The sequence below is a fragment of the Neomonachus schauinslandi genome, chromosome 8 (genome assembly GCF_002201575.2).
Source record: "Neomonachus schauinslandi chromosome 8, ASM220157v2, whole genome shotgun sequence".
Taxonomy (NCBI): Eukaryota; Metazoa; Chordata; class Mammalia; order Carnivora; family Phocidae; genus Neomonachus; species Neomonachus schauinslandi.
This window is the reverse complement of record NC_058410.1, coordinates 109,818,589-110,083,465: the sequence shown is the minus strand read 5'-3', so window position 1 is coordinate 110,083,465 and position 264,877 is coordinate 109,818,589. Positions and strand designations below refer to the sequence as shown.

Sequence of the window (264,877 nt, the reverse complement as noted above, 5' to 3'; positions counted from 1 at the left end):
AATAAAATAAAATAAAATAAAATAAAATAAAATAAAATAAAATAAAAATAAAATCTTAAAAAAATATCTTTCCTGAAGAATATTTTTCCTGGTGAAGAATTCTAGGTTAACAGTTAAAATCAATGACATCAATCCATTGGCTTCTGGCTTCCATTGCTATGTTGATAAGTCAGCTGTCAGTCTAATTATAGCTTATTTTAAGGTAGTCTCTTTTTTTCCTTTGGCTACTTTAAAATTTTTTTTTAATTTTGTCTTGGTTTCCTGTAGTTTCTCTTAATGTACCCAGGTGTGAATTTCGTTTATTTATCTTGTTCTGGATTCAGTAAGCTCCTTGAGTGGGAGCATGAAACCCCAGATTGATGGTTTACATCAGTGCTATCAAATTCTCACCCATCATTCTTCAAATATTGCTTCCTATCCTTTCTCGTTCACTTTTTCTTCTTGAATCCAACTAAACATCCTAAAATTCCTCATTATATACTCTAAGCCCCTTATCTTTGCTTCTGTATTTTCTAGGGGGGTTTTGTGTGTTTGTTTCTCCATGCTTTGTTTTTCATATTTTTGACCCCATTTTCCAATTCTCTAAGTCCCTGTTCAGATGCTACTACATCTATCCACTGAGGTCTTAGTTTGGCAATTATAGTTTTCACTCCTAGAATTTTTATTCAATTGCTTTTCAAACATGTTGGGTCACTTTTTACGGGTTCCAGTTCCATGCTGTAATTTTCAGTCTATCTTCTTAGTTCATTGAATATATTGAATATATTAAACACAGATTTTTTAGTAGTCTGTCTCTAAGAATTCTAGTATCTGGAGTTCTATATTCTACTCTTTTCACTTCATATTACATTATACACATAGTGTTACTTAGTCTCCTTACTTATAATTTTGATATCTGTATAATATTCTATTGATCAGAAGATAGTTTACTCATCAATAAGATGGGATATTCCCACCTCTTGGGATAGCTTCCTGGCTCACAATGATAATCTTCTCACAGAAGGGACCCTAAGTAATTATATCTGTCCCCTGGATCTTTGCAATGATTATGGCTTTAAAAACAATGTTTGTGCAGGGGTGCCTGGGTGCCTCAGCCAGTAAAGCTTCTGACTCTTTTTTTTTAAATTTAATTTTATTTTATGTTAATCACCATACATTACATCATTAGGTTTTGATGTAGTGTTCCATGATTCATTGTTTGCATATAATACCCAGTGCTCCATTCAATACATGCCCTCTTTAATACCCATCACCAGGCTAACCCCTACCCCTACCCCCCTCCCCTCTAGAACCCTCAGTTTGTTTCTCAGAGTCCACAGTCTCTCATGGTCCATCTCCCCCTCCAATTCCACCCCTTCATTTTTCCCTTCCTGCTATCCTCTTCTCCTTCTTCTTCTTCTTCTTCTTCTTCTTCTTCTTCTTCTTCTTTTTTTAACATATAATATATTATTTGTTTCAGAGGTGCAGGTCTGTGATTCATCAGTCTTACACAATTCACAGCGTTTACCATAGAAGCTTCTGACTCTTGATATCAGCTTAGGTCATAATCTCAGGGTCATGAGATCGAGCCCCATGTCAGGTTCTGTGCTGGGCATGGAGCCTACTTAAGACTCTCTCTCTCCCTCTCCCTCTGCCCCTCCCCCCCCAACTCATGCACACACACACTCATGCTCCCTCTCTCTAAAATAATAATAATAATAATATAATAATAGTAGTAGTAATAATAATGTTTGTGTATAGATGGGGACCTAAAAAAAACATGGAAAAATGAAATCAATTGATAGGATGTTGGTATTGTGTGTTTAAATTTTCTATTTATATTGAAATATATTTGTGTATTAAACATAAATAATAAAAAGTAAAATGAAGCTTTAAGGTAAAGGTAAAATGGTAATAACTAATATTTTAATGAGCTCTTACTATGTACCAGGTCCTATTCTAAGCCCTTTAGTGTATTAGCTTATTTAGTCATCTCATAACCCTCTTTGATAGGTACAATTATTATTACTACTTTACAGATGAGAAAAGTGTTAAATAACTTTTCCATGGTCACACAATTAGTGAGATGCATGACCAGGATTCTAACAAAGCTGTTTAGCTCTAGAATTCACTTTCTTAACTACTGCTTTATCAAAAAAAAGGAAGCAGGAAAGAAAAATAAAACAAAAATATCAAGAAGTATGCCTCTACCAGTCTTATTATCATATCTTCCTTGACATTCCCAGTGCCATTCTGTACTAACCTTAAAGGACTAAGAAAGGAAAAATGGGAAGAGAAAAAGAAGGTGTTCTATGTACTATGGATGTGTAAAAAATCACCTAAGACTTAATGGCATAAAACAATCATTTATTTTGCTCATGGATTCTATGGGTCAGGAATTCAGAAAAGGTAGAGTGAGAAAAGCTTTTCTTTGCTTCACAATGTCTGGAGTCTCCACTGGAAGACTTGAAGCAGGGGATAGGAATCATGTAATCATCTGAAGGCTCCAACACTCTCTTCCATGCACATGTCTGGCTATTCATGATGACCATTAGCTAGGAGTCTCAGCAACTCTCCATGAGGACTCCTTCATGAGACTTTCTTCATGGAGTAGTTTGACCTTCCTCATAAAGTTGCTTCCTTCAGAATCAGCACTTTTAAAGAGAGAGGGAAAAAAAGAGATAGAGAGAAAGAAAGAATAAGTCTGAAGCTACTACCATCTAGCTGGGAAGTCATATAGCATCTTTTCTGCCATTTTCGGTTCATTGAAGCAATCACAAGCCCTCATGCAGCTCAAAGGGAGACAGTCACATTGTAAGAAAACAATATGAGATGGAATATATATTGGAAAATATAATATGCTTCAGAAGGAATATATAAAAGTTCATTTCTGTGTTGCACTGAAGCCAATAGAAATAAATGTGGTGATTTAGGCATTCTATAAAATGTGAATGATACCCTTTTTTAACCTAAAAATATGGTTAACAAAAAAAAATGCATCTTTACGTAGAGTAATAGCAAACAAACAGATATATTAATTTACATAAATGCAAATGACTTTAAAATTAACAATCCTTATAAATATGTTTTGAATAATTTATAAAATGCATTCCAATATTTTCCAGTAGGACACTCATTCTGAAGGAAGAAAAAAATTTATTTTAAATATAATGACTGATCTTTACACTCAAGCACCAAATTGAGAGTGCAGCTGTAGGACAATGTTTTTCATTAAGCAGGCAGATTCTTTGATATAAAGGGCGTATCTGTGTTGGCAATTTGGTTCTTAAGCGTAATTTATGACACAAGACAGGAAGTTTGGAGAACATTAAATGGGTCCTTAGTGTCACTGAAAAACAATGACAACAAAAGATGAAACTTAAAAGAGACACAAATACGATCTTTCAACAAAAGTGGTCAATGAGACCAGATTAGGCATTTTATTTATGAGATGAAACTAACACCTATAATAAACCAATAGATTATGACATATTGTGCCTTTTTTTAATGGCATGTAAAAAGCCTGAAATATTAAGGAATGTTCTGTGTTTTCTGGCTTTCCCTAGGATTCTGGTTTCAAGGTTAAATGTAAAGCCTGAATGGTGAAGAATAAGCTGGCTTGTGAGTCTCCACTGTGTTAGATCATCTGTCACATTATGCATCCAATGAGATGGGACAAATTTCAAACCAAACAGGCTCAATAAAATCCAACTCAAGAAGAAAATCAGTATGTATTAAAAATAAAATCCAAGTCCTCAGGGTGTGCAAAAGCACTTGTGAGCACTAGCAAAATTTTTCTTGAAGAAAATGATCATAATTACAGAATTCAGAGGTGTCAAAGCCAGACATAGACACAAGAATGTACAGTTCTATCCAGGGCAGGTGGATATGTGGGTGGGGCCAAGTGCTTTATGGGATCCTCAGTAGATGTGCAGTTCCCTCCGTGGGACTCTTTCAGGTCCTCTTGCTGGATCCCTGCTCATGTGTGAATGTGTGAATCAAGCACTCAGGAATGTGTGAACTCCTTCACCTCACACCAAGTTTTTTTGCCCCGTGTATTCTGGTAGCAATACCCTTAAGAACAACAAGAACAATGACAATTCTGAAGCAAAATGTGGTGATTACAATAACTATGTAAGAATCTCTGTTATTTATCCTGATAATAACCAAGGTTATACAGAGATCATCTGCCTATTTTTTTTAAGTCATGAAGGTTTTCTTTTATGGTGGTAGGAATCCATTTAAGATTTCTAAGCAGTAAAGAAATACTGTGAACATAATTTAATAGAGCTTGTGTAAACCAGAAGTAAATCCAAATTTACACATGTGTAAAAAAAAAAAACTACAGAGGGTAACTATACAAGATTCTTCCTCTTGAAAGTGATTTTTAAATAATTTAAAAATATGGCTTAAGCTGAAGAACTTGGATTTGGAAAAAAATCCATTTTGCTTGCAGAAGGAAAAAGAAATTTCCAAAGGATGGTAATACATTTTGCTTTTTTGCAGTGATATTCAATTGCCAGAGACAGATCTGAAAGTGTATCTTTGGAGACATATCTAACTTAGTGGTGGGGCATTGGGTCTGGGTCACACTGAAGCATAAACTGTGGATGCTGATGTGGTGGCATGCTCCTTCCTCCAGGTCATTCTTTGGAGCTCTTGGCTGACACTTAACTGGAGGACAGCAGGTACATGCCATTCTTTGGGGAGAAAACTTGACCACATTTTATTTCAAGCTTACCCAGAGTTGACATGGACCTAATAGTATGTGGGTTCCTTCTCTTGTCTGACAGTGGAAGCAATGGCCCACTCCAGCCCTCTCTCACCTGGAGCTATTGGGTCATTCAGAGCATGACTGTAGTTGTCCACATAATGCATTGCAGGGGGATGCTATCCAATATTGTCAGAACATGTTGTCTCTCTGTGTTCCCACTTCTTAATAGCTGCTTCTTTTTCTTCTTCTCAATGGCTTTCAGAGGCCTCATTACCCATTTGTCAATCTCAGCTAATAAGCTCTTTCCCTCTGGCTAGAGTTTTATAGATCTGCCTTTCTCTTTCACAACTCAACTCACTTGTCAGATCCAGCTCAAGCTCATGCATCTGTGTTTCCATGTAGGAAGGTTGTTTATGAAAGGGCTAAGGGGCCTGCCTCATTTCTCCGTTGTCTGGAACACACCCATTTTGCACGGAATTGCACAACATATTAATGGCTTCTGAAAATAATGCTTACCATGCCTCTTGGAAAATCAGTATGAAATTCACTTCAAAAAAATGACCAATGCGAGCTTAAAAAAGAAACCCACAAGGAACTAACTTTTTTGAAACAAAACAGAAGCCCGTTTGGCCTGAGCAGCTTCCTCAAATTTACTTCCAGTCAAGGCTTATTTTAGAGACAAACAACCCAACAGATCTTTGTAGGCTTTTTCTTATCCTAGTAGGGCAATGAATTTTCTAGTCCCTTTTCCATCATTCCCTACCCACCTCAGGATCCATATGCTGAAAAAGTATAGAATCTATAGGACTGGATTATATACTTCTTGTAATCAGATTCTGAGACTTAAATTCCCTTGCAATCCTAAGAGTGTTTTAGTCCATTGTCATGCAGATGGTAAATCCTCAGATACTGTTAATTTGCTATAGTTCGGCTTCCAGTTATGTGACATAAGATAAATATTTGACAACACAGGCTAGATTAAATTACCTCTGCATAATTGTTCTGACATTCAGAAGCGGAATTTCCAACTCCTTGAGCTACCAGAAAAATATATGAAATACAGGGAAATTCCTTCCTATCAGCGCATAAATAGTGAAACACTCTCTAGGGAAACTAACCTTTATTGGGCAACTCATAATTAGTTGAAAATGTATTTCAATTGAACTAGGATCCCTCACATCAAACATTCTCTCTTTATGATCTCAGCCACTCGTATAGCTTTAGCTACCTCCTAAAAGTGTATGATTCTCAAATTACTATGCAACTCTTATCCCTTTCATGACCTCTAGACCACTCATTCCAACTCTTTATTGGAAACCTCCACTTGAGTGTTCAACAGCCAGCTCAAAATTACTATGTCCAAAGCTAAACTCCAAATCTGCTCTTCCTTATATTCCAAATATTATTTTATAACACTATCCTACTACTGGACCCTGGCCAATGAGACCTTGTCATTGTTCATGACATTTCCTTCATTCTTACTCTCTAGTGGTTCAGTTACCATAGCCCGTCGTTTGCCTTCTTAGCTCTTTTTATTTTTAACAGTTATATGAGATTTAATTTACATTCCATAAAACTCACCCATGTTAAATATGTTCTTCAAGGTGTCTTAATAAATGTATATAATTGTGTAGCCATCATCACAATCCAGTTTTAAAATACTCTCATTACACCAAAAAGTTCCCTATACCTCTTTGCACTCCCACCCTGGCCTCAGATAACCACTTACCTGTTTCTACAGTTTTGCCTTTTCTAGAAATTTCATGTAAATCGATTTACACAATATGAAGTCCTTCATGTCTGGCTTCTTTCACTTTTTCATGTTTTTGAGATTCGTCCATCTTGTTGCTTGTATTAATGATTAGTTCCTTTTTATAGTTGATAGTATTCCATCATATGGGTATACCACATTTTGCTTGTCTATGAATATTTGGGTTGCCTTTCCAGTTTCTGGCTACTATGGCTAGTATTGTTATGAATATCCTCAAACAAATCTTACTGTGGATATAGGTTTTCATTTCTCTTGGGTAGACATCTAGGCCTGGAATTCCTGGTTTACGTGGTAATTGGGTTTAACTTTTTAAGAAACTGCCAAACTGTTTTACAAGTGAGAGGTTGTCTTTTATAATCCCACCAACAGTGTATTTAGGTTCCAGTTTATCCACATTCTCATCAACACTTGGTATAGTCTAGCTTTTAATAGTGGCCATTTTAATAGGAGTAACAGGGCATTTCATTATTATTTAATTTGTATTTCTCTAATGACTAATGATGTTGATCAGCTTTTCAAGAAATTTGTCACCCATTTATCTTCTTTGATGTGGTATCTATTTGACATCTTTATCTCTTTTTTGTTGAGTTGTTTGTCTCTAATTATAGAGTTGTAAAAGTTGTTTAAATTTTCTGGATACAAATCCGTTATCAGTTGTATGTTTTGTCAACATTTTTGCACAGTCTGTGACTTGCCTTTCCATCTTCTGAATATTGTCTTTTGAAGAGCCAACATTTTTAACTTCTTAACTTTTTTTTTTAATAGATTTTTTATTTTATTTATTTGACAGAGAGAGACAAAGTGAGAGAGGAAACATAAGCAGGGGGAGTGGGAGAGGGAGAAGCAGGCTTTCTGCAAAGCAGGGAGCCCGATGTGGGGCTCAATCCTAGGACCCTGGGATCATGACTTGAGCCGAAGGCAGACGCTTAATGACTGAGCCACCCAGGTGCCCCTTAACTTTTTTTTAAATTTTTTAATTCTTATGTTAATCCCCATACATTACATCATTAGTTTTAGATGTAGTGTTCCATGATTCATTGTTTGTGCATAACACCCAGTGCTCCATGCAGAATGTGCCCTCCTCAATACCCATCACCAGGCTAACCCATCCTCCCACCCCCCTCCCCTCTAGAACCCTCAGTTTGTTTTTCAGAGTCCATCGCCTCTCATGGTTCGTCTCCCTCTCTGATTTCCCCCCCTTCATTCTTCCCCTCCTGCTACCTTCTTCTATTTTTTTTTCTTAACATATATTGCATTGTTTCAGAGGTACAGATCTGAGATTCAACAGTCTTGCACAATTCACAGCACTTACCAGAGCAATATCCTCCCCAGTGTCTATCACCCAGTCACCCCATCCCTCCCACCCCACCCCCCACTCCAGCAACCCTCAGTTTGTTTCCTGAGATTAAGAATTCCTCATATCAGTGAGGTCATATGATACATGTCTTTCTCTGATTGACTTATTTCGCTCAGCATAATACCCTCCAGTTCCATGCACGTTGTTGCAAATGGCAAGATCTCATTCCTTTTGATGGCTGCATAATATTCCATTGTATAAATATACCACCTCTTCTTTATCCATTCATCTGTTGATGGACATCTTGGCTCTTTCCATAGTTTGGCTATTGTGGACATTGCTACTATAAACATCGAGGTGCACGTATCCCTTTGGATCCCTACATTTGTATCTTTGGGATAAATACCCAGTAGTGCAATTGCTGGATCGTAGGCTAGCTCTATTTTCAACTTTTTGAGGAACCTCCATACAGTTTTCCAGAGTGGCTGCACCAGCTTGCATTCCCACCAACAGTGTAGGAGGGTTCCCCTTTCTCCGCATCCCCGCCAACATCTGTCGTTTCCTGACTTGTTAATTTTAGCCATTCTGACTGGTGTGAGGTGCTATCTCATTGAGGTTTTGATTTGGATTTCCCTGATGCCGAGCGATATTGAGCACTTTTTCATGTGTCTGTTGGCCATTTGGATGTCTTCTTTGGAAAAATATCTGTTCATGTCTTCTGCCCATTTCTTGATTGGATTCTTTGTTCTTTGGGTGTTGAGTTTGATGAGTTCTTTATAGATTTTGGATACTAGCCCTTTATCTGATATGTCATTTGCAAATATCTTCTCCCATTCTGTCAGTTGTCTTTTGGTTTTGTTGACTGTTTCCTTTGCTTTGCAAAAGCTTTTTATCTTGATGAAGCCCAACAGTTCATTTTTGCCCTTGCCTCCCTTGCCTTTGGCGATGTTTCTAGGAAGAAGTTGCTTCGGCTAAGGTCAAAGAGGTTGCTGCCTGTGTTCTCCTTTAGGATTTTGATGGACTCCTGTCTCACATTGAGGTCTTTCAACCATTTGGAGACTATTTTTGTGTGTGGTGGAAGGAAATGGTCCAGTTTCATTCTTCTGCATGTGGCTATCCAATTTTCCCAACACCATTTGTTGAAGAGACTGTCTTTGTTCCATTGGACATTCTTTCCTGCTTTGTCAAAGATGAGTTGACCATAGAGTTGAGGGTCCATTTCTGGGCTCTCTATTCTGTTCCATTGATCTATGTGTCTGTTTTTGTGCCAGTACCATGCTGTCTTGATGATGACAGCTTTGTAATAGAGCTGGAAGTCCGGAATTGTGATGCCGCCGGCTTTGCTTTTCTTTTTCAACATTCCTCTGGCTATGCGGGGTCTTTTCTGGTTCCATACAAATTTTAGGATTATTTGTTCCATTTCTTTGAAAAAAGTGGATGGTATTTTGATGGGGATTGCATAGATTGCTCTAGGTAGCATTGACATCTTCACGATATTTGTTCTTCCAATCCATGAGCATGGAACGTTTTTCCATTTCTTTGTGTCTTCCTCAATTTCTTTCATGAGTATTTTATAGTTTTCTGAGTACAGATCCTTTGCCTCTTTGGTTAGATTTATTCCTAGGTATCTTATGGTTTTGGGTGCAATTGTAAATGGGATCATCTCCTTAATTTCTCTTTCTTCTGTCTTGTTGTTGGTGTATAGGAATGCCACTGACTTCTGTGCATTGATTTTCTATCCTGCCACTTTACTGAATTCCTGTATGAGTTCTAGCAGTTTTGGGGTGGAGTCTTTGGGGTTTTCACATAAAGTATCATATCATCTGCAAAGAGTGAGAGTTTGACTTCTTTTTTGCCGACTTGGATGCCTTTTATTTCTTTTTGTTTTCCGAATGCTGTGGCTAGGACTTCCAATACTATGTTGAATAGCAGTGGTGATAGTGGACATCCCTGCCGCATTCCTGACCTTAGGCGGAAAGCCTCAGTTTTTCCCCATTGAGAATGATATTCGCTGTAGGTTTTTCATAGATGGCTTTTATGATACTGAGGTATGTACCCTCTATGCCTATACTCTGAAGAGTTTTGATCAAGAAAGGATGCTGTACTTTGTCAAATGCTTTTTCTGCATCTATTGAGAGGATCCTATGATTCTTGTTCTTTCTTCTGTTAATGTATTGTATCACGTTGATTGAGTTGCAGATGTTGAACCAACCTTGCAGCCCAGGGATAAATCCCACTTGGTCGTGGTGAATAATCCTTTTAATGTACTGTTGGATCCTACTGGCTAGTATTTTGGTGAGAATTTTTGCATCCATGTTCATCAGGGATATTGGTCTGTAATTCTCCTTTTTGATGGGGTCTTTGTCTGGTTTTGGGATCAAGGTAATGCTGGCCTCATAAAATGAGTTTGGAAGTTTTCCTTCCATTTCTATTTTTTGGAACAGTTTCAGAAGAATGGGTATTAATTCTTCTTGAAATGTTTGGTAGAACTCCCCTGGGAAGCCATCTGGCCCTGGGCTTTTGTTTGTTGGAAGATTTTTGATGACTGCTTCAATTTCCTTAGTGGTTATAGGTCTGTTCAGGTTTTCTATTTCTTCCTGGTTCAGTTTTGGTAGTTGATACATCTCTAGGAATGCCTCCATTTCTTCCAGGTTATCTAATTTGCTGGCATAGAGTTGCTCATAATATGTTCTTATCATTGTTTGTATTTCTTTGGTGTTGGTTGTGATCTCTCCTCTTTCATTCATGATTTTGTTGATTTGGGTCATTTCTCTTTTCTTTTGGATAAGTCTGGCCAGGGGTTTATCAATCTTGTTAATTCTTTCAAAGAACCAGCTCCTAGTTTCGTTGATCTGTTCTACTGTTCTTTTAGTTTCTATTTCATTGATTTCTGCTCTGATCTTTATTATAATTTCTCTTCTCCTGCTGGGTTTAGGCTTTATTTGCTGTTCTTTCTCCAGCTCCTTTAGGTGTAGGGTTAGGTTGTGTACTTGAGACCTTTCTTGTTTCTTGAGAAAGGCTTGTATTGCTATACACTTGCCCCTTAGGACTGCCTTTGCTGCATCCCAAAGATTTTGAATAGTTGTGTTTTCATTTTCATTGGTTTCCATGAATTTTTTAAATTCTTCTTTAATTTCCTGGTTGACCCATTCGTTCTTCAGTAGGATGCTCTTTAGCCTTCATGTATTTGAGTTCTTTCCGACTTTCCTCTTGTGATTGAGTTCTAGTTTCAAAGCATTGAGTCTGAAAATAGGCAGGGAATGATCCCAATCTTTTGGTACCGGCTGAGACCTGATTTATGACCTAGGATGTGATCTATTCAGGAGAATGTTCCATGGGCACTAGAGAAGAATGTGTATGCTGTTGCTTTGGGATGGAATGTTCTGAATATGTCTGTGAAGTCCATTTGGTCCAGTGTGTCATTTAAAGTCTTTATTTCCTTGTTGATCTTTTTCTTAGATGATCTGTCCATTTCAGTGAGGGGGGTGTTAAAGTCCCCCACTATTATTGTATTGTTGTTGATGTGTTTCTTTGCTTTTGTTATTAATTGGCTTATATAATTGGCTGCTCCCATGTTAGGGGCATAGATATTTACAATTGTTAGATCTTCTTGTTGGATAGACCCTTTAAGTTGGATATAGTGTCCTTCCTCATCTCTTATTACAGTCTTTGGTTTAAAATCTAATTTGTCTGATGCAAGGATTGCCACCCCAGCTTTCTTTTGGTGTCCATTAGCATGGTAAATGGTTTTCCACCCCCTCACTTTCAATCTGGGGGTGTCTTTGGGTCTAAAATGAGTCTCTTGCAGACAGCATATTGATGGGTCTTGTTTTTTAATCCAATCTGATAGCCTGTGTCTTTTGGGGGCATTGAGCCCATTTACATTCAGGGTAACTATTGAAAGATAGGAATTTAGTGCCATTGTATTGCCTGTAAGGTGACTGTTACTGTATATTGTCTGTGTTCCTTTCTGGTCTATGTCGCTTTTAGGCTCTCTCTTTGCTTAGAGGACCCCTTTCAAGATTTCTTGTAAGGCTGGTTTTGTGTTTGCAAATTCCTTTAGTTTTTGTTTGTTCTGGAAGCTTTTTATCTCTCCTTCAATTTTCAATGACAGCCTAGCTGGATAGAGTATTCTTGGCTGCATATTTTTCTCATTTAGTGCTCTGAATATATCCTGCCAGTCCTTTCTGGCCTGCCAGGTCTCTGTGGATAGGTCTGTTGCCAGTCTAATGTTTCTACCATTGTAGGTTACATATCTCTTTTCCCGAGCTGCTTTCAGGATTTTCTCTTTGTCTATGAGATTCCTAAGTTTTACTGTTAGATGTCAGGGTGTTGACCTATTTTTATTGATTTTGAGAGGGGTTCTCTGTGCCTCCTGGATTTTGATGCCTGTTTCCTTCCCCAAATTAGGGAAGTTCTCTGCTATAATTTGCTCCATTATACCTTCTGCCCCTCTCTCTCTTTCTTCTTCTTCTGGGATCCCAATTATTCTAATGTTGTTTCATCTTACGGTATTGCTTATCTCTCGAATTCTGCCCTCGTGATCCAGTAGTTGTTTATCTCTCTTTTTCTCAGCTTCTTTATTTTCCATCATTTGGTCTTCTATATCACTGATTCACTCTTCTGCCTCATTTATCCTAGCAGTTAGCGCCCCCATATTTGATTGCACCTCATTAATAGCCTTTTTGATTTCAACTTGGTTAGATTTTAGTTCTTTTACTTCTCCAGAAAGGGTTTCTCTAATAACTTCCATGCTTTTCTCAAGCCCAGCTAGTATCTTTAAAGTGATGATTCTGAACTCTAGATCTGACATCGTACTAATGTCTGTATTGAGTAGGTCCCAGGCAGTTGGTACTACCTCTTGTTCTTTTTATGAGGTGATTTTTTCCGTCTTGTCATTTTGTGCAGAGGAGAATAGATTAATGAGAGGACAAAATGCTAGCAGAGTAACAACATCCCCAGAAAATATACTCTAAGCAAATCAGAAAAGACCTGAAGCAGTGGGAAAAGAAAGGGAAAGAGAGAAAAAAGAAAAAGAAAAAGAGATAAAAACAAACAAAAACAGAACAAAACAAAACAACAACAACAAAAAAACCAGAATGTGATCAAATATGATCAGGCTGGTATATAGATCAGTGCCACACACTAGATTTGGGGTGTATTTTGGTCTGTTAGAAGAAAGTGCCTCCCAAAATTTTAAAGAAAGAAAAACTTATATATGTACAAAAATAAGGGTTGATATGATGAAGGGATGGAATATGAGTGTAAAGATGGAAATTATAAAAAATTTTATAAAAGGAATTGATAAAAGTTGTGTGAAAAAAGAAAGAAGAGGATTTAAAAAAAGAAAAAAGAAAAAAAAAAAGGGAGAGAATGTGATCAGGCAGGGGAGTAGAAAAAAACCATATACTAGAGATTTAGGGTATATTTTGATCTGTTAGATGAAACTATCTCAAAATTTTAAAGAGAGAACAACTTATATATATAAGCCAAAAATACGGGTAACTACTATGAAGGGATAGAATATGACTCTAAAAATGAAAAATAAAAATGTTTTTTAAAAAAGGGATTGATAAGATGTTGGTTGAAAATGGGAAAAAGAAAAACTCCTTTCTCTTTATCCTTACAGGTGTCTTACTCAATAGATCTCTTGCATGTCTAATCCTAACTGTATATCTGCTTCTCAGAATATCCAAACTGACACAACAGGTGAGGCCATTTTTAATCCAGATCTCACTACAATCTTGCTCAATACTTAGTCATCAGTGAGCTGTGTCTACCCTTTCCAAATACCATGACCATGGAGGGAAAAGGTCTTCCTCTACTTTATCCAAGATTCCTCTCTTTTGCTCAAGCTCCTGAGGCAGCAGAAGAAAGATCAATGTGCCATATTAGAAAGGCTACAATAACGTGCCAAGAAAGCCTTGTGTGAGTAGGAAGAGCAGGGACTCCAAGGAAAACTCAGCCCCTGCCCCATGGACCCCCAGCACCTTCTTTTGAGCTAAGAGTGTTGGAAGGAGAAAGAAAAAAATGAACTTTTTCCCCACAGAAGTTATTCTCCTTGTACCCTTAGATAAATTTGCTCTTCCTTGCAAAAATGCTGCTTCTGACAGTTGCACAAATATGTTCTTGGACCGGTTTCTTTAGCAGTGAGAGACAGCAGAAGGAAGTGAAGTGTTTCTCATTGTCAGAATCTCACGGGATTCTGAAATTAACAGTGCTCTGGGCCACAACTCAAACCTTCTAGACAAGAGTCTCCAGAGAAAGGCACTGGGAAGAGTACTTTTAACCTAGTGCTTCAAGTAATTCTTAGAATGTTTGAGAAGCACTGTTAGAATAATTAAGAACATGTATGGGTGCTAAAGCCAGCCTGATTCAGTTTGATTTTTTATTCTGACCTTCATTAGCTGTGTAGTTTTGGACAAGTTCCATAAAATTTCTGTGCATTAGTTTTCTTATCTGTAAAATGTGATAATGAATAGTACTTCCAGCATAGGTTACTATGAGCACCCAAAGAGTTAATGGTTACAAAGCATGTAGGACTGTGTCTGTCATGCACTAAATTGCTCTTTAAATTTTAACTATTATTGTTTTTGTTGCCACCATCATCATCATCATTCTCATTAGTTACGGATTAAACTCAACAAAGATCATGAACACCTGCCCATATTATGCGAAGGTCTAATGTAGAGACAGTGTGTTTGTGAGGGTAGGGCTAGGATATAGAAACAAGCAAAACCTACCATTTGCTCATAACTCGTGAGTTTTTTTCTTACCCATTCACTTTCTTCTATCTAGTCTCGATTACCCAGGGCACGTATTTGGCAGATATCCACCAATATGAAAAGTGGGGTCTGTGTTGGTGCAGAGACTAACAGTCTTTGATCTTGGCTTTAGAGGGGCTCTGATGTGTACAGGAAAGAGTCTCTGAGTCATCAGATCAGAGTTCAAGTCCCTGGATATCTCATTAGAGTGGGGAATGACCTTGAGCAAATTATTTAAGCTCTCTGAGCTTTTGTTTCCTTAATTTCTGAATGCTTTCTACCTCTCTGGGCTATTGTGAAGCTTAACTGATATGATGTATGTAAACTCGAGGCACATGATAGAGGCTGGAGAAAGAGCTGTCCCATCTTATTTTATTCACTAAATTAACCCCCCCTCAGAGCCTGAATGAGCCCCAGCTGTACCCCTGTGAGAGCAGAGTTGCAAAACCCAAAAGGCTTCCCCAAACTGTCAGATCTATAATTCAAATAATCCATCTTCACTTTGGATGTCTCTGTGGCGCATGGGACTTCCTACTCCTTATTCTTGTATTGCCTTGTCATTTATTCCTATAGTCTGGGAGTGGCAGTTCCAGGGCCATTTAAAAATGCTGATAGAAATACATCTCAGCTCAACAAACCCAATTATTTCCCCAAGCTTTGGCTTTGGTTTCATCAACATGATTTTGAATTCTTGCCCTCTGCCTCTATGCTGAGCACATATGGCCTTTATAAACATGTCTTCAAAGTGTTTTCAGAGTTTCCAAAGTGAACTTTGGAACAGGACAGTAAGTAATATCACCAAAGCAGCAGTCATTGGTAAAATAATCTTTTTAAGCAGGCTAATGTGTGTCCAAATTTTAGAGGAATGTATAAACTAGTTGGTATAAATTTTATTTTTTAAAAAACTAAAACATTTCTTAAAATAGTTGCCAAAATGGTGCCTCATTTAAAATTGTTGTTTCCATCCTGGTTTGCAAGGGATTTGCTATGGGGTAAGGTTATATAACAGTGATTACAAATCAAAATTTACATCTTACAGATTTCTAAACTTAAAGAGAAAGTTGGTCCCCAAAAATGGATTGGAAAGTACTTGAGAGCTTTTTGAGGTGAAGGGCAGGTTTATGCAGAGACAGTAACAGGCCATTCATAACCTTTTCGTTATTTTTCAAGTGTGATGGTGAACTCCTATAAGTTAAGAAAACACAGAAATAGAGATGTAACAAAAACTTTTGCGTAGAGAATGAAAATGCTAGAATATTCTAAAAATTTGCTAGATAAGCAACTGTGTTCAAAGGTGAAATAAATCATGCAAATTATATGATTGATTTACTTAAACATGAATCTATACTTCAAGGAAAAAAATGATTTCTGGAGGAATAGAATGGAATTCTCCATGTGGTTACCAAGACAACCTTTGAAGAAAAAATTGCACCTACTAGGTAAAACTAGGATGGAGTCACTACAAGAGTGGAACGCCAATTCCTAGGAAGCTTTGCTACATCTGATTGTTGTGTCCTTCATATGAAAAGAAGAGGTTGGGCTGATAGAAACTTCTTTCTTTGACAAAATGCAGCAAGTGAGTGGGATCCCGCTAAAACAAGTTTATGAGATGCCAGTGGCTGTAGGCTGTGGCACTAGCCCTCTCCTTTCCTGGTGTGAACTGGCAGGCTGCTGAACAGAGTCCTGCCCAAATTAAGAGGTTTAAAACATAGCCCCCAGTGCAGCCTGGGACAGAGAGATATTTTAACCACAGCCCGTGTTTTAGTTATTTACTGCTGTATAACAAATTATCCCAAAACTTAGTGGCTTAAAACAACAATTTATTTTTCATAATTTTGGACTCCATTGAGCAGTTTTCTTCTCCATGTGGTGTCAGCTGGGATACTTAGCATTCAGCTGGTGCTTGGGCTGGCAGGTCTAGGAAAGCTGTGCTTATAGGTCGGCTGACTTAGTGCTCCTTCTGGTAGTCCAACTTCTGACATGGCAGCTGGTTTTGCAAGGTCTCAGAAGTTATTACTCATCATTTCTGTTGCATTTTATTGGTCAAAGCAAGACAAAAGGCCAGCCCAAATTCAAAGGGAAGAAAAATAGATCCCTCATCTTGATGGAGCAGCATGTACATACAAAGAGGAAAAGAATCGAGGGCAGCTCTCTTTGGAGAGTCTCTACATAGTCTGAGAAGATGGGGCTGGCAGTGGACAGCTTTGTAGGGGGTGGAGAATGAAATCAGGCTAAGCAGGGAGAGCTCTATCTGGAGGCAAAGGTGGTGTAAAAAGCTTTTTAAGCCTTGGGCAGCTTGGCACCAAACTTTAGGTAGAAGTTCAGAGATAGAGGTAGTTAATCTGGAGGAATCCCAGGGGATAGGAGAAAAGGGAGCTGGGAAAACTATACTAACATGAATCAGATTTGCCATAAAACTTTTTAAAATATAATTTTAAAATATATTAAAATTTTTTTTTTTAATTTTTTAAAAAAATAATTAAATGTCTATACAAATACAAGGCCTTTTTGTATCATCTTTGTATCACTGATAACTCTTAACTTGTGGCTTTAGGAAAAGAGCAGGGAGATGAGTGACCCAGAAAAGATGGGGTGAGAAAAACAATCAGTTGCCTGGCCCTGTCCTGGTTGCAGTTGGCTTCCTTGTTGCTGCTTTGGAGCCTTCACGTGAAGTAGCCAGTTGTTCTCATATGGGAGATAGAAGTACCTTCCTAGGGAGTGTTTGTAAATGTGGTGTAGGTCCTAAAGACTTTGGGCGGTGTAGGAGTGCTACTGGCATTTAGTGGATAAGGGCCGGAGATGCTAAACATCCAAACACCCCACACACTTGGGGAGAATCATTCCAGCCAAAGTGCAAACACACCCCAGTTGAGAAACACTAAGGTAGACAATTGGGTTGATGTAGAATATTTGGGTGGAAAACATGGAATTGGGAAGTTGCAAGGACTGTGAGATCCCATGATAGACCATTATCTTCTGGTAAGACCAGAGTCAAGCATGATGCTAAATTGTAGGAAGTATGGTGCCTACAGAAGATACACTCTTTAGATCACATAACAAAAAATGCCACCATTGGAAACATGCATTTTCTCACTTATCTCAACCCTTCTGAAATGTTAAATGGAGAATCAAGAAAGGTTATATATATTTTTTTATAGAAATAAGACTCTACCATAATCTTTTGAACACATCCTTCTAGGGATTGGCTTATCTCCAATTGTGGAAATCATGGTGTCCTATTTTTGCTGTTCTTGTTTAAAACCAATATGTTCAGTTTTGCCGTGAAGAGATGTTTCTGCTTACTATGTTTGGGATCATATTTTATTCTTCCCTAATGCAATGGATTGTTCCCCCTGGGCCAATCAACTAGCCATACATTGTCTCATCCAGTCTTTGATGGCAGTTGAAATTGACTTATATAAAAAAACCTTACATGAGACATAATGAGTTGGTTCTCTTCCAGAATGAAATTCACCTCATGCTGTAGAAACATACTCTTGCAGTGTTTTATCTAAGAATCAAGCTTGAGTTTAGGAGTCCTGATTGGTCTGCTCAGAAAATTGCCCCATCCCAACTTCAATCTCTTTCTTCTTCTCCTTCCTTCTTTTTATGCTTTCATTCTTATGTGTGGCCATGACTAATACAGAGATTTTCTCAGAGGGAGGGGAGCATTCCATTTGAAGCTTGGTATTGTCCATCTCAAGGTCTGGAAATGGCTTGAGAGTTTGCTGCTGTGTGGTCAGCAGATGGGAATCATAAAGTAGTAGTGCCCAAAGGGAGAGAGTATGTCTCACACACTCTTAAGCTCAGATAGTTTTAAATTTTAAAAGCTTTTTAACCTCTTCTAATTTGTCAATGGATAATACAGATTAGATACAAACAGCAGTGATTTAATGGGGTACACTGACATCTGCTTTTACAGATCGAAAATAGTACTTAGGTATTTAGTTGAGTTTATGTTGACCATGAAGACAGTCACTGAGAGAGGGAAGCTCTAACAGATGTAGTACAGATTTTTATTATCCACACATTGAATTACCTGTGACAAATTTGAAATCCCCACTTTATTTCTTCTTCTACCTAGCACTTATCTGGACTCCTGCCCTTTGTGGTTGGTTGATGTGTGCTCTGGGAATGCAAACTCATTTTAGTGCATTCTCTTTGATGGCTTGGAAGGCATTTGAGACCACGCAGAGCCCCAGGGTCATGATTATGAACAACAATTATTGTACTGGAGATTTACAGATGTGCTGGTTACTAGAGGGTTGTGGTTAATAGAATGTTGAACAACAAAGAGTTTATTGTATAACTGAGGAGGAAAAAACTCCCCAACAGCAAAATACATAATCTCAGAAAGTCAGGGGATCTGGAGGAAAACATATGAAGTTGGGTTTTTCCTTTATAAAAAATTTTTTTTTGTTCTCCCAAATTAAATGGTTAGAGATTTAAAAAGTTGCCCTGTTGGAAACATGCTGCTTCAAAGGAGAAAGAGATCAAATGTAGATGCAACAAGCCAGCATCTCCCATATGTAAACTCTTTTCCACAATATGGTTAAGAATTTGGTGAAATCTGATTAACTCAGGTCACTAGGGAACTGTTTAGTGGCTTTTTACTTCATGGCACTGATTCAATTCCCATGGACCTCCTACTACACACGGAACATCAGACCTAAACTTTCTGTGGCAAATTCAAAAGCAGTTCAGGAACTACCATGACCCTTTATTCTGAATGCATTGACCTGACACCACCTTTTAATACTATCATTTGCCATGGACTCTGGTAAACAGATATCTAAATTGGGTCATGCTAAGAATTTCACCAAAACATAGGAAAACTCCACGGTGGTAATGCTAATTACCTCAGAGTTGATGGGTTTTCTTCTGACCCATTTCTCAAGACCAGTGGCGTGAGCTGTGTGATAGACTGAACCCTACTGAGTTTATCTCATCCTGGCTACAGAGTGCCAGGCAGCTGGTGGTAGAATATATTTCTATCTAGTGACTTCTCTGGGTATCTTGAACTTTCCACTCTGGATCCATTCCCTATTCCCTCCTACAGTCCTCTATTCCCTGGGGAAATTGACCTTAGATTTGCCCCATGTGACGGTACCAGCACTGTGAGACAAAGAAAGGGAGATCAGTTTGACCCTCCCACCCCTGATTTCTAACCTGTAGAAGCCACTTCCCTCTACTGAAGTCTGCAGCTCACTCTGTCTTCTGGCTTCTAGTAACTACTTTCTCCCTTCAATCTTTCAGGCCTAGGAATTGTAATAGCTCCCGGCTGTGGCTACCTAGCTCCCAGGGACCTAGCTCCCAGGACTACCTTTTGTGGATTCTTTCTCCCACCCACAACTTTGGAAGAAGCCTCTTCATTAAGCTGGCCTTAAATAACTTAGTTTGAGTGTGATAGCCTGTTTCCTGCTGGAACTCTGATGAACACAGACTTAGCCCCACCTGTTTTTATATGTAACTACACATTTCGCAGGCTATACTATAATAATAACAGACACAAAAGAATACCTCTGTTTCTCTTCTCCCACGCTCCTTGCCCTACAACAAGTTCCCTTGATGTAACCTGTTGGAGGTACTACCTTCTTCCCTTTCTGCTTCAGCTCCATGTGGTGACAGTTCCAGCCATCTCAAAAGGCAGCAGTAACAGTTTTGCTCCTCGTGGCTTCCCTGGTTCAGCTGCTGCAGAGTGTTTGGGCCAAGGTCCCTGATGCAGACACTAAATGCACCTCCACAGGTTATACATAATGACTTACAAACTACAGCAGCCATCACCAATTCACATGGCCATGCTCTACTCCTCACGCTCTCAGTGTTCCATGGAAATGATATTCTTCATCTTTGCTTGCTCTTTATCAGACAGAAGCCTTTTGGCCAAAGATTCGGGTATGAGTCCAGTAGAATGGCTCTGAGTTTAATCTGAATGACAGATAATACATCCATCTTAGAATCAGGCCTCCCTTTGGTTTATTAGCCCCTGTCCTTAAGCCAACGTCCCTACCTCTACTCAGCCTTCCCTGTATTCTTTCTCAGGAGTCAAGTTGCTTATGTAAACAGTGCCCTGTTTGGCTGTCCTATTATTTATTTTTCCAGACCTGCCTAGGAAAGTCTGGAAACCAAGGGGAATACAGCTTAGATTCACTTGATACCTTCAGATGCTGGCCATTCTACTTTTGTCCCTTGATACTCACTCTGCTCTTATCTGTCCCAAACTGAGCCTGGGGAAGCTAAACTCTATGGACTCCATCACCTGGGCTTCCTTGCCCTTTCAATGCCAGTTGGGCCTAGGAAATGGAAGGTAGTGACAAGACATCAGAGAGTGAGCAGAGAAAGATCTCAGAATGTTTATTCCCAGCCCCTCCCTGCCAGGGTGCTGTTTGCCAGTAGTTGTTCACTCAATGTATGGCCCTAGCTCTCTACCAGGGCTACAGTTTTTGCTGCATTCTGGTAAGAGTGCCCTCCTTCAGTATTTTCAGTCCTAGGGGTGGCATGGTAGGCAGAATAGTTCCCCCCAAACAACCACACCCTAATCCCTGGAACCTGTGAATATGTTACATGACATGGCAAAAGGAATTTGGAAATGTGATTAATGTCATGGCCCTTTTATTTTATTTTTGAGAGAGAGAGAGAGAGAGCAAGAGAGAGAGAGAGCTCTAGCAGGGGGGCAGGACCAAATGGAGAAAGAAAATCCCAAGTGGGCTCCATGCTCAGTGCAAAGCCTGAAGCAGTGCTTGATCTCATGACCCTAAGATCATGACCAGAGCCAAAATCAAGAGTTGGATGCTTAGCCGACTGAGCTACCTAGGTACCCAAGGTCATGGCCCTTTAAACAGAATATCTAGGATTATCCAGGTGGGCCCAATCTAATCACATGAACCTATAAAAGCAGAAAACTTTCTCTAGCTGGAGTAAGATGCTGTAGTGGAATAAATCAGAGAGATTCCAAGTGTAAGAAGGAAATAATACTGGTGCTGAGATGTAAGGGCCAGAGAGGAGGAGGCTCTAGGAGCTAAGGGCAGCCCCCAGCTGACAGACAGTAAGGAAACAGGTCTCTATCCTACACTCATAAGGAATTGCATTCTGCCAACAACCTGCATGAGCTTGGAAACAGACTCATTCCTAGAGCCTCCTGAAAGGAACATAGATTTGGCAGCACATTAATTTTAGCCTTGTGAGATGAAGTACAGGACCCAGCTGAATCACACTGCAAGTAGACTTTTGACTCAATTGGTGTCATTCTAAGCCACTAAATTTGCAATAATTGTTATGGGAGCAGTAGAAAATAAATACAGGTGGTAATGGTTTTCCACTGTTGCTAGTCTTTGGTACAGCACCACTTCTGGTTGTTCCCTTCACTCTGCCCATGTCACGTCTTTACACTCTTGTCAGTTATCCCATTTAAACATCTGCCTCTCTCCTTCTGGTACCCTGACGGATATACCCTGCTCTATTTAAAAGCCCTAAAGATACTCATCCAGTTATTTACTAAGTGGTCAGGACATATTTTTTTGTTTATGCAGTTTCTCTTTTCTTTCTTTTTTTTTTTTTTTAATTTGAGTATAGTTGACTCACATGTTACGTTAGTCTCAGGAATAACACAGTGATTTGACAAGTTTACACATTATGCTACATTCACCACAAGTGTAGCTACCATCTGTCCTGATCCATCACTATTACAATATCATTGACTATATTCCTTATGCTGTGCCTCTTATTCCTGTGACTTACTCATTGCATAACTGGAAGTCTGTATCTCCCACTCCCCTTCCCCCATTTTTCCCAACCTCCCCTGCTCCCTGGCAACCATCACTTTGTATTTATAGGTCTGATTCTGCTTTTTGTTTGTTCATTCACTTTTTTTTTAAGACTCCACATATGAGTGAAATTATATGGTATTTGTCTTTCTCAGGTTGACTTATTTCACTTAGTATAGTACCCTCTAGGTGCATCCACATTGTGTTAACTGGAAAAATCTCATCATTTTTATGGCTGCATACTACTCCAGTGTGTGTGTGTGTGTGTGTGTGTGTGTACCAAATCTTCCTTATCCATTCATCTATCGGTGAATAGCAACACTTAGGTTGCTTCCATATCTTGGCTATTGTAGATAATACTGCAATAAACATAGAGGTGCTTATATCTTTGAATTAGTGTTTCATTTTCTTTGGGTAAATACACAATAGTAGAATTATTGGTTCATATGGTATTTCTATTTTTATTTTTTGAGAACCCTCCATACTCTTTTCCACAGTGGCTGTACCAATTTACATTCCCACCAACAGTGTATAAGGGTTCCTTTTTTCTCCACATCCTCACCAACACTTGTTGTTTCTTATCTTCTTGATTTTAGCCATTCTGACAGGTGTTTGGTGATATTTCATTGCGGTTTGATTTGCATTTCTTTGATGATGTAGTGATGTTGAACATCTTTTCATGTGTCTTTTGGCCATCTTTATGTCTTCTTTGGAAAATGTCTATTCAGGTCCTCTGACCATTTTTAAATCAGATTATTTGATTTTTTGGTGTTGAGTTATATAGGTTTTTATATATTTTGGATGTTACCCCTTGTTGGATATATCATTTGCAGACATCTTCTCCCATTCAGTAGATTGCCTTTGTTTTGTTGATGGTTTCTTTCACCGTGCAAGAGCTTTTTATTTTGGTGTTGTCCCAATAGTTTATTTCTGCCTTTGTTCCCCTGGTCAGAGGAAACATATCTAGAAAAATGTTGCTAAGGCCAATGTCAAAGATATTACTGTCTATGTTTTCTTTTAAGAGTTTTATGGTTTCAGGTCTCATTTTTAGGTTTTTAATCCATTTGGAGTTTACTTTTGTGTGTGGTGTAAGAAAGTGGTTAACTTTCATTCTTTTGCACGTAGCTATCCAGTTTTCCCAGCACCATTTATTGAAGAGAGACTGTCTTTTCCCCATTGTACATTCTTGTGCCCCCTATTGTAGATTAATTGACCATTTAATGTAAGTTTATTTCTGGGTTCTCTATTCTCTTCCATTGATCTATGTGTCTATTTTTGTGCCAGTACCATATTGTTTTTATTACTATAGCTTGTAGTGTATCTTGAAATCTGGAATTGTGATACCTTCGGCTTTGTTCTTCTTTCTCAAAATTGCTTTGGCTATTCCAGGTCTTTCATGGTTCCATACAAATTTTAGAATTATTTGTTCTAGTTTCGTAAAAAAAAAAAATGCTGTTGATATTTTGATAGTTATTGCATTGAATCTGTAGATTGCTCTAGGTAATATGGACATTTTAACAATATTAATGCTTCTAATCCAAGAGCATGGAATTGCATTCCATCTGTTTGTGGGTCATTACATGTCCTTGATACACAAAGTATAATAGGTTTTGCCAGTATATATACAAACCATGTGTCTCATACAGCCCAACACATATTAACTGATGGGGAGATTTGAACACCAACTGGAGATTTTATGTGAGGGGTCTGGGATCTAAGAGAATTTTTCTTCTTTTACCTCCAGGATTTCTGAGGTCCTTCTGGTACAGAATGAGAACAAAAATCAGAAAGACATGACATTTAGTGCCTCAGAATGTGCCCAAGAACTCAGCTACTCTGAGACCTATGTACCAATGTGGGCTAAGCAGGTTGCTGCACTAAGTATAAGACAAAGATCTGGGTCCAGCGTGTAGATGCTTGTTCATATCTGCTCATGAGCATGAAGGATACCTGGCCCTGCCAGCCATCTCACACATCGAGTTCCCATCACAGTCCAGATGAGATGGTATAAATGAGATGGTATAAATCCACGCTGCTTGTTAAAGACCTGCAGGTGGTAGGTCTTTTTCATTTGCCAAATACACTTAATACTGAGATACTGTCTTGCTGTCTTTGCTCCCCTGAGTTCACAAATACAACACAACATCAATGCCTAGGCTTTTGAGTAGCTCCCAATGTAGAGTTTTTTAAAAATCTGCTTCTGGCCCAAGAGAGGGAATTGAGGCTGTGCTTTAGAGAAGCAATGTGGTAAGCATTGGAGACAGGATGAAAAGACAAAGGATTGGCTTTCCCTTTACTGTGAAGTGAAATTCCCCTTCATTTACATTCCCCAGGGGCCATTTGGATGTTGGGCATTTTCAATGGGACCTGGACCATGCTTCCATTACAATAAGCCATGGATGTTGTGTCATAAAACTCTGCAGCCTAAATTGGAGCACAAACTAGACACTTCACAGGGCCTTTGTTTCCTTCACCAGTCACAACGAGTCCTAGATGTAATGGGTAATATGTCACTAATTATAAACAAGCAGACAATGGAGTTTGTTTTTTGCCCTGAGAATCTGCACTCGCTCCCAGTCAGATGTGAATGCATTTTCAAATGTAATAGAAACCAGAGCTGAGTGCTCTGGGGTTTTATTATGTGTGCAAAAAAACAGGAGTAAATGGAAAACCCAATCCAAGTTCTAAAAAACTGAGTACCCACTATGTGTGGATTGCCTTACATATATTGTCTCTAGCAACTAAAATAATCCTGCAAATTTACTATGAGCCCCATTATCCCTAGTTTACAGATGAGAAAACCAAGGTTCAGCCTGGTATTTTTCACTTGGGAAGGGCCACCCAGTTAACAAGTGTTGAAGTTGGGATGAAATATCATGTCCATCTGGCTCCAAAGCCCAGGCATCATGCATTTCACCACACTGCCACACCAACTAATTTTTCCCCAGAATTTAGGAATATTTAACTTTCTTCTTGGGTATGCATTACTGGGGCTGGAAGGTAGCTTGTACCCCAACCATTCTTTTGCCTTCCCATGAAACTACATCCACAGTACCTCAGATACATACTATTTCTAGAACTTTCTCCTAATGGTTCTCACTGCCTGGAAGTCCTTTTTCTTTTTTTCTTTTTTGACCCAAATAGTCCTTGCTTTACTTGGAAGCCTTCTTTCTTGCTACACTCTTACTATAGAGGGAGAATAGCTAAACATCAAATCACCTCTCAGACCTGTGGTTTGTGAAGTAGCTGCTTGCCTACCTCTCTCCTCTGTGGAGGGGAGAATTCGTCCTCTCAGACCAGACAACTGAGCCACCAGAGAAAATCCATCTTGTCTGTGGGAACTCAGTATAAGTTTTAACCTTTCCTGACCTCTCTAGTCTGAAAATTCAACCTAGAATAAATCAGTATTCTTAGCAATCTTCTCCACACTCCTACTTGTCTCTCTACTCCCTGTCTTACCAGATTATTCCCCACCATCCTTGAATTAAAAGATAGGTAAATAGACAAAAATAGGAAATGAAATGAATTGGATTGGATATAAGCAGTAATTGTTGTATTAAACTTTTTTTTAATTGAAAAATGTCCTTGTGAAGATCAAGCTGATAAGAGCATGGAAGGTCAGGAGAGCTAAGGAGGCCTCCTCTCGGCACTTCAGGTATCATTAGACACACCTGGCTGAGTATATGAGCACCTCGGTGGAGGCCCTAGTGTGGTTGGAGGATCAAAGCAGAGTCCCTCCACCAGCTGGTCTCCTTGGAAAGAGCCTTAGACTCATCTGGAAATGAGAACCCAGCTGAGGGAGGCTGCCCGCCATGGATGGAGATCAGAGGGAAGGTTGGGCAGCGTGGTCAGTGGTTGGTAAGAGTATTCCAGTGCAGGACTAGCAAATCTTTGAAAGTGAGCCAAGGCACTAGATGGCAGGCCCCAGGCTTGGTTCAGAGGAACCACAGAGGATACCAGGACACTGAAGATCTGGGAGCTGATTTGCTTCCCAAAGTTGGCATCTGATGCTTTGGATGTGCTAAGAAAATGACAGAACCCCACATAAGCTGGACTCTCACCATGCTGTCTTCTGCTCTGTGAGACCTTCCTGAGCTATTCTATCCTTTCCCAGGGCTTTGGTCTCCACCTTGATCAAGATTGCCCTCCCTCCATTTTGATTTCTATGTCCAGCCTGGAATGCTTTCCTATGCAACAGACTCCTCCTATTTTAACAACCACTGAACATGTCTCCTTGGGGGCCCTATGGATACCTCCAGTTTAATATCCCAAACTGAGCTTGCCATTTTCTCCTCTTCAAATATCCTTCTCCTTTGTTTCTCATATTGGTCATTGGCATGATTCTTTCCAATTCTCCCAAGTGGGAGAATTCAGAATCCTCTGATTGAGGGTCCTCTGAGGCCCAGACCCCACTGTAATGCACATTCTCTCTGTAGCTGTCTTAACTCAGGTCTCATTCATCTCCATGGAGGATTAAAACAACTCGCCATTGGCTTTACCCACCACAGTCTTTACCCACCATTGAGCCCAGCCTCCACCTAGCTGCACTGCCCTTCCTAAACCCTCTAGATCACAGCCACACCCTGCTCTATAGCTGTAGAGCCTTCCTTGTTGTCTGCAGGACACAGACCAAACTTGTTGGTCCTTCACACTTCAACCTACAACTTACCTCCCTAACCTCATAGTCCCTCAATTCTCCTTAAACCCTGCAATTTAGGCTCTGGGATCAGCTTGCCAAGTTTTGAATCCTGGCATCTTGCTCAAGTGTTTTGTTTGTTTTTATTTTTCCCTAAGGGTGAAAGACTCTTGGGAGGTATCTGTCAATCTCTGCCTCACCCATTGATAGACCCTCCAACATTGCTGGAGTGATACATATCTGTATACATACAAACATAAATGCATGTAGTGGTGTATACGTATATGAAAGTATCTGCTGAGCACTTACTGTGAGGGTATGTATACTAAATGCCTTATGCCCATTATTTATTCCCCACTCAAGTCCTCTGAGGTAGCTATTATTATTAGCCCCAGTTTACAGATGAGGAAATAAAGGCACAGAGAAGTTAAGAACCAGCTCAAGGTTGCAGAGCTAGAGAGTAGCAGAGCCTGGGTATGAACCTCTGCTTTGGAACTTTGGAGCCCACACTATTAACTATGATGCCATACTTCCTGCCACTGCCTTATTCCCTCCCAGTGTACTTTCTGGGTCTTGCAGAGCCCCTCTGCCTGGCCAACCCAGGGATTTTTTTTTCACCATTAACTCTTCTATATTTTGGAGCCCTGGAAAATCAAAATTGGGAGGGCTCTTGGCTCTGGTCCAGTTTCCCACTGTTCTGAGAAGGAAAGCAACTTATTCAGAAGCACACAGGCGATCAGACAAGGCCCAACATAGAACTTCCACATTGTTTTTGCTTCATGTTTCTGGATGTAAGTTCTCACTCATTAACCCCTTGTTATCTCACTTCTGATTTGGGATTTCTGCAAGATCTACTGTATTTCAGAACAGTAAAAATGAAAAATGTGTGTAGGTGTATACATATGCACACTCAGTTATATAAGTGAAGATATATCCCCAGCTTCTCCATTGTGAGTTCTCTATCCCCAGTCAAATCCTACTTTCCTCTCCATGGGCTTCTAGCCACAGCATCCTTCCCTAGTTCCTGCTGATTTTATCTAGGCTAGAAATGTGGAAGCAACTACAGTGCCTCAAAGAGCTAAATACCTTACTATGACTGTGCTCATCTGTTACTAATGCCCAGCGAATGCAAACAAGGACTAACAAAGGCAGAGGGATAAACACATTTAAGCCAGACTGATTTCCAGAGAAATAATTTAAAGACGGTTCAAACAAGCTGTTCAAGCACACAAGAATAATGATTTCCCCATGGATACACTGTGTGCTTGCTGGCACTATAACTTTGGCCTTACATGCAGAATCCCATAAAAAGTTAGGGGCAAGATAAAAAGAAACAAGTAGTGCACAGTGGAGGGAAGCCATTTGTGCTGCAGCCGAATATTCCTGAGTCTGCTGTCTGGGGCTTCCAGACACCTGGAATGCTGCAAATCCAATGTCTATGGAGGTGTCATGTATGGCTGTTGGGGCACATGAAGACAAGATCCCTACCTGTTGCTTCCCCGGGATATTTTTTGGAGTGAGCTTCTTAGCCTGCTCACAAGGTAGGTTTGCCCATGTTTATTTATCTCCTTTTTGCAGAAAAAAATTTGCAAAGCAGACATGCGGTTGGGCAGTGGGGAAGTGGCCCAGTGCCACTGGGTGAGACCAGAGTAACAGAGGAAACTGATATCGGTGATACCCCTTCAAACCACTGGAAGCCACATGAGGTTTTAGCCACCTTAAAGGGATTGTCTGACCCTGATCCCCAAAGGCTCCCTTCAGGTATTCTCATCACCCTACAGTAGCTCCTATGTTGGCAGGGGAGATTCAGGGGAAATCAGTATGACAGACTGTATCCACTTGGATCTGCTCCTAAGCCCCCCACCGAGGACATCATCAATGATAACAACAACCTTGAAAAGGTCTACCCCAGTGCTTCCTTGTCTAGGGTTTCCAGGCTGTGGGGGGTCTATCAAAAGTGATGGGTTGTTTTCAGTGTTTCAAGGAAGCTTAAAAAAAAAAAAAAGCCTATTTCTTCAGTAATAAGACTGTACATGTTGGTTGAAGAATAGATTTCTTTGCTTATGGCTAGAATTATATTAACTCAGAATGTCACGATGCTATTACATCCTTCTCACAAGTGTTGATTGCTATTGATGGCACTTTGGGACTTGCTGGGATATTTTAGGGCATTAGATCTAGTTGTTAGAACTGTTTCCCTTTTTTCTCCCAATGTGCATCCTGTCCAATTCCTCACTGCTTGCTTAGGTTTCTGAGAGGCATGATACCAGCTCCACTCCTGAGTTCAGAGTTGCTGAATTCTGTTATCTTTCCCAAGCTTGGGTTCCCCATTTACCCCTACGCAAGGATGAGACACCAGAGAGAGCACAGGATAAGCACTCTCCTGATCTTCTTTCAGATGTCTCATCAGCAAGGGAGTTGGTAGGGGACTCAAAAGGGCTTTATTCTCCAGGGACCTCAGTGTGGGTCCTGGAAACAGACTGAGTCTCTTTTTATTTTTATTTTTATTTTTTTTTATTATTTATTTATTTGAGAGAGAGAGAATGAGAGAGAGCAAGCACATGAGAGGGGGTCAGAGGGAGAAGCAGACTCCCCGCCGAGCAGGGAGCCCGATGCGGGACTCGATCCAGGGACTCCAGGATCATGACCTGAGCCGAAGGCAGTCGCCCAACCAACTGAGCCACCCAGGCGCCCAGACTGAGTCTCTTTACTGAGATATTTAGGGCAAGCAGATAAGTTGTAGAGCCAATCAGGGACCCCAATACCCAAAGGATCTCATCCATTACTGGATCAGGCTAACATATGGATGCAGAAAGACACCTGAGTTTGAACTGCCCATCACAGAAAGAGGGCTATGGGGCACTTGCTGGTGAGGTTGGAAAGTGCTGTCTCACCTTGCAAAGGCTTCACCCCCTGTCCCAGAATAGGGAGGCTTGGTTAGGAGGTTAGGAGGTTAGGTAACATGATCATAACCATATAGCTACTAAGGCATAGTGAACAGATTCAAACCCAGGTCTGGCAGCCCCCTGAATTCACCTTTTACTCACTCACATTGCTGCCTGATGTTGGTTGCTGTTGCAGACATGCCAAAATGCCGAGAAGTTTGATAAAACAAGGCTAGCAGAATTATGGACTCTCCACTTCAGAAAGGAAGAAGGTGCCTGAGGACACTTAAGAATAACAATATAGTGGAGAGAGCCCTGGCCGTCCAAGTGACTACAATCTGGCCTCATTATAAGGCTGATGACAGTTGTGTGCCCAACCTTAATGTAAGCACAGACAACAACAGATGAAAACTCCACGAATAGATAAATATGGTACTAGCTTAGCTTCAACCTATATTCTTATTTATTCTTCCCCAATTTTATACAGTATGTATGCATTTTTCCTTAGCTTCAAAGGAAAGTTGGAAAAACAAAAATAAAGAGAACTGGAAATCTACTGACAATGGCTTTGCACCCTCTCTCACACATTCTGAGTGCACACTTACACAAGAATGGTTAGAATTCTCATGTTGACATCTCTACACATAGGGTCATGGTGTTCATAACATTTGGCCCTCAGGGTAATAAATAAAAGGGCATGGCCTAGAAGTGAATGAGAATGGTACCCTGTAGAAAAAGGGAAGAACACTTTATGAAGTTCAGGTTTTATTTTTTAAATGGATGACACAGAAAGATAATCTGACTTGTTTGAAAGGGTTTATTTTTAATCTAAAAATGACTACTTTCTAGTAAAAAGGGAGACTTAGGGGAAATAGAAATAGCTTTCTGTGGGTGATTTATAATGGAAGCTATTTGTGGGGATTAAGACTGTCTACCTGGGTTTGAGTAATTTGATTACTTAAAAACTTGAATGGACGCAAGGCAGTTAATTTGTCGGCTTTCTGGCTGACCTCTGTGTCATCATTTTTTTCTCCAGAGGAGTTCTGGCAACATTTATCTGGGGTGGCCACTCAGTTGTGGTATAGAGCCTGCAAGAGCACTTAGTTCTTCTTCCTCCCAACAGACCCTCCCTTGGGGTCTTTCACAATGGTTGCCTTTGAGCCTAAAGATCCTCAGTCTTGCAGGCCTCTGTCTAATGTCTCAGAGGAAAATGCTGGAATCCCTTGGAACAGAGCAGAACTGGAAGGGGAGAGGTCGTTATCCCAGAGCTGACTAAATTTTGCTGTTTAGTCTGTCAAGCAATTAGGTTTGCAGAGTGTAATGCGATGCTTTAGGCTGGCTGGCCTTTGTGGCCCTTGTGGATCTGTCAGTTCTCCATGGGCACCAGCATGGAGCTTTTTGGGCCAGTACCTTGCTCTCCCTAACCCAAACAGATGCTCCAAAATAGATCAGTTTCCTCTTAGGAGTTGGGTGGCTATGTGTACAAAGGGCCTGGACTTGGCTCCTAAGGACCTGAGTTCAAATTTCAGCTTTGCTTCTTTCTTGCTATTTAATCTGAAGTAGGGCCAGTCATTGCAGTTGCCCTGAGTGAGTCTCAGTGGCATTAAATGGGCTTCATCTTCTCTACCATCCAGGTTTAACCAAATTGTGCAGGGCTGGCATGGGCTTGGCATGTGGTTAGAGTCTTATGTGTTCTCCTAAATCATCTGAGTTTCTGTGCAGAGTAGCTGACTGCTACTTGGTTGGCAGCAACCATGCTCAGAAGATCTGCCATCATTTCTATCTGCTTCTTGAGAGTCCTGGCTGGCCTGCAGACCTCCATGGATATCTCTTCCCTACCATTTCTGTAGGTCTCTCATGCTATTCTATATCACAGCATCCTGGCTCTTTCCTACAAACCACTTAGCCACAATTTTCATTTTACTTGTTTACTACTTATCTGTCTTCCCCACTTGATTGTGAGCTTCATAAGAGTGTGAACATAGTTGCCCTAGTCACACTGTGCCCTACCACCTAGCGTAGTACCTGGCATATAGGGACTGCTCAGTAAATATTTTGTAGGATGGATGAATGAAAAATAATAAACATCTAATAGACCGACAATAGGTAGATTGAGGCAGATGCCCTCATCTTTGTTGGTCCGATAAAGGCTCAAGGTCAGAGTCACGTCCTTAGAAGTTTCGACAGGGCAACCTCATTCCTGGGTATACCTGGTTACATCCTTTACATCCTCTATATCATGCACAGACTTGGACTCCCTACCTCTGGACTTCTTTGACATGAAGAAGAAATAATCTTCTATTTCATTTATGCTGCTGTTATTTTGGATTTTCTGCTTTGTGCAGTCAAAATTTATTTAGCTGATACACCAGAGAATTTATGTTCAAGGGCAGCTCCACTGGGCCAGAGGCTGCTTTAGAACAGCAAATAAAATAATGAGGGGCCTTTGTGTACTTGTGGTTGGGGGAAGGTTTCAGCAGAACCCTGGGTGTGTTTCGTGCAGGAAGGAGTCTCTTCCTCAGTGAAAGATACAGCACTAGGAGGACTCTTGCTACACTGCACTTTAAGCCAAGCCTACTTTGCTCTGTGTAGACTCCAGCACACATTTGTTTTAAATTATTCTCTAATTGCTTAAGTGTTTGTGGTGTCTTTGCTTTTAACTTGGGGGCCTGGAGAATGGAAGGAGGGAATCTCACTGTCCCCATCCTGTTACCCCCAGAATGGAGACCTTCTCAGAAACTCCCCTTTCTAATCCTCGTGTGAGGACAGCTGGTCAGAAAGCCAAGACCCCTGGATGTGGGAAATGGAACCACTACTGGGCTTCCCTTTGAATCCTTCAAATTCCAAATCCTAACTTCATGTTGTGTTGGGAAATCTGACTGTTTTGCTTTTGTGGCAATGCTAACATATACCTAATTAGTCTGTTTGTCTTAATATCCACCCACTCTTCAAAAGAAAAAAAAATAGCTGGGACTTAAAATAGTTCAGTTGTATATGTGGGAGCCATTGCCAGAACTGTAATAAATACCAAAACCTCTTTTTGGTCTTTGCTGGACCTGCTTCTGGGACAAAAAGTTGCAGGGACCTAGCTGATGCTCTCTCTGCTGGGATCATGGGTGGGCTCTTATGGCAGCAGGGAGGGAGGAACACCCATCTCACAGCAGTTAGGAGTACCCACACTGTCACAGACTGTCACAGATGGGAGAGACCAGGAAATAATGGAGATCAGCCCTACTGCTTTACACCTGAGATTACAGAGATGGGGAATGACTTGCCCAAGGTCTCACAGCTTAGAATGGCAGAGCAGTAACTTGAACATATCCGATGTTCACTCTTCTCTCTTTATACTTAAAGTCAGACATACAGAGTCCAACCTCCTTACTTAATTGGCATCCCTCCCATGAGCCTCACCCATGATCTCTTCTTACCCAAATTCAGTGACTTCTAAATTCTGTTTATCTGTAAGGACAGCTAATCATTTGTTGAACCCTCACTCTGTGCCTCTGCTCTGTGCTTCACACATGTAGTTCCTCTGATCCTTGCAACAACCTTATAAGGTTATATTAGATAACTATTATAACTATAAATAGTTATAATTTATAGATAACTATTATCCCTTCTGAGGCTTGGAGGGATTAAGTTATAAGTGGCTTGCCCAAACTCACACAGCTTGAAAGTGATGGGGCTTAGATTTGGGTCTAGGTGTTCTTGCAGTCTGACTCCAGAGTCCCCAGTCTTAACCACTGTACTACACAGCCTTCTAGACTTTTAATATCTTAGCTTTTCTGTTCAAGGAATCCAGTACTACTCACCAAACATCAACAGACCATGTCCCTGGAGTGATCTTTCTTGGGTGATGATAGAGTCACATGGATCTATTCATAATTTCTGGTCAGCTCCACTTTGTGTCCATACTTGTGGCCCATGCTTAATACATATAACTTACTTAATTTTTTAACTAATGCTTGCATAGTTTTGAATGGAGTCCAAAATAAGAAAGGGCATCTCAATGGATCCAGGCTGCTGTGCAAGCTGCTTTTCCACTTGGGCTGTATGACCCAGCATGTTTAAAGGTGCCTGAAGTATCTGTGGCAGATTGGGCTGCTTATGTGAAGCCTGTGGCAGGCCTTAATTAGTGAATCACAGCAAAGATCATCAGCATTTTGAGCAGATAGGCCATCTTATATGGATAACCATTTTCCTTTGAGAAAACAGCTTTGGCTTGCTCCTTGGCCCTAGTAAAAGCTAAGCATACTTAACTATGAACCAGCAAGTTACCATGTGATTTCAGCGGCTCATTATGAACTGGGTGTTAATTGTCTGATATGTTAAACCATGAAGTTGGGCATGCATGCATCATTCCATCATCAAATGGAAGTGGTATATGAAATTAGGTTCAGACAGGCCTTAAAGCACAAGTCAGGTGCATGTTGCATGAACAAATAGCCCAGATGCCATGGCCCATATTCCTGCCGAGGGTCAGCTTCATTGCCATATGACCTGCGCATTCTCACAGGGCCTATGTTCAGATGGGCCCCACATTTGGGACAGAACACATAATGTTCTGCTGTCCCTGTCTTGGAATTCTTAATAATTAAAAATTCTTAATAATTTTTGAATAAGGGGTCCTTCACTTTCATGTTGTTCTGGGCTCCACAAATTGTGTAGCCAGTCCTGTTCCTGCCAAATTGCCTCCTCCCTCCTCCTTCTTAACATGCATCTGTGATTGCATGGGGAGTTTTCAATGACCAATTGACTGAAGAAGAAAAAGCTCAAGCTTGGTTTATATATGATTCTTGCAAGATGCTGACATTACCTGAAGATGGATGACTACAAAACTGTAGCCCCTCTCGAGTGTCCCTGTAGGACAATGATGAAAAAATATCCTTTCAATGTACAGAATTATTCATCTTTCCTGGAAGAAGAGATTGCCAAAGTTTGGGATCTATACTGATTCATGCATAGTGGATAATGGTCTGGCTAGACAGTCAGGGACTTGACAAACTGGTGACAAGGAGGCCTGGGAAGAGGTGTATGGATTGCCTTCTCTGAATGGGCACACAATGTAAAGATATTTGTATCTTTGCCCACCAGAGTATAACTTCAGCAGAGGAGGAACCTAATAATCTGACAGACAAGATGACTCATTCTAGAGATCAGCTGGCCTCCTTCCCCAGGCCCCTTTCCTTGACTAACTGGCTTGTGAACAATGTGGCCATGGTGGTAGGAATGGAGGCTATGCATGGGCCCAGCAACAGATTTCCCTTCACCAAGGCTAATCTGACTGTAGCCACTGCTGAGTGCCTGATACAGCAATACCAGAAACTAACAATGAGCACTTGATAGTATACCATTTCTTGTGGAGAATCAGCCAGCCACCTGACAACAGGTCAGTTAAAACGAACTGCTTCCATCATGGAAGGAGGTAGCACTTTGTTCTTACTGGAGTGAATACTTTCCTTAGAAATAGATTTGCCTTTCTTGCTCATTATACTTCTGCCAAAACCACTCTACGTGGAACTACAGAGTGCCTTATTCACTGTCATGGTATTCAATACAGTATTGTTTCTGACCAAGGAAATCATTTCACAGCCAATGAAGTATAGTGATGAGCTCATGCTCATGGAGTTTTCCAATCTTACCCTGTTCTCCATCATCCTGAAGCAACTGACCTGACAGAATAATGAAATGTCCTCTTGAAGACATAGTAATGGCATTATCTGGGTGACAATACCTTGCAGAGATGGGGCTGTGTTCTACAGGATGAGGCATATGCTCTAAATCAGTGACCAATATACAGTTGACCCTTGAACAACACAAGGATTAGTGGTGCCGAGGGGTGCCGACCCCCACATAGTTGAAAATCTGTATATGACTTTTGACTTCCCCTAGACTTGACTACTGACAGCCTACTGTTGACTGGAAGCCTTACTGACAACATAAATTGTTGATTAGCACATATTTCATATGTTATATGCATTATGTACTGTATTCTTACAATAAAGTAAGCTAGAGAAAAGAAAATATCATTAAGAAAATCATAAGGAAGAGAAAAATACATTTACTTACTATACTGTATTTACTGAAAGAAAATCCATGTATAAGTGAATCTGTGAAGTTCAAACCATGTTGTTCAAGGGTCAACTACATAGTGCTTTTTCTTCCATAGTCAGGATTCATGCATTCTTGAAGCAAGAAGTGGAAGTGGGAGTGTGTTCTCTCACTATTACCACTAATGGTATCACTAGTGAAACTTTTGCATTTTGTCCCTGCATATCTGGACTCTTCTAGTCTGGAGGCCTTAGTTTCCAGAAGAAAAATGCATCTACCACAGCAATGATTCCATTAAACTAGAAGTTGGGACTGCCTCATGACCTCTTTAAGCTCTTCATGCTGGAGAATCAATAGGCAAAGAAGGACTTCTGTGCTAGTGTAAGTGATTTACCTTATCAAGGGGAAATTTGTTGCTAATATACAATGGGGGCAAGGAGGAATATGCTCATATGCCTGGAATGCAGGAAATCCCCTGGGGCATCTCTTAGTTCTCCAATGTCCTATGACAAAAATCAATGGTAAACTACAGCAATCTAGTACAGGTTGTACTGCTAGTGGTCCAACCCTTTAAAGATAAAGGTTGGGTCACTCCCATCAGGTAAGAAATTTTGGCTACCTGGAAATGCTCATTGAGGGCAAAGGGAATATTGAATGGGTAGTAGAAGAAGGTAGTTATAAATACCAGCTACTGCCACATGACCCGTTGCAGAAATGGGGACTATAATAGAGTAGTTCCCCCTTATCTGTGATTTTTTCTGCAGTTTCAGTTACCCATGGTCAACTCCCATCTAGAAGCAGATGATCTTCCTGATGTATCATCAGAAGGCTAATGGTAGCCTAACACTGCATCACAATGCCTATGTCATTCACCTCACGTCATCTCATCATGTAGGCATTTTATTATCACACATTATCACAAGAAGAAGGGTAAGTGCAGTATAATAAGATATTTTGAGAGAGACCACATTCATACAATCTTTATTACAGTACATTATTGTAATTGCTCTATTTTATTAGTAGTTATTATTATTAATCTTACTGTGTCTAATTTATAAGTAACTTTATCATAGGGATGTATATATGTATAAGAGAGGACATGGCATATATGGAATTTGGTACCCTCTGGGGTTTCAGGCAACCACTGGTGGTCTTGGAACATATCCCCTAATAGTTATGAGTATTTCTTCCTTATTTTTCTATGAATATATTAACCTATTTTTCTCCTTTTTTTCCCATCTCCCATTTATTTACCTCTAACATAAAATGAGTTAATAGTAGTTAGCTTGATATCTTAGTATTTAAGTTACAAGACAGCCCCAGATGAACTTGACTCAGCTAGAGGAGGAATGAACATCACCTAAACACAAGTAAAAGAACTCTGTATCTTCTTTTACAGAGAAAGTTCCTGTGTTTTTGGTGGTACATGAAATAGTTGCATTGTGAGGCAAAGTGTAATCTTGCTATTGTCTTTATTTGGACATTAAATGTGATTGAAAAAATATGTATGGATGCCAAGTTGTCATGGGGTGGATTGTAGTGACATTGTATTATGTCAACTTAACTAAGTTGAAACTATATTCCCGGAATTCTCTTCTCTGCATGGTTCCAGGTTAAAGTTGGCCACAAGAGAAATTTGCACCAGATTTGAAAGGTAGAAGTGAAACCGTAGTCATTTTGTTATGCTCTGAAAGTTGTTATAAGGCAGATGCTGTTGCAACTCAAGTGCCTTGTGACTGACATGTTGGCTCACCTTGTTGGTGATGGGTAGAAGCTGGGCACACAGTTCTACCATCTCCCACTAGATACCCTCCTTCCTTCTCTTAATCCTGAGTTAGGTACATGTGAAGCTGTGTGGTAAAGGTGCCAACTTACACTGCAGGATGTTTGGGTCATTGAGAACAGACGTGGTGAAATACAGACATAGTTCTAGTCTGCTTTTCCAAGTTCCAGCTGAATCTTAGTTTCCCCAGTTCACATCCATCCTCCATTTACAGCTTCTAGCTCTGCTGACTTTGGGCCCAATACAAGATATAGAAGTAACAGACTTAAATAGATAGCATTACCATCCTCCACACTAGGTCTCATTCCTATAATAAATTTCTTATTCTATATCATGCATAGTGGTTCATCTTCCCTGAGTGAACCTTGACTAATTACCCCTGTACTGACAAGTCCTCTCTCAAAATCCTTTTATATTCATTATCTACTTAACCTTATAGTATCCCCTTGAGGTAGCTATTACTGTTATTATTTTGAGGACAAGAAATTTGAAATCAGAGAGGTTAAGTAATATTCCTGAAGTTATACAGCTATTAAATAGCCAAGCTAGGACTCCAAACCGGGACTAAGCCTAAGTTCAAAATTCTTCTGTTTCTCAAACACTTTGAATCTATAATTCATTATATAACTGAATTTGTGTTCTGTCGCTGTTTCTGATCCTTGTGGCACCAGAGCTGAAACTAAAAATTAGTTTTCATGAAGGTGATCATGAAATCAACTTTACCTTTGTATCCTTCTACCCTTTCATACCTGCAAAATGGGAGTATCTTTTCTTGGCTGTCAGGTAAAATCTCAGGCCCAGTGACTTTTCTCTTCATTAGTAGGCAATAGCACGTTCTACAAACATGTTAGGGGGGTATCCAATTCTGTATATATATTTTTTTAAAGATTTTATTTATTTATTTGAGGGAGAGAGAGAATGAGAGACAAAGAGCACGAGAGGGAAGAGGGCAGAGGGAGAAGCAGACCCCCTGCCGAGCAGGGAGCCCGATGCGGGACTCGATCCCAGGACTCCAGGATCATGACCTGAGCCGAAGGCAGTCACTTAACCAACTGAGCCACCCAGGCGCCCGAATTCTGTATATTAATTGGCAATTTTCATTTATAGTTTAGAGTAAGACTCTCTTCTTCTCTGACCCCCTATACCCATCTCCTCCCACCCAACTGCCGTGTAACTGCCTACCTTTGGAGAAATGATGTGGTTAGCATACTTCTCTCTTTCTGGCCTGACTTTTCCCCTGCTTGTCCCTCCAGGATTGGAGCTGGGAGGAGAGAAGAGAGACAGGAAAATCATTTTGTTTGTTTGTTTTTAAACAGTTTTGCATACCATAGTTTATATACCATAAAATTCATCTGTTATAAGTGTATAACTCAATGATTTTTAGTATATATGTAGAGATGTGCCACCACCATAATTTCAACTTTGTTAGAACATTTCCATTACTCCAAAAAGTGTTTTCGACCTTAACTTGCAGTTAAACCCCATTCCTTCTCCCAGGCGAAGGCAACCACTGATCTGCTTTCTGTCTTTTTAAATTTGCCTTTTCTGGGTATTTCCTATAAATGGAATCATATACTATGTACTATTTTGTATCTGGATTCTTTTACTTATTATTAATTTTTGATATAATTTTGATATATCATGATATGAATCAGAAATCTATCCTTTTTTATTGCTGAATAGTATTCTATTGTATGGCTATATCATGTTATTTATTCACTCACCAGTTGATGAATATTTGGATTGCTTTCAGTTTTTGGCTATTACAAACAATGCTGTTAAGAACATCCACATATGTGTCTTTGTGGATATATCTTTTTATTCTCTTGGGTTTGTTCTAGAAAAGGAATTTTTGAGTCTAATGATAAGTTTATATTTAAGTTTCTAAGAAACATGTTGACTGTCTTCCAAAGAGTCTGTACCATTTTTCATTCCCATCATCAATGTCTGATGAGTACAGTCTCTTCACATCCTCACCAAGTTCTTTATTTTAATACCATTATAGTTAACATACAGTGTTATACTAGTTTTGGGTGTACAGTATAGTGTGTTGTCTGTCTTTTTAATACTAGTCACTCTAGTGGATGTACAGAGGTATCTCAGTGTGGTTTTAATTCTCATTTCCCTAATGACCAGTGATGTTGAGTACCTCTTCATGTACTTATTAGCTATCTGTGTAACTCCTCTCCTAAAAGTCTATTCAAATCTTTTGTCTATTTTAAAATTGGGTTATTAGTCTTTTTCTGGTTGAGTTATAAAATTTACTTATATTTTTGGATATAAGTCCTTTATGAGATATATGATTTACAAGTATTTTCTCCATATATGGCTTGTCTTTTCATTCCTGTAGTGTCTTTTGAAATGCGAAAATTGAAACTTTTAATGAAGTCCAATTTGTCACTTTTTTTTCTCCTATGGATTATGCTTTTAGTGTCATATTTAAGGACTCTTTGCTAAACCCAAGGTCACAAAAATCCTCTTATTTTTATTCTAAGAAGTTCTATAGTTTTAGTTCTTTCATTTAAGTCCATGATTTGAGTTAATTTTTTTTCATGTATATCTCCAATTTTTCAGCACCATTTGTTGAAAAAAAATATCCTTTCCCCATTGAATTGTTGGAAATCAATTGTACAGAACCGTAAAGTTTTATTTTTGGACCCTCATTTCAGTCCATTGATCTATAATATAGATCGCATGTAGATTCTATATGCCCATTCGTATTCCAACACCATGCTGACTTGATATTGTAGATTTATAGTAGGGTTTGAAGTCTGGTAATTAAATCTTCCACCTTTGTTCTTCACTTTCAATTTTGTTTCGGTTATTCTAGTTCCTTTGCATTCTTATTTTATTTTTTTTTAATTTTATTTTTATTCTTATGTTAATCCCCATACATTACATCATTAGTTTTAGATGAAGTGTTCCATGATTCATCGTTTGTGCACAACACCCAGTGCTCCATGCAGAATGTGCCCTCCTCAATACCCACCACCAGGCTAACCCATCCTCCCACCCACATCCCCTCTAGAACCTTCAGTTTCTTTTTCAGAGTCCATCGTCTCTCATGGTTCGTCTACCCCTCCGATTTCCCCCGCTTCATTCTTCCCCTCCTGCTACTTCTTCTTCTTCTTTTTTTTTTTCTTAACATATATTGCATTATTTGTTTCAGAGGTACAGATCTGAGATACAACAGTCTTGCACAATTCACAGCACTTACCAGAGCACATACCCTCCCCAGTGTCTATCACCCAGTCACCCCATCCTTCCCACCCCCCACTCCAGCAACCCTCAGTTTGTTTCCTGAGATTAAGAATTCCTCATATCAGTGAGATCATATGATACATGTCTTTCTCTGTTTGACTTATTTCACTCAACATAATACCCTCCAGTTCCATCCACGTCGTTGCAAATGGCAAGATCTCATTCCTTTTGATGGCTGCATAATATTCCATTGTATATATATACCACCTCTTCTTTATCCATTCATCTGTTGATGGACATCTTGGCTCTTTCCACAGTTTGGCTATTGTAGACATTGCTGCTATAAACATCGGGGTGCACGTACCCCTTCGGATCCCTACTTTTGTATCTTTGGGGTAAATACCTAGTAGTGCAATTGCTGGATCGTAGGCTAGCTCTATTTTCAACTTTTTGAGGAACCTCCATACAGTTTTCCAGAGTGGCTGCACCAGCTTGCATTCCCACCAACAGTGTAGGAGGGTTCCCCTTTCTCCGCATCCCCGCCAACATCTGTCGTTTCCTGACTTGTTAATTTTAGCCATTCTGACTGGTGTGAGGTGCTATCTCATTGAGGTTTTGATTTGGATTTCCCTGATGCCGAGCGATATTGAGCACTTTTTCATGTGTCTGTTGGCCATTTGGGTGTCTTCTTTGGAAAAATGTCTGTTCATGTCTTCTGCCCATTTCTTGATTGGATTCTTTGTTCTTTGGGTGTTGAGTTTGATGAGTTCTTTATAGATTTTGGATACTAGCCCTTTATCTGATATGTCATTTGCAAATATCTTCTCCCATTCTGTCGGTTGTCTTTTGGTTTTGTTGACTGTTTCCTTTGCTTTGCAAAAGCTTTTTATCTTGATGAAGCCCAACAGTTCATTTTTGCCCTTGCCTCCCTTGCCTTTGGCGATGTTTCTAGGAAGAAGTTGCTTCGGCTAAGGTCAAAGAGGTTGCTGCCTGTGTTCTCCTTTAGGATTTTGATGGACTCCTGTCTCACATTGAGGTCTTTCAACCATTTGGAGTCTATTTTTGTGTGTGGTGGAAGGAAATGGTCCAGTTTCATTCTTCTGCATGTGGCTATCCAATTTTCCCAACACCATTTGTTGAAGAGACTGTCTTTTTTCCATTGGACATTCTTTCCTGCTTTGTCAAAGATGAGTTGACCATAGAGTTGAGGGTCCATTTCTGGGCTCTCTATTCTGTTCCATTGATCTATGTGTCTGTTTTTGTGCCAGTACCATACTGTCTTAATGATGACAGCTTTGTAATAGAGCTGGAAGTCCGGAATTGTGATGCCGCCGGCTTTGCTTTTCTTTTTCAACATTCCTCTGGCTATGCGGGGTCTTTTCTGGTTCCATACAAATTTTAGGATTATTTGTTCCATTTCTTTGAAAAAAGTGGATGGTATTTTGATGGGGATTGCATTGAATGTGTAGATTGCTCTACGTAGCATTGACATCTTCACAATATTTGTTCTTCCAATCCATGAGCATGGAACGTTTTTCCATTTCTTTGTGTCTTCCTCCATTTCTTTCATGAGTATTTTATAGTTTTCTGAGTACAGATCCTTTGTCTCTTTGGTTAGATTTATTCCTAGGTATCTTATGGTTTTGGGTGCAATTGTAAATGGGATCGACTCCTTAATTTCTCTTTCTTCTGTCTTGTTGTTGGTGTATAGGAATGCCACTGACTTCTGTGCATTGATTTTCTATCCTGCCACTTTACTGAATTCCTGTATGAGTTCTAGCAGTTTTGGGGTGGAGTCTTTTGGGTTTTCCACATAAAGTATCATATCATCTGCAAAGAGTGAGAGTTTGACTTCTTCCTTGCCAATTTGGATGCCTTTGATTTCTTTTTGTTGTCTGATTGCTGTGGCTAGGACTTCTAATACTATGTTGAATAGCAGTGGTGATAGTGGACATCCCTGCCGCGTTCCTGACCTTAGGGGGAAGCTCTCAGTTTTTCCCCATTGAGAATGATATTCGCTGTAGGTTTTTCATAGATGGCTTTTATGATATTGAGGTATGTACCCTCTATGCCTATACTCTGAAGAGTTTTGATCAAGAAAGGATGCTGTACTTTGTCAAATGCTTTTTCTGCATCAATTGAGAGGATCATATGATTCTTGTTCTTTCTTTTGTTAATGTATTGTATCACAATGATTGATTTGCGGATGTTGAACCAACCTTGCAGCCCAGGGATAAATCCCACTTGGTCGTGGTGAATAATCCTTTTAATGTACTGTTGGATCCTATTGGCTAGTATTTTGGTGAGAATTTTTGCATCCATGTTCATCAGGGATATTGGTCTGTAATTCTCCTTTTTGATGGGGTCTTTGTCTGGTTTGGGGATCAAGGTAATGCTGGCCTCATAAAATGAGTTTGGAAGTTTTCCTTCCATTTCTATTTTTTGGAACAGTTTCAGAAGAATAGGTATTAATTCTTCTTGAAATGTTTGGTAGAATTCCCCTGGGAAGCCATCTGGCCCTGGGCTTTTGTTTGTAGGGAGATTTTTGATGACTGCTTCAATTTCCTTAGTGGTTATAGGTCTGTTCAGGTTTTCTATTTCATCCTGGTTCAGTTTTGGTAGTTGGTACATCTCTAGGAATGCATCCATTTCTTCCAGGTTATTTAATTTGCTGGCATAGAGTTGCTCATAATATGTTCTTATCATTGTTTGTATTTCTTTGGTGTTGGTTGTGATCTCTCCTCTTTCATTCATGATTTTGTTGATTTGGGTCATTTCTCTTCTCTTTTGGATAAGTCTGGCCAGGGGTTTATCAATCTTGTTAATTCTTTCAAAGAACCAGCTCCTCGTTTCGTTGATCTGTTCTATTTTTCTTTTAGTTTCTATTTCATTGATTTCTGCTCTGATCTTTATTATTTCTCTTCTCCTGCTGGGTTTAGGCTTTATTTGCTGTTCTTTCTCCAGCTCCTTTAGGTGTAAGGTTAGGTTGTGTACTTGAGACCTTTCTTGCTTCTTGAGAAAGGCTTGTATTGCTATATACTTTCCTCTTAGGACTGCCTTTGCTGCATCCCAAAGATTTTGAATAGTTGTGTTTTCATTTTCATTGGTTTCCATGTATTTTTTTAATTCTTCTTTAATTTCCTGGTTGACCCATTCATTCTTCAGTAGGATGCTCTTTAGCCTCCATGTATTTGAGTTCTTTCTGACTTTCGTCTTGTGATTGAGCTCTAGTTTCAAAGCATTGTGGTCTGAAAATAGGCAGGGAATGAGTCCAATCTTTTGGTACCGGTTGAGCCCTGATTTATGACCTAGGATGTGATCTATTCTGGAGAATGTTCCATGGGCACTAGAGAAGAATGTGTGTTCCGTTGCTTTGGGGTGGAATGTTCTGAATATGTCTGTAAAGTCCATTTGGTCCAGTGTGTCATTTAAAGTCTTTATTTCCTTGTTGATCTTTTGCTTAGACGATCTGTCCATTTCAGTGAGGGAGGTGTTAAAGTCCCCCACTATTATTGTATTGTTGTCGATGTGTTTCTTTGCTTTTGTTATTAATTGGCTTATATAATTGGCTGCTCCCATGTTAGGGGCATAGATATTTACAGTTGTTAGATCTTCTTGTTGGATAGATCCTTTAAGTATGATATAGTGTCCTTCCTCATCTCTTATTACAGTCTTTGGTTTAAAATCTAATTTGTCTGATATAAGGATTGCCACCCCAGCTTTCTTTTGTTGTCCATTAGCATGGTAAATGGTTTTCCACCCCCTCACTCTCAATCTGGGGCTGTCTTTGGGTCGAAAATGAGTCTCTTGCAGGCAGCATATCGATGGGTCTTGTTTTTTAATCCCGTCTGATAGCCTGTGTCTTTTGATTGGGGCATTGAGCCCATTTACATTCAGGGTAACTATTGAAAGATAGGAATTTAGTGCCATTGTATTGCCTGTAAGGTGACTGTTACCGTATATTGTCTGTGTTCCTTTCTGGTCTATGTTGCTTTTAGGCTCTCTCTTTGCTTAGAGGACCCCTTTCAAGATTTCCTGTAGGGCTGGTTTTGTGTTTGCAAATTCCTTTAGTTTTTGTTTGTCCTGGAACCTTTTTATCTCTCCTTCAATTTTCAATGACAGCCTAGCTGGATAGAGTATTCTTGGCTGCATATTTTTCTCATTTAGTGCTCTGAATATATCCTGCCAGTCCTTTCTGGCCTGCCAGGTCTCTGTGGATAGGTCTGTTGCCAATCTAATGTTTCTACCCTTGTAGGTTACAGATCTCTTCTCCCGAGCTGCTTTGAGGATTTTCTTTTTGTCTATGAGACTCGTAAGTTTTACTATTAGATGTCGGGGTGTTGACCTATTTTTATTGATTTTGAGAGGGGTTCTCTGTGCTTCCTGGATTTTCATGCCTCTTTCCTTCCCCAAATTAGGGAAGTTCTCTGCTATAATTTGCTCCATTATACCTTCTGCCCCTCTCTCTCTTTCTTCTTCTTCTGGGATCCCAATTATTCTAATGTTGTTTCATCTTACGGTATTGCTTATCTCTCGAATTCTGCCCTCGTGATCCAGTAGTTGTTTATCTCTCTTTTTCTCAGCTTCTTTATTTTCCATCATTTCATCTTCTATATTACTGATTCTCTCTTCTGCCTCATTTATTCTAGCAGTTAGCATCCCCATTTTTGATTGCACCTCATTAATAGCCTTTTTGATTTCTACTTGGTTGGATTTTAGTTCTTTTACTTCTCCAGAAAGGGTTTCTCTAATAACTTCCATAATTTTTTCAAGCCCAGCTAGTATCTTTAAAGTGATGATTCTGAACTCTAGATCTGACATTGTACTAATGTCCGTATTGAGTAGGTCCCTGGCAGTCGGTACTACCTCTTGTTCTTTTTGTTGAGGTGATTTTTTCCGTCTTGTCATTTTGTGCAGAGGAGAATAGATTAATGAGAGGACAAAATGCTAGCAGAATAACAACGTCCCCAGAAAATATACTCTAAACAAATCAGAAAAAACCTGAAGCAGTGGGAAAAGAAAGGGAAAGAGAGAAAAAAGAAAAAGAAAAAAAAGAAAAAGATAAAGATAAAAACAAAAACAAACAAAACAAAACAACAAAACAGAAAAACCAGAATGTGATCAAATATGATCAGGGTGGTATATAGATCAGTGCCACACACTAGATTTGGGGTGTATTTTGGTCTGTTAGAAGAAAGTGCCTCCCAAAATTTTAAAGAAAGAAAAACTTATATATGTACAAAAATAAGGGTTGATATGATGAAGGGATGGAATATAATTGTAAGGATGGAAATTATAAAAAATTTTATAAAAGGAATTGATAAGAAGTTGTTTGAAAAAGAAAGAAGAGGATTTAAAAAAAGAAATAAAAAAGGAGAGGATGTGATCAGGCAGGGGAGTAGAAAACACCATATACTAGAGATTTAGGGTATATTTTGATCTGTTAGAAGAAACTATCTCAAAATTTTAAAGAGAGAACAACTTATATATATAAGCCAAAAATATGGGTAACTACTATGAAGGGATAGAATATGACTCTAAAAATGAAAAATAAAAATGTTTTTTTTTTAAAAAAAGGGATTGATAAGATGTTGGTTGAAAAAGGGAAAAAGAAAAATTCAAAAAGAAAAAAAAAAGAAAAAAAGACAGTTAAAAAAAAAATTAACTTTGAAAGACTACAGAATCATGGTAAAAAAGCCATGAATTCTATGTGCAGTAGTCCCCTAGAGCTGGAGTTCTGCCGTTCTCATTGATCGGTAAACTTGGTTTTGGCTGGCTGTTCTCGCTGATCTTCTGCGGAGGGGCCTGTTGCCGTGGTTTCCAAATGTCTTTGCCGGAGGCAGAATTGCCCCGCCCTTGCCCCCTCCCAGCTCAGTAATCTGCTCGGGTTTGCTCTCTGGGGCTTTTGTTCCCTGCGAGCTTTCCGTACAGCTTTGGAGGCGGAGAGTGAAAATGGCGGCCTCCCAATCTCCTCCCCGGAGGAGCCGAGAACTTGGGGCCCTGCTTCTCAGTGAGCCCCCAGAGAAAAGCCGTCAGTCACTCCCATCTCCCTGGTCTCCGGCCGCACTCTGTGCTCACCCGGCCTGTGACCGCGTGTTTCTATCTCTGGCACCCGACCCTGGGTGGAATCTCCAAACCCAGCAGATCCCTGCGGCGCACTCCCGCGCGGCTCCTCCTGGGGGAGGAAGGTGAGTCTCCCTGGATCTGCCGCTTGTGGGGTCCCTGCTGGAGGAGCAGGGGCCCGACTGTGCCGCGGATCACGGTTAATGGCAACCCCAAGCTGAGAGCCCGTGCCTGGGCTCCGCCTCTGCAGCCGGCTTCCCCGCTCAGATACCTGGGAGCTCTGCCACACTCAGACACCCCCGGTCTTTCTGTGACCCCGAGGGTCCTGAGACCACACTGTCCCACGAGGGTTCCACCCCCCACTTAGCCACCGGAGTGACGTCCCTCAGTGGAGCAGACTTTTAAAAGTTCCGATTTTGTGCTCCGCGGCTCTATCACTTGCCAGAAGCGGCCGCCGGAGGCCCCTCCCCCGCCGTCTATCCTCCAAATATCGCCTCTGATTCACTTCTCCACACGTCCTACCTTCCAGAAAGTGGTCGCTTTTCTGATGAGAGAGTTGTTGCTCTTCTTTTCTTCGATCTCCTGTTGAGTTTGTAGGTGTTCAGAATGGTTTGATCCCTATCCAGCCGAATTCCTGAGACCAGACGAAATCCAGGTCTCCTACTCCTCCGCCATCTTGCTCCGCCTCGTTCCTTTGCATTCTATATGAATTTTAAGAATTCATATAAGGCCTGCCAATTTGTTTTTCTTTGCCAAAAACAAACAAACATATAAACTTTGGTTAGATTTTGATAGGAGTGCACTGAATCTATACATCAATCTGGAGAGAAATGTCATTTGAAACTTTCAATCCATGAACACTTAGAAGTATAGGAGTCTGCCCTTATCTGTGGTTTCACTGTCCATGGTTTCAGTTACCCATGGTCAGTCACAGTCCTGAAGCAGATGATCCTCCTTCTGACATATTGTCAATAGTAGCCAAATCTACTGTGTCATAATGCCTACATCATTCCCCTCACTTCATCTCATCATGTAGACATTTTATCATCTCACATCACCACAAGAAGCGTGAACAGAGTACAATTGATATTTTGAGAGAGAGACCACATTCATATAACTTTTATTACAGTATATAGTTATAATTGTTCTATTTTATTATTAGTTGTTGCTAATCTCTTACTGTGTTTAATTTATAAATTTTTTTTAAAGATTTTATTTATTTATTCATGAGAGACAGAGAGAGAGAGAGAGAGAGAGAGGCAGAGGGAGAAGCAGGCTCCCAAGGAGCAGGGAGCCTGATGTGGGACTCGATCCCAGGACCCTGGGATCATGACCTAAGCCGAAGGCAGACGCTTAACCATCTGAGCCACCCAGGCGCCCCTAATTTATAAATTTAACTTTATCCTAAGTATGCATGTTTAGGAAAACACATATTATATCTAGGGCTCAGTACTATTTGTGGTTTCAGGCATCCACTAAGGGTCTTGGAACATATCCCCTACAGATAAGGGAGGGTACTACTGTATGTTGTTTAATTTCCAAATATTTGGGGACTTCCCAGATTTCTTTTGTTGTTGTTTCATAATGTAATTCCTTTGTGGTCAGATATCATACTTTGCATGATTTCAATCCTTTCAAATTTATTGAAACTTATTTTGCCCAATATATGGTCTTTGTTAAAGAATGTTCCAGGTGTGCTAAACAGAAATAGTATTAGAGAGGAAGATACTTCCTAATGATAAAATGGCTGCAGATTATAAAGCACACTTGAAATATTCTTCAGGAAAGACCATACACTAAGCCATAAAACAAGTATCAGTACATTAAAAAGATTGAAATCACACAAAATATGGTGTTTGACCACAAAGGAATTAAATTATAGTATCAGACAAAGTAGCCTTTAAGACACACACGCATGTACATACACATATATACCAGATGTTAATTATGGCAAGCTGGTTGATAGAGCTGTTCAAGTCTTCTATATCCTTGCTAATTTACTGTCTAGTGATTTGATTACTATTATTATTGAATTTTCTATTTTTTCTTTCAATTATGTTACTTTTTACTTGATGACTTTTGAGGTTCTGTAATTTTTGGTATCTTTCTGAAATATTGACTGTTTTATCATGAAATATTCTTTGCCTATAATACTATTTCTGGTTTTGAAGTATGTGTTGCCCAACATTAATATTGCCACTCCAGATTTTTTGTGGATGCTGTTTGCACAGTATCCAAACTTTTACTTTCAACCTGTTGTGTCTTTGAATCTAAGATGCTTTTCTTGCAGATAGCGTGTAGTTGATTCTACATGTTCATTCACATTTTATGTACTTATTTTTATGGTTGGATTTACATTGACCATTTTGCTATTCTTTTCATTCTTTTCTGTTTGTTTCCTGTTCCTCCTTGGCAGCTTTGTGTGTGTGTTAAATAAGTTTTTAAGGAGTGTCATTTTCTTTTTATTTTAACTATGCTAGATTATTTTGCCTAAATTTTTGAAGAATATTTTTGCTGGATTTAGAATTTATTAGTTAAGAATATTTTTCTTTCAGCTGTTTGAATATGTCATTTTACTGTCTTCTGGTCTCCATTGTTTCAGATGAGATGCCAACCGTTATCCTATTGATACTCCTTGCATGTAATGAGTCTTTTTTCCCCACTTCTTTCAAGATTTTCTCTTTGTCTTGGCTTTGAAGAATTTGACTGTGATATGTCTAGGTCTGAATTCCTTTGTGTTTATTCCACTTAGAGTTTTTGAGCTTTTTGGATCAGTAGCTTAAGTAGACCAGTAGATTTTCATTAAATTTTGGAACATTTATGCCACCATAAATTTGGGGGGAGCTGTTTCTATCTTTTCTCTCTTGGGACTTCCATTATATGTATATTGGCACAGTTGATGTTCCACAGGTCTCTGAGGTTCCATTGGTTTTTCTTCTTTTTTTCTTCTCTATTCATCAGATTGGTCATTTCTTTTTAAAAAAAATTTATTTTACTTTTTTTTTTTAAGAGAGAGAGAGTGAGGAGGGGCAGAAGGAGAGGGAGAGAGAGAATCTTAGGCAGGCTCCATACCCAGCATGGAGCCCAACTCAGGGCTCTATCTCACAACCCTGAGATCATGAACTGAAATCAAGAGTTGGACACTTAACTGACAGCCACCCAGGCACCCCCAGATTGGTAATTTCTATTCATCTATCCTCAAGTTCATTGATTCTTTCTTCTACCATCTTGAATCTCCTACTGAGCCTTACAATGGATTTTTCATTTTAGTTGTATTTTTTAAATCCAGAATTTTCATCTGGTTCTTTTTAAAACTATAATATCTACGTCCTGATTGAGAATCCCTATTTGTTCATTCATTGTTGTCACTCTTTCTTTTAATTTTTAAAAAATTTTTTTATTGTTATGATAATCCCCATACATTACATCATTAGTTTTAGATGTAGTGTTCCATGATTCATTGTTTGTGCATAACACCCAGTGCTCCATGCAGAACGTGTTTCTTTTAATTTTTTAAAGATGGCTTTCTTCAGCTCTTTAGTTTTAGTTTTTTTCTTTAAAAAAAATTTTAAGTTTTTGCTAAACCCAGCATTTGAAGACACTCACACAGTTTCTATGGACTGCTTTTTTTTTTCTTGCGTATGGGTTACACTTTACTGTTTCTTTGTGTGGCTTGTAAATTATTTTTGTTGAAAATTAGACATTTTAGATGGCCTTTTGTAGCAACTTTGGATTCTTATCCCCTCCCCCACACTAAAGTTTACTGTAGCTGTTATGTTTGTTTGTTTTGTAACTTGCCTTGGCTAAATCTATGAAACCTGCAGTATATGGACACTGAAGTCTCAGCTGTTTTGTTTTGAATATTCTTACTTCTATTTATAAAATTGGCTTCCCAAAGGTCACCCTTGTGTCTTCTTAGTGGTCAGTCAGTGATTTCACACAGCCTCAAGCCAGAACATCAAAGATTCTCATTATTCTTACCCAAAGTTCATCAGTTTTTGAAGTATAAACACCTCTCAGATTGTCATTTGCATTTAGTTGATTTCCAGAGTGTTGAAATAGTTATTTTTGTCAATTTAATCCAGATTTATAGTTGCTTTGGGGACACAATGTATGCTAATCTCCTTATTCAGTCATGGTTGGAAGTCCCTCCTTTGACAGAGAAGTTTTTACTTGATTGGTGTAGTTGTGAAATGGATTTGCATATATCAGATTCTTTTTCCTGTGAGCCCTTTGGTGGATTCTTCAGAGATTACTCATTTGGGCCCCTGCAACTCCAATGATATGGGCTGTGCATTTTCCTACTTCATCTGCTTTCCCCCCACTTAGTTTGGTTTTCCAATGGTCCACTCCATATCAACTCTTGATATTGTGGCCCCATAATTCTTCCAGGTAGTCCTCTTTGATAGGATCTAAAAAGGACTCCTGGCTCACTTTCTCTCCCATGTGGCCCACATATGGTCCTCAGGAAACATGTATTAATCCATGTCCTAGCAAGCTCAGAGAGTGCCAACCTTCCCAATAAAGGAACTGCTCTCCTTTGATCCACCATGAAATCAATTCATCATCTGTCTCTTGCCCTCTAGATTTCCAGGCTGGACTCCAACACCGTCCACAATTCTCGGCTTTGGGAAGCAGTCAGTGAGGTCCTTGACTCATCACCCTCAAGCTGTTCTTATTGTGGGGGTAAAGGGATGGAATTCTAGTGCAGGTCTCTCAAAGAAATCTTCCTCATAACATTCTTTCTCAACTTCCACACTTCCAATTCTTTTTATAGGAGGGGGTTTTTGGAGGCATAAAACCAATACCCAGATATTTCCTTTTGAAAATCTGCTCTCACTCTGAAACATTATTTTAGAATTTATCTATTGTATCTTGCTGCCTCATTAAAAATTCCAATTCAGCATCCTGTTACACTTGTGTTTATTTTTAGAAATATCTTATGGTCCCCTTCAGACTAAACAGTGTTTCTTAAAGTTATGGAATGTTCATAGATGTTATGTGAAAAATGGGTCCTATGAGGAAATAACTTTGGGGAATACTGTGCTAAGCAAAGATAGGCAGATCTCTTTTTCTGCAGGCCTTCTCAGAACCTTCAATATACTAATATGCATTGTATAATTCCAAGGGGGGATGGGGCTCATAGAATTTATAATTTTTATTTTATTTATTTTTATTTTATTATTTATTTATTTATTTTATTTATTTGACCATGAGGAATTCTCCCCCTACCTTTCTGGCAAGCCATTTAAAGGGATTAGCATTTTGTAGAATACAGTTTGGAAATACTGGCCTGGAAGTTACCAGTAAAAGGGACAGTATTTTCTTCTTCATCCAGGGAACTCCCCTAAGGCAGGAAATATGTTACTGCCTTTTACCTCCTGCTAATCACAACAATTCTGAAAGTTTCATCCACTTCTATTTTTTTTTTAACCTGAATGTAGATCTTGATTGCATGGTGTCTCCATTAGACTAAATTACTTATTGATAAGAACCCCATCTTGTTCATCTTTGCATCTCCAAGGCTTACCACAGTGCTTGGCACCTAATAGGAATGAATGAACAAATAGCATTAGAGGAGGATTTCCCCTCCTCCTTGTCCTCTTGCTCCTTGTCTTTCTTCTTCTCTTCCTCCACCTTCCCCTCCTCCTCCTCCTTCTTTTTCCTTTTCTTTAAACAAAGTAAGAAAAATCTTCTCACCAGAGTCTCAAATCTCATATATACAGCATCAAATACACCTATTGGGTGTCTATGAAACTCCCCAGTGTGTGAAAATCTGTGCTTGTGCATATTTACAGGAGAATTCATTAAGTGTGCCAATGTCCTGTGCTCTTTCCAAGGGAAACGGGGGTGGGTTTTATCTTTCTTTCTATCTGTGTGTCTGATTGTGTACACACAGCTGAAAAGACAAGTTACTGAGAACTTTCCAAAAGAAATGAATGGGATAAACCAGATTGCCAAGTTACTGAGTGGTAATTAAGAACAGACTCCTAACATCATCCCTTTGCCATTTTTAAGATATTTTCCTTTAAAAGACAAAACCACCAAATGATGAAACATGTCATGCTTCTCCTGAAGTCCCTTAGTCTTACACAAGTTCCTGCTCAGTTGTACACACATGTATATGCCAGCCCAGAGTCACACATGCTTGAAGATTGTAAGCAGCCTCAAATTATTTTTCAATGGTGAAAAGTGTGTGTGTGTGTGTGCATGTGTGTGGGTGTTACCCATCCTTACCCTCAGTAGAGATCAGTGGAAAGATTCCTTTCTCTCACGTTTCAAAATACAACTTTACCCTGAAGCTAATTGAAACACTTGGCCCTGAGCATTATTTTTCACAGGGTTTTGAGCTACTGAAAGTGGGACTAGAATGGGAGTTTGTATGCCGTTGTGAGTGGGCAAGTATTCTGACTCCAGAAATAACATGAGCAGCTGTGGCTACTAGCGGGCATGGCCTTCCCCAGCCTGGGGACCTTAGGCTCTGATCACACATTGTCTGGGGTGGGGGTGGGGACGTTGAGAAGGAATGTCACCCCCTTCCTTGCCCACTCAAGCACTCTGCACACTGTGTGATATTCCATCCTACATCTTGCCAGGTGTGGTGCCTCACTGGCCCTGCTGGGGGGGGCCACATACCAGATTAGACACACGCGTGGCCTGCCTCGCCGTGGGGGTGGAGGGCTGTCGCCACCATGTCCCAGGATTGTGTGTCTTGTGGTTAAACACTTAGGGTTTTGACGTAGGCAAGGCAGCAGAGCCGACCCTCAAAGCCATTGCAAACAACCTGAGAAGGCTTCTCAAAAAATGCAGTCCTGCGCCTCGGAAGGAGACAGCTTTTATGGGGCAATTTTCCAATCGCTGCCTATTTGGTGTGGTCATGTCTGATTCCGGGGAAGTTTCTGAACTCCGGACAAAGATGTTTGCAGAGAACTGGATACCAGAAACCTGGTGAATTGTACATTAATGTTAAGTGCATTCTTGGTATTAACTAACACAGCAGCCATGTGTTTTCAGTGGGGGTGGGGGGTGGGCAGGAAATGGGAAAGGACAAAGAGAAGGACAAGCATATAAGAATAATGGCCATCTGTAAGGTACAAAGGTTCTGTAATTCAATTCTCACTTTGCACCATGGAGTTGATCCTCCTGTTAGTCTGTATTTTTCAGAGAAGCCAAATGATGTTCTTACTCAGCTTAAAAGCCAGAGCTGGGATTAGAAACCAGGTTTTCCTGATGCCATATTTGGAGGCTTTTCTACTATATACCACAATGAGGACCAGAACCATCCTTGAGCAGTTCATGTCCTGCTGATCCTTTCCAGGAAGAAACTGTGGTAGATCTGGACTTTTTCTCTCTTTAGTTGTATCCTTGGATGTTACTGTCTGATAATAGAAGGCCAGGAGGCCTGTTCTAAACAATGGAGATTTCATCCCTTATTATAAGTGAGAGAAGCAGGATGGGGCCTATGATCAAAATGTCTGATGTGCGACATGTCCCTACTGAACTGGGTCCAGTTTAGAACAAGCTTCTTCTGCTTTCTAGGCATTAACAGTGCCTTTGATACAGAGTTTGGCGCTTTCCTGATCAGAGCCTGGGCATCAGTGGGGCGATTCTGACAGCATACATGGTGGGATCAGAGAAACCTCACAAATCAGTAATCCTTTCCTTCCCGGTTTCAGAAGCACTCATTGGGGTAGGGACTTTCAATATGCTTTGCCTCATTTCAACAATCCTTTGGGATGCAATGATCTTTGTCTCACGTTATTGATGAAGAACATTGTACTAGGATTCTCCAGAGAAACAAAACCAACAGGATGTATGTGTGTGTGTGGGTGCGCGTGTGTGTGCGCGTGTGTGTGTGCACACAGATGGACGGATGGATTCATTTTAAGAAATTGGCTCATGGGACGCCTGGGTGGCTCAGTCAGTTAAGTGTCTGCCTTCGGCTCAGGTCATGATCCCGGGGTCCTGGGATCGAGTTCTGTATCAGGCTCCCTGCTCAGCGGGGAGCCTGCTTCTCCCTCTGCAGCGCCCCCTGCTTGTGCTCTCTCTCTCTCCACTCCCCAACAAATAAATAAATAAATAAAATCTTAAAAAAAAAGAAAGAAATTGGCTCATGCGATTGTGGAGGGTTGAGAAGTACAAAATCTGATGGGGGAGGCTGACAGGCTGGAGACCGGGGAAGACTTGCAGTTCAAGTCTGAAGGCCATCTGCTGGCAGAGTCCTGGAGATCAATCTTTGTTCTATTAAGGCCTTCCACTGATTGGTTGAAGCCCACCCACATTATGGGGATTCCCCAATTTAATTGTTAATCTCATCCTAAAACATCCTTATAGGACATCTGGAATAATGGTTGACCAAATATCTGGGCATTGTGCCCGAGCCACGTTGACACATAAAATTAACCATCACAAACACTAAGCTTCAGAGAGTTACCTGCCATGATGAGATCACACAGCATTGAGAAGCAAGGCTGGGGATTTAACCAAGGTCTCTGATTCTAAGGACTTCTCTTCATGATCTTCTATAGCCCATGTCAGTAAATCAGGGAAAGGGACATGTTATACATAGAGAGGCTCATCTTGACTAGATGGCATAGTCACTGGCTTCTCATTCATTCTCCAAAAGCTCTTCACTAAGTGCTACCAAGGTCCATGTGGTATAGACCAGGAACTGTACCCCTGGGGAGTGAGCAAGGAGGGACCTTTGTGAAGCCTACTTCTCCCCATGAATAGGCTGAGTCTTGGAAGTACATGGTCGACTCTGGAAGCTGGGGCAAGCTTGGTGAACTGTTTGAGGAGCTCTCAGTGAAGGGGAAGACTTTTCCAGATGAGCAGTGTGCTGCATAGAATGTCACTGTGTGCTCAGGGAACATGCCTGGAACATGTTGATGACTGACAGGTGAAGGAAGAAGGGGCTCCTTCCCTGGCAATCTTGAGAATAGGAAATGCTTCCCTACCTTAGAACTCAATGGTGGGGAGTGGGGTAGAGGGTGAAACACATGACCTCGGAAAGGCCCCTCCCAATTTATGGACTCCTCAGGGCTCACCAGCTTCAAAAACAGCTCCTCGGCACTGAAATCCACATGTTTTATGAGCTTCTCCTGCTCCTTTTCCCAACAGAACCTGAGTAAGCTCACGTGGGCAGGGACAGACTCCCTTCTCCCACACCTGGAATATTCTGTTACCCAGCCTCACTTCCCCTGTTCCCACCCACCACTAAGTGTCTGACCCTGTCCCACCTCATTTTTAATTCCTTCCTTTCTCTCACTTTGCCTGGAATGAGTTAATGAGGATATTGTAAAAAGAGTTAATTCTAAAAGCAGTTAATGAGGATATTCTATTTCTCATTAGGTCTGTCACTTCATTTCTAATTGGAATGCCGCTGCTCATTTCCATGAATTACACTACATATTCTTATGACTTTGGACAATTCAATTGGCCTGTGGCATGATTTTCAAGGGAGAATGGTCACATCATAGTTCCTGATACTAGAAATGAGTCAGTCATAAAAGTCTCTTATGCCTTGGTAACTTTCCTGCGTCTTTTTTAAAACGATAATAATTAAAAATACATACCCTTTATTTAATCATTGCCACATGCTGGGCAATATGACAATAAATACTTGGGAAAGTGGGATCAAAATTGAGAGGAAAATGGTGGTTGGTGTATACATTTGGTTGTAGAAACAATGGTTGACTTTCCCCAAGAGCTTATGGTGGAATTCACAAGAAATGATCAAATCATAGGACAGTCTATGACTCTCAGAAGGACAGCTGCTGACAGATTCCAGAACGGTGACATCTAGGTGAAGGAAGAACCAGGAAGAGAAACCACACAAGGAAGTCGAAGTGATGGGAAGATGTCCTTGAGAGAAAGGAACCTCAAGAAAGGGGTGGTATAAGCATTTTAAAGGATGTGGAAATGAAGAGGGACAAGACCAATTCACAGAAAAGGTCACTGACTTTAGAAAGAGCAGTTGTAAGGATTCAGGGCAGGATACCAGAGGGGAGCTGGAAGGTGAAGGGGAATCCAGGAACTTAATTCTCTAGTGGACTGTGGCACTTTCCAGTTCCAGAATTTACTTGCAAACTGCTTCATCTAGGTTGAAATAAATAAAATTCATGTCAGCTTAGTAGGAATATGGATTCTTCATTGGATGTTTTTGTTGTGTTTTTATAAAGATGTTGTGGAAAATCCACAGAATTGGACTCAGAGGAACTAGGTTAGCATTCAAGGTACCTTGTTTGCTGACTGTGTGACCTTGGGCAGGACAGTTATCAGATCTGGCTTCTCTTATATATATAGGAAAAAAAATGGAGGTTATAGCGATAACTCCCCAAACTGTGAGGTTCAGAGGAGATATATGTGTATAGGCTTTGAAAACTATAAAGAATTATGCCAGTGCAAAGTTTCATGTTAAAAATAATCATCATACCTGGGGCACCTGGGTGGCTCAGTCATTGGGCGTCTGCCTTCGGCTCAGGTCATGATCTCAGGGTCCTGGGATCGAGCCCCGCATTGGGCTCCCTGCTTGGCGGGAAGCCTGCTTCTTCCTCTCCCACTCCCCCTGCTTGTGTTCCCTCTCTCGCTGTGTCTCTCTCTGTCAAATAAATAAAATCTTTAAAAAAAAAATCATACCTATAAGTTAATGCTCAGGAATTGTCCCAATATTATGTTATATCTTGGTGAGTTGATCGAGACATATCTGGTAAGATTATATTTGGTTGTAAACAACAGAAGACTCAATTATAATTTAAACACATACGAGTTTATTTTTCTCACCTAACAAGAAGTCAGAGGAAGGCACAGTCACTTACGATGTCATCTAGGGCCTCAACTCCTTCTGCCTTCCTGTGCCACCATCCTCAAGTGAGTGGCTTTTGTTCTCAAGGTTACAGGATGTCTGCTGTGTCTCCAGGCATCATGTCCAAAAGAGAAAAATGGTGGAAGAAGGAATAGGGAGTGTCAAAAAGTTGAGGGGGCATGCCATCTGAATCTGACCTTTTCTTAAAAGAGTTTTTCTGGAAGCTGGCTCTTGCCTTCTCCATGCCAACTCACTGGCCAGAACCGGGTTTCTTAGCTATCCCAAGCTACAAGGGAGTCCAGGGCAGTGAATATTGTAGACTTCCAGTTTCTTTAGTTGAGGAAGGCAAGGGAGAAGGGGGTCTGTCAATGGCTTTTGGAAGCCAGTTCTTAGCAGAGCTCATCTTGCCAGTGGAGCCTTGATGTGAGGAAGGGGATGGAGGGAGGTGGCAGTGGGATATCATGCTCAGGAGGGCAAACTGACAGTGACCAAACAGCAGGGCTGTGGGCCCTCTGCGGCTTGGGCCAAAACATATTGGCTGTCCCCCACCAAGAGGCTCAGCCCCAGGACTTGGCTCCTTCTGGCAGTCAGCCCTAACCAGCTCCTGCCAAAGGGGTAAACACGTTCCAACTCCTTGAATCCCTGCTGCACTGTAACTGTGGTTAAGGCATCCCCCCACCTCTACCCCATCTGGGCTAATGGAAAGTTCACCAGAGTTGTGTTTTTTTAGTGATGTTTTGCGGTTATCCATGCTCCTTCCTATTAATGGGGAGTCGAATACCTACACATTTCTGTTATGGAACTACAGAAGCAATTTGTCCAATCACGTGTATCACATTTATGTTTATTCTCCAGTCTGTGGGAATCATGAAGGATAAAGCATTATACCTTGTTTTCTCCACTCTTGAAAGATGGCTCTTAAGCCAAGCCATTTTCTTAAGCCCCTTTAGCTGGGTGGAGGGACAGATGACCACTGGAATCCAGTCCCAAACACCTAGAAAACTCTGCAACGGTCATCACCTAGTGTGGGCACCCTTTGCTTGCACGCTACTGGGATGGGGCGGGGGGAGGGGGAGGCACAGAGATCAAATACTCACCCTGACGATGGTGCCAATCATGGAGGACAAGGCTGCTCTTGACTGAGGTGATTTCCAGTGGAGTCAAGGAGATGGATCACCATCATATTTAAGAAAAAAAATTAAAAGTAATTTTTAAAAGTATGAATAAGAGCTATTGTAAACGGCTCAAACTCTGTATATAAGCAGTGAAGTAAGATGAATTGACTGGCACTGAGTTGAAAAAGCTATACAGAGGCAGGAAGTGTGGAAAGTAATTTAATAAAAATAAACTTTTTTTTTTTAATACATACACACTCCCAAAGAAGAAATGGAAAAGTTGTCAGGGTGTGGACCAGGGCTTCTAATTAGCTGTTCTGGTCTGCCTGATGTACCTCTGTCCTTGCCCCAGCACCTTCCTGGGACTTCTGGTCCCCCGGAGGAACACTTAGGGGAACGAGAGGCATCCCCCAGCACCTGACCCCCCACGGCCGGCTCAGACCAGGTCTTCTCGCCCCTATCCCCAGGGCAGCAGCCCGAAACCCGCTGCCCAGGTCGCCACTCTTGCCTCCTTGACCCTCGCTTGTTTCCCAAACAGAGGGAGCCCTGAGAAGGCTCCCTGCCAAAGCTGGAAACAGCTACCCTCATTGTCTGCCTCGCCCTGCCGGCCGCGCTCGCCCTTCCTCCTTCCCCTCCTTTCTGCCTGAAAGTGTGAAAATTACAAATCCCAAGGAACTGCAATCAGAACTCTACCTAGGGAACGTTCAGAGGATCCTTGCCATAAATATCCAGCTCCAAGACGCCTGACGTCAGAGCGGGGCGGGCGGGGGCGCGGGCCGGCCGGGCAGGGAGCCGCGCCGCCCCGCTCTCGGAGCCCGGGGGCGCCCAGAGGAGCCAGGGCGAGCGGAGGCCGGCGGCAGCGGCTTCGGGGCTGCGGGGAGCGGCGGCCGCGCCATGGGGTCCTCGGAGTAAGTGCGCGGCCCTGCGTCTGCTCCGCTTCGCGCCGGGCCGGGCCGGGCGGGGCGGCGGGTGCTTTCTGCCGGCACCTCCACACTTCTCCCTCCCCCCGCTTTCTTTGCAGCGCTGAAAGGGGACTGGAAAGGCGGCCGCTCCGCAGCAGGCTGCCTGTTTTGTTTCTGCAAAGTGTTTGCAGGAGCCACCGGTCTTTGAGTGGGCTCCCAGGGCCTGTGTGCGTGTCTGTGCGGGTCCGGGGGTGATTTGCGTGTGTGTCTCTGTCTGTCTGTATTGGCACATCTGGACACAGGAAATGTCTTTGGAAAACTTAGGGAAATTTTTTTTTTTTTTTTGTGGCTTTGAAATCTGATTCCTTGTTGTCACAAGTGGACGAACATAGCCGGTACCCTCCAAACTGACAACTTTCTGGTGGTGGCTTTTCCCGGCTCAGCTTGTGCCCAGCCCTAGCTCCCACTTGCAAGCCTGGCCTCTGGCCAGCAGGCAGGGCAGAGGGAGCGGGAGGTTCTTGCTCTCAGACGCAGTGGGACCTTGGGCGAGGGGAAGGAGCATCCCGGAAAGGGGCTCCTGACTCTGGGGACCTCAGCACCTGCCGCAGCTGCCCAGCCTCCTGCTGGGGCCCTGACATCGCCAGGCAATGGGACTTTGACTTAACTGAGGAAGGAAGGATCCGGTCTGGAGGCAGGTAATTGTAAGGAGGAGGAGGAGGCTGCGGTGGCCAGGACATTGGGGTGCGGTGGCCAGTCCTGCCCCGGGAGTCGGAGGGATGCGTCTGCCACATGGGCCCACGAGGAGGGATGTGCTGGGTTCTCGGGGAGCACTGCTGTGCCCCAAACAAGATGCAAGCTCCTAACATAAAGAGACATGTCTGAACTGTGGAGTAGAGGAAGGGGGGTGGTGGAGGAGAAGGAGAGAGATTTTTATCAAAATTGAACACAGATTGCTGAGGCCTGGGCTTGATTTAACTCTTCTCTCTCTGCCTTGGCCACTTTTTTACTGCTCTGTGGTGGATTTGCAAAGTTCCTGGGAAGGTAGGAAGGAAAATTACCCCTCTCCAGGAAAGAGTCCCTGGAGGTTTTCCTTAAAGTCTCCATGGGAATGAAAGCAACTTCCCATCTTTCAAGAGTTTAGTTTTGAGTTTCCCCTCTTCCGGGTTTGGTGTCAGTTTCTTGGATTTCTCTGAAAAGTGGGCTGCTGGAGGGAGTGGATTTCCCCTAGGAAGCAGAGGGGGGATTGTGCTCTCAGAGTGGGCGGGAGGGGGTGCGGGCTGTAGGGCTCAGCTAGCCCTGGATTGCCCCATGCACGGTGCTGGATGTCCGTAGTTGGACCCAAGAACCAGGGGCCACCACAAAGAGAGCCCTTTCCGCCTTGCCCTCACGGGGTCTCTCGTTTTATATTTTGCAATAGAGCCACCCTACAGTGTTTGGGCGGGAGGAAGATTGCCGGACTCTCCCTGTGTCCTAGAAAAATGAGGGAATGAAGGGACAGGGAGGACATCTGGATATAAGAATGGACGCACAGGAAGTTCGAGATTTGGGGTGGTTTTTAGAAATTATACAAATTGACCCCTGGGGAAGTGCTGTAAAAGACCGAGTAGACAGCACTGTCAGAAAGGCTCGTTTCACTTCGGAAGTTGTGTCTTCAACTTAAATGTTATGAAGAAGAGGGAAACCATCCCAAGGGCAGTGTAAACAAAAGTACGCGTAAACAGGGCTAGCTGGGCACTGCGAGATGCACGTGCAGGCACATGTTTATGCCTTCGTGGCTGTGTGGGGATGGTCCTGGCCTCGGGCATGAAAGCACAAACAGCCCGTGTCTCCTCTGCGCTGGGAGCTGCAGCCGACTCCTGTTTCTTCCTTTACAAAAGACAACTGGGCTATTCTTGTCTTGCTGCCTGCTCCTGTCGCATGTTCTGGCTCCTAACTCCCAGAGTTTTCAGAGCTTTTCTCCCAGATCCTGGGATGCTGAGTGAATACTTGTGCCCCCAACAGGACAGAAAGAGGAGAGAAACTTCTCCTGGGCCTTAGCACTCAGAAGAAAGTCAGGAGTTCAGGAAGCGGGAGGTGGAGAGGGCAGGACCAGTACGAAGGCCTGTGAATGTGTTTTCTTTTGGTGAGTGTGGGGGAGGTGGAAAGCCTACTGCTTTCTGTGGGAACATGTTCTCTCCCCAGTCTGCTTTCCCAACCACCCGCCCTCAGAGTTTTCGAAACTAAACAGGTTAAACTCTGCCTCTCACCAAAGAGCGCTGGATGCAGGGGTAAAGAAGAGGGCGAGCCTAAGGGCAGGTGGTCGGGAGGCTACAAAGATAATCAATGGGGCAGACTCTTGTTTCATTGATCTTAGTGGAGCCAATGGAAGTACCAATTTTAAATGTTCCCACTCATTCCCCCTATGTGCAAATAGAAGGCTGAAGACTCGGGGACACGGGGGACCCAGAGGAGGCGGACTCTGAGAAACACTCTTGTCCCAGGGAGAGCTGAGGGCAAGAACTGGGCTTGCAACTCTTTCATCATGTGGGGTTTCTCTGGAGCGTCCGTGGGGTTCTGACCTTTCTGGGTTTGCTCTGGGAGACGTGTCACCAACTTCAGACCCAGGTCGGGTTCCCAGGCCACTGATGCTTGGGCTGATCTCATTGCCTCTTCTGTCAGCTCCAGCATCTGGCCTGCTCTTGGGTCTTCTCTGAGACCAGCATCCTCAGGCTCTCTCCTGAAGGTCCGAAGGGCAGATGCACCTGGCAGGAAGAACAAGTTGGCTTTGATAACAGAGGAGCTCCCACAGCCAGAGTCCTTCAGCTCTGGACTTCAGACACACCCCAGCACAGCGGCGAGAGTGTGGACCTCAGAGAAGACGGCCCTGGGAGAGAATTAGGAACCTGGGGTATATAGTACTTATTCCTTCTGAGCCTCAGCTTCCTTATCTGTAAAATGGGGATAATGACCTCACAAGGTTATTACACAAATGATATTTATGCAAAAGGACTAAGAACAGAGCTAGCGATGTCGTGGGTCCTTAAATGAAGGGAATAGTATCATTTTATTTCTTCATTTTTCAGCCATCAGGAGTCCATGTGTTTTGGAAAGGACCTCTCCCCAAATCTAGCTACAGGTTTTCCATTATTGTAGGCCAGTGGCTGGTAGTCCCAGGGCTCCAGTCACCCTTATTTCCTCCCTCTAGAGAAGGTGACCAGTGGGGATGATCCGTGAGCATGCCTGGTCTGTTACCTTGAGCAGTGCAAGGTGACAGGCATCCTGGGTATTTGGCCTGGAAACCACTTCTGTGTTGGAGCTCTCTCAGGAGGGAGGATGGCAGTGGACCAGGTCATATGTGTCTGGTGGGGGTGAGACTGGAAGATCAAGAGCTAGGTGAGTCTCGAAGAACCAGCCTGAGGTCCGAGATCGGTTAGGCAGCCACTGCTCCTCAGGGTGCTCAAGTCAGAGTAAGGGGAGACTCTGATGGGTTGTAAAGTATGGAAGCTATCCATAAGTATCTCTGGTGTGTATGGGGTGGGGAGGCAGCCCCCGATTGATACACTGTCTCAGGCAGTGGCTAGTCTGACAGACAGAAGGAGCATCGGATGCTGGAGAGAGCAGCTGCAGGTTCTCCTGGCCCATCTCAGAGGTTCTAAGTCATCCGTCAAGTTGACATTTAAGATGTTGAAGATCACATTTGTTTCTGTTTTGTTTAAGCTCTCTCTTTAACCATGGCCTGGGATGACTTTTCAGCTTTTAAGAGGCTCAGCCCATGGCCAACATCTCTTGAGATGGCCCAGATTGGGGGTCAGTGAATTCCTCACTCCTGGAAGTATCTAGTTCTCCAGCTCCTTTCTCACATTTTTTGGTTTGTTTGTTTGTTTTTGTCTTTCATTATGAGGTTATAAAACTGCACTGTCAAGATGCTATGCAGAGAGGGAATGACTTTTCTTTGGACTTGTGTGTGTCATTCTGTCAGTAATGTGCAAGGCTTATCAGACTAAGGGTCTTAGCAGGTGTTCTGGGGTTTTTTTCTGGGGCTCCCATCCACAGAAAAAAAAAAAAAAGCAAAGCAAAGAACAAAAAGAACCCGGAAAATACCAACTTTAGGCAGTTTGGTATCTCTTTGCATCCTGGCCAGAGCAGAGCTATCTGTAGGATGCCTCGCGGTTCTGTGGAAGGAGGCTCAGAATCAAGTAGATTCAGATTTGAGTTCGACATCAGCAGGTCACAAGCTATTCATCCTTTCTGATCCTTCTTCATCTGTCAAATGAAAACAATGACTCTTCTCACTTCCCAGGCTTGTTCTGAAGATGAGACGAATAATATATGGGTAGGATCTAGCAAACTGCCCAGTGCTTCTCAAAATGTTAGTGACTTATCCCCCTCTGGTTCTAAGCTCAAGAAAGTACATGGGTTTGGACATTTGTCCACGAGTCAAAGCAAATAAGCTACTTATTCAAGGCTTAACAGCAGTGCTCAAAGGTCAGCTAATCTCAGGCTAGAGATGGAGACCTTTAACACAAAAGTGGGGCGGCACAGGTCAGTGTTCCCCATGCCAAACAAACGGCAGCCCCATGTGATCCTCTACGGGAAGAAAGGAAAGGCCACCAACTCCCTGACCCACGAACCCGGGCTATTAGTGAACTCTCCATAGAGCATGTTTTAGAAATCCCAGATGCGGTCTTGGTTCAAAGAATCAAAGTCAACACTGGGGAGAGAAATCATTGAGGCAGTACCTAACATTGAGACCGAATAATAATGGCACGATGACAGCAGTACCTTACCTTTGCGTAACAGCCTACAGTTTGAAAAGCATGTGGCCTCATTTCATCCTTAGAACAATCCGATGAGATTGGCATTGACCATATTTTACAGCTCAAACTCTGAGGCCTTAAAAGACTTACCCTATTTCCCACAGTAAGTGAGTGGAAGAAATAAAGGAACAGCTCCCCAGGCAGTGGGGCACAACCCTGGCTGCTCTTTAGAATCACCTGGGAAGCTTGTAAAAGTCTCAAAACCTGGGCCCACCCCAGACCAATTAAATTAGAATCTCTGGGGAGTGGGGCCCCAGGCATGGATAGTTTTGCCTTGATAATTCCCCAAGTGATCCGAAGCGTAAGTGAGACCTCCTAAGGTCTAAGTGAAGAGTACCAACGTTAAGATTTAGGGTGTCAGGCATGGGTTAAAAAAAAAAACCAGGGCGCCTGGGTGGCTCAGTTGGTTAAGCGACTGCCTTCGGCTCAGGTCATGATCCTGGAGTCCCTGGATCGAGTCCCGCATCGGGCTCCCTGCTCGGCGGGGAGTCTGCTTCTCCCTCTCCCACCCCCCCTGCTTGTGTTCCCTCTCTCGCTGTGTCTTTCTCTGTCAAATAAATAAATAAAATCTTTATAAAAAAAAAAAAAAAACCAGACACAAACCAGCCACCACTTTGCCTGGATTTTAGCTGCAAGAGGGCGGGCACTTGTGTGGTGTTCCCGGCAGCCCCATAACGTGGAGCTGTGCCGGGCACAAGGTAAGTCCCTCAGTGAACTTTGGCTATGTGAATGAATGAATGAATGAATGAACCAAACTACAATAGATTAGGAGCCAGCAATTTCAACAGCCAAAATCCAGCCTGTCACCTTGTTTTATAAGTAAAGTTTTATTGGAACACAGCCATGACAGTTGTTGATAGATTTTCCATGGCTGCTTTCGCACGAAAAGGGTAAGAGTTGAGTGTTGTGACACTCTCAGGCTCGCAGAGCTGAAAATATTTACTGTCTGGCCCTTTAACAGAAAAGGTTTGATGGCTCCTGCTCTGCATCTCAGACAGGGACAGAGGGTATATCTTGTGGAGGGACAGGACAGCATGGTGGTCAAGAATATGGGTTCTAGAATCAGGCAAACCTGTGCTTGCATCCTGGCTCCCCCACTTACCTGGTGTAAAACCTTGTATGTTATTTACCTCCCCGAGTCTCAGTTTTCTCACCTGAAAAAATGGGATAATAATAAATCACACGTCCCTCGCAGGATGGTTGAAAGGATTGTCAGCCTCTGGCCTAGAGGAAGAACTCAACCAATGTTAGCCGTTGCTCTCATGGTTGTAGTTACTGGCAATTAACCAAGTGAAAGCAAAAGGAAGTAGATTAAAGTAAAAATCCAAATCCAGTATTTTGGACAGAAATAAGGGATGTGGTAGGCAAAAAGAATCAGCTGGTGAGCTGGTGTGTTGAAGAAAAACAAGTTTCTGAGGTTTCTGAGACAAAGAGTGTCCTTTCAAGCCAACACAGGTCAGGCTCCCGGATGTGTGAGTGAGGTGCTCCTGAATGTCTGTCGTGTTGACCAGCAATCCCCATCATTCCTCCGGGTTCACTTAGGTTTTATTGCACTTAATCTGGTCATAAGCATATCCCACCTCTGCACCCTTGCTCATAGTTCATAGACTGAAAGGCCCTTCCCCGGTCCTGTCTTCCTGCCAGGCTCACTCAGGTGTCTGCTTCTCTCTCAAATACCCTCTGCAAGGCTTCCCCCAATCACTGTTTCCTCTTGACTCCCACAAACATGGCACCCAGCTCTGTCACAACATCTAACCCATTGGATTAGCAGATAAGAACTGAGTCTCCTTCATGCCTTCTACATGTGTGGAGCTCATCAAAGTCAAATTGCAATGTTGACTCCACACCTGGTAGCCAAACAATGTCAATTAGACCCTTGATTCAACTCAGTGATATCTGAATTAACCCTTGAGGAGTGAGTAGGACTTACCCAGATGCTAATGGGATTGCAAGAGCAAACCCCCATAGCCAACCATATAGAGAAGAACTACTCAGTTTATAGACTATGGGGACGCTTTTTGTCCTCATCCCTGTGCTTTCTGCTGGTTCCTGCCCTCTGGAACACCTCTCCTAAGGGGTAGCCAGGGACAGGGAAAGAAGGAAGAAACATAAAACCAACCTTTTGGCTTCTTGTCAGCAGATGTGGTGAAAAGTTGGGTTTTGGCTTCTCTGGGCTTTGCATGTATATGCGCCAAGATAATTGGGAGTTGGCTTGGTACGGTCAGCTTTCATTAGCTCGGTCATAGAGAGAGAAGCATGGTCATGGATAATAGCAAACAGCAGATAATTCACAGCATTGCCATTTGACTACAGAATGTGTTGCATAATTTTTATAGATTTTAGTGGCAGATTTATTTTGACGGTGGATACATATTGTGCATGGGAGAATATTAAAGTAAAATTGTCTTCTAATGATTAAGAGGAGGGCACAGAAAAATCTTGGCCTTTTGATCAACCCCCAGTGAACTATTCAGAGCTACCTAATTGAAGTGAGGGGCAGGGAGGGGGGATGAAATACTTTTATATACGATCCCACTCTGCACCTGGCACTACGCTGATCATTTTAAAAGCATATTCTTGATTTTTCCAAATTCTGAATAATTCTTACTTGCTTAAACAAGTGAATCAATATCATGCAGAAAAACAAAAAGTGGAGAATGAATAACATTGCCCCCCTCCACACCCTCGTCATTAATGTTAATAGCCCAGAATTAAGCCATCTTACCTTTTACTTTATTGATACAAATACCTACTGGTGCATACACAGGTATAGTGGTAGCTGTAGTCTGAATGTTTGTTTTTCATGGAACTGAATGTAACTTTGCACGTTACTCTGCCGCATACTTTTCTTCCCCCGATCATCTATCAGGTTACCCCGGCCATGCATCAAGCTCTTTTTTACTTTTTCTGATTTCTTTAGGCCGATACACATACACAGAGCTCTATATATTTGAGATCATGCCATTCTTGTAGGGATATTTATTTTTCCATCAGTCAGTTATTAAACATGGTTTCATCCTGGATGATCACCAGTTTGTGTCCCTGCTCCTGACATATCAAGCATCCATCACCCACGAAAGCTGCATTCTGGCACTCAGGCTGAGTGATTGATGTACCTAGCCTGGTGACCATCTGGGATAGGACTGCGTGTTTTGTGTGGTCCTCCTTGGTCCCCTGGGGAAGCTATCAAGCATTAGGCCCTGTGGCTGCCCCACCCCCTTCTCATCAGATTTAGCCTTTCCTGCTTGGTTCTCCTCCATCACTGACTGTGCAGGAATGCAGCAGGAAATATCAAAGACTGATGCATTAGATGGGAGACCTGTCCTGATGGAAACAGATGAGGCAGTAGAGTGTAATGGTCACCTGTGCAGACTCTGCACTCAGGTCACCTGACTGGGTCCAGATCCCCGAGTGGTGGACATATGCTGTGCTGCCCTGACCCTCGCTCGGGACTGACCCCAGTGGCCAGCCCACTTTGGACAGGCCTCAGCTGAAGAGAGTTGCCCTGTCCACCGTCACTCCTGCGCACGCTCCCCTTCTGGGTCACCTGCATCCAATGATTGGTGGGAGCAGTGAAGGCCTGGCCCCTCTGTACCAATTTGGGGAGTTTCTAAAGGGCATCCCAGCTTCAGGGCTCCTCGTGGGGGCTGACCGAGGCCTTCACCGGGGGCCTGGCAACTGCACTTCTCCCTCTGCCCCGTGCTCCCTCCTGTCCGTCCCTCGGTCCCACGGGGAATGGATTCCAAGAGCCCTTCTGAATAACCCCCTGCCTGCTCCAGAAATTTTGACTCTTTCATATGAAATCGTTTTGGAACAGCCCAGCCCATTATTTTCTAGGTAATCATTGGCGGCTGTGTTGGATTATGGAAAAGTGTATTTTTTTTCTTGTGCTCTATTTTGTCTGTTTTCTAGGTGAGACCCAACTGATTTCCCTACAAATAGCGCATTGTATCCTAACTGGATAGATGGAGCAAGCATTTTTATTTTTATTGCCCAACTTGCATTTGCCCCGCCACACTTCCCCCTATGCGAGGCTGAGGGGTGTAGGTATAGGTGGGTAGAAGCATGACCAGAGGGAGAAGGGGGGCTGTACAAGTTGCCCTTTGGGAATTCCTTTCCATATTACCAGTGCTTCTGTAACACAAAGGGATGCAGTCTCAGAGAACCCAGGCCTGCATGGATCTCTGCCCGATCTGACCCACCCGTAGGGGTGTCCGTTTCACTCTGCTTTGTCCTAAGCACAGGCAGGCTTCGGTGCTGGTTGAACCTTCTGCCTTTCGGGTCACATACACTGATCACCTGCCCGAGTGCCAAAGTAAAGCTTGCCTATGGGATGGATGCTTGATGTACTGGACTCCGGGACGTAGACCACATTCCTGGGGGTCCGCGTCAACCCTCCCTCACTTCCTCCCAGACACCACAGTCCCCAGCCTCCAGGTCCCGGGACCAGGCAGCGAGGGAAGGGAGTGACTCTGGGTCAGCGGGAAGATCGGTCAGTATTTCCACACTGCCCAAGGCGGCTTTGAATCAGTTTGAAGCAAATTCAGAGTTTCTGTGGACTTGGGGCAGTGGAAAGGCCAAGCCATTTTAACCTTCCCTTTCTTTTTTAATCTCTGTCAATATATTTATCAGTGTGTCACCTGTCATGTGTCAGGGTGCTGGCCACTGCCCAGAGTTGGGAACTGCCTTTCCAAGACACAAAGTTGGTTGTTCTCCATCACTGCTGCCCTGAACAGGGGTCATGTTATCGATGTGTGCAGCTGTCTAAATGGGATCTGGGGCTAACAGAGTCCAGAGACCAGATTTCTGAGGAGAAGGCTGTGGGTCAGAGCACCAGCCCTGGGCTCAGATTCAGGTTCCAGTTCTTACTAGCTGTGTGTCCATGCACGAGTTACTTCACCTCTCTGTGCCTTAGTTACCTTATCTGTAAAAATGGGTTGTGATGAGGGTGAAGTTCATGAATGATTTGTTAAAAAAAGAAGAGAGAACTACTTGAAACCATGGCTGACATGAAGAGAACACTATGAAATGTTAACAATGTTGATGAAGGAGAACAGGGACCCAGTCTCATTAGCTCTGTTTGCCCAGCATCCTGCACAGTGCCTGGCACAGCATGGGGAGGGGGGAGGGGGCAACACACATCTATTCAATGAAATATCCTACTGCCTTTTGCTAAGTGTCGACTGCCTACTTCGTCTGATCAACTCTCTACTGCAAAAGGAAATATATTTTGCATTTTCAAGTTTTTAGAACTTTTTATTGAAGTTCAAGATGATTCAGAAAAATACACAGCTTATAAGTTATATAGCTCAAGCTCAGTGGATTTTCACCTAACCACACCTGTGTGTAGCCAGCATCCAGATAAAGAAACAGAATATTCTAAAGCCCCCTCCACTGTCTCTGCACTGAGAAGCCCGGCATGCATGCCCTCTTCTGGCTACTGCCCTTCCATAATCCTGACTTCTAACCCTGTGGATTAGGTTTGCCTATTCTTGAATGTCATATAAATGGATCATATGATGTGTACTCATTTTTGTCTGGCTCCTTTTCCTCAGCATAGTGTTGTTGCATGGGACATTAGTTCTCACTGTTGTGTAGTATTCCGTTATGTGACAGTAACACACTTTCTGCATCCACCCTTCCGTTGATGGGCATAGGATTGGTTTCCAAGTTTGGGGCTGTTGTGAACAGTGTTGCTAGGAGCATTTGTGCACTTGTCCTTGGGTGAACCTATGAATGCATTCCTGTTGGTATGTCCCAGGAGTGGAAATGCTGGATCCTAGGGAATGCGTGTGGTCAGCTTCAGGGGGACCATCAGTTTTAGGAAGTGGTCATGCCATGTTTTCCATTTTCTATAAAGATGAAAAAGCAGCTCCCACTTGGTAGGACAGGGGCTTGAGTCCCAGCAATACACTGGGGTTCCTGAGATGTTCATATCTTCCACACCCTTGACCTCTGAGAGCTCTTGTGTTCCAGGAAGCCTGCTGCAGGTAGGTGTGTCCTAGACCAGGCACTGTGCTGGGTGTTTTCACTTATACTACTTCCCACAGCAGTCCCATGAGATGAGTTGGGTGTCATTACCCCTCTTAGAGATGAGGTAACTGAGGCTCAGAGGGGTTGAGTGGCTTGTCAGCCAGCAAGAAACTTTCAGAGTCAGGCTGTAAGACAGATATGCTTGAATCTACAGCTTGTGCATTTGGGCATGTGATGGTGAATGGTTTTGGCTTCAGTGTTAACACTGAGCAGAAACACAGACACCAATGTGGGGGGTTGTGCCCCTTGAGCCTGTGCTGGTTCTGGGACGGTGGCTGTGAGGAGAAGCTCTGTAACAAGGAGCAGAAAGAAGGCAACTCAATGACCTTGAGAAGCCAAATTGTTTTCCTGCCCAGGGGCTGTTGGAAAAGGTCATAAATTTCCTGGAAGGCAAGGATGACCATGTAATTTACTGTCTAAACCAGGACTCTTTCAAGAGTGAAACGGTCACTAGATGGGACACTGGGGAAGCAGGGATCCTTTGGCTCTGTCCCGGGTCAACTGGGAGGCTGAGTGAACATTGCTCTCCTGGTCAGTGAGGCCTACAGGTGCTTTTTAACTCTTTCTGAACACTGTCTGTCTGGAGTTTTCCCCAACGCAATGTACTTCCAGTCTCCTGTTTATGCTAAAACAGGGTCTGGTTTTCTTCTTCCCCTCTGCACACCATTCCTTACTCAGAGGAGGCTGACAAGGTGAGCTTCCTTTGATAAATCTAGTTACCATTGAGAGGCATATGCTAACAGACTAGAAGCTCCTAGAAGGCTAGGGCTGTGCTTTAGCCCCTGTGGTATTTGTGGTCCCTAGCTGGGTGACAGGCACAGAGTTAGCATCCAGGGGATCTTTATTGACTGTATATATCATTTATCCATGTGCTCATTCATTCACCGTTCATAGAACAAGAGCTTAGTTTAGATTCCTTTCCTCTTTTTTTTTTGATCTGACTCCTATTCCACTGGTCCAGAAAGAGAAGTCAGTTGTGCGGGTGTGTGTATGCACCAAGGACAAAAAATTAAAGGGACCAACTTAATGAGTAGCAAACGATGCTGTATCATGGGATTCGAAGTCAGGATCTAGGTTTGAATATCAGCATCTACTAATTAGCCGAGCTTCCTTAGATAAGGAATTTGGCAATTCAGAATTTCTGAGCCTGGGATTTTTCTCATGTGTGAAATGAAAATGCTGGTAATACCTGTGGCATAGGAGTGAAGTGAGCCTTTGATGTAGGGTCTATGAAAAGTAGGAAGTGGTGTGTAGCTAGCGGGGGGGGGGGCTAAAGGATTATCGGAGAAGCGCGGGGGGGGGGGGGGGGGGGGCGCGCTGTGAGCCACATTTACTCCACCTCCCTCTGGGGCCTCACTGGCCTCAGATGAGGCAGACCCAGTACGTATGTGGCCAGTCATGTGACTGGGAGCTTTCATTAATAAATAAGAAAGGGATCAGCAAATTCTTCAGGGCCTTGGGGATTTGATGTGGGTGTCAGAGATAAGGATCCAAGGATAATTAATTTCTCATTAAGCGCACAGCTGCATTTTCACTAGAACAACAGCAAGAAGCATCTGAAGTGCTTATGTACATCTAGCTAGCAGTAGTTTTGGTGTAGCATAGTGGCTTCTGGTACAGGTCTTGGGTCAAACTTCTAGCATCCAACTGTAAATCCGACTGTGTCTAGAATTGTATCCTCCCTGAGACTCAGTTTCTCAACTGTAAAATGGGGACGGTAATAGTACTTACCTCCAAAGGAGGACAAAATTAATACTTGTAACATACTTAAAATTGTGCCTGGAACATGGTATGTACTCTGTAAATCTTTATGATTGTTGTTTTCCAAATACTTTGCTTTCCATCGGAATACAGGGGACTCTGTGGTACCGATGTAATACATAGAGGAGGAATGATTGTTTTGAGACGGGAGAAGTCAAGGAAGGGTTCATGGAGAAGAAGATTTCCAAGATATTTTCTAGAGTTCTATGCCTTGAGCAAAAAGGTCTATTTCCATGATTACTGTGGTCTTCGGGCTTGGAAAAGATTTAGTATGGAAGAAATGCCTTCCCCTAAGAAACATAAATCAAACGTCTCCTAGAATTTTGAAGCTGAATAAGATATGGTCCTGGCCCTTATGCATTTCCAAACTAGTGCATCCATCCTTGTGCCAGGGACAGGAGGCATTCAGATGAATCTCAAAGTACTAACCGTGTTGTCGAGGAAAGATCTAGAAGTGAAGAGTACTATTCCATGACATCAATGCTATGAGAGGGAGGTGTTCAAAGTGGAGAAATTTAGATTCCCCTGAAGAGTATTTGGGAATGTGAGGAAATTGTGAAATCTCCTTTCAGGCTTGTGTTATTAGAGGAGCGATTTTATGTGTTGGATTGGTAAATACGTGGTGCTTCCTGCAGCAGGAAGATGGACAGATGGTTCGTATGGTTCCTTCAGTCCATTCATGGTGTCCACCTAGTGTGTGTCTTACAGAGGTGAAGGGCACAGCGAAAACATTCTGAACTTTTCCTGGACAATGTTGACAAGGTCTAAAACGATGTATTCACCACATTGCCCAGGGATTGTTGGAATTCCTGCTTCATGTGCTTGATCTCTAAAGTTCAGGCTCATTTGAAAAATCCCTGTCTCAAAGCCAGTATGCAAAGGGAAGTCTTCCCTTTGCCTCTATCCACAGCTCTTCCTCCCTCTCCCAGTTTTCCAATGAGGAAGTGATGAAATACCCAACTTGCTCAGACTTCGATAATTTACAAGAATGAATCTTTTGGGTTTTCAGAGCATGCAAATGTAATTCTAACAGTGAAATGATGCTGTGGAATAATAAGCATAGGAAAAGATGTTCAACTTTGCTTGGAATTGGGGAAATACCTTATTTAAACCACAGGGAGACATAATTTCACACTCATCAGATTGGCCCCCAAAATGATACTCCTCACATTGGTTGTAGAGCCAAAAATAACTCCCATTCACTAATGGTGGGGGTTAAATTGGTATGCACACTTTGGAAGGCAATTTGGTACTATCTAGTAAAACTGAAGATGCACTTACCCTATGACCCAGCAGTTTCATTCCTAGGTAAATCTAGAGGAAGTATGGTACCTACGGAAAGGAGCTGTGTTCAGGAATATTCGTTATAGCATGGCTTTTAAGAGTTAGAAAGCCAGCCCAATTTCTACTACCCAGAAGACTGGCTAAATAATTTGATATGTGCATACAATGGAATACCATGGATTACAGAGGAAAAAATGAATAGACTGTTCGCGTGAGGTATAATAATATTAAGTGGAAATAATGTTAAGTGGAAAAGCAAATTGTAGAAGGATGTCATTAATATTGAATTTAAAATCATACCAAATAACATTCTTTTATTTACAAATATTTGCATGTTTAAGTAAAGTATGAAAGTTTGGAATAACCAGTAAATTCAGAAAAGCGGCTCCCTCTTGGGAAGGCAGGCAGGAAAGGGTATGAAGGAGCTCCATTTAAACCTGTAATATTGGGGTGCCTGGGTGGCTCAGATGGTTAAGCGTCTGCCTTCAGCTCAGGTCATGATCCCAGCGTCCTGGGATCCAGTCCCGCATCGGGCTCCCTGCTAGGCGGGGAGCCTGCTTCTCCCTCTTCCTCTGACTCTCTCTCTCTGACTCTCATGAATTAAAAAAAAAATAAAAACCACTAAAATAAATAAACCTGTAAGATTTTATATGTTATACTGAGTGATGGGTACACAAATGTTTATTTTATTACTACCTGTATCTTCAGATAGCTAAAATATTTTTTCATTTGAAAAAAGGTGTTTTTAAAAAATGGGCACAGGGGCGCCTGGGTGGCTCAGTTGGTTAAGCGACTGCCTTCGGCTCAGGTCATGATCCTGGAGTCCCGGGATCGAGTCCCGCATCGGGCTCCCTGCTCAGCGGGGAGTCTGCTTCTCCCTCTGATCCTCCCCCTCTCGTGCTCTCTGTCTCCCATTCTCTCTCTCAGATAAATAAATAAAAAATCTTTTAAAAAAAAAAATAAAAAATAAAAAAAAAATAAAAAATGGGCACAAACCCCTCCACCCATTGGCAAGTAGGCATGCTGAAAACTGAATAGGAAGGCACTTCCTGTTTGCTCTAGGTTCTTCTGGGAAATTTTAGGTAGATACGATCCTCTTCAAAGGAGCTGTTCTCCAGACATCTACACTGGGCCCTGTGGTAATCCCTGTTTTTGAGCAAAAAATCCTGACCTATTTTCTTCTGATATGTGGCTTTGTTGGGATCATATTTGACATATTAGTAAAATGCAAAATAGGGTCATATTAATAGAAACCAAACACCAACTCTCTGGCTCACTTTCCGTATAACAGATTGCTGGAGCCTTCTCTTCTTCCATCCTTTCCTTGGGAGTTACTGGGATTTCTTGCATGTGCTGGCAAGTGGCCACGACCATCATCTTGACATCCTTTTGATAAGGACATGGGACCAACAGTCTCAAGTATTTCTCATTGCCCCAGGGTGAAACACTCTCCCTCTCTCCCCATAACTATCTGGTTTCCATGAAGTTTGCCATCCTTCTGACTTTCATTAATACAGCCACTTCTCTGTTCCTCTTGCAAACATCCTGCCCCAAAGTGGGAAAGTGTGCACCGCCAGGAATTCTTTCACTTTCTTTTACTTGACAATGAAGCCATGCTGGCTTCTTCTCTGGGTGCTTATTGAAATCCAGTTGATTCAGCCTTACTCTTTGTTACAGCCCCCTCTCCCTTGGAATCTAGTCCGAGCCCAATCTAAGTGACACAAACTATGTTGGCCTTGAGTGCCCTGTCCTCTATTATGCAGCCTCTGTCCTTGACCGAGCTCATGAACCTCAGTGCTCCATTCTGCAATAGTGAGCCCCTCATCTGGCTGGTACGGTGCTTGCACTGGGGCCTAAAGCTGGGGGTGGCTTTCCTCTGCACCTCCTGTTTATTTATACATCATATAATTCACCTTAATTAAAAGGAAGAAAATCACACAAAATTGGGACTCTTTAGAGCAAATCCTGGGTAGATGGTTGCTCTGAGGATGTACATTGCGGTCCTATATCAGTCTGGCTGTGGGCCGGAAACAGTTGGCACTCCCAAAAGGGTTTAATTGATAGGAATGTAATGAGAGGACTATTTGCGGAGAGATCAGATCCTAGAGGAGATGTGAGACACCCAGGGATGAGCAACAGCAGGAAGATGTTAACACCCCTGCACCTGAAGGGGCGAGGGGGAGAAATGTGTTATCAGAGCCCTGTGCCAGCTGAAGCTGAGGAGTTAGGGCCACTTGGCCAGAGCTATGGCCCTAGAGGAGCACCACTATGACCAGACCCATGGCTTAGCAGAGTGGGAATGGGGAAAAAACCCCTGAGGTCTCGCTCCTTCTATCCTCCAGTCTCTTGCTGTCACTGCCCACTGACCAGATCCCCTGAGCACAAGAAGCCCAGGAATCTGGGTGATGCATTCTTGAGAGGTCTGCCCCCTGGGCAGGAGCATGGCAGAGAAGGGCAGGGAATGGAGGTAGAGGGGCAAGCCAAGAATATTTAGAGCCTCGCATATTTCTGTGTGCATTCGTTGTGTCACTAGAGAGACCAGGCATGATGGGAAGTCCCCTTTGATTCAAGCTAGAATTGCTTTTGGGCAATTTGGGCTGTTTTTGGACTGGTTGACTCCAGGAGGCTGACATGGATGGGTTAAGTCAGGAGTGGAGTCTAGGAAGGAAGGAACAGATATTAATGGTTATGGGTTAGGTACTTTGTTCTGTGCTGTGAAAAGGAAGATGTTTGGAATGAGACTTGGGGATTGGCTATTCGTCATGTTCTAAATACTTACAGTCCAGAGAATGGAGGATGTGTCTACCTTGAACTGAATGAGCCTGGTGGTCTCAGGTGGCAGGCTGAGGACTTGAGACCTTGGTCCAAGCCCAATCCACGTGACACACGTGATGCTGGCCTTGAGCGCCCTGATGGATAAGCACGTGACGCTGAGGATGTGCTTAGTTGGAGCTCCAGCATTTGCCTTCTGGCTCCACCTCCATCCACACTACTCATTACCCTCATCTGAAGGCTCCCTTGAGCACACCTTAGCTCCTGTGAAGTCTGTGATAAATGTCAGAGAGGCAGCCTTGACTGAGTGACCCTGCATTGTGGAGACATGATCTCTAAATATTGTGGCAAAGTACAGAGAAAGGAGAAAATAACACATCTGAACTTGTGGGGGTACAGGGCCTGCCCTTGATAATTCCCAGTCTGGTCTATAAATCAGGGTGTACACACCCAATTCATAGGGACACCTGCAAAGCAGTACACCAAGTGAAAGTTCACAATATACAAACATGATGGGTACTTGGCAAAGGAAGGTGGAGGAATGGCGCCATTGAAGTTGTGGGCTGTAGGGGCAGAGTCCCTGTTCTGTCAGGCGGTTGCTGAGTGACCCTATAACGGTTTGACATCTCTCGATAGGCCTTAGGTTTTTCATCTGCAAAGTAGGCAAACTAAAGGTCTTTTTCTTACTAGGCAATTGTGAGGATTGCATGGGAGCATCCATGTGAAGCACAGCGCCTCATGCATAATAAATGCTCAATAAATGTTGGCTGTGTCAACATCATTTATTATAATGATGATTCTTCCTGGAGACAAGTGTCAATCACTGCTTGGGAAGAAGAACAATTCCTCCAAAATTCCAAAGCCTTGGTCACTCCTTGAGTCTTTTAATTCATCTAGTTTGTTGCCCATTTCCTACCAACTTCATAGAACTCAATTTTTTGATGCACACTTATGTCCATGGTGGGGTGAATGCTAAGGCCGCCATGGGTCTGGCTGTCTTCTTGGTCCCCTCCAGGTGGGGAATCATGAAATGTTCAGAAGAAAGGAAATCAGAAAATGTCATCTAGTCTAACATTTCTCAAATTGCCTTTGATAAAACACCAGGTTCTCACAATGGCCCTAGGAAGAAAAGTTCTGGGATTAAATAATGCATGCAGCATTCTTTCTTCTCCCCTGCCCTCACCAGCACAGAACCATGCACTTAGAGAAGTGTACTAGTAGTCTCTCAATTTATTTATCTGAAGAAGGCTTTTTCCATGGGATGCCTCACAGAACTAGTGTTCTGAAGCATGTATCTGTTAGAATTTGTATTTAGCTACATGGTATGGAAAGCTGACTTGAGTGGCTCTGTCAACTAGGGTTCATTATTTTTCTTATACAAGTCCAGCAGACATAGTTCAGAGTTGGCAGAGTGACATCACAGTGCTGTCATGGACCCAGGCTCCTTCTGTTTTTCTACACCAGCCTTCTTTAGAAAGAGACTTTTGTCTTTGTGCTCATTGCCTCATGATTCCAAAATGGCTGCGTCACCTCTAGCTTCACATCTGCATTCCAGGCAGAAAAGAAAGAGAAAGTACAAGAAGCACATGCCAGCTAATTCTGCTCTCTTTAACAAGCTTTTCTGAAAGCTCCCTCCAGAAACTGGCCAAAACTGTGTTAAGTAGTGATTTCGAACTGCAATGAAGTCTAGGGGGAAGCAGAACAATTTTTAATTGGGCATGTTGCTGCCTCACACAAAAGCGGGGACCTACTAGAAGAGATGGGGGGGGCAGTTTGCATTGTGTGCTGCATTGGTCACACATTTGCTTCTCTCTTCAGCACGATAATTCTAAAAGCATCCCATGCCAAAGAAAATCAAACAAACCAATACACCTTTGTAATCAATAGAAAATATGAATTCTAAGCAACAAGGCATTTGGGCTCATAGACCCTATATAGAAGATGCTGTTGATGTCCTGCACAGGTCCCTGGTTGCTGTGGGTGCTCCAGCTAATGGCTTGCACCTATGTGGGTTGTCCTTGGTTTCTTGAACCTTCTTGTGCTGCACAGGTGCCTGGAGCTGCACCATGCTTGCCCTGTCCTTCCCCTGAATGCTGTGGCTAATGACTAACAGGGAGAAAGGTACATAAGCCCCACTCCCTTGCCCCAAGCGGGGGGACAACGTGACAGTGCAGTTCCCCTCCAGAGCTCCCCACAGGACTGAGCTGAAGCTAGATCTCTCCAAAAACCACATCCTTGACAGATCATTCCTTTGCCCTCTTTTCCTCATTTCCTTCCTGGTTTCTCCCAAGAGCACAGCTTCCATATATGACATATATACAAATCTCTGTCTCAGACTCTGCTTCTAGGGAACCCAACACAAGGTGTCCAGGGTCAAGCAGGGTGCTCTTTACTTCCTTCTAAGGGGTTCCACCTAAAACCCTTTCTCTCAGTCCTGTTCGTGGCCCTGGTGAGCTCTGACTTGGCCTGGGTGTTGTGGGGACAGCTCCGTGTTCCACTCTGGTGATGGCTGTAGGATAACTTCCTTCCAAGTCCTGTCAGATATATTTGGGGAGTGCAAGATACAAGACAACCCTTAGTGCAAGACACTGAGCAAGGGGAGTCTAGGACTGCATCTTCTCAAGACGGTCTTAGAAACATTGATTTGCATGAACTGTTTGAAGGGATTTTGTGTGTGTGTGTGTGTGTGTGTGTGTGTGATTTTCCATCTTATGGCAATGGCAGCTGGGTATTTATAGCTGGATCTACGGGGCCATTCTCACATGGCTAAAGAAAATTAAAACCTCATGTGGATTTTGTTTTGTTTTCCCCCTCTGCCTTTGCCGTTGCAAACTCTCCAGTTCTTAAACTCTTGTTGTTGTAACTAGAGCCGCACTGAGCATCGCTATGATGGCGAGGTTATGTAAATTTACTATTTCAGGCAAAAGTGCCTTTTCTCCATCAGTCAGGCCACAGGGTCTAAGGGGCGGACTTTTGGGGAGAACTTGTGGTGACACTAAGTGGCAGCCCTACCCATCACCACTCTCTCTAGAAAGTCTCCCCAGATTAACCCCGTGGAATGTGGATTCCTTAGATCACCTCATGATCCCTCTCCATATATGAGCTCCTTTGAAAGAAAATTATTTTTTTTCCCCTTGTTTTTCTGTATTCTTAAGTCTTTTATGTCTGTGTTTTGCCTTCTCAGTTAGACTGAGAACACCCTGGGGGCCTGGTCTGTTTGCCCAGGTTACCAGAGCTCTTGGCAGAGGGTGTGTGGGGAGGTGGGGGTGGGGGGTGGCAGGAACTTGGCTGCCGTGTTCTTTAGGATGCCTTAGGAACTCATGGAGTTCTCTAGACAGCAAGGTTGGGGTGGTTTGCCCGATCTTTACTGAGAGGTCAGTACGTTTCCTGCCCCAGGACCCCTGTGGACCGTCTACCATTTCATTCCAGTGATTGGGAGCCCACACATCCACACTTTGGATTTAAGCAGACCCTCTGCAAGTGGGGTGTGGGGTCAGGTGGCATGGCCCAAACTTGCCAGAACCTGTGAAGGCTCCTGAGGAGTGTGTGAAGGAAGAAACTTAAACTTACCTGTTATTATCCTAGGGAGCTATGTCTTCTCATTGCCTGGTCATCCCCGGGTCTGTCAGACCTTCTGCAGCCGGCCCACTACACAGAAAGCTTTATGAACGTCTACTCTTCAAACTCACCAAACAATACCTACCATCTTGAAGGCCTACTATGTGCCAGGCATGGGGCTCAGCACTTGCACACTTTGGCACATCCCTGTCTCATGGTAGACCAGCCAATTGGCTGTTATCCCACTTTACAGAAGAGAAAAATCAAGGTTCTGAGCATGCAGGTGCCTTGCCTGAAGTCACATGGCTAGTTAGAGGCACAGAAGGCATTCCAAATAAGGTGTGCCTGACTCTAAGACCCACACTCTCTGTATTGCACCCTGATAGGTCACAACCACCTCCCTTTGTGATGAACCAAACACCCAACTACCTGACTTCTACTATGTTATAACTCTTGAGCCCCAACAAACTTTTTCAGTGTCACCCACCCCCTACCCACCTGCATCAGACTTCTAGTCACAGAGTGGAAGGTAACTTCTGATTTGGGAGTCGGTGGGTAGTTTCTGGAGTTGCTGCAGCTTGGACGCTGTGACCCTGCTTCTCAGTCCTGCATCCTCCTCTCTGCTGTGAACACACCCACAGTCTCTCTCCCTGCCTCCCTTCTTCCCCCATGCCTGTGAGTTCTAGAGGGTTTCTAAATCTAGGGTAGAGCCAGCAATTCATTAGTCTTTGTCCAGATTCCAAGAATCCCAAATATACATGAATTCCTCATTGAGAAGTCCAGCATTCTTGGGGAAAGTGTGTGTCACCAAGAGAGAGCAAGACTCCTCACATTGAGAAACGGGATCCTAGTCCAGTCCGGGAAAATAAGGTTGGATTTCAGAGCCAGATAGAAGTGGATTGGCTCTGACGCCCCCCTCCCAGCTACCCCCCGCCCTCGCAAACCACAACTGGGGGATTTGCCTTCCTGGTTCATCTGAGGGCACTAACCGGATGACATTTTCCTCCAGATATAGAAGGAACACAGAGGCAGTTTGGGGTGTGTGAGTGTGTGTGTGCACACGCACATGCAAGTGTGCGTGTGCGCATGTGTGAGCGCATGTGCGCATGTGTGAGCGCATGTGTGCATGTGTGCGCATATGCGCAGTTCTCACCTGCAGATCTCCTTTGTTGCTCCTCTTGGCATGAACTATTTGCTTCATGAAGAAGCATCTAGTGAGCTCGTCAAGGCTGGGAGTGGATGCCCGCATAGGGAATGGCAGGCAGTGAGCCTGCCGCTCTTCCACGGGAGCAAACATCTCTGCCCACTTTGGGGACAGCTTCACCTACCCGAGGATCTCAGGCCAATGCATAGGAAATCTGCTCAAGAACATGGAGAAGGAACCCCCTCATGACTACAAGTGCAGACTCGGGCTAGAAACAGAGGATGCGAGCCAAGAGGCAGCGTGTGAGCAGAGTGGGCGGAGAGGCTGTGGAGTGGGTTATAATTAAGAAAAGCTTTGGAAGGATATGAAGACAAAAAACAAACAAAATAACTTTCCCTCCTTGATTATAAAAGAAATGCAGGTTCATTACAGAAAACGTAGAAAATATATAGAAGCAGGAAAACAAAAATAAAATTAGCCTCTAAGTCCATCACTGGAGGACTGAAAGGCTCCTGGAGCTTTCTGCCCTTCTGTCCATGCCCCCCAACTTCCCACCTGCTCACAAACCACACTTGGAGAACTTGCCTTCCCAGTTGAGTTAACATTTGGTAATTCACACACCAGTCTTTTCTCTCTGAAGACATTTGAAAGCAAAATTGAGTACGTATTATACGTGCAGATGTTAGAAAGTTTTGTATTTTGATTTCGTCCCGTTTCCTTAGTGTTACTAACTTTGTTAATGAGAGAAGTGTTGAGCGAAGTGTGGAAAGGGGTCATTAGACATGGTTTGATAGTGAGCAAGCTCAGAAGGAGGGAAAGGCCCTAAAACACTGGAGGGTGTCCACTGGGATGGGAGAAATTTTAAACAATGGACAGTGAGGGGAATCCAAAGTTCAACCTTTCAGCTCCTGCAAGAGCAGTGACAGCCCCGAGCAAGTCTACCTTTGATTCTGGCTGATGCCCTGGCCACAGATAGAGCTCTAATGCCATTATTGGGGCTTGGTGTAGAGGGGGCACTGTCAGGAACATGTCACATACAATCGGTTTTTGCAGCTCTGAATTTTAGTTATGAATTGCTCCATTTTACAGATTTGGGAACTTTGAGGAGGGTCCATACTGCCCAGCAGTAGAGCTGGAATCTGAACTTGTTCATCTTTCTTCTAACTGCCGTCCTGCACAGCTTCCCGTTCTGTGAAAGAGGTTGCCTGCCTGTTACAATTTGCTGCTCAGACTTTCTGGATGGACTCACCAAAGAACAAGGGGCACCCTCTCAGCAGTTAGAGGGGGTGCAGCTAATTGGAATTAATTGAGTTTCCCCTAGAGAGGACCTTGAAAGCTTGAACCCTGCTATCTGGAGTGTGTATCAAATGGGTAATGCCAGTGTCACTTCTTGCCCCGTGGCTCTTCCTCCAGGAAGCCTTCCAGGTTGAATTCCACTTGACACGCATCCTTTCCCTCCCTTCTCTTCAGTATTAGCCTTCTCTAATTCACTGCTACTCGGTAGTTGATATTGTGACCAGGCATTGCCCTATCTTTGAGATTCAGCATGAATTAGTTGAATCCAGCCCCCACGAGCAGAGGAAGCCCCACATCCCTCTGAAGGAGCAGCGGTTCTCAAGGAGTCCTCAGACCAGCAGAATCAGCATCACCTGGAACTTGTTAGGAATGCAAATCCTTGGGCCCTGAACCCAGACCCGCTAAATCAAAAACTCTGGGGGGTGCAGCCCAGCTGTTGGTGTTGTATCAAGACTGGTCGCACTCAAGTCTGGGAACCTCTGATCTAGAGTTTCCAAAGTAAGGGGTCGTGGCTCATACATTTCCTGTTACCTCCCGCTCTGAGTTCCTGTTTCTATCTTATTAGTTATGAGTGTTAATTATTGCTGGTCACAAGCAGAGCAGCCCAGAAGTGAAGAACACGGACTCTGGAGCTAGACCACTTACATCTGAGTTCTGTCTCTACTGATCGCTCATTGTGTGTCCCTGAGTGAGTGGCTTAAATTTCCCTGCCTCAGACTTCTTATCCCCACAGGGCAGCTGTGAGCCTCCAGTGAGTCCGCATGTCACTTACTCCGCACACTGCCTGGCACATAGTAGGCCTGAAGGACATGTTACCTAGACCAACGGTGTTCACATCACAACAACACAAACGATTTGAAATTGGATATTGGACAACCTTGTTCTAAAAGAGGTTGATTGCTTGGCCAGAGCTCCTGTTGTTTGGCCTTGCTTCTCTCCTCCCTCTTGGTGCTCACCGCAGCTCACCCCCTCTGTTTAGGACTTTATTCCCCAGCCCTGCTCTGAACCTTTGCTCCTAACCTCACTTTGCAGATCTCAGGACAACTTCTAAATAATGGACCTGCTACTCTGATTCTCCTGCTGGCTTCCTCCCTCATCAGAGGAGAGTGAGCAATGAAATTTATTTCCTGGCCAATGGGAACCATGCTACCTCTTAGAAAGCTTCAGTGGTATGGTCAGTTTGCTTGTATCTATGTATGGATATGAATATTTATGTTGATATGAATATGTGTATATATATATATATATGAATATGTATACCCCCCCACCACCACCCATTGGAGAATTTCACTCCAGAGCATTTATTCCTGCTCTTTGTTCTAAATCTTCTCACCCTATGGGGTGCCTGGGTGGCTCAGTCGGTTAAGCATCTGCCTTCAGCTCAGGTCGTGATCCCAGGGTCCTGGGATCGAGCCCCAGGGGCTCCCTGCTCAGTGGGGAGTCTGCTTCTCCCTCTACCCACCCCCCACTTGTGCTTTCTCTCCCTATCTCTCTCTCTCAAATAAATAAGTAAAATCTTTAAAAAAATAAGAAAATAAACCTTCACAACCAAATAACTAGGGACTTAGTCTCAGCCAGGGTTTCTCAACCTTCATACTAGCCTAAATAATTCTTTGTTGGGGGTGAGGGGCTGTCCTGTGTGTCATAAGATATTTAGCAGCATCGCTGGCCTCTACCCATTTGATGCCAGTAGTATTGCCTAGTCCTGACAACCAAAAAGGTCTCCCGACATTGCCAAATGTCATTGGGAACTGTCCCTATTGAGAACCACTAGCCTAAGCTAAATTCTTCCTGTAATAGTTTAGGTCTGTTATATCTTTTATTTTTTTAGGTTAATTTATTAATCTATTAATTAATTAATTAATTTGACAGAGAGAGAAAGAGCAGGGGGTGGGGCAGAGGGAGAGAGAGAGGGGAAGCAGACTACCCACTGAGCAGGGAGCCCAGTGCAGGGCTTGATCCCAGGACCCTGAGATCATGACCTGAGCCAAAATCAAGTCAGAAGCTTAACCGACTGAGCTGCCCTGGCGCCCCAGGTCTATTGTATTTTACTGTGTCCCAGAGATCATCTCTAGCGTATTTAAGGTTAGGAGACTGGGTTTATCCATTGAGAGGGAAGATGCAGAGTCCCAGGAGCCTCTGGGTCACCCTAAAGAAAACCACCAGCACTCTGTGATAGCTTTCCTCAAAGGGCCCACAATTAACCCATCTGCATTAGAGCCGAGGACATCCCACTCCCTTCTAATACCTTCTCTCATGTGCCTGACTCTTCCCATACAGCAGGAAACCTCACAGGAACCAGGGAATGGCCTTTGGGTTTTGGCTTATAAATACTCATGGTCTCATTTTTCTTACTGAGAAAAGATTTTTTTTATAAATCATGTTTAACATTCTTGTTGCCGTAGTGGAAAGTTTTGTTCTTTGGAGAATTTCCCATTCCAGGCCCAGGGTCAGATTCCTCAGCGGAACTCTGAACATTTTCTAGGGAAGTTTCTTTCACCACTGAGATTGTACCTTTGATGCATTTACACAACTGTGTTTGGATTGTGCATTAAGATGTCCCAGGATCCCAACATAGACTGTGAGGGAAGCTGTGTAGCTGGGGAGGGGCCGTATGTCTGGGACTCAGTGGCCCGCCAAGATCAAATGGAACCCTTTTATGGTTCCAGTACTTTTTTGGATGTCTTTCCTCCCACTCCAGCACCTCAAATCTAAGACAAACAGCCAGGGCTTATGTCAATATAAGTTAAATTATGCTGTGGTAACACATAGTCCCCAAATTTCAGTGACTTAAAACAAGAGGTTTATTTCTTACTCATGCTATTGTTTGTAGTGGGTCAACACAGACCTCCACGCATTATAGTCACTCAGGAACCCAGGTGGGCAGAACAGGCACCTCCTTAAATGTTGATGATTGTTGTGCCAACGAGAAAGGGGGTTGTGTCCTGCCAATTCAATGTTCTAGACCACGAATTAGTGACTTATTGTTTTCTAGAAAAGCAGAAACAAAAAGATGTATATATCTCTACATCCATCAATCTATCTATCTATCTGTCTGTCTATCTACCTATCTTATTTACCTATCTACTAGACTTATTTTAAGGAATTGGCTCACTTGATTGTGGGGGCTGGCATGTCCAAAATCTGCAGGTCAGCCTTGCAGGCTGGAGACCCAGAGAAGAGTAGATGTTGCAGCTCTAGTTCAAAGTCAGTCTGGAGAGAGAATTTCCTCTTCCTTGGGGATGCCAGTCTTTTCTTTAGGACCTTCAAATGATTAGATGCCGCCCACCCACATTATGGATGGTAATCTGTTTTACCCACAGTCTATTGACTTCAGTGTTTCTCTTCATGGTGAAATCAACTTTGGCCAAGTATCTGGTACTCTGGCCTTTTTGTAAGTTGACACATACAATTAATCATCAGGGCACTCAGCTTCTACTCACAACTCATGGACCAGAATTACATACATGACTGCACTCAAACACAAGTGGCTAGGAAGTACAATCTATTTCATGCCTGGAGTGAGGGGTGGGGACCAGTGATATTTGACTAAGTACCAATAACTATCACAAATGTAAATAATGTAACTTGAGAATAAAAAGAAAGTTATCACTTCACTTTATCTTCACTCCAATGCATTCTGCTAAAGTCAACCCAGAAATAGTTTTAGACTTCGACCTTTGCTCATAGGAGAGGTTAAGGAGATGGGTGGGTTAAGACATGGCCTTGCCTCCAGGGGTACTAAATTTTAAGATTGTTACTGATCACTTTCCTCTGTTTTTCCTTCATTAAGTGTTTTCTGTGTGTGGTATTGCATTCAAATACCATTTGTATGTTGCGTACTTGAAGGGCGTCCTGCAAAATAATTTGGCCTTTGTGGCTTCCTTTTAGTACAAAGTTGGGTTTTCCTTGGTTGGATCAGAAAGGGCTCAAGTGCCAGCCTTCACTTTGCCACCATCTCTCTCTCTCTCTGCCTCTGACAAGTCCCTCCCCAGTCTGTGCCCGATTTTCCTGGTTGTCTGGAGCGGGGTTGGGCAATGGAATCTCTAAGTTGCCTTCTGGCTCTAACACTCTGTGCACCTTCGGTCCACACCCTCTCCCAGTGATTCCAAAGCCAGTTTGTGGACTGGCTGCCTGGTTGGGTATAGCCAGGGCTGCATGACAGAGTTTTCTTCCATAAAAGTGGCAAGATCATTCTGGGTTCTCACTAGAAGCTATGGCCTCATTAGTGCCCTGGTCACGCTACGTTCACTCATCCAGAGAGCGTGCGTGCTGCACACCAGCTGGGAAGCATCATCTCCAGGCCCACTGGCCCTCTGGTGTCCCCCTGCCTGGCTGATGGGGGAGATTGGGGCAAGGAGATGTTGGGATGGAGTACCAGTAAGCATGGGGAGAGAAGGGGTAGGAGCTGGGAATGGTCTGGCTTAGCTGAAAGTGAGGTTGAAGAGCCAGGCCAGCCCTTCAAGGCCATCTGGGCAAACCTAACCTCCACAAGGCAGAGTTTCAAGGACCCCAGGCACTACTCGCTTCCTTCCTTCCCATCCCAATGAACTGTTTTGAAGGTCAAATGAGATAGTGTTGGAGGAAGTACCTGGAAAGCTATACGTGCTCTTCAGACAGTCTTGTTATTATTATTATCATGTATTGCCTTTATTCCATGAATATTTTGGTGCTAGGTGCTGGGGATAGAAAAGTGAGCAAGACACTAACTTAATTAGAATACAGTGTGGTACCAGCTCTAATAGCATGTTCCAGATGAGCAAAGCTTGTGGGAGCTCAGAGAAAGAAGCAATTAATTCTGCTTGGGGTGGGGGCGGCAGCCTCCATGGGAGCAGTGACAAGTAAGCTGGGTCTTGAAGGATGTCAAAGATTTTATGGGAAGAAAAGGAAGTGCCAGGCAGAAGGCATTGCCTGAGCAGATGTCAGGGTGCTGGGTAGGCTTAGAGAAAGCCCTGGAAGACTGGCCTGGCTGCTGGGGGGGGGAGGGGGGGGGACAAAGTGAGGGGAAGCTGCTGAGGAGGGTGGTGATCAAATTAGGAAAGTTCTGGAATTACATATGAGGCATTGGCTCTTAACTGAGTTTTGGAAATTACCAAGTTTAAAACACTTTTTATTTTAGTTTTAGCTGAAAAAAGAAGCGGTTGCTTTTATTTGATAAAAAATCAGCCTATGGATTTATAATGGGCAAAACTGAACTTCTATAGATTTACTCACAGCATTGCTGCACAGCACCGACCTGTTAATTTCGCTGCTTCCCTTCCTCCTAGAATCTATGGGGAGCACTTAAATTGTCCTTCTCTAGTCTTGGTCATTTGAAATATTTGAGCAGGAGATACGAAGTGGGATCTTTATTATTTTTTTTCTCTTTATTAAAGGAAAGTGTGGAAAATAAATAAATCTATAAAGATAAGGAAAAGCACAGTGATGCCGCCCTCCAGACAAGTCTGGTGTTACTATTTGGGTAATTCCTTCCAGTGAGCATTTAGGGGGCAGACACCTTATCTCGCATGTTGCCTTTTCTATGGCATGAACCTGACTCTGGCAAGTGTCCCACCTGCGATTGATTGCTATCATGATGCTCCCATCATCCTTCTAGAGAAAGCTTGGTGGTTGAGTGCTAGTAGAACCAATTCTGTTCAGATCCTAATGTTTCCATTCATTACCTGTGAGATCTCAGCAATTTAGTCTCTCTGCAGTTTCCTCATCTATAAAATGGGAGAAATCCTAACATCCTAAACAATAACAATACCTACATCCTCAAATTTGGGGATCAGAGTTCGTTTGGGCAAAGCACTTAGGAAACTGCCTTGCACATAGTAAGTGACTAATAGTTGTTATTGGTTATTGTCCTATCCTATGGGTCAGTTCAGCCCTGAGGAAGGAGCCACATGTGGGGAACCTTCCTCTGGAGAAGGGTCTTTCTATGTAACTGTCACACACATCTGAGAGGTGACAACCCTGTCAAGTCCTCAGGATTAGGCAAGCACCGAGCCAGGATCCCAGTGCTTGTTCACAGCTTTTCCCTGGAGGAAGCTGGCTCATCCTTGCTCATTCCTTCCTGTCTAGCTTTTCCCCACGGGCTCTCTGGGCAGGCTGTCCCTTTAAGAAAGGCAGCCACACACTATGGGGCCCTGCCTCCCCTGCTGGGTGCCTTGCTGGGCTGCAGCTGGGACCCTCCTGGGCTGGAATTGAGTGCTGGACCCTCTGGAGAAGGGGGACTGCTTTGAATCAAGTGCACATCTCCCAGGAATCCATGCTGGAGGAAGGACTCCCTGTCATCAGCCCCCATTGTGGCCCCTGCCTCCCACCCCCCAGCCCTGGCTCTGGGACATACAAGGATCATTCTTAAGGACTGAGCTCAGGATCCCTAAAAAGAAAGTTGGAAACTAGCTGGATAAACTTGATAAGTGAAAGAAACCCACGTTGCATCCTCCTCCTTTCTGCGGGCTACGGATTTGGGTTTGAGTTTGGCGATTCTTGCTGCATGGAATCTGATGGGAAAATGAGGGAAGGAGGAGACAGAAGTGGGGCTGGGAATCCCAGTGGGTAGTGAGTTTTGGATTGGGGATAGCCTCTGCCTCCTCCTCCCACTGCTTGTTACCCTTGAGTCAGGGAGCTGAGGGTTGACATCTGGAAGTATCTGGAGCCTGGTGGTTGGCAGGGGCGATGGGGGTTGGGGGGGGGCGAGAAATGGTGAAGATCAGGGAGGGGCTGATGTCAGATTTCTCTCTTATTTGGGGAAAACAAAGTGTGGCCAGTGAAGGCTGTTTGCAAAGATGCCCGAGGCCAAATGACACTTGCAGCCTGAGGGTGAAGTGAGTGACCCTGAGATTCTGTCTCAGCAGGGGACTCAAGCCAATTCTTCTTCCTCCTGGGGTTGAGGGGACACACCAGGCTCTGGGCTTGTTCTCCAGGCCCCAAAGAGGTCTGTGTTGGCCCCTTGGACTGGGGCAGCTGTCATGAGTAACAATAGGCAGTGCTGTAGTGGGAGGATACAGGTCTGCCAAGGGCAGGGAAGAATGGAGGCCTGTTGTTCTGGAGCCTGGGAATGCCATCCTGGGGGGAGGCTCATGATGCCCTGTGCTCAATGTGAGAATCAATGGGGAGAGAGGTCTGTGCAGTGGGCAGAATGGGTCTGAGCTCGCACCCCACCTCTGCAGAGCCAAATGACCAGCCAGTCCCTGCCTGGGCACAGGTGAGCTCCCTGGCCTTGAATGCCAGGTACAGTTTGAAAGGCTGGGCTCTGGGCCCAAGGGTGGCTTCCCACAGAGGAGGTAGGATGTAGTAGAAAGCTTCGCTCCTGTGCTTACCCAAGACCATGAGTTCTGGATCAGAGAAGCTCTCTGCTGGATTCTGCTCCAACAGCTCTTTCCTGTGTCCCCACTTGTGCCAGGCTCTAGCTAGGGGTTTATTGGAGTCAGGAGGGTGTGAGGATCAGGAAAGAGGTTTTGAATGTGGGATTAAAGCTGTCTTTGAAAAGTAACAGTAACAGTTGCCATTTATTCTGGGTCTTGAGTGTGCCCGCCACTGTGCCAAGGGCTTTATGAGCACCATCTCATTTGACTCATGCAGTAATTTTTTGAGTCATGAATATAAGCCTACCTCATTGTATTGCACTTCATGGATAATTGTGGTTTGTGACGACCCTGTGCGGGGCAGATCGATTGGCGCCGTTTCTCCAACAGCATTTGCTCACTCCCTGTCTCTGTGTCACATTTAAAAAGAATTCACATTTAATTGGCACAATACTTCAAACTTTTATTACTATATTTGTTACGGTGACCTGCAAATAGTGATTATGACTCGCTGAAAGCTCAGAGGATGGGTGGCTGTTTTTAGCAATAAAATATTTTTTATTTAAGGTATGTACACTGTTCTTTTAGACATAACGTTATTGTACACTTAATGGACTACAGCATAGTGCAAACATAGCTTTTGTAGGCACTGGGAAGCCACAGAACCTGCTTGACTCGCTGTATTGCAGTATTTGCTTTGTTGCAGTGGTCTGGGACCCAACCGGCAATATCTTTGAGGTGTGCCTGTAATTGGAGGGATTTTTACAAATGAAGAAACAGAGGCTCAGAGAGGTGCAAGGCCTTGCCTGAGGACACAGGGCTGGTAGATTGTGGAACCAGGACGCAAACGTTTTCGTTCAATCATTCCTTCGTGCGTTTGTTCAGCAAAGTTGAGCTGTTGGCCTCTGTTTGCCAACTCTTCTGGTGGGCACCAAAGACATGGATGAGCATAAGACTGGGGAAGGCCCCGGCTGACCCAGCTGCACAGCCTGGGTCCCCCACCCCTGCAGAGTCTTTCAGATGGGCCCAGAGACCCTTGAGGGGAGTGTGTTGAGAACTCCACTTGAGAAACTTCTTTTGCTCAAGAAATGTTTCATTTTGTTTTCATTTTAAGGTAGTCTAAAAACTGAATGCATTCATTCTGCATCGTCTGAATGTCTATCACATAACCTACTACTGGCCTCTGTGATTTTAGTCCTGAGTTTATGTTTCTGTGCAAGTTGGCACCAAGCAGTTTCCTAAAATGATAGTGTTTAACTTTTACTGCTTTGTTTCTGAAGCTGGGCTCTGCATCATGAGCTTGGAAAGCCCAAAGTGCCAGAGATAAAGAAAGGCTCCATTGATCTAGTGCAAGAAGGGAGAGGTGCGGTCAGGGTGACCAGAGGGAGATGGGTCAGACATCCCCCCGCCTCGGGGCAGAGCGAGCTGGGCTCAGCTGCGGCAGAGCAGAGGAGGGGTGCTAATCCATGCAGGATTGGGGTGGACCCAGGGCAGAGACTCAGAGAGGAGCACGCAAGTCAGGAAAGACGAAAGACCCTGAATTAGGAACTGGGACCCCCACTTCCAACACAGTGTCTCTGACCTGCAGCACAAGGAAGCTCCTCTCTCAGCCTTGGCAGATGGGACAAGTTGTGCTAAGACTAGGAAGGGTGAGTGTGCGGTCTCCTGGGGACACCATGTGGTCTCCTCTCAGAGAGGGGTCTTCTCGGATCTTTCTAGAGTTTTGGACCTTTCCCAGCGTCCAGCTGTTAGGTGAGAAGGCTGAAGCAGCATCCCTGTGACTTGCAGGCACACCGTGCTGGCTTGGTGCCTCGGCTCTTGGATAGGGCTGGGTAACGAGCCCCCTGTGAGGATCACACATCCCACCAGTGCTGGGGGCTGGAGACAAGAGACCCAGGACCCAGACCTCCTCTTCTTCTTCCATCTCCACTTCCTCCTGCTGCTGAGATTTGGGGTCTGGCCATGAGGTACCTTGTGGTCACACCTACTTTTGAGTCATGCCCCTGTGTATCTTCACTCTCTGGTTATTGTCCCTCACTTGGATCCTGGGCAGTCATCTGGTCTTCTTCTCTCCAGACCTCTCTGCCCTGTCATCTTTTGCGTTAGGAGCCATCAAATGTTTTCTGTGAGGGTCCCAAGAGTAGATATTTTGGCTTTGGGGGCCCCATGGTCTCTGTTGTCATTACTTCACTCTGGCACCAAAGCAGCCCCAGAAAATATGTAAATGAATGGGGGTTTGCCAGTGACCCTGGGAGTGGGCCAGATTGGGCCATCCCTGACCCGGATAGAGGTAGCTTCTGCTGAAAAACATTTGCTAGTTCCCCATGGCCTGCTGGACCCCTTCACATGACGGGCCCACCGTGTTCTGCATCGCCAGGTGCATCTTCTGCACAGAGTCTTTTCAAAGCCCCCAGAAGCTGCACTCTCCAGCCACGCTGCCCTGCCTGCCCTTCCTCAAACATGCTCTGTCTTTATGCCTCCAGCCTTTGCCTTCACAGTCCCCTCCACCTGGAATGCCCTCCTCTTCCTCCTCCTCCCACTCATGCAGCCTATCTACTCCTGAGATGTCGAGTCCTTCTGCAGATCAGGTGTTTCTCTTTGTGTCCTACCATGACCCTCCACCCCTCAGCCCTCTCCAAGACGCTGAGTTCCTCCTCTGTGACCCTGTCACTTTGTGCTTGCCTTGGGAGTGACCCTCCATGTGCCACACTTCAGTAATTTTTTCCTGGCTTATCTCTTCAAGGGCAGGAATCAGTAGGATTTGCCCATCTCCCCCAGCCCCACCGCCAGGACTGCCAGGCACTAGGCACCCAGGAAACCGCCTTGGCATAAACCCCATGACCTCTCCTTTTCCCCCCAGAGGGTCCCTGCCACAGCAGGTGGCTTTTTTGGGGTTTAGCTGAGCCATTTTGGGAAATCAAGATCTCCTCATGAGTAGGACAATGAAGCTGCCTGTAGCTAAATTCGTCACTGGCCCTGAAACCTGAGCCTGCCCACTCCCTGTGCCCCACGATCGGGTGTCCCAGTTTGTTTTGACATCCTGTGCGGGGCATGAGGGGAGACGGGAGAGATCCAGATTTCAAAGCAAGAATTTTCTCTAGCAGCCGCTGAAGGCCAGGCCCCTGCCAGCGCCTGGGCTCCCATGTTAGCATTTTCAGTTAATTAAGAAAACAAGCCCCAAATCCCTGACAGAGATGGTTTTGCAGATTCAGGAGATAGGGTTCACATCAGCATGCGGGAGAGGCCTCCCAGCTCCTGCAGGCAGGATGAGCTGAAAGAGGGGAACTTGTGAGCCAGAGAGGACCCACTGGTGTCTTGTCCACGAGAGAAGGTGCCACGGAAGTTGTGTCATGGGGAGCCAGCTCCAGGCAGGGCCCAGACACAAATCTCTGCTCCTTCTTTCCCTTCCGGGGCATTGTCTGAATGGCTGGACTATGGACCGAGGCCAGCTGGGTGAGAATCGGAGAGGAAGATCTAAGAGAGTGAAGAAGTGGGTTCTCTAGAACCAAGTTATTCCAACTGCCTGGCTAGTGGGGGGACAGTGGTGAGAGGTGACCTGGGCATGGCTTCAGGTGGAGCCCAGGTGGCTGACCTGCCAAGGGGAAGTTCTGGTCAGGGATGCTGCTTACCCATTGCAGAGCCTTGATGTGAAGTTAAAGAGTGGTGTTCCTCAGCAGGGAAAGTAGACCTATTGCTGTAGAAGCAGCTGGCTCACCTCTCCCCTGTGGTGCCACGAGGTGCTGGGGCTCCACCAACGCCACTCCCTGACATGGGTCTCATTGGGCAGGTGGATTTGGCCTTGGGCCTCTGGGCGTTGCAGGGGCACAGGTGTGCACAGTGTGGGTGCTGAGTGTCCAGCCTGCGCATTCTCTTACAGGTGCGCGCACTCTTCGCAGTCACAGCCTGAGCACCGCATGCAGCGGTCCCAGCCCCTCTCGCGCAGAATGCGGTAAGAGAGAGACCTAGTCCTGCTCGACTGCTACCAAATGGCCTGGCCTTTGTGAACCTCCAGTTTCTAATGGGAAATGGGGACAAGGCTCACATTGTATGTGTGTTCCAAAGGGTAGATATGTTGGGGCCCTGTGAGATAAGGCGTATACCGGGCCTGGCTCAATGAACCTGGTTTCCTTCCCCATCAGACATCTGTCGTGGCTGAGCTTCTGCTTGCTGGCCAGGTATCTGGTCAGCGGTGGGAAGAAAGGCCTGGGGAGGAAGTGGTTATAGGGCCAGCTCTCGGGATGTGGTATAACTGGTCCAAAGAACCAACCATTGGTACAGATGTTTTTTGGCTTTTGAGAGCCTTCCCCTTGTGCCCTTGGGAATTTCTGGGCTCCCTGCCTTCTGGAAGTCATTGTTTCATCACTCCCAAGACAGGACACATTCTGTGAGCAGTTAAGACCATTTTGGGAAAGCAAGTCTCTCAAAAGGTGAGCATCTCTGGCATTCACAAGCTGGAGAGAAGTCATTTGGGGTTTGGTGGGGGGTCTCGAATCTCTCTCTGTGTGTCTTTTTGCATTTCCATCTGAATCCTCAAGTTGTATAGCTGGCATGACCGATAGCTCTTCTTTTCTGGAAAACCAAAATACCATCTGATCCTCCTAAAATTCCCAAATCCCAGGACACCAGGCAGGTTTGTTTGCTTTCTGCTGCTGCTGCTGATTTTTCTCACTGGGTCTCAGGAAAGAGCATACTGACGGCAGGCAGATAGTGATCTTCGCACACAGACTCACAGTTTCTAGAACTTTGACTTGGCAGATCAGAACATTTTTGACAGACTTTTGGGAGCACCTTCTCTTATTTAAACAGCGTTTCTAAGTATTCCCCAGGCTCCAGAGGGAAAATTTGAGGTAAAGACCAGAAGTTGTGAATTTGCTTCTGGAATATTAGGGAACACCATCCAAAGAGAGACCCTTGCAGGACTCACAATATTTAGGGAACTGTTCATCAATGCATCTTGGCTAAGAATTTTGGAGGTTTTGCTTTGTTTTTAACTATACTTTTGTAGTTGTTGTTTCTACTATGGACCTTCAGGAGAAAGCACTTAAGGGGAAGCCAAGAACCAAAGCAGGGTGCATCTGCCATTGTCCTCTAGTGGGAAAGGAGAGTTCTGTGCTGGGAATTTGGGGTTGGGGTTCTAGACATGGTCTGTCATGAGTTTGTCCTGGGGCAAGTGGCCTTGTCTCTCGAGCCTCAGTTTTCTTCCCTGTAAAATGGTCTTGGTAAGGATAGCCACCCCCACTGTCAACATCCTGTGCCTCCCAACAGCTGTGTGGGAGACACCTGCGGGGCACATCAGAGAAAAGCTGGGGCTGAGTTCATTCACACACAGGCGGTGCGAGTGTTGCCATTCAGGAGCAGAGTGGGGTGGTCTGCCCCAGAGTCAGATTTTTGCATCTGAACTTGTGGAATGGTGCTTGGTCACTCTGGAGGACAGTGGCCCTAGCATCTTGGATCTCTGAGTGGGGGTCTAACAAGGTAGCCCTACGCCTGATGGGATGTGGGGGTTGTCCCAGGGCTGCTGAGCTGCTTCTGTCTCTGTGTATAGTGTGCTTCCCCTTGACCTCCTTGGTCTGGAAATGGATTCTCTTAATGGACCAAAGGGGAATTTGGAAAATCCCAAACTCAGTTTCAGAATCCAAGGAGGGTAGTCCCCTTCATGACCAAGCGCTGGACCATGTCTGCATACCCCACCTCTCACAGCCTGTGTTTAAACTCTTGCCCTTCCCTCTGCCTGGAGGTTGGTACCTGGTGAATACCTAGCCATCCTTCAAGACGTAGTTCAAGCACCACCACCTCTGTAGTTCCTCCAACCCCTCTCCCCGCCCTCCCCCGTTTCAGGGAGGTGAGGTTCTCCCTCATCTCTGGCCCTGAAGACCTGCCCTGGATGTAGCACTTAGCACAGAGTGTGAAAACCACTATTCTCCCTGTCTCTCCCTGGACGATGAGCTTCCAGGACACAGAGATTCTGATAGGGCCAACTGTGCATTCCCAGTCCCAGTGTCAGGGTCTAGCACATAGTAAGTCCTCATTAAATATAGGCCAAGTGAAAAGTGAGGGGATTCTTTGCTCTTCGCCATCTCCCACTGAGAAGAATCAAGAGGGGCTGGTGTTTGGGCAGTTGGCCCAGGGACCAGCCCCATGGTGGTATCTGAACCGAGCGCTCTAATTGGTGTCTCCTCGTTGTGTGCCTTCCACGGCAGTGCTGGGGGGCAGTGTGTGCATGGACCCGCAGCATGGCCACGGCTGGGTGAGGGTGGCAGCACCATGTGTTCTGTAGCGACCCAGTGCGGACATTGGTGCCAGCTGCCTGCCCTTTCTGGCTTTTGTCCACATCGGCATGTGATTCTTATAGCTGTGCCCAGGGCTTTTGGAGGGAGTGTGACCGTGTGGGGAAGCTGGTGGCACTTTGGGACACAGACCCCACTGTCTGTGCCCAGGAGGGACACCTGTGTTGGAGGCTAAGAAGGTGCCTTGTTTGCACCAGTTAGAGAGTTGCAGCATGTGAGAGATTCCACAACAGGATTTTTGTGAATACCAGTGAGATAAGAAGGGAGCAAGGGCTCTTCGGGGTCAGTTGTAATCTTACCTTCAGGGAGTTTTTTACTCACTGGTCCGTTCAGGTACATTTGCCAAGTGCCTCCCATGTGCATGTCTGTCACTGTTCCAAGCTCTGAGGATGCAGACTGACCATGTCCCTGCCCTGGAGGGCTTACTTTCTTTCTTTTTTTTTAATTTAAATTCAATTTAGTTAACATATACTGTATTATTAGTTTCAGAAGTAAAATTTAGTGACTCATCAGTTGCATAGAACACCCAGTGCTCATCATATCACGTCCTTAATGCCCATCACCCAGTTACCCCATTCCCCCACCCACCTCCCCTCCAGCAACCCTCAGTTTATTTCCTAGAGTTAAGAGTCTCTCTTTTTTTTTTTTAGGTTTTATTTTTTATTTTATTTTATTTTTTTATTCTTATGTTAATCCCCATACATTACATCATTAGTTTTAGATGAAGTGTTCCATGATTCATGGTTTGTGCATAACACCCAGTGCTCCATGTAGAACGTGCCCTCTTTAATACCCACCACCAGGCTAACCCATCCCCCCACCCCCCTCCCCTCTAGAACCCTCAGTTTGTTTCTCAGAATCCATAGTCTCTCATGGTTCGTCTACCCCTCCGATTTCCCCCGCTTCATTCTTCCCCTCCTGCTACCTTCTTCTTCTTCTTCTTCTTTTTTTTTTCTTAACATATATTGCATTATTTGTTTCAGAGGTACAGATCTGAGAGTTAAGAGTCTCTTATGGTTTGCCTCCTTCTCTGTTTTTATCTTATTTTATTTTTCCTTCCCTTCCCCTATGTTCATCTGGTTTTTTTCTTAAATTCCATATGTGAGTAAAATCATATGATATTTGCCTTTCTCTGACTGACTTATTTCACTTAGCATAATACCCTCTAGTTTCATCCACATCATTGCAAATGGCAAGATTTCACTCTTTTTGATGGCTGAGTAATATTCCATTGTGTGTGTGTGTGTGTGTGTGTGTGTGTGTGTGTGTGTGTATACCACATCTTCTTTATCCATTCATCTATTGATAGACATCGGGCTCTCTCCATAGTTTGGTTATTGTGGGCATTGCTGCCATAAACATTGGGATGCATGTGCCCCTTTCAATCACTATGTTTGTATCTTTGGGTAAATACCTAGTAATGCAATTGCTGGGTCATAGGGTAGTTCTATTTCTAACTTTTTAGGAGCCTCCATACTGTTTTCCAGAGTGGCAGCAAGATTTTATTTATTTATTTATTTATTTATTTATTTATTTATTTATTTATTTATTATTTATTTATTTGAGAGCGTGAGAGTGGGGGTAGGAGCAGAGGGAGAGGGACAAGCAGACTCTGCACTGAGCGCAGAGCCTGAGGTGGGGCTCGATCCTACACCCTGAGATCATGACCTGAGCCGAAATCAAGAGTCAAACACTTAACTAAATGAGCCACCCAAGAGTCCCTTGGAGAGCTTATTTTCTAGTGAAAATCCCTGAAGACTGAGGGGGATGGGAGTTAAGGCCACCATCACTCGGAGAGTGTCCCCTGCAGATTCTGAGCCAATGCCCTGGTGAAGGATGTTGTTTCTTCATTCATTAGCTCCTATATTCTCCCCCAAGATGCTGCCTGCCAGACCACTGTGGTATCACCCTTCCTAGATTCCTGGCTTTGCCTCCTTCGCCAGGCTGAGTTAGAGACCCCTCACCTATTCATACACCATGCCCTGTGTAGCTCTACCCTGCACGCTACCCCTCCCTGACCTGCTCACCCCTTGTAACCCCTTCCCCGACTAAGAGCGCTTTTGATGAGCAGATCTGTTTTATTCACCACCATATCCCCCAGTGGGCCGCACTTGGCACAGGGTGGAATTTCTGTATGTGATTGTGGAATGAATGAATCCAGGGGATGGACGCTGGGTTCCACTTACTCATCTTCACCATCCATGCTAAGCTTGTGTGTCTGTTTTCATTTCTTCCTGGGTCAGTTGTCAGAAGGATGGACACTAGGGGAAGTTGCTGGAAAGCTGGGGAATTGTGAGAAATGGGAAAAGCAGGAAACCCCTGGTGGAAACCGTCTCTTCACAGTGTCCCCTCGTGACTTTGCCTTTGAACACACTCCCTCCTGCAGGCTGGGCAGGCAGGTGGGCTGCAGGGCTCACAGAGCTGGGCTCTGAATGCCATGCCCTCCTTGTGCTAAGGCCTGTGTCTTCCTCTTCATGTGTGTGTGGGGACCAGGCAGTGCTGAGGGACAGACTTGCCCCTATAGCCCTCGGGTTCAGTCAGCGCAGCTGGGCCAGCGGGAGAACAGGCCACCCGGGAGTGGCTGGGAAGCGAGTCCAGGCCTCGGGCCCACCTCCCCCAAGGCCAGGCTGTGGCGTGGGACCCAGGCGGGTGGAGGTTCCCACCGCTCAGCTCCTGCACTGGCTCCCAGAAGCTGCAGGCCCAGGCCATGACTCTCAGCAGCAGGGGGTGGGGAGAGACTCCAGCTGCCTGGGTCAAGACCCCGTATCAGGACCAGGACAGCCCCTCAGACACCCACCTCTGACATTTATCCTTCACCTGGACGGCTGCCAGTGGTCCTGCCAGCCAGCCTTGCCTCGCATGGGGGGAAGTGAGTCTGGAATTCACCATTGCAGGGCCCTGCCTGAGTCAGGCTGAGACTGTCCTCCCAGATCTGCCAGCACCCATCCGTCATGTACCCAGGGCTGGAGTGGGCATAGTCACAAATGGTACTTCATTTAATCCTCACATCAGTTTGGGGATATGTGCACCGACCCCATTTTCCAATGAGTAAACTGAGGCATGTGGAGTTCCATGATCTGCCCAAGGTGATAAGTTAGTAAAGTTTCATAGGAATTCCTTCTTTATTACAAAGACCTACTATGTGCTAGGTGGTGATTCTAGGCCCTGTGGATATAGCAATGGATGATGAACAAAAATGTCTCAAGGACAGAGAGATAATAAAAGAGTAGCAGAATTTCACAAGGTAGTAACTCTATGCGGAAAATGGGAGGGAGAAGGGTTATTTCGAATGGTCATGGAAAACCTCCTTGAGAAAGTGTGCAGTTGTTGATGCTGACACAGTGCTCGCCAGGGGCCAGGCACTCCCTCATCAGCGTAGACAAGCCCGCTATTTAACCCCCACAGTAACCTTTTGAAGCATGGGGCTGTGATTCTCATTCTCAGAGGGGGACACTGAGGCACTGGGAACTTGTCAGAGATGACAGCAGATGAGAAGCAGTGCTGGGATCTGTGCTCAGGCTGCCTGACTCCCCAGCTCTGGCTCCTGACTGTGGCCAGGGGCAGGTGGGGAGGGGAGGAGCCCTGTAGCCCCTACCTCACAGACCAGGGGGTACAGAGGAAAGGACAGAGTAGAGGAGAGATTCATTAGCGGTAAACCTGGGTGAAAGGGGAGGGTTTGAGTCGTTTGCAGAGAATAAGAACAGGAGAGGGGAAATACTCTGGTGAGGGGTAAGGCCCAAAAGCTGCACCTTGCTCTTCTCCCCTCCCTGCCCCTCACCTCCAGCCAGCCACCCTCAGCCCTGCTAGGACTTGGATCTGACACAAGTAGGGCTGTTTTTGCTCTTGCCCTCCTCTCCCCTCCCTCTGTGTCAATCTGAGAATAACTTATTTTGTTGATGATGATGATGATGATAGCTAATATTGGCCAAAGCCTTACTGAAATGGGAGGTGAAAATATATACAATGCCCACGTGCAGGGAAAACCAATTATTTCCTGTAATTGTTCACTTGCTATAAAAATCTTAGCTTGATTAATAAAGGTACTTTAGCCTGTTCTAATGTGACACCATGGCTCACGGTCCAGTGAGATCCCAATTCGGACTCCCTGGGAAGGTGTCTCCCTGTGGAGCCACAGGGCCCCTGCTGATCTCCCCTGATATGTTCTGTGTCCCCTCTGCATGTGGAGCTCCTGTGCTGAAATCCACTGAAGGGGCCATGTCTGATCTTGTCCCCGGGGCTTTTAAAGGGGGACCTGGTGCCTGCTGCTGAAGCTTTGGCTTCCTCAGGCCCCCTGGCTCTCCTCGGAGCCCCACCTGTCCCTGGAGGGCTTGAATGTCCAGCTCTTTTCGGGATGTGGGGACTCTAGATAGGTGGGCCTGAGGGCAGCCCCTGGTCCATGCAATACTTCCCATGTTGCTCTGAGCCCCGCTGAAGGGTGGGCTTGTCCAAGGGGCATACATTTCCCTGTTCTGGGATTCTCTGAGTCACTGGGTCATTTCTAATCATGTCCCTCTCCCCACCCCACTGGTGGGGAAGGGAGTAGTGAAATCTTGGCCATTGGCTTAATTTCCCTCCCAGTCCTAGAAAGGTTTCTTCTCAATTCCTGACTGGAGAAAACAGCATTACCTCTTGGCAGCCATTTCTAACTCTGTTGATGTTTGTGTTCTGGGGGCTCTCTGTGTGTTCTTTGCCTGGGGGAAAGAAGGTTGTGGCTTAGCTCTGATATTAGAAGGGCACAAGAGAAAGGAAAGGGAAAAAAAATGAAACACCTGGATTTCCCAGGGGCAAAATATATTAGGAAATATTTTAAATATTTTCCTTGTAAAATACTGTGGATCAGACATGCAGTATTATTCCTGAATTGTCGGTTACTCCTCATGACTATGTTATAGGGTACATCCTGTCATATTCTCTTTGTACAGATGAAAAAGGTGAGACTCAGAGAAGTTAACTTTCCCAAGGTCTTATAGCTAGTTAATGACAGAGCCAAGTTTGGAAGGTAAAATTCTAGATTTTCAACTCCATCTAATCCCTAAGGTCTTTGCTGCGTCTCAGAAAGGAGTCTTGGGGCCAAGGTTCTTCAGCCAGCGCTCAGTGAAATAAAATATAGCCCCTTGAATAATTGGTAAAATCCCCAGAGAAAGGGGGATTGGCTTCAGTCAACTCAATCATGGGTAAATATCAGGGCAGACCCCTTGAATCAGAGGAAATCTCAATTCACGTTAGCAAGGGGGGTTCGGGCTTCTGATTATCTCCTGTTCCTATGCACATAAAAACCTACATCTTTCTGTTCTCCTTCAGTCTTGACACGAACAAGGATTTTCACTACCTGTTTGGATCCCTGTGCTTGACCAAAGTGTGGGGTGACAACCTCCTCCCCACTCTGCTTCCTGAGTTGAAGAGGCCTTTGACTCGTAGCCGAGCTCCTCCTTTGCAGAGCCTGGGACAGTTCTGACTCTCAGCCCTCCAGTCTGCTGAATTCTTTGCCCTTTTCGGGCTGCCAGGAGCTGGTTCCCAGCTAGCAAGGACAGTAGTGCCACATTTGAAAACTCCGCTCTGGCCTTTGTTTGCACTGGAGTTGAAAGACCAAGGCGGGTATCTGGGCATCACTTAAAAATAGCCAGGGAAAATAGTTTCTTGCTCTATAAATTTAGCTTTTATTACATAAGTAGTCCTTGGTATTATAACGTTAACTCTAAATAAAAGAAGGGAGAAAATCTACCCACGATCACACCATTTGCACATGGATTCGTTTTTCCAAAAGCCCCAGTGTCCTGGGCATTCAGAGATGGAGGGGCAAGGAAGGGATGGGAGCAATCAGTGGGAAGTGATTGAGGTGGCCTGAAATGCAATTTAGCCAACGCACAGGCTCGATCTCAGACCTTCTCTTCTCTTAATTGTCTCCTCCAGGAAGCCTCCCCTGGTATCCTCCTTGTCAACAACTGGGATGTATTAGATGCCTTTTTCTGCTCACATCACAATGTCTTGCTTGAGTGTCCCATATTGTGTTATGACTGTCTGTTTAAGTGTCTGGCTCTCCCACTAGACTTGGATCTCTAGGTGTTCAGGAATATATTTTATTCTTCTCTGTATCTCCAGTGCCTGGGACATCCAAGCAGGTCAATTAAGTTAAGTTGCCTGATAGAGGGGTCAGGGCAGTTACTGAAGAAGACCTGCACTGAGGCTCAGACAAATTTCTAAAATCTATAGGATGGAGAGCAACATGGAACCATGAAGTGTGTTATCTGTGTCTGATATGGGCGTGTTTTCTTTGGTGTGTTTTGTGTGTGTGAGAGAGAGAGGAGGAAGATTTTGCTCACCCCACAAGGGGCTGGGAGGCCTCTTATCACGTTGGAAGAGGGGATTGAAGAGCATGAGCATGAACTTGAAGAGCATGACAAGGAGCCCCATTTTCTCCTTCTGACCACATGATCTCCAGATCTAGTGCTCTCTTCCTCAGCCCACAGCAGGGCAGGGACTGTGCCTTCACCTTGGAATCCCCACTGTCTGGCATGGTACCCGGTCATGGAGTAGGTGTGCGGTGAATCTTTGTGGAATGGATGGAAGGAATGGGTGCATATATGGAGGGAGAAGCTTACAATCCTGTGGGAAGTTCGGGGAGATGAGCACCGAGTCTGGTTATGAGAGAGGGAAGGGGCATGGGTTGGCAGAGATGGTGGAAGCAGCTTCATGGTTGGATAAAGGGAGGCAGGCCATTGGGGTTCCTGTTGGTTTGGATACTTTTTTTTTTTAGAAAGAGAGAGACCACGAGTGGTGGGGAGGGGCAGAGGGAGAAGCAGGCTCCCCCCTGAGCAGGGAGCTGGATGTGGTAATTGATCCCAGGACCCTGTGATCATGACCTGAGCCAAAAGCAGACGCTTAACAGACTGAGCCACCCAGGTGCCCCAGTTTGGATACTTCTACCCAGATGCTGACTCGGGACGGCCATCTCCTGGGGGAGAGGAGGACTGGGGGGCTGTGGGAAGTCCTACAAAGACACAGGCCTAGAGAGAGAATTTTCCCCCTTTTATTTTGCTTCTTCTCCTCCAGCACAAGAATCGGACACATTGCTAAGATTCCTTGAGTCCCTAGGGCAGGGGTGGGGGTGCGGTGGGGGGGGCAGTTCTAACGAATGAGCCTGGACAGAGGCATGTGGAGTATGGCCCAGAGAGATGGGGGTGAGGGGTGGAGTAAATCGTGAGTTTGGAGAGAAGGAAGTTCTATTTTGGGTGCCTTTGAATCCCAGCCCCTCTCTCAGCCAGATCCGTAGCAGCCCCCCATCCTCTGGCACTTCTGTGCACTGGCTTAAGCTCCATTTCTGGCCCCCCTCCCAGCATCCTCTAAGCCTTGGCTCCCTCTCTCCTTGGTGTTCTGCCTCTTGGTATTCTCGCCTGCATCCAAAACCTCCTCCCAGTCTTTTCAAAGGAGCCATCCCTACATAACAATATCTACAAATAATAATTAACATCTACAGTTTATCCCCATTCCTACCATGGGCCATGCACCACCCGAATAGCTTTGTGTGTCCCCTGTAAGTCCCTAAGAAACACATGAGGTCATTACTTCTGGGATGTCTGTGTGACAAACGAAGAAACTGAGCCTCAGAGAGGTTTGGGTGAGTCAGGCAAGGTCATCCTCCTAGTTGGTGACAAAGCCATGGCTGGAGACCAAATCGGCCTATGTCTTCTCTTCCCACAGCTACACAGCCCTCCCTCTGAATCAGACTCGTGGGGGGTAGGGCTCAGTAAGCTGCATTTTAACAAGCCCCCCATGAGATTCTAGAACTGCTGCTTTAGCTGATCTGATCCAAACTGGCTGAAAGCCCTCAAGTCCACCAATATTTGGAGAAAGCAGATCCATTCACTGACATTACTCATCCTATACTATATGCTCGGGGCATATGGGGCAAGATGTTCCTGAGCACTTGTTTCCCTGGTTGTGAGATAGGAACAATCCAACCCTTAGAGGGGATATCTCTAGCGTCTCGTTTCCAGGAGAGGATCTCCCCAGGGTGGTTACATAATCCTGATGGCACCTCAGCATCACCTGGGACACTTTTATAAGACATCAGTGCCTGGCTCCCTCCGCAGACCAGGCCAGCATCTATGTATTCGACAGAGTTAGTATTGAATTTAATGAACTGGCATGAAGAAGCCAGCTGGTTAGTTAGTGGTCAGTAAACATTTGTTGCATCTGAATCAAAGCCAAGCCCCCTCTGAGCACCACTACACGTCCCCAGGAACTGACCCCCCAGCCTCAAACCACCTCCACCACCAAGCCCTCTCATGCCTGACAGTTAACTCCTTAAACCCCACTTCACCGAATGAGTTAATGCCACTGACTCTCAGTAGGGAGTCACTAAGGATCTACTGCAGCTGGGAGAAGAGCAAATGATTTAGAATTGGCTCCACCTTTTTATTAACAAGTTCCCAGGTAATGGGATGCCCCTGGTCTAGAGGCACATTTTGAGATCCCCCAAGTTAAATGAAAACAAAAGGCAGGTGAACTCTGGGTGTAGGGAGTGCCCTGGGGCGGTTGGCTGAGTGAGAGAGACACCTCTTGACGCTGTTGTCCTCCAGTGTTTGGCAAATTGGAATCACCTCGGGAGACTTACAATGCCAGAGCTGAGAGGGTCCCTACTGTTCCAGTTTTCTCAGGACTGAGAGGCCCCCTGTGATGTGGGACTTCAGTTATTAAAACCAGGATAATCTGGGGTAAAGCGGGATGAGCGTTCACCCTAGTGGCTCCCCGGCACCCACCCAGAGATTCTGTTTTAGTTGGTTCTGGCTGGGACCCAGGCGTTGATAGTTTCCAGTGGGCCCTGTGATTCTACTACACAGTGAGGTGTGAGGAGACCCTGGAGGATTTGATCACAGCTCGGGAGAGAAGGGGTGAATTGTGAAGAAGTTTGGTACAGATGCTGACGTAAGAGGAGGTAAGAGAACCTAGAGAGAATTAAACTACTTGCATCCCCGGTCACTCGGGAAACTTGTTAGAATGCAGATTCCTGGGTCCTTGCTGACTCAAACTCTGAGAGCAGGGCCCTGGAACGTGCATTTTTGCTAAGCCCCTTAGGGTGGGCTGTCACTGGAGATCTGCTCCGAGTGGGCAAACTAAGAGCGAAATCGAGGGAAGAGAGATGAGAACCCACGATGTGCTCCTAGCAGGGAGCCTGTTGGCGGTTTTGGCCCGAGGCCAAGAAGAGGGTGCGAGCAGGGCGCAGGTGGAGTTCTGAGGAAAGGGCTCAGGCTCAGGCTCAGCCTGGGCTGGGGACCAACCAAACCAGTAAGAAAGGGTGGTGCCTTGAAGAACCGGTTCCAAACTTAGAGCAAGTACCAGCTTACTGAGTGAGCGTGAGGCAAGGTCAATGCTGCCGGCCAGACATGCAGGACTGGGATGCTCACCCCGACTCTGTGACCACACGGCCGCACGCTGTGTGTCTGACCACGTCTGAGCGTCCCCATAGCAGAGCAAAGGGCTCATGCAGGAAGCATTTCTAGGTAGACTGGACTGGGCATTGTTGAGAGTGATTTAATTTATAAAGTAGAGGAGAGAACAGTGTGTGCGCACGTATGTTGTAGGGAAGAACAGAGGCTCTGGACAAATGGTCAAAACCTACCTCCAATCCCGGCTCAGTGGATTATGTGCTTGTGACCTTGGGCAGGTCCCTTGACTTCTCAGAGACCACCCCCCACCATCACCACCACAGCAATTGCCTCCTCTGTAAAATCAGGATGCGAATATCTACTTCCAGGGGTTTGTTGTGATAACTGAGATAATGCATATAAAATGCTGGCATGCAGCAGTGCTCAAGACAAAGGAAGAGTTAAGGATGATTCTGTAGTTTTGGACCTCAGGACTGTGGTGTCCTTCACAGCAAGAAGCCAGGGTGGCCTGAAGGGAGATGAAGTCCCTTTGAGAGGAAGTTGGTGGGATTGTGTGAGCACATCCAAACAGAGATGTGGGGAGCTGGACATATGGAGGCAGAGACTGGGGAGAGGTGGATTTGGGGGGTGACCATCACCAAATTAGTCTGAAATAAGGACATGTAAGGTTTGTTTGGAGGGAGAAAGGCTAAGAGAGAAGGATGGAGATCTGAGATATGAGCCTGCTGTGTGTCAGGCTCTATGTGGGTTCCTGATAAACTGTGTGGCACTGTCCCCGACCCAAAGAAGGTCACAGCCCCGTGACAGTGACCGTAGCTCAGGAAGCAATAGCAGGTCTGTCCGATGCTTGATGGTGGGAGAGACGCAGGATGCCAGGGAGGGGTGCCTAAGCCACACCCGTGGGGAAGGGAGCGAGGCTTGCCTTATGAGTGGCCAGGAGCCTGGGGAGGGCCAGAGAGAAACTGCTCCAGACAGGGGGAAGCAGCTGGTTGAAATCAGAGGCATGAGAGCAGCCTGGAGCGTGGGGCCAAGTGTCAGCATTTGTGTTCTGAAACACCAGGAGGAGGGAGAACGGGTTAAAGGGCCTCTGGAGGAGTGACAGGATGGAAGGAAGAGGTACCCAGAAGTGCAGTTCCAAGGGGAGGTGGGTCATGGGCCTCCCTTACTGGGCACTAAGGGGACAGATGAGGTGCCCTGCTGGGTCCATAAAGCCCCTTTGGTGGAGAGAATCAGGGCAGAGCTTGCAGGGATGTCAAGGTCAAAGAAAGGTGGTTTCGAAATGGGAGAGTCCACACAAAGACTGCTCCCAGGGCTTGTAGCTGTTGGGAGGGGTGGCTTGGCTTCTGGAACCTTAAGTCCTGGAGTCAGGGTCTCCATTTCCCTGGAGGAAATCTCCCATTCCTCAAAGCATAGAGGGGAAAAATATCTCTTATGCCTTTTATGCAAGATGCCTTTCGTTTGCAGGAAGGAGGGGGAAAACAGCCACAAACAGAAATGAAAATGTCTGGGAATGCCAAGATGTGATTTCACCATGCAGGTTTATAAAGGAGCATACCTTTGCCTCTGGCTGAGTGTCACTTGAGACACCTCTTGAGGGTGTCTGGCCAAGGTCTGGATGCCTTTGACCTTCAGTGGACTCCAGAAGAGAAAGGATCGAAGTACCTGAGTTTATTGGGTTTGCTATGAGGATTTGCTTCTGGGGAATTCATAACTTTCTCTTCTTTTTCTGCCCCACTTCCACCCACTGTCATTAGATGTCTTTCCATCGGGGAGAGGACCTACATGGCACTGTACCAAGAACCATTTCTGTGGGGCTCAGAGCCTAGATAAGGGGGAAAGTTCATTGGTGTAAAAAATTTATGGTAACACAGGAAATCAAATAACATGGGGTGCCTTGTAGTGGTATATGATGAAGTGTCCTATAAACAGAGAAAAGAGTGCTCAGAATGTGTTTTGGAGAATTCCAGTAGGTTAGGATGATCAGGAAGCCTGACCGAAGAAGGTAGGTTCTGCAGGGGGGCGGGGAGAGGAGGGAGGAAGCAGAGACGGGCATGGGGATGATGGGATGGGGGAAATATTGTGAGCCCAAATGGAGAATGAGCAGAGTCGGAACTAACACAGTCTCTTGCATGTAGTATTTATCCCATTGCAGAAGGACATACAATCTTTGTGTATGTGTAATATAATATCACACTGATATGTCTTATGATAGGGTCAAGAATTCAGGAAATACTGCCATTTATTTAAATCCATCCACTCTTATCAAGTTCCTGCTGTGCGTGCTGAAAGAGCCCCGTGGGGAGAATTGGGGATATGAGCGGAAATGTCCATGCTCTCTGGGAATTTCAATCCCGTGAGCACTGGTGCATTTAAGGAGGAGAAGGACAGCGTGGTTGGAAACCAGGGGATGTGGTGGAGTGGAGAGGTGAGGTGGGATACAGAGGAGAGATGCGGCGAGGAACAGTCTAGCGGTTACTGAGTTGCCCATCAAGGCCATTCGGGCAGGAAGCCACTCCAGATTAAAGTAACTCGTCTCTGTTCCGTGCTGACCATTCAGGGACTGTGGGTAACATTTTTGGAAACACACAGGGAGTGGCTGGCTGGGCTGCTCTTCCTGGGAAAGGCTCCCTGAGCTGGCTGCCAGAGAAGATGGGCAGGGCCAGCTGCATGATTTGCAGGGCCCAGTGCAAAATGGAAATGCAAGGCTCCTTGTTCAAAAATTATCAAGGATTCAGGACAACAACAGGAGAGCCATAAGGCAAGCAGGGGGCCCTTCTGAGAGTGGCCAGCTCACGCACCCAAGAGGTTGACCTAGAGGAGGGACAGCCTGGACCCTTCTGTGACTCAGTGTGTGTGGTAAGATAATGGGCCGGGTTGCTGTCTGTGGCCGGGGGACAGGGTTTCTCTGTACTAGTAGTGCTGTGTTGTCCCCTAAGAGTAGGCATGGGGTGATGGGGAAGGGACAGGGCACCGCAGGAGGCCGCCATGGCTGTGGGGTCGCCGACTGTTTATACACCCTGCCATCTCTGTGCCGCAGGAGGGCTGTGTCTGAGTTTTGGAATCGACCAAACTGAGACTCATGTGTTTTACGAACTTTACGAACTTGGGCAAGTTGCTGACCTTCTCTAAGCCCTAATTTCCCTATATGTAAAAATGCAGATCACAATATCATCTTTGCAGGATAATTAAGTAAAAATAAATGTGGAAGTTTGAGCCCAACCTAGTTTTTAATGAATGTTAGTATCCCTCTTTCTAGAAATGTATTGAATATCTATCTTGTAAGAGTGTGGCGCATGGAATAGTTCGGGGATACATTTCAAACAGCAGAGGCAGAGGGAGTGTATGCCCTATTGTAATATATCCCCAAAGGAAACCCAGTTACATCTGCTAGACATGCACATATGCACAGACACATATACACAGATAGACGTGTACACGTGTATGCACGTGCACACACACCTGGAGCAGAATCGAAACTGGGATGAGGTGGTTGTGACAGGAAAGAGCCCCACTCTGGGAGTCATCCCCTCTTAGCTTTGAACCTCAGTGTCCTCCTCCATCAAAAATCCTGAGCTCGGGCGCCTGGGTGGCTCAGTCGGTTAAGCGACTGCCTTCAGCTCAGGTCATGATCCCAGGGTCCTGGGATCGAGTCCCACATCGGGCTCCCTGCTCCGCGGGGAGCCTGCTTCTCCCTCTCCCACTCCCCCTGCTTGTGTTCCCTCTCTCGCTGTGTCTCTCTCTGTCAAATAAATAAATAAAAAATCTAAAAAAAAAAAAAAATCCTGAGCTCGCTGGGTTGTCTTGAGATGAAATGAGATGATGAATGTGAATGTTTGGTCTCTGGTCCCTGGCAGGTGCAAGCATCTTTTGGATGGGTCTCTCCTCCCAGGCCATAGTGCGGTGCATGGGGAACTGAAGACAAGATACTGCATTCCCCACAGTAAGAATTCCTGCCTGTCAGGCTTGGGTAGCTTCTTATAAACTAAGGGGGCTGATTTTCAGTGGTATTGCTGTTTCCTCTGCTTATGTACTTTGGGAAGCTAACTGGGTCTTCTCTCTGCTCAGACTTGAAAGTCAGTAGAATCCAATGTATTTGTTTCCTGGAGATGAACACATATATACACACACACCAGAAATACGCATACACCACGCATATCATACATAACCATCCCACACAGCCACCTCTGCATCACAGAGTCAAACCCTTTCACACACTCACACACATCAATTTCTTCTCTCCCTTTCTCCTTTGGTCAGTTCTGGGCCTTTCCTATACCTGCTTGTGTAGTGTACCGGGGTCAGGTATCTCCTTCTTTCCACCCTACTCAATCCACATCCCTCCCGATCCCTTGTCCTGAAAACTCCATGTCATGGCCACTGTTCTCAAACCCCTCAGCGTCTCTTCTGCTTCTAACAAATTCCAGGACTGTAACCTAGGCTTCGAGTGTCCTATTTTTACCCACCCAGAGGCCCTAGGCTGCTGTCAACTCAGCCCTACCCCCAGAGACTTCAACATGGAATCAGGTTTGTGCTTGTTTGTGTTTCACTGGGTTTCTAACCCCCTCCTCACTTGGCTCCTGGGAGACCCTCAGTTCTCCTGCTTTCATGGTCTGAGCTCTGAACCTTAGCCACCACTATGAGCAGCCTGGGGCTGGGAGACAAAGAGGGAACAGAATTTGAGGGCCTGTGATGTACCCAGTGCTGTGTGGACACATGATCTGTGCCCTTCCATTTGGTGCTTACGGTGGGCTTCAGCATCCATGTGCCCACAGGGAAATGAGGCTTTTAGGGACTAAGTAATGTAGCCACAGACTTAATGAAAGTATATACTCTTTACAGTACCACTACCCTGCCTCCTAAAAGATGAGACCATATCAGCTGAGGTTTGGGCCTGGGGCTGGGGATTCCTTGTTCCCATCCCCCACCCCTCGGGTTTTTCCTAGAATCTTTACAGAAGCGTATAATATTAATACCTTTCTAGAGAGTAACCAGCTGTAGTGGCCAGAGCCCTTGGTGGTTTGGTGGTATGAGGCTGTAAATGGACATGTTTTGTTTGTTTTTCATAACTTTATTGAGGTAAATTGACATACAATAATCTTATGTAATTAAAGTACATAATTTGATATGTTTTAACCTATGTATACACCTCTGAATCCCCTACCACATCAAGATTGTGGACATGTTCATCATCCCCAAAAGTTCCATTATGCCCTTTTAAAATCCATCCCCTCCCTACCTACCTTCCACTGCCTCCGTGGGCAACCACCCACCTGCTTTGAGTCACTATGGATTAGTTCACATTTTCTCAAGCTTTAGATAAACAGAATTATACAGTATGAATGCTTTTTGCCTCTGGTTTTTTTTTTTTTACTTAGCATAATTATGTTGAGCTCTATCCACATGTAGCATGTATCAATAGTTTTTTTTCCTTTTTAATGCTGAATAATATTCTATTATATGGATAACTATACACTTTGTTTGTGGATTCACCTGTTGATGGGCATTTGGGCGTCTCCAGCTTGGAGCTATTACAGATAAAGCTGCTATGAACATTCATGAATAAGACTTTATATGGGCATATGCTTTCATTTCTCTTGGGTGAATACCTAGGATTGGAACAACCAGGTCATATGGAGGCATATGTTTAACTTTTTTAAGAAATGGCCAAACCGTTTGGTGCAAGAGTTCCAGTTCTTCTGTCCTTGCTGGCCTGTAGGGTGTACAGATTTCAAGGCTTGGTTGGTATGGAATTTGTGGGTCCCACCAAATGGCCAAACCTAATATTTAAAGCAGGTGGCTTTCAGTTTAGACTGGGAACTCTGAGGGATGCTGAACCAAGGGATGCAGATTGAGGTGCTCCTGGAGACATTAGTCAAAAACTGTTTGTAGGATGCCAAGAAGGGGGAGACATGCGGGGTCAGCACTGGGCCCAGCATGAGACTACATGGGATTGGATCAGGTCTGGAGTGTGGTGTTTGGGAATGAAACACATGTACCCGAGACATTTTGGAAAAGTGGTGGCAAGAATCGTTAACGGAATAGGGCATTAGGGATGGAAGAGAAGAGCAGTGGAAGGAGACCCTGAGCTTGGGAGACGGAACTTTGGGAGGGGAAGAGCTGTGTCTGTTTCATTAGCTGCCCCTGCACCCCCAGGACCAAGAGTAGTGCCGGGCATGGAAGGAGTGTCAACAACAGTGGTAGTTGAAAGAATGAGCAAATGAGTGAATGATGAACTAATGGGAGCTCAGGGGATAGGATCCAGCTGAACCGGCATCATGTAGCACTTCGTGTAGTCTGTGGCACAGAGCCTAGTGTCAGGGGTGGAAGAAGCTCTGGGGAGCATGTGGTTTGCCCTGGTCATTTACCAACAAGGTTCAAAGAAATTATGCTCTCTTGTCCCAGGTAGCCTGCAAGGGCAGAGACCAGATTCAATCCTGAGCCTCCTCGTTTGTAGTCTACGGTTTATCTTCTTTTAAAAAGAACACCATTTTTTTTTTTCTGATGAAGAGGATAAATGCTCATTATAGGAAATTTGGAAAAATCTGGAAAAGTAAGAAAAATAACCCCAAACCCCAGCAACTCAAGTATAATCACTTTAGGCTGGTGTGTGTGTGTGTGTGTGTGTGTGTGCGTGCGTGCGCGCGCGTGCATGCTTAGATATGTCTCTATGTCCATCTGTCTATCTAATCTATCTCCTATGTTTTAGTAGTTTGGGTGTTTTCAGTCTTTTATTATATTATAAACCCTGGGATGGACATCTGGTCCTGAATCTTGGATGGCACCCTGAGTATTCCCAGCACTTATTCTCTTATTCACTAAACCATTAGGATGAGCAGAGTGCCCCGGGTGGAATAGAACGCCCATTGGGAAGGAGTTCCACCAACTTCCTCACACTCAAACATTTATACTTCTAACTATGTCCACACTTTAGTATGTTGATTTGCTTAATTCTCCCCCTTCCCCACCAAACTAAGCTCTCGTTTACCATGGTATTTTTCCAGCCCTTAGCGTGGTATTTAGGTGTGCAATGAATATTTATTAGAATGAATGAAGGAACAGATGAAATTGTATAAACAAGAGTGAAGGGAGGTAAGGGGTCACCTGGGTCTACATTTTCAATCACATTTGCCTTCTAGGGGTCAACTCAATTCCTCTTCTCCTCTCCCCCAGTCCCTGTCCCCCTCCCCCTGCCTCCTACCCTAGAGAGATGGAATGTGCCTGTTGTCCAGGATTTATGTCCAGCAGAGCCCTGAGGCACACACAGGGCCTTTTCTGGTGTGAATGCAGGACTGTGGGAGGGCCTAGCAGGATGACAAGGGGGGCACCACGTCTGAGGAAGACTCGGCCCATGGTCCAGAGTGTGACCATGTGCACAGCCCAGCTGGGGTCCCAGGGTTGACTGGCCCTGGCAACACCTCGGGGTTCTGCCTTGATGAGGGACAGAATGCTTTTGTGCTGGGACCTCAGGAGAAGAGGACCAGGAGGAGTGGTCCGTAGGGAGCCTCTCCCAGCCCTTGGATGCCTCGAATGATGTGGGTTCTCAGCATGTTAGAGTGCTCCGGTACAGGAGTGCACAGGAAGAAGCTGTAGGCTGTTTTCCCCTGCACCCTTTCAGTAAGGACAGCACCATCTGTGTGAACTGGAGGAGGGGCTTGGCTTCCCGGAAGCGGGAGGTGGGGAGGCGACCCGTGTCACGTGTAGGGTGGTTTCCCTTTGGCTGGGAGCCCCAGACCTCTGGCTCTAATGGGTAGCAGAAACTTGGTGTTGAAATTCCTTCTTCTCTTTTACTTCACAGCTGTTGCCCAAAGAGCTCCCCACCACTCCCACTCAATCTCAGCCCAAGTCCTTGTTTTCTGTGCCCAGTTCATGTCTTGCCAAAGCCCCCTCATCAGCTCACACACATGCTAGTGTGCACACCCCTCCATGACATCTCCAGCATCCATCCCCTCCCCTCCATTCTCGGCAGTTTGGGGCCTCATTAACTCTCACTCAGACAGAGCTGCTGTCTAGATCTTCCCTCTGATGTCCCCATGTTCTGTAATGCCCTCCATCAGGGCCACCAGAAATTGCCTGTCTAAATCCCAGCTCTGATCTGAATCCCAGCCTATCAGCCAGCCACCCATCCTTCAGCGGCTACCCTCCTTTACCCAGCATTCAAGGCCTTCCTTTATCTGGCCCTGATCTGGTTTCCCACTGCACCTCTTTAAGTCCTACATTTCAGCCTGGGAAAACAATAGTTAACCCTCAAACAAATACGCATGTGAGCTGCACAGGTCCACTTCTATGTGGATGTTTTTCAATAAATATATTGGAAAATTTTGGAGATTTAAAAAAGTTTGCAGATGAACTACACAGCCTGGAAATCTCAAAAAAAAAAAAAAGAAAAAGTTATGTCATGAATGCATAAAATTTTTGTAGATGCCAGTCTATTTTATCATATGCTACCATAAAATAGACACAATTCTGTCATAAAAAGTTACAATTTATCAAAGCTTGCACAAACACAGACCATTCATGGCACCATTCACAGTTGAGAGAAATGTAAACAAACGTAAAATGCCGTATTAAATTGTAACTGCATAAAATTAACTGTAGAACATGCTATACTGCTGTAATCATTTCAAAGTGACCTCCTGTTGCTATTGCGGTGAGCTCAAGTGTTGTATCCACTGAAAACGCTGTGTGACACTAATCATCTCCGCGTGAACAGTTTGTCTCTTCAGTAAATGGTGAATAGCAGTAAGAAGTGATCTCTTGAGGTTCTCACTATTAGGAATGACGTTTGGGGAGTCAAAAGTTATATGTGGATTTTCTATGGGGGCAGGGGAGGAGTCTGTGTCCCTAACGCCCATGTGGTTCAAAGGTCAGCTGTGCTTCCCTTCACCTCTTGGGGTTTTTCTTGACACCAAGTCCTCACTCTGGCGCACCTTTCATTGTGAATGATTTCTTGGACCCTCCCATGAGATGCGCCAACATCTTTCCTTCCTCTGAGACTCAACTTCAATGCCACGTCCACAGGTGAATGTTGCAGATTACCTTAGCCAGAAGTCCCTTTTCTTTCCCTGCTGTCCCAGGCCTGCACCTCCTCCCCTCCCTGGTATCCTGGGTGCTTAGGCCCAGGACCTATTTATGCCCATGGCTCCCCCTGCAAGACTGTAGACCCAGTGGGGCTATGATTTGATGTTGGGTTCATCCAAAACACCCAGAAAATTGCCTTGTACATGACAGTCACTCAGGGCATAGATGGATGAATGAATGTATGCATGCTTGACTGGGACACAGGAGAGCAATTTTCTCCTTGTTTTCTACCCTGGTGAGACAAAGAAACCTATGTTCTATCACTTCGCAAAATGAGAAAACTGATTGGAAAATCCACAACTGCCACACAACACCCCCAAGTCCAAGAAATGGCACATTGAGGAATTTTCAGTTTTGCTTTCCCAGAAAGACCCTTCTTTCTCTTCATCCCCATCTCCCCTGTGTTTGTATCTCCCACCCCTCAGCCTGCATGGAGGGGACCCTGGGGCTGAGACAGTTTACTTTTGTTTTCTTTGCCTTTCCCAGAGCAGAGGGGGAAACCGTAATTTAGGCAGCTGCTAAAAATAGCTCCCCCAGTCCTGGAAAGAGAGCTTGCTTATTTTTGAAAGTGCTCCCTGCCCCCTCCCCAGCCCGGCCCGACGCTCGCACTACGAGTCAGATGCTTCTGAGCACTGTCCTGAGGCTGGCAGGGAAGTCACAGGATGGGGCCCCATCAACCATGGGGTCAGAGCACTGTCTGGGAGATGGACCAGCAGAGAAGTGGGGGAGATGAGGGGTCTTCGTGCTCTCCATGTCCTGTCCTACTCAGATGGGTCTCATTCCCCACAGCCTCTTGGGGAGCCCTATGTGGGGACAGCGTACCAGATGTGGGGTCTGGAGACCTGGGTCAAGTCCAAAGCTCACACATTGCCTCTTTCCGAGCCTCAGATTTCCTTGTCTATACAAGGGGTGGTGGTGGTCATATTTACCTTGCAGGGATGTAGTGAAAGTCTGAGGTAAACCTTGACCATGGTAGGTGCTCAATGAATGATGACCATAACTTCGTTATTAGGATCACTGGATTTAGAGCACAGCCCTCTGTTTTAACATGATAAGCCAGTATGATTTGCTAAGTTGAACCACATGAAATTGATGATTTTGTAGATTAAGCATAATTGAATACGGTCACTTACATATGATTCAAGCTAATAACACGGAAATCAGCAAATTTTCTGTAAAGGGCCAGGTGCCGTAGACAATCCTTCCATGAATGGGCATGGCTGTGTTCCAGGAAAATCGTACTTACAAAAATGGGCTGAATTTGACCCCTGTAATATTTGCCAAACCCTGTCATAATATGTCAGATTCATTCTTACATAAAGTGAACTTTCTGTGATACATATAAGTCAGTGTCCAGGTATCTTCCCAATTATAACAGTGGCTTATCTGTAGAGTTCTTGATGGTGTTTATTATCACCAGACACTTCTCCAAGTGCTTTACAAATAGTAACTAATTTAATTCTCATGACAGCACTATGAGGTATGTGCTGTTATTATTGCCCCATTTTATGGATGAGGAAAATGAGGCTCAGAGAGGCTGAGTAACTTGTTTGGAGTCCCATAGTTAGAGTGGATAGCAGTTCAACAGAACTCAAACCGAGTTTGTAGAGTCAAGTTGGATGTCTGTAATTCAGGCTGGTTCAGGTTGGAAGCAGGGGGCGGGGGGATAGGGTTATCAAGCCTGTTTGCTGCCCACAAAGCATGGTCTTTAGGGCCTTAAAGTTGCAGCAGGCATGGTAGAGGTGGACAGTGGGCCTGGGGTGGAAAAGCACAGACTCTTCTTTGGGGAGCTAAGCCCTGAGTCATGGCCCAGTGTCTGGGGCTGTTTCCTAGGTGACCTCCAGTGACACATGAAGGGTCAGTATATAGGGAGGAATCTCTGGCCTGTGGAACAGGAAATTGTTTACATTCCTTATGTCCCATGCAGTATCTCTGGGGAATTCTGGGCCCCATTCCCAGACCTGGGCCCTAGGGGACCTGGTAGGGAGAGGGGGGTAAAGGAGCAGGCTCCCCAGGATGCCTGAGCTCTGCTGTCAAACCAAGGTACTTGTATACCTTGTTGATTCCTTTTGCCTATTAATTTAGCCACAAATGAATAAGCCACTGGTCAGGACTCCAGCCTTGTGCATACCATGCTTTTTCCCCTAATGCCATTCCCCTTGCCCAGAAAGAATTTCTTACCTCTGTACCTTTCCTTAGTTCTCTCACCTCTTTCAAGACTGGCTCAGTGCCACTTCCTGGAAGCCTTTTCTGACCTCCTCTTCACACCCCAGGCTACACCAGGTTCCCCTTCCTAGTGCTGCCAAAGCCCCTGTCTCCTTAACGCTTCTGGCTTCTCTACAAAAGGGGACCCCTCAAGGAAAGGGACCATACCTTATTTGCTCTTGTGTCCTCACCACCAGGGTGACCCCTAGTGTCCAGCATGGCCTCCACAGGCTAGAAGCTGGTTAAAAGCATGTTGTTTGAATGCAACATCATCATCCACAAAGGCCTGCCCCTTCCTCTATAAGACATGGCCCTTGGGCGAGTTGCCTGAGCTTTGGGAGTCTTAATGTCATCACCAGGAAGGGACAGCGATGTGATTTGAGAGTTGCGGGGAATAAATGAGATAAAGCAGAAAGTTGCCAGCACAGTGCCTGGCTCGTAGCAGGCACTTTGGAAGTGGCCATACATATCCTTGCCCCCATTACCCCCATTCATGGAGGTAGGGGAAGGGTAGAGGAGAAGGTTGTTTGAATACCCCAAAGCCACAGCATTGGCCTCAAGTGCTAAAGGCAGGGTTTATGAATCAGCTTTGGTTCTACAACAAGAGAACAGAGCTTGGAGTCAGAATATTTAGTTGTGAGTCCCAGCTCTGCCTCTGAGCAGCAATGGGTGCCATTGACAAGACATATAACTGCTGGTAATATCATTATAAACCTCAATATTATTATCTGTCAGGGGGGATAGTAATAATGACCTCGCAAAGTCCTTGTGAGGTTGACATGAGATTGCAGAGCTGTGAAAACTCTTGGCCCAGCTCCGAGGGAAAGCTCGATCATGAATTATTGAGTCTGGATCTATAGAACTCTTGAGAAAGCTCTGAGCAGGGCTCAACTTAGGGTGTTTCTTGGGCACGTGCCATGTGGCTTAGTGGTTTACAGCTTTAGGGTCATGCAGTCATGGGCTTGAGTCCTAGCTATGCTACTAACTAGCTGTGTGTCCTTAGGCAAGTTACTTAACCTTTCTGAACCATGGTTTGCCTTTTAATGACTTCTTTAAGATGATGCCACCTATCTCAGAGAGTTGTTATAGGGATTGAAGTGTGGATAGAACCCAGTGTCTGGTACACACCAAATCTCAAGTATTAATATTATTCTGCTTTTACTTATGACTTAGGAACAAGCGTTGATGATATAGGGCTTTAGAAGTCCTAGTTAGTATAAAAACTGGTGTATAGAGGGCCATAGTTTGGGGGTAAGGGTTAGATTTTTCATCTTTACAAACCAAATGGGAGTACTGCACTCAAGTGATAGGAAGTACTTCCTGGCTTGGCGTGGAATGTGGGAGGGGTGCTCAGTGCAGATGAGGAGAGCCCCTGGGGAAATCTTTGGGACTGGGATGGAGCCAAACAGTATGGCTGACCAGGCCCTGCCATCGCACAGAGAGGAAACCGAGTCCCAGAGAGGCTAAAACTGTGGCCCCCTGACCCACGTCTGGATAGTGCCAGAGCTGGGACTAGCCCCTGTCTCCTGAGTTAGGTATGTGTTCTCCATTATGCAGAAGGATGTGAGTAAGGAGGTAAAGTCTGGCAGGAGCCGGAGGACTGGAGGAGATCCTTGAAGGGGGCCTTACAGTCCTCACAGGAGGGATATTTCCTCATTGATGATTTGCTGTTTTAGGCCAGTTAGTCTGTGTTTAGGGACCCACAGGGAGAAGAGGAGGGGACAAGGAGACAGGATGTGGAGCGCACGGAGGTGTTGGTGTTCAGTGAATTTTCATGGAGAGAAAGGTGGGTGGTGGTAGGGGTGGGTTGAATCCCTATGCTGGGGTTTAAGTCCACTGGGTTTTGTTCTATTGTTGCTTCTCATTTTTCCATACTGCTCCTCAATTTCTCTTCAAGGTGAGCACCTCCATTGCTTCTCTTTGTGAAGTGAACTTGCAGAAAGGAACACTCTGGCCCCCTTCACCTTTCCACTCCCTGCCCAGCATCAGGGACGATGGTTTCCCCTTCCAACAAGAGCTAGCTTAGAGCCTGAGGAAAAGCCCAGCCCCTCAGGTCTAGACTCCCCAGTGGACAAAGGCAAAGCTGGGTGGCTTCTTTTTTTATTGTTATATTAATCACCATACATTACATCATTAGTTTTTGATGTAGTGTTCCATGATTCATTGTTTGTGCATAACACCCAGTGCTCCATGCAGAACGTGCCCTCTTTAATACCCATCACCAGGCTAACCCATCCTCCCACCCCGCTCCCTTCTAGAACCCTCAGTTTGTTTTTCAGAGTCCATCGTCTCTCATGGTTCATCTCCCACTCTGATTTCCCCCGCTTCATTCTTCCCCTCCTGCTATCTTCTTTTTTTTTTTTTCTTAACATATATTGCATTATTTGTTTCAGAGGTACAGATCTGTGATTCAACAGTCTTGCACAATTCACAGCACTCACCATAGTACATACCCTCCCCAGTGTCTATCACCCAGCCACCCCACTCCTCCCACCCCACCCCCACTCCAGCAACCCTCAGTTTGTTTCCTGAGATTAAGAATTCCTCATATCAGTGAGGTCATATGATACATGTCTTTCTCCGATTGACTTATTTCACTGAGCAAAACACCCTCCAGTTCTATCCACATCATTGCAAATGGCAAGATCTCATTCCTTTTGATGGCTGCATAATATTCCATAGTATATACATACCACCTCTTCTTTATCCATTCATCTGTCGATGGACATCTTGGCTCTTTCCACAGTTTGGCTATTCTGGACATTGCTGCTATAAACATCGGGGTGCACGTACCCCTTCGGATCCCTACATTTGTATCTTTGGGGTAAATACCCAGTAGTGCAATTGCTGGATTGTATGGTAGCTCTATTTTCAACTTGTTGAGGAACCTCCATACTGTTTTCCAGAGTGGTTGCACCAGCTTGCATTCCCACCAACAGTGTAGGAGGGTTCCCCTTTCTCTACATCCCCGCCAACATCTGTCATTTCCTGACTTGTTAATTTTAGCCATTCTGATTGGTGTGAGGTGGTATCTCATTGAGGTTTTGATTTGGATTTCCCTGATGCCAAGCGATGTTGAGCACTTTTTCATGTGTCTATTGGCCATTTGGATGTCTTCTTTGGAAAAATGTCTGTTCATGTCTTCTGCCCATTTCTTGATTGGATTCTTTGTTCTTTGGGTGTTGAGTTTGATGAGTTCTTTATAGATTTTGGATACTAGCCCTTTATCTGATATGTCATTTGCAAATATCTTCTCCCATTCTGTCGGTTGTCTTTTGGTTTTGTTGACTGTTTCCTTTGCTTTGCAAAAGCTTTTTATCTTGATGAAGTCCCAATAGTTCATTTTTGCCCTTGCTTCCCTTGCCTTTGGCGATGTTTCTAGGAAGAAGTTGCTGCGGCTGAGGTCAAAGAGGTTGCTGCCTGTGTTCTCCTTTAGGATTTTGATGGACTCCTGTCTCACATTGAGGTCTTTCAACCATTTGGAGTCTATTTTTGTGTGTGGTGGAAGGAAATGGTCCAGTTTCATTCTTCTGCATGTGGCTATCCAATTTTCCCAACACCATTTGTTGAAGAGACTGTCTTTTTTCCATTGGACATTCTTTCCTGCTTTGTCAAAGATGAGTTGACCATAGAGTTGAGGGTCCATTTCTGGGCTCTCTATTCTGTTCCCTTGATCTATGTGTCTGTTTTTGTGCCAGTACCATACTGTCTTGATGATGACAGCTTTGTAATAGAGCTGGAAGTCCGGAATTGTGATGACGCCAGCTTTGCTTTTCTTTTTCAACATTCCTCTGGCTATTCGGGGTCTTTTCTGGTTCCATACAAATTTTAGGATTATTTGTTCCATTTCTTTGAAAAAAGTGGGTAGTATTTTGATGGGGATTGCATTGAATGTGTAGATTGCTCTAGGTAGCATTGACATCTTCACAATATTTGTTCTTCCAATCCATGAGCATGGAACGTTTTTCCATTTCTTTGTGTCTTCCTCAATTTCTTTCATGAGTATTTTATAGTTTTCTGAGTACAGATCCTTTGCCCCTTTGGTTAGATTTATTCCTAGGTATCTTATGGTTTTGGGTGCAATTGTAAATGGGATCGGCTCCTTGATTTCTCTTTCTTCTGTCTTGTTGTTGGTGTATAGGAATGCCACTGATTTCTGTGCATTGATTTTCTATCCTGCCACTTTACTGAATTCCTGTATGAGTTCTAGCAGTTTTGGGGTGGAGTCTTTTGGGTTTTCCACATAAAGTATCATATCATCTGCAAAGAGTGAGAGTTTGACTTCTTCTTTGCCAATTTGGATGCCTTTGATTTCTTTTTGTTGTCTGATTGCTGTGGCTAGGACTTCTAATGCTATGTTGAATAGCAGTGGTGATAGTGGACATCCCTGCCGTGTTCCTGACTTTAGGGGGAAAGCTCTCAGTTTTTCCCCATTGAGAATGATATTCGCTGTAGGTTTTTCATAGATGGCTTTTATGATATTGAGGTATGTACCCTCTATGCCTATACTCTGAAGAGTTTTGATCAAGAAAGGATGCTGTACTTTCTCAAATGCTTTTTCTGCATCTATTGAGAGGATCATATGATTCTTGTTCTTTCTTTTGTTAATGTATTGTATCACATTGATTGATTTGCGGATGTTGAACCAACCTTGCAGCCCAGGGATAAATCCCACTTGGTCGTGGTGAATAATCCTTTTAATGTACTGTTGGATCCTATTGGCTAGTATTTTGGTGAGAATTTTTGCATCCATGTTCATCAAGGATATTGGTCTGTAATTCTCCTTTTTGATGGGGTCTTTGTCTGGTTTTGGGATCAAGGTAATGGTGGCCTCATAAAACGAGTTTGGACGTTTTCCTTCCATTTCTATTTTTTGGAACAGTGTCAGAAGAATAGGTATTAATTCTTCTTGAAATGTTTGGTAGAATTCCCCTGGGAAGCCATCTGGCCCTGGGCTTTTGTTTTTTGGGAGATTTTTGATGACTGCTTCAATTTCCTTAGTGGTTATAGGTCTGTCCAGGTTTTCTATTTCTTCCTGGTTCAGTTTTGGTAGTTGATACATCTCTAGGAATGCATGCATTTCTTCTAGGTTATCTAATTTGCTGGCATACAGTTGCTCATAATATGTTCTTATAATTGTTTGTATTTCTTTGGTGTTGGTTGTGATCTCTCCTCTTTCAGTCATGATTTTGTTGATTTGGGTCATTTCTCTTTTCTTTTGGATAAATCTGGCCAGGGGTTTATCAGTCTTGTTAATTCTTTCAAAGAACCAGCTCCTAGTTTCGTTGATCTCTTCTACTGTTCTTTTGGTTTCTATTTCATTGATTTCTGCTCTGATCTTTATTATAATTTCTCTTCTCCTGCTGGGTTTAGGCTTTATTTGCTGTTCTTTCTCCAGCTCCTTTAGGTGTAGGGTTAGGTTGTGTACTTGAGACATTTCTTGTTTCTTGAGAAAGGCTTGTATTGCTATATACTTGCCCCTTAGGACTGCCTTTGCTGCATCCCAAAGATTTTGAATAGTTGTGTTTTCATTTTCATTGGTTTCCATAAATTTTTTTAATTCTTCTTTAATTTCCTGGTTGACCCATTCATTCTTCAGTAGGATGCTCTTTAGCCTCCATGTATTTGAGTTCTTTCCGACTTTCGTCTTGTGATTGAGTTCTAGTTTCAAAGCATTGTGGTCTGAAAATAGGCAGGGAATGATCCCAATCTTTTGGTACCGGTTGAGACCTGATTTATGACCTAGGATGTGATCTATTCTGGAGAATGTTCCATGGGCACTAGGGAAGAATGTGTATTCCATTGCTTTGGGAGGGAATGTTCTGAATATGTCTGTGAAGTCCATTTGGTCCAGTGTGTCATTTAAAGTGTTTATTTCCGTGTTGATCTTTTTCTTAGATGATCTGTCCACTTCGGTGAGGGGGGTGTTAAATTCCCCCACTATTATTGTATTGCTGTCAATGTGTTTCTTTGCTTTTGTTATTAATTGGCTTATATAATTGGCTGCTCCCATGTTAGGCGCATAGATATTTACAATTGTTAGATCTTCTTGTTGGATAGACCCTTTAAGTAGGATATAGTGTCCTTCATCTCTTATTACAGTCTTTGGTTTAAAATCTAATTTGTCTGATGCAAGGATTGCCACCCCAGCTTTCTTTTGGTGTCCATTAGCATGGTAAATGGTTTTCCACCCACTCACTTTCAATCTGGGGGTGTCTTTGGGTCTAAAATGAGTCTCTTGCAGACAGCATATCGATGGGTCTTGTTTTTTTATCCAGTCTGAGAGCCTGTGTCTTTTGATTGGGGCATTTAGCCTATTTACATTCAGGGTAACTATTGAAAGATAGGAATTTAGTGCCATTGTATTGCCTGTAAGGTGACTGTTACTGTATATTGTCTGTGTTCCTTTCTGGTCTATGTCGCTTTTAGGCTCTCTCTTTGCTTAGAGGACCCCTTTCAATATTTCTTGTAGGGATGGTTTCGTGTTTGCAAATTCCTTTAGTTTTTGTTTGTCCTGGAAGCTTTTTATCTCTCCTTCTATTTTCAGTGACAGCCTAGCTGGATATAGTATTCTTGGCTGCATATTTTTCTCATTTAGTGCTCTGAATATATCATGCCAGTCCTTTCTGGCCTGTCAGGTCTCTGTGGATAAGTCTGTTGCCAATCTAATGTTTCTACCATTGTAGGTTACATATCTCTTCTTCCGAGCTGCTTTCAGGATTTTCTCTTTGTCTCTGAGGCTTGTAAGTTTTACTATTAGATGTCGGGGTGTTGACCTATTTTTATTGATTTTGAGGGGTTCTCTGTGCTTCCTGGATTTTGATGCCTGTTTCCTTCCCCAAATTAGGGAAGTTCTCTGCTATGATTTGCTCCAATATACCTTCTGCCCCTCTCTCTCTTTCTTCTTCTTCTGGGATCCCAATTATTCTAATGTTGTTTCATCTTATGGTATCACATATCTCGAATTCTGCCCTCGTGATCCAGTAGTTGTTTATCTCTCTTTTTCTCAGCTTCTTTATTTTCCATCATTTGGTCTTCGATATCACTGATTCTCTCTTCTGCCTTGTTTATCCTAGCAGTTAGTGCCCCCATTTTTGATTGCCCCTCATTAATAGCCTTTTTGATTTTGACTTGGTTAGATTTTAGTTCTTTTATTTCTCCAGAAAGGGTTTCTCTAATAACTTCCATGCTTTTTCAAGCCCAGCTAGTATCTTTAAAGTAATGATTCTGAACTCTCGATCCGACATCATACTAATGTCTGTATTGAGAAGGTCCCTGGCAGTTGGTACTACCTCTTGTTCTTTTTGTTGAGGTGATTTTTTTCCATCTTGTCATTTTGTCCAGAGGAGAGTAGATGAATGAGAGAACAAAATGCTAACAGGGTAACCATGTCCCCAGAAAATATACTCTAAACAAATCAGAAAAGACCTGAAGCCGGGGGAAAAGAAAGGGAAAGAAAGAAAAAAGAAGAAAAAAAGAAAAAGAAAAAGATAAAAACAAAGAAAAACCGAACAAAACAAAAAAAAAACAGAATATGATCAAATATGATCAGGCTGGTGCGGAGATCAGTGCCACACACTAGATTTTGGGTGTATTTTGGTCTGTTAGAGGAAAGTGCCTCCCAAAATTTTAAAGAAAGAAAAACTTATATATGTACAAAAATAAGGGTTGATATGATGAAGGGATGGAGTATGACTGTAAAGATGAAAATTATAAAGAATTTTATAAAAGGTATTGATAAGAAGTTGTTTGAAAAAAGAAAGAAGAGGATTTAAAAAAAAAAAAGAAAAAAAAGGGGAGAGAATGTGATTAGGCAGGAGACTAGAACAAAGCCATACACTAGAGATTTAGGGTTTATTTTGATCTGTTAGAAGAAACTGTATCTCAAAATTTTAAAAAGAGAACAACTTATATATATATGCCAAAAATAAGGGTAACTACTATGAAGGGATAGAATATGACTCTAAAAATTAAAAATAAAAAAATTTTTTTTAAAAAAAGGGATTGATAAGATGTTGGTTGAAAAAGGGAAAAAGAAAAATTCAAAAAAAAAAAGTTAAAAAAAAATTAACTTTGAAAGACTAAAGAATCATGGTAAAAAAGCCATGGATTCTATGTGCAGTATTCCCCTAGCGCTGGAGTTCTGCTGTTCTCATTGATGGGTAAACTTGGTCTTGGCTGGCTGTTCTTGCTGATCTTCTGGGGGAGGGGCCTGTTGCTGTGGTTCCCAATGTCTTTGCCGAAGGTGGAATTGCCCTTCCCTTGCCGGGCCAGGCTAAGTAATCTGCTCAGGTTTGCTCTCGGGAGCTTTTGTTCCCTGCAAGCTTTCCGTACAGCTTTGGAGGATGGGAAGGAAAATGGTGGCCTCCCAATCTCCACCTGGAGGAGCCGAGAACTTGGGACCCCACTCCTCAGTACCCCCCCAGAGAAAAGCAGTCAATCACTCCCGTCTCCCTGGTCTCCGGCTGCACTCCGTGTTCACCCAGCCTGTGACTGAGTGTTTCTATCTCTGGCACCCGACCCCGCGTGGAGTCTCCAAACCCAGCAGATCCCTGCAGTGCACTCCTGTGCCATTCCTCCCGGGGGAGGAAGGGGAGTCTCCCTGGATCTGCAGCTTGTTGGGTCCCTGCTGGAGGAGCAGTGGCCCAACTGTGCCGCAGATCACAGTTTATGGCAACCCTGAGCTGCAAGCCCACTCCTCGGCTCCGTCTCTGCAGCCAGCTTCCCTGCTCCAATACCTGGGAGCTCTGCCGCACTCAGGTATCCCTGGTCTTTCTGTGACCCCGAGGGTCCTGAGACCACACTGTCCCACGAGGGTTCCACCCCCTGCTTAGCTACTGGAGCGACGTCCCTCAGCAGAGCAGACTTCTAAAAGTTCTGATTTTGTGCTCCAGGGCTCTATCACTTGCCAGAAGCAGTGGACGGAGGCCCCCTCCCCCGCCATCTATCCTCCCGAATATCGCCTCGGATTCACTTCTCCACACATCCTACCTTCCAGAAAGTGGTCGCTTTTCTGTTCAGAGAGTTGTTGCTATTCTTTTCTTTGATCTCCTGTTGAGTTTGTAGGTGTTCAGAATGGTTTGATCCCTATCCAGCTGAATTCCTGGGACCAGACGAAATCCAGGTCTCCTACTCTGCCATCTTGCTCTGCCCCCCAAGCTGGGTGGCTTCTTAAATCAGGCTGGGCAGATTCCTACAATGCCAGGTCTCGGTGGTCCCAGCTGTGCCTGGAAAGGGCTTGTGGTTGCAGGCTCTGTCTGGGCAGGGTAAGCGTTGCCTGGCTAGGCAATAATGATAACGAAGTCACAACAGCAGTGCTGGTCTCCTTTAGAGAATGCCCAGTGTGCTCTGACATCTTATCTACATTACTGCTCTGACTCTTCACTGAAGCCCACCGAGGAAGGTGCTGTGATTATCTTGGTGTCATAGAACCTGAGGCTCTGAGAAATGTGCTTCAGGTCACCCAGCTGGGAAGGCAAAGCCAGAAGTCAAATCCCAGTCATCTGACTTGGAAAATTGCTGGGGTGAAGGAGCCCTAAGAATAGGATGGGCGAGAAATGAGGGCAGAAGCCTTCCTCCTCACAGTGGAGAAGAAGGAAGTCTTCAGGATCTCTGTAACCCTCTTCCGGCCTGGACAGCATCTTCAGGACTGGAGATAGTTCTAAACTAAGCTGCAGAGGTTGGTCTTCTCTGGTGGAGAGAAGTAATGGGGGTGGGGGGCGGGCTGGGGCAAGATGGGGAAAGGGGTCGCTGACGTGGGAAGACGAGCTCTAGACCTTAGCTTGAACACTGGCGTCTTGGGTTTCAATCCCAGCTCTGTCCCTAGCTGTGTGACCTCAGAAAAGACCTTTCCTCTTTTGACCTCAATTTTCTGATCTATGCTGTAAAGCTACATGGGTTCCAGCTGAGAGCCTGTGGTTTTAGTCTTCGATGTTCAAGTGGGGCCCTAACAGACTTAAGAAAGGGTCATTGGGAGTAGGGCACCCTCAGAAACATCAGCATAGTGGGGAGCTGTCAAACAGGCAACCCCTTAAAAGGGCAAATATGCAGCACTACCCCTGGTGCTCAGGCTCTTCTCTGTGGGGACGGTACTTCCTGTTTGGAAGGTCAGTATCTCCATCTCCCGTCCTCCTGAGGCCACACCACCTCACTTCCTGTACTCAGAGAAGATGTTAAAACATATATAATGGCAAGTATGGCATGGCACCGAGCAATCAGAGCAGTCATGGCTGTAAACAGCTGGTGTGAGACTGTAACAGGGTATACCAACTGTATGCCCATCCTGCCCCCAACTCCTGATTGTTCCTAGGAAAGTCTGGCTCAAGAGCTGAAGAGCAAAGACAGACAAGGATGGAGACTAGGGAGCAAAAAGTTGAGGAGGTGAAGGCAGGAAGCAAGTTCACAGGTCCTCCCAGACATCAGCTCGTCCCTCCCCCAAACACCATCATACTGTCAACTCAGCCTCACTGTGGCCTCTGGGAGAGTCCTCATGCTTTGTGCCCTGAAAAAAACAGCTTCTCCCCCAGCTGCAGCTGCATATTGGAGGCTGAAGAAACAAAGGGGACTTGGTCTGTACTCTGCAGCATTATCCCAAACTTGACAATGGGGAGGTGACCCCCAGGGTGGTTGACCCCAATCTGCCTGCAGAATTGGTGCTTTACTAAGCCTGATAGTCAGAGGGCTTTGTCTCACCCACTCTTGGCTACTGGCTATCAAGTCCCATGGAAAACCCCAAAAGCCTCCTTTCCTCTTTCATTTTCCTCAGCTCCCAGCCTATTTTAGGTCTTTGCCACCATGTACCAGGATTGCTGAGTTAGCCCACTGGCTTCTTCCCCTATCCCCAGACTCAGGGCTGTTGCCTCATTCCCTATAAAGGTTCCTGATTGCTTATCAACTGCTAGGAGTCAGAGATTTCAATTAATATTTCTTGATTGATTGACAAGGGCCTGTCTTTTCCATGAGCACAGACCATTTCCCAATTGACCAAGAAATACTTATTGAGCACCACTAAGTGCAAGGCATTTTATTAGCCATAGAAATGGGAGGGGTATCAAAGAAGCAGGAAGCATGGCCCCTGCCCTCAGGAAGTCTTCACTATACCTGTGGAGAGCCAATATATAAACACAAAAAAGATAACCAATAATACAAGACCACTTCAGTGTATTAACTGAGGCTCTCCTGGGTCTATTAAAAAGCCTGTCACAAAGTTTATAAAGAAAGATAAAATGGAACCAGTAAAAAAGCTCTAGAATGACAATTAAAATGAATCATGACTTATAGGAGAGGCCTGATCAGATTAGACTGTTACTAGCTAGATTGTTAGGGTTTAGGAAATAAAGCATTGTTCTCCAGAAGTTACCTAGGGTTCACTAGGAGCAAGTTATGACACATTTATCTTTTTCTGATAAGGTTCTAGAGCTCCATTCTGAGGTATGCCTTAGATTTGGTATATCTACCCCCAAATTCCATAAGGCTTCAGGAAAAATCTCCTATAGTGTCTTTATAGAAAAGAGGGCTAGATAAGAGCATGGGTTCATGGATTCCAAGATGGTTGAAGGACTGTTCCCTGAGAGTGTTGATTACTAGTTCTTTGGCATTCCCAGATGAGGTAGCTATGTCATCTGGGTCTGTCTATACCTTTGTTGTGGTCAACACATTTAGCAATGGTATGGGTAAAGACCATGGGTATATTCTGAACATTTCGGTTAATGACCAAATCTAGGAGAAATAGCTTAGAGTCAAGACTCAAAAGTATCTTGACCCCTTGTGGCTATGCATACCAAAGCACTGAAAGAAGAAACATAAAGAGAGATTTGTACACCCATGCTCATAGTAGCATTATTCATAATAACCAAAAGGAGGAAGTAACCCAAGTGTCCATTTATAGGTGAATGGATAAACAATATGTATATAAATACAGAAGACTATTATTCAGCCTTAAAAAGAAAGGAAATTCTGACACATGCTATAACATGTATTAACCTTAAAGACGTTATTTTAAGTGAAATAAGCCAGTCACAAAAGGACAAATGCTATATGATTCTACTCCTATGATTCTACTCATACTGCTATTTAGAGTAGTCAAAATCATAGAGACAGAAAGTAAAGTGGTAGTCGCCAGGGGCTTGGGGGAGAGGGAAATGAGAAATTATTGTTTAATGAGTACAGAGTTTCTATTTTGCAAGATGAAAAAATTTTGGAGATAGATGGTAAGGATGGTTGCACAGCAATGTGAATGCACGTAATGAACTATACACATAAAAATGGTTAAAATGATAAATTTTGTGTTATGTGTATTTTATAATTAAAAAAATCCTGACCCCAGACCTGTGATAATAATAGAGAAAAAGGCAGAATCCTTTTTATGTTAAAAAAAAAATTAAGATATACAAATACTGAATGAGGAGAACATGGCTGGGCAGCAGTGTTGTGGGTAAGCTCTCCTGAACCCACCCAGGTTATCTGAAAGCACATTTAGGAACCAGTAGTGGTCAAGGGTGGTTTTAACCCTTTTGGGAGGCCTATGTGCAGGTAGTTAGGCTTTATCTAGAAGCTATGTGGCATCAACGACTAGGGCTGGCCAGTGTTTCTTCCCAAGCCGGGGCACCGTTGAATGAGGCTCTCCCAGTGGCAAGCTAAAAACTTAACCCTTTCTGTTACAATGACCACTCAACTGTTGGGTGTTCATGAGTTTTGGTCTCTGGCCAAAGTGGTGTCTTCTGTTCTTGGTTGATATGGAAAACAAATCTGACCAGATTTCCTTCAGTATTGGCTGAACACTGTTCCAATGATCAGCCCCATTTCCTCTCAGGGTTCACTCTGATGACTCCCCCAGGTTACCTCTCCTTCTAGATAGATGGGTGGTGAGCCCATGTCCTATTGATATTTCATATTCATTCAAACATGCTTGGCACAACAGACTGGACAGAAAACCCTGCGAGTCTCTGAAGACTTCTATCCTTTACTCCCCAGGAGTTATGCCATAAAATTAGCTTGCTACCTCTCCTGCCAGCCTACTTCAACCCTTCCCTCCCCACTGGATGAAACCTTTAAACCAGGCATCTGTACACCTTAAAATGAATCTAGTGACTGAGTTGGCCCTGCTGAAAATGGCTCTGCTAGAGTACAGGGAATAGGATAACCATCTGTACAATCATGGAGAAGGTGCAATTCACGTTCTGTGACTACCGCCTTCCTCTGTTCTCTGGGGGCATGGAAGGAGAATCTGAAAATGTCTGTGGCAGGAAACACTGGAGGGCATGATGGGGAGGGAATCCTCCAGGTGGAAGGAGCTGGAGGGAACAGAAAGAAGCTGTGAAAGAAGGGAGGGCGGGCCTGATTGTTGGGTTGAGGGCTCCTAACAGTTCGGCAAAGAAGTTATGGTAGCTCAGTGACCACTGTCCCTGCCTACCTGGCTGCCATTGCCTGACCACTCTGTGCTGTCTGTTCTCCTGTCCAGATCACGATGAGGACCTAGGGCATCTGCCAGCTGACTATCCCGCCTGGCCTGGAGACCATGGCCCCCCGCAAGAGGAGCCGCCATGGCCTGGGCTTCTTGTGCTGCTTTGGGGGCAGTGGCCTCCCTGAGATCAACCTCCGAGACAACCACCCTCTGCAGTATATGGAGTTTTCAAGTCCTATCCCGAACCAAGAGGAGCTCAATGTCCGCTTCGCAGAGCTGGTGGTCAGTAAAGGGACAAGGAAGGGAGAGTGTTGACAACGGGAAGAGGGATTCTGGAGCAGACAGAGCAGGACAGAGGGTGGGGACCTATGTGCTGGGATCTCTACCTATGAAACTCTGCTTGGGGTGAGGGTGGGCCCACCAGGACAATGCAGATGTGAGGGAGAAAAAAGTCATTTACTGCTGTGGATACCATGAAATATGTCCCCAGAAGAATGGACCTACCTCATATCTCCAAGGGATTCTAGACCTCATGGTACAGCAGTTAATCCATCATGAAAGAAGGAGGTCCAGGCTTTTGTGAAATAAGGCAGTGAGGCGCTTCAAAGAATACCAGAACACTTGACACCTTTCTCTCTTCTGCTCTCTGGAACTTCCCTGAGACTCTTTCACCTCATACAGGAACAAGGGACAGAGTGGTGTTCTGTAGGCAGATACCAGGTCCTCATAGCAGGGGATGATTGACTAGAAATATGGAGGTAGAGATGTCCATATTGCACCTGACTCAGGCCTGGTTCAGGGCTGGTGATTATATCCCATGTCTAGCTTATGGCAGGTGGATGCTCTGTCTTTTACACTGGTAGCAGCTCTTCCTGACTATGTGATGCCCATTCAGACTAGGGCAGCACTACACCTTTGTGAGAACCACTCACAAAGTGAGTATGTGAAGTTATACCCTGACCACAAAGAGAACAGGAAAGAAGCATGATTCCTCTTCTTGGAGGTCTGGTGGTGAGACAAAGCAAAGGAGACTCTCAGATCAAGGATGTAGGACCCATGCCCAGGACTCAGGGCTAGACCCTGTATAGAGCGATAAGCACAAATTCATCTACCTCTAGCTCTTGGTCATTCATTCTCGTGGTTGGCCAGTAGTCAAGCCAGCAGAGAAAAAATGCTATGTGATTTGAAATGGGATTTCATATTTGAATTGGATAATGAGTTATGATTAAGGCAATCTAGCTTTCCAAATAACTGGACCACTTTAAGATAAGACCATGCAGGTTATGCAAAAAAGTTATCCACCTTCCTCGTCATATCAGGCTCAGGGAAACTCGTTGTTTCTGAACTCAGGTTCAGGAAACCCTCATCCTTTCCTCAGGATGGAGCATGGATGGGAGAGAACAAAGTGTTTACTAATATACAATGACATTTGGAACCTGATTGGTGTTAGTACTACTAGGATCTGTTTTGTTTTGTTTTTTTTTTAAATTCAGAATACTGCTGACATCAAATGTGTTGGTTTTCCACCCCACACAATTCCCTAGTTCATTGCAGACATCAACTAGTGTCCTACAACTTAACTCCATGCTGACATTAACTACCCAGAGTTAATATAGACCTTACAGAAGAAGGGCTCAGATCCACAAGACGGCCCTCCACCCAGACACCAGTCAGAAGTCGTAGGTCCCGTGTTACCCACACTTCAGAGAGATTTGGCTACAAGTCGGGAGTTCCCATGATCCTCTCTTCAGGTTGATAATTTGCTAGAATGGCTCACAGAATATCAGGAAAGACTTCACTTACTACTACCAGTTCATTATAAAGGATGTTACAAAGAATACAAATGAACAGCCAGATGAAGGGGTACATTGGGTAAGGTCCAGAAGGGTAAGGGTCCTGTCCCAAGCACAGGTGCTTCTGTCCTGTGGAATTTGTGTGCACCATCTCCCCAACATGTGAATGTGGTCACCAACCCCAAGGCCCTCTGAACCTTGTCCCTTAGAGGTTTTTATAGAGGTTTCATCATGTAGGTATGATAGGTTTTTAATTTCACCTTCAGTCTTTCTTCTCTCTCCAGAGTTTGAGAAGTGGGGCTGAAAATTCTAGGCTTCTAATCAAGGCTTAATCTTTCTGGTGACCAGCCCTGTGAAGGTATCCAGGGTCTCACCAAGAGTTGCTTCACTAGAAGAACAGAGGCTCCTGCCACCCAGAAAATTCCAAGGGATTTAGGAGCCCTGTGTCAGAAACAAAAGATGCTCCTGTCAATTTTATCACTTATAAAATTCCAAGGAATTTGGGAACTTTATGCTATGAACTGGGAACAAAGATAAAAAATATATTTCTTATATTATTACAGCATGGACATTTTCTTGAACAGAGCACATGAGTTTTGAAAGAAGGACAGGATGAAAAATGTTCCTTTCCTTGGCCCTTTTATTCCGCAAGTATTTATTGAGCATCTTTAGTGGGCAGGACTCCTTACAAAGTACTTTGACAAAAGCAAGGATGAGGGGGCACCTGGGTGGCTCAGTGATTAAGTGTCTGCCTTCAGCTCAGGTTATGATCCCAGGGTCCTGGGATCGAGCACAGCATGGGGCTCCCTGCTCAGTGGGAAGTCTGCTTCTCCCTCTCCCACTCCCTCCACCCCCCCCCCGCTTGTGTTCCCTCTCTTGCTGTCTCTCTCTGTCAAATAAATAAATAAAATATTTTTTTTAAAAAAGGATGAGTCACACAAGTCTTGTCTGCAAGGAGACTAGCATCAGCAAACAAACTGAGCAAACTAACATTGAGCCAGTTTTGAGCAAACAAATGAAAAATATTCCTTGAGGGGCGCCTGGGTGGCTCAGTTGGTTAAGCGACTGCCTTCGGCTCAGGTCATGATCCTGGAGTCCCGGGATCGAGTCCCGCATTGGGCTCCCTGCTCGGTGGGGAGTCTGCTTCTCCCACTGACCCTTCCCCTCTCATGCTCTCTGTTTCCCATTCTCTCTCTCAGATAAATAAATAAAACCTTTAAAAAAAAAAAAAGAAAGAAAAATATTCCTTGAGAACCTGCTGTGTGCTGGGCCCTATGCGGGTCCCAGGGATTTAGTGATGAACCAAAAGGCACAGTCCCTGCCTCCAAGGACATAAAATCTAATAGAGAAGACTGATCTTGAACAGTAATGACAAGTGTAGTTAGTGTTTGGAAAGGGGACATTCATGGGCCTGTGGCAATGTCTAGCAGGGAGTTTAATTTTCAACTGAGGGTCACAATGGTCCCCCTGAAGAGTGACATTTCCACTGAGATCCAAAGGCAGTATGATGGCTGGAGAAGTGAATGGGGTTGCAGAGCAATGAGAGAGGGTTGTCCCCAATAGGAGAAGCAGCATATGTGAGAGTCTCCAGTCAGAAAAGAGCTGGGCCGTTAGGGTTTCACCATGGATGACGAGAGTAACAGGATTTCATACACAATCTTAAGGGTGATAGAAAGTCACCAAAGCAGGATGGTCTTCAAAAGACCATTCAGGGTACTCTATTGAAGAAGAGTTATGGGTAGAACATTAAGAGGGTTTTAATGCAATCCAAGCTAGGGAGAATGGTGGCTTGGATTAAATGTCATTAGTGAGGATGGAGAGGACAGATGGAAAAGCTATTTAGGAGGAAATATAGGACTTGTTGGGCTTGGAGAGTGAATAGGAATCAGGGAACACCCAGGTTTCTGATATGAGGAACTGAGTGGATGTTGGGGCCCTGTAAAAGACAGGAAATGCCAGAGGAAACTCAGGTTTAGAGAACTGGGATGATGAACTTAGTTTGCATATTCTCTCTGTGCATCAATCTCCACATCTATAAAATGGGTTGTTGTAAGTTTATTGAGTAAACATTAAGCACTTAGAACAGTGCCTGGTGCATAGTGATACTACATAAATGTGTGAGGTACCTGAGGGACATCAAAATAGATAAGCACAGGGGGCAGTTTTGTCCCAGGGTCTGGAGCTCAGGAAACTGATGGGCTAGAGGAACAGGTTTGAGAGAGTTTGGGGGTAGTAACAGTCCTTGGGAATGGCTGAGAAGTCTTTACTAGGGAAGCATACAGGAAGGAGACACCAGGACCCCTGAGGGACTTCAACATTTGGTGGTAGAAGACAAGAAGACATCAAGGGAGCCTAAGATGAACATAGAGCAAAGCAAGAGGGATTGCCAGAGAGTGTGGTTGTTGCAGAAACCCAGGGAGATTCAATAAGGAGTGAATGGTCTGCAGTTAGTCATAGGCTACCTGGGCTGAGCCAAATCACCAAGAAATACCCATTGATTTAGTGACGGAGACCACTGGTGAGAAAAGATAAGTGCGTAAGTAACCAGAATCCAAGTTTGAATGTAACTGCTCTGGAGTTCAGGAGGGGAAAGATGGTCTTACCTGGGAATGGCTATGAAAGCCTTGCTGGAAGAGGCTGACCTTGAGCCTGGGTAAATTAGACCAGGGCCCATGGGGTGGGTGGTCAGGGAGGGTAGTCCAGGTAGAACTAACTGTATAAGCAAAAGAAGAAGAGATGCAGTTTGCCCTGGGAAGCGTAAGGTACATATATCTCTATTATTTCTTTGATTTCTGTTTCTGACCATGGAAAGGAAATACTCTAGAAACTTCAAGCGGGGCTCTGGGAATCTTAACTGAGGATGTTACTGGGATATGTAGAGAGTGATTCTAGGGAGGAACCTTTGTTTAGCATTAGATCTGTAGGAGTCTTTATTTCCAAAGGCAGATGAACTGAGGGGTATTGCTTCAAATTATCTTTATATGTGCTGTCCGAGATGGAAGCTATAGTCACTTGGGGCTACATATTTGAGATGTGGCTGGTCTGAACTGAGAGGAGCTATTAAGGGTGAAATACACACCATATTTTGATGACTTACATTCTTTATATTCTTTTTTTTCAAACTCACAAATTTTTCTATTGATTACATGTTGAAATGATTATATTTTAGATATTTTGGGTTAAATGAAATATTAAATTTAACTTCACCAATTCCTTCTTAATTTTTACTATGACTAGAAATTTTTTAAAAATACATTTGGCTCACATTATATGTACATTATATTTCTATTGGACAGTTCTAATCTATGTAAAGGAAAGTCTTCAATGTTCTCCCTTAAAAGTATAGGGAAAAGAGATACTGACATTTAAGACCCTTATACTTTTTTAGATATTACTTTCACTGTTTATCATTTTTGAAAAGATAGATTATTAATAGTATGCTTTATTGTCTTAATGCGAGTATTGCTTTTGTTTAAAAAAAGAAAACTCTCACAATAATTGAGTCGAAAAGCAGGCTACATTTCTTGTGGCCCATCTATTTCTTTGATGAGCTTTGGCATAGCTCATGAATCACAGGAGGAAAGTCTTCAATAAGAGAGGTTTTAGAGGCCATCTAATGCAGCCAAACCTTCAGTGACTCTCCTAGAACAACCCTAAATTTGATGACATCAGAACTACCCAATTATACTCCTTGGGAAGTGTGGATTAGTGTGGTGGAGCCCCCAGCCTTGTGTGGGTGGAGGAGCTACCTCTGACAGGCACACCTGCATGGGAAGCAGATCAGAACCTCCCTTTCTAATGGCATACTCTTCTTGCCAGGAGAGTTGTACAGCTTGTTCTCACCAGCTCTTCTCACCCTGTGCTAAGAACAGGCCAAGATTGGGGGGAGCCAGAGAATTTCTGGGGGAGAAACTCAAAGGGCAGGGAGACTTGCAGGATGGGGCAGAAACTAGATCTGTAGACTGAGTGCTTTGTCAGGCCTTGACTTATGATGTTGACAAGCTTAAGAAGGACAAGGGAAAGAAAGCAGAAACCCAGGGCAAGACGGTTAGGAACTAGCAAAGCAATACAGGAAGGAGATGCGCAGGGAACAGGGAGCCTGGAGGAGGATAGCAGATTTGTAGAGACAAGTGGGAGTGGACAGGAAGTAAGGGAAGCATGGATAGAAGCAGCCCAGGCTTGGGTCAATATAAGGGAATGGGGGTGGGGGTGTAGGATTGTATTTCTAGCAGAAGAATTGCCCTATCATACTTTGATACTCTCTGGAGGGAGACAGTAGGCTGAGGGATAGGTTTGGGGAAATTGCGATTTCCTGTAGCACTGAATATTCTAATGTCAACCATCTTTGGGTTTCAGACATATTTCTTGTCTTTGCAGGATGAATTGGATCTCACCGACAAAAACCGAGAGGCTGTGTTTGCACTGCCTCCGGAGAAGAAATGGCAGATCTACTGCAGCAAGAAGAAGGTGCCATGTCTGACCCCTTCCACTGCCACCTCAGGGTCCCCAGCCTGGCACAGCTCTTGCCTCTATGCTTTCTCGCTCATTCAACAGATATTTATTATATACCAGTGTCGTTCTAGGTGTCAGTGGCATGAATAAATCAGGACAAAAAATTCCCTGCTCTCATGGAGCTGACAGGGAAAGAGATTCTGGTTTTCAAAGATCCTTGATGCAGGTGCCCACTGGGCTCCAGGAGTGGGGCTGGGTCAAGGAGATACCAAGATGATAAGTCTATACTCCTTTCCCGTGCCTGCCTGGAGGGCATGTTGTCCTGTGCCATACCCAAGGGCAGCTTTGTGTTGTAAGGACTGTTTGGGGCAGGGGTGGCCTCTTCTGAATCTTTGGCCCCCACCCGTCCCAGGCTCGGCCTCACAGGGCAGCAGGTATATCAAGGTCACACACCAGTCCCCGTTCTCCCCACCCTCTCCTCCCTCTCTTCTCCTTCATTAAGAGATGTCGTCAGTCTCCCAACTATGGTCTTCCTTAGGAAGGGGTGTGCCAGGCTCCAGCTGGGGCTTCATTAGTTCTTGTCTCTTCCCCTCTGCTTCCCTTGGTCTTCCTCCATATCTGTGTGTCTCTTACACATCTTTCTGTCTGTATCTCTCTTGCCCCCCTTCTATTTTAGCCTTTCTCTTTCTTGGCCCATCTTCCCTGTCTCCCCTCCACCCTCCAATTTTTCAAACTAACAGCTTTTTCCTTTGACCTCAGAGTATAGGAGTTTGGGAGTTAGGACCCAGTTATTTCTGCATCAGAGGCTTGGACCTACTCCCCACTGGGAGAAGACAGGCAGGTCTGGGGCAGTTCTGAGTTGTTGCTCCTTCACGTTCCCTGAGCTTATTTGTTCATGGCTCTTTTCTTCTTCTTCTCACCCAGGGTATTTGTCTCAGCTGGGGTTTCACGACCTTATAAAATTGGAGGATTAGAATGTTATACCATTCTAGAGTTGGAAGGAGCTGAGAAGCAATTCAGTCTAGTCCTTTCTTCTGCATATGAAGCAAGGACAGCCTAGGGAGGCAGTGGACTCACCCAAAGGTCCTAGCCAATCATAGCCAATGGCTGCACCATTGCTAAAACCCAGTCATGCTGAAGTCCAAGAGCCTGTGGTAAGATGCAGGGGCTGTGCACACTAGTCTAGTATACTTGATGCACATCTATTAGGCACCTGCAGAATACTATGTGCTGTGTCCAGGACTCTCATTGTGAGAAAGATGATCTTGAAAAAGTTCAAGTCATAGGAGGGAGGGAGGGAGTACAAAATTAACTTCAGGAGTAGTTAATCATGTCTCATGCTTCTCCACTTTCCAAACTGATTTACTATGGAGTTCCTGTAAATTGATCTCTTACACAACTAAAATAAAAAAAAAAAATACTGAAATGTAAGGATATCTTGTTCTACCTTCCAAACCAGATTACACGTAATCTCCCCCCACACTTTCACATACCCCTCTTGCCATGTGGTGCTTCCTCTGTAACATCTTCCCCACCTGTCTTAGCTTCAGTAATCTTTAATAACTCTGTCCTCTCCGAGCCCCCCTCATGAGCCTTCTGTGTTAGATGCCCCCACCCTGGGCTTCCACAGCCCACTATAGACAGTTCGACCATAAAGCATTTGTCACCCTACTCTGACACTAGACTATTCTATGGAAGACAGAGACTGACTTTTTGCTCAGTACTTTCAGGGCTCAGTACAGTGATTGGCAGGTAGTAGGTGCTCATTTAATGCATATGGAATGGAGAAATGATGAGCTGGCAAAGACAGGAAAATATATATTTGATGGTGCATTTTCTGTGATCCCCTCCCCAAGGCCAGAAGATAGAATTGGGGAGTTTCAGTCATGAAGAGTTAACATATAGCCATGTGAAATCACAAAGACCAAATGCAGGCAGCTTTCCCACTGGTCTAAAATTTGGATTTTGTGACACAAAATTGTGAAGCTAGTAGATATAGCTGAGGGAGGCAGGGCAAAGTCCAGGTCACCTGGCAGACAGGTAGTTTGTCAGCAAGATTCTGGAAGAGGAGTTAAGTTTTTGTGCAGATTTGAAAGCAGGAGATTAGCAGAAGGCAGGTGAAGGGGAACATCCAAATGGGACAGGGACAGGAAGGAGCAGGGTGTGTGTAATGCCCAGAAGTAGAGTCACTGGCTGAAGGAGAGGGCTAGATCTTCAATCAACATTAATATTTATTCATGTCATGAATAAGTATTTCCAGCCCCACCCAGACAGGGATAACTTTGAGGAAGTTACAAAATCTCTCCAGGCTTCCATTTCTTCCTTGGTAAAAATGCAGATAGTGAACACTGACTCTCATTGTCTTTGCCCATCCCTGGGGAGGAATTGAGGCTTTCCCTTGGAACCTGAGGATTGGGCCAAAGGCCCTGTGCTCTGGGCTCTGCCTCCCAGCTACACCGAGTCCTCCTGAGTCTCTCCAATACCCAGGGCTTGGGAGTCTCTTTCGGTCTTTTAGTGAAGTTACTATTCACTGAGTGCCTACCATGTGCCAAAGAACTGCACCAAATGCTTTATATCAGTGCTTCTCAAACAATCTGAGAGAAAAACCAAGTTTTTAAAATTTCGAACTGTCAAAAACCAATACTTTTGTAAAATACAATGAGAATGGTATTAGAAAGTAAAATTTGAAAAACCAGATGTATAAAATATATGCACAGATTTTTATTAGGTTCAACAGACATAAAATTATATTTTATTAAGAAGCAAACAAAGAGGGAACAGATATAACAGGAAATAAAGAATTTATTTTTAATTATATATATTGTTCACTGAAAGTGCATATACCTGTGTGATTCCTGCCCGTGTCATTGGCCGGTCACAAGAGTCAGTGTTCACTATCTGCATTTTTACCAAGGAAGAAATGGAAGCCTGGAGAGATTTTGTAACTTCCTCAAAGTTATCCCTGTCTGGGTGGGGCTGGAAAGTGAATGTGCTGACATGGAATGAAGCTCAAGACCTCAGGCCATGGGCCTATCTTGCCAGGTGGTCCAAACAGTCTTTCTTCCTGTTCCAGGAGCAGGAGGACCCCAACAAGCTGGCGACCAGCTGGCCTGACTATTACATCGACCGCATCAACTCTATGGCTGCCGTGAGCAATGGCTTCTCCCCTGCCCTCACCCCACCTGGAAAAGCCATGGGGGAGATTGATCATCCCGCATCTTTCCCTGGACTTCACACCCCCTCGCTGGGGATCAGCAGCTTTCCAGTTATTCCTGAGATTTTTAAAACATAATCCCTCCCTTCTCTGTGTGACTCTAGAGGCCCCCAACCATATGAACGTTTATTAGCCATTTGTATCTCACACAGTCTTGGGAAACAGGCCGAGCCAATAATTCTCCCATTCCACAGATGAGGAAAGTGAAGTCTGGGACTGGAACCTGGGTCTTCTCAGAATCTGACCCTCTTAGTGAACCATTCCTTGAGGCCCCACCCCTCCTGAGTCGAGGGTGGCTCCTGGGTCCCACCTGGGCTGGGGAATGCAGGGAGCTGGGGCTCAGGCAGCCCAGCAGGACCTCCGCCCCTTTCCACCTACCTCAGATGCAGAGTCTGTATGCCTTTGATGAGGAAGAGACGGAGATGAGGAACCAAGTTGTGGAAGACCTGAAGACAGCTCTCCGGACACAGCCCATGAGGTGACTCATTGTGTTTCCCCTTCCCACTTCCTTCCACACCCCTTCACTTGCTAGTCTCCCTCAACTTCCTGAAGCTTCACCCAATGCTCTGCTCCCATCCCAGTCCCCTTGCCAGCTCCTCCCCCCCCCACCACATCCCCTAGAGTTCCCTGCGCTCTGCTCCACTTCCTGCCTCCTACAACCCCTCTCTCTGAGGCGCTGGGAGGCTGCCAGAGGATGGGCATGTGGGGGACCAAGGCAGAGAGCAGAGGAATGTGACATAAACCTCAGGTCCTGAAGTGCTATCTGAGCAGAAATTGAGGGCAGGTACTTGTTTTTCTTGGGAGAACGGAATGGCAGGGAAGGTGGCCTTATGGACAAAGTGTGTAAGCAAGAGCTCTGAGAATTAATTCCCCCGGCCAGGGAGGAGGGCAGCGTGGAGAAGAGATACTCCAGCCACTAGGGGGAGATGTGGTGTCTGTGGATGAGATTCCACCACCTAGAGGAGGAGTGATGCAGGCCAGGAAAAGGGGATGATTTTGAGAAGAAGGACACTTCCCCCTTCCCAGGCCATACTGCGCAAAGGTCCAAAATGGGCCAAGAGCCACAGCTTCTCCTCGTGCCTGGGAGCTGGCCTGTAGCTCCTTGTGGGAGCCGACTGTTAAATTTTCAGCAGTTTTGTAAGCTGCTTGTTAAACATAGCTATGATTAGACTATAAGTTATATAAACTTAAAACTAAATAAATCATACTAAAAACAAAAGTAATAAATACTTGAAACTTTTCACTCCCTAATTACTTAATGTTCTTACTACATTTTAGTTTTATGTATGCTCTTGACTGTTACATATGCCCTTGAGTTTATATTCATTGTATATACATGGTGGAAATATAGCTGACCCTGAACAAGGTGGGTGTTAGGGGTGCCAACCCCCATGCAGTCGAAAATCTGCATATAACTTTGGACTCTCCCAAAACTTAACTGCTAACAATCTACCGTTGACCAGCAGCCTTACCAATAACATAAACAGTTGATCAACCCCATATTTTATATGTTATATGTATTATATTCTGTATTCTTACAAGGTAAGCTAGAGAAAAGAAACTGTTAAGAAAATCATAAGGAAAATCTATTCATAGTATTGTACTTGTGTTTATTGAAAAACTTCCCATATAAGTGAACCTAAACAGTTCAAACTCGTGTTATTCAAGGATCATCTGTACTATAAATGTTACACCTCTTCCCAACTCCACGTTCAATGATGTCACATTGATAGCTTGAAATCAGCTATGCTGGGCGTATTTATACTGTGGAAATTGGCAAACACTACAATCAGGCCTTTTTTTCTTTCTTCAGAGAGCCAGTTGTTAAATGTTTACTAGCATACTGGTCTACCTGTGTGTGTGTGTGTGTGTGTGTGTGTGTGTGTGTGTATGTGTGGTTTGGGCTGAGCTCTCTACTTTGGGAGCCTGGAACTAGAGCCTCAGGAGAATGGGAGCACCTTAATCCCGTGTGGTTCAGGGGGTGGGGGGCTTGTAGGAAGGGGGTGCGGGAAGGATGAGGACATCGAGGAGAAGGGTTGAGGGAAGTTTGCCAGGTTTGTCTCCCACTTCAATTTACTTTTCTTTCCCTTAATAAAATTCTGATTATAAAAGTTACACATAGTCATGGTGAAAATTCTGCAGAATACAGAAAAGCATATAATAGAAACAAATAGTACCTATTTTAAAGACTTAATTTTAGAGTATATTTCATTTTGTAGACATATTTGTATAATAATATGGAAATACACAAATACACTTGGGACCAAATGTATTAACTACATGCGATGGTTCCCTCAGCTCCATTTATGACATTTCCTTAGGTCATTACTGTTTTACGAAATTCAGTGTTTCTAAGCCTCTCTCTGTGTATGCATGTGTGAAGGTGCATGTGCCATGGATGACTTTGGCACCAGATGAAACCTATTGACTGCTTATCAGAATGATATTTTTAAATAATAAAATAGATAAGATGAAAAATAAACCAATTAAATTGAAATGCAGTTACCAAATATGAAACATTTGTGAGATAACAATTAATGTGCTTTTTTAAGCCTTAAGCAGAAAGAACTAGCAACCACCATGATTTTGAAGTGCTGATGAGTGGAAGTGATAGTCTGCAACACCTGCAGCAACTATAATTTGATATGAAAACAGCTAATTTCTTTGGGTGACAAAGTCACAGGTTCTGCTATTACCACTGTAGTTTATTGCCCACGTTCATCATCCGAATAAATGATACATTTCAGGTAGAGGTTACCAAAAATAAAAGTGTAACTTTTTTTCCCCATCCAAGTTCACAGACCCCTGCAAGTTATCCATGACCCCTTAGGGGAACACAGACTCCAGGTTAAGAACCCCTGAACTAAATGGTTTTTAACGCTTCCTGTTAATATTCAAGATAACTATTTTCTTAAGGATCACTTGAAGAGCGCCTTCCCCGGCCTTGGTCCCATGACTCAGTGACCCCTGGTGACCCCCCTGTCTGGAAGTCCACTTTGTCTTCTGACATCTCTCTGGAGATGAATTTTCAGGTTTAACAGCCATTATAATTACAGTATAATTATAGTAATAATTGCTGCAATCATTCTCTTCATGCGTACACCATCACAGCTATGCAACTGACAGTCAGTGGCCTGCAAATGCACGATATTTAAGGTGCAAATAAGGCACGAGTCTCCTGCGAGGGTGATAGGATTTCAATGCCTTAGATAAACTCACTAAATGAACCAAGTGGCTGCTATAGGTGGGACACGGTGTTATACAGGTCCCGGGGTAACTATTTGGAAAGTGTATACAGAATAATAGGCAAATTCAGGATACCTGTTGTGCTAATGGCGCTGGCCTGGACAGGTTTGTGACACGCTTCATTGAGCTGGAGGGTTTGACCTGTCTGCTGAATTTCCTCCGGAGCATGGACCACGCCACCTGCGAAAGTCGCATCCACACCTCCCTCATTGGTTGCATCAAGGCTCTGATGAACAACTCCCAGGGGCGAGCGCATGTGCTGGCGCAGCCCGAGGCCATCAGCACCATTGCACAGAGTCTGCGCACAGAGAACAGCAAGACCAAGGTGGCCGTGCTGGAGATCCTAGGTGCCGTGTGCTTGGTGCCTGGCGGCCACAAGAAGGTGCTGCAGGCCATGCTCCACTACCAGGTGTACGCAGCTGAGCGGACACGCTTTCAGGTGAGGGGGGGGGGCCTAGCTGAGGGCTTATATAAAAAGACATAAGGGACCTTAAGAGATACGGGTTTGGCTGGGAAAATGGATGCATCACTAGACCGTGGGTTCCTTGAGGCTGGATTATTAGTCTATGGCTCTACATCTCTGAGCCCAGTGCCTGATGAGTCACAGCGGCTCAGTCAAAAATTAAATGGAATGCAGTTGCTGGGGCCAAGATTTTAAGCCCTATGCCTGGGCCAGTGCTTACTATGGGGACCCCAAGAACAGTGCTGAATACTGAAGCCATTCTCTTTTCTTCTCCCTGATCTGCCCCAGAAAAGTAATGAGATAATAAGTATAAAGTGTCTTATGTAGAGTAAATACCAATAGATCTAAACTGTCACTACAAGTGCTATGGTTTATCTACCAGTATAGGCTATTTGTATATTCTGTCATCCAACATTTTTAAGCACTTACTCTGTGCAGAAAGTGACCCCTGACCCTTTGCAGAAGAGGTAAAAGGCAGTGTCCATGCTGTCAGGGAGCTGGGCAGGAAGATTTATGAGCTATAAGCAGCTGGAGCTGTAAACAGCTCTAAAATGCTGAGGCAGCATTTCGGCATGGCCCTACAAAATAAACTAAGCCCTGGAGGTGAGTGGCAGGACTGAGATTGAGGTATGGAGAGGCAAAGGACACTTCTTGAAAAAGCTGAGCTTTTGGGAAGGACCAGGGTAAGCTAGATAGATTGGGTAGAGCAAGCACGTGGGGTTAGAATGGTGGTAACACAGGCACAGAGGCTGGACTTGTAGGATCCTGAGCCCACCTTCCTCGCCTGTCCTGCCTTTCCAACCAGACACTGTTGAATGAGCTAGACCGAAGTTTGGGCCGGTACCGGGATGAAGTGAATCTGAAAACAGCTATCATGTCCTTCATCAACGCTGTCCTCAATGCTGGAGCTGGAGAGGTGAGGCATCTTGTCCTTGCTCTTACTGTTCCTGGACTTTCTGGCCCCAGGGGAATGTGTGCAAGTGCCTCCTGGGGATGTAGTAGAGGGAAGGGGCCAAGACCTCTGGTTGGCATGGCTGCCACTACCATCATTGTCTTCAGATTACCTTTATCAACTCTTGCCTCCTTCACTTGGGGCTGAGAAAGAATAGATTGTCATGAACCTTGCAGTCATGAGGGGTTCTTGGAGAGTTTCTTGCATGGGTAGCATTGTGCATTATGTGTGTACTGGACAAACCCCACGTTGGCTGGCTGATGCTGGCTTAGGGTGGTGGGGGATCATTTATGGGAGGAGGGCAAGTGTAGGCCCTTCTTCCTAGAGTTTTCTAAAGACCTGATTCTGGACTGGTTTCTGAGTTGGCTGGTCATGCCCTCTAGCACCTTCTGTTAGGAGGTATGGCTTCTGATTTTCCTTACTGTGGGGTCAGAATGGGATTCTCAGACTGTAAAAATAGCAACAGCTGAAGATGAACTTGAAGAGCAGATGAACTCCCCAAATTCTAAGAGAATCAGATGCCCCAGTCAAGGTCAATTTGTTGAAGGTCAAAAGGGGCAATTTAATGATCTCTACTTTTCCCTCTTTTCTGCCAGCACACTTTTCTTGCAACCAGTCCTGATGAGCTAAGTTAGGTGAGGTGGGTTGGGAGAACAATCTGTCCCTGAGATGCTGACATCACCCTTGTCAATACTAGCTACACTAATCTGTTCTGATTAGTTGGTAACCATACTTCATCAGGTAATTCTTAATGTAATATCACCCCTTTTGGTAATATCATTCCCATTTTACAGATGAGAAAACTAAGGCTTTCCCAAAATCACAAAACTAGTGAGTGTCAGAGCAGGGATTTGAATCACGATCTGTCTGAAATCAAAGCTTATGGTCTACATTACTTTACGGTGCCACTCTTTGATGCCAAAGGCTGAGAAAAACGGTAAGGGACTTGAAGGAAGTGAGGCAGGAAACCTAATGGGAATAAATAACAAGGTCTAGTATGTTTCTTCCTGCCCTTTCTTGGAACTCTGGACTTGAGGCAGTTCCAGATGGGTTGTTGCAGGTGATGTAGTGGGACAATGGAGTGGGTCCACTGGGGACTCTTGTGGAAAAGCCACAAGCCAATAAGTCTGGTCCTCCTTTGGTGACCCCCAGGATAATCTGGAGTTCCGCCTTCATCTACGGTATGAGTTCCTGATGCTGGGGATCCAACCTGTGATTGACAAACTCCGGCAGCACGAGAATGCCATCCTGGACAAGTAAGGCCCAAGCCACCTGTCCCCACTGCAGATATATGGAGACAGTGCCTCAGTTGGGGATGATCAGGACTTTCAAGGAGGCTGCCCTTCCCACTGGAGACCACCTGCCATACCCAGTATTAATTCAGAATCAGCTCTGTGTGGGGAGGTGGACAGCTCTCACCCCCTTGTCCCACATCCTACCTATGTCCTTGCCTGCTCTCTTTGTTGACCTGCTTTCTCATCTCTGATGTTAAACGCAGGTGGACCCACCCAGTAGTCCTCAACAATGTTAGTACTTCCCCAGGGTGGAGGTGGGGGGGCTTTGGAAACACATAGGGGTGTTCCTTTGGTTTTTAGACTGGCTGGTTGGGGGACACTAACTGGTATTGGTTGTTGGAAACCAGGAATACTAAACATCCTGCAGGGCACTGCTGCTTAACAAGGAAATTGCCCCACCCCAAATGGAAGCCATAAAAGCCTTTATTGATTAAAGGGCACAATTAAATTCCTATGTGTTCCTTAATTCCAATTAAGTTCCTATCTGTCCCCTCTGGTTCTGTCCCATTGGTGCAGACTATTTTATTGCGCTGGGTCTTAAGGAAGACAGGATGGGCCCTTTTGAAGTGGAGTTGGGGAGTGGATGGGGTGAAAAATAAGAGAGATTGGCTTTGAAGGTTGACATGAGGACAGTATGAGAACCCTGGTGAAGGCAGAGCAGTAGTCCTTGACTGGGTGATTTTATCCCCAGGGTACATTTGGCTAAGCCTGGAGACATTTTTGTTTTCATGACTTGGAAGGTGGGGACTGCTACTGGTGTCTAGTGGGTAGAGATGAGAAATGCTGTTGAACCTTCTACATCTCACAGATCAGCCTCCCACAACCAAGGAAAATCTAGCCTTGGATATCAATAGTGCCCAAATTGAGAAAGCCTGATCTAAGGTGACGGGACTCTAGGCTGGCCTCCCTGAGGAAAAGGGGCATGGGATTCTATAAAGGAGGAGAGTTGGCCTACAGACCAGTGGCTTCTTTCTGGTTTTGCCTTGGCATCACCTGAATTAAGCTTTCAGATTTAGTTCACTGGGGAGTTGAAGGGGCTAACCCTCAAACAGGGACATCCTAGAAGTAATATCTACTCTCTCTATCCCCTCATCATATCTAGGCATTTAGACTTCTTTGAGATGGTCCGGAATGAGGATGACCTGGAGCTAGCCAGGAGGTTTGACATGGTGAGAAGCCTACAGGGATGGGGCAACTGCAGTGGGGTCCCAGGTGGCCCCACAGCCTCTTTTCCAGATCCCATGTTGTGGTAGGTCCAGTGTTGGCTGGCTTCCCTGGTGAGTGGTCCTATGTGGGATCAGAACTTCCACTGTCACCCAGGTGGACAGCTCTCACCCCCTTGTCCCACATCCTACCTATGTCCTTGCCTGCTCTCTTTGTTGACCTGGTTTCTCATCTAGAGATGTCCTACTTCTGGAACCTGGCAGTGTGTTGGCTCTGCAGGGCCTCACCTGGCAGGCCTTACCTGGTAGGGCATCTCCTCTGCTGGGAGATTGCAACCCCCAAAGGAAAGAGGGCCAGTCCTTAAACATTATTAATTTCAAATTTTCTCCTGGGCTACTCTACCCCTGCCTGCCAGCAATTTCCTGAGTCCCCTCTCCCTGCCACTAACTAGATCATGCTTCACAAAGCAGATTGCCTTTTCATTTCAGCCTCAATAACCCTAAAAATACACAATTCTGCTGCTTAAATGTTGTATTATAAAATCTCTATTCAAATAGAAGCTTACTTCTGGTGGTGCTGCAGTCACCAAGCACCATCCCATTATATTGTCGCACAAGCCCTGGATTTACAATAAGGAGACTGAGATTAGCTTGCCTGTGGTCACACAATGAGAGAGTAGATCTGGGATTTGAACCCAGCTTGTGTGGAACTACGCTACGTGGTCCTTGAATCGTCTATGCCACTGTCCCCTTTCCTTAGTTTGAATCAGTAGTTCTCAACCAGGAGTAACTTTGCTTCCTCCTCCCCCTGTGAACATTTGCAAAGCCTAGAGACAATTTTTGTTATCACAACCAGTGCAAGGAGGATGTCACTGGCATCTGATAGATATGGACCAAGGATGCTGTGGAACAGCCTACAATGAACAGGACAGCTCCCATGACGAAGAATGATCTGGTCCAAGATGCTAATATGCTGAGATTGAGAAATCCTGCTTCATATAATTAGGACATCTCCCTCCTCCTTTTCTCTGTGCCTCTCCTTTGAAGCCTGGGCCAGAAGCAGGAGAATGAATGTCATCCTGGGAAATGGGGCTCAGTGGATGGAAGTAGGGTTTTCTCCCCTCTTCTTCCACGGCTTGCCCCCTCCCCATTCACTGTGCCCTCTACTCCCTCAGGTCCACATCGACACCAAGAGTGCTTCCCAGATGTTTGAGCTGATCCACAAGAAGCTAAAGCACACTGAGGCCTACCCCTGCTTGCTATCTGTTCTACACCACTGCCTGCAGATGCCCTGTGAGTAGCCCACACTTGCCACTTCCTCAGCTGGCCTGAGCCTTGGCCTGGGGCAGGTTGAGACAAGGTGTCAGGACTTCCCTGGGTTGGTGAGTCTGACTGAGTCTCTCTCTGCACATGTCCCCAGGAAGCCTGACGATAGGACTCAGGCCCTTGTTCTTCCCTCTGTCTTTGGGATCAGGACTTCCATTGTCACCCAGGGGAGAAGCTGTGGACTTGGCCCTGAAGAACGCTAATGTCCTGGTCTACCAAGCAGTAGCTTGATCACTGTAAAGTAAACAGCTCTGGCTGTCAGCTTATGACAGAGGAGTGATCAGTCATCTTGGGGAGCTCCAAAAAGAAACTTTGCATTTGGGGGCATAGCACAGATGTAGACTGAGCATGACTTTTTTCAAGGTTTTATCAACTCCCCCATCTAGGCCTTGTGAGCTCCACTTTAACACAGTTGCCCCTGCCTCTGTTTGCAAATATCAGATGTCAGCATCTAAGCTTAGCAGATGCTAAGCTCTTTAAGATCCAGGTGTGTGCAGTGACTGGATAAATTACATATAATCACTAATAGCCACCCCAGCATGCAATTTGAAATGAGCGGTAACTGTATCATTTGGTATTTAAGCTCTTCACAAAATTGAACACTTGGAAGACTACTATGGACAACCATGATGGTCAACCTAGGCAGACTCTCTACTGGTGGTGATGGTGGTGTTGGTTTTCATGGTGATGGTGGCAATAACCACAGTTTACTATGTGCCAACTCTGGGCCATGCATGATGCAAGGCTCTTTGGCACAGTGTCTCTAAACCTGAAAATGACTTAAAGAGTGTGCATTATTATATCCGATTTATAGTGAATGAACTTGAGGCTGGGTGAGTCTGAACATATGAAGGAATTTTTGTTTCTTTGGGTTCACGGCCTTAGATGAAACATGTTCTACTTCTGTGAGCCAGTGGCCTGGCTTTACCCTGTTTTCCTGGGTGGAGGGTAAATGGAAAACTATGCCACATTGCAATGTCTATGTCAGTGAAGTGATGGAAAGGAAACAGGACACAGTGACCTAGACCAGGAAGCTATCAGTTCTCCAAAGTGCAGTACAGAGATGTTCACGGAAGACATAGGAAGTCCCTGAGAAACCTGACTTCTTTATCAGGTTCTTATGTGCCATGCTCCATGGGCAATGTCAATGTGTCTCTTCTGCCTCAAAATGGGGCTTTGTTGACATGACCTTCCACCTTGTAAGCATTATGGTTTGACTTTGGAGGTCAGCATTGTCCTGGTTGACCTCCTTTGGTGGTCAGTTGAGACAAAGTACTTGGGATCAAGAACTGAGGAAGAGGGGCTTGTGGCTAGCACATGAAAAGAAAGTCCCATGTCCCAACAAACCATGATTACAGAGGATGGGAGTGGGGCCCTGTGAGGTCAGGAACCATACACAAACTTTTGCCTTCACAGTTCAGGGTCACCTTCACTGAGAAGTCTGCCTGGATTCCATTAGCACTTCTCCAACCTATTCTGACTCTCTCTTAGTGCATACCTGTAATGAGTTTCCATTCATCTTTCACTGTAGAACAACAGCATAGATAATCCTAAAACATTTTCTTTTTTTAAATTTCCCTGGAGACTTCATTATTTAGCAGGTAATATTTTGGAGCAGATTTACTTTCTGAAAGGTGCTTTTTTTTAGATAATGGAAAAGGCAATTTGCATTCCCAAGGCATAGGCTACTCAGGGTACCTATAGGGAAGAAAAGCAGCCAGGAAGCACTTCAGGGAGTAGATAAATGTATCTAGAGGATTGACACACTCATAGAAAGTCAGTTGCAGATCATTAGGAAATGACTGCTTTTGTGAATCTCCATCATCAGCATCTGCATCAGTAGCATCATTGCCTCCCCCATCAGACTGGGAGCTTGTGAAGGGAGGGAGAGGGCATGCTTCATCAGCCTGGGCCCAGGCAGTGACTCTAGGGCAGGGCCCCAGGGGATTCCAGGGCTCAGTAAAGTTATGATGCCTGTTGTCCTCACAGACAAGCGGAACGGTGGCTATTTCCAGCAGTGGCAGCTCCTGGACAGGATCCTTCAGCAGATTGTCCTCCAGGATGAGAGGGGTGTGGACCCTGACCTGGCTCCCTTGGAGAACTTCAATGTCAAGAACATCGTCAACATGTGAGCAGTGGCCAGCTCTCACCTGTCTTCCTCCTCCTTCCCTCTCGCTCTCCTGCATGGACTCTCACCAGTGAAACCTCTGCTCCCTCTTGTAAACCAGATGTCTCCAAATGCACCTGTCTAATAGAATCCTCTAAGATAATGGAAATATTCCATATCTGCCCCATTTAGACATGGCTGCTGAGCACTTGACATGTGGATAGTGTGACTGAGGAACGGAATTTAAAATTTTATTTCATTTTAATTAAATTCAGATAGCGATATGACGTGGCTAGTGACTACCATATTGAACAGCACAGGTTTATAGGGGGTGTACTCAGCTTTTTTTTTTTTTTAAGATTTTATTCATTTGAGAGAGAGAGTGAGCTAAAGAGAGAGCACAAACGGGGGGGTGGGAGAGGCAGAGGGAGAAGCAGACTCCCCACTGAGCAGGGAGCCCAAAGTGGTACTCGATCCCAGGACCCTGGGATCATGACCTGAGCTGAAGGTAGACGCTTAACCTACTGAGCCACCCAGGTGCCCCTGTACTCAGCTTTTAATGATCCATTGCATGGAGTAGATAGAGGAAGAATTTAAACTTATTAACAATGGTCTGTGGGCTAAACAATCCTCCAGCTTGCTTTTGTATGACCCATGAGCTAAGAATAGTTTTTACATTTTAAAAGTTTTTAAAAACAAATGAGAATATGTGACAGAGACTGCACCTGGCATATAAAACCTCAAATAGTTATTCTAACCCTTTAGAGAAAGTTTGCTGATCACTGAAATAGAGCATGGCAATTAACTAAGACTGTTAGACAAGGATGTCAGAGCCTAAGTCTGGCTTATCTTTGACCCTGTGTATTGAGAAATACAGAGAACCAAGTTTAAAGTCACATCAATTATCTGAAGTTATGTTAACACACTAATTTTTAATTTTAAACTTTTACTTAACTTTCTTTTTTAAGTTTTTAATTTCCAGTTAGTTAATATATAGTGTTACTTTAGTTTCAGGTGTGCAATGTAGTGATTCAACAATTCCATACATCACCCGGTGCTCATCATGACAAGTGCATTCCTTAATCCCCATCATCTATATCACCAATCCCTCTGCCCCCCTCCCCTCTGGTACCCATCAGTTTGTCTGCTATAGTTAAGAGTCTGTTTCTTGATTTCTCTCTCTCTTTTGCTTTGCTCATTTGATTGGCTTCTTAAATTCCTTCTATGAGTGAAATCATACGGTATTTGTCTTTCTCTGACTGACTTATTTTGCTTAGCTCCATCCATGTCATTGCAAATGGCAAGATTTCATTCTTTTTAGGGCTGCATAATATTCCATTGTATAAATACACCACATCTTCTTTATCCATTCACCAATGGATGGACACTTGGGCTGCTTCCATATCTTGGCTTTTGTAAATAATGCTGCTATAAATGTCCAGTTGCCCTTTAAGGAGATAAATTGGCTCTCAAGGATTCATGGTGTCACATTCCAAAGCCAGGTAGAAAATGATTTTTGAACAATTCATGCTACTGTTTTCATTTGCACAAGTAGTTGGGTATTGATGTAGTTAATCCTACCTGGAATGCTGGACAAGTGCTACTAGCAAAGTAATCAAAATGCAGCTTTATTTCTGATTTTTATTTCTGTTTTCTATTAACTCTTTACACTATTTAGTGGGGAAGCTTTTCCTTTGCCAGAGGATGAAAATACCTCAGGTCCAATGAAGTTTTTGCTTCTTCTTGGGCAATGGAAGTCCTAAGATCATTTTAAGCCATCAACATAGTCTCAAATCTGCAACTAGAAGGACTAGTCTCAGATGTGAACCATGTGAATTCTAGATTTGATGTAGCCTTAAATCTCTCTCTTCCCCAGACTGGGGCTGGAAGGTGCAGTGGGAAGGGCATGTGTGATGACTGGCTTTCTTTCTCTGTTCTGTTTTTCTTCTAACCCATTCTACACACATATCCCCTTCTATTAGCTAACCAGTTTTTAACCCTATCAGAGGCAGTGCAGGGGCAGGAAGGAGAAGGGGAAAAGGTGTTACTTGATCAGATAACTTAGTAAACAGGCTTCCTATTCTCTGGCCTTGGCACAAGGGTAAAGACACGAATTATTTCTGGGAGCTTCTGAAGCTCTTTGTTGCATGCCTCTCACTATAAAACCCTGGTCACTGGCCATTCAAGGCCTTTTTATGCCCTAAGAATGGTTGGTACCATCCCTTCCATCAGCTCCTGATTCACTAGCAATCTAGAGCACGATGGCACAATGTCCAAGTGCCCAATTTTCTGCCAGGTGGACATCTTGGAAAGGACTTAAAATGGCATCAGCCCAATTTCTCCATGATGCTTACATCTGGTCCATGAGAAACTCTTGTGCAATCTCTGTACCAATAAACTCTAGGAGTGCTGGATGGTCCCAGCACAGCACCACTCTCCCGGTTAATATTTCTTCAGTCTTTGGACCTGCCTGGCCCCAAGTTGGACCCTAGTCCACTCTGCCTCCCTCCCAACATCAGGGATGTGGGTCAGAACTCTCTGAGTGGTCTAAAGAAGCTAGTGGATGACGATGAAGGAGGTAGCACCTCCAAGAAGGACAGCAATGGCTCTCTCCAAAGAACTCTCTTCACAAATTATGTCCCCTTCCATACTCTGTCCCCTCTTTATATCCTTGATGTGATTGAGGAGACCAAGATTCATGGATCTAACTCCCACAATTTCAGAGTTACAAAAACAAACAAACAAAAAACAATTATTGGGATCTCACTTTGGGATTTCATCTCTATTACACTTTGGTGTCTAGGTAATAGCTTAATCCCCATTCCAAGAGTTTGACATGAGTGAGGACTTCCTGTGATTTAGATACATTTCCCTCTTCACCCTCAACATACTCATTCTGTGTTGTGAGGTGGGTGATTTCTCTTGCTCTTACACATTGGTCTTTGGAAGCCTAGACCATGGTAGGGTCAATATTTTGATCTCTCTCAGTGCAAAAAACTTATTTTTACAAGGGAGTACAAGTCATCAGACGACTAAAGGAAGCCTGAGATTTAGTCCTAGTTCTACCATTAGTTAAGCTGTTGTCTTCATTTCTGGTCTCAGGAACTTCAACTATATCACAGGGGGTTGGATCATAAGTTATTTAAGGGTCTTTTCAATTTTCACAGTCCACAGAGAGATACATGAGAACTGGACAGGGCTGGGAACCTGGAGAGACATCTGGAGAGTCAAAATCCTAGCCTCCTTGATGTGGCTGGACAGATTGGAGATCATAGAACCAATGTGGGGAATAGGGGGATGATATGTCTTCTGGGAAGTTATGAGCCAACAATCAACAGACCCTTCCTGTACTCCCCACCAGGCTCATCAATGAGAATGAAGTGAAACAGTGGCGAGACCAGGCAGAGAAGTTCCGGAAAGGTAAGGGGCTCTGCCTAAAGCCACTGCATGCTCTGTACAACCCCTCCCCTTTCCAGCCCAGGACCTATTAGAGGTAGACCCACACAGATTCATATTGTCTCTTCCCATTTCCTCTCCTGTCCCACCCCCATCCCAGAACACATGGAGTTGGTGAGCAAGCTAGAGAGGAAGGAGAGAGAATGTGAGACAAAGACATTGGAGAAGGAAGAGATGATGCGGACACTGAACAAGATGAAGGATAAACTGGCCCGAGAGTCCCAGGAGCTGCGCCAGGCTCGAGGACAAGTGGCAGAGCTGGTAGCCCAACTCAGTGAAATCTCAGTATGTGGACACCTTCCTCTCTTTACATATTGAGCTGAGACCTTCAGGATAAAGTGGGAAGAAGAGGTGTGGGGAAAGGCTAAGGACCCCAGGATGAAGGAGAAGTTAGAGGAGGACCTCAGGCCAGGATAGAGGGGAACTGTGAGGCTGCAAAGGTGGCTACCTTTGTGTTAATTAGAAAAACCAGTGCCCTTTCCCCTGGGTGACACTGTCCCAGGAAGCACACCCAGGAAAGCAGAGTGCAAGTATGCTTTTGCACACTCCTCCCTGTGCAGCTGGATGCCCTTGTGCAGACAGTAGCCTATACAACCATATGTATTGTTCCTGCTGTTGCATTGTGATAACTATGACTTTGTCCAGTGTTATGCATGTGTGTTTTACCCATGTGTATGTGGCTGTGGTTGTGTCTATGTGTATGTTGGATGTTTGGGATACAGAGAGGAAATGGGGGGGGCAAAATGCGTGTGGGAGGTGAGAGCAGGATTGGGGTTCTAGTGTAGATGAAGAATAAGAATAAGGAAAGGAATAGTGTGGTGGGGACCTGAAAGGCATCATTGTTGATAGCTTTGTCTTTTCAATTTTTCTGTCTTCCCACAGACAGGACCTGTATCTTCCCCACCTCCCCCTGGGGGCCCACTTACCTTGTCTTCCTCAATGACAACCAATGACCTGCCTCCACCTCCGCCCCCTCTCCCATTTGCCTGCTGTCCTCCACCTCCACCACCACCTCTTCCACTTGGTGGGCCTCCCACTCCCCCCCGGTGCCCCACCGTGCTTCGGCGTGGGCCTGCCTCTCCCTCCAGACCCCTGCCCCAGCAATGACATCCCACTCAGGAAGAAGTGTGCTCCCCAGCCTTCCCATCCACTGAAGTCCTTCAACTGGGTCAAGCTGAATGAGGTAAGTAACAAAAGATCAGTAGGTCCATTCTCCTATAGTCAGTGCCAGTCAGCCCCATGGATTGCCTGCCCATTGTTTGTAGATTGCCCCTTCTGGGTTCCTTCTTTGGTGGGGATAAGGGAAAGTATAGTAAATGCAGAAGATGGGATTGCTGATGTCAGACAGCTCACTGTTCACTGGGAAGAACATCTACGCTGGCATGTGCTAAGGCTCACATTGGTAAAGCCACCTGCAGACAGAATTTGTATGTGCTGAGGGTTAATGGAGTGATATTGATACTAGAGCATGGACCAAGCAGGGTCACTTTCTAGACAATACAATGGCTGGGCTAGAATTTTAAGGATAGGGTCTATTTGAGGAAAAGGGTGGAAGATATAGGCAAAGAACTTGGACAAGGGCTAGAGATGGTAAAGATCAGGGCAGTGTGTTCAAAGGACTGAAATGATGAGGCCATGGCAGGGGACAGGACAGCACCCTTGCCATGAAGAGTTGGATGTCAAGTTGTAGTCATTCTGGCATCCTCCTGAGGGGAAGGTAGACACACTGGGTACTTTTCTAGACTGCTCAGCAGTGAGGGGCCCTCATGAATATTATTCACAATAATCACCAATCCCAGGTCCACGTGTCTGCAGGTGGCTTTACCAATGTGAGCCTTAGCACATGCCAGCGTAGGACTGGCATGTTGGAGTGAGTCTGTTGGACTCTCACGAGCATGGAGTAGAGATAACCTGGGTTGCTTTAGATTGCTAGTAATTTAAGGCCAATTCCAGCCTGGGTCAAGCCCTGCCTCTGGTTCTGTACTAAATCCTATTAGGACCTGGGCTTTGTCCTTGAGGTTTAACACATACATGGTAACTGAGTTCAATTAGCCTGATCCATACACACACTTTAGTAGCAGCCATGCAGACATCATTTTGGAGCTGGGACTAATGGATGTCCTCTGACCTTGTTGTATGAACCTCTTGGTCTAACTCTTGGGGAATTCATAACTGTACCATTCTATGCTAGCTTAAATGAGCTCAGATGGAGACTCAAGTGGGAAGAGATGTGAGATTGTGAAATAGGTGGCCAGCTATGTGTTAGCTGGCTCTCATAATGGTAGACCAGCTAGCCAGTCAGTCTGAGGGCTGCTTTGTGTAAACTTTTTTGCTGGGGATTGTGATGGGTAATAATAAGAGGTGAAACAAAGCATTGCCCTGTAAGAGCTTTGAATCTGGCAAATTAGGAATTTTGTTCAAGGAAACATCTAGAGATCCTGGGAAGGGATTGAAGGGGAGGTTCTAACCTCTAACTAAACCAGGTTTGGCTCTAATAAACTGTGCAACCTGAATAAATCACTCACTTTGTACCTCAGTTTGCTCATCTGTGAGATTTCTAAGATTCCTTCTATCTCTGGTTTTATAATCGAGGTGGAAAGACAAAGCATGAATATAGCTCAGTCTCCTGGGCTTCTGATAACATCTCTAATCTAAGTTGGTAAAATTTTAGAGCCACCTGTTATCAGAATTTTGAAGCCACATGGTTGACATTTGTGACAACTGCACTGCACAGCTGCGCCCTGTGTGTCCTTCCCACAGTCATGAGGCAAGCGGACAAACAGCTCTGCAGAACCAAAGGCCACAGGCTGTGTAGAAACGTTCACTGTTCATGATCAGAAATAATATATATACTTCTTTGTGGTAAAAAAAAATTTATCTCCTGTACTTAAAACTTAAAGGGTTTTTTTTTTTTTGCTTTCTTTTAAAAAAAGTTTAATTTTTTTTTATTATAGTTGACACAATGTTACATTAGTTTCAGTTGTACAGCATAGTGGTTTTACAACTCTATATGTTATGCTATGGTATGGTATTTCTATTTTTATTTTTTTTATTTTTATTTATTTATTTTAAAGATTTTATTTATTTATTCATGAGAGACAGAGAGAGAGAGAGAGGCAGAGGGAGAAGCAGGCTCCCAAGGAGCAGGGAGCCTGATGCGGGACTCGATCCCAGGATGCTGGGATCATGACCTGAGCTGAAGGCAGATGCTTAACCATCTGAGCCACCCAGGTGCCCTCTATTTTTATTTTTTTTTTTTGAGAAATCTCTATACTGTCTTCCATAGTGGCTGCACCAGTTTGCATTCCTGCCAACAGCGCACAAGGGTTCTCTTTTCTCCACATCCTTACCAACACTTGTTATTTCTTGTCTTTTTGATTTTAGCCACTCTAACAGGTGTAACGTGATATCTCATTGTGGTTTTAATTTGTATTTTCCTGATGATGTTGAGCATCTTTTCATTTGTCTGTTGGCCATCTGTATGTCTTTTTTGGAAAAAATGCATAGTTAGGTCCTCTCCTCATTTTTTAATTGGATTATTTAGGGTTTTTTTATTTTGGTGTTGAGTTGTGTAAATTCTTTATATATTTTAGATATTAAGCCTTTTACTGAATATATAATTTGCAGATATCTTCTCCCATTCAGTAGGTTGCCTTTTTGTATAACTGAAAATTTTTAAAAGGTAATGAAAAGTTGATTAGGCACCTCAACAATTAAGGAAAACAGACAAGGCAACTAATATTTTTGCAACATTCTCATCAAATAGAGCTTTGTACTTAGGATTTTTTCTGGGGTCTAGTAATAATAAAATCTATATAAATTCCTCAGGGACCCAAAGCAGACCAGAGTTTCATTCCTGGACTGGAAAGTACAGGTCTGATGGAATGGGTAATGGGGAGGATTCGCAGGAGTTGTAGACATTTCTCAGCAGGGGTGGGTGGGCGGGATTGAATAATATTTGTGGACCTATTAGCCCACTCCCAAGCTTTTAATCATGTGACCAGGAGTTATTTAATCATTTGGGCATCAGGTTCCTGTTCTATAAAATGGGGATAATTATGGCATCTATATCGAATGATCATTGTGAGGATTAATTGACATATGAAGTATTTGGAACAGTGACTAACACAGAAATTCGTAATAATATTAGGTGAGTTATTAGTGGCACAACCATGAATGCCTTAAGTGTGTTATCTCACCTAATCCTTCAACTCAGTAAGCAAGCATCACTGAGATCCTGCTTTCTTTTATGTGAAATGAGAAGAGAATAGCACCCCTCTATTTGCCAACAGTCCCACATAGTGATGAGGCTGGGAGTGCAAGCTAGCTTGCTCTGTTGGACTCCAAATGCTCAGTGAGAGAAACACAATGAAAAGTGTTTTGGAGAAAGATTTCTCTGTCATATAAAGGGTGTCTCTAGAGGGCAGAAGTCCCAGGGATCTAGACTGGTGGTGATGAGGTTTTGGCCAGAGTGATACAAAAATTAAAGTCAGGGATCATTCTGCACAGTGGGCACAACAGGGCAACTTGGTGAAGTGTAGGATGTGGAGAATACTAGGAAATGGATTATGGCTCCAGAGCACGCTCAGCTATACCTCCACAAAGGGCTGCATATGGGGATGGGGTGGCATTTGGCAAGAACGGTGGGAGAGCTGGGCACTCAGTCCATTCTCTCAGGGGAAACTCTCCCTAGTGTTAACCATCCAGCTCTTGCATTCCAGCCCTTTCTTAGCCTGGCCTCACTGGGAGTAAAGAACAGTGGCAAGCTTTACCTGTGTGGGATATCCCATGGAGCCCACCTCCACCCCAGGTCTAGACTCAGATGGGAACCACTGACAGTTTTCCTTCCCTGCTCTCCTGTTCAGTTCCCCCTCCCGTCTTCTCTCTGCCTCCCACGTACCCCATTCCAGGGGCCTGGCTTCTTTCCCCTGTCCCCTTCCCCTACTCCACGCGTGCTCCTGTGTACACACACACACATGCACACACACACAGTGGTTGTTTCTGCCATGAAAAGAATGTGTCTGTGTTGGGTTTGGCCAGTTGCCTGTATCCCTTGCTGCTCTGAGCTTCCCAGCCCGGCATTCCACAAGAGGGTCCATGGCCTTAGAAAGGCCACAGGAATGTCCCCGCCCCACCCCCCTGCTCTGGCCTAGCCTCCCCTTTCCAGAGTTTAAGAAAATAAAAGTGAGTGAAAGGTATGTTTCTCTCTCTAAGCCTTGCTGAGGGGGAGATGGAGGGAGGAGGGGGTGGTGGCCTTAGGAAGGTTCCCCAGGCTGCCCTCTAGGCAGAGGAGGGTGGGAGATTCCATTTTAAAGGACAGCAAAGCTCAGAATGAGGCAAGGACTCCTAGGAGGACAGAAGTGAGTACCCTGAAGAGGCTGTGCTCTCTGCCCTCTGAGCAATGGCTCAAGGTGCTGTAAGACCACTGGGGTGTTCTTGGCTTTGCTGAAGGAGCCTCTCCCTGGAGTGGGGGTTCAGTGCCAGGGTCCCACACAGAGGTGGGGCAGTGCTTAGGTGGAGAAGCCTTGGAATGTAAACCCTTGGACTCATCCCAACCATGAGGGATAAGCCACTTTCCCTGGGTCTGACCAACAGGAAGTTGTGGCAGTCTTGTTCGCCTGAACAGTCACTCTAGGGGCCAGGAATGTTCCAGGCTTTGGCATTTGTCCACTTTCTGGGAATCTGGGAAAGTGGGAAGAAGACCCCGTGGGAGACAAAATGACAATCTCAGATACAGGAAATATAGTGCGCACTGAGGATTTGAGGATCTCAAATATGTGTGGGCACTATTCCTTGCAGTAACTCTAGCCAACCCTGACATTTAGGGAATGTGCCCTGAGAACACTGGTTTGGTTTTGTTTTTCAGGAAGGAGTTTCATACCCTCTTTCATACTTGCCTACCCATCACTCTTGCCCTCCATTTGATTTCTGGAGCACACGTCTATGTGGCCCCATGAGAAAGGGAGGACAAGGAGCTTGTCTCTGGCCGCTGCCCTGGAACAATGTATTGAAGGTTTGGGGGAGATGAATTGACCCCTTTCTGAAGGCCTGAAAGCCTGACTATTGTAGTTTGTGTAGCTGGGAACAGGTGGAGTTAGGGAGGCATTGGACCTGTCCATCATGAAGGAGTTGAGTCAAACATTGGGTCTTCTCCCTGTCCTGAATCTTAGGAACGTGTCCCTGGTACCGTATGGAATGAGATTGATGACATGCAGGTATTTCGGATTCTGGACCTAGAGGACTTTGAAAAAATGTTTTCAGCTTATCAGAGGCACCAGGTAAGACCTTTCCCTGCCCCCATCTTCTCGGGTCTTGACTTCCAGTTTTGACTTCACCTGTGCCCCTTGAACCCAACCCTCAACCTCTTCTTTCTCCCTCCCTTCCTCCCAGATATACTGAATGATTTTATTCCTTATTAGGTACCATGCTTTGCCAGGTACACGGATCAGAATTATAGGTATGCAGTGCAGTAGGGGAAATATCCTGTTGTACTCCAGTTCTGGCACACAGTTGTGTGTATTTACACACTGAATGATGGAATAGCATTTTGTCCATTTGTCCTTCATCTTGGAGCACTGGAGGTGGAGTCACAGCCCTGGCCACTGTTGACCTCTGTTCTCTCTTTGACCCCAGGATCTAGAGACTACACCTAGCAGGCATGATAAATTTCAAACTGCTTTCTCCACCATACTCTCCCAACACCCCAAGTCAGTCAGCTGAGGATGTCAATGTTTCTAGGAAGATGGAGCTGCTCCAGGTCTTGTTAGGGGGTTAAGGTTGGGTCTGGGCCTGGGCAGGGCTGGGAGAGCCCTGGGCTTTGCTCTGCAGACACTGCTTACAGATGGCTGGCCAGTCAGCCTGCTCTTCCAGCAGCAGTAGGAGGAGTGGGAGGGTGGCAGAACGCAGGGCATTCCCAAGAAAGTGCCAGTGGGGATTGCCAAACATGCTGATTCTCATACCTCATCCTCGCATGAATGTGAGTCGAAAGATGAGTCGGGGCCGAGGAATCTGCACTGTAGCTAGCACATCTGGGGGCCCTACCCCCAAGTCCAGTTTGGACATTCCCAGCCTCGAGGCTTTAGAGTGCGTTCTCTCTGGTCTCCCTCTGAGGGTCATTTCTTTTCCACACTGTGCCACTTTCTCCAGTCCCCTCTGTTGAGCCCAGGGTGCCAGCACTTGAGGATACCCCAGGTGCCAGTGAGTGGGGTCTGCATCTTCCTGGGCCCTGGGTAGCAGCTGCATGTTGTGGCTGGGCTCCCCACTGCTTTCTGCCAAGTTCAGGCCTGTGGACAGTCCTTCCTGAGGGCACATGAGACTCCTCTTAGGAGCTTAGCCAAAGGGGCAGAGTTGGGGCAGGGCTCTGATCCTGACTTGGGATTCTAGAAAAAACAGATGATTGTTATTTAATTTAAATGTAGGTGCTCAAGGTATCTGATTCTTCACCCTAATTCCAGGCAACATTTTTAGCCTCTGCTGGCTAAAATTTATCAGGCTGGCATGGCTGCCGGCAGCAGCTGTGGCCTAACAGGAGTGGGAAGGGGCTCTTCTGAGTCCTTGGTGCTCCTATGCACTGATGCTCCCAAGTGGGATGGAGGGAGCATGTGCAAGGGGTGTATCAGGCATGGTCAATCACACACCTCCCCCTAGTTGGAAAGTCTTTCTCTTGGCCAGGGTTCCAGGCCACCCCACCCAGTCTCTGTGCCCTGAGGTGGGGCTAGGATGGGATCCAGTGGGGAAAGAGGGGTTATGGGGTTTAGAACAGACTGGGTTTGGGGCCTCTCAGTTTGGTGACTGGAAAAGTGTTAAGGTGAAAAGTCCCCTTTTGTCCCCTGACTCCTCTGTTAACCCCCTATTTCGGGGCTGGGCTCAACCAGACTACTGTCACTTGGTGCATCTCCCAGCCTCAGGCTGAATTCACAGCAGCAGAGCCTGAAAGATCCCAGAGGCTGTGTGGCCCTGGTCCCTGGTGACCTCCTCTTCCTATCTTAGGTCCCAGGGTGCATGTTTTGGTGGGGAGGGGGGTCCTATGAGCTGTGGTCTTTCCTCTATGTCCTATGCAGCTCCTGAGTTAGTGACTTCAACTCCATCAGGGTCTGAAAGGAAGAGCTGGGTGTGGGCTCTGTCCCCTTAGCTCCCTTGGAAATCAAAAGACAAAGGGAAAGGGGTGAAATTCGGGGACACCTGCTTTCATTTGCCTCAATGAATGCAACTTCTGCATGTTTCTGGCCCCTTCTGGTTATATCTCCTCTTCTGTTTAGAAAGATGAAGTTATCCAGCAGAGAGAAATGCTCTCTGCCCTCTGGGCAGTTTCCCAACAGAGAAGAGGGAAGAATAGCAGCCAAGGCCTGGGGTTGGGAAGCTTGGGGGCCGGGCCTGCCCCATCTGGGGAGTGGTGGTCCCACTGGGCCCAGGGCAGGCAGGAGACCTGCCTACTCCCCACTTTGTGGCTTCTCCGTGAGTGCATGTCTGCTAGAAGCACCTCCTGTCCAGGGATAATTGTTAGTCTCCATCTCCAACCATGTGGGTCTCACTGGGATGGGGTAGACAGAGTAAATGCTTAGGGGTCTCCATGTCTCTCCTACTGTCCCTGGGGTCCCTGAACCTCTTGGCTAACATTGTGCATGTTTAATTCTCTGTTGGCTGTGGCTGCTACCTGCCTAGGAGCTGATAACTAATCCTTCTCAGCAGGTGAGTCACTCTTGGGGCTCTGGACACTCTAACTTCTAACCACTGTCCTGGGCTGCTACCTTGTACTGGTCAAAAGAGAGGGCTTTTTCATTCTGCCTTCTATCTTTATGACCCATCCCTATAAGCAACACAGGAAAGTGTTCCCAAAGAGAAAGCAGAAATGTAGAGGAGGGAAGTAATTCAAACAGACCCCTACCAACAATGGAGGTGAATGTCTATTGGATTAAGGAGAAAGCTTCTAGGTCTTTTGTCTTATCTACCTGGCCCAAGGCAAGGCCATCCTGTAAGACTGCATAGGCTGGGCACTGCACAATCCCAAGGGTACAATTCACAAGGATAATGATGTGAATGGCAGCCTCTGGAATTGTGCAATATAGAGCATGTGCTTGGAGGGATGTCCCAGGGTAAAAACTAGTTTCCTGTCTACCTCACCAAGGGCCCAAGAGAAGGGAAGGAATCTGATTTTGAGGGAATCTGCTGTTGGAACCCCAGTGAAGATAATTCTTCATGGAATTCTGCCTCAGTTTCCTCACCTCAGGAGTTGTGGATGCCCTCTACTCTGGGCACATGGGCTGTGCTTGAAGTCCCCAGGAGTCCAGGAACTGTAGCCTGATGGGGATTTCGGACCAGCTTCTCATCATAAGCTTGGGAAAGCTCTCCGGGTAGGGTGGTGGAGTGAGGGCTGATTCTCTGGGATGCTGGGGATCATAACAGTGCCCAAAGCCATAGGGATCAGTTCCTCCACTGGAACAGTCCCTTCTCTAGTTTGCCCAGAAAGGGCAGTCTTTAAAAAAGGGGGCTCTTCATTGCCCCCAACCTATTCTAGCCCATGGTAAAGTCCCAGATGCCTCCTAGTAGAGATGGTTATTAACCACCTTCCTCTCTCTCTCTCTCCTGTCTTTTTCTTTCCGTCTTTCTTCCCCTCACACCAGAAACATCCCCTGGTTGGTGTGGGATTGGCTCCTGGGGGGTGGGCAAGGAGAGGATTGGGGAACACACGCATACCTCAACCTTTTTATTTGGCTTGTTTGTTTCAGAAAGAGCTGGGCTCCACGGAGGACATCTACCTGGCCTCCCGCAAGGTCAAAGAGCTATCAGTCATTGACGGCCGAAGGGCACAGAACTGCATCATCCTTCTCTCTAAGTATGTGCTTGTCCTGCCTTGTTAGCCCCTGGTGGGAGGGATGAACGTGGAACTGAATGTCTGGGGGACAGGGGTGGCAGAGGAATGGGTGACAGCAGTCTCTCCACTTCCCCTGCTGTGCCCTGGGAATGGTAGGAGACCACTGATCTAGAACCCTCTCTTGGGACCCCATGTTCAGCAGTAGTGTGGGGCTCTGCAGACAGGAAACTGCCCCTGTCATGACATCCCTGACCAGCCTGGTCATCATCTGGCAACAGAATTGCTCTAAGCCCATGGAGGGCCCCACTAGGCTTAGGCCACAGAGCAGCATGATCTCAGCCCCCAAGCATTTCCCGTGGCTGCAGAACAAACAGGGCAGTATCTGCGCTAACAGCACCACTTCTGTGCAAGGCCTCCCGTCTGAGCCAGGGTCAGAGGGCACCACCACCCATACTATTCTTAGTGCTGCCCTAGCCATCTCTGGGACATCCATTCCCCTTTCTTCCCCCAGGCCCCAGGCCTCAATTTCTCTCTCTTGAAGGTGAGGGAGAGTTCTGTATCTCCAGGGATCCAAGTGGTGTGCATCTGGAGGGGATAGGGAAGGGCTATGTGTGTGTGTCTGTGGAGGGGGGTGGCTTGTCCCTCACCCAGACAGCAAGACGTATGGGAATAGCTGTGTGGGAGCTGAGGTGCTATCAGAAGACTGAGAGCTATTCTGTCTTCTGACAATGAAGGAAGCAGGAAACAGCCCCCTTCATGGCCTGCCGATATTCCCATCCTCCCATGGAGATGCAGTAGATATTTTAGGCATAAGGAGGAGAAGGATCAGAAACCTTTACCCTGTTTCTCTGTCTACACTAAAGATGGCCCTTTTCAAATGTCCCTATCAGTTATGACAGAGACTCAAGCAAGACACCAGATTCAAGTCTATACTTAGAGACTAAAATATCTCATTATTTAGTTTATGGAGTGAACCATAGGAGTTTAGGGGAAGTAAGGGGGGAGCACTAAGGAATATATTCCCATGTTCACATGAGGGAGAGAACGCAGGGGCGGAGAAGGGCTGGGGTCTGTCCTGAGCAGAGGGGCCAGGCTCAAGGGGCAGTGTTTTGCCTTAGGTTGAAGCTTTCTAATGAGGAGATCCGGCAGGCCATCTTGAAGATGGATGAACAGGAGGACCTTGCTAAGGACATGCTGGAGCAGGTGAGGCCCCTGGTGGGGAGGGGATGGGAGCTGAAACTAGGGGGAAGCTGCATCCCTTCCTGCCCCCAGAGAGGCCAAGACTCTTAGGTCAAGGAGAAATCAGGCTGGAGGATGAGGAGTTGGGTAGAGGTTTATAGAAACTCCCTGGACCAGCCTTTCTGAGGGGAGGTTAGGAAAGGCTGCATATTTTCCAGGGGATTGAGGTCCTTGACAGGAGATATGAGCTATGATCCCCCCCTTGGGTCTCAAAGTAAAGTCAGAGTGACCCATAGTCATATATTCCCCCAATCTCTTCCACCTCAATTTATTGGATCCTTCAAGAGAAACCTAGAAGGCATGAAACAAAACCACCATCAGTTGGACCTCATTAGAATTAAGAACTCTGTTCATCAAAGGGTACCAATACTAGAGTGAAAAGATAAGCCAAACCTTAGAAGACATTTGCTTTATGTACATCTAGCAAAGATCTCCTATTCAGAATAAAGAGCTCTCAAATCCAAGAATGAAGATGACAAACAGCTCCACTTGAAAATGAGCAGAAGCCTTGAACGTGTATTTCATGAAAGAGAATTTCCAAGTGGCTCGACACTCTTAGTCATCAGAGAAATACAGTAAATCACACTAACAGAACCACACACCCACTGGAATAGCTAAAATTGAAAAGACTGACAATGCCAAATGTTGGCAAGGACATGAAGCAACTGGAATTCTCATTGGGTACAATAATTTGGAAAACAATTTGGCAGTACGCACAAAGGCTAAACCTACCCTACTGCCCAGCAGTCCCACTGCTAGATACAGAGAAATGAGTGCAAACATTGACTATAAAAGATATATGCAAGAATATTTATAACAGTTTTACTCATGGAATAACCCAACTGTCCATCAATAAGAAAGTGAATAAATATACCGTGGTATATTCTTACAATAGAATACTATTCAGCAATGCATAAAAAGCAAACTACCAATACTTAGATCATGGATGAGTCTCAGACATTATGTTATGCAAAAGAAGCCAGACACCAAAGAAAACACACAGCATGAATCCATTTATATGAAGTTCAAGAATAGGCAAATCTAATCTAAGGTAATAGAATTCAGTTGAGAGGCTATAATGGGGAGAGGGATGGGTTGGCTTATTGAAGCAATAGAAGAGAACTTTCTAGGGGATGGAAATCTGTATCTTAATCTGGATGGGGTTTCAGTGGGTGGTTTTGTCAAAACTCTTTGAATTGCACACTTAAGATGGACGCCTTTTTGGGGCGCCTGGGTGGTTTAGTCGGTTAAGCATTTGACTCTTGATTTTGGCTCAGGTCATGATCTCAGGGTCCTGGGATTGAGACCCATGTGGGGCTCTGCACTCAGCACAGAGTCTGCTTGGATTCTTCCTCTCCCTCTGCCCCTCCCCCTGCTTGTGTGCATGCTCTCTCTCTCTCTCTCTCTCTCCCCCCCCTCACTAAAATAAATACTTAAAAAAAAAATAAATTTTATGTAAACTATACCTCAACAAACTTGGGTTTAAAAGAAAAAAATCATTGAGCAGTGCACTTAAGAATGGTATACTTTCAATATACATCTCCAAAGGCTAGTGAAGCAAAAGCAAAAATGAACTTTTGGGACTTCATCAAGATAAAGAGCTTTTGCACAGCAAGGGAAATAGTCAACAAAACAAAGAGGCAAGCCACAGAATGGGAGAAGATATTTGCAAATGACACTACAGACAAAGGTCTGATTTCCAAGATCTATAAAGAACTTCTCAAACTTAACACCCAAAAAACAATCAAGTCAAAAAATGGGCAGAAGACATGAACAGACACTTCTCCAAAGAAGACATACAAATGGCTAACAGACACATGAAAAAATGTTCATCATCATTAGCCATCAGGAAATTCAAATCAAAACCACATTGAGGTACCACCTTACACCAGTTAGAATGGCAAAAATTGACAAGGCAAGAAACAACAAATGTTGGAGAGATTGTGGACAAAGGGCAACCCTCTTACACAGTTGGTGGGAATGCAAGTTGGTACAGCCACTTTGGAAAACAGTGTGGAGGTGCCTCAAAAAATTAAAAATAGAGCTACCCTATGACCCAGCAATTGCACTACTGGGTATTTACCCCAAAGACACAGATGTAGTGAAAAGAAGGGCCATATGCACCCCAATGTTCATAGCAGCAATGTCCGCAATAGCCAAACTGTGGAAAGAGCTGAGATGCCCTTCAACAGATGAATGGATAAAGAATATGAGGTCCATATATACAATGGAATACTACTCAGCCATCAGAAAGGATGAATACCCAACTTTTACATCAAGATGGATGGGACTGGAGGAGATTATGCTAAGTGAAATAAGTCAAGCAGAGAAAGTCAATTATCATATGGTTTCACTTCTCTGTGGAACATAAGGAATAGCATAGAGGACATTAGGAGAAGGAAGGGGAAAATGAAGGGGGGGCATCAGAGGGGGAGACAAACCATGAGAGACTATGGACTCTGAGAAACAAACTGAGGGTTCTAGAGGGGAGGGGGGTGGGGGGATGGGTTAGCCTGATGATGGGTATTAAGGAAGGCACGTACGGCATGGAGCACTGGGTGTTATACAAAAACAATGAATCGTGGATCACTACATCAAAAACTAATGATGTATTGTATGGTGACTAACATAACAATAAAATAAATTTTAAAAAAATGAACAGTATACTATATATAAGGTGCATCTCAGTTTTAAAAAGTGAAAAAAGAAAAGTCTAGACCTGGGTGCCCTGTGGCCCTTTTTAGGCAGATGAAGCATAAACCCACCACATGAGGATGCCTCTCTCTTTTAAAGACCCCTCCCCATCTTGAACATGATCAGTGTATGGGCATCCATGCATTGCATCCCCACATCAGCTTTTCACCAGTTTCCTGTCTGACCTTCAGCTGATGTTCTTTGCAGCTCCTCAAGTTCATCCCAGAGAAAAGTGACATCGACCTCCTCGAGGAGCACAAGCATGAGATAGAGCGGATGGCCCGCGCTGACCGCTTCCTCTATGAAATGAGCAGGTCAGGGCAACGGGCATGGAGGAGGGGCTGGAGCTAGCTCCTGGGGCTGGAGGGTGCCTCACGATGTAGCTTGCCCTGTCCACAGGATCGACCACTACCAGCAGCGACTGCAGGCCTTGTTCTTTAAGAAGAAGTTCCAGGAGCGGCTGGCTGAGGCCAAGCCCAAAGTGGAAGGTATGGTTGAGGGTATGGGGAAGCCTAGAGTTAAGAGGCATCTGGGAGGGTCCGGAGCTGGAAATCAATGGAGGAAAACTTTCTCATTCTCAATCCCCGCCCACCCCCCGAAAAAAAAAACAAAGCCAAGGACAAATTTAAAACTATGATTATTGTAGATATATACACTTGTTTATATTAGCACATGTGCCAAACATGTGACATGTTTCCTATGCCTCAGCCTATATACTCTCCAGGGTGGGAGGTCTGTTGACTTTTACCCCAGCATGGGACAGAAATGCTGAACAGATGTTGATAATAGCAAATACCTAGAACAGGGCCTGGCATGTGTTGAGCTCATCAATCTTTACCTTGCCCAAGAGGGACTAAGTTCATAGAAGACCTCTGGACACATTATTTTAAGTGTGAGCTATTCAGAAAAGTAGGAAATTAGCAAAGTAATCTCTGGAGGTATCTGGTTTTCTGGGTTAGGGAACCCTTCCTACGCAGGCCTTTTCTAGATGGGCACTTCGTAATTCAGTGAGAACCATGTAGCAAGCACTGCATGAAACTTTCCACATGGATGGTCTCATTAGTTCTCACAACATCCCTATGAGTGCATCTGTTCTCTCATGTCTAAAATGGGGACATGCTGCCTGAGGCCATGTTACCAGGGAGTGGTACAGCCAAGATTGGAACACAGATGTTGTTCTTCAGAATTCATCCCTCACTCTTGTCCTGTAGTACTTCATAGATGATGGTAGAAGACAGAGGGGCAGGGAGTTGGGCAAAAAGGCAGGCTGGTCCATGAAGACCCATGAGCAGAGAAGCAGGAGAGGCTGTGAGGCTCACTTGTGGGGAGGACAGGACAGCAGAGTGGAACAGGAGAGCCTGAGTCCAGGATGCTGAGGGGTGCAGGCTGGGGGCAGAGCAGAGCATGGGCCCCCTCTGCTGGACACCAGGGCTGGCCAGCACTCCCTGGGATGCCCAGTCCAGAGAATGGCCCTTCTTGGAGCTGCTTCAGGGAGGTTTGGGGGTGGGGGTAGGTGGTGTGTGACAGCTGAAGGCAAGCATTTTCTGCAGTCTGGGTCCCCCCACACACATATGCATTCACACACACAAGGGAACTGCAGGCTGGGTGTAATTGTAAATATTAATCATTCTGAGGGAGAAGGATCGAGATCAGCAGTGACCCTGCAGGTCTGAGATCTGGCAGTACCTTTTCCCCTGGTGATAGGTGAATCCCTACCTTCATACAATCTTCTTTATCCTCCTGCAGACTGCCTTTGGGACATGAGGCACAGATAAAGGGATTGCCAAGACATTTGCTCAACCATTTGTGTGTCTTGGGTCAGTGGAGTAAATGTGAGCAACTGCCATTTGGAACCAGAGTAGCTTAGCCACTGGGTAGGGTTAATCTCAGATAATCTCAGAGCCCACTCTGAAACTCTCCCTAAGAGTTAGTCACTGAATGCTCAGGAGAGTCTCCCTTTAATATCAAGCTATGCAGAGCAAGTCATGTTTTGGATGGCAATGGCTGCTAACTATTCTAGAATGGTCTGGATGTCTCCTTCTCTGAGAGTCAGAAGGAGGTGGCTGAAGTTGTATCTTACACAGTCAGGTCAGTGGCTTGACTAGGGGTAGAGACAAGAGGATTGTGCGGGAGTTGGGATTCATATTTTTCCTTCCAGTTCTAAGAAATATTCCTGGTAAGCTAATATTTGGCCTATCCCAGCTGGTGATAAGCTATTGACACCCTCCCCTCCCCACTTTGCAGCAGGGCCTCTGGGTCAATTCGCCAAAAGCCAATTCACCAAATTTGACAGATTTGCCAATTCTATGAATATATTCAGGAAACATATTTTTCTTGAATATATTCTTATGAATATGCTCATTGCTGGATATACCAAATTTACTGATTCTCATTTTGAATACATTTACTGAATATAGTCAAGATGAATATAGTTTCAAATGTAAACATTCTTATGAATATATTCACGAATATATTATTCTTATGACTTTATCTAAAATGTCTGCATTGCAATGGGAGTTTTCCCATTTATACTGATTTCCTTTGAACTCTTGTCTATTTCTGTTTTGCCAACATTTTAGCATTTTTAGGAGGATTCTTTTGCAAATTTCTCAAATAGCATATCAACTTTAGAAAAACTATCCTAACCAATATGAATTGCCAAAAACTTTTAAAAACTACATATAAAAGTAAACTTTTTATTCAAATATGCATATAGAAAGGTACATAAATCACAAGCGTCCTACTTGATGAATTATCATAAACTGAACTCACCTGTGAAATCAACACCCAAGTCAAGAACTGGAATGTTGCCAGCCCTAAACAGCCCTTCCTCATGTCCTCTCTCAAACATTACCCCCTGCAACCATTGCTCTGTCCACCTTCTTTAAAGGTTTTGTCTGTCTTGAGCTTTATATAAACAGTATACTATAGTATGGATAATTTTATGCTGGTTCCTTTTGTTCAGCATTATGCTTGTAAGTTACCCTATTGTTACATGTAGCGGTGAGTTATTCATTTTCAGTGCTGCATTTTTTTCCATTGTATGAATACCATAATTTATTTAACCAATCTGTTCATAATTTAAGAAAAAAAATGACTAGAAACCACTCTAATACCCTTCAAGAGTAATGCTGTTATTAGGTCATAGAATATGTACCGACAACACTTATCATTCATTTTTATGGCTTATTTTTTTTTCAACTTAACCTTATACTTTTATTTTGTTGCTAATTTCATGATGTGTATACAAAGTATAGTTGACACACAATGTTATATCAGTTTCAGATGTACAGTATAGAGATTGGACAAGTCTGATATTATGCTATGTCCATCACAAGTGTAGCTACACTATATAAGGCTATTATAATAGCATTGACCATATTCCCCATGCTGTACATTTTATCTCCATGATTTATTTATTCCATTACTGGAAGCCTGTATCTGTCACTTCCCTTCTTTCATTTTACCCATCCCCTCACCTCTCTCCCTTCTGGCAACCATCAGTTTGTTCTCTGTATTTATGAGTCTGTGTCTGGTTCTTGTTTGTTCATTTTGTTTTTTATTTTTTATTTTTTTATTTTTATTTTTTAAGTCTTTTTTTAAATTTAAATTCAATGAGCTAACATATAGTACATCATCAGTTTTTGATATAATGTTCAATGATTCATTAGTTGCATATAACTCCCAGTGCCCATCACATCATGTGCCCTCCTTAATGCCCATCACCCAGTTATCCCATCCCCCCCACCTCCCTTTCTGCAACCCCCAGTCATTTTGTTTTTTAGATTTCACATATAAGTAAAATCATATGGTGTTTGTCTTTCTCTGACTTACTTTACTTTAGCATTATACTCTCTAGGTCCATCCATGTTGTCACAAATGGTTAAGATCGCATGCATTTTTATGGATGAATAATATTCCATTGTGTGTATCTTCTTTCTTTCTTGGTGTACTGAAAAATTTCTCCCAGCTTTATTGAGCTATGATTGACAAAAATTATGTATATATAAGGTGTACAAGTGTATATACTTAAGATTCACAATTGTATATATTTAAGGCAGTGGCTTTTTATTTTTTTAATTCCAGTATAATTAACATACAGTGTTATATTCAGTTTTAGGTGTACAGTATAGGGATTCAACAATTCTATACATTACTCGGTGCTCATCACAATAAGTGTACTCTTAATCCCCTTCACCTGTTTCACCCATCCCCCCCCCCAACCTCCCCTCTGGAAACTACCAGTTTGTTCTTTATATTTATGAGTCTGTTTTCTAGTTTGTCTCTTTTTTCTTTGTTAGTATGGTACTGGCACAGAAATAGACACATAGATCAATGGAACAGAATAGAGAGCCCACAATTATATGGTCAATTAATCTACAAGGGGGGTAAGAATATAAAATGAGAAAAAAGTCTCTTCAACAAATGGTGCTGGAAAAACTAGACAGCTACATGCAAAAGAGTGAAACTGGACAACTTTCTTATATCATACACAAAAATAAACTCAAAATGGATTAAAGACCTAAATGTGAGACCTGAAACCATAGAAGTCCTAGAAGAAAACATAGACAGTAATGTCCTTTACATCAGCCTTAAGCAACATTTTTCTAGCTATGTCTCCTTTGGCAGGGGGAACAGCAAAAATAAACTATTGGGACTATACCAAAATAAAAAACTTTTGCACAACTATATCTTCTTTATCCATTCATCTATTAGTAGACACTTAGGTTGCTTCTATATCTTATCTATTGTAAATAATGCTGCAGTACACATAGGGGTATAGATGTCTTTTTGAATTACTGTTTACATTTTCTTTGGGTAAATACTCAGTGGAATTACTAGATTATGTAGTATTTCTATTTTTAATTTTTGAGGAACCTCCATACTGTTTTCCACAGTGGCTATACCAATTTACATTCCCACCAACAGCACACAAGAGTTCCTTTTTCTCCACATCCTCAACAACAGTTAATATTATCTTTTTGATTTTAGCCATTCTGACATGTGTAAGTGATATCTCATTGTGGTTTTGATTTGCATTTCCTTCATGATCAGTGATGTTGAGCAGATGTGTCTGTTGACCATCTATATGTCTTCTTTGGAGAAATGTCTATTCAGGTCTTCTGCCCATTTTTAAATTGGATTGTTTTTTGTTTTTTTTAAAAGATTTTATTTATTTATTTGACAGAGAGAGACACAGAGAGAGAGGGAACACAAGCAGGGGGAGCAGGAGAGGGAGAAGCAGGCTTCCTGCAGAGCAGGGAGCCCGATGCGGGGCTTGATCCCAGGACCCTGGAATCATGACCTGAGCCGAAGGCAGACACTTAACGACTGAGCCACCCAGGTGCCCCGAAATTGGATTGTTTTTTGATGTTGAGTTATATAACTTCTTTATATATTTTGGATATTAACCCCTTTTATCAGATATCATTTGCTAATTTCTCCCATTTAGTAGGTTGCCTTGTTCTGTCGATGGTTTCTTTTGTTGTGCAAAAGATTTTTATTTTGGTGTAGTCCCAATAGTTTATTTTTGCCTTTTTCCCCTGCCTAAGGAGACATATCTAAGAAAATGTTGCTAAGGTCAAAGTCAAAGAGATTACTGCCCATGTTTTCTTCTAGTTTTGTGGTTTCACAAAATGTGGTATCACATTTAGGTCTTCAATCCATTTTGAGTTTATTTTTGTGTATGGTTTAAGAAAGTGGTCCAGTTTTGCTAGCACCATTTGTAATCTTTTCCCCATTGTAAATTCTTGCCTCCTTTGTCATAGATTGACCATATAATTGTGGGTTTATTTCTGGGCTCTCTATACTATTCTATTGACCTATGTGTCTATTTTTGTGCCAGTATCATACTGTTTTGATTACTACAGCTTTGTAGGATATCTTGAAATCTGCAGTTGTGATACTTCCATCTATGTTCTTCTTTCTCAAGATTGTTTTGGCTACTTGGAATCTTTTGTGGTCCCATACAAATTTTAGGGTTTTTTGTTCTAGTTCAGTGAAAAATGCGATTGGTACTTTGATAGGGATTGCACTGAATCTGTAGATTGTTTTGGGTATTATGGACATTTTAATAATATTAATTCTTCCAATCCACAAGTGTGGAATATCTTTCCATTTGTTTTATTTTCTATTTCTTTCATCAGTGTTTTATAGGTTTCAGAGTACAGGTCTTTTACCTCATTAGTTTATTCCCAGGTCTTTTTGGTACAATTGTAAATGGAATTATTTCCTTAATTTCTCTTTGGCTTCACCATTAGTGTATAGAAACGCAACCAATTTCTATGTATTAATTTTGAATCCTGCTACTTTACTGAATTCATTTATTCTAATAGATTTTTAGTAGAGTCTTTAGGGTTTTCTCTGTATAGTATCATGTCATCTACAAGTAGTGATAGTTTAACTTCTTCCTTATCAATTTGGATACCTCTTATTTCTTGTCTGATTGCTGTGGCTAGGACTTCCACTACTATGTTAAATAAAAGTGGTGAGAGTAGACATCTTTGTCTTATTCCTGATATTAAAGGAAAAGCTTTGTTTTTTACCATAGAGTATGATGATAGTCATAGGTTTTTCATATATGATCATTATTATGTTGAGACATGTTCCCTCTAAAACTACTTTGTTGAAAGTTTTTATCATGAACAGATGTTGAATTTTTTCAAATGCTTTTTCTGCATCTACTGAAATGAAGATATGGTTTTTATCCTTTATCTTGTTGATGTGATGTATCATGTTGATTTATAAATATTGAACCATCCTTGCATCCCTGGAATGAAACCCACTTGCTCGTGAATGGGTTTTTTTTAATGTATTGTTGAATGCAGTTTGCTAATATTTTGTTGAGGATTTTTACATGGTGTAATATTTTACATCTTTATATGTTCATCAGGGATATTGACCTGTAGATTTTTGTTTGTTTGTTTGTTTGTTTGTTTTGTAGTGTCTTGTCTGCTTTTCGTATCAGGGTAGTGCTGTCTTCATAGAATGTATTTGGAAGATTTCCTCCCTCTACTATTTTTTGAAAGAGCTTGAGAATAGGTGTTAACCCTTCTTTAAATGGTTAGTAGAATTTACCTGTGAATCAGTCTGCTTCTGGACTTTTGTTTATTGGGGAGTTTTTGGATTACTTATTCAATTTTGTTACTAGTAGTTGGTCTGTTCAGATTTTCTATTTCCTTCTAATTCAATTTTGGAAGATTATATGTTCTTAGGGCTCTATCCATTTCTTTTAGGTTCAATTTGTTGGCATATAATTTTTCATAGTACTCTCATAATCCTTGGTATTTCTGTGGTGTCGGTTGTCACTTCTTTCATTTCTGATTTTAGTCATTTGTGTCCTTTTTTCTTGATGAATAGGACTAAAGGCTTATCACTCTGCCTGTCTTTTCAAAAAACCAGCTCTTGGTTTCATTGATCTTTTCCATTTTTTAAAAAGGCTCTATTTCATTTATTTCTGCTCTTTTATTTCCTTCCTTCTATTCACCTTGGACTTTTTTTTTTCTAGTTCTTTTAGGTATAAGGTTAGCTTGAGATCTCTTTTATTTCAAGTAGACCTGTACTGCTATAAATTTCCCTTTTTGAACTGCTTTTGCTGAGTCCCAAAGATTTTGGATAATTGTGGTTTCATTTTCATTGTCTCCATGTATTTTTTGATTTCCTGTCATTTCTTATTGACCCATTGGCTGTTTAGTACATGTTGTTAGCTTCCATGTGTTTGTGTTTTTCCAGTTTTTTCTTGTGATTGATTTCTAGTTTCATACTATTGTGTTCAGAAAAAATGCATGATATAATTTCAATCTTGAATTTATTAAGACTGTTTTGTGGCCTACCATGTGATCTATCCTGGAAAATGTTCTATGTGCACTTGTAAAGTGTATTTTGTCATTTGGGGATGGAATGTTCTGTGTATACCTAAGTCCATCTGGTCTGATGTGTCACTGAGCAACACTATTTCCTTATTGATTTTTCTGCCTGGATTATCTATCCATTGATGTAAATGGGATGTTAAAGTCCCTGCTATTATTGTATTATTGCCAGTTTCTCCCTTTATGTCTGTTAATATTTGCTTTATGTAGTTAGGTGCTCCAATGTTGGGTGCATAGATATTTACAATTGTTATATCCTCTTGTTGGATTGACCCCTTTATCATTATGTAATGCCCTTCTTTGTCTCTTATTGCAGTCTTTGGTTTAAAATCATTTTGTGTAAGTATTGCTACCCTGGCTTTTTTTTCCTTCCATTTCATGGAATATCTTTTTTCTATCCTTTCACTTTTAGTCTGTATGTCTTTATGTCTGAAGTGAATCTCTTATAGGCAGCATGTAGAGGGAATTTTTTTAATCCATCATGCCACTCTAGAACATTTAGACCATTTGCATCTAAAGTAATTATCAAAAGTTATATACTTATTGTCATTTTGTTATTTGTTTTCTGGTTGTTTTTGTAGTTCTTCTCTGTTCCTTTCTTCTTCTCTTGCTCTCTTTCCTTGTGATTAGTGACTTCCTTTAGTGTTAATCTTGGTTTTATTTTTTTGTGTATCTATTACAGATTTTGCGTTTGTGGCTACCATGAGGTTCATATATAACATTCTAAGTATATAGTAGTCTATATTAAGTTGATGGTCACTTAAGTTTGAACACATTCTAAAATAACTTTTTTACTTCCCCCCCTCCACATTTTATGTATATGGTGTCATATTTTACATCTTTATATATATGCGTTTTGTTTTTTGTTTTTTGTTTTTTTTACTTCTAGTTATGGCCTTTTCTTTTCCACTAAAAGAAGTCCCTTTAACATTTCTTGTAAGGATGGTTTACTGGTACTGAACACCTTTAATTTTTGTTTGCCTGGGAAACTCTTTTCTCTCTCCTTCGATCCTGAATGATAATCTTGTTGGGTAAAGTATTCTTGGTTATAGATTTTTCCCTTTAAGCACTTTGAATATATCCTGCCACTCCCTTCTGGCCTGCAAAGTTGCTGCTGAAAAATCAGCTGACACTCTTATGGGGGTTTCCCTTGTATGTAACTTTCCTTCTGTCTTGCTGTTTTTAAAATTCTCTATCTTTAATCTTTGATATTTTAGTTATTGCGTGTCATAGTATAGACCTCCTTGGGTTCATATTATTTGGAACTCTCTGTGCTTCCTGAACCTAGGTGTCTGTTTCCTTCCTCAGGTTAAGAAAGTTTCAGCTATTATTTCTTCAAGTAAGTTTTCTGCCCCCTTTTCTCTTTTTCTGGGACCCCTATAATGTGAATGTTTATTCACTTGATGTTGTCCAAGAGATCACTTAACCTGTCCTCATTTAAAACCCTTTTCTTTTTGCTGTTCAGCTTGGTTGTTTTCTATTACCCTTCTTCTAGATTGCTGATCTCTTCTTCTTCATCTGCTAATCTGTTGATTCCCTCTAGTATATTTTTCATTTATGTTCTTTAACTCAACTTTTTTTTTTCATATTTTCTCTTTGTTAAACTCTTTATCAGGCATATTGCTTATCTCCATTTCATTTTGTTCTTTTTTTGAGGTTTTGTTTTGTTTGGAGCATATTCTTCTATCTCCCCATTTTGCTTGACTTTCAGTCTTTATTTCTATGAATAGGCAGAACAGCTACTTCTCTAAAATTTGAAGGAATGGTCTTGTGTATGGTCATCCCCTGTGTAGGCTATGTGTGTCTGTGTGTCTGGTGACTTTGGCTGGCTGGGGCTGTGGCTGGTGTGGGCTGGGGTCACCCTGGTGGGATGGCTGGAGCTGAAGTTGTTGCAGGCCAGGGTGGTCATGGGGCTCTCTGTACAGACAGTGTCCTGGAAGGACAGCTGAGGCTGAAGTGGGTACAAGCTGGGAGGTCCTGGGGATCTCCACATTACAGCTTTTTTTTTTTTTTTTTACAATTATTTACTTTTAACTGTTTTTGAAGATTTTTGCAAACTTTTGGTTAGATGGTTCTCATTTTAGATCCATAGCAACATCTTATGGAATGTTCAATTTGGCATAAGCTGAAAATCATGGGATGGTTTGGTGTTCCTATCACCACTCTTAATAATCGAAAAGCATATTCCATAACTAGTAGCCAAAATTTCAGTGTAGGATTTGTATCCCAATTTTGTGCATCTGCCATAAATGCATAATACCCGAAGATGGGCTAGAGCATCCAAACTGGAATGAAATACTGAAGTTTCAGTTACTGTTAACCTTAGTTTGTATTTCTAGCAAATGTATCATTTAAGGCATTGGGGAGAAATTGTTAAAATGCCTAAAAGTTGGGAAAAAAACTTAAATGATATTCAACAAGATGTCAAGTAAACTATTAAATCAAAGATACCATCAACTACAAGGCATACCATTATATTATAGAACAAAAATATGGAAATATTATATTGGTGACATGTTATAATTTGACAGGTATTTTCTTTCAAAAAAAAAAAATAAGACAGCATTTCAAAAGAGGCAGAAACAGTCCCATAATATGTAAAATGCTGAAATTTAAAATTTTAATCACTAAGTTTAAAAAAGTAAAAGTATTATATTCTTGTGTATATCCATAGAAAGAATTATTAATAACCTTTGGATATATGCAAGAAAAGATATTCTTTAAATATATTAAGAAGAATTGGCACATTCTGAGAATGGGCTATTTGTTGAATTGGCTTTCGGCAAATTTACCTGCTTCCCTTGGAAGTGGGCAGGTATGGAGTAAATCAATCTGTTGAGGTGTGGGTATCGTCTCTGCCCCTCTGAGAGTTGAAGACTGGACTTCGTGGTGGCATCATCCTGGCGTTCAAGGGGACCAGCTGCCGTGGCCCAGTCTCTGCAGGGCTCTGACCTGCCCCTTCTCTCCTAGCTATCCTGCTGGCCTCCCGGGAGCTGATCCGCAGCAAGCGTTTAAGGCAGATGCTTGAGGTCATCCTGGCCATTGGCAACTTCATGAACAAAGGGCAGCGTGGGGGTGCCTATGGTTTCCGGGTGGCCAGCCTCAACAAGATTGCAGATACCAAGTCCAGCATTGACAGGTGGGATCTTGTCTGCTTCCTTATCTTCCATCTCACCCCACCCTGGCCTCTCCCTTCCTCCTCCCATTTCCAACCCTAACTCCTTGCCTTTTCTCCCTGACCCCTCCCCCTAGTTTCTTCCTGGCCTTCATTCCTTTACCCCTGACCTTTCATCCACAGAAACATCTCTCTGCTCCATTACCTGATCATGATCCTGGAGAAGCACTTCCCTGACATCCTCAACATGCCCTCAGAGCTACAGCATCTTCCAGAAGCTGCCAAAGTCAAGTGAGGGGCCCTTCCAAGTCTTCTTTCTCCCTGTGGTCACAGCACTCTTGTCTAAATTTCCTTTCATTGCTACTGTGGGATGACTAGGAATGGGCAGTGTCTCAGGGTCTGCTTTTAGGAGAACCAAATGAAGACTGGCTACTTGCTCTCAAATCCTTATTTCAGACATGCTCCTAGGAAACAGTGGGGAAGTGAGCCAGGGGTGGGAAGAATACTAATAACGGAAGTATTATTAAGCCAGCTACCCCTGGGACATCCCTCCAGGGAAGTCTGTGAGACCGCTTAGGACACTTATTCAACTTATCCCATCTGAGAGGTGAGGGAGCTAGGATATCATACCCCATCTCCTGTCAGTCATTGGCTGAGTGTCTCTGGGCAGGGCATGACTCTGGCCATAGGTACAGGCAGAGGGAGCTCTGGGATCCAGAGAAAGTGCTCGCATCATTGGAAGTCAGGATTGTACTCTACAATGGATGGTCCAAGGAGATATGGATGTGGCACAAATGATATCTGCTACAGGCAAGAAGTCAGACCCCAACAGCCACAGGCTGATAGAAGCATCTCCAACAGAAGCAGAAATGCAGTGGAAAATGGTTAATATGCAACAAGTGCTTACTGCATGCAGGACACCATATTAAGAGTTTTAAGTACTACCTGCTGGTATCAAAAAGAATTCAAGTCAGAAGCCATGTGTTAGAAACCTAATATTTAACGTAACATTTCTGATCTGGAAGGATCTTCAGAATATAAGTTTTACCCCTGTTATTTTATAGAAGCACAGACAGAGAACAGAGGGGAGGTGATTTAGCAGGGCTGGAGCATGGGTCTACTGACTCCAAGGTCATTGCGCTTGGCACTGCCATCTGCCTGAACCACCCTCAGCAATTCTCCCTTCCTGTGTGTCTTCCCACAGCCTGGCAGAGCTGGAGAAGGAGGTGGGCAACCTCAGGAGGGGCCTCAGAGCAGTTGAGGTGGTGAGTACATCATCTATGCCTGCCTGGGTTTGAGGGCGTGCTGCCTGTGTCTGTGCTGAAGGCCATACCCTGTGCCAGTTATTCTAGAACCCCAGACAGGAACTTTGGGACACAGAAATGCATCAGACAGGGTCTGCCATCTGGAGGCCTACTATCTGGGGGTCTATCATTTGACCAAGTGATAGGCAGCAACAGAGCTAGCCCATAGGAAAGGATGACTGGATTATTTAGGGCTTAAATTTAGACTCTCAATGAGGGGACATCTGAGAGTAGCGAGGTTACTGTCCAGCATGTGTATTGGGCACTAGAGGAGAATGAATCATAAATTGGCCCCATGCTTAAGTCTAATTCAAGTGGATAGGAAAGAGTATCTACATCTCTTGGAAGCCAATTAGGCACAGGTAGCACATAGTGTGTGACACTGGGCACAGCTATCCCCAGAAATTTCTGCCTTATGTCTCTTCTCCCTGGGTCAGTAGAGGATCTGGGGGCTGCACCCAGGTGTCTAGTCATCACCATTCCTGCTCTGATGGCTTCTCAGATGATATGGTCTCTGGCCCTAGGCTAGCCTAGTCCCATATGGCAATGGCCCCAATCCTTTGTCATCCACATTTAGGAACTCGAGACCCTTCCCATCTTCACTGGGGGAAGGGGGTGGTAGGCAGGTAAGGGGAGAATGAGTTAGAGAATGAAGGTAAATATGAGAAAGAACTTTCCATTGCCACTGTGGTGGTGGAGGGGGCAATTTCCAATTTATAGCCCTTTAAAGTGCTACTCAAAGCATGGCCCATGACCAGCAGCATCCGTATCAGCTAGGAGATTTAGAAATGCATCTCACACTTGATTCTGCACAATGCATCACCTACAGGTCTTGTTGAAATGCAGATTCCCTAGGTCTGGGCTAGAGCCTGAGTGTCTGTATTTCTTCAGATGTCCCAGGTGATGCTGTTGCTGGTCCCAGACCACACTGGGAGGCAAGCATCTGGAGAAAGAAAGATGGCAGTGGTGCATGAGGGATGTCTCACACAATTCTGAGGGTGGCAAAGATTGTGAGAGCTTAGGCAGGGAAGGGTGGGAGATGTGGTGACCCTCAGAATTCCTGACTTTTATGCTGGCACCCATCTAACCAGCATATCACTCTCCCTCCTCAGGAGCTGGAATATCAGAAGCGCCAGGCACGTGAACCGAATGACAAGTTTGTCCCAGTCATGAGTGACTTCATCACTGTCTCCAGCTTTAGCTTCTCAGAGCTGGAAGACCAACTGAATGAGGCCAGGGACAAGGTAAGTGTGGCCCAAGCTCCCAGTCTGACCCCCATCCTAACCCCTCCCCCCTCAACTTTTTACGTAGACACAGCTCCTTCACCCATTCCTACCCCAGATGGCCCAGAGGGACAAACCCAGAGTCACAGAGCTTTGAGGAAAAATAATTTCCTCACTCCCTTAAGAAAAGCAATAGCAAATCTGTTGTAAAGATCATAAGCCATTCACCAGGTGTAGGTACCATGTGGTATTTTACATTATTTATCGCATGACCTACCTTAAATAACCTTAAAAGGTTATTACCCCATTGTACAAGTACGTACACTGAGATATAGAGAGGTTAAGAAACTTGCCCAAGGTTTCCCAGATGTGATGGACAGAGCTGGGTTAGAATCCTGACTCCAGAGCTCCGCTTTGGTCATAGTTGCTGTTGCCTCTTCCTGGCTTCCCAACATCCTCATGGACCCCATTGGTCGGGGTCCTCACTCAGGAGGTCTGGGGTAAGCCTGAGATGCTCACGCTGGTCCAGGCACACTCTGGGTTGAATTAGAGATGGTAGCTGTCAATAAATGTCAGAACAGTGCCTGACACACACAATTAGAGCTAATGTTTTACATCTATTAACTCACCTCACCCTCACAACACTATGAGGTAGAATCTATTGTCCCCATTTTACAGCTGAGGAAACTGAGGCACAGAGGAGTTAAATTAGCCCAATAACTATATGATCGCTGGGTCCTCTTGAGTTTGTGACCTTAGGAAGTACTTCCCAAGGTCTGCAGCTCCTGATCCCATACCTACACCATAACAGACCCAATGGTAGCTTTGGGCAGCCTCTGTCAGCCAGCTTGAATTCCCAACCTCCCCTTGGTGTCACCCTCAAGCTTTTCCTTCAGCCTTGTCCCTGCCCTGATGATAGCAGGTGTCTCCCCCTCTCCAGCCCTGCTCCCCTCTGTCAAAGGTCCCCGGCCTTGGACTGGGCTCTGTGCTGACTGGAACCCAACTCACCACACAGGCTGAGCCACCATGCTTTGGGGCAGGGGCAGACTCTCACCACCCCTTTCCCCCTAACAGTTCTCCAAGGCCCTGATGCACTTTGGGGAGCAGGACAGCAAGATGCAACCAGACGAATTCTTTGGAATCTTTGACACCTTCCTGCAGGCCTTCTTGGAGGCCCGGCAGGACTTGGAGGCCATGAGGAAGAGGAAAGAAGAGGAGGAACGGCGGGCACGCATGGAAACCATGGTGAGAGGGCTGGGCTGAGTGGGGTGCTACTGGGGGAGAGCAGGAGGCAGCAGGGAGATACAGGGTGTCTCAGGAAGCAGGAAAGTGGGGCCAGCTGGTCAACACAGGCCTCAGGGTGCACAGGTTGGAGTTCGTGCCTGCTGGGAGGCCATTCGTTTGACAGCTGGACTGTGGGTGGCTGCTCTGGCCTCAGCCCACCTCTCACTCTTCCTCCTCCTGCAGCTGAAGGAGCAGAGGGAGCGGGAGCGGTGGCAGCGGCAGCGGAAGGCCCACGCGGGCAGCGCGCTGGAGGAAAGCGGCGAGTTCGATGACCTGGTGTCAGCGCTGCGCTCGGGTGAAGTGTTTGACAAGGACTTATGCAAGCTGAAGCGCAGCCGCAAGCGGTCGGGGAGCCAGGCCTTGGAAGTCACCCGGGAGCGGGCAATAAGCAGGCTAAATTATTGACCTGGGGACTGGCCACAGCAGGAGGCAGGAGACGGGGGTGGGCTGAGGGGCTGAGCGGAGGTGGCCGTGATCCTTAGACAATTTGGTGCTCGGTTGCAACGGGCCCTGGGCTGGGCCCTGGGGTGGGGGCAGTGCGTGGCAGGACCAGGGGTCCCCGCACTTACCTGGAGGGGCTCCTCACATCTCCTGTTCCGTTATTCTTTCTGCATCCAAGGCGGACTTAGACATCCCTGGCAGGCCCTGCTGAAGGAGCCCTGCCCCTCGCCCCCCCACCTCCACTCCAGCAAGGGCACATACGTGTTGGCACACAACTGTTCCAGATCTGGACTGGACAGGTCCACGGGCCTTGTCCGGATTCATGTGCAGTAGGGAGTTCATGGTGGGGTGGGCCCCCTGAGATCCAGGGTGAGAGAATGCAGCCCCCCATCCCCCAAGAGGAGGCTTAATGGAACATGGATCTGGGGGCAAACTTTCCTCTTGGATGGAAAAGGAAGAGGCATTAGATCGTCTAGCTAGATAGGTTTCAGAAAAAGTGCTGGGAAGACGATACAGGGACCAAGTCACCAGGACACAGAGTAGCAGTGCCTGTTTCCTACATCACAAGTCCTTTGGCCCCTCTTTCGCATGTCTTAAGTCTCTCCCTTCCTTCCCTACCGCCATCTCCCTCCTATCTACTAATCCTGAATCTCAGAACGCTCACCTTTGGGTTCCCACAACTATGGCTCACGAGCAGGTACTTGATGAATCTGGTAAGGGGTTCAAGAAAGACCCCGATCATCACCACACCTTGTGCCTTGGGCCTAGGGACCCTGGAACAAAGCTCTCCTCACACATCCTCTGTACAACCCAACCAGTCTTGAAGCGAGACAGTGACCACACCTGTTGGCTGGGAATTCTGATAGCCCCTCACTAGAGAGCAGCACTTGAATGCCTAGCTCCACTCTGGTGCTCCCTGGTCTACCACTTCCTGTTCATCAGACCCCAAACTCTTTCTCTAAGGTCTGTCTCAGGGCAGAAGCCACGGGGACCTCCCCCTCTGTCCAGCCTGTGGAAGACCGCTTCAAACCACGTGGACCTGGCTAAGGCCGGCCCTGGGGTGTCCTGAGATGGTCCAAAGGACCAGAGCTGCCCTCTGCATTTACATGTGATCCCTGAGGCATTCAAACTGGGGGCCAGAGCAGGCAGGGGAAGCTAGGGAGATGGGATATGGAGGAGAAGCAGTTTCCTGGGGGGTGCACTGCCTGAAGGAACCAAGGGCAGAAGGCTGGGTACCAGAGATGGGATGGGGGCTGGGACCCACCTCTCAATTCAGTTCTTCTGTCGGACTTCCCAGGGGTCCATTCTGGTCCTCCCATCCACTCCCACCTTCCATTCTGTCCATCTTGAGCTGTCCTTGGTTGGGGGTGGGGTGGGGAACAATGGTTGTGTCTAAACAAAACTTCTATCTTCTGAAAGAAGGAAAGGTCAACTCCATCAAGGTTTGTCTTTTCAATCCATTTCTTTGCCCTAGAGTTGACCTATTATCCTTAGAGTCCGGCCTGCCTGACTCTCCATCAACCAGCTCCTTGCTATTCTATCTCCCGGCCCTTCTGTTTCTCACCTTCCAACCTACTCCTCCAGCTCAGGGTTATTGCCAGTGGCCACACTGGTGGACTAGGTCCACTCCTCAGCTGCTTATCATCTTTTCCCTACATCAGACTCCTAGGGTAGGGCCAGAGTAGCTGCACGGGCGGCAGGGCGGGGGGCATAGTGTTGGTGAGCCCAGCGTGTGTTGGTTTGAGGCGGGGAGGGATGTGAGCAAATGCAAGCCTGGCCAGGCTAGAGGGGAAGAGGCCATCCTGGAGTCCAGGTGAATGTAAGATGAAGGCTTCGAGGAAGAACAGCTGCAGAGGGCTCTGTTATACCCATCTGTCTACCCAGCAGCGCGCCCCCCCCCCCACCAGAAGCTGGTGTTGGGATCATGGGAAGGTCATGGGTGGGGTCTCTGAAGGTCCTCTCCCAAACTGGCTGGGCTGAGGTCAACCTCCCCTGCAGGGGACAGGGGCGGGTTCTGCTTCTATCACCAGCATGTTCAAACTGTGGCATTCCCACTCGCCATGGAAGACTGGATACGCACCAGGAAAGACAAGGAATATAGAAGTCGTTCAAGACATTCTGGATCCACAGAAAAGCACACTTTGGTTTACCTGTTTACAGAGGACACATACCTTGTTCCAGGGCTCAGGCTTCTCACCCTGAAAGATTTTTTTCCTTCTCTATTTATTATTTTCTCTCTCTGGCCAGTAGAATAGCCAGATCTACAACAGTGCCTTGGACCATGCACCATCACAGTTGCCTCAGCAAGGGGCTGGGGCCCCGTGGAGATGGTGGAGGAGTTGGTCCTGGATATGCTAAATGTTTACGCCTATTTGTTCCTTAGTCTTTCCTCAGTGTCCTTCTCACCCCTCCTGCTCCCTTCAGGTAAATTCCTCCAGCTGTCTAATTTTGTGTCCAATGTAAAATTCAGTTAACCTAATCCAACCTGTCCCCTTCTCAGCAGCAGCACCCACACCTCCTTCCCGGTGAGGGAAGACAGGTGTGTTTGGGGCAGCAGGAGGAAAAACAATTCTCCAGGTGGAGAGGGAAGGGTCTGGTCCAGGCTCTCCCCACCCCCATCCCATCTTTACCAACTGGGGTGCCATTTTCCTCCAGCCTTTACCAGGGATGCCTCCATGCCCTGGCTGCTTTCACCAAGCTGTCTCAGACGACAAGTGAGGCTAATGTACAAAATCTGCAGCGTCCTTTTTACCTGCACCATTTTTATAAGAATATATTGTAATACTAAAAAAATATTAAATCCATACCATCCCCATCCAGCCTGCCTTGAAACCTGTGCTTTCTTCCCGTGTGGGGACGTGAGGTGTGCTCGGGAGCAGTCACGGGGGCCGGGGGGGAGGGTTGGAGCCAGCTCTTGTCTACTCTGAGAACACCAGTCGTTTACATTTTCAAAAGTTTTGCCAGCCGGTTCACATTGTACGGGTAGTGTGAAATCGGCCACGGGATTTGGACTTTTCTTTTCCCAAGAGCTGGTTTTCAAACATTCGCCAGCACCCGTGGGTGTAGGGCAGAGGGAAGCAGGCAGGCAGGGGGTGCCACCGAGGATAGACTCGAAGATGCCTACCCACAGAGGCGAACCCAGCCAACCAGTCCAGTGTCTGGGGATGTGCAGACCAGGAACCTCTAAGTAAGTGCACCCCCTTGAGCTTTGGACACCCCCACTGGACACTTCCTGCAGGCGGTGCATCTCTAGGCCTCCCACGTCACTCCTACCTTCTTCCAAGGGAAGACGGGGGATCTACAGAGCATGTGCCCCTTTGGCTTTTATAGCACCCTTCCTGCTCCTCTTTCCCCGGGGGGGGAGGGCAGGGGCATGACTTCACGGCAGCTCAGTGCCCTCCGCACAGAGAGTCCGCATTCTTGCATCTCCAAAGCTGACATCGTGGCTTTATTTTGTGCACTGTGAGGGTGAAGGCCATCTTCAGCTCTCTTCTTTCCCGGATATGTCCCAGAATAAAGGGGTGTGGGCAGTGGGTGGAACCGCAGTGTACAGGGCCAGGCGTGGGGTGTGTGCCTGGGGCAGGAGTCCTCAGGGCTGCTGCCTGTTGTATATCCCGTTCAAGCAGAAGGGGCTGGGAAAGGGAGCTGCTAGCAGGACGAGTGCAATGGTGAAGCCAAGACCCTGCAAGTTCAAGGGGGCCTAGACGCAGGCAAAATGAGGCGGGAACTGGCCCCTTCAGAGGGTTGGTAGAGGTGCAGCTCCCCAAACTCGGGAAGGCAAAACTGCTTTAGAGAAGTAGTAGAACATTCTTAATGCAAACCATGCCCTTCCCTCCTCAAAGTGGGTTCCCTCTGCTTCATGAGCCCTTATGCTCCCCTCACGGAAGGAGAAGAGGAAACCCAAAATGAGGAGTGGAAGTTATAGACCGGGCTGTCTGAAACTGCATGGGTTGTCTGGGGGCTATTTCAGGCAATGTGATTTCTCGGCTCTCCAGCGCTGCTCGCGGCGACCCCCCCCCCCCCGCCCCCACGACCGGAGTGTCCAGGAAGGCTGACAGGAGACCGTGCAGCTCACTAGAGATGGTGTAGCGGTAAAGGGGTGGGCTGACCTCGGGCTCCTGCTGGTGGAGGTAAACAGGGACAGGGTTACAGGAACTTGCCGGAACTGCATCCCATCTTGACCTGGCTGGGCCGGGGGGTGAGGGGCAAGAACTCTAAGTCCGCTGGAAGTCCCCCCGCTGACCCCCGGTCTTGCTCAGGAGCTTGATCTCCCCCAACACGATGTCTCTGCTGACAGCCTTGCACATGTCGTACACAGTGAGGGCAGCCACGGCAGCAGCGGTCAGGGCTTCCATCTCCACCCCGGTGGGGCCCCGAGCCCGGCAGGACACCCGGATCCCCACCGCATGGCGTGTGCTGTCCAGCTCCAGCCCTACCTGCACGTGGCTCAGGGCCACGTGGTGGCACAGAGGAATCAGCTGGCTGGTCAGCTTGGCCGCCTGGACTCCGGCCAGCTGGGCCACCGCCAGGGCATCACCCTTCTTGAGCTGGTTCTCCTGGATGAGCTTGAAGGCCATGGGCCCCAGGAGGACCACGGCTGAGGCCACAGCCACCCGCTCCGTGTCTGGCTTCCCACCCACATCTACCATAGCTGCCCGTCCTGCTGTGTCCACATGGGTTAGTTGGTCCGAGGTTGGCAGGGGCCCTGAGGGGGTGCCAGGAGTCCGGGACACTGCACTAAGGCACTTTGGGTTGGCATCTGAGTTGAGGTGGGAACTGCAGTGTCTTTGAGGGCAGACGGACCCCAGCAGCCGCTGGGCAAGGAGAGGGGCCTGGGGGACCCAGCCTCCTTTCCACAAAATCATCATCTGGTTGGAGAAAGTCCCTCTGTGTCTTATACCCTGAACACGAAAGGGGTCCTGGGAGGAAATGCTTGGAATGGCTGGTGGGGAATCTTGGAGCATCAAAAGTAACTCTGGAAAGCAAGAAGGAAAGAGAAGAAAGGCTAAGCCCCAAAGGGAAGTGTTTTCTCCCACCTCTTCTCCCACCTTTTCCCTGCCCACCTCGAGTTCTTGCTTCCACACTGGGGAGAAAGGGATGAAGAGCAAAGAGCACAGTGAGAAGAGAGAAAGCAGGAGGTATGCAGACAGAGGGTCCCAGAATACAGGTCTGCAGCCCCTCACAGCAGGCGCTGCGCAGGGCACAGCCCCACCAGTATCTCTGGGCCCGCGGGAGTGGAGGGGGGCACTCCTGCGCTCTCCTCCACACCAACTTCCTTGTCGCCGAAGTTCCCTTCAGGAACACCTAAGGTCCAAAGACTGCAGCCCAATCACATGACCTTGCCCTGTCCCTGCATTTTTCTGGAAGCTACAGTGAGGTCTCAGCCTGAACTACCAACCACAGTTACTCTCTCCTCTTCACATTCTCTATGAAGAGTTAACAGTAATTATCGAATTTACAGAGAAGATAGTAAGGGAAATATTGTATCTATTTCAACAATGTCTTTGAAGCCCCCTCAAGGACATCAGAAGTACCCACAGAGTGACAGGCTGATCCAAATGGTGCCAAGGGCCTTGGGAGCCTTGCAGGCTCTTATTACCCAAAGGGTGGTCTGTTGCAGAGCCCCAGTCCCAAACCCGACTCTGAAATGACAAGATCCCCAAGCGATTCATGTGCACATGAAAGTCGGAGACCCTGTTCTAGGCAACTCCTGGTTTTACAGAAACCAGACCAGCTTATTACTCTGTGTCCTTGAGAGGAATAATATACCTTATGAAGCAAATAGGTCTCCCAATATCCAGCTTCCCAGCTCTGGGCCCCCACCTGGCCAATGTCAGAGGTACAACCTCACTCCCAGGGTGGCCACAAAGGCATGCCCCACTCCTTGCCATCAAGGTGTGTCAGCATGGGTCGAGGCCCATCCGTAGGACTATGATGCTGGAAGTGAGGGAAGAAGAGAGATGGTCAAGTTTTCTTCCCAAGGGAGGGCTTCGGTGAGCTGCCTTACCTTCTCTGGGAAGCTGGTATGGGAGGTAGTCCTTGGGCTGTCTCTGGCCCACACCAGCCTGCCTTCCGCTGGGCCCCTGCACTCACTTGGTTCCAACCCCTGGAGAAGCGAATCCGTTCCCCTAGTTTTTCTCACTGCTTTCTCTTGCCTGCTGGTACAATTCAGAAGCCCAGATCTGGCTGTGGCCAAGGCCTCCCCTGCTCTCGTCTGGGCATTTTAGCAGACGGGTAGCAGCATCCGTAAAGCTCCTGATGGGCCAGCCAGTTCCCCCAGAGAACACATGGGACTTTATGCATATAAGGTCCCAGGAGTTAAGGAACTAGGCAGTTGAGATCCTGGCTGCCTCCTCCCTGAAAAAATCAGGAATATTCTTAGCTGGCTGCCCTAAGCTCTGCCCAGCTCCTGTAATGGTATCTAGGCTGGGAGTTTCCAGAGCCCAGGACGGGGTCTCTGTCTTAACCAGGAGTTCCATGTTCGGGGCACAACCACCTTAGTGATCATAAACCCGGAGGGCACCCTGCCTCAATTTCTAGTAAGAGAAAAGGATGGCTTCTGTGGTACGTAGACTGAGGGGGAGCAATCCCCAGGGAAGAGAAGACACAGGAAAGCTGGAGGGTTGAGAGAAGATGGCAGAGGAGCAGAAGAAACACAAGGATGTGAACATCAGGATGAAATGCAGGATCTGGGGGGTGCCTTAGGGCAGGAGCCCCACCCCCCGGGATCCCCCAGGGACAAGGGTGAGTGGTTACGTACTGATGGGTCACCCACCGATGAGGATCATGGGCCGGTTCTTCATCTGGGCAATACTGAACATGCCTGGGGTAAGGGAAAGATGGGGAGGGAGAGGAAAGCAGGAAAGGGGGACGGGAGGGGTGGGGAAAGGAGAGTTCACTGAAACCATGGTGGACACCGTGGTATGACAACCCAGAGACATGCACTCACCTAGGCGCACCCTGAGAAAAAGCCCCTGCTGCACACTGCAAAGTCACCCATGACAGAGCCAGAATGGGTGCCCTTGGGGGACACAGTGGGTGCCTGGGACCCCGCCCTCCTGACAGAAGGCAAGGTGTGGGATGAGACAGGTGCAGTGCCCCTCCCCCCCACCTCCCCTTCCCCTCTACCCGATAAAACAGCCCAAGAGAATTCAGGGCTCCCTCTCCTGCATAGGCTCTGCTGTGCCCATGCCCCCGAGGGAGGAGAACCATCACCACACCCCCGGTCTATAAGTGCCACAGGACGGACTGGGCACCACGACGGGCACGGAGTCCCACTGGCTTCCTGCCAATCTTTGCTCTGTCCCCTCAGCCCCTCCGGCCCACTCGGCAGCCAGCCAGCCCGGCCTTCCCCATGCCCACCCCTTACCTGCATGCTGCCGCTTCTTCCTGCCCACAGCGGCCCCGATGATCCTCAGCAGCTCCTCCTCGGAGGCCCCTGCCCGCAGGTGATCCCGTAGAGACACCTCTGAGTTCCCGAAGAGGCAGACCTGTGGGCGGTCACCATGGGGGTGAGAACATGCCTCCCTTGGCCTGGAGCCTTGGCCCCCCTGCCTAGAGTCCCCCGTGGGCTGAGCGCCAGCATCCAGGCCTCCTGTGGCTGGGTCACACTCAAGGCAGGACTTCCTGCAGTGAGGGACAGAAGGTGCCGGATGGTGAAGTTAGAGAGGCCAGAGGGGCAGGAAGCAAAATCAGACATCCCACAGCCTACATCTGACTTACAGTCAGGTTACCTTCAGCTTATAGAGCATACCATAAAAAATTACACAGTTGCCAACAGAGACAGCACATAAAAATCCAGATCCATACCTTCTCCTGAGACGTTCCACAGAGTAGCCTCTGCCTTGAGAACGGACCCCAATCAGCTGAGTCCTGGCAGTCTCCCCAGATGCAGCACTAACATCCCATTTCACCCATCCCCTCCTGGCCCCTACACTCACAGACATTACCCGCCTGCCCCTGCACCCACTCCAGTTTGTGACCTGGACTGATGACTGACTAGCACAGGCCTGGTGGAGCTGGCATCTGGAGGCCATTCACACTGGCCACGCCCCGCCTTCCGAGGGAGGCTGGCTGCTCTGGGGGCTCAGGGCTGGAGGAGCCAGTCCCAGCAAGTGAGATACCGACCCTTCTCCCACAGAACTTTATAAAGCGCCTACTATGTGCCAGCTCTATAGAAGGCACCGTGGACACAGAGGACAGAGGAACGTCTGTGGCGCCTCTGAGGGCGGAGCGCACTAGAGAAGCTACAGACAGAATCTAAGTGGAAGGTACACCTGCTTCACCCTGCTGGCTAGTCCCCATCCCTCACTCCCCCACCAGGCCCCAGGGTCCACCCTCTGCACCCAGGGGCTCCACCTTCTGAGATCCCCTCCAGCGGGCTTCTGCCTTGGTTGGCTGCTGGGAGATTGGAGAGTGAGAGGAGAGAAAGATCGGGCATTGCTGCCCTGCTTCTTCCAGGCTCTGCCTTCTCAGGTGGTTACTGCTCCCCTCCACAGCTGCGGCTCCAACCAGGCGGCCACCTGCCAGGCTACAGCTCTCCATGGGCCCTGGGGACGCCGCTTCCTCCCCTCCCCCTCCCTCTCCCCCAGGTGCCTCGACATCCCTTCTAAGTCCCCTTCACCCCACACTATAGATAGCCTCTCTTCAGAGCCCCACCTTCCATGTCCTGAAGGAGCCCTGACTAGACAGATGCCACCCATATTTTAGGGCAATTCCACATCTCCGGCCCAGAAAAAAAGCCCTGGCTTTTGAACAAGTGCTGGATGGTCCCTTCTGGATGTCCAACTCCATGCATCTGATCTCTGATCTCCCTCCTTCCCCATGCTAAACAGCTCCCAAAGCCGACCGCCCCCCCCCGGACGCCTTCTCAGTCGGCCCCCCGCCACCCCCCTGCATGCCTTACCAGCTTCTTCATTCCTCCTTCCTGTCCTCGCCTCCCACTCTTGCCTACATGGAACACTGCTAAAGGGCCATCTGACTAGTCTTCCTGTTTCCAAATTCAACCAGTGGGTTATTCTCCCTCAGACACGAACGGGAGTCATGTCCTCCCTTGTCCAGAAACTGCACAGCACCCTACTGTCCATAGAACACACACTGTACATTTCACCTGGGGATACCTGGCGTTAATCTGCCCCAGCCACATTAGCACGAACTCCAGACAAGTGTCCTCCCTCGCCCTCCTTCTCCACTCTTCAAGGTCACCAGTGTCCAGGACGCGCTCCCTCAAAGCTCACCACCCTCACAGCCTGTCTGGCCACTCATCTGACACCGAATTATGCACTGCCACACATCAGCTCTTTATTGGGTCTTATCAATGAGACTGCCTGTAAAGGGAACGAGTAGGTCTACGCCTCTCGGACATTCTCCACAGGGCTGAAGGCACGGTATGTGCTGACCAGGTATGAGTAATGGACGCTGGTTTCAGAGTGGAGCCCCTGGCCTGGAAAGGAGCCCATCGGGTGGGGGCTGCGGTCCAGGACACATGGACCCTTCACCTCTTCCCTGCCCACCCTGGTAACATCGAGCCTGGCAAGTGGCTCCCAATCAACCGGAAGTTACTGTAGGGGCCCCGGGAAGGAAGGCCATGGGTTCACTTTCACCTTCTGTCCCCATGCTCCCCCCCAAAACGGACCCTATTTCGCCAACCACACCATGTGCCCAACCACACCGTGCACTTCCATGCCTCCCCTCCATCTGGGGGCACAGGTGGGGAAGAGAGATTGACAACACAGAAGTGGCAAGGGGGCCCTTGTGGGGAAAGGGACACTTACCTTGAGGTTCCCATCAGCCGTGATTCGCAGTCGGTTACAGGTTCCACAGAAATGCTCAGACATGGACGTGATGAAGCTGAGCTGGCCTCGGAAGCCAGGGATTTTAAAGGCCTGGGGTGAGCAGGGAAAGAAGGGCAGTGGAGGGGATGGTGCTGGATGGGCCGCCAATGGCACCAGAGCCCCCACTCTTCAGCCCTCTCCGGAGGAGCCCCACGGAAGGGAGCACCCGTGGCCCCGAGCCAACAGAAGACTCTGACACAATGCATGACCTACGAGCTCTCTGCTTGCACCTGGCCTGCCGGACAGCAAACCTGCTATGGATTCGGAGGCCCACGGGCCACATGGCCAGAGCACCTGCCCACCACTCACTGAAGTGTGGCCTAGGACAAGGTACTTACAGCCGCCTCATGCCCCATGCCCAGCCTGCTGCTCTGCCCACCAGGAGGCAGCTGTGAAGGCACGGTCATGCCTCCTGCTACACAGTACTGCCCTGCCTCGCTGCATTCCGACCTCAGTGCCCGCTCTTCCGTGCTCCTCCTCCCGACCCAGCCCCACTCTCCTGCCCGTAACCTTGGCTGTGCTGGATTCCTCCTCAGGCAGCTTCTCCAGCTCTGGCCACTGCTGCTGGAGGGTGTTCAGCATCTCCTTGTAGCTCACCATCTTCTTGAAGTTCCACCTGTTACCTGTCTCAGGATTGGAAGCCACTGAGTCACAGAGTTGCAAGGGCCTGGGGTCTTCAGGTCCATCCTCCCACAGAGCCCAGGAATCAGTTCCACCCCTTGGATGGGAGGGCAGGAGGACCGGCCTAACACAGGTGGGTCAAACCAGGCCTGACGTGGAGATGCCTCTGATGCCCCATCATAGCCCTAGCCTTGGCGCCTGCCCAGGCCCCTCCCCATCATCCCTGGGGAAATTCCTACTCACACAGCAGGCCCCAGGGTCAGCAGCACCCACAGGGTCCGTCAGACCTTGTCCACCCACTCAACCCTCCCTAGGGTCCTCAGCATCCCCACACCACGCTCTCAGCCTGGCGCTGGACCAGTTCTGCCACCAGGCCCAACCTCCTCCTCCCTCCCCGCCCCAGGTCACTGACCGTCGAAGGGCATGTACTCTATGAAACGCACGTCCAGAGGGAGGCCCTCGGTCAAAGCGACGAAGTCCAGAAGCTCGTCCTCGTTCAGGCCTCGCATCACCACACAGTTCACCTGGCCAGGGACAAGGGGACCACAAGGGCTGTCCCTCCTTGCACTCTTTTTCAGGAATGACCTTTGGGGGTCTGGCGCCTGCCTAGGTTCTCCACTGGAGGGCCCATTCCGTGTCTCTCTCCCCCAGTTCTTAAGTTGGGGATTCCCAGGGGGTCACTGGTTTTCTCCCCTCCTTTGTAGGGTGTCAGGGGCACGCTGGATCCAGGGGGCAAGGAAGGGGGGGGTACAGTATAGCTAGCTGCACCGGCCAGCACGGGGAGCTGCCATGGGCCCCGACGCCCGCAGCGGACGGCCTAGCCAGGCTAGAGGGGCAGAAGTCCGAGGTTCAAAGCAGCAGCAGGGGCTCACCTTCACAGGGCTGTAGCCCAGCTCGATGGCCTTGTGGATGCCCGCCATGACCTTGTGGAAGCCTGCGAGGAAGGAGGGAAGGGTCTGGAAACTTTCTCTTTCTCCCTCTCCCCTGCCCCCCTTACACCCAGAGGGAAGCACCAGAGCAGTAAGGAGCCTCAGAGACCCCCAAGTCCAGGGACCAGATGGTAAATATTTTAGGTTTTGTAGGCTAAGAGGTGAAATTGAGGATATTATTAGGTATATCTTATAAAGACTGTATTGACTAATTACAGAATCTGATAATTGAGTACAATTTTTTATGACATAGCTCTACAAATGTAATGGAGGAATGGAATTCTTTTTGCTGGGATAATACTTTGCTTAACTGGGGGTTCATAGTTAATGTTCCCTATCATTAAGTTGATTATAAATATTATCTGTCAAATTCACTCTTGGCTCCCAGGCTATAAAATTAAAAAAAAAAAAAAAAAGCAGGGGGCTGGATTTAGCTGGTGGACTGTAATGTGCCAACCCTTATCTAGGTGACCCCTCTCATTGTCCAGATGGGGAAACTGAGGCCTGAGGAGAGGCAGCGCCCTGCTGAAGGCCTCACGCTGCGTGCCTCACCACGTCAAAAACTAATGATGTATTGTATGGTGACTAACATAACATAATAAAATAAAATTTAAAAAAAACTATTAGTAGGTTAAAGTTTGTGGCAATTAATATTCTAACTGAAATGATAATCTAATGTACAAATTATACGAAAATCAGAAATTATTATTTCCACATTTTTAAAATACAAAAAAGGTATGTTTCAAAACAAAAAAAAGAATGCAGGTTTCTAGACTCCTTTGTCAGTGCTTTTAAAGTCTGTCCATTCATGCACTCTGCCCGCTCACACCGTGCACTTCCTAAGTGCAGGGTCTGTACCAGCACGAGTGAGCCGTTAGTATGCATGTGATTCTCCCATCTCTGTGGTTAACCACAGTACCTGTGATCCCAGGTTGGCTTCTCCTCACCTCCGCTCACTCTCGGCTCACTCGTGCGTCCAAACATTTGAGCGCCTCCTGCACACTGGCCCCTACCCCACCCTGCACAGCCTGGTGATTGTGGTGATTCACAGCTGGGCCATCCCCCTGGGGGAGGGTGGCCAGATGATGGCCTCCATGGTTTCCCTGTAGCATTTTTAGATGGCCCGGTGAGGGAGGGAAAAGGGAGGAAAGTGTGGCTTTCACAGAAAATGTTGTTATGATAATCTAGAAGTTTCTTCCTTTGTAAAGCACGCTACCTCCAAAAGGAGGTGGTGGACACAGGAGTATAAACGGGAAGGCAGCAGATCTAACATCAGGATCTACTGTCTCCAATCCTCATTCTAAGAAACGAGACAAGGAGGCAGGGGAGATGTGGATGTCGGGTTGGGGGCTGAAACCCACAAATGCACTTTCCACCTCAGAGCCCTTGCAGGTTTCCGACTGACGTTCCCCTTCAAAGTAAGCTCCCTTGATCCAACTCCTCTTCCCACTCCCCATTACTCAAGGCCCAAAGTAAATGCCTGCTCCATGGAGCCCTCCAGGTCTTCCGCACTAGGAGTTCTCTCTCCTTCTCTGCAGCACTTTAATTGACATCACAAGACAAACAAAGGTGATCTAGTAGCATCACACATTTTGGCCTGTAAGGCAGAGCAATGTCCTGTGTGTCTCTGTCCCCTCCACAGCACCTGCAGCAGCTCTTTCCAGAGGGCAAGGACTCCATGAGCACGTCCTCAGCACGTGGGTGGTGTAAACAGGGAGTCACCGCATGGAGCAGGGGAAAGAGAAAGTGGGGCTGGGAGCTAGAAGCTGTTTCCAGAGAAGGGGAAGGATTGCTGAGAAGTCTCAGTTATGTACCACCCTCCCCAAATCAAAGGGCATCCAACCCCGGATACTTCCTACCCCAAACTGAAGCCCATGCCCCAAGGGACATCAGGTGCTGATCTAATGAGACCCAGGGCTCAGGGCTGCTCTACCTCCCCGACCTGTGCCCTCCGTGATGAAGCCTGGTGGGGGAGGCCGTGGCAGTGCTGGCCTTGACCCTGGCACCTCAAGGCAGCTGCTTCCACCCTGGGCTGCCCCACATTTCCTCAGAGCTCATTATAGGGTAATCAAGTTGTCCCATCTGCCAGGGACTGCCTTGGTTTTAAAATGGAAAGGCCTGCACACTAGCAACCCTCTCAGTCCCAGGCACACTGGGGGCAGGGCATAAGGAGACTGGTCATCACAGGTCTTAGCATCTGATCCCCCAGATTTCCCAAGCGTATGGGTATGGCTATAGAGACAGAAGACATCTGGCGAAGGTGAGGGGTGAGGAATAAATGCTCAGGTTTATCTGCAGCTCAGACACCAAAAGGGAGCAACCAGGCCCCTTGCCTTGGAGGGCCCCCCTCCACTGCAAACCACACTGGCTCACCTTTCCTGCGAACGATGAACTCAAATTTGGCTGGCACCAGTGTATCCAGGCTGATGTTGATGGCACTGAGACCAGCCTTCTGAAGCTGAGGGAGCAGCCGGGCTAGGTTGATGCCGTTGGTGGTGATGCCAACAGTCCTCAGTCCCTCCAGCTGGCGGAGCTGAGCTGTAGAGAGAGCAGAAGGGGGGAAGTCAGTCTGTTTATTCCCGGTGAGGCTGGGAGAAGGGCGGGAAGAAGAAACTCCAAGTCCAAATAAGATGGATGGAAAAGGGTTTCTCTGTGCTCTTCTATTAATTGGGTTTAGCTTAATAAAAACAGAAAAATAAAAACTCTGATAAAAATAACCAAAAGATTAAACACTGAGTGCTCACTCTGCTAAAGGCCCTGCCAAGGGCTTTGCGGGCCTTAGCTCACTGAAGCCTCACAACAAGGGTTATCCCCATTTACTAGATAAGGCAAGAGAGACTTGGAGAGATTAAGACAATTGCTTAAAGTCACACAGCTAGTAAGAACGGCTGAGATTCAAATCCCTGTGTACTTGACTCCAAGACTATGCTCTCAGTTAATCAACTCATAGGTGCTCATACTCTGCATAGAAGAAACAAAGAAGTGTTTGGATTACTTGCTAAACTGCCTCCTCCATTATAACCCAAGTCCCTAGACATAACAGAAGGATGAAAAAAGAGTCCACAATAGCACTGGAAGGCAAGAAAGAATGCCTTCAATGGCCCAGACAAGTAGAGAAATCCTGAAAGACAGAAAGCAGATGGGCTCATGTGGATTGAGGAAACCACAGCCCAAAGCACATACAGAAGGTTCTGTACAAAGTAGGAGGGCGACTAGTGTACCCCAAACTTAACAGTCACCTACACAGGGAGTAGGAAGGACCCTGGGCATGTCAAGGAGATTACCAGTCTGGGGAACTGTGTTTGCCTGAGCTGGGTAAGTTGGTCTCCCTCCATCCTTATGTGCAGGGGGAAGGCTGCAGCTTTTACCCCAAGGCTAGAGTACTTAAGCTAGCTGAAGGGGGTGGGGGAAACCAGCATGAATAGAAACAGCACTGGCAGCCAGGCCAACAGAAGCCTTGAGCACTGAGATGAGTACATAGCCAAGAGTCAGCACCCATTTAAGGAGAATGTTGTAAAAGAAAGATAAATTCCACAAACAGAAGAATGAAAGAGGAAGGAAAAGTGAAAGAGATAACAGAAGAGGATTCTTTTAAAAATCAGAGTTAGTGTCCATGTTGATGGCACTGATTTATTTGAACCTAATTTATTGAACACTACACCTGAAACGAATGAGGTACTATTAGTTGGCTAATTGAATTAAAAAAAAAAAATCAAAGTTAGATGAACATAGATGCAAAATCCTCAACAAAATATTAGCAAACCATATTCATCAATATAATAAAAGGATCATACATCATGATCAAATGGAATTTACTCCAGGGATGCAAGAAAGGTTCAACATTCACAAAATCAATGTGATATATGCCACATAAACAAAAGGAAGGATAAAAATCAGATGACCAACTCATTAGATGCAGAAAAAACATCTGACAAAATCTGACACACTTTCATGACAAAAACTCTAAAAAAAAAAAAAAAAAGTGGGTATAGAAGGAGCATTCCTCAGCATAATAGAAGCCATATATGACAAGCCTACGAACTAATATCTTAGTCAATGGTGAAAAGCTGAAAGCTTTTCCTCTAAGATCAGGAACAAGACAAGGATATTTGCTCCTGCCACTTTTATTCAACATAGTATTGGAGGTCTTACCTAGACCTTAGGGGGAAAAAAAGAGATATAAGGCATCAAACTGGAAGGGAAAAAGTAAAGCTATCACTATTTGCAGATGACATATAGAGAAAACCCTAAAGAAGCCCACCAAAAAAACATTAAAACTAATAAATGAATTTAGTATAGTTACAGGATACAGAAATCAATATACAAAAATTTGTTGCATTTCTATATAGTAATAACAAATTATCATAAAGAGAAATAAAGAAAACAATCCCATTTATAACTGTATCCAAAAGAACAAAATACCTAAAAATTAATTTAACTAAGGAGGTGAAAGACCGCTACACTGAAAACTCTCAAGACATTAATGAAAGAAACTGAAGAAGACAGAATAAGTGGAAAGATATTTTGTGCTCATGAACTGGAAGAATCAATATTATTAAAATGTTCATATTACCCAAAGCGATCTACAGATTCAGTGCAACCTCCATCAAAATTCTGGCATTTTTCACAGAAATAGAACAATCCCAAAATATGTATAGAACCACAAAAGGCTCTAAATAGACAAAGCCATGTTGAGAAAAAAGAACAAAGTTGAAGACATCACACCCCCTGATTTCAAATTAAATTACAAAGCTATAGTAATCAAAACAGTATGGTATTGGATAAAAACAGACATACAGATTGATGGAACTGAATACAAAGCCCGTAAGTAAACCCATGAACACATAGCCAATTAATTTACGACAAAGGAGCCAAAAATATGCAATGGGGAAAGGAGAGTCTCTTCAACACATGGTATTGGGAAAACTGGACAGCCACATGCAGAAGGAAACTGTTACCACTACCTTACACCATGCGCAAAAATTAACTCAAAATGGATTAAAGACTTGATCTGAAACTATAAAGCTCCTAGAAGAAAACAGGGGTGGTAAGCTCCTTGACATCAGTGTTGGTGATGATTTTTTGGAGGCAAGAAAGGCAAAATTAAACAAGTGGAAAAACATCAAACTAAAAAGCTTCTGTTTACAAAGGAAATCATCAACAAAATAAAAAGGCAACCTACTGAATGGGAGAAGATATTTGTAAATCATATATCTGATAAGGGGTTAATATGTAAAATACATAAAGAACCCATACAACTTGATAGCAAAAACCCAACAATCCAATTTAAAATGGGCAGAGGATCTGAACAGACATTTTTTCCAAAAAAGATATACAAGATGGCCAAAAGATATATGAAAAGATGCTCAACATCACTCATCATCAGGGAAATGCAAATCAAAACCACAGTGGGATATTACCTCACACCTCTTAGGAATGGCTATGATCAAAAAGACAAGAATTAACAAGTGCTGGTAAGGATGTGGAGAAAAGAGAACCCTTGTACAATGTTGGTGGAAATGTAAACTGATGCAGCCACTATGGAAAACAGTATAGAGTTTCCTCAAAAACTTAAAACTAGAACTACCATATGATCCAACAATTCCACTTCTGGGTATTTATCTGGAAAAAAAAACCACAACAAAAACACTAACTCAAAAAGATAATATGCACCCCCATTGTTCACTGCATTATTTACAAAAACCAAGACATGGAAACAACCTAAATGTCCACTGATGATGAATGGATAAAAAATAATGTGGTGTATATGCATGAATCTTGGTGAACAATCAGCTCAGCTCTATGCGAGTACAGAAATGAGAAGTAAAATGCCCAAGACAAGCTGGATTGAGAAAAAGACAACAGCAGATCACAAAGTTAACACCCAGTTTAGGTAGGGGTGTATGGAAATGCACATGCTCATGATATAAGACCATAATTATATAACTTTTCTGGAGATAAGCTCTCTATCTGGAGAGTAGTGTATGGAACCTTAAAATGCCTGTGACCTGAAATTTCACTTCTAAGAATTTAACCTAAGGAAATAATTAAGGACGTGAACAGTATTTATCTACAAGAATGTTTATTAGAGAACAATACATAATAAAAGGAAGAGGGAAATCATCCAGATAGCCAACAACAGAAAACTGGCTAAATTATGCTTTGTCTGGATGATGGAATATTACATAACCAAAAAATGACTGTAAAATCATGTTAGGGAAGTTGGGAAATACACGTTATATTAAAGTCCGGGTTGAAACCAGTAGTTAGAAACCAGATACAAAGCAAAATGACAGGCAAGTCACCAAACCAAAATGTTAACAGTTGTTGTATTGGGGTAGTAGTGATACTCTTTTTGCTTATTTGAAATAAACATGCCCTATTCTTGTAACTAGAAAATAAAAGTTTAAAAATAAAGTTGTTGTTTTAAAAAGTGTGAAAATTAATCATGGGAAACCCCACTAAAATGAAGTTGGGAGGTTTCTGCAGGGGGAGCTCTCAAGCTCTACCACTCAGAGTCACTTGCGGACCCAACAGGAAGAGAGGGACTTGACCTTGCAAATGGATACTACTTTACTTTGCCAGCTTCAGGAAGAAACACTTTCCTTCTCCCTCTGGCAACAGCTCAGCCAATGAGAAGGCACTATACTTCCAACTCCCTGTTGATTCCAATGGGTTTTTCCTTTATAGCAGCCTTCCTGACTTACCCCCTTTCTCCATAAAAAGCCCACCTCTCCTTTTGTTCTCCAGACTCACCCCTGGTTTTGCCACAGCTTGTCTGTCCCAGATTGCAATTCTCTTTCATCCCCGAATAAACTCATTTCTGCTGGTAAAATAACTGGCAGTTTTTATTTTTAATGTTAAAAAAAGAAAGAGAAGAGCTTTACTGTGGGAAAGTAAAATATGGAAAATTAGCAGTAGTTGGCTCCCTTTAGCAAATCAACTCTGAAGAAACAGAGAATCTAGGAACTTTTACAAAATGAAAATCTCGAGGAACACCGGAAGAAGAGTGCTTCTGAATGGGTGTGCGGGAGGGTGTTTGTAGCCTGGGGTTGAAGAGAGCTGGCAGAGAAAGTAAGCAGTTCAAGGAAAATAAGACAGTTCAAGCGCGATTCTTACCCTCACCCACTGATGCCTCAGAACAATCACTGTGTGTCCCTTCACTGAAGAAATCGGTGTCGACCACCCCAGAGCACCAGCTGGGGAATCCACTGGAGGTAAACTCAGGGAATCTGCCAGGGCCTTTCTGGAAGAGGAGTTGAGGCCTTAGGCATTCATTCCTCCATCTACCCCCTCCAAAGCCCCAGAACTGGTGGATTAAAATCAAGGGTAATTGCCTCCTTCCAAATCTGCTTCTTGCTGAGGGTTTGAAGGTGAAGACCTGCAGGGTTGCCATATTACAGAAAGGTAGGAGGTGCCATTCTCATCATCATCTAAATGAATACTCACTCCCGGAGTTGTGCAGTATACGACTCCATGCAGTCACACATAGCAAGGCCAGTTGTTCGGTGGGGAGAGTACAAACATGAGTGGGTAACTGTGATATTCTCAGTTCTTTAGCCCCACGGGCCTATCAGAGATGAAGATCTGGCCTTAAATCTCTTTCCATTAAGTAGTGCTATAAAGAATAGCGAATATTCTCAGGGGAACAAATTTACCAGCTAAACCAAGGAGACTCTTAAGAAGGACAACTAGTGCTCCCTGCCCCCTCAAAAAACCCTATAAAATAGATACCAATAGAAGGAAAATGATTAAAACAGACTGATGTAAGAGAAACATGATCAATACAGTAAAAGAAATAATGAAGGATATTAATAACATGAAAATTTATCATAAAAAACAAGGGTAAAGACATAGTAGATAAAAGCCTAATCATGAAATAAAGAACACAAGAAATAAGATATACAGTAATATGAGAAGATAAGATTTAGGGCTCTCCCAGGAAAAGAGGGGTGCCTGGGTAGCTCAGTGGGTTAAGCGTCTGACTCTTGGTTTTGGCTCAGGTCATGATCTCAGGGTGTGAGATCGAACCCTGAGTTGGGCTCTGCGCACAATGAGGAGTTTGCTAGACATTCTCTCCCTCTTCCTCTGCCCCTAGCCCTGCTTGCTCTCTCTCTCTTTCCCTCTCTAAAATAAATAAAATCTTTGAAAAAAAAGAAAAAGAGGAAGAGAATAAGAAATCAAAATATAATTTAAATACTGTGGAGGCTATAAGTAGCAGGGGTAACATCCAGATAACAGAGGTCCCAGGCAAAAAATTAAGCTGGCAAGGAGGAACTATCTGAAGAAATAATGGAGAGAATTTCCCCAAATTTAAAACAAATGGCTTAGTACTGAAAGAACAATTTCATTGTCAACAGGACAAGTAAGGAAAAGCCTATTCTAGGGATATTATACCAAAATTTAAGAAAATCAGATACAAAGAAAGCACTCTAATAACTTCCAGAGAGAAAGAACATAGCATCTACCAAGAGCAAGAACCAGATCGACATCAGACTTTTCCCAACAGCAATACTGGCTGTCAGGGGACAATGTAGTGACATTCTTAAGAGAACAAAGGAATGAAACTTGAACCTAAAATTTAATATGCATTCAAATAACATTATAAAACTACTACTCTACTACTTTAAAACATTATAAAAATTATCTGTCAGATTTAATTAGATACACCACCAAAATTAGATTCACCATTAGACACACATCAACTTTTAGAGAGAATACTCAAATAAAATGAGAAACCAATTCAACAGAAGCTGCAGGAATTATGGGAATATGGGGTGATCAAATACCTTGGTAATTTCTTAAAAAACAAAAAGCAAGAAAAACACTTTTCTTTCTTTTTTTTTTAAAGAAAAGCCAAAGGGAAGGGATTGTGCTCAGACCACCCACAGGAGAAATCTGCTCTTAATTAGGGTGGCCAGGCCTGAAGGAGAGTAGTAACTGCTGGGATAGACCAGTGTGAGACCTTGTGGGGGAACTAGGAAGCCTGGAGGATTAGGGGGAAGCCAGGACATTGGGGTTCCAGCTATGGCTGGCACAGGCCACACCCTCCCATTTCCTAGGGACTGTGCATTAGGGGAAAAAGAGAACAGGAAAACCACAACGCAGAGTCAGGAAGCAGTGGGAGGATTTTATTAAACTGCATTACATAACTTCCCCAAGCCCCTGTGAGTGTCAGCATCCACTTGGTTTGTTGTAATCTTAAAGGATACAGAATGCTTACAAGAGACACAGAGGGGGGGCCCTGGGTGGCTGAGTCAGTTAAGCATCCAACTCTTGATTTCAGCTCAGGTCATGATCTCAGGGTCATGGGATTGAGCCCCACGTCAGGCTCCATGCTCAGCGTGGAGTCAGCTTGTCCCTCTCCCTCTATTCCTCTCACTTGCTCTCTCTAATAAATAAAATTGCTAAAAAAATTTTTAAAGAGGGAGTGCCTGGGTGGTTCAGTCAATTAAGTGTCTGCCTTCAGCTCAGGTCATGATCCCAGGGTCCTGGGATTGAGTCCCACATGGGGCTCCTTGCTAGCAGGGAGTCTGCTTCTCCCTCTGCCCCTTCCCCCAACTTGTGCTTGTGCATGTGCTCTCTCTCAAAAATAAATAAACAAAATCTTTAAAAAAAATTTTTTTTTAATTTTTAAAAAAAAGAGAGACACGGATGAGTAGCTTAGTCCTAATAACCTAGAGATAAAATTCTAGAAAATATCAACAGTAAGGGTGGAGTGAGGGGTGACAAAATCAAGGACCTGAGAGTGTGTTAAAGTTCTTGGCTTATTAGGGAGAAGAAGGAGGGATCATTTATTTAAAAGCCAAAAGGGAGGAAAAAGAAACACAGAAAAAGTATGACAGATAAAAGATTATAGAAACAAGTCCAAATATTTCAATAGTTACCATAAAGTTACCTAGAATCAACTCACTAGTTAGGTCAGAGATTGTCAAATTTGATAAAAGAAACACAAGTAATAGCTATGGGCTGTCATAACAAACAAATCTAAAGCATAAGAACATAACAAAGTTTAAAGTAAAAAGGTGAAGCCAGATACAATGGTCTTAGTAGAGCCAAAAGCAAGCTGACATAACTTTAGTAAAATAAAACACATAGACCTTAAAGACCCAAAGTATCATTATAGAGAGAGCTACTACGTAGTGATAAAAGATCCAATTCATGAAGAAGACATGACAATTCTAATCACATATGAACCTAATAAAATCACCTCTACTAAATATAAAGTAAAAACAAATGGGACCTCTGGGAGAAATTAACAAGTCTACCCACTTATTTATTATTGGCAGGCCAAACAGGTAGAAGCCAGCAAATGGAGATAACCAAAGGTTTGAACAATAAAATTAACAAGCTGGATCCAATGAACAAATACAGATGTCTCCATCCAGTAATTAAATAACCATTCTATGCAAGCACACACAGAACATTTATAAAAACTGTCAATATACTAGGTCAGAAAGAAAGCCTCAATAAATTTTAAAGAATAATTATCATATAGATAAGATCTCTAAATACTACATAATTATAATAAAATATACATGAAAAATCCTCACATATTTAGAAATTAAAAACAGTACATAAATATGTCATAGATCAAAGAACAAATCAGAATAAAAATTAAATATTTATAACTAAATGTTATGAAAGCAATAGGCTACACCAGGATGGAAGGCAGAAGTAATAAAACGGAATACAAATATACAATAAGACTTGACAAATCCAGAAGTTGGTTTGTTAAAGACTAGCACAATAGACAAACCTCTGGCAAGATTTATCAAGAAACAGAAAAGAGATAAGGTACAAATAAAACATAGTAAGATTTAAAAAACCAAAACTGCAAGTAAAACAGATTAAAAAATAAGAAAATACTATCAATTTCATACCAATAAATTTGAAATCAGAAATATCAAAAAAAAAAAGATAGCACTACCAAAACCGACTCTAAAAGAAGTCAAGAATTTTACTAGTGCAATAACTATCAAAGGAATTGAAGCTCAGTTAGAAATCTCCCTGCAAAGAATATACCAGGCACAATTTTACAGGTGAGATCAAATTTTCAAAGTGATTATCACAGATTAACACAAACTCTTGCAGATGAAAGAATAAGAAGGAATACTATGTGCTGTGGTTATATGTTTGTCCCCTGCCCCCATCCCCAAATTCACATGTTGAATCCTAATGCTCAATGTGATGGTGTTAGAAGGTGGGGCCTTTGGGAGGTGATTAGGTCTTGAGGGTGGAAGGATTAGTGCTCTGATACGAGAGATCCCACAGACCTCCTTCTGCCATGTGACCATACAATGGTAAGTCTGTGACCCAGAAGAGAGCTCTCACTTGACCATGCTGGCACCTTGATCTTGGATTTCCAGCCTCCAGAACTACGAGAAATAAATGTTTGCTGTTTATAAGTTACCTAATCTATACTTTGTTAGAGCAGCCTGAATGGACTAATACACTACCCAACTCATTCTTTGAAACCTAATATCACAATCAGTTAAGGCAGGAATGAGGAAGGCAAATTACATGCCCATTTCACTCATGGATATAGATGCAAAAACTTAACGTATCAATAAACTGAACCTAATAGTAGATAAAAGCACAGTTTACCATGACTAGGTTGGATGTACTACAGGAGTAATATAAGAAAGCCATAATGTCATTCAGAGTAATAGCATACAGAAAAAAAAAAAAAATCATAGATCATCCTAACATACATAAAAAAGTACATAACTTAAACTAGGAAGGGAACTTCATTATTTGATTAAAGTTACTTGTGAAAAAAAAATTAATATCATTCTAAATGGGGAAATGTTAGGAGCATTCTCCTGTTACTACTACTATTCAAGATTACACTTGAGATCTTAGATATTGCAATAGGACAAGAAAAGGACATGAAAAGCAATAGATAAGGGGAAAAAATTCCCTTAGTTGCAGATGATGTGGTTGCTAGTATAGAAAACTCCAAAGAATCTAAACAGATGTATTTTCCTAACTTTCCTATCAATGCTATAATATATCAAAAACAATTAGAAAATGTAATTAAAAAAAAAATGATACTATCCATCAGAATCCTATCATAAAACAGAATTAATCCCAGATAGTTAAAATGAAGACTTTAATGAAAGGACTACTTGCCATGGTATGGACAGAATTAAGGGCTCCAACAATGAATAGTACAGCACTCAGACTAGCAACACTGGGGATCCATTACCATGCCTAGGGCCAAAGGCACATGGAGAAGAAATTAAGTTAGGAGACCAACTAAGTTATCATGGAGGCAAGGATGCCCTGTGGGAGTCCTGGAGGGAATTCAGCTACTGTCAAAAAACCCAGTGCAGAAACCCAAATGCATCAGAAACCCAATAGGCAAGGACACCCTGGGTGACCCTAGGGGTCAGCCACATAGAGCCAAGAGAAGGGCAAAGGAATTAGATGGCTGTGGGAAGGTGGGGGTATGAACAAAAAAAAGATGTCAATTCTCACCAATTTGATATATAGGTGTAATGGCATTAATATCCCAACAGATACAAAAGCAATGAACCCTCTTAAAAGAAAATTACAAAAACAATTCAATTTACAATATCAAAAAGAATAAAAGACTTAGGAATTAACTTAACCAAGGAGGTGAAAGGTTTCTACAATGACAACTATAAAACATTGCCAAATGAAATGAAAGTTAAATGGACATGCATCACGGATCGGAAGACTTAATATTCTTAACATGACAATACTACCTAAAGAAATCTAAGGATTCAATGCAATCTCTATCAAAAGCCAATGACATTTCTTATGGAAATAGAGAAAAACACCCTAAAATTCATATGGAATCTCAAGAAAGTCCAAATAGCCAAAACAATCTTGAAAAAGAAGGACAAATGGGAGACTCATGCTTCCCCGGTTTCAAAGCCTATCATGAAGCTACAGTAATCAAAACAGGGTGGTATTGGCATAGACATATTCACCAATGGAGTACAGTCCAGAAATAAACCCCTGCATATACGGTCAGATGATTTTAAGGGCACCTAGACCATTCAGTGGGGGAAGGGCAGTGTTTTCAATGAATGGTGCTAGGAAAATTGGATATGCACGTGCCAAAGAATGAAGTCAGACCCTTACCAAACATCATATTCAAAAATAACTTGAAATGCTTCAAGGACCGAAACATATGTCCTAGAACCATACAACTCTTGGAAGAAATCATAGTATAAAAGCTTCGTGACACTGAATTTGGCACTGGTTTCTTGAATGTGACACCAAAGGCCCAGGCAACAAAAAAAATAGACTAATTGGACTTCGGGAATATTTAAAAATTTTGTGCATCAAAAGACACTATCTACAGAGCAGCCACAGAATGGGAGAGAAATATTTCTGAATCATGTATCTGATAAAGGGTTAATATCCAGAATATTAGAGAATGCCTAAAATTCAGCAACAACAAAACAACCCAATTCAAAAATGGGTGAAGGATTTGAATAGACATTTCTCCAAAGAAGATATATGAATGGTCAATACGCACATGAAAAGATGCTCAACATCACTAACTATCAGGGAAATGCAAATTGAAATTACAGTGAAATACCATCCCACACCCATTAGGATGGCTACTATCAAAAAACAAAACAAAACAAAAACAGAAAAACAGAAAAAACAAGTGTTAGTGAGGATGTGGAGAAAGTGGAAGCCTGTGCACTGTTGGTAGGAATGTAAAATGGTACAGCTGCTATGGAAGAGTATGGGTGTTCCCCCAAAAAAATTAAAAATAGAATTACCGGGCGCCTGGGTGGCTCAGTCGGTTAAGCGGCTGCCTTCGGCTCAGGTTGTGATCCTGGAGTCCCGGGATCGAGTCCTGCATCGGGCTCCCTGCTCAGTGGGGAGTCTGCTTCTCCCTCTGACCCTCCCCCCTCTCATGTGCTCTCTCTCATTCTCTCTCTCAAATAAATAAATAAAATCTTTTAAAAAAAAATAAAATAAATAAAAATAAAAATAAAAATAGAATTACCAGCTGACCCAGCAATTCTACTTCCACAATCTCTTTGAAAGCAGAATTTCAAAGAGATACTTCTATGCCCATGTTCCTAGCAGCATTATGGTGGAAGCAACCCAAGCTGAGCAATGAATGGATTATCAAAACATGGTATATACATAAATATCATTCAGCTTTAAAAAGAAATGCTGTAACATGGATGAACCTTGAGGACATTATGCTAAATGAAATAAGCCAGAGACAAAAAGACAAATGCTGCATGATTCCACTTATATGAAATTCTTAGGGTAGCCCAAATCATAAAGACAAAGCATAACGGTGTTTGCCAGGGGCTGGGAAGAGTGGAGAATGGGGAGTTATTTTTTAATGGGTACAGAGTTTCAGATTTACAAGATGAAAAGCTATGGGTATGGATGGTGGGGATGGTGCACAACAGTGTGAATGTACTTAATACCACTGAACTGTTTCCTTAAAAATAGTTAAGATAGGGCACATGAGTGGCTCAGTCAGTTAAGCGCCCGACTCTTGATTTCGGCTCAGGTCAGAATCTCAGGGTCATGAGATCGAACCCTGCATCAGGCTCCACGCTCGATGTGGAGCCTGCTTAAGATTCTCTCCCTCTCCCTCTGCCCCACCCTGTCTACTCACGTGTATATGTGCACATGCGTGCGCTTTTGCTCTCAAAAAAAAAAAAAAAAGTTAAGATGGTAAATTTTATGCTATGTGTATTTTAACACAATAAAAAGAAAAAAAAGAATCCAAACAGAATTTTCCATGGAACTTGCTAAGCTGATTCTAAAATGTCCATGGACAAAGCATAGCTAAAGCACTGCTAAAGAATAAAAAGAATTTGCTCAACCAGACAGTGGCCTTACTGTGAAGCTAGTGGTGAAGGCTGTATGACATTGGCATTGAGACAGACAAGCTAACCAAAGAACAGCACCCAATGCACAAATGCACACATGGCAGATTTATCGAGGAAGCAGAGGCTTCAATAAGAAGGAACTAGAGAGGGCGCCTGGGTGGCTCAGTTGGTTAAGCGACTGCCTTCGGCTCAGGTCATGATCCTGGAGTCCCGGGATCGAGTCCCGCATCGGGCTCCCTGCTCGGCAGGGAGTCTGCTTCTCCCTCTGACCCTCCTCCCTCTCATGCTCTCTGTCTCTCATTCTCTCTCTCTCAAATAAAATAAATAAAATCTTTAAAAAAAAAAAAAAAAAAAAAGAAGGAACTAGAGAAAATGACTATCACATGGAAAAAAAAAAAAAATGAAACTGGATTCCCAAAAACCAGCCACAGATGAACTAAGAACTTAAATATGCAAAAAGCAAAATTTTAACTGTTTTAGTGGAAACAGGGAACTGTTCTGACCTTGAGTGGAGTGTTTCTTTTAAAAGATGTAAAAAGCACTGACCATAAAGGACAAAACTGATCCACTGAAGAACTGCTATTGATGAAAAGAATTATTATACAAAATGTTGCTTATCTTTTCAAACTGGTAAGAGACATTTGCAACATAAGTAAAGAACTTTTACCAAACCAATATGAAAGAAAATTACAACAGAAAGAAGAGAAACAGGGGCAGAAGACAGGAGGTGGTATTACACAGGAAAAGGAAGATATTTGGGGCTGATAAACACGATGAGAGATGCCGGACCTCATTCTTAAACAGGGAAATACAAATTAAGACCAAATAGAATACCATTTCATCCTCGTTCAACTGGCAAAAATCCAGAATAAGAATACTGAGTGCTGAGGAGGACGTGGGTCAGAGGAAGCTGGAACAAACGCTTTGTAAGATAATGCCAAACTGTTTTCCAAAGTTAAACATTCACCCATTCTACCAGGCAACAATCCCACTCCTACATGAAGTGCACTCCAGGACACATGAACGAGAATAAAAAATGTTCTAAACAGTGCTACTTGACACGTCAAAACACTGGAAAGAGCCCAAATGCTCCCTAGCAGGATAAAGGGTGCTATCTTCACCAACGGAATGGCAGAGAAAAGGAACGAATTGCAACTCAGGAGGATGCGTACGAAGTCCGGTTGCATCGAAAGAGGAAGCCCTGAAAGACACACAGCACAGTCCTCATCAAGCTCAAAAATGCTTCTCTCATTTTTAAAAATGAGATAAGGAATGATAAATACAAAAATCCCAAACTGTCACTGTCTGACATGACAGCCGTTGGCCATGTGTGGCAATTTCAATTAATTAAGATGTAATGAAGTTACATCGATTCAGTTACAATTCAGTTCCTCCGTCACACCGGCCAAGTGCCCAAGGCTGCGTGTGAGCCCTGGCGACCGTGTCACACAGCACGGATAGGAACAGTGCCACCAGCCAGAAGAGTTCTGGTGGGCAGTCCTGCTCCAGACAGCTCTGCTGAAAAAGAAGGGGTAGAGGAACTCGTCCACACACAAGCCGGGGTTGGGGGTGGGGGGTGGGAAGCGCTGGGGAGTCTGGGTTGGCCCAGAGGGATCACAGTAATGGCAGATGGGGAGCCAAAGCGGGCTGGGCAGTCTTCCCCTGGGAAGGTCTGCAGCACCAGGCCCAAGATGGACAGTGCTTCGGGCAGGGATCCGAAGTGATTGGGGACAGCAGGCTCCGACAAACCTGCAACCCTTTCGCTCTACACCCCTGGGTGGGGTCCCTCGCTACTCCCACCTGGGAGGGTGAGGACAAGTGTTGGTGAGCATCCCAGCTCTGAGTGCTATTCCCTCCCCTCCCCTCAGCCCTGCTTCCCCAATAACACCCACCCGCCCTACCCTTCAGGGCAGCTTTGCTCTGGGGAAGTGCCTCTGGGCAAGACCAAAGTTGCTAGGCTGAGAGATGTCAAAGTGTCAGTGAGCACAACGCCCCAGCAATCCACAGCCTAGCAGCTGTCTTCTTTTGCAGCCCTGGGGGGAAGGGGAGGACTGTCTTTCCCAGTCAACCGGCACTCTTGGGAGTGGGAGGTAAATCCTCCTTAGCAGGTCACTGCGGTGGCGGCCTTGTCCTACCTAACATCTGTGTGCTGATCAACCCTTATTGGTCAGCCAGTTCCCATGACCAATGGGCCATCACAGCAGGAAAGGCCCTTGAAGTGGCCAGTGCACAGATGAGGACACTGAGGCTCAGAGTGGGGAAGGAATCTGCAGAAGTTCCCCTGGCTGGGCAGTGGCAGAGCGGGAACAGGGCTGCCAACTTTCCTGGCTTCCATTCCTGCCACTATGCAGGTCAGCGGCTCCCATGGAAAGGCCCGTGTCCTCGTGTCTGTACTCAGTCATCCCTCTGCTCTCCCACAGGCCCTGGCATGGAACACAGGGGTTTAAGATGCAGCCCATGGCAGAGGGCAGATGATGTGGCCTGAATGAGGGCGGTGTGCCTGGCAGTCAGCCGGGCTCAGCAGGTTCAACTGTTTCCTGGAAGCCGGGCTGCTTTCAGCTCTGAAGAGCCATCTGGGACAGGGGGTCAGCTCCGCTGGGTCAGCTCCTCCAGCACAGGAATGATGGCAGGATCCCAGGTCACGTGACCAGGGGCTGTCAGGGGCACCTCCTCTGGGCTTCCACGGCACCTGGGCTCCCCTTGCTCGGTCCTTACCAGACAGCTGGCTCCGGCGGCTGCCTCCAGCAATGGGCTGTGGATCCTCCCTGGCAGGGCCTGCAGCTCAGTCACCTTTGTGCTCCCAGCACAGTATCAGGCATATAAGAAGCCTCCAGAGAACATACACTGAACCAGCGAATGAAGCAGAGAACGGAGGCCTGGAAGATTCCCCCTCAGAGCAGCAGGGGTGGGAGCTCAGAACCAAGAACACAGAGCCTTATTTTCCTGTGATTTCATCATCTATAACTATAGAAGCTAAGGTCTCTCTCTGCCTGACCTTGGGGAGTAGAAGCAAGGCATGGCACGAGGCCCTCTGGGGTGACCCCTTACAGAATGCTTTGCCATGTGCTGGGCGTTTCCTGCTCACTTCGTGCCCAGGTCAACTTCATCTCTACCTGGAGGCTTAGAATGGATTTTAAAAGTTACGCAGGGGCACCTGGGTGGCTGTCAGTTAAGCGTCTGCCTTTGGCTCAGGTCCTGATCTCAGGGTCCTGGGATTGAGCCCCCTGTAGGCTCCTGAGCAGGAAGCCTGCTTCTTCCTCTCCCTCTGCCACTCCCGCCTCCGCCCCCGCTTGTGCTCACGCTTTCTCTTTCTCTCAAATAAATAAATAAATAAATAAATAAATAAATATCTTAAAAAAAAAAAAAAAGGTTGCCCAAAGATATGCTGCTAGTAAGAGGCACAGCCGACATTCACACGCAGGAATGTCCTACTTCAGAGATCGCATTTCAAACCAGTAAGTATCAGTGAGCACCAGCTCTGTGTCAGGCATGTGCCCACATGCTGGGAACATGGCTGGGAACCAAAGCTGCCTCAGCAACGACAGCTTTCATGCCAGTTAATGGCAGGAAGAGACAGTACAAAGGAAACATAAACATACAACCAAGTAACGTATCCGTGGATGAGACAAATGCTATGAAGAAAAAATAAGGTAGAAGAAGGGGATAGAGTAGGAGTTGCCACACTTTTTCTGAAAAGGCCAGATAGTAACTATTTTTGGCTTTGCTGGCCACATGGTCTTTGTGGCCAGCACTATTCAGCTCTGAAAAAGCAGCTCTGGGAAATACGTAAATGAGCAGGTGCAGCTATGTTCCAATAAAACTTTATTAACAAACAGTAAATTTCTGATTTCATATAATTTTCATGTGTCACAAAATGCTATTTTCTTTGATTTTTTTTTTTTTTTAACCATTTAGCAATATAAAAACCATTCTGAGCCTGCAGGCCATACAAAAATAGTTGATGGCCCAGATTAGGCCTGTGGGCTCTAGCTTGCCAACTTCTGGGACAGAGAGTGGCTGGGGTGTGGACGTGGGGATGTAGTTTGGAGAGAGTGGTCAAGGAGGACATGTGTGCAGAGACCCGAACAAGGCAGGCAGTGTGCCCTGTGTTCCCGGCTAAAAGAGCAAGTCCAATGGCCTGGTGGTGTGCATGGAGGGGCGCGACGGAGGCAGAGGGGCAGGCAAGAGGTCTCAGAGGTCAGCAAAAGCCAGACCACATGGCCCTGAAGGCCCCGGTGAGGACTTTAGTCTAAATGTGACAGCAAGCCACTGGGCTCTGGCACTTACCAGCTTTGCGACCTTGAACAAGTTACTGAACTGTGCCTCATTTCCTAACAAGACAGGGATGACAACGGTAGCCATCTCAGAAGGTGGTAGGGCCAAGTGAACACTAGGTTCTGAATGGATGTCAGCTGCCGATATGAATACCAAAGCCCAGCTGGATGCAGCAGGAGTTGGGAGAAGTGGCCGCAGCTTTCAAACTTACCCACAATGTCCACCACGTCCGGCCGGATGAGCGGCTCTCCGCCTGTAAGCCGGATCTTGTCTACACCTTCCTTCACAAAGAGCCGTGCAAGGGTCAGGATCTCCTCTGTGGTGAGCAGGTCGGCCTTGGGGGTCAGCGGGACACCCTCCTCGGGCATGCAGTACTGACCTGAGGAAGGGAGGGGATGCAGAGGAAGGCCGTGACTACAGCACAGCGGCCCATGGTGCCTTGAGACCCCCACTCCCCCACCAGGCCAGACGTCTCTCCTGATCCCCACCTGGATGGTGAGGAACGAGCCCGCCAAATCTGAGCTGGTACAAACGCTACAGATTCTCTCCGGGCCTTGCCTTTCTCATCTATGGCATGTTAACACTGCCTCTTCCCTCAGAGGGGAGACTGAGGGAACAGGTTAAAGAGGATGAAGCAGGCCGAGAGCAGAGCCCGGCCTGACGTGAGGGATGCCAAGACTCTGATTCCCTCAGCATGGGGGCGGCTAGGCAGGGTCTGCCTGGCAGGCCTGGGCCCTGGGCCCATTCCTTCCGGCACTGGTCACCCCTTTCGTTCCATCTGCTGTGGCAAATAGTGACCCTGTGTGCTTGGGTCATGAGGCCTGTGAAAAGTCACCCTCGTCTGTAGTGACAAGTGCTCTCATGTCCGGCCTATTTCAGGTTACCAGTCCCATTTCACAGGTTGGAAAACTGAGGTACTACTTGTTCAGGGGGAGGTAGCAGAATGGGGCAAATGCAGGGAGCCCTGGAGGGCGAGGGAGCACTGTCCCCTCGCATTAGCTCCTGTGGGAGTTTAATCGAGGACTGGGTCGAGATCTAGTATAGGGTCATTTAGTCAAATTAGTGAGGGGTCCAGAACTGGTCTTTTAAGATAGAATAGAATAGGTAAAGAACATCAGAACATCAGAACCGCATGCAGTGAGTATTGTTTGGTTAAACGTTTACTACATACACACATGTATTTATTGGGCCATGAAGTAAATACATTTCTTATTGGGAGCAACCATGGAAAGCAGGAGAGAGGGAGAGAGACAAATTTTGCAAGTCCCTCCAGCAGCAGCCACACCTCTGGAGCACTCCGTAAATGATTATGAGATGAATACTCTGTGTGTCAGCCTGGCCCCAAGCAACTTCTGTCACAGGCCTGGGGCGTCTTGTGGCCGGCAGTGCCGGCCACGGGCACTGCTGTGTACCTCACGTGCTTGCGTTGTCCAGCACCCCCACGCCCACCCCTGGCCACATCCTGAATGCTGGGAACCGTGCAAAATAGGAGGCAGGGAGGAAGAGCCCTGCAGACTGAGATTTAGGTCCAATCTCCGTTGCAATTCTGTTCTCAAATCTAGTTCCAAGTAGAGCTCAGCTTCCAGGATCCTAAAACTCAACCTTGACCCTTATCTTGCCCCACAACCTCACCTGGCAAGCCGGGAAGAAGGGTGGGAGGAGATGCTGGGACGAGGACTGGGGAGGGTTGCAGAGGCTTCCTGGGCATGGGGAGATTTCAGAAGCTGCCTCAGCAGGGGGGCAGGGGCCCAGGAAGGGGACTCACATCTGAGGTTGCACTTCTCGGTGAGCGAGATCCTCAGGTAGCTGTGTTGCCGGCCGAAGCTGTCGGTGAGGAAGGCGGAGAAGGGGGCCGCGTGCTCCCGCAGGAACTGTCTCCGCCTGGACAGCTCCTGAAATGCCAGGCAGAGGAGGCGTGGGCCTCTGGGCCCTGGCTGGGGGAGAGGGGCGTGGAGGGCCCACCGCTTCCGGGACATAAAGCCCCCTCCCATCGGGCATCCCCTCCCCCACTCTCATCCCCGTAGTCCCGGGGGAGCTGGGATTCTCCCTCTTACTCACAGACTGGGAAACAGGCCTGCAGGTTAGGTAGGACCTGTCCCCAAGGCCCCAACTCAGCCCCAGGGAGCAGGACCTCTATAGGACACAGCTGCCCCACCCCCAGCCTTTTCTCTCCCTGTCACCATCTTACCACCCACCCCCCTCCTTCAAAGGAAGCCTGTCTAGGAACAAACATCTCCAGTATTTCTGGGATGGGTCAGTGGGAGAGAACGTGCCACTTGGCATCTGGCAACTATGCCAAATGGAAAGTTAGTGTGTCCAGAAAGGGGGAGAGAGGGAGCGGATAACTGAGCGGGACGGTGGCTGCCTGGGACACGGTGAGCCATGTCTCTAACCCAGACCTCCCATTCCCTCCCTTCCCAATGGGAGACAGAAGGAGCTCAACGCCAACTCACTAACTCTGGGGGGTGAGTGTCACACAAGTGCCTCCTCATAGCTACCCCCTGTCAGCTGGGCTCCCTGGGGCCTCAGCACTGCCCTGGAGGACCGAACAAGCCATCGGGAGTGGCTGAGGACGACACCCAGCTGGGAAGGGTAGGGTACACTCACAGAGAGGGCTCCCCTCAAGCAGAAGGCTTTTGGGGCAAGGACAGCACAACCAGGGAGGCCTGCAGAAGGAAGGAGGCCACCAGCCTCTAGGAAGGCAGAAGGGAGGGGCCAGGATGATCACCCACTAACCCCCTGCAGAGATGACTCTAGTCTTCATCCTTCACCCCACCCATTCCTGGAAGGATTAAGCACCCACTGTCTGGGGCCTCAGAGGGAGGAGATTGCTGGAGCCTCCCTGCATGGCTCACCCAAATTCTTCCTGGGGAGAGAAAGGAGGCGGCCAACCTCAGTGTTTCCCCAAGTCTGATCTCCTGCCTTGAGTGCACAACCCTCAGTCACAACAGATGCTGATGAGAAAATTGCTCCATAGAAGCAACATTTACAAAACATCTTCAAGTTTCCAAAGAATGTTCTCTGTTCAATTCCCACACCTGTCCCATAAGGGATTACTGTAAGTGAAGCTTGCATGGGGTTCAAGAATACCACTGGCAGAACCAGGATGCAAATCCAGGTCTTCTGAGTCCAAAGTCTAAATTCTTACTGCAAAGGGAGAATCCAAGAAGGTACATGGGGTGGTGCACAGGGTGGGGGAGAAGTCCTTTCCTTAGAATCTTTATAACAAAGAAATCATGAGGTCGATCATGAGGTCTTTCATGAGGTCTCTGGACAGGGCTCTGGACTGATTTCTGGGCCAGGTGTGACCTGACATCCTGAGAAAGCTCTCTGACTTCTCCAGGCCCATTTTCCCCGTTGTAAAATAAGAACACAGCTAAGGGCTCGGGTAAGCCAAGGGAAGGGGGTCAGGAAACCGGCAAGTAAACATCTAGGATTATCATGATCTTGTAACCTACGACAGCAGAAGGCTTCAGGCCCCCCAGAGGCTCAGGGTAACTGTTTGCCTGCACCCAGCAGGAACATTTCCTTCAATGACTTCCTCAGCCCCAGCTGCATGTCAGAACCACCTGGCAGCTTAAGAAAAAACTTCCACTGGAGAGCAACTGAATTTGGATATCTGAGCACTCACGTTTTTAGTCTGTCTAGGTGATTCTAAAGTACAGCCAGGGTCAAGGGCCACTGACTCAGGAGATAGAAGGGATAGGAGTGAACGTATGTGGGGGTGCTTCCAGGATTTTCCTGGGTGCATAAAAGTGACCTCACTCTGCTCACCCCAACACCAGTGTCCCCCCATCCTCCAAGAAACCCTGCTTACAGTCCCATGACAAGCAAACAGCGGTCACTTCTCTGAACTGCTGTCTGCTACAATCCTAACAGTGCTTCCTACCTCCCTACTCACCCCGCTGCCTTTCCACCTGTAGCCCTGGGAGTGGGGCAGGGGACATGACAGAGTCAAGAGCCCCACTGGCCACCACAGTCCAAGAGATCAGATACCTGGAAGGCTGAATTTCCAGCAGAGTTGCACCCAGTCCTTCATCAACAGCTCTTTGCAACTTAGGAATCTGTTAGTCACCCCAGACCCCAGCCCCTCACCAGTCACCCTCACCCTATTCTTAACATATTGGGGGTTGTTGGCTGGGTGAGGGAGGAGTCAAAGTGCACCAACTGGGAGCAAGTGAGAGGACCAAGGAACATGACTCAGCAGAAACCAGGGAGCAAGCGGAGTAACTGGCCAAAAAGAACATAATCAGATGCTCTGTTGTGGCCCTGGTTGGGGGGGGGTGGGGTGGGACAGGCTGGATTTCACTTCTGAGACTTAGAGTGACTTTATCCAGATTCATCCAGACTCTGTACTGGCAGAACCACACACACGCACACACAGTCTCTCACCTGGCCAGCCTTGCAAGCTCATCACTGTGATGTTAACAAGCCTCATCCCTGCCTCTTCTCTCCTCCACCACTGCATGTCCTACTTTCATTCTTCCATCTCTCCCTTTCCTTTAAAAAACCCCCTGGAGGAAAAAATAGCAGCAGTCAGAGGAGCCCTGGACCCAGAGGGCATGACCGTGTAGGGTGGACAGTGATGCCTCTCACCCAAGAAGGCCTGGGGCATGTCAGAAGCAGCTCATAGCCTCAGAGCCCCGCCTGGACCAGGCTGGGCCCGCCCCCCACTTCCGTGTGGGAAGCCTTCTTGTCTGATTCGGAATCCCGGCATCTACATGGTATGTCACTGTGTCAATGTATGTATGTCAATGAACTAAATAGACTGGTCCTTAATCGGAAGAGAAAGGTAGTGTGTGCAAAACCAGTCACACTGGGGTCATCATTCATTTCTGGGCTGGTCTCTACTGTCAAAATGGCTTCGCCTAGGACAGTGGCTCTCAACAATTTGCACATCAAAACTACCAGCAGTGCTTCTAAGAAGTGCTGAGGCCTGAGAGCCCCACTCCAAAGATTCTGACTCCACTGCTCTGGGATTGGGCCCTGGCTTTTTGTTTGTTTGTTTGTTTTCAATGTCTCAGCTCTTTACTCTGCAGCTTGGCTGAGAACCACTGGCCCCGCGATACCAGGATCAGGAGCTATTTTAATCCAGGGCTAGTTGTTGTGGTTCAGAGCACAGACTCCGGGAGTTGGTAAACCTAATTGCAAGCCCGGCTTTACTACTAACTAGCTGTAGAGCAAATCACCCAAATTCTTAAGCCTTAGTTTCCTCATCCATAAAGGGTGGAAAATAATTCTCCATGACTCAGTTGGAGGAGTTCCTAGGACACAGCAGGTATTCAATAAGTGATCGCTGCCGTTTTCTTTTCTTTTTTTTTTTTTTAATTATTTTTATTTTTATTATTTGACAGAGAGAGAGAATGAGAGAGAGAGAGAGCACATGAGAGGGGGGAGGGTCAGAGGGAGAAGCAGACTCCCCGCCGAGCAGGGAGCCCGATGCGGGGCTCGATCCCAGGACCCTGGGATCATGACCTGAGTCGAAGGCAGACGCTTAACCGACTGAGCCACCCAGGCGCCCCGCTGCCGTTTTCTTAATAGAATTCCTACTTACATATATTGGTTTATTAAACACAGATTCATGGAGGAGTTCTACCTTGTGTGCTGTGACTAGTTTTCCCACTCTTGCCAGCTCCCCTAGTCAGTCCTGCAAGGCCCAACTGTACTTAATGGCAGATGGGCCAAGGCTGGGGTTTCGACCTGCTGTCACACCCCCCAAAGCAGGGAAAGTGGAGTTGGAGCTCCTCCAGGACCATGGATGACCAGGCACAAGGCAGCCTACCATCTGCTACCGGGTGTATCTTGTCTACCTGCCCAGTGTGGACTGGGGCACCGGGTGCGGGTGGGGAAGAGTGGTGCAAAGGACGCAAAGGACTTAGTTAAGGGAGGGATGCTACCCTCCAAGTAGTCACTAACTCTGGGCATTTGGTTTGAATGATAAAGGCCAGCCCCCAAATAGCTCTAGAATATAATAAATAGGGTTATTGAGAAAAAGAACACATTCCAAACTCAGATATCAGTGGCTCTGATTTGGGATCCTTGCTATTTGGGAGGACGTATACCAGGGGTGACTCAAAATTAATCTCTGTTAAACAAGAAGACCCAGCAAGGCGCCTGGGCCCCAGTCTGGATCCCCCCCCTCCCTCCATCCCTCCCTAAGTGTGGGGTCTTTACACCTATGGCTCCTGGCATGAACGGTCACACTTCACCAAAGCAAGGATTCTGAAGGAAAGACTGGAACTCAAGATAACCCCGGAAAGTTGTTCTTTCCCTTCGTGTATCACTGTCCCAGGCCAGGCCTACTGTCCCCTACCTTCTCCTACATCCACTTCCTTCCTGCATAACACCCCCTCTCCAACATTTGTTCATTGTGACCCTCTGAATACTGGGTTCCTCTGCCCTGCAAAAAGTCACCCTCTCCCCTGCCCCTGCCCCAAGGCAGCAGGCCCAGGACCTGAGGCTAGCCCCCTGTGGTCCCAGCAAAGCCTGCATGGAGCCTGGGAAGAAGGAAGAGGGATGTCATGCTTCTGTGCTGGGGTAAGCCCTGCAGAGGTTATGTGGACCACCCCAATCAGGACAGCAGGTAGCTGTGTCTCCCCTACCCACCTCCCCACTTAACCCACACCCCACCACCTCCCCTTTCCACCTGTAGAAGCCACCCAACCTGTCCTCTGACCAAGCCCAAGGCCCACTTCCACTGTCCTCACAGCCAGCTCCCATTTCACACCTCATGTCTCCCCCATACCCACACCCTGACACACGAACATTTAACACTCAGTGGCTTTTCCCTCTGTCTCTGCAAGCACTTCCCAGGGTGGAGGGAAAGGTGCCCTGCGGGAAGAGAGGCGGGGACAGGGATTCCCAATGCCCCACTCCTGCTCTTGCCAACTAGCAAGTTCGGTGAATAGGTTGACCATAGAGATCTCCAGGCTTGCCTCACCTCAGGAGATTTTCTTAAAGACATTCTGTGCCCTCCCCCACGGCGTAAAGATGGGCTGGGCCAACCCTCTGGCTGGAAAGAGGGAAAGTGACAGCCCTAGGAGCCAAGTGAAATTGGAGACAGAGTGAAGGTGAAAACCTGGGGCTCCCTGTCCAGTGCTCTACCATTCCACGTGGCCCCCTCACTCGTTTGAGTTTCAAACAGCCCAAACTATCTGCTGACTCCACTGCCTGCAGAGCACCATGTTCAGCACCGTGCAGAAATACCTAGAAAGGTGGGGGAGCACCCAACACTCGAGGAGCAACCTGCCTGCTGAGGGTAACCCTGGCAGGGAATGTCCAGCATAGGAGGTCTAGGACCAAAGAGTTGACAGAATGGCTATCCTGAGGGTCCAGTGGGAAGGGACTAGTGGGCACAGCATGTGTCAATTGTGGCGAGGCTGACAATAACTACAACAAATACGTACATAACACAGCACCTACGTGGGTCAAGCTTTGATCTAAGTATATATATCAACATATACTAACTCTTAATCTCTAGAACCACTCTATGAAGTAGACACTTACTCCCATTTTATAGATGAGAAGACTGAGGCCCTGGGAGGCGAAGGGACTTGCTGAAGTTCACATATCTACTCAGGGGTAGGCCTGGGCTTCCCATGCCGGCATTCTGCTCCAGAGTCTGTGTTCTTACCTAGCTAGTTACATCTCCCCCTTACAGGGTAAAGGAAAGGGAGGGATAGCCTCTCATTCTACTCTCCTTGTAAGGAAGAAGCGGGAGCACAGGGGCTAGAGTTTGAGTTCCGCCTGCTCCCTTATTTTCAGCTCTGTGACGCCAGGAAAGTTAACTTTGGTGAGCCCCATTACCTGAAAATACAAACTCTCAACCTCACGTGATTTACTGTGAGACCAAGTATGGAAACACGTGGGTGGCTCAGTCGGTTAAGCGGCTGCCTTTAGCTCAGGTCATGATCCCAGGGTCCTCAGATCGAGTCCCACATCAGGCTCCTTGCTCAGCAGGAGCAAGGAGCTCCTTGCTTCTCCTTCTGCCTGACGTTCCCCCTGCTTGTGCTCTCTGACAAATAAATAAAATCTTAAAAAAAGAGAGAAAGAGAGATCTGTCACTTGGCACAGATCCCTTCCTGAAGAGCACAAAGGAAATTAGGGGCAGGAGAAGAAAAAACTTCCCTTTTCCTGAATTCTTTAAGTCTCTCTCAGCAATTCTTGTGTTCCTGCTTTTCCCCTCAATGAAGTTCGCAGTTCAAGGAAACTGAAAACCTTTACTTCCCAGCAATGAGGCCTGATTACTGAAGATCCAAAGGGGATCAGACTCAGGGAAAGCAAGTTAGGCCAAGGCCCTCCCGCTCATTGAGCAATAGTGGCAGTGGGGGGGGGGGGGGGGGGGCGGGGAAGAGATCTGATGATTTCCAGGGAGTGAAGTCTTGTGCTAAGAAATGGGAAAAGAATGACCCGGTGGGTCTGGAAAAGAGGTTTTACCAAATGAAAAAGAGATGCTTCTCCCAAAATTATTCCCTGACCACATGGGCAAAAGAACACTAAACTTAAAACTTGTTATGACATGAATCACTCTGTGGTGCGCTGTCAAGGACTGAAGGGGCCTATCCCAAACCTTAAGGAAAACTGGGATTCCTAATCTGGACAGCGATCCTGCTCCCTTCTGCTCAAGAATGAGGCTGAGCCCTCCTAAGGACACGAAGATGAAACCGAAAGAGTGAAGGACAAGTCACAGAGCCCTCTAACTACAGACGTGACCAGTGACTACTGGTGGCACAAAGGTGACTTTTTTTTTTAAAGCTTTTATTTATTTATTTGACAGAGAGAGAGACAGCGAGAGAGGGAACACAAGCAGGGGGAGTGGGAGAGGGAGAAGCAGGCTTCCCGATGAGCAGGGAGCCTGATGCGGGGCTCGATCCCAGGACCCCGGGACCATGACCTGAGCTGAAGGCAGACGCTTAACGACTGAGCCACCCAGGCGCCCCCCAAGGTGACATTTTTAACTGGTGTCACACTATCAAGCAGGGTGTCACAAGAACACCTGGTCACACACAGACAACCTTTCATGGGGCGGGGGAGGGGAGGGGAAGAAAATGTTCAAGAAACAGGGTGGGCGCTGCAGGGCTGAGAAGGGTACAATTAACAATTCACTGGACCCAGAGTCCTACCTGCCTGCTTCCCCATGTCTGGCGGTCACTCAGACCTGGAAGGGGGTTGCATGGCTGGGTGGGCAGGGAGGTGATTAAGCATTACCCCAAGAAGCGCCCGTCCCTTGGGGTATCAGGTGAGACTGGTCAGCTTACAGAGCATCCCTCCACTCCTTTCCCCACCCGCAAGGAAGCCCTGAGGAATCCCTTCCAGAAGCGGCCCTCGCAGCCCGGCCTGGGTGCTTCTCGGAGTCAGGGACAGCTGGCCGGCCGCCCTTCCCGGGGAAGGTATGGATGTGGGCGGGCTCACCTCCGCAGCAGTTTGGGAGGGCTCCCCAGGGCGGTGCTGCGTCACTGGAGCCCCCGTGCTGCAGCTCCGGACGCTGGACCTCAGCACCCGCTGCAGCATCCGGGACACCGGCCTCACCGCCATGAAGCCTGCTGGCCGGGCGAGATTCCTCTCGGTAGCCGGCTTCCGAAGCGCGCTGGCCCCGGGCTCGCCGCCCCGGGACCTCGCGGTAGGGGCGGGGCGGGGGCGGGGCCCGCGCAGCCAATCTGGCGAGGGCGCCGCGCTGCGCGGCCTTCTGGAAGTTGTAGTCCACTCCTTCTGCTCCTTCGGATCCAGTATGCCCTCTAGGGCTTGGGGAGCACTAGTTCAAAGACGGGTGAAAATCCTGGGTCTTTTCGACAGGCTTCTCTGCCTGCATTAGTCCAGGACCTAGATCGTGGTGTGACTAGCACAAAGTGCTGTAGGCAGGGCAGGATTAGAGCCGGGTGAACGAAGCATTGCCTTGGGCACAAAATTGAAAGGGGTGCCAAAAAAGTAGGTTATCAAGATAAATAATATTTAATGTAGTATTTTTAAAAGTCAGAATCAATGCCAAAAAAATCCATGATGAACAAAATAGCAATATTATATATAAAAACAAGATCTGGCCCTGCATATTTATGACTTCTCTCACTCCCTTGGAGGTAGTCTAGGCCCTGGTTGAAGGTGGGTCAGCTCCCTCTTTACAGATACACTTTTCCAAATGTGCCCCAAAAGGACATTAACACACTTACCCTCTCTGCTTAAAAAAAAAAAAAGGACTATATGGGAAGAAGTCATAGAATAAGTGGATATCATTTTTGGAACACTTCCTACACGCCAAGCACCATGCCAGGCAATGTTCAATACTTGCAATTAATAGAATGTGAATTTTGCAACTGAGGAAATGGAATCTTAGAGAGGTTAATTTTCTCAAAGGCATACAGTTGATAGGGGGCAAAACTGGGGTTTAAATCTAGGACAATCTCATTCTTAAATTCAAGATTCAGTGTGTATCAGGAATGGAGAGGGGGTGGGGGGAATCTCTTTCTCCCCTTCAAAAAACAAAGAGTTACAGGCCTCTAAGATTTTGGGTGGTAACATACTTAACAATGAACTTATGGTACTAAGAATGATGATGTTCAAACTAGCCTATCTGGTGTATCCAAAACCCCAATGGCCAGCAGGAGACTAATCCTTGCATTATCAGCGGCAATCTACATGAATACTTCTAGTGTTGGAAACTTTCTGATTTCCTGACATTACCTATTTCCCTTAAAAGCCTCTTTGCCTATTAAAATTCTTACTTGTATTGAGCAGAAATGTGCCTCTTTCTGTTAATACACAGTGATGAATGTCATCCAGGCCACACACACTACTCATGACTATGGCTAAGGAAATAACTCCAGGAGCTCACAGCCTAGAATATGACTCTGATCTGGAGAGTCCATGGATGGATTTGGGAGGGAATTCTGAACTTCAGTGTATCATATTGTATATATGCATATTTTTCTGGGGAGAAGTGACTTTTATCACATGCTTAAAGAGATCCGTGATACTATAAAGATGGAAAACACATGTCTGGAAATCACCCTTCTGAGATCTCTTCCTAGTGGCCGAATTTTTAGCCCCTGGGACTAGCATCTACACTCTCTTTCATTTGAGAGACTTAACACAAGTTGTCTCCTCTTCAAGATAAACAGCAGCAGTTATTGCCAACCCTTGTGTAGAACACCATGTGAGTCATTGCGCCATTTTAGTCTGCCTTTCCTAATGCAATTTGGTTTGTCTCAGTGCTAGTGGCAGATTGTAGCTTTGAAAGATAGCTACAATATCTCCTGTCTCACTTGTTCTTCTAGAGCAGTGCTGTCCAATAGAACCTTCTGTAATGATGGAAATATTTTAAGTCCTCCTGTGGCTATTGAGCACTTGAATGTGGCTAGTGTGACTGAGGAACTGAATTTCTAATTTTAGTTTTAATTAATTTAATTGTGAATAGCCATGTGTGGCTAATGGCCACTGTGTTGTACAGTATTGTTCTAGAACCTTGCTTTCCCTGTTAGGAAGTGGAATTAATTCTCCACTTGCATCTGGGTGTGTTTGTAATGATCTTATAACCAATAGGATATGGCAGAAGTGATGCTGCATGACTTTTAAGGCTATGTTTGAAAAATAAGACACAACATCCACCTTACAACTTTCTAATATGGTAAATATAAATTAAATTGATATACCAAATAGATATCAAATAAATATAACACACAAAAGCAAAAATTATTTGGCATCTTTGGTAGTTCCTGGCAAAAAGTTTGAGAATTGCCGCCTTAATATATATTCCCTAATCTTTTGCAGACCCAGAGGCATACTAGAGTGCTTTATAATTGCTCTGTGTCTACACAGAGACTTGGTCTTCCCAAAACCACTGAAAATAAAAGAAATTCATGCCAACTCCCTTATTTCCCTGAGCTCCTGGAGTGGGCTACCTATTTTGCTAAAGGGATAGTGGTGGGATGATGGCTTCAGGGGTCCTCCCTAACAGATCAGGTTCAATGAAGGAGCCCCAAGCTGGAATCAACCCCACACTTCATGTTTAACCTCTGCCATTTGATCACTTTCTCTCTACTGGTTTAGGTTCCTTGTCACTTAGTAGTCACAAACTTGTCTTCATTTTTGTTGGGACAATTAAGTCATATAATGTGTAAGCAAGTGCTCTGTTATAGTATTGTTTGGGAGCAAGGAGTGTCTTACTAGTGTCACTGAAATCATCCCTTCCCCACATGAAATAGATTATAGAGATTGATTCCTTTGGGTTTATTAAGCCTCCAGGGGAGAATTTATTAGAATTAGGTAACCCCTGTAAGGGATCTCGTGGGTCCATTATAAGCTGTGAATACCTCGAATTAGTTTAACTATTCTCTAAGAATGGGTAGCCAAGAGCAATAAAGGGGAATGGGATAGGTATAACAATGAATTGGGAAGATTGAGAAGGCAGAGGGATTGCCCAGAATGATGGATCCTGACAGGGCCCCAACTCCCAGGGAGCCCTGAGGCCCTGGTGTGTGGGGAAGAGGAGTGCTGGAAGGGCATCAAGAGCTTTCTGAGATCTTCCCAGATCTTTTGTGGACTGGTCCTTCAGCCCTATTCTGAAATCACCCCGAACGATTTCTCCTCCTAACCTCCTTCTGAGTGTATGTTGTTTTAAATAGGCCCATAAATTCTTGAGAGCTTGTTTGGAGGTTCTAGCAGCGGAGCGCAGCTCCTCGGATACCCTTGACCGAAGAATGGTCCTCCGCTATCGGGGAAGTTCGTCCTCTTCGACCGAGCGCGCAGCTTAAATACTCCGTACTTCAAAAGATGGACCTCGTTCCCCACTGCTTACCTGGGGGCTGAACTTAGAATTCTAACAAATGGAATGTGGCAAAGTGATGTGTGGAAATACCACACATCACACAGCTTCAAGCAAGTCATGTGACCAAGCTTCTGAGGGTAGTTAATCAAAGACAGTGTGGTTCCCTCCTTGCTTTCTCTCTTAACTCGCTCACTCTGTGAGAAGCCAGTTACCATGTTCTGAGCAGCTCTTTGGAGAGGCCAACATGACCAGGAACAGACGTGACCCTCTGACAGACGTGAGAAACTAAGGCCTCCAGCCAACACCCTTGTGAGGGAGCCATCCTGAAGGCAGGTCCTCCAATTCCAGGGGAAGCTTCAAATGACTGCAATTTCATGTGATACCCAAGCCAGAGCCCATGTGATACCCAAGCCAGAGCCACCCAGATGGCCACTGTCAGATTCCTGACTCTCAAAACTGTGTGAGATAATAGATACATGTTATTTTAAGCTAGTTTCTAGTGGGGTAGACTTGTTACACAGCAATGGATAATTAATAAGTGTGAATTCTTCCTAGGACTATTTCTTTAAAGGTATTTCCTGTCCCCACTGCAGGAAAGGGATGCCCTTTGATATCTGGACTGGTGGAATTCTGGGCTGTTTGTTCTCTATTTGCCCCACTTTTACCTGGGGGATCCTTTTCTACCTCTCTCTGCCCTATGCTCTGCTTTAAAAGATTGGTTCCATGGCCTCCTTGCCCCCAGGTTCTGTTTGCTTTCCGTCTATGGAAAGCAAAGTAGGGGAGCAGAGGGCGGGACAAAAGAGAGTGGTCTGGACATCTACCCCTCTGACTCTCCTTTCCTTCCCACCAGGCCTAGGGAGGCAAAGGATGATCATACACATGACTTTATTTTACTCACACCTGTGGAGTTAAAGTTAACTGTGTTAAGGCCCATGCATTTAGAAGAAAAGCAACTCACTCTTGGTTCTTCCTTTAAACTAGAAACTAGCCTCTAATTCCCCTAAGACAATCAAATCCACTTATTCAGTCTTGATCCCTCTGCAAGCAAAATCAGGTTTCACTGTCTGGATTATGCAATTGCTGTTTGTTAAATCATCAGGGTGGAGATGTAACACAAAGACTATCAAAAGGCTAGTATTTCTGGAAACACCCCTGAAGTTCTTACTGCTTGCTTGAGAACTGGCTGGGCCAAGAAACTCCAAGTGACATGTTCCTCTCCTGGAGCAGTCAGGGAGGGGCAAGTCTCTGTGAATTAGGCAGGTGGAGAATTGGAAAGTGCCCTAAAGTTACTCAACTTCTCTGGTTTCCTCATATGGGAAACTTGCCTGTCTTACCTACTTCACAGGATGGTGGTTGTGAAAAATCAATTAAATGGGATTATTTGTATTATTATTATTATTTGTATTATGGGAAATTTGTATTATTAAAATATAAGATAAAACACCAAGAGGTTAAGTAACAAGCCCAAGAGCACATAGCTAGTAAGTGGTGAAACCGGGATTTGAACTCTGGAAGTCTGGCTCTAGAATCTGTGCTCTTAAGCACTAACTTCATTAGTGCCCTTGACTCTGACCATACCCCTCAGTCTGTTCAGAAAATTCTGAGCATCCCTTAGCTCACTCATCTCCATCCTCCTAGTATTCTGTGCCATAGTCTACTGTCTTTCACAATTGTATATAACATTCAAAAGGGGGCAGGGAGATAAACTAATTTTGAGTTAAAAGAACTTTATATCATATCCAAGTCAAAGTCCAAGTAAAGAAAGTCTATTAATTATAAATGAAGAACATAAAATTCCCTTTCTCTTTTCTAAAGAATATTATGGAGTTAAAGTGAATGAGAACACAAGTCCAGAATCTTTTATCTGAAGGCCTAGGGGCCTGATAGATTTTGGAATTTAGAAATGTTTCAGAGTTTTGAAAAGTCATAGACTGTAAGTTATATACACTGTATGTGTATATAAAAGTATATGAATATGTTACATAACACAGGATCTAGGGAAGTCTTCAATAATCAAATAATTGTTCTGCAAGAAAATAGGCATTCCTGCTAAGTAGAATAATAGTTATAAATAGTTCGTGTCAGTAGGTCATATTTTGCTGACAAAATATGAAAAAACTTTGTTTCCAGAAGTAGTTTGGATTTTGGAATATGGATAAATAATTGTGGACATACAGAATCGGGACAGAAGTAACTTAATAATAATAATCTTTATAATGTTTCATCAGAGGGAAGAGTATACACTTCCCCTTCTAATTCTAGTTCCCTCCTTGGGGAAGAGGATAGAGTTCTACAGCTCTGTTTCCTCCCTTGGTTAAGATCAAAGACATTATTTTCCTCTTGAGGTTTGGAGGATTGGGGCAGTCCATATACTATGCAACACTGACCCTAAGAAGGAAATCAGAGTTTTTGCTTTGGGTAGGGGATATCTTCTCTTTGTACCTCCAGACCCCCTCTCTATCTTCTCCACCTTGCACTGGGCCTTAGAAGGCTGATGCGTGGAGGTGAAACTCACCCTCTGGCTTCTGGTTGGGTTTGTCCAGTGGAAAACCCTGACAGGAGATCAGAGTGGGGAGAAAAGTGGAGTCTGGGTGCTAGTCCCTCAGTTCCTTCCCTGTGTGACTACCCCAGGAGAATAGATTGACCCCATGCATGGTCTGTTTTAAATCCTTTCTGGTACCCAGTGGGATATAGGCATGGTGTACCATGAGCCCTACAGTGGTCTAAGGGCTTGTTGGTAGCTCTTGGAGACATCTGGGAAACTAACCCTTGTTCTGCTTCAAAAGTTCTTACTGCAGGAAAGTAGTGCTTGGACAAGGCTGTACTGTCATACAGAGCCTGAGGATGGTGCCCTATCTGTACAGTGTCCCCAACGATCATACATACTTTATATCACCCCAAGAGTGATAAGGCACACTTGGCCAGGGGAAGAGTTCTCCAGCACATGTACAGATTATAAGTGTGTATGGGCTAACCTGGCCTGGTATGTATAAGGCTAGCACTTGGAAGGGAACAATTTATTCTTCTAGATGATCTGAGAGGACCCTTACCCCTAGCAAGGCTTTGTAGGACAGGGAGCTTGCAACCCTTCCAAGGTAGAAATGCAGTGATTATGAGCATGGGCTCTGGAGCCAGGGTGCCTGGGTCAGATCTTGTTCCCACCACTTGCCAGCTGACTTTGAGTAAGGTAGTGGTCTATGCCTCCATTGTTTTATAATTAGAAGGAAACAACAGGACTTCCTTGGGGTGTGCGAAGGTAGAAGAGTCAGTACAGAGAGCTTGGGCTTACAGTCATGCCTGGCACTTTGGACACTCAGGATTGTTACCTACTTTATTGGAATTGGTTGCTGAACTCTTTGTGGTGTATCTTGGGTTTTAGCTACCTTCTCTATTCTCTAACTAAGTGTATCTGGGGGTGGCCTTTCAGCCACTCCAACCTACCTCTGACATCCATTGGTCTATCTGCCATCTATCTTCCGAGCCCTCATCCCATCCATGTCTGGCACCACCGGACCCTTCATGATGTCTGTGCAACAGGCAGTCAATGCCTAAGCAGGGCTACTCATCACTGTAGTTATAAAAATGGGCATTTCCCATGTGGGATGCACAAGAACATAAAAAAAAAGTAATGCAGAGACCTCAAAAGAGCTCACAGGGAGGATAGAAGCCATTTTGTGGTTCTGGAGGACAGTGAGTGGAGAGAAGTTACAATGGATTTGCTCTCTTGCAAACACACAGTTCCCACATTCCTGTCTCCTTTTGCTGGGTCATCAAGGAAAATTTCAGAGCTGCAGTTTGAGTTTCTTCATGCAGACTGGCAGAGAGCTTGGAAAACTAGAAGGAGCAGCCATTGTGAACCTGGAAAAAGCTGCAAGGTCACACCTGAGCAAATGGGCAGGGCTGCTCCCTGGAGAAAGAAAGGCAAGAAGGAAGGGGGCTAATACACCCATGACTGGGTGTGAGAGTGTGACAGTAAGAAAACTGTCTGTCTCCAACTTGAACCACAGACCTCAGTCCTGGCATAATCTTCCACCCTGCTTTTAAAACAAGTCCACCATTAGGGCCTCCTAAATGCTCATGATTCCCCTTTCCTATTTCCCAGCATTTGTAACTTTATAAATATGTGTGCTTCTTCCCCGTGTGTTGTTATCTATAGGGCCTTTTTTTCAGACACAAAAAGGGCCCCAGAAATGTGTGAGGGGCTAGTGATTAGTCAAAGCTAACCAAGCTGAGGTCATCTAGGGAAGACCCAAGATCACAGGTGTCCAATTCTTCAGTTCACTTCCTATGGCCACCCACAGGGATCACTCTTCCTAAGAGTTTACCCCTGGGTCACCTGGCTTTTCATTCATTGGCTGTTTCCCCCTTCTCCAGACCGTGTATCCAGGAGGCATGGATGTGCCCTCACAATTCTGCCTCTACAATACAATAGAAGGGAGACGTAACGTGGTGTAGCTGGAGGTTGTTCATGTCGCTCACAACTCCACCAAACTTCAGCTCAGCTTAAAGCACTGTCAGTCTCTTCCAGCCCTCTCGGTTTTATTCTTTCCCCAGCACACCTTGCTTTTCTTCCATCCTTGACCTTCAGAGAAAGGGCTGAGAGTGGAGAGGGAAGGAGGAGGAGTCATTGCCTACTGGGTCATCTTACGTCCATGCTTGCTTCAAGACTGCATGGTCACAGTCCTGTAGCCAGCCATTTCTTGGCTAGGTCTAGGGTTCATTGCTCACCTTTAGGGCAAATTATTTCCCCAGCTCCTAGGACACAGTGCATGATCAGTAATTGTTGAGGAACAATGATGGTACAGGTACATGCAAGAAAAGAAAGGTCAAGTCACTGGGCCATTTTAATATAGAATATATAGAGTTCAGTCAAAAAGGAAAAATGTAGTAAGATGACCTAACAAGGGGTTGGCTACATCCCTCCCCACCCTTCTACAACAAAGGATCCAAGGGCAGAGTGTTGTGATACCATCTGCACCTCTCCCTACTCCTGCCCCTAATTTTGGCCCCTATTTTAATAATAGAACATGGGGCTGGGAAACGTTTTCATCTACAACTCAATCAGACCTCTCCTACCTCTGCAAGGATTAGTCTCCTGCTGGCATAGTGCATTTTTTATCTACTCTGTCATGCCTGCTTTGAGTTACATTCCAAAAGACCCCCTCTTTTATTACCTTAGCTATGTGACTTGGTGAAGGGGTCATGGGTGGGGTTGGTATGGCAGACAATGGGCTGTTGCCCTACCCCAGGCTCCCTGAAACTTCAACATTCATAGCAGCTGTGGTTTTCGGGTCAAGCACAGTGAATTCTTCCCACCCGGAATCTGAGGGTTTTCTCAAATGCTACAGGAGCTTGTTTGGCAAGTGTGAGGATGTGAGTGTTGGTGGCGAAGATGCCTCCAGAGGCATCTCTAACTAAAAGGGCATGGGAGTCAGTGGATACATGTCCAGGGAACCACTCTGAGGCCTGGTGCATAGCCTTGCCAATTAGTGCCACCTTTACTGTCTTTTCTCCCTTCCCTGTCTCCCCTTTGCCCTACTTCACTTGCATTTCCAGGGTTCATCTCTCAAATATACTAACTGTGCCTAAGTACTCATCCAGGGTCTGTTCTTGGAGAAATCTGAACTAAGACAGTTGGAAAGGGGGAAAAAATCATATAGTTGTTCTTTGCTCCTTTTATTTACCTCTCATTTATTCTCCTACCTGACTGAAAGCTGGCTTCTGTTCCAGCCACTTTGAAACTCTAGATACTGCCAAATCCCATGATTCTGTCCTATCATACTTGACTTCTTGGTAGCAGTTGCCTGACAATTTCCTCCTTGGAGCATGCTTTTCTCTTGGCTTCTGGAACAGCCTTCTTTCTTCTTTTCCTCTTACCGCTGAACATTTGCCATCATCTCAAAGATGCCTTCTCCCACTCCCTCCCCCCAAAACATCCATGTCCCCCAAAGCTCCACCTCAATTCTCTTCCTGTTCCTACTCTTCATACTCACTGGGAGGTCCCACCAACTTCAGTGGCTTCCATTATAACAAAGGCCAGTGAGGCTCCAATCTGTGTCTCCCGCACAGGCCTCTGTGTTGAGCCACCTCTCTCTCTCCTAGGCAAACCTGCATACTATGTGGAAACCCTATCCCTATTTGAACATGCCCCCAACTGAAGTTGCTACATTTTCCCCCAAGAAATTTGGCAAAGGAGGATAGAATAAAGACAGGTACATGAGGAGGTGGGGTTGAGAAACGTTATGACTGTTTTTACATTGGGAAGCACTCTAAACTGGATGAAAGACAAGTGGAAGGAAGAAGTGGAAAGAAAGAAGGCAAAGATACAGGAGAAGCTGAGTTTCTGAGCAGGTGGAAAGAAAGACTAGAAGGAAGGAGTAAGATTGGTTCAGATTCAGAAACACTTGCAGGTGACAAGGAAATAAGCTGATGGCATTCCTGCTAGTTGGTCTCTGTTTCCTCCTTGAAGCAGGAGAAAAGATTATTTGCTGGAGGTGGAGTGAAATGGGGGATTTGAAGGTAGAGGTAAAATTTTGGAACAAGGCTTAAGTTAAGTGGCAATAATAAAAAGCTCAACACAAACTGCTTTAAAAATAATGAATAAATTTACTGATAGAACTTGACAGTCTAAAGGCAGATCTGAATGCAGGTATAGTTTGACCCAGAGGCTCAGGATTCCACCTGGTTGCTGAGATTCATCTTGTCCACCCTGTCCCTGTGTTTCAGCAGTTAGAGACACCATACCCACACTACAACCCCCAGAGAGGGAAGGTCTCCTCTGGGGCTCCTGCAGAAGAGACAGAACGCTTATTTCCCAGAAGACCCTACGACTGTCTCCTGGTGTCTCATTGGCCCAAACTGGGTGGTGTGCTCATCCATGATGAACCAATCACTCTGGCCAGAGAAACTACAGAGCTGATTAGCTTAGGCTCATTAGGGCCTATCCCTAGAAACAGAAATGAGGTCAAACCCACCCAAACAGTATCACTGGGAATGGGGACAGGGAATTTCCTCAAAGGAAAGGCTGGGTGATTTGGGGAGGAGAAGGAGGAGTGGATGCTGAGAAATCAACCAACAAATGTGTACCATAGTTTGTTTCTGAGGAAAGGGGAGAAGCAGCAGTTGAAAGAAGGTATGCGTGTGCTGAGGTGGGGTAGAGCAGAGAAATTTGTAGTGGCTTCATGCCTCATGGTTTTATGATTGTCCCCAGAAGCTCAGAGTAAGCTAGTGGTAGGAGGGGAGAAAGTGAACAATGGGATTGATTCAAAGTTGGAGGTTTGCCAGGTACATGTAAGGACAACTGGGCAAGATCTGAGTTGAGGGTAATAGAGTAGTTGAAGTGATGGGTGGGGAAAGAAGGGAATCTGGAAGGGAGCTGATAGATTAGGATAAAATGGAGTGCTTCAGGGACTGAATGTTCAGATGAACTCAGAGGAGGAGGGATGGGAGAGGGAGGTGGGGGGGCACACATAGGAGAGAGCGAGCAAGATATAGTGAGCTAGAGAAAAAAGCTAATGAGAAAGATGAGGGTGAAATATTGGCATTTAAAGTTCAGAGGGAGACAGTGAGTACAAGGGGGTTCCTGGGTTCTATTTTCTAAATAAACACATCAGGAATCACATGTGACAAGTTATAGTGGGCTTGATGGCAACACAGTAAATATATAAAAGCCCAAACTAGCCTCAGAAATCTGAGAAATCTCCCTGGGTGTCATGTCTCCTAAATATCAGTCCAGCTGGGCTCTTTGTTCAGGAGGGCCCCTGAGGGCTACTGGCCCCATCCCCTTTGCCTTCAAAATTGAGTCCATATAACTGAGACCACTTCACAGTTTTCCTTTAACAAAGGGCTCTGGGAAAGATGGGTTAGGCCACCTTGGCTCTTGGGAGAGTAAGAATGGAAAGGAAGGATGTTAGGAATCCAACACACTATTTTTTTTTTTAATCAAACGCTCTCAGCTAAGGAGATCTGCACAGAATTTCTATAGAATGGACAAGTGGAAAAAGATTTAGATGGAATTTGAAGTCCTAGTTGACCAGCTGGCTCAACCACTGACATGTTCTAAATTAAATCCAGTTATTTAAATATATAGAACCTCAGTTTCTACATATGTGCAATGAATTTAATGAAGGCTTCACACCAGGGATCAGCAAACTTTTTCTGTGAAGGACCAGAGAGTAAATGTTTTAGGTTTCGTGGGTCAGACAGTCTGATTTGATACTAACTCTGCTGCTGTAGCATGAAAGCAGCACAGAAAATAAGTCCATGAATAAGTGTGGCTGTGTTAAATACAGATTTACAAAAACAGGTGGTCACAGACTTAAGTATAAAATGTAAAACTAAACTCTAGAAGATAACATAGGACAAGGCCTAAGAGGCCTTGAGTAGGACTATGGTTGCCATAGATGACTTAGATACAACACCAAAGGTATGATCTATGAAAGAAATAATGATGAGCTAGACTTCATTAAAATTAAAAACTTCTACTCTACAAAAATCAATGTTAAAAGAATGAGAAGAAAAGCCACAGGCTGGGAGAAAATATTTGTGAAAGAAATATCTTATAAAGAACAGTTATCCAAAATATATAAAGAACTCCTAAAACTCAGTAAGAAAACACATACCCCAATTTAAAAATGGGCCAAAAATCTTAATAGACATCTTCCCAAAGAAGATATACAGATGGCAAGTAAACACATGAAAAGATGTTTAACATCATAGGTCATCAGAGAAGTGCAAATTAAAACCACAGTGAAATGCTATTGAACATCTATTATAATAGTCAAAATTTAAGACATTGACAACACCAAATGCTGGCAAGGATGTGGAGAAATAAACTCATTCATTGCTGGGAGGAATGTACAATGATACAGCCACTTTAGAAGACCATTTTGTGGTTCCTGCAAAACCAAACATACTCTTACAATACAATCCAGTGATCATGTTCCTTAGCTTACCCAAAGGGGTTGAAAACTTATGTCTACACAAAAACCTGCACATGGATGTTTATAGCAGCTTTATTCATAATTGTCAAAACTTGGAAGCAACCAAAATTTTTCAGTACATGAATGGATGAACAAACTGTGGTATATCCATGCAATGGATGATTATTAACTGCTAAAAATAAATGAGTTATCAAGCCATGAAAAGATATGGAGGAACCCTAAATATATACTACTAAGTGAAAGAAGTCACTCTGAAAAGGCTAACAAATGGTATGATTCTAACCCCAAATGATATTCTGGAAAAAGCAAAACCATCAGTGGTTGCCAGGAATTGGGGGAGGAGCAGAGAAGGGGTTGGGGAAGTATGAATAGACAGAGCACAGAAGAATTTTAGGGCAGTGAAAATACTCTGTAAGACACCAGAATGATGGATACATATCATTATACATTTGTTCAAATCCACAGAAAGTACAACACCAAGAGTGAATTATAATTTAAACTATGGACTTCGGGTAATTATGGTATCAATGTAGGTTCATCACTTGTAACAAATGTACCACTCTGGTGTGAGATGGTGATAATAAGGGAAGTTGCAGGGGGCAGAAGGCATACGGGAAGATATTCTAGTTTCCCCTGCATTTGCTGTGAACCTAAAACTGCTCTTAAAAAAAAAAAAAAAGTCTTAAAACAGGTAGCAGGCAGGACTCTGAAGTATAAAAAGGGCTGTGGGGAAGAACATGTAGCCTATGTTTCTTGGGTCCCCTTGACCTAGCTTTGGTCACTAATGGGGACTTCTGGGAGGCCCAGTGGAGGTCTCAAAGCTGTTAATACATGCAGCACACACTATTTCCCCCCTGCTCATCTCCCCCACCTACGTGATGTTAGTAACCAAGACCTGCTCTGTGATGTGAATGACCCTTTGCCTTTAGATGCCCCCAACCTTCCACCCCGTACCACTGGATGGTGGCACCATGTGCTGCCAAAAATTACACAAATTATACTATGTTCATAGCTAATAAGTTTGAAAGACTCTCTTATGTTAACATCTAATAAAGGGCTATTTAAAAAATAACAGGTAAACTAGTATCCCCTTGGGCCTGATGTAATAGGGAGGAGTTTAAGTTGGGGGTGGCATGAAGGTAAGGCTGATGTATTTAGCTAGAGTATGTACTGCTAGGTTCTATAACTGATGAGTTTTTATTGTCAAGCTGCTAAGAAGTCACTGGTTTTTCATTTATGTTATAATTCGATACATATTGGGGCAGGAAGAGGAGAATCTCTGCTCTCCATAATTATTCAAAGACCCGATTGACTTCCATCATAGGATGTCACTGCCTTTCTCTGCATCCAACCAGTGTTGGAAAAGGGTGGCAAATAAGGGGGCATAGAGAATTGTGTGAGGAGGTTTTATGGGCCATGTCTAGAGATGGCAACATCATTTCCATCCATGCTTCATTGGTCCATTCATTCATATGGCCATACTTAACTGCAAAGGAAGTTGGGAAATGTAGTCAAATTGTGGGTCTAGACAAGGAAGAAAGGTTTGTTGAACATATAGGAAGACTATGACAGCTGGGGACAAACTCAGTGACATCATTACCCTCTACTCAAATACTTTTCCCAGGTGACAACTGAGACTGAATTACTGTTGGAACACAATTCTCTGTGGTTCTCATCATCTGAGCAAAGGCACTGACAGTACACGGGACTATCTTCTAACTGGTGTCCTACCAACATCCTTGAAAGATGGAAATAGTGTCTCCCTCCATAACAGAGCACACATTTATTTGGTGTCCAGCATAATAAAGATAATGTCTCCCTTTGAGGCAAAGGTTCAACACATTTGCTTGCAGCCCCTTTAAAAACTAGAGTTTCCTAAGTTTGGGGTTTCTTGGGGGGGGTGACATAAAATTGTTTTGGGCTCAGCAGTCACCTGGGCCCAGCCCTGCATTGTCCGATGGCACTCAGTGGGCAAGGGGAACCAATGCAAACATGGAGCTCATATTGCCTGCTGTGCTAGTAGTAATAAAATCTCTTGTCCAAGAATTCTGTGCCTTCTGGAAGCAACCATCAAACTATGCCAGACTAATTGATTAGCTTGTAAGCAAGGTAAAATCTCAGACCCTTCACAGTTATTGAGAGTTACCTAATCAAATGTACCATGGTCAACACCCAGTAGATGTGTCTGGCTCATCAGCCATTTCTAGCCTTAGGGAACACCAAGTAGTAGACTGGGCTCAGGCTTAAGATGCACACCCTGTGCTCAATTAAATGAAATGATTTTAGAGGTAATGGTATAAACTATGAAGCCCCTAGGAATACATAACCTAGTATTAGGGCCTCAACATTATGTAACTCCAAGATACTATTCACATCATAGTCTGTGAATATGCAATGTGGCCGCAATATTTCATTGTATCTAACACCATCAGTGGTAAAATACACCATTATATTAGGTGCCACTGCAAAAGCAAAAGCTGCCAATGGTTTAACCGTAACAAAATGCTCTCATTATTTTGATTTTTTTTTACTGTATTCATCAAAAGAGCTCTTTTATACTTAGATTTATCATCTGTCAACCTTGTATATACAAAGGGAGGAAAATAACTACTCCTATTCAATACTACATTGGAGGGTCTAGCCAGTGCAACAAGGCAAGGAAGAAATAAAAGACAATAATTAGAAAGAAATAACACCATTTGCAGATGACATGATTATCTATATAGAAAACCCCAAAGAATCTAAAAATAAGTTCCTAGTGCATTTATCCTGGTTGGAAGATACAAGGTGAATATACAAAAATCAATTTTATTTCCATATACTGCCAATGAACTAGAAATTTAAAAAGATGCCATTTATAATAGCACCAAAAAAGCTCATGAAATATTTATAGATAAACCTTGCATATATTTGCTCTATGCTTAAAACTATAAGAGAGTGGTGAGAGAAATAAAAAAGATGACCTAAATAAAATACAGAGAGATACTGTGTTCATGAATCAGAAGATTGTTAGAGATCCATTTAAGGAGAATTGGTATCTTAAATTCAACACAATCCCCCAATCCCAAAATTTTAGCAGGTTTATTTATTTATTTATTTATTTATTTAGAAACGGAAAAGCTGATGCTAAAATTTATATGGAAGAGCAAAGTGACAATAGCCAAAATAATTTTGAAAAACAAGAACAAAGTTGGAGGACTTACACCATTTAATTTCAAGATTCACTATAAAACTATAGCCATCAACATAGTTCGGAATTGGCAAAAATTTAGACAAATAGATCAGTGGGACAAAACAGAAAAAAGACTCACATGTTATTGATTTTCAATAACAGTTGAAAAGCAATTAAGTGGAGAAAGTTTTTCAAGGAATGATAATGAAACAATTGGGCATTAACCCATACTTTGCACCATATATAAAAGTTAACTTGAAATAGACTATATAATAGTAAAAACATAAAGCCTACAAAACTTCTACAGGACAGGTAAAATCTTTGTGCGCTTGAGTTCGGCAAAGATTTCCTAAGATACAAAAAGCATGAGCCATAAAAGAAAAAAAAACTTGACAAATTGGACTTCATAAATATTAAATAGTCTGCTCTTTGAAAGACACTGTAAGAAAATGAAAAGGCCACAGACTAAGATAATATTTGCAAACACATATATGATAAAAGATTCCTAGAATATATAAAGAACTCTCATAACTCAATAAGAATATAATCCAATTAAAAGTAATTTGAACATGCATTTCATCAAAGGAGATATGTAGATAGCAAATAGGCCCATGAACAGATGTCCAACACCATTAGGGAAATGCAAATTAAAACCACAGTGAGATACCGCTACAAATGTATGCCATGGCTACAGTTTTAAAAAGCTGATCATACCAAGAGCTGGTGTTGCAGAGTGACTAGCACTTTCATTCAATACTGGTAGGAATGTATAATGGTGCAGACATTTTTGAAAACAATTCAGCAGCTTGTTATAAATATATACTTACTATATGACCAGCAACCCTACTCCCATGAGAAATGAAACTATATATCCATGCAAAAACCTATACCTGAACATTTATAACTTTTTCATAATTGCCAAACACTAAAAAAAAATCCAGATGTTCTTCTGTGAATGGATAAACAAACTATGGAATCCTTACTATTCAGCAGTAAAAAGGAATGAACTACCGATAAATGCAAAAATATTAAGTGAAAGAAGCTACACTTAAAATGGTGCATGACATTATAGAAAAGGCAAAACAATAGAGGTAGAAAACAGATCAGTGGTTGCCAAGGGCTGGAGGTATGGGTGAGGGATTTACTATAAAGGGGCATGAAGAAACTTTCAAACTACTCTATCTCTTGATTTTAGTGGACATATGACATACATTTTTATCAATCCATAGAACTGTATACCTAAAAAGGGTAAATTTTACTATATGTAAATTATACCTCAATAAATCTGAACTTTTTAAGAATTGGTTAAAATATCACTGAACATTCGCCCCCTAGAATCCAAGTCCTTTCAATCATTTTCAATGGAGAGTTGATGTCAGAGTTTTCCACACTTTATCATCCTCTGGGTAATCTGGAGCTTTAGTAATATTTTTAAGAGTGTTCCAGCATTGTCTCTGGGATTTTTTTTCCAAGGTGCTGAGGCTCATTCTATGTTTTGATGCTGGCATTTTATTGATCTTACTTCTGAAACTGTCAAAAGTTTGCAGACAACAGCCAGGACTCATTTCTGGTGGCATTTTGGACAACTGCAACTCTTCTACATTTTAGCCAACAAACCATTTAAAGACGATGTGAATGAGGGCTGACATCTAAGTTTGTGCACGGGCAGACAAAACAACTATGTCATGGCTCCACCTGGATAACAGCAGTTATAAGAATCGGTCAACTTCAGAAATATTAAAATGTGAAATATGCTCATTTTCAAACTGGTAAGATACATTATTACTAGAAGAAGGCTACATGGAGAAGCTGAGCTCTATATGTCCTTTTGAAAATCCTGTGGAGGGCAGTGACATGATGGAATATTTTAAATTGATCTTTAATTTTTTCAGAGAACTACATTTTCAATTATTTTAGGTAATGTGTATATATGATACAAAATCCATGTTGTAAAACATAATACAGTAAAAAAGCCCTCAGACACCAGGTTCCCTACCTGAGAGAGAACCATGGTTGGGGGCCCCTATGTCTGAACTCTTTAAGAAAATTCATCCTGGCAAGAAGACAGAGAATGAAGAAGGGGGAACAAAAAGCTATTGGTCAACTAAAAGCAAAGACAATAGTCCAGGGGAGGGACAAGAAAGGCATATATTGAGTATATACCTATGAAGGTATAGCATTGAGAATTGTATTTAGCTACAAATATAAGCAATCTGAAGAACAGTGACTTAAGACAAAGGTTTATATTTTTCTAACATAAAACAAGATCTGGGGTGGAATTTCAGGACTGATTGTAGTTGCTCCCTGTTATTAATGCTCAGGCCTCTTCTGTATTTCCATTCTAGTATCCTTAGAAGATTGCTTCCCTCTTTAAGGTTGCCCAAAGGTTGCAAAATGGCCAGTGCTGCTCCAGCCATCACATCTGTATACCAAAGGAGAAAGAAAAAGGAAGGGGAAAAGTGCATTTGCTTGATTTTGCCCATATATTCTAATTCATATCAATTCTCTGCCCTTCTCCTGTTCCATCTATTCCATTTCAGCAGGTTGGCCTGTGTGGGCTACATCAGTGACCACCTTGCTCTTGGCTTTCTGATGGGTCCAGCCAATAGAGACCCATGACAGGAGATTAGAGTATGAGGAGAGAATGAACTTAGGATATTTTACCCCTGACTCCTTTCCTAGCTGTCACATCTGGCTGGCTGCTTCTCTCCACCTGAAGGTCACTGTTCTCAGGGTAATCTGCCTTACCTGACTCTCTCCTCACCAGTTCAGATATAGCAATGATAACAGCTCAGCTGATTCTAATCTCATGCTCCTATGCTGTTCTTCATGATTTCCATACATTCTGCCAACACCTTTAGCAATAGTCCCGTTACATAGGAAACCTCCCCAAGTTATCCTAATTTCAGTGTGCCATCTGTTTCTTTGCTGAGAACCTGAATGATACAAGTCACAAGCCCGCTGAGTCAGCTCCTTTTAAGATTTCCTGAAAGGTTCACCCAATAATCTTACTTACACTTAGAAGTTAGTCAGATGGTCATAGTGACATAGGGAGGTAGGGATAGATAGGTAGCTTAGTGTTGATATTTTGGGGACTAACAATTAGTAATGAAGAAGGAAAACTGGATACTGAGTAGGCACTTGGATGTGTCTGTCATGGGAGGGAATAGAGGGGAAAAATAAAGAAACAAAATTTGTAACTCACTCAATTGAGGAGAGAAATGCATCAATAATCATTGGATTTCTAGTAATAGTCATATCTTAGATGTCACTGTCAAACTCATAGGCCTTTGCCCTTGAGGGTCCCAACTGTTGAAGGTTTCTTTTAAGTGTGTTTTTGCCCCATCATAGAGCCCCTTGTAGAATCTGATTAAAAATAGAACTTTCACTATGAAAATATATGCATAAATTATATGTACATTTAACTTAATATTTTTTCTACATGTAGATCCAATGCAATAAAATTAATCTCCCATATGTGTGTATATACACACTCACTTGCATGTGTACACATACACACACACACAGGCACACATATATACATGCATACATACACACACATATATATACACTATATAGATATACACATATATACACACACACACTACACACAGGTGAGCTCACACACACACACCCACACACCTATATGTATGTATGTAGCTTAGATGTGTCCTGGAGCTAAACTATCTAAGTTTGAATCCTGGTTCCAATATGTGCCAGCTGTGTGTCCTTGTGCAAGTTAGCTGTTAGCTAGCCTCTTTGTGTTTGTTTCCTCCTCTCTAAAGTGGGTGTGGTGGCCATGAAAATACACCTAGCAGACCTTCTAGTCCCTGGAGCATGATTAGCTGAGGGCCCCAGCTGCTGCACTTTGGAATCCATCATGGCACCTGTGACAAGGCCATCTCGCTCATGGACTTCTCCCTAGCAATGACTGAATATGGCAGGGATAATAAGGTAGGTCCATTCCTGGGAGATATGGGACTTCTTTGTCAGCCAACATTAGCTCAAAGACACCCCCAACAGCTCTGCTAAACCTTACTAAGACTGCTCTGGAGTCTAAGACATTTCAACCCATGTTCCCTCACTTTCTTTTTTACCCAAGTTTAGACTTTGACTATGGTTTAATGATTCCCCCAACTTTTACCCCACATCCCCCATTTTCTTTTTCACAGGAATCTTCCTTAAAAAAAAAAAAATTCTTGCACATTTACTCTGGTCTTGGCATCTTCTTGGAGGATACAAACTGGAAATAATAGTACCTATCTCACCTAGTTGTTGAGAGGATAAAGGAGTTAATTCATTTAATGTGTTTATAATAGTGCTTGACAAATAGAAATAGCTCAGGCCATTTTAGTTATTATATTAAAGACAGACCAGGGGCACCTGGTTGTCTCAGTTGGTTAAGCATCTGACTCTTGATTTTGGCTCAGGTCATGATGTTAGGGTCCTGATATGGAACCCCGTGTTGGGCTCCACACTGGTTGTAAAAACTGCTTAAGACACTCTCTCTCTCTCTCCCTCTGCCCCTGCCCCGCCCCTCATGTGGGCATGTGCTCTCTCTCTCGAAAAATACAGACCACATCTTACATTTCTAGCAGTAGAGCAGATTAGTTAACCCCCCAAAAACGTTCCATTATAAAATACCATAAAAGTATGATGAAATATAGAAAATAGTCTTCTGAATGCATAGCTGAGCTTAAAAGAAAATGATATAAACCCTATGGACAAAAATGAAGGAACGTAAAAACCAGAGAAGTGGTCTTGAGTTCACACTACATCTATCCCCAGAGAATTTGAAGCTTTTGCACATAAAGATGAGAACTGTCAAAGAGCTACTATACCTTCAGAAAATGGGTGGGAGCTAAAAGTCAAACCATCAGCAAAGAAGATATTATTGAGGAACTTACCTGTCTTCACTTTTATCTGGATAAAGGGAAAACCTCTCCCAGGGGACCTGCCCTCCTGAATGGCAAAGTTTGGCATTTATACCACTTTCATGGCTGAGAACTCCCAAGCTGATAATATCTGTGACAAAATGAATACAGGTCCTCTCTGGAGGGACAAACCCTCAGGTAAGTATTCTCAGGGTTTCCTTCAAAATAGTCCTGCTGAAGATAAACTCACAATCCAAAAAAAATCACAGAACAAACAAGGAAATAATCCACTGTGAGTGAAAGTTAGCAATATGAAGAGCAGGATTAGATTCCCAACAATTGAAGACAGTTTTTTAAAACATATTTTATAGTCTCTGGCTGGTAGATATATTAAAAACAAAGAATAGACTTTTTAAAAGCATGAGGAAGGACTGGGATTCTCAAAAAGAATAAAAAGTTTTAAAGACCCTCTTATCTGAGGGTCTCTAGAAAGCAAAACCTGAGGCAAGGATTAGGGTGCTGATATTGTTCAGGAGATAAAGCCCATTGAGATAAAGGCAAGAAATAATAGAGGAGGTAGGGCAAGAAAAGATGTGAAGCAATGTGATGTGATGCATCACAGTGCTGGCCACCGTTTCTTGAGAAGCCATAAAGAGGCACTTGGTCACTTAGCAGACATTTTGTTCAGCACACAGGACTTTGCTAGAAAGTTTTCAAAAAGAAACACCACCTCTCATTGGAAGGAAGGAAGGTAGGAAGGAAGACTTTATCTGCCCAGCTACTTCCTGTATTCCATTTCCCATTGCTCAAATTCCTTTCCATGGAGAGTTAATCCACAAGTGTTATATTATTCATTTTTTTAAAAGATTTTTAAGTAATCTCTACACCTAACATGGGACTCAAACTCACAACCCCAAGATCAAGAGTTACATGTTCCACCAACTGAGCAAGCCAGTTCCCCCAGCATTATTCATCCTTTGATGCCACTCAGTCATCCTTTGATGCCACTCAGGAAGCCAGATCCTCTGTCTGGAAGTAGAAGGGCAACTTGGTGCAGACACCCATGGCATGTGCAATGTGAAAGAAATAGAATCAATCCCAGGCCTCCGGCCAGCCCAGGGAGCTCCAGTAAAGTAACTGGGGGTTGGACAAACTTTGAGAACAAGGAAGGCAGTGTGACTCTGATGTGGAATGATAAATAAAGTCACTGAAATTAAGAAACCCTTCCTAGTGGATAAAGAGCACACTAGATCCAGATGAAACTAAAATTGTAGACTGGAAGAGATAATTTAAAAAGTTACATGTTTGTGCTGTATTCTAGATAAAGAAGCCAGAGACAGGGCAAGGGAGTGGGAGGGAGAGAGTCAAAAGACAGAGTAAAAGTTCCAATGAATACCCAACAAGAATTTCGGAAGGTGTGATTAGAGAGAATGAGCAAGGATTACATTGATTAAAAATGTGAAGCCTTACATTCAGTTTTAATGTGAGATTTTTGATGTCCAAGGACAGCTTTTATGCACAGAGAAGGTTATTTTCATTTGGGTTTAATTTTTTAAACTTATTAAAATTATAAATTTAAAAGCCTAGTCCATTGTCTAACCCTCTAAATGTCTTATAAATTTTAGTATAGTATTTTAATTCCAGTAAACTTTATATAAAATAGAAATAATTTTCATGGAACCTGCAACATAAATTGGGATGAGTACTTAAGGGAATTTGATTTTGATTAATGTTAAATAAACTTGCATTGAACAGACAAATTGCCTTTAAATACTTTATTTATAAATTTTATATGTTCAATTTTCTTTAAGAACTGAGAATATCTACATTTAACAAACCCAAGACCCAATAAGCTAATATTTCCCATATTATTAAACAACTCTTTAATGTAAGTTCTCTTAACCACTCCATACTCTTTATGAACTGAGTCACTTCCTCTTATACCATTCAACTACAATCAAGCATTTAATTTGGAATCACAGACCAATTTGTCATATACTTTAATATGCCAGATTCAATTATAGTTTACAAGTATTTTAAATACCACAGAGATTATTTTGAATGTAACACAAAATAATGCCATGGGTTTGATATACTATATAATTTCTATATCTCTGGGGTTAAGAGACACAATCCACTAAGCTTTACTGGAACTTTAGATTCATGATGAGAATGATTGTCCCCTGAGGCAAGTTGGGTTGCTTATTGGACAGACACATTTGTACAGTGATGCCAAGCCTGCAGCTGCCTATGCCCAGTATGATTCTTCTTGCATCATAGATTGACATACTAAATCCAGTTTTAGTAATTTTGAAATTATAGGAGAGTCTATATCCTTCAGGTGGGATTGTTACCTCTTGTTTCAAATATACAATCACACTTTTTGTAACCTCTTTCAGTTTTGATTACCTGATTTGATCATCTAAATTCCATAGCCTCCAACCAAACTGCAGATGATTTTATTCACTAATCTCATTACTACCTGACTGAACTCTGTCTTTTCATTTTTTCCTGTGTCTTTGGGGCATAAGGTTTTGGCAGAATCCAGGCACATTCTGCTTATTTTCTTTAACTGGCTCTATGAGCACAACAATCCTGAATGTCATAAATAAAATACATACACATTTAGACATATTGAAGTGCAGAAGAACAGCAAAGACAAAGAGAACATCTTAGAACAAGCAGAGCTTTCTGTGCCAATAGCAGTCCTGCAAACATGATGAGTGTACCTAAAACCCAGTGAACTTTGCATGAGAAGTATGGCAAGCACCAACCCCAGAGTGATACAGTAAAAGAAGAGCAAGGATTCTCTGTATGCCTAAAGGAAGTGGCATTATGAAAGGAAGCAGAGTGGCTATGGTCGGCAGACTAAGTCAATTTTCCAGGAAAAAAGCTAAAGCCACAAAGATGATTATGCTGAGGTTTGAATACATTAAGCCCAAGAGCAGATGGAAGATAATTCTGCTATTCAGAAGTGCAAGGATTTTGAAATGGGAATATTTAAGAAGAGAAGGGGCCAAGAGATCAGTTCTAAAGCTCCGTCTTTTGATTTATTATGAGAAAAATAAAATCCTGAGATTATGTTAAAAACAATAGAAAAATGACATATTACTAAAGTGGAATGATAACAACTTTTGATAAATAGCAGGCTTCTAATCAACAGCACTTGAATATTATCTTTATAGTACTGAAAGTAATAATGAACCTATAATTTTATACCCAGTCCAGCTGTTTTTCAGAAATGGGGAAACAAAACTTATTTTCAGAAAAAAAAAACCAAAACTAAACTCCATAACACTTACTGAAAAAACACTGCTGAGCTACTCTCTATGAACACTCTTGCTATTTGCAATCTGAAGTTCAGGAATAAAAAAGATTTGCATAACATGGTGTACTTTTCAATCTCAATATCAAAATTCATTATCCAAATCTAGGAACCAAACAATTCAGATGGTGAAGAAAACTTACACTCAAGGAAGAAATTAACCCACAAAGAAGTGAGGTTCAAGAACAAAAGATGGTCAAGGAAATTGATAAATATATGGGTAAATCAAAGTAATCATTGGTTGTTTAATAATCACTACTTTTTTTGGGTATCTGGGTGGTGCAGTCAGTTGAGTGCCCGACTCTTGATTTTGGCTTGGAGCATGATATCAGGATTCCGAAATCAAGTCCCAACTCGAGTTCCATGTACAGCATAAAGTTTGCTTGGGTTTCTCTTTCCCTCTGTGCTGCTGCCCCCCCTGGCTCAGCACATGCGCATGCACTCTCTCTCTAAAATAAATCAATAAATCTTTTTAAAAAATCACTATTTGTAGAGGTATACATGTAACTAATGTAATGTAAATGCAATGTAATGTAATGTAATGTAAATATATACTGAGAACACCTAAAGTAGGCTAGAGGATGGGAATGAAAAGTTCAAGTTCATGGCAAAGAGCAGAAAGAGTTTAGGAATACTGATTGTAGTAGACACTGTTGATATTCCACCCATATCCTCTCTGCCTACCCAAGTTCATGGATAGCTGCAGGAGACTGTTTTCAAACCAGTCCCTCTTCCATGCTTGATATCTTTTTCCTGCACTATAGACCTTTCTCTGACTGGAAGTTCAGAGATAATTTTTCACCCATTGAGAGAGTCAGTAGATAAATGCCCAACCTCCTTATCTCTTGGCAGGACAGTTCTGAGTCAAATTTCACTTGGTTGTTCAGAGGGTTTGAGCTCTTGTTACCCACAAAAATAACCTAGTTGTGAGTATTTCCCTGTATTGTCTTTTCTCTTTTCCTGGATCACTTTCTTATTCCCTTGTTTGTCTTCCTGATGTCACTCTCCAAATGCCTGTGGCCCAAGGTCTGGTTTCAAGGACTACTTTTGGGAGATCCAACCTAAGACATTGATTAGTTTTAGAATTTACTTCAGGTGTGTTTGTTACAATTTTAGGAGAAATTACACAAATGATACAGATAGAATGTGTAACTCCTAAAAAATATAGGTGAAAAAAGGAAATTCAAAACCTTTAATAAGTTGATAAAGATAGAAGGGGGAGAGGAGAGAAACAGGAAATAAAAGAGTAAATATCATTTCATAGAATCTAAGATGACATAACTTGTAAGATACACCTAGGTTTTACATGCTAAGAAATAAAAGCTAATTACAACATCAATTAGAAATATTCTAATTTCAAAGATGTTAAAACATGGGGAAAATGTATGTTTTATAACCTTTGAAATCTTGTAGCATAAAACACAAGATGAAGGGGCTAAAGACATTTGAAAGATCAGATTGTCTAATTAGATTATATTTTAAAAAATTAGCTGTAGGCAAATTCATAAGAGACATATTTCAAGCACAAAGAAAAAAAGGTCACATGTATCATATGACCTCACTGATATGAGGAATTCTTAATCTCAGGAAACAAACTGAGGGTTGCTGGAGTGGGGGGTGGGGTGGGAGGGATGGGGTGACTGGGTGATAGACACTGGGGAGGGTATGTGCTCTGGTAAGCGCTGTGAATTGTGCAAGACTGTTGAATCTCAGATCTGTACCTCTGAAACAAATAATGCAATATATGTTAAGAAAAAAAAAAAGAAGAAGAAGATAGCAGGAGGGGAAGAATGAAGGGGGGGAATCGGAGGGGTAGACGAACCATGAGAGACGATGGACTCTGAAAAACAAACTGAGGGTTCTAGAGGGGTGGGAGGATGGGTTAGCCTGGTGATGGGTATTGAGGAGGGCATGTTCTGCATGGAGCACTGGGTGTTATGCACAATGAATCATGGAACACTACATCTAAAACTAATGATGTAATGTATGGGGATTAACATAAGAATAAAAAAAAAAAGAAAACAAAGGTCACACATTAAAGAACTGAAAAAGATACCAGGCAAATACTAACCAAAACAAAACTAGTATAGGTATCTCAAAATGAGATAAAGACTTTATCTCTAGAAACACTTTTTGCTTTAAGGAGGGTCACTTTATAATGATCAAATTTCAATTCATAAGGAAGATACGGTGTTTCCAAAATTATATACCTGAAACATAGCCTCAAAATATACAATGCAAAGAATTCAGAGAACTACAAGAAAAATGTCAAAATCTACAATAGGAGGGAATTTTTCACATAATTTAGTATTGACAGATCAAGCAAAGTGAAAACATGCTTAGGCGATGTTAATAGTGTAACAATTGTGATATATTGAACATATGTTTAACCCTAACTCCCAAATTAAGAAATATAAGTTTCGGGGCACCTGGGTGGCTCAGTCGTTAAGCGTCTGCCTTCGGCTCGGGTCATGATCCCGGGGTCCTGGGATCGAGCCCCGCATTGGGCTCCCTGCTCAGCGGGAAGCCTGCTTCTCCCTCTCCCACTCCCCCTGCTTGCGTTCCCTCTCTCGCGCTCTCTCTCGCTCTCTGTCAAATAAATAAATAAAATCTTTAAAAAAAAAAGAAATATAAGTTTCACTCAAACATGAATGGAACATTTATGAAAATTAGTCACATATTAGGTCACAAAACAAGTCTCCAAATGCTAAAATAATCAACATTAGATTATATTACCTGACTACAATACAATTAAGGTAGAAAGCAATAGCAAAGAGATTATATAAAAATATTTAGAAATTTAAAAACCACACTGTGAAGTAGTCTGGGTCAAAGACAATAATGCAAGGGACATTAGGAAATATTTCAGCTGAATAATAATGAAAATCTACATATCAAAACTCATGGGGTAGAGCTAAAGGAGTACCTTTAGAGAAACCTACAGCTTCATTCTCAAAGAAGTCAATTTATGAGTTAATCATCCAACTCAAATTAGAAAGAGAACAGAGTCCAAAGTAATTAAATGGGGGATAATAAAGATAAGTTCAGCAATTAATTGCGGTAGATTGAATTATTGGTCTCAGTTCTTCACTTTCCTGTAATAAGATTATACGTCCTCACCCTTTATGCACAATGGGAGAATACTACAAAGTTATCAGGCTGAATATACTTCCTTGCCCCAACTGAAAAGGGGCTTCACCATCAAAATTTATTTAGCCAACGGAATGTTAGAAAATTTGATAGGAACAGGAGACTTACATATGTTTGCCCAATTTAGTTTGGTTTCTTGTATGCCTGGCTTTCACCATGAGAAGAACATTCCTGGGCAGCTGCTGGTCCAGTCCAAGGAGGATATGACCTGAACCGAAACTGCAACTTGGAGCATAGAGACTGGATTTCAGCCTAGTCCAGCTTAGAGCAGCTGACTCATACATTCTCTAATAAGAAGTAAATGCTTGTTTAAATTCTGAGTTTTGGCTTGTTATGAAATATTATGGCAGCAATAACTAATTCACTCATAAAACAAAAAGTATAGCAGAGCATTACCAAACCTAAAATCTGATCTTCTGAAAAGACAACTATCACAAACTTTTGCCAAATATAATGAAAGGAGGTTGGCGGGGGGAGGACTGGGGGAAAGAGAGAGAGAAGAACAAACAACGATAATGATTAACAAGAAAAGAAATGTAACCATAGATATATTAGAGAACTTTGAAAAGAAAGAATGCTCTGAACAATTCCATGCCAATGAGTTTGAAATCTTAGACAATGCCCTAGAAAAACAAGTCATTGAAATCAACTAAAAGAAAAAAATATATAACACCTGAAACTAATATAACATTATGTTAAATAACTGGGGGAAGGGAGAGAAAGAAAATAGAAAATCTGAATAGGTTTACAACTACTTTCTAAATGAACCAGTAATTTAGACTTCTGATAGAATAGATTGAGTGGATGATGGTTAAATATACTTTCTCCTATCCCTTGCTCTGAAAGGTGAAAGAAGGTAGGGGTGTGTGTGTGTGTGTGTGTGTGTAGTCAGTCTATCTCCCAGATTTGAAGCTGTATACTCCAGAAACCAAAAAGCCAATGGGTACAGATAAAAAATGTCCCAATATCATGTCTTCTCTAGCCATAGAACCAGGGAAGGGAAAGCCTAGCAAGAATAACAATTTTTAAGCAACAACCACTCTACCAAATTTCACAGAAAAAACTGTGGCCTCACCCCACCCATGCTAGCAAAGCCTGAGTGGGAAGTCTTGCTAGGCATCAAAAATCCCCACCCTACCATGTTGTTGTTGTTAGAGGAGGCCTAGTAGAGGGTTGGGGCTTTCACAACTGCTCAGTAGTAAGTAATGAGGCCACCCTCCACCCCTGTGGTGTCAGTGGAGGCCATTTGGGGAGCACTTATGAAGCAATCAGTAAGACCTGGTAGGGAGCCAGAACTCCCATCCCTGCCTGTCAGAAACAAGGAACCCTCCCTCTTAAGTGTAAATGGAGGCCAAATGGGAAACCTGGATTTCTACCCCCACCTGGCAGTAAAAAGCTGGCACTCCCTTTCCCCTATCAGAGCAATTTCAGAGGGAAACCAGCTAGAATAGAAGGTTTGAATAAGATCCAGATTCTGACCCAATACCCAAAATGTCCAAGTTTCAGTAAAAAAAAAAATCACTCATATCAAGAACCAAGATCTCAAACTGAATGAAAAGGACAATAGATGTGATACCAAAATGACAGATGTTAGTTATTGGACAGTTTTAAATAGTCATCATAAAAATGAATCAACAAAAAACAAACAACTCAGTTAAAAAATGGGCAAAAGGCGGGGCGCCTGGGTGGCTCAGTCTTTAAGCATCTGTCTTCGGCTCAGGTCATGACCCCAGGGTCCTGAGATCAAGCCCCGCATCAGGCTCCCTGCTCAGTGGGAAGCCTGCTTCTCCCTCTCCCACTCCCCCTGCTTGTGTTCCCTCTCTCGCTGTGTCTCTCTCTGTCAAATAAATAAATAAAACCTTTAAAAAAAATGGGCAAAAGTCTTGAATAGGTATTTCTCCAAAGAAAATATATGAACGGCCAAAAAGCAAACGACAAGATGCTAAACATGACTAATCATTAGGGAAATGCAAATCAAAAACACAATGAGATACCACTTCTAACCCATGGGAGGAAAAAAATAGTGGCGAGGTGTGGAAACACTATAATCCTTGTGCACTGTTGGCAGAAACACAAAATGGTACAGCTGCTCTTAAAAACATTATGGTGGGGATGCCTGAGTGGCTCAGTTGGTTAAACATCTGCTTTCGGCTCAAGTCTTGATCCCAGGGTCCTGGGATCGTGTCCACATCGGGCTCCTTGCTCAGTGGGGAGCCTGTTTCTCCCTCTGCCTGCCACTCCCCTGCTTGTGCTCTCTCTGACAAATAATAAACAAACAAACAAACAAACAAATAAATAAATAAGATCTTTAAAATAAATAAATAAATCTTTTAAAAAATGGTTAACATGGTGTATTTTATGCCTTATGTATTTTATAATAAAAAAGGGAAAAAGGCAGAAGAAGAATCAATGAGCAATTATGAACATGTCTGAAAAAAATGAAATAAATGAGTTTTGACAAAGAAATAGAAGATACAAAGAAGAATCAAATAGAAATTTTAGAACTAAAAAATAAAAAAGTTAAATAAAAAATTCAAGAAATGGGCCCAACAGCAAAATGGAGGGGATAGAGGAAAAAATAGTGAAGTTTAAGGTACAATAATAAAATTATGCAAACTAAACAGCAGGAAATAGACTGAAAATAATGAAAAATGCCTCAGACTTGTGGAAGTATGAAAAAAAAATCTAACATTTATATCATTTGTGTCCCAAAAGGAGAGAAAAAGGTGAGGCCAAAAATACATGTGAAAAAATATTGGCTAAAATCTCCCCAAATTTGGCAAAGGACAAAACTACAGATTCAAGAAGTTGAGCAAACTTTAAACAGATAAACCCAAATGGACAAAAATCTACACCAAGACATATATAGTCAAGCTTCTGAAAACTAAAGACCAAAAAAAACACAAAACAAAACACCAAACCTTGAAAGCACTGAGAGAGAAAGGATACTAACTTACAGGGGAGGAACAATTTGAATGGTAAGTTCTCATCAACAACTATGGAGGCCAGAAGGAGGTGGCACAATTTTTTCAAGTCTAGAAAAAAATAAAAATAAAAAAGAAACACCAAACTGTCCAAACTGTCATCTGAGAATTCTATATCCAGCAAAAATATTTTTCAGGAGTGGAGGGGAAATCAAGACATCCTTAGATGAAGGAAAACTAAGTTTTTTGTTAGATCAACAAATCTACCCAAAAGTTTTTTGTTAGATCAACAGATCTACCCAAAAGAATGGCTAAAGGAAGTTTTCTAAACAGAAAACAAATGATAGAAGAAGAAATCTTGGAACATCAGGAAGGAGGAAAAAATATGAATAAATTTAGTACATTCTCCCTCTCTTGAGTTTTCTAAATTATTTGAAGTAAAAATTACAACATTGTCTGATAGGGTTCTCAAAATATGTAGAAAAAATATTTAAGACAATTTATATAAATGGGGAAGGTGAAGGGATATGAAAAGTGCTAAGGTTTTTATATTAATAAACACTCTACCCATCAAAAAGTAATGATGTATTATATGTTGGCTAACTGAACATAATAAAATTTTTTTTAATTAAAAAAATAAACACTCTCAGAAAAATAGGAAACAAAAGGAACTTCCTCAACCTGAAGAGCATCTATGAAAAAAAAAAACTATAGATAAGATTATATTTAGTGGTGAAAGATAGAGTGCTTTTTCCTTAAAACCAAGGCAAGAATGTCCTTTCCCACTATTCTTATTTAGCATAGTTTCTAGTCCATGTAATAAAGAAAAGGAAATTGCATACAGATATGAAAAGAAATAAAATTGTTCCTACTTGTAGATGACATGATGGTCTATGTAGAAACTACTAAGGAATCTAAAACAAAAACTCCTTATTTTCCAAGGAGAACCACTTAAAGTTCTGAGATTACCTCTGATAGTTATCTGTATATCATCTTAAGTACTAGAGTAGTGCTGACTGCTCACATATAGACATACCTATGTTATGAAAGGTGAGAAAATGAGTAAGCTTATACTTCTTTCTGCCTCCCTCCCCCCCCCACCTCCTGACTTGCTATGCTGTCCTTTTCACTTTGTCAAGGTTCACAACATTTTTGTTCGGTCCTTTAAAATTACTCTTTCTGTGTTCTTTCTACTGACTGAGTTTCAGTTTTCAGAAATTGATTTATTTATATGATTATGATCCTTTAGCTTTTATTTGTAGCAGAATCTGAAGTGGTATAATTAAACCCTTAATAAAAGGGAAGTACAATGCTTTATCATCTATGTCACTTAAAGGATCCTGGGCCAGGCACTGAGGTTACATGGGCTTCCTTTTCATAATTATTTAGCTTCTTTTGCCAGTTCTGGGATGTACTTATCTCCTACTATTTCTCATTTTTACTTCATCTTTTTTGAATTCCTTTCTGTAAAGTACATTCTTCATGTGAGTGGATCCCCAAACTTTCATAATCCTTGCACATCTGAACACATCTGTGGATACTCCTTGGATTTCTGATTGCAAAGAGGGGTCCTGAGTCCCTACCACTGCCTCTGAGATCCATCAGCAATTTTGTGGTGCATCTTCTCAGAGGCTGTGTCCAGCCTAAGATGAGCAGGGAGATCAGGGACTCTGCTTGGACTTCAGAACTTCCTGAAAGCTCTTGAAGTCTTCTAAAATTGCACTGCAGTCTAAGATACTCCATCTACCCTTTCTTCCTTCTCACTCTCCTATATCTGGAGTCAGATTAGTCTCAAGGTCTGTCAGCTCACCCACCCTCTCAGGCTCTCTGGTCTCTTACAGGTGTTTGTCCTAATAACATTTCTTATACCGACAATACCATTTTGGCATGTTTCTCACAGGGCCTGGACTTGCACTCTATTTTTCCTCACATGTGATTTGGTATTTTCACCTAGAAATTTATATCCAGCCATTTTCTTTCTCATTTTTGAGGGCATTGAGCTCCATTGTCCTTTAGCATCCAGAATTGCTGATGAGGTCTTGTATCTTCTTTTATTCTTGTTCCTTTGTAATATATATATATATAAAATCCCTGAAAGGTTTTGAAACTCTATCCTTGAGATACAGAAATGTCACTAGCACATACCTAGGTGTATTTTTAGAATTTTTTCTTGCTTAATACTTGATTGGCTCTTTCAATTTAAAGACATATTCTTAAATATTTTATTTCCTTTCTCTTGTCCTATCCTCAGTCTCTCCATTCTGTTTTTCCTGAGACTTCTATTAAAACTCTTACCTCAGTTTTAAACTCCTGAGAACTGTGTGTTTTGGAGAAAGAGCTGGGTTATTATTTTTTTGTGTGTGGTAGTTGGTTGTAGGAATATGAGAAGCCCAGGCCAGGTTGTAGAAGCAGAACAGGATTTGCCTGGGTAAATGTATGCACTGACCGATGCGTCTCCTGAGAGAACAGGAAAACAGTTATCAGGCCAGGTGTGTGTGATTTTGGATTTTTGGATTCCTACCAGGGAAGGCTGTGAACTTAAAAGTGTGCTAAAGCCCTTTGTGGTTATGGATAATTCGTTTCAGTACAAATTGACTTTTCTAAATCTACAAAGATGAGAATATATAACTGTGCAATGGGAAGGGAAATTCACTGTATTTGAAAGCCACTATGCCCACCCCTTTTTAGGACCTAGTGAGGCTGAGATTTATTTTGGGAGCAGATCGAAAGTGATGATAATTGAGCTGACATCTTGAAGCCTTCATGGTAAAATCCAGACATAGGGATTAACTTGGCCTGTGGTCAAGAAAGTACATGGTAGTTTCAGGGAGGGTTATGTTCCCCTTATGTAATGGGGCACTCATGCACAGCAGGAGATAAGGCAGGGATGGAGAACTAGGGAGTCAGACTGCAGCAGGACCTTATCTGAACACCCTGTATTAAATGTGAACTTTCTTCTGAAGGAGCCTCTGAAGGTTTCTGAACAGGGAAACACTATGCTCTGAGTTTTAAAGATGCTACTGGTGGAAGGTAAATTTAGAGTGAGGGAGATAGACTGTCCTCATTAGGGGTAAACCAGTATTTGTTTCCAAGGCTGGGACTGGGCAACTGGTTGAAGGCAAGGTGGTACTCTGTCCAGGATTTTAGTAACTAAGAGTCTGAGAATCAAGGTGGCAAATGGGGGAAGGCCAAGAGAAGAAAACTAGGAAAGTACCAATCTCTTCCTCTGATGGAAAAGGGAAAGAAGTGAAGAAAAGTGGGTCAGCTTCTTCCTTTCTACTGAAGGAACAGGTTATGTGAGGGATGTGAAGGGGTTGAGGATGGAGAAAGTGGAAGGAATATGTGGCCTGGTCAATAACGCTACCCAGTGAAGACTGAGGGGAGAACTCCCTAGTGTTATGGCTCACTTAGGGCAGGAAAACATCAATACATGGGATGAGGAAGCTCCCTGGCTCTGTGGGTTGATATATGATCTTAGTGGCTGCCAAGCCGGTATGGAGAAAATCAAAGTTTTCCTTTATCACAAGTTTCTTCTTTGCTTCCAGGACATTGGGTTCATCTGGTTTTCCTTCTACTTCTCTGGCTACTTGTCTCAGTCTCTTTAGTTGTTTCTTCCACCCTTCTAGACCTTTAGATGTCAGGGTATCTCCAGGGCTCCCTCCTTGGATCTCTTCTCTATGTACACCCAACTCCTTAGATGATCTCACCCAGCATTTTGGCTTTAAACATTGGTAATCTGATGACTTCATATTGTCTGTCAGACTGCTTACTCAATATCTTTACTTGGCTATCCAATAGACATCTCAAACCTGTTAAAGGAACAACTTTTTTTTTTTTTTAAAGATTTTATTTATTTATTTGAGACAGAGAGAATGAGAGGGAGGAGGGTCAGAGGGAGAAGCAGACTCCCTGCCGAGCAGGGAGCCCGATGCGGGACTCGATCCCGGGACTCCAGGATCATGACCTGAGCCAAAGGCAGTCGCTTAACCAACTGAGCCACCCAGGCGCCCCAAGGAACAACTTTTGATTCCCTCTTCACCCTCTGCCAACCTACTCTTTCTCCCATGATTCCTCTCATGACAACTCTTTTCACCTGGAGTCATCTCCAAGTCTGTCTTGTCACCATTCTCTAATGAGTCATATCCAACCCATCAGTGAGTCTTGTCAGTTCTGCCTATGAATCTATATCTGGCGCCTGAGTACTACTTATCACTTCTAATGGCTGCCATCATCCTGGTATAAGCCACCAATACTTCTCCCCAGGATTCCTGCAATAGCACCTGGCTGGTTCCACTGATTCTGTCACTGTCCTACTCAAACATTCCCTCCTCAATGGCTTCCCATCACATTTAGAAGTCCAACATGGCTTTCATGGCCTTATCTGAGCTGGCCCCCAACTTCTACTTCCTACCACTCTGTCAATCATCTCAACCAGCCACACTCATCTTGCCATCTCTTGAACACACCAACCCTGTTTCCCACCTCAGGGCCTCTTCTTCCAAGATAATATCCTGCCTCACTCTTACTTCATTTAGGTCAAAGAATCCTTCCCTGACCACCCTTATTACCATGTGTATGTGGCCCTTATCACTACATGACATTATAGTCTACATTTACTATTTTTTTATATATTTACTCCTTATGTGAAAATAGAACTAAGTGCTAAGCCCCACAAGGAATTTTGTTCCTTACTGATATATCCTCAGAATCTAGAGCCCAAGGTAGGTGCTTAATGACCTTAATGAGTATTTCTTCAGAAGATGGAAGGAAGCATGAGTTGAATCAAAACTGGAACTGGCAGAGTAGACAGATCAAAAGTCAAGGGCACTAGGGATTTGAGGGGGTTGGTGAGAATGGATTCCAAGGCAGATAGAGGTAAAAGAGGTCAGGAAGCTGGGTAAACTGGGAGATGTGTGGTGGGTGTGGTCAGGGTGGATCAGTCAGTGCATACATTGGGAGAACTGGAAGAAATGAGCTCTAGTCAAAAAAAGGAATGCTGGAGTTGGATATTCTGGAGAAAAGGAAGCATGACTACATTGGGTCATTATGAACTCTTTAAGAACAGGAGCTGCATCTCACTCATTTTTATCTTATGCACTCGGTATAGAATTTAGTATATACCAGACACTCAATCTATTGGTGAATGAGGAGAGCCAATTTCCAGGCTCTGCAAATGCACACTTTTTATTCTAGTTCCTTGTATTATCCAAATTGTACAATGAGAACATATTATTCTTATGCCATGTTTGTGTCTTATAAAAAATTATTCCTTCATGGCCACGTGGGCTCTTCCTTTCTTACAGGAACTTGGGGGCAATGCAAATCAGGCCATCTGAGTTGGAGGTAGAAAAACTTGTCTGATGTTGCCCAGAAACTGGTGGCAGATTCGGCTCAGGTCATGATCCTGGAGTCCCGGGATCAAGTCCAGCATTGGGCTCCCTGTTCGGTGGGGAGCCTGCTTCTCCCTCTGACCATTCCCCCTCTCATGCTCTCTCTCTCTCCTTCTCTCTCTCAAATAAATAAAATCTTAAAAGAAAAGAAAAGAAACTGGTGGCAGAATCAAGACCCCACTACTTCCTTGGTACAGTGAGCTTCCCCAAACTTTATTTCCAACACTGTAGGATTTTAGACTCACATTAGTTTTAAATGCCTCTGTAGGACTTCCTCTTTTTAGAGTTTGTCCTTCCCCCTTCTGTTTAGTCCACCTCTCCTCTCAACTACTGAATAGCTTCCTCCTTTATTGTTCCTTTGGTCTTGTATATTACATCTGGATTAGTCTTTGGGTATGTCCCCATGACCATGACATTGTCTGCTAACCTGTAGATTTCTTGCACCCAACACATGCCCTGACAACACAGTAGGGAGGCAATGAGAGTTTGCTAATGGAATTGAACAGTGTTCAATGCAGGGATGGCAATTCAAGAGCTAAAGCCAAGCTTTCTGCTCTCTATGTACCTGGGCCATTTGCCTCCTCTCAGGGCAGTTAAGGTTCAGACTCTGGAAAGCCTTTCAACCCTCTCCTTCCTCTAGGTTCTTTTCCAAGTGATGGGTGGAGAAGACAGGCCCAGTTTCTCAGAGAAGGATGGTAAAATCTTGAGCTGACATGAGAGAATAAACAATCCTTGGGATTTATGCTGACAACAGCAACCTTGCAAAATGCACTACCAAAAATAGACACAAAACAAAAACACTCCTTCCCTCTGTTTCACCCCTGGCAGAAATGAACAGACACCAAGTCGGTCAACAATTATTTTAATTCTACATTACATAAAAGAAACAGGACTCATGTTAAAAGATACCAAATGACCTGAAAATGTGGATACTTTCTACTTTTCATGGAATTTTGATTATATCCTCTATATCTTTTGTCCCTTCTGTCAACTCTTCTCTCCCCTCCTCCTTCAATTGGGGTCCAGGCTGAAGTAAATGTTGTTCAAGGAATTACCTAGTTTTAGAAATCCATGGAGAATAGTATCATGAGTCCAGATCAGTGAGGAACAGACCACTAAGGCATGACCCTCCACTTCTTCTCCTACCAAGTCTCATAGCTGACTTTGCTCTAATTGAAGTTTTGGGGGATGAAAGAATCACAAATTATTTTTGTGAAACTGTGCCCAGGGTTGCTAGCAGAGGTATTTGCTATTCTGGCCCCAGGGTTGAAAAGAAGTGAGTAGAAGTTGGGGTATAGAAACAAACAAGTAGAACTGGAAATAGACATAGTTTTCTCCATTAGGAATATTTTTCCAAAATTTTGGCTGTAGAGCAGGAATGTTGTCTCCTGATGTCTTCATAGGACATTGGATATGTAGAGTTTCATTGATGACAACAGCTGTGGTGAGGAGACATGCAGAGGGGTGTTGTCCTGGTAATATCCACTTCAGCAAATATCCTTGACAATGTCACCAGTAGCTCACTTATTAGGGGATATCGGATGGTGACCTTTTCAGCATAGATACCAGTGCCTCCAATATCTCATATGGCTTTGGTAGCTCATTAAGCATAGGGCAGGATAAGATATTCATGAACTACAAAAGGACACATCAGCCCAGTGAGCTAAAATAGAGATTTTTTATTTCATTTGTTTTTAAAGCAAACATGGTAGACATTATAGTGACCAAGATGACTGGAGTTGTCAACTGGCATTGACAACAATTCCCAAAATCACTGGGGAAGAATATGAGGGGTCTGAAAATCATTCAAAATAGACAGTGAGGGATCCAGAGTAATGCCATGTTTTGACTGTATTGCCATCCTATGTTCATGGGTGTTCAATGAGGTTCCACAGAGGCTGGTAAATGAGAATAGATTGCAGGTTATAGAACCCAATTCCCATGCAGGCAATTGTGTTCATGTGCATGGCAGTGGAAAGGCTAGGAGCAAAGAACCTCAATTTAAGAGACACAATCACTGAGGGACCAAGCAGAGAGAATGGGCGTCCCTGCCTCCCAGGTTGATGAGTTAGACTAGCTGCAGGGGATGATCTTGTGAAATGATTTCCCAAGGTTCCCACTAGATGGCGGTGTCAGGCAGCACATGAGTCTACAAAGGTCTCTCAGAAGGAGCCTGGTCTGAATGGGAAATGTCATTTCACAGATGAGAAGATAGAGGGTTGGGGAGGCAGGACAGCTTGGCCCAAGATCACCCATGGCTAGCATTGTTCCATTCTCCTTGCCTCAGGCTTCTAAGGGAAGTACAATCACCTCAGTTTCTGCTTCCAATACTCTTGAAGGTTTTTTGTTTTGTTTTGTTTTAAACCTCTAACCTCTTTTATTTACCACCTAACAAAAGAAGTGCTTTGACTAGAGAGGTTAGAAGTCTTAAGTGGCAGCTACACTGCAGCTCCACATGGCCTGTGGAATAAAGTTCAAATGCTATCGCATGGCTTGTAAAATACTCCCCATGTTGCTGAATCTACTCACTTTTACTGTAGTGTCTATGTTACTTGAAGCTCTGTAAACTCCGTGTGGCGCTTTTTGTGTTCTGAAACCTAGGCCTTTAACATCCCCTGAGTTGCTTCTTTGCGAAGCATTGCCTGGCCTGTTTAGGAGATTTGATCACTGTAGACTTTGTGCTTTTACTTTACCTAGTCTATATCATTCAGCTTATAGGTTGAAGGCTGTATAATAGCCAGGGACCCAGAAATGCCTACACATCTTCCCCCCAATAATCCCCTACTAAATTAGTCAAGACTTTCTTGGTTGTGACACAAATCCAATTAAGTCTACCCTGGACAAAAAAAAAAAAAAGAAATATTATTGACTTCACAAGGGTGCAGGTACAGCTAGGAGATTGAAAGCAAGATCTGCATTATCTCTCTGGAACACTTTGCTGTTTTCTCTATTGCTTTAAGTGTCAAATTCATTCTTTCCTGTGGAAGGCTGACTTTCTCCCACTGGTAGAAGACAGGGATCTTAACTGCTTTATATTTCTTGCCAACTTCACTACCAGAGAGGAAAGACCTCTTCTCAACCAAGATTCAGTTAAACAACAAGGAATAACACTTGCAAAAAGATAAGCATGTGATCAAAGCAGGGCCAGTCATTACTGTCATCCTTCGATTAGGTGCCCTGATTGGTCTTTCCTGGGTCATGTGCCCACCCTTAATTTATGACTGACAGCCTTCTGTTCAATCTGCATGATTGGGGCAAGGCAGGAGAATTTCTGAAAAGGAAAGTGCTCTTACCAAGGGAAAATGATAGCTGGGAGGGGGAAAGGGTGCTGGGCAAGCAACAATGGATGCCCATTCCCCACCCACCCAAGTGCCCAAAGGACACATTTACAAAAAAATGAAAAGAAAATTAAACTGAAAGTTCTATTACTAGCCAGGTCAATGACCTGTAGCCCTCAACATAGAGCTCTAAATTATGCACAAGGCTTTATTTTGAGGTTAAAGTAGGGTTTGCTGCCTATCCCTTAAACTCAGAAGTCATCGATCAGTAACCACCATGCTTAGGAAAACAGAGCAGAGCTTCAAACCACAAGGAGGAAGGAAGTTGGTGAAGTCACCCACACAATAAAGACCATGAAGCTTGCTGGAGCACTTTCTCATTTTAACTGACAGAATCTGAAACCCCCCAGGAAGCCTAGTTGTGTCCCAAATAGTAAATGAGACCCAAACCACATCTCAGCAATCTGGATAGATAACAGAGCCTCGCTGGGTGGTCGGTAGGAGTTAGGGAGTGGTGGGTTGATTAGTGGAAGTGGTAGAAGTATTCCCTCCTCTGCATTTATCCACTTTGTGTTCTGTTGGCCCAGTGAGCTCAGGGTTGTAGTCCTCACTCAAGTGTATGGTCATCTAGGAATGAGATAACTCCCCTGAGTGGAAGAGACCAACAGTCATCAAGGGAAACCCCTGAGGCTGCCCCCAACATTTACTACTAGTTCTTATATGGACCAGAGAAATGAACAGTTAGTTCTGCTGTTGACTCTAGAAATTTCTGAAGTGGATAGAGTAACACATTTAACCCAAGCTCATAGATTCACCAAACACTGACCCCCTGCTTTATTTCTCAACTCAAATAATTCCCAACCTCTTAGAAAAATCTGGTTCACTGGAACACTAAACACCTGAGTTAGCACAGTGCCCACAATATAAAAAATGCCCCCAATTGAAACTATATGAATCCCCTCCCTTTATTAAATTCCCTCAGAGATATTTAAGCTCTAGTAACAAACTCTCCCTTTCTTTGTTGCCATGGAGAAAATAAAATCTCTCTTCCTTTGGGGAAATTAAAGTCCCAGAGAAATTAGAGTCCAGAAGTCTCATAGTAATTTCCTTATTTTGTCCAATCCCAGCTAGAGACAGCCTCACTGTGTTGATTGTTTACTCCCTTGAATGCCTCCTGTTACCATCCCTCACCTTCCCCTGATCCCTTCCTTTCCTTCTCTCTGCCCAGAAGTCTGGTGCCTGGGAACTGCATCATTGGAGCACCTTGGTTGCTGGCTTTCCTTCAGGTTCAGCCAACAAGAGATATTGATAGGAGATTGGCAGGTGGGAAAGGAACAGTTGGAATAGTTGTTCCAGCTTCCTCCCCACTTTGGGACACATTTCTGGTAGTGGTTCTGTATTTGAACAACTATAGATTCTGTCCAGTAACGCCATGTCCCCAGTTGTAGGTCTCACTGAGCTAAGAGACCAGTTTTTCCTGTTATTTCTTATTAAGGGTATTAAGAGGTTTCTGCTATGGCCAGCCTTGGGTTCCTCAACAACCCTGTTGATTCTCTGAATTTTGTCCACACCTCTGAGAGTCCTTTAATTAAGACCTATTCCTTTGAACCACTGGACTTGCATCCTGTTTCCTGCTGTGACCTTGACTTCACACTTAAATATCTGGCACCAGACAGCCTGGGTAGAACCGGCTCTTCTCCAACAACAGCATTCTGGGACGTCTTCCACCAGAGTGAATGGAATCATTTTAGCACCTGCATGATTGAAATAATTCCAACTTGAAGTCTCATCTGTTCCATTTTTCCAACGTTCCAAAGGATAAGAGGACATATGGATGTCATAGTACCAATTCTAGACCCATACTATTTAGTTACAACAAGAGCATTTCCTAAACAAGAGTGATGTTTCCAGAACACAGTACTTATTACAGTCTCTAGACCCACATTGCTCTTGCCAGCTGTCAACACTAACACAGGCAAAGCTCTACCTGGGGGAATTAAGGTAGACAAGCAAAAGAGAAGAGAAAATCTGGGTTTCAGCTTTACTGGGATGCCTGTTGTGGTCATCAATAATGCTGTTCTCCAAATACCCACCCATCTTCCCTATTCCAGGCACAGAAAAGGGCTATATTTCCTGGTCTCTTCTTGGCATTGAGTGGGGTCTTATAACTAATTAAGCCAATAAATTACGATTAGGGATGACTGGAAATGATGTGTGTCTATTTGTGGCTGAGCATTTAATACCTGGAGCAAGACTCATTAGAGCACTCATTCCTTCTGAGATTCTGACCTGCTGAGTTCAAAATGGTGGCTGCTTCACTAGCCTGAGACCCTGAGTGACTATGATAAGCAGAACACCCAAGTTAATCCATCATGAGCATGAAGTAGGAGAGAAAGATCTTTGAGCTACCAAAATTTGGAGATTGTGTGTTACTATAGTATAATCTAGCTTATCTGACTGTTATGAAATATTTTAATATAGAAGCCCAGTGAACTCAATGACCTTTACCACTTGCTTTTTCCCTAAGCCTCGCAGAAGCCCAGCTTGTACAACTACAGAAACTGTCCCTAGCTTATGCTTCAGAAACCCAATGAAATACATTAGGGCCTTTGCCCCCTACCCTCTAAAATCTTGTCTTCCTTTAGCCTTTGGATCACCAATACATTGGCTGATGTATTACTCCAAAGACAGCACCCAAATCCCTTTCCTCTACCAGTTTGCCTGCAGCATCAGTTCCCCTGGGGAAGAAAAAAAACTTTGAGCAGCATTTGAGTTTTTGTTTTTGTTTTTTTTAAGATGAGGGAGGAGGAGTTGTGATAGCAAAAGCTATTCTACCCACCAAAGATTAAAGGGCTTGTTTTGAATTGCATTTGCTCTGGCCCAGGCAAGAGCCCTGCCTTCTCCAGTTGGAGTGAGGTTAGCCAGCAGAGACTTATTACATGTACAGTTACTTCCACAATCTAATGGTCCCAAGTAAGTCTCCCTTGACCCTAGGAAAGACATTTTTAATGCAGGTCAAGAAAAGACCCAAACTTATTCAAGATCCCGAACCAGCTATAATACCAGAGACCTCAATCTTCTAATATAGTGCTTGGGTCCCAATTCTGTGAATGTACTCGATCTGTCATGATTACCCAAAGAAGGGGAGGAGTTTAATAGCATTAGATGGTATTGCAAGGGACTCCAGAATGTCAATCATCCCTCCAGTTCGCAACATTCCTTAGAATAGCACAAGGAACAGGAGCTAAATTGAAAAGCAATGATTGCTTGTTAGCTGGACTAGGACCTTTCTTCTGATATTTATTCTTTGAAAAAGCTAGTAGCAGATCCAAGAGGTCATGGTAGCCAACTTCCAATATGGCCCACAAAGATCCCCACCTAGTTGTATCTACACTCTTGTGTAGTCCCCTCCCTCTTTAATCAGGGTTGTTCTGTGTAACCAACAGCATGCAGAAGTGATGGAATGCCACTTCCTAAATTAGATTTTATGATATTAGTGGGGTTTTTTTGGGAGGGAGGGGAGCAGTTCCCTCCCCATCTTAGATCACTTGAATCTCCCTTTTGGTTCTGAGGGAAGTCAGTTGCCCTGGGTTTTTTTTTTTTTTTTAAGATTTTTATTTATTTATTGAGAGAGAGAGTGATAGAGAGAGAGCATGAGAGGGGGAGAGTCAGAGGGAGAAGCAGACTCCCCACTGAGCAGGGAGCCCGATGCGGGACTTGATCCGGGGATTCCAGGATCATGACCTGAGCCGAAGGCAGTCGCTTAAACAACTGAGCCACCCAGGTGCCCCAGTTGCCCTGGGTTTTGAACACTCAGGGAGTCCTGTGGAGAGGTCCATGAGGCCTTCATTCCAACAGCCTGCGAGGAATCGAGGCCTGCCAGTACCCATGTGAGTGAGCTTAGGAGTGGATCCTCCAGCCCCAGATGCCTGGTTCCCTAAGACAACAGCTTGACTACAAATTCTTGAGCCAGAACCATCAAGCTAAGTCACTCCTGAATTCCTGACCCTTCAATCTATGAAATAATATTTGTTCTTTTAATCTGATAAATTTTGGAGTATTTTGTTACGTATCAATATACGACTAA

General features: G+C 44.4%; 2 protein-coding genes across 4 annotated transcripts; one reads left to right on the top strand and one right to left on the bottom strand.

Moving 5' to 3' along the window:
* Positions 1–59,647: 59,647 nt before the first annotated feature.
* DAAM2 (dishevelled associated activator of morphogenesis 2) lies at positions 59,648–185,732 on the top strand. The gene is given in 26 exon segments (XM_021691965.2): positions 59,648–59,734; positions 130,083–130,307; positions 136,196–136,285; positions 139,344–139,418; positions 139,868–139,962; positions 142,836–143,169; positions 143,999–144,109; positions 145,298–145,401; positions 146,543–146,609; positions 147,779–147,896; positions 149,919–150,057; positions 153,398–153,456; positions 153,593–153,777; positions 154,375–154,530; positions 154,532–154,675; positions 159,663–159,770; positions 163,218–163,324; positions 164,422–164,506; positions 167,444–167,550; positions 167,636–167,724; positions 178,075–178,243; positions 178,403–178,510; positions 179,424–179,484; positions 180,636–180,767; positions 181,821–181,991; positions 182,214–185,732. Coding segments are annotated over 25 exon segments (3,204 nt in total). The 5' UTR covers positions 59,648–59,734; positions 130,083–130,139; the 3' UTR covers positions 182,436–185,732.
* A 164-nt stretch (positions 185,733–185,896) lies between these two features.
* MOCS1 (molybdenum cofactor synthesis 1) lies at positions 185,897–222,597 on the bottom strand. 3 transcript variants are annotated; one of them, XM_021691978.1, is made up of 11 exons: positions 222,390–222,597; positions 214,744–214,870; positions 213,190–213,357; positions 196,228–196,392; positions 193,798–193,859; positions 193,338–193,449; positions 192,815–192,927; positions 192,245–192,355; positions 189,841–189,961; positions 189,247–189,294; positions 185,897–187,446 (listed from the first exon to the last, which is right to left on the bottom strand). In XM_021691978.1, exons 1-11 carry the CDS (start codon positions 222,510–222,512, stop codon positions 186,686–186,688), a joined length of 1,911 nt encoding a protein of 636 aa, XP_021547653.1. In that variant the 5' UTR covers positions 222,513–222,597; the 3' UTR covers positions 185,897–186,685. The 3 variants fall into 3 exon arrangements, with proteins under 3 accessions (XP_021547653.1, XP_044773277.1, XP_021547655.1); XM_021691980.2 differs by having other exon boundaries at positions 187,365–187,446; positions 189,232–189,294; XM_044917342.1 differs by lacking the exon at positions 189,247–189,294.
* Positions 222,598–264,877: the final 42,280 nt, after the last annotated feature.

Bases quoted from the DNA above. Each gene is read 5' to 3' on its own strand.
- MOCS1 (XM_021691978.1), bottom strand. From the start codon at position 222,512: ATGGCGGTGAGGCCGGTGTCCCGGATGCTGCAGCGGGTGCTGAGGTCC. The intron at 214,871-222,389 runs GTGAGCCCGCCC...CTGGCATTTCAG, and splicing joins CCTCCCAAACTGCTGCGGAG to GAGCTGTCCAGGCGGAGACA. The intron at 213,358-214,743 runs GTGAGTCCCCTT...TCCCTTCCTCAG, and splicing joins CGAGAAGTGCAACCTCAGAT to GTCAGTACTGCATGCCCGAG.